Below are 288,358 nucleotides of genomic sequence, written 5' to 3' on the forward strand. Positions count from 1 at the left end.
ATTCCAGCACCGGAGGGACTGATCAGAGACTGAGTGAGCTGCTGCTTGAACTCGGGGTTTTTTTCTCAGTTTGTCATCTCTTTTAGAGTGGCAAGGGGTCTCATTGTTTTGATACTGTTTTGGTCTTATTGTTTAATAAACAGGGGTTTTTTTCCACCTTTCTCCAAGGAGGTATTTTTCTTTCCTCCCGGACCAGTTGGGGGGAGGGGCCGATTGGATCTGCTTTTCCCACCAGAGCTCCTTTGGGGGGATTCTTCCCCAAATTTGCTCTAAACCTAGAAATGATCACAGCATCATTTAGTTTGGAAAAGACCTTTAGGATCCTGGGGTCCAACCATCAATCCAGCACAGCTGAGTCCACCAACAGACCATGGCTTCAAGTGCCACATCTAAACATCTTGTAAATACATCCAGATTTGGGGATTTAACCACTCCCCTGAGCAGCCGGTTCCAGTGATTGACAATCATGTCTCTTATTAAATTTTCCCTAATATCCAATCTAAATCTACCTAATGCAGCTTGAGACCATTTCCTCATGTCCTGTCACTTGTTGTCAGGGAGAAGGAGCCAACCCCCACCTGGCTACAACCTCCTTTCAGGCAATTGTAGAGAGTGATAGGTTCTCTCCTGAGCCTCCTTTCCTCCAGATTAAAGACCCTCATCTCCCTCAGCTGCCTCTCATCAGACTTGTGCTCCAGACCCCTCACCAGCTTTGTTGCCCTTCTCTGGACTTGCTTCAGCACCTTGATGCCCCTCTTGCAGTGAGGGGTCCAACACAATATTCGAGGTGTGGCCTCACCAGTGCCAAGTACAGGGGACAGTCACTGCCCAGGTCCTGCTGGCCTCACTATTGCTGATACAGGCCAGGATGCCACTGGCCTTCTTGGCCACCCAGGCACACACTGGCTCATGTTCAGCTGCTGTGAACCACTGCTCCAAGGTCCTTTTCTGCCAGGCAACACCCCAGCCACTCTGCATCAAGCCTGTAGTATTGCAAATGCCACACTGCAGTGTGCAAAAAGGCAGTGTTTTAAAACTTTTCTGATCCAAGTGCATACCTGGAGGAGTAGGTTGTATGTATGCATGTGAAAAATGTGAAACACTGCCATTAGTTCTAGGAGAATTACAGCTTCCCAGAACTCCTTTCTAAGTGATCCTATTGGTTGAATACCACAAAATTCATCCTTTGCTTCTTCCAGGTGTTTTTTCAAAAATACTAATGTAGAGAATAGCTTTTCTTCACACAAGTGTCCTCAGTGTCCAAAGTAAACTTTGCCCAGGATGACACCCTGAGGGAGAATCTGACAGAGTCAGTTTCTATCTGTCCTTGGCTTACACATGTGTTGCTGTCTGCATCAGGTTAAGAGAGTATAAAAATGCTGCTGACAACCCCCCCTAGGGATTCCCTGAGGAATTCTTACCATGTGGAATAATTATCAGGGCTCTGGGGAAGTTGTGGGGGAGTGTTCTTTCCCTTTTCAACTCTGTTGAAAAGCTCCCTTGGTATTTGCACAGCTCTCTCTGTATGAAGGACCAGGATTTAAAGCAAACAAGCAGGTAGCTACAAACAGAAAAAACAATCAAAAAACAATCTAGTCATGTCTAAACAGAGGATCCTGCCAGACCTAGACAAGAAAGTAAGTGATGCTGTTCAGGGTGTATGATCACGGAGCAGCTCCTGGTAGGTTCAGAGGGAATCATTACCTCCTTCGTGCCATGAAAATCAGGTCATTCACTGAGTGCCTGAACATGGATTTAATACCCTCACTGTGTTGGATGTGGTTTTCCTCCAAGGAGCTTTTGGCCTTATGTTACATGTTTTGAAAAGGACACACTTCTCCCCGCCCCATCCCTAAAATAAATTATAAAAGACCCAATTGATGTAAATCAAGTAAAATTCATAACTTGCTTGAGGTATCACAGCTGTTGATTAAAGACTCAACATCTTTGGGAGTGCATTGCTGCTAGGAAGATAAAAATCTTTTTGACAAAGTTGTGACCATAAAAATTGCAAGGCATTAGTCAACAGTTAGAGAGGATTTGCATCTCCCTTATAATAAATAACAATAATAATAGCTCACATTTATACAATGCTTTCCAGATTCAAAATGTTTTACAAACATCAGCTAATTAATCTTATTGAAATACTTTCTCTTGCAATACAGTGATATACAGTCCAAAATGTATCTCATAAAGGGGGCTAATGACTCATAAAATGCAGCATTTTCCTCGCTGTGAGACTATCACTGGTTTTTAAAATGGCAAATATAAAAATCGCACACCTTTATATTTATGCAGCCTATTCTTCAATTATTACATCTGTGCAGTGGCCACTGTAATTAATTTGGGTTGGGAACATGACTGGAATTTGGCTATCCAGCTGGAATCTCTGGTCTCTTCATTCTCTTCTGTGGGATTTGTTCACCTTACAGGGGATTTGTGTCAGTCATCAGCAGCCTGATGAAGATAATGGTACCCAGCTCCTGCTAAAAGTCTAAGGGCAAAAGGGGCTGCTCAAGGAGCCAAGTCAGAGCAGGCACCAGTCTGTGGGGCAGAATGGGGGTTGCGTCCCTCTGTGCAAGGGCTGCAGAGACCATGGGGGCAGAACAGCATTGGCAGCTATTGTAAATACTCTCTGAAGTCTTTCTTATTGTATTTGGAGACCTGAAAGGAATATGTGCTGAATTTTCACTCCTTCTGTATCCCTTTCCTTGTATAGCCCATGTCACACAACATCTCTGAAGGAACATGGATGAAACCTGTGGTGGTGCAAAGGCGTTCTTGACAGCACAGGTTTTAGCACATATTTCTTGACCAACAGTGTATTTGGTTTGCATGGAAAGGTTTTGGTAGTGGGTGTCTGTAGGCCTGACTTCTGTGAGAAGCTGCCAGGAGCTTCCCCTGTGTCCAGCAGAGCCAATGTCAGCCAGCTCCAGGATGGAGCAAGGCCCAGCACATCAGTGAGGGTGGTAACACATTTAATAAGGGGGGAAACAAAGCCTGTGCATCATCATCCAGAGACCAGAGTGAGGAAATGTGAGAGCAAGAGCCCTGTAGACACCACAGTCAGAGAAGAAGGAGGGAAGAGGTGCTCCAGGCACTGAAGCAGAGATTCCTCTGCAGCCTGTGGTGCAGCCCATGGTGAGACAGGCTGTCTCACTGTCCTCACTGAAGGTCCGCAGGGGAGCAGAGATCCACCTGCAGCCCATGGAAAACCCCACAGTGGAGCAGGTAGAGGCCTGATGGAGGCTGTGACCTAGTGGGAAGCCCATGCTGGAGCAGGGTCCTGGCAGGACCCATGACCCTGTGGAAAGAGGAGCCCACAGCAGAGCAGGTTTGCTGGCATGACTAGTGAAACTGTGAGGGACTCAGGCTGGAGCAGTTTGTTCCTGAAGTACTTAACTCTGTGAGATGGTTTCAAGGTATTTTTGTATGTTATCACATCCCATGAACAATGTTTATATCACCACTGAAAGAGTATTGGCATACTTACAACAGTAAACTGTGCTTTATTTACACATCTGAGAATAATTGTGTTTAGCTATCATTTCCTGAGCACGAGTTTGTTTTTCTGACTATTCTTTGCATTCAGTATTGATCATGGAGCCCTTTTTACATTTTTAAACGGAACCACATTGTCACCTGAGTGAGGGGAAGACTAATGAAAACTTTTCTGGCAAATAGGGATCAGCAATGTTCACCAATTTCTAATTCACATAAACGCTAAGGAATTGACAATAATGTATGTGCAACCACTCAGTGATAAGTAGAGAACAGTTAGGGATAAAAGTGACCCTGAGATTAGCTCAGTTGTTTAGAGCATGGTACTAATAGCACTAAGGCAGTGGGTTTGATCCCTGTACAGGCCATTCAGCTAAGGGCTGGGCTTGATGATTGTGTGGGCCCCTTGAAATTTGGAATATTTCATGATCTGTGTATGATATCTTGAAATTGCCATAAAACTAATACAGAGAAGTATTGCCTCTTTACAAATATCTGTTTACACAAATGCTCTGGATAGATGCTCAGGCCAATATAAAAAGGATAAGCTCTCAGCAGCTGGAGAGGACCTCATAGAAAACAGGTTAGAATGTGGAGTTAGCAAGTGAGGAATTGGGCAGGAGAGGGCAGTCCAAATGGCACATGTCTTACATCACATGGCTCTGTCAATCATTATTTTTCTTAAAACCAAAAACTAAACATTAAAAACTAAAAAAAAAAAAAAAAAAAGATAGAGTCTCCAGCCAAGGTGTGAAACAGAGGGCTAACACTCCTCCCTTTGAAGGTATTGAAAGCTACCGCATCTTCATAAGCAAGGAGAGCATATTCTTGTATTGCTATGATTTATTTTGGGAGATATGGATCTAAACATTTTTTGGGCAACACCTGCTTCAGAGCAGCATTTAGCATCGAAATTTTGAGTATAAGCATATAGGCTGCACTTTAATTACCTTGTGGGTACCCAGGCCAGAGTCCCATGAATACAGAGATGGCAAAGTTGCTAAGCTGATATAAGGTGATATAGCAGTACTGCAGCAAATCTATGTTTTTGACTGTAGTATACTTGTCTTACCTCCTTTGACACCTCTTCTGGGAGAGCTGTTGAAGAGAAGGAACTTTTGGTATATGACAAGAAAAATATAACTGTGTGCAGGAAGAGTTTTTGATGAGAAATTGTAATGTCCCTCCTCAGCCTCCTCATGTCCTCTTCTGTCAACCCATACATCATAAATGGAGTTGTTTTAATAGATTGTATACATTTTTCCTTTCAAGACTTTTACATCATTTTGATTGACATTAAGGCAATTACAGAGAAAATTCTAAACCATTTCTTAAACATAAAGGAATAGTTTAGCTCCTGTTAATAATGCCTATGTATTTGAAGAAAGATGAGCAACCTCTCTGTAATCTTGTAACCCCTGTAAAACACCTCTTTCGCTGCATCCTTGCTCTCAGGGATCTGTAAGGAATAATTAGGGTAATTCTGTGTAGATTTAAGGCCCTTGTGAGAGTTTATTCTGCCCAGAATTACTAACATTTATTTATATATTTTTAAATTTCAAAAGCAAAGGACTCATTATAGTCAAGTATCGTTCTTCCAAGCTAAACCAGACTAGTATTTTACAATTGTAGCACAGTGTGGAAAGAACAGAAATAAATAAATCAGTTGGTGAGCCACTATCATTCACTTTACATAATAAAAACCAAATATAGCTGTCATTTCCTAAGTTTCATTGAAAATAAATTGAAAAAGTATATCATTCTTTAACTTAGCAAGGAAAGAGAGAATTGTCTAATATTCTGTAATGCACATTATTTGTGTAATACATATATTACAAAGGAGAGGGGAAACAGCATGAAGGCGTGAGGTGACATGAAGTTGTAAAACTAGATTATCATATCCCAGAATCATAAAAGACTCATTTGTAAGACACAGAGAATAAAGAAGAAAAAATCAATTAAGAGTAAGCAGAATAAATAGCAATTGTTTCTATCTTCCTACACTGCTTTGCAGCTACTCTATCAAGCAGATAACAGGGTAGGTGAGTGTGGGTGTTGTAAAAGTCCAACTGACTCAAACCCTCAGATTTCTGAAATAGTGTATAACACTGAAGCATTACTTTTCAAGGATGCCAACATAATTACATAGACTTTTCATCTGGAAAGTAAAAGAAACCTACTATCAATTTTCATCCAGCTTTGTGGATCGAAGTAACAAAAGTAAAGCAAAGAGTAAGCCCCTATGGCTCTTCGTCAATGTCTTCAGGGGCATATGAAGCTTTGGTAGCCCAGATGAATGAGCAGGGCTGCCCTCCATAAGATATCATCCTTTTCCCAAACACCTGACCGGGGAGTCAGCCATGCTGAGCACAGTTTTGACCTTCACTCCTCGTTGGCCAGACTAAGCACTGAGCCCTGTAATTTGGTGAGTTCAACCGTGTGACTCATGCTTGCCCTCCTACAGCTGGCCATGCCAACAAAACTAATCCCAGAGCAAAGAAACAATGATCAGTTTCTAATAATTCTCCTCTGACACAGGAAGTTTTGGACAAAGCAGCTATGCAGAAAGACTTAATTTTTGTCATCCCTTCTACTGCTCAAAGGTGGTTGATCCCAGATCCTACCACTTTGTGACTCATATTACTGAAATCTGTAAGATTTTAATAATCACAATTTTGGATTTCTAAAACAGCTCTATTGAGGTTTTCCATCTTAAGGGCCTCAGATAGCCTGTGCTAGAAGATGATTGATGGCCAGCTGACATGTCTGGGGTGCTGAGAGTTAGTGAAATGCACACTGATGAGAAACCTGCTCACAAAGATAAAGGTTCTTTTTTGCAATTATTCATAAAAAACACTGTCCAGTTTTCCTTGGAGCAGCTGCTGGTCACACATTAATTACCCTTTAGAAAATACCATTACCAAAGGCTAATAAGGTTTAACCCCTGTCATGGTTTGAGCCTGGCACAGAGCCAGTGCCCCCCATGGTGTCTGCTGTGAGATGTGACCAGGAATAAGCAAAACAGGCTCTAACTTAAACATAAAGAACACTTTATTACCTAAACTACAGGAAAATAGGGAAAGAAAAAAAAAGAAATTGAAAACCTTACAAAAAAAACTTTCCTCCTCCCCACTCCCTGACTTTCCCAATCCAATACATTCTCCCAAAAAAACACCAACTGCCCAGCCCTGGCACGACACTTTAGTATACTCAAACTTCAGTTCATGAAGAGGAAAGGAGTCTTTCTCGTTCCATAGGCTTCTCGTGGAAACACACTGAAAACCTCGTGTGCTTCCCTGTCACTTCGGCACCGCCCGGAAAGTCCATTTGCCGCTTGTGACATCTTCCTTCCATGCTCAGTGCTCTCACCACCGAGACATGGCCAGAGCTGCTTTTAGGGTTGTCTTTCAAGGATGCCTTGTCTCACTCCAAAAAGGCACAGTCTCTGCTTTTGGGACATCTGTCCCCCCCATATTTTTCCAAACCCCCTGGGGCCGGGGGGTCCTCACGAATGAACCCTCCTGGTTTTGAGACACTGCCTCCCCCTAAATGCAGTCTGTGTCACAGGAACAACTGAGTCCATGGCTACAAGAAAAAGTCCAGCCAAAAGGCCACTCCAAATCATCTCTCCCCATCCAATCATCTCCACATTCTCCGGGCCAGGTCATCTCATCTCTCATCTCCCTTCTTATTCAGCTTCGAGGAGGATTAGCATTCTTGCAAGGCCCCAATCATGCAAGAAAGGGTTAAAAGTTTTCAGTCTCTGTCTGTCCTGGGACGAGATGATACTCCCACACGTGCTGCTGCTGCGGCCGGCCGCTCTCCCTCCCCCCTTCTCCTCCTGGCTGGCTGCCATCACATTCGGTGCCGCCGGCTCTCTCTCTCTCTCCTGGGGGGGCGGGGGGGGGGGGGGGGGGGCTGGCTGCCCAATGTCTCGATGTCTCTTGGGGCTCCCCCACCCTTCCATCCTTGAAAGCCCCTCAACCCCCACCTCTGTCCAGGCCCCTGGCCTACCGCATGGCCGCCCCTCCCCCGCCCAGCAGCAGCGGGCTGGGCGGGGGAAGAGATCTGACCTCTTCGCCCGACGATGTCCCAAAGAGGAAGTGCCAAGGGCAGTGCCTTGCTTTTAACCCCTGTGTATTCTCGGAGGTGTGTCCAAACCCCACTGGCCACACCGGACGCCAGTCTCAAACCCAAAACCTTCATTGGTTTGACCACAGCTTCCCAGAATTCCCACTCCTTCCTGGTCAAACCACGACAACCCCGTTGAGGAAAAAATACTTGTCCTGTAAAATATTTTTCAATAATCAAGATGTAATGACTTCTTTCAGAAAAAAATGGCAGATTCTGTGTTTAGGGGAAAGTAAAGAGTTACATAGTATTCAGCTCCTTCAAAGGACCTCATGAAACACAGGACATGAATTATATTCTAATTGGTTATATCCTAATTGTGTCAGATTACATGGAGAAATAAACAAAGCCTTTCCCATATAATATACCTGACAAGCATCTATTATAGCATTCTCCAGAAGCAATTTCCAGTAAGCCATGTTTTTGTGCACAGTCTTATTAAAAAGTAAAGGAAATTGGAGAGCATATTTGACAGATAAAATTAGAAAATTAATGGACACAGTTAATCCACTCAGATATTCAGAACAGGTGTATGAAAAACCAAGTTCAAAAGAACTGGAGAGGAAATGCTTCAATATATGAAGAGAAAATGAATGGTGCTATAGGTTTGCTTTCTTATTCCTTGGCATTATTAACTTACATACATGCATACAGTAGCTCAAATAAGTACTGACCAAAACTGGAAACATTTTTGGTCTAATCCTTTATCTATACTAAATCTGACACAGTCTGATTCTTCCTTCTTCTCCCTCCTTCCCAAAAATATCCATTTATACAGTGAACTCAGAGTAAAAAGCACAGAAATTGTAACTGCATGCTAAATACAATAATCATCACAATAATATTGCTTTGTCCATAGACATATTCACATGATGTGAATAATTTCCTGGTTTGTGAATAAAATCATATAATAATTTGTTTTAACTTTAAACTGTCCACTATTTCTTGCAGCAGTCTTGGAAAAATATATGAAATAGTTAATATTTTTCCTCAACTCCTTTTAAATACAAGATTTAAAGTGGATGTAAGATGTATGTATCTGTGCACACTTTAAAAGTAATTATATGAAGTTATGTGCATGACTATTCACTTTGGCACTGGCAAAGCTCAAACTGATTTTGAACTTTACATCAACATATAAACAGATGATGGACAAATCTGCAACTTCCTATAGCGGCTACTGTGTAAGTGACAGGTCTTACATCTGCTGGGAATAGTGGTGTTGAGGATTAGTGGTGTTGAGGATTATTGCCAACAGATTCTATTCTAAAGAATGGATTGTTTTCATTGTGTAGAACATATTCTACCCAAGGATATATTTTTTACCTAATTTGCTTAATTATTTTTTATTGAGCAAAAAGCCATTTGTAAAGAAATATTTTCAAAATTTGGCACTGGATAATATACTCTTTTGATGATGATTATTACATTTATCTTCAGTTTGGGAAGGTAGTACAAGAAGATGGCAATAAAATAAGCCACAGTCTTAAGGTATGCCTTAGATGTGGCATTGATTATGCGGCTGTGACTTTCCCATTGTACCCCTGTTCCTGCCACCCAGTCAAGCTCCTGACAGTAATGATTCAGGTTCTCATTCTTATTGAGCATCCCTTTCTATTTCTGTAAAAAGGCTTTTGGCTTCTAAACAGGTGTAACCCTTTTTTTCTGTACCTCATTAGGCACTTTGCCAAGGAGAGAAAAGCTGATTCAACTTTCCTGTCAAACCGTCTCTTTTAAAGTGGCACCTTTGAAAGTGAGATCTGATATTTTGCTCATGTGTCTGGGCTCAAGTTTGGAAGGCAACAGAGCGCTCCTAGTTATTCCAGAAATAAAACCTGAAGCTTTAAGGTTGACATTGGAACATGGGGTTTTGTTCCTACATCTCTTACTGAAAAATATATTGTGTTTCAAATATTTCCAGTAAATTTGACCACAGATAAATAGACCTGCCATGGTTTTCTTAAGGTGTTATTATTCATATGAAAAAGCTTTTCAGAAGATCAATTCTGATGGTTTTTGTTTGGGGAAAAAACTTCTGCATGGGCTGAAACCCTTCTACTTCAAACCATTTGCTTTGGAGTAAAAGGGTTTCAGCCCATGCAGAAGCTGAAAAAAAAAATTCTTCATGTTAATATGGTTATATCTGGTGTCTTTATCTTTTACATATTTGGGCTACAGCCCTCCTCAAAACATGTTAGGATGTTCCTTGCTCTGAGGAGCTATCTCAGTGCCAGTGCCTTTCTGTGCACACCCCAGAAATGACATCCTGCAGTTCCATTGCCCACAGCCAACGGAGCTCCTTTTCTTGCGGAACGATGCCTTGTATGGCCTTTGTTTTGATTCTGTCAAGCTGCCTTGCCAAGTCATTTTTGATCTCTTCTGATTCAGTGACTTACAGGAACAAAAGGCCATCTCACTCTATTTTCATCCTTTCCAAGACATTTTTGCTAGCAGAAGGCCTAGGCACAGACGTTCTGCATTGGAAGCTTGGCCCCTACCCTGGTTGCAAGTTGGTGTGGGGTGAATTTTATACCTATATAGATCACAGCTAAACGATGAATGTTAAGGCCGAGGTTTATGCAACCAGCTACAATATTTAGCTGGACCATACCACATGAAATAAAACTTCTCTAACTAGTTTTAATTACAAAATGTGGATGCAAGTGTGGATATGATGAATGCACAGATAATAATTTGAAAATAGACACCATTTTATTCTTGTTCTTTTTAGTGTGTTAAATCTCTACTGTAGCTGTCATGTGCCAAAGCTGCGTGTTCAGGATTTCAATAATCACTTCCTAAGCTAAAGCTAAGCCTATTTTGCACATTTGATCTTAGTGTCAGCCTGTAGTTATACTCTTAATTGCCTGTTTTTCCACCCAGTTAGCGCCTACACTTTGCTCCCCTCATTCTGGACTCAATCCAGCTTAGGAAACAAAATGTCCTGTGCTTTTGCCATTGGAATTGCATGTCATATGAACAGCGACCAGCTGCCTCCAGCAAAGCCATGAGGGCCTGACCAATGGGTCACAGCTGCTGAGGGGTGCTGTGTTGGGAATCATCCCCTGGGCTGGTGGGGATCTCAGCTGGGAGGCAGGAGCTGGCAGAGGGGTGAAGGTTGGCTGACCTTGGCTGCAGGGCTTGCCTGGGCCCAAATCCGAGCTCACCACAAACCAGCTTCCTTGGCTTCCAGCCTCAGCCTGGGCAAAAAGGCTATATGGGAACATCTCACTCATCCAAGAGCACATGCAGTTGTGTCACCATAACACCTGCACCACTATAGCCTCCCTTAGGCTGCAACCATACAGGCTTAAAATTAATAATGTAAAAAAAATAAAGGAAGAAATTAATTTAAACAGCTCCTGATTATGCTAGCTAATGTGCTTCCTATCCAGAAAAAGATTATATATACAAGTTACAAAGAATGTTTGCAAACATTATAGTTAATGTGCACACCTTATCAACATACATTGATTTTATACACATCCTTTAATTTAAATAGCTTTGATTTTCTGTCTGGAAGACAAAAGAGAACATTAATGGCCATCGCTTACTGAATTTACAGAGTTGTGCATTAGCTCCTCTAAAATGATCTTGTGTTTGTTATGCTTTACACATTAATATTTAAAAGAATATTACGAATGCTGGTAACCTGAGTCATGCAGACATTATAGAAATAAATTGCATATTTGATATTAATTTACCCTGTTACTTCCTATCATCCTCCATAAGATAGTACACCTCTTGCAAAGATACCAATAGCAATCTCTGTGTACCAGTTTATTACCTGTAGAGATATCATTATTCCCCTGTGACAGCAAAGTCAAATTCAAGGCATTTTTCATAAACTAGGAAAAATTACCTTTCCAGTGACATATGACACAACCTTCAACTACTAAATGAATCCAAGAAAAATTCTCTTGTGGGAAAAGACCTTGCATATGATTTGTCAGCCTTAAAAATATTTCTTGAGGAAGTTAATTTGGAGAGACTTTACAACTGAGCACTGTTTTCTATTTATATTTAATCTGTACTCTGCTGTGATGCATTTCAGAACCAAAACTACGGAATGAAAATTTGCTTTGCTAAATTTCAGCTGTACAAAGACTGTTAGGCCTCATGGTGAAATCTGAGACCTTATTGGCAATCTCACATAAAAACTGTATTTATAAATGTCATGTCAGGATTTTCAGTACTGAGGTGTTCCAAGAGATTGATGCTGTGATGAGGGGCCTGAGGAAAGGAGACTAAAACCGAGGCAAGATGTCTGGGGATTGACAAGGGAGTTAAAGTAGAATGAAGTGGTTGAAGCAAAAAGCATCAGTTTTGGAGAGGAGGGGAGGACAGAAGGATATTCATAAAAGAACACATTCTTTCCAAACTCTCACACAGATTTAACCTTTTTGTTATTACTAAAGATGTTTCTGTAAAGCTGACTGGCACCTGGGCTCCTTAGTGCTGGCTCATATGCAGGATGATAACCCGGAGATGCTACTGCACCCACAGTTTCTGAGATGGGATAGGTACACTGTGCCTGCCCAGAGCCCAAGGAAGGGTTAAGGGCTTAATTACCTCCCCTAGCTGAGACCAAGCTGAGGATCTGAACCAGCTGCTGTAAGAGACAGCTGCCTGGGCATTATGGAGCAGCAAATGGTGAAGCTGCAGGCTGCCCTGGAGGCTTCAGAGATACAGGCTGACAGGAGTGGTAGAAAAAGCTATGTGGAGAGAAAAACTGCCAAGCAGAGAGATAGGAAGATGCAACAGAAGAAGGAGAGGTAGGGAAGGGTGATCTGCTATTGCTTGCTCTAAAGCTGTCAAAAAAGAACATCTCTGGACTTCCCACCTGAATGGCCTAGGATGTTTGAAGTTAAAGCAAGGGCTCATAACTGAGTTTGCAAGCCCTTGTACAGGGTCACAGGGTGGTGCTCTTATGATTGGGTAGGGCGGCATGGAATGGGGATGCTTGTCTTTGCTGCAAGCATGTACAGCAGGCTTCTGCTGTCTTGGTGGAGATTCAGCTGTACAATACAGCTCAGTGCTGTGCAGAGACCCTGAGGCTACCTCTGACAGCAGCACTGTGTGACAACTTTGTCGTGCTTGCTCTTGCACAGGTGATCTTGCTGAAAAACATGTTGGAGCAGTCTGAACAGCACAGTGTTTAAAGCAGCTAAACCTCTTAACCCCAGCTGGATCACAGCTCTTCCAGGTGATGCTGTGCTATATAGATAGAGTAAAAATATTGCAAAAGCAAGGCTCTGGGGTTTGCTGAAATAGTGTGACACTACCAGTCTTCTCTATCCTGCCGACTTGGAAAATTAAGTTTGCTGTCTGCATATTCATATAATCTTAAAGTTGGAATTTCCTGGGGTCTGAAAAACTTACACTTCAAATAAAACCATGGGAAATTACTTATGTACGTAACTTTTCAAAAGCAAATTGAGCAGCTTTTTTAGGAAGGGAGCTACATGAAAATTGCCTCAGGAGTGGGGCAGGCTAGAAGGCCACATCCCTGCAAAACTGGGGTATGTATTCTGTCACTGTCTGACTCGAACCTGGCTATATGTGAGCACAGTGAGAAGGTCAGAGTGCACCCAGCTGGGGCTGAAGGGCATCATGCTTGCTGTGTTTGGCAGGAGACTGACCTGGCAGAAGCATAGCTTGTGATGTATGCCTGTTCTTTCTGATAAAGCAGAAGCTAGAAACCCCTCATGAGAAATGGAACTCAGTTCTATTAAGTACTTCCTGAAAATTACACAAGGACTTACGATGTTGCAGTCCTGGGTATCCCACTACTTTTTCTTTAGACTACTTGTTTTGTGCCATTACTCTCACTCCCACCATTTAAACATCATTGATACTTTTTTCAGAATGCCAGGATTTCAAGCCTGTAACCCCCCCCACCCCAAACATATTCGTATCTCATTTTTAAGCATGCAGCCCTTTCTCAGTACAGTAAGTGCAATGTTCCAACAGGCAGGTTGCCAGTCTGTCTCCTAGTGCTGGTAATTATGTAGAAGCACCTGGTACTCATAGTCTGGGGTTTGGGGAGGAAAAATGGGGAAAAAGTGATAAGAACTCGCGCATGGTGGAGTCATGCAGAGATGGCTCTCTGTAGCTGTATCCTCTTCAACTGCTGAAATGTGAGTACAGGATGAAAGCTCTCTCCCTTGCTGTTTGCCATTCTTTGCTCAACCACATTGTAACTCCTTTCCTTCCTCCTGTCTTCTCAGTAGAGAAGCATTTTCCCATTGGTGTTTTGCAGTGGGTGGCTGCTCAGCTCACAGAGAATTTTGGAACATGATCAGCTATTCCAGACGTTGCTATTTCAGTGTTTCCATGGGGTGCAGCATCTAGGCACCATACAGTCATCAATAGCTCTTTCCCTCAAAAGCTTTTCCAGTGTTTGGAGGGGTGAAGATAGCAAAGAGGCTATAGAAAAAGGCTGTGGCTGTATTCAGAAGTCAGCTGCTGAGTTTGCTCCAGTCTGGGCTAGAGAACCAGCTGTTGGACCATCCTTTCTATTGCTTGACCTTAACTTACTGTGTTTGAATTTATGTAAGGCTCAGAGAAACTGCTGAACACTTATCTACTTGTTGGTAGGGGAGTTTACTGGGCTTTTCATGCTTGGGAAGTTTCCTTGAACTTCAATGCCTGCTGTGGCATATGCTTCTGTTAACATCCTTAGTCTCTTTCCATCTAAGAAATAGCTATATCTGATCATGGGAAACTACATTTTCTTCTTTTTCTTCTGTGTTATATTTTTTGTCATTTGTTCTGATCATGTGTTTTAAGGATGATACCTAATTTCAGTAAAGCCAAGGCTACTATTTAAAATAACCTCTCTCCTTACCAGAAAGATTACCTGATATGTGACTGCTTGATTAAATTGAAGAGATTTTCAGGGAGGAATTATTTTTCTTTATAAGCCTGTATTTTAGTAAGAAAGAATGCAAAGGAGCTGGCTAGATAAAAAACAGAATCTGCAAGCTTCAAGTGCTTTTAATGCAGAACAAAATGAGGGCCTATAATGTACAAAAAATTATTTTTCTTGTAGCTTCCAAAACTGTCAGCATTGGGAAAAGCAACAAAAAGGATAAATGAAAGTAACAAAAAGGGCTCTTTAAAAATTAGAAGCACCAGAAACATTCTCCCTGCTCCTTTCAAGAAGACAGACTGACCATAATTTCACTGTCCACAGTTGTCCAAGTAATGAATGAGGAGAGTTTGAGCTGTTCTGTAAGGTGAGGGGACAGCTAAGTCACTAGTGTTGTATTAAACAATGCCTATTGTGACCACACTCCAGCTAAGTTCTCATCTGAATGTCCTTTGCAGTACATATCCACTGACACTTTTAATTTTTATAAATGCTTTTTAATTTCTGTGTTTTATCAGCAGAATGAAAAGCTGGTGTGTGCAAATCCGCACTGAATTTAGGCAAGTATGCTATGATGCTGTATCTGATCATTCATCTTCTCCAAAAGTGGGATTAGTGGGAGTTTACAATTATCTAGCTTTACTTCTCTTGAAAAGGTGTTGCAAAATTAATGTCACTAAGATGCAAAACCATTTTTCTTGTGGCAAAAATCACACAAGTCAGAGTTTGCCACTTACATTTTCCAGGGTAAGTTTGATGATTATCCTTTAAATGAACATTGATTTTTTTTCTGTAGATCCCATTATTTTCAATCCAGAGAGATTGTTCTGTCTTCTTGCATACCTATTATAAATGAATAGCAAACATTTTCACCATAAATTATTGCTTTTTTTATTAAAAGAAGAGATGGCCTAAATTCTTAAACCAAACCTCCCCCTTCCCTATGATGTGCTGAATGCCAGATCCAGACTCTTCTTAGTGCAGGAGATATTTCTGTGCTTTTATAACTGGCTGACCCACAAGGTGGCACTAAAGAGAAAAGTGACAACTTGGCTAATAAAAAGTGAAAACCAAAGGCAAAATACCATATGCTGAATCAATATTATTTTAATTAGGAGCATAGTTCCTTTATTGTCAGTTAAATTTTATTTTCTGAAAAGCCTTAAAGCTATACAGCAGCAAGGATGGTTCATTGCCCCCATCCCACATCAAAAGTTAAGTTTTTAAAAGAATGAGCAAGACAGAGGCTGTCTGCTTATCACAGCTCCAGAATCTTAAGGTGATTGTGATAAAAATGTAGTTTAATTAATTTTCTTCTCTAGGGAATAAGGAATTCAAATGAACTACAACCTGAAAACTTTTGAGTCATTAGTCATATTGGTAAGAGGTATGATATCAGGAATTGTGTATTGCCTGCAATGTAAATGCCTTTTCTTCTGGAATGTTTTGATTAATTTTTGTGGCTTTGTTGTTAAGTGCTCTGGTCTTACCTCATAAGCAAATTATTTGAAGTATTGGGTTCTGTGATCAGGAATTATATACCAACAGGGGTTAAATCTTGCCACTTTGATGATGAAAATGAATCTGCACCAAAACCATCTTATTAGTAAAACTCTTTTTGAGATCCAAGTTTTACGTGAATAGTTAGATTAACACTTTTCTAAAAAGAAAGTAGGAGCCATGACTGCTGTAGACTACTCTGTAGAATGCTGACGTGAAGCTTACAAAATAATGAAAAAGTTATATATCTGAATCAATTTTAGACCTTTAAAACCAGACTAGTTATAATATTTTGAATTTTCCTGAGATGCCTGCCTATGGCATCAGCACTACTACGGGCGATAGGGGGCAGGAGTTTACTTGCAGAAACAAACTCAAAATAGTACTAATGCATTAAGAAGAAAATCCTTAAACTATTATGAAGCACTTTTCTCTGAATTGAGCAGAGTTACAGAATACCTGGTAGTGGGCTCTGGGGCCCATCAAATGATCAGATATATTGGTAATGTATTTTGATCCTTAATGAAATTGCAACTTTATAACCACCCTGGAAATCAGGAGTCACCTATGTGTAGTTTGAAAGGCTTGAATCTAGAATTATTACTAAGTAGGATATTTTAAAGTATTATAAATGTTGGTTAAATTTTCAGTGCTGCTGCTGCTGCATTTAGAATAGTTTTATCACTACAAGTAGTTACTTATTTTGTTTTTGGTTTAATTTTTAAAAAATCAATAACTGGTATTCTACATTCAAAGACCTTGTTTGATTCACTCACATTATTCATTTTGTGAGAAAATTGAATCATCTAATCCTCAGGATCCCAGTAAAATCACACCCAGAATAATTTTGGCTAAAAAGAGCAAACAATCTTGCCCAGTCACTGGACTCATCTTCCCTTTCATAATTTGTGTCCCCTGTTTACGACTCTTCTTCTGCACTTGCTCCATTTTAAAGGCCAACCAAAAGAAAGTCATGTTCTGGAAGGTACCAAAGTGCTTTCTTAGAATGAATTATAAAATCACAGCAACTATAAACACACTGACTTTTTTCCTTGCAGTCCTTATTCAGAGAAAGTTTGTGATCAATCAGAATTTAGACTGAAGGATCTCACAGTGCTTCTGTTTTTGGATGCTGGTGGTTGTTCTAGCAGATCATTCTTCCTGAAGGACTATTGTGGGCTGATCTTCCTCAGCTGTAAAATTTTGGCCACATTTCTGAAAATATTGCCTATTTTATACTTATGCTGGACATTTGGCAAATCAAAGATCTCTAAGGTATTTTGATTGTGAAGATCAAGGGAGGTGATCATTGAAGGCTGAGGTGAGCATCAGTGCACATATTCTTTCTCAGGGAGCTCATAGCAGGATACAAAAGATTATAGTGGAGCTGAAAAAATACATTCATATTCTCATATAATGTCTACTAGACACAAATATGGGGCCTGAGGCAGGTGATGGTAAAGCACAAGTATTCTTGCATAAGGTGGGACTATCTAGATAAGCTGAATCAGGAGACCCACAAGGAAATATCCCTATTTTTGCCTTGTAAAATGGAAATGGGACATAGAAAGAAACAAAAGAGCATATTATGTTTCTAATTACTGTAATGTTACAAAATGTCTTGAAATCCAATTCCAGAAGCGTGAATATTTATTGTAGAGTTTAAAGGATGAAGAGATTATGCACAGACGTTTTTTAAAACGGGGATTAGTCTAAATTTTAATGGAAGTAAACCCTTGCCTTGCCCACTACAATGTTCCTTGTATTTTTAATGAAAAAGGTTCAGTAGATAAGACACAATCTAGACATGTAAATGTTGGTTCTTAACACAATCTGGAGTTTGCACAAATAATTCTTCTTGTCCCCCTGAGACTAACTTCTTACTACTAATTGATTCCAATTAGCCAGTTTTAAGTGTAATTATTCAGTGAAAGAAACAAACACTATTATATCTATGCTCTACATTCCACTACTAAAACCATGGCATTATTGAACTTGTGGAATTGAAATGGTTCATGCTTGGAAAAAAGGTATCTTCAATAAGCTGTGTTTAAAAACACTGAGGAAAAAAACCCTTATAGATAAGTTGGAATATACTTTAACTAAAACTTGCTAGTGGAGAATGAGGACACTTATTTTCCTTCTTAAATTACTGCTGTAATGAAGAAAAAGAAATGAAAGGAAAAAAAAGAAAAATCAGTTGCTGATTAGATGTGGATAAATATGAAAACAGAACATCTGGGGAAAAGAATACATTTCATTCACCCAAATAGAAAATTTAAAATATTTAGGTCTCATATGAAAGTAGGTATTCTATTCCTAAAACTTGAGAAAGAAAATGCTGACTTTTGAAAAATGAAAAAGTATTGTGAATTTGTAGGGTAGTACTGAGTAGTTTAAAAGGACTGGAATATAAAGGCAGTAAATTCCCCAGCAATGGGTGGCGATGGTGGGATTTCAAGGCACAAGGTGAATGCAAAGCAGCAGGTGGTCACTGGGGCCTGGTGGTGCCCAGACAATGCTCTATTGATGCCTCCTCTGATGTTCCTTCCAGCTCCAGAGGTGACAGGAAAGCAAGAGGTGATGATAAGAGAAAAAAGGAGTGGAAGAGAAGGATCGAGATTACTACAGAGCCTCTGTCCTGTGGCAAACTTCTATCTTCTCACTCCATAGGACCTTGCCCACAGCACCAAGCCCCTTCCTCATGCATCTACTCCTTAAAAAAAAAGGAAACATAAAACTTGTCCATGATAAAGCCATACCTAGACATCTGGACATCTCTAGCTATAAACTAAACATAAATAGTGCTTACTGTCAATGAACTCAAGTAAGAAAGGTCATTTATACAGATGACATGAGGGTGAAGGAGCAGAAAACAATGGAAAACATGTTCCTTTTCTTGGGATGTTTAAGCCAGCACAAATCACCGTGTGTCAGCTTGTTTTACAATCCAGTGTTTTCACTTTTAATTAGAAAGTCTTTCCCTTAGCATTTTTCTTAGCAGCAATTTTTAAACTAAACAGAAGGTGTATTCCCCAGTGCCATATGTTAAACCTGACATGTTACTGAAAATGTCTTTTGGAAAAAACAAAGCAAAACAAAACCAACTAAAAAACCACTAAATATAGGACCACTGTCCCACTCCACTCTCTTTGGCCTACTTGTAAGCCTCAAGAGCACACAGCTATCCCATTAGGCAGTATCAATTCTTTGAGGAATTAGTCATAACTGAAAAGTCAGTGGATGATAGACTGATAATTTCCTCTTTTGCTTCACTGGAAACCTTTGTGGCTGGAAACAGTCATCCCCCACTTGGTCTTGTAAGTAACAGCTAGACAGAAGCTGTGTCTGTGGGGAGTGAGTAGTTCATAATACTCTGAGAGGTCACCTTGTTGATGTTTTTTGGCCAATATATTAGTAGGGTATGAAGTGTAGTCCATTTTAGAACTTAAACAGGAGGGATTAAGACCTATGGGTATCCTTGTCTTTAAAGTACGCAAGGAGAATCCAGCTATGACCAGAGAAATGCCTGACTGAGGCTGAAAGGGTCAGTGGAGCACTGACTGATAGGGGCTGATGCAGTCTTTTTTCCCTTGTAATTTTTCCCAATATAAATTGTTGATTTGGGGCTTTGCATAGAAGGACATTTTCTGAACCTCCTTTTTTTTTTTTTTTTTTTTTTTTTTTTTTTTTTTGTGAGTAGCGTCAGTATGATAAAGTCTGTCTGTAAACTTCTGCTATATACAGAAGAATGAAGGATGGATCACTTGGATTAAAAAGCAGCCATATTTAGGCAGACTCAGAAAAATATAATGTGCCAATCTTTGGGTTGGATGAACTGTACCCAGCTGCAGGATATACAATGAAGTTACTCATTTATAGTGCTTTTCTTCCAAGACTGTAAAGCACCAGTGTGAATACTGAGAGGTGCTGTGTGCAATCTTAATGTAACATAAACTACAGCTTTATGTGGGTCCCTCATCAGCTCTTTGGGAGCCATGCTATAAGCTGGTATAGAATGGGAAATTGTGCTATCTGAAGTTTATCCATGTTTCTTCTGATACTTGTCTAGGTAGGGCCATCTCCATAGAAATTGAGTTAAGGTGAGACATTCTCTTTTATTTTGTATGAATACCTGAAAACCCAGGCTATAAGCTCATAAAATGAGATTGCATACAAGATGTTGATGGCCTAGGGGAAGTTTTGAACAACAGGAAGTCAATATCAGGACTTTGCTGGAAAAAATGAACCATGATCTGGTGTATTTTCAAACAGCCTTTGCAGAAAGAACGAAGGAGTTGCAAGCTTCAGAGGCAAAACGCATGAAATCCATGTCTATGTTTATAACCGTGGACAGATGAAAAAAACAAGAATTTTTCCCAGATGTACACACAAGTTTTTTTTGGGAGCCGCATGCCTTTGTATTTTCTTCAGCAAAATGGCTATATGTAACAGTCTGTACACTAAACTACTTGCAGAGAGTAGCATTTGAGAACAAATTACCAAGTTAATACCTTCTTTGACCTGTATCTGGTCAAGCTATATTTTAGAAACCTATCATTACTAATATGAAGAAGAGGTTAATCTGGTAATATGAAGTTTCAGAATGATGGATGAGTTAAGGCTCATGAGCTATTTAACACAATACCTAGCTGCACCTTCTTATTGTAAGTCTCCAGACTGACAAGCCCAAAGAGGAGGGGTCGCAAACTTCTCAATATTTTGTTTCTGCAACGATGAAATTTGGAGGTGAATTTAGACAGCCTTAATTCCCACCACTCATGCCTTGTGCCAGCTTTTGGAGTGCTATTCCAACTTGGCTTAAAAGGAATCAGCCTCATGGCTCCTCATAAGGATGCAACTTAAACCTTTTACATACCCTCTCTCATACTGACCCTACAATTTATAGCCTATTATTGTTGAAGCTAAATTGCATGACTGACTCCCTTGGCAGGGCTTGGAAGATTTCAGCCTGGAGAGTTATGTATTTGTTATCTGTACATCAAGATGGCCAGAATCATGCTCCCCTGTTCTCATACACACACACACTTGTATCTTCCTCTCTAAAAGTGGCAAATCTGGTTAGCCCAACTACTCACTGCTTTTCTGAAAAGGCTTCACAAAAACCTTAACCTGTGAAACTTGTAACTATTGAACTGTATTTAATTAAAATTATTAAAAGTCAGAAATGTTTATAAATAGGACATAATGTACCACTTTATTCCAGGTTACTTCTACTCTTGAATTACATCTTTGCCTGAACATCTCCCTGCACCGCTGACAAGAACAAACATAACTGAAAGTGCAGTTCAGAGAGCGACAGAGGAAAACACTGCCTATTTTACTAATGCCTGATACTGACAGCCTGCACACAAAATCTTAAAAGCACTCAGGCACTTCCTTTTGTGCCCACTTTTAAAGGGTTTAATGAAACATATAGAAACTGACATTTTAAACCTGTAGCTTTGGATGTTATTTTGCCATGTCAGTTTCTTTTTTTTTTTCCAAATCACATAGCAATAGTTTTCTACCTTTCTGCTTCAAACTTCAGTCAACAAATAATGAAGGCTCTTTTCAGATAATAAAATGTTTCTGTTCTTTGACCGGTTCTAACAGGTGGGCAGCCAAATATCACCACAGGAAATACAGGGAATACAGGGCAACACTGATTATTGAGCAAAATCTTAGTCCTCCTAGGACATACAAACACAATGAGAAAGTGTATCAACATACCTCTAATTAAAATTTGTTAAGATTGAAAACCTTTTTTAGACTGTGCTGCAAGATAAAAATAAAGGCTCATTTCTTTCCAGAGACAGTAGACCTGAATACAATCCTTCTATAGGAATATATAAGGAAGCTAGCAAACTCCTTATACTGAAACTGGTAATCCTTAATCTGGTTTAAGTGTCAATAAATGATCATTTGTATTCTGCAACAGTATGCAAAGTGATGTAACACTTCTTGAAGATGTCGAAGATTCGGGACAAAGAAAGATTAGGCATTTCCTCTTGAAGTAAAATGGCTAATATATCACATTTAATGAAACTCTTCAGATTTGCTTTGCTTATGAAAGAAGTGCAGGACTTGATTTTTTGTTCTTTTCTCTTCACTATGGAAAGTAAGGCATTTATCTTGTGAATTGTTATGTATGCATTTAACTTGATGTACAGCATATATTCCCATAGATTCCACAGGACTGAATGCCAAAGATAGACACATCTGTGACTGCTTACAAGATTGGAACTGAAGAGCTTCAAAAGAGAAAATGAACAGAGATAGTTTTTGAAGTATGCAAGCAAAATAAGGGGAACAGAGATGCTCTCAGACATTGATCTAGATCCTTGCTGTATATATTAATTCTGTGTGTTTGCAGATCCTATGTACAAAAGTTTGGGTGCAATTGGAAAAAGTAGGCTGATTCGGCTTTCCACACAGGGACTCACTCCTAGGGGTACTCAAGCCAAGTGTTGCTGTATTATCGCAGGCAGCATTTAACACATCTTTAAATCCCTCCAGCTGAGGGGTGGGGGTTCAGCACTGGCAACAAGGAGAGCAAGAGAGGAAGTCCTGGGGCCGCGGAGTTACGGCAGGGAGATTTCTGAAAGTACCAGCCAACGCTTACGGCACGATTTTTTCCCGGGCATATTAATCCTATCGATTTAAGTAGGAGTATTTATCCTTTTCTGAGCTCCATCCTCACGTTAGTATGACAGCACTATTGTCGTTCAAACACGTAGTCGGCGGCTCTTTATTAAGTCTCTATAAATATGGCACAGTAAGGGCATTCAATATTTATGTGGAGAGCACACGCATTCGTGTGTAATCCCGGGCAGTCCTGCGCCTCGGAGGCTCTGCAGCCTCCCCACTCCCGGCGCAGCCTGGCCCTCGCCCTCCGCCCGCCCCGGCCGGGGCTCCCTCCGCCGCCTCAGCGACCTCCCCCGGAGCCGCCGCGTGTGACACACCGGAGAAAAGCCTCCCTCGTCCCCGCGTCGCCCCCGCCTCCCGCCCCCGCCCGCTCCCCCGGGGCGCCGCCGTCACCGCTGGCAGCCGGAGCAGCCGCTGAAGCCGAGGGGCGGCGGGGCTTGCCCGCCTCTCCCCCTTTCCCATCCTTTCCCTTCCCTTCCCTCGCCTCTCCCCGGTGCCTATATATAGCCGCCTCTGCTCGAGCCAGCCGGGAGATTGCTCTGTACCTGCAGGAGACAGGAAAGAGAAAATAAGAGGAGCGACTCTCAGGAGCCTGACCCGCTATCAGGAAGAGGAGGACGGGCCCGGCCCGCGCCGCTGTCCGGTGCTACCGCCCCCGGTGCCGGGCGAGCCCCGCTGGGACGGGCCGACCTGCGCGGCGGCGCCCCGGGGGCGCGCATGGCTCGGGCGCTGCCGGGGCCGGGCGAGGAGCCCGACCCTGGCCTCGGCGGTTCGGGACGCGGGGGAAAGAGAGCTCCCTGCGGACGGCGGCGCTAGCGGGGGGCCGGGGCGGCAGAGCCCTCCCCCCTGGCGCCGAGGTGCGCTCGGCGGCATGTGCTGAAGTGCCCCGCAGAAGCCGCACAAGTTGCCTGCTCGCCGTGGCCCGGCGGCCGGACGGCGGGGAGCGCCCGCCGCCTCTTGCCTGACCTGACCCGACCCGACCCGACCTCGTCCTCGTCCCGTTCCCCTCCCTGAGGGCTGCTCCAACGCGGGGCTCCCGGCGGCCAGGGTGATGCGGCTGGTTGGGAAGTGAGAGACCGTGCGTCCCACGCGGGCCGAGGGCCCCTTGCCTCGGAGTCTCCCATGCTGTCGGGGCCCCCTCGGGTGGCGGCGGCCCCGCGGGAGGCGGGGGCGGCGCTGCCGTGATGGCCCTGGAGGAGAAGCGTGAGAAGCGCCCGCCCGTCACCCCCATGATGATCGAGGAGGAGGCCGCCTTGCGGAACGGCAGCCGGGGACTGCCGCCGGGACCTTGGGCCGAAGCGGCGGGGCCAAGACCCCGCACCACGGAGCGGCACATCGCCGTGCACAAGCGCCTGGTGCTGGGCTTCGCTGTTTCCATCCTAGCGCTGCTGGCAGTGACCATGATTGCCGTGCTGCTCAGCGTCCGCTTCGAGGAGTGCGGCGCCGCCGCCGACGGTCCGCCGCGGACCGGCGGCAACGGGAGCCTCTCGGGGGTAGCCCGGCAGCCGCACGGTGCGGGGCAACCCCCCGGCCGGCCGGAGGAGGATGCGCGGGGCGGGGAAGCGGTGGAGGAAGAGGAGGAGGAGGAGGAGGAGGAGTGGCAGCGGCGGCGGGAGCTGCCGCCCTGGGCCCGGCCGCGGCTGCCGCGGCACCTGCGGCCGCTGCACTACAACCTGATGCTGACCGCCTTCATGGAGAACTTCACCTTCAGCGGGGAGGTGAACGTGCAGCTGGAGGTGCGTAACGCCAGCCGCTACATCGTGCTGCACGCCCACCGCATGCACATCGAGGCGGTCCGCGTGGCCGAGGACAAGCTGGCCGGCGGAGTGCGGGTGGCCCGCACCTTCTTCTACCCCCAGACCCAGGTGTTCGTCGTGGTCCTCAACCGGAGCCTGGAGGTGCAGAAAAGTTACAACCTTAAGATCATCTACAACGCTCTCATCGAGAACGAGCTGCTGGGCTTTTTCCGCAGCTCCTACGTCCTCCACGGCGAGCGAAGGTAGCGGACGGGCCGCGTCGCCTCAAACCCAACTCTGTCCGAAGTTGGCGGCCCCCGCGCCAACTTCGGCTAGGGCGGCGCTAGGACCCGGCGGCCGCGGCGCCGCCAGGCGGGTGATGCCGCTGGCTCCGCGCTGCTCGGCCCCGGTGCACCCGCCGAAGGGTGCGGGGCTCGGCCGGCTGCCCGGGCCGGGGAACGGCCGCCAAGGCCGGCCGGCTGCTGAGCGCAGGCCAGGCCTCGCATCCCCCCGCCACCTCTGTCAGGTCATCTCCGTAGCGCTCGGCTGTCAGAGCAGAGATGCGGGCGTTCTCGGGGAACGGCTTGGAGCCGCCCGCTCCAAGCCACCGGCCGGTGTCGTGAGCCAGCCGTGAGAGCGGCTGGAGGGCGGCCGAGGCTGCGGGAGTGCGCGGGAGCGAGCGGGGGCGGGCGGAGCTGCCGCGGGGCGGTGCGGGCTGGGCCGTGCGGAGGCCGGGCCGGGGTTAGCCGGGGCCGCCGCCGGTGAGCGGCGCGCCCCGCCTGCGCCTTGCACGCCCCGCCTGCGCGGGCAGGGCTGCGGGGAGCGGCCGCCGGGGCAGAAGGTGGCCCGGCGCAGCTTGGGGACGGACGGTGGCAAGGAGCAAACTTGCGAGGGTGCCGCCACTGAGGCAGAACGTCCGCTAGGTCCTTGTCAAGGCAGAGGCTCCGTGTCTGTTTCACACAAAGACACTGTGTTCGGCTGCCGTGTGCCCTGGTATGACAGAGCCTCGTCAGGTTACAAATAGCCGCGTGTAGGGCAGCGAGACTTCTGTTTTGCTTTTATTCTGTTTGGTAAAGCAAAAAACGTGGTGGGATGAGTTTTCACATACGCTGAATGCGTTTACGGTACAGCTGGGTCGCGGCAGATTTACACCCTGTGACCCGACTAACCTGCTTCATTTGCGGGCAGAGCAAGATTCAGTCTTGATCTGTATTTAGTCACGTAGTTAAAGCCCCTTGGGTCCCTGTCTGGGCCCTTGTTCTGGTGGGCAGGGTTATTGTGGAGGGCCCCGTTCAGTTACAGAGGCTTTGTTTTTAAAGAAGGTGTTTTCTCACCACATTGCGGCTTTGTAATGGAAAAGAAAGGCAAGGATGGACTTCTTGATAGTTCTGGCATGGTTTGTAATTTTAGAATTGGATTCTTTTTAAGCTGTCCTTTCTTGAAATATCTGTGCAGTGACAGGTTTTCTTTTCCTGAATCTTAGTGTTTTAGATTGTGGAAACAATTTAAATGAAACAAAGATTTTATAGTTGGTAGAACCGGGCAAGAATATTAAGACATGAAAAGCATCCTCACCAACTCAATTAAGTCAAAAGCCCTTTTATTAAAACATATTTTCATTACTATGATTACTGACAATTTTCAAAAGCCTGATATTAGAACCTCAAGCAGGATCGAAATTAAGTTTTTGCAATTTGTCATCAGAGTGAAATAAAAAGGAAATTTGAAAAAGCACAGTTGTAAGAAAAGATGTGGGTAAAATGCCTTTTGTCACAGTTGACTGAATGGTTGGGGTAATAGGGAGTTCTTACAGACCTGTGTTGAAATGGGCAAATGAGAAAACAAAATACTGTTAACAGCAGGGGGTATAATTCACTTTACAAATCTGAGAAGTTATTTAAGCAGTTATTATTCTCGTGTACTTTGACTTTGTGTAGGAATAATTGAACTCAAATTATAACTCAAATAGGTGTGGCAGTGACATTTCTCCAGAACTACTGTACTACACTTCAATACTGATCTCCTAGTTGAGATTTAGAAATCATCACCAACAAAAAAAAGGTGTATTCACTGTTTCAGTCATCAGGATAGTTTAAGACACAGAGTGGAAGGTGATGGTAAAATGTTTTTCGCAGTGCTCCGTGTGTAAGTTTTCAGATATAAATTACTTTGTTTTTAATACACTTAAGTATAGTCATGGGCAAATTACTTACCTTACATCAGGTACCATTGCTATATTGAAATCAGTGGCATGTTTTTCCTTTACACCAGCTCACTTATATTTCCTTCAGTAAAACATTTTTATAACTGTAGTCATTGCTTGGTTGTAGTTTAAGGTGTTAAATAGAAAAAGTGTTTTTCCTTTTCGTCTGTCAGAGGCTTAATGACTCACTATAGTATAAAGTGAATAATACCCATTCTAAACCAGGGAACTTTTTTGATCAGAGAGTGCTCTTACAGTAACAATTTGCATTCCGAATAATAACCCATTTTTAATATGATACTTATAACTGTTTTTAGTCCTCAAACACAGACAGCTTCTGTTATGATAGACAGACAGACTTGCATGCTCTGGGAGACCTTGCTGTTCCAGCAGGGCTTTGATTTTTTGACAACTTTATATTCAATTAAAGTACATCAGCCTCATTGGAGTAGTACTTGCTGTAAAAGGGTCCAAACCATCATTTTTCACTTTTGTTGTACACGAGGAGCAAATAACTCTGCTGGGAGGCATCACAAACATATTAATGCCTTCACTTTATGATTTTTTCCCCAAAAGTTAGTTTCTCTGGCCTTCACAGGTGATCGTTGTAAATCGAAAGGTAAGAGCTATGTTAAAGTGTTTATTTTCTGACTGAGATCTTTCTTACTGTACTTGAAATGTAAAATGCAAGTGATATGCTACAAATTTACTTTGCATTATGTGCTAGAATTTGCTGACAGTAATTAACAGCAATATAATACAGAGCTACAGGAGGAGTATGAAGGCATAATATAAATGAACATCAAAGTTTGGAGGTGAAAAGAAGAAATAAATTCTTATATCATGCAGAGAAAACAAAGACATATTCTTTAATCTTCTAACAACTAAGATGTCAAAATAGGTTATTGAGGAAACACATCTTCCTTTAATAGACATGATAAAATTAAAACACCTGCAAGTTACTGCCATGGGTATTCTGAGGAGACAGACTGAGCCCATCATGCCCTCAAGTACAACCTTTTGTGGTGGTATTTTTGGCAACAGGAGGTAAAAGTGTTGGTACCCAGAGAGCTGTGTAAAGGGAAGGATGAAATAGTCAAACTGCCCTTCACTTTTGGCACACTGTAGAAGTCTGCTTGTTTTACTTGAACACAGAGTGAAATAGATAGACAATGTTTTAGGTTTAGCTTGTTTGTTTTCTTTAAATGGTTAGGGTTTTTTTTAAAGCAGTTTTAAGATTTTGTTTGTTTTGCTTTATGGCACAACAAGCAAATCAATGTTTGATAGTAATGCACATGTTGTAGATATCACTATTATTGGTAGTTGGTGTATTTTTAGTATGAAATATTGACTGCTCTGTGTTTGCCCAGTTACGTCTATGTGGATATATCTGTCTCTCTGTGAAAACACAGAAGATGAAGAGTTTACCAGGGTTTATTAGCCTGATGAAGGGATTGTTTCAGTGGCCTAATATATATTAAAAGATGACTGATAAGGTCTCTGAGAAGTGGGGTGAAGATGTGAAGAGAGGGCACGGGAAATCTTCCTTATTTAGAGGGTATCACAGTATGACCAATATTTCCTAAGTACGCATTTACGTGTGTGTCGGAGCTCATTAAAATTGTTAATTGCAGAGGAAAGTTCATCATTCTTGCTTTGTTAATAACAGGCCAGTACAGTTTTCCATGCTCACTTGAAGCCTCTGTTGATGTCTGTAGCTATTTAGAATGTGCCTAGAATGCAGAATCAGGTCCACTTGAAATACTTTGCATATAAATTAAGTTGCTTTGCTTCATTTAATTGGCTGATTTGGCTTTGTTGCAGTAGTACAAATCCATTGATATGGGAGTTTTTTGGATTAACACTGAGATATCTGGCACTAACTTTTTACTTTAGATTTAGCAATCTTATCCAAAATGCTGGTTTTAATAATCCATGTTTTTTCATGAGGCAAGAAAAATGTGAATACCTTCAATAATTATTAGCCAAAAAAGGCTTTTTATTTTAGAAAGAAGACCAATGGTAACTGCTTCAGTGGTGGAAAATTTTTTCAAGTTTTAAAAAAGTTATCCTTATTGAAAACATATATCTAGTTCTATCAGGCACTCTAGCAAGAAAAAGGTGTAATGTTTCAATAAAATTATTTCTTCATTGCCTCCAAAATATGTGTAAAATCCAAAAAGTTTTAAAAAAAGTTAACGATATTTTTTTTTCCCTATGGGGTACCTATGTTTTTGTTTTATCAATGTTAGAGTATCATATTGCAGATTAATAGTTATATACTGATTAATAATAGGTATCACCATTTTCATTACATCAAAGCTATTCACCCATCTTTTTCCCTCAGAGGAATAACAGCTGAATTACAGCCAGCCTCTAAAATCTTGATAAATGCTTGCCTGGTATCTAAAATTGCGCAGTTATTTCCACAGATGAAACCTTGGAAGGTGAGACATGAATCAAAAAGCCTACATGCATGCTACCTTCACATTTACATGGTTGGCCCATGGTAATTTTCTTATTCTACATGGCTCCAGAAAATACTCTTACCAAACTCCATATTTCAACCTGTTAAGTTTACCTTATTTTTTCTACAAAAAGATCATGGTTTTTTTCCAAATGTGTAAATACGCGTCTCCATTCAGAAGGCTTCCTATTCTGTATCTGGATCAAAAATTATTTAGTTCAAAAAAAAAAAAGTTACAGGTTTTATTGTCAAGCTAAAGCCTTCCCATTCATGCTTAATAAATACCTTTACCTCCTTCAAAGATCTTTCCAAAATTTGGCCCATTAACTGAGAACATGGATTTGCTCTCTATAAAGTACACCAGGAAGAAAAAAAAAGCACGTGTAGAAGAATGGTGAAATACTTTATGCAGGTTTAATAATTTGCTTTCATTTGTGATTCTGCTAAGCTCACAGAATGGTTTTTTTGGAGGGTGCACAGACACAGCAGTGCTATGTGGTACTGAGTCCCAGGCCTACGTGCAGCTGGTAGAGAAGTAATCAGCTGTGGAAAGCAATGACCCTCCTGAGTGCGCTGTGTGACCGTAAGTTCTCATGCCCAGAGAAAGGTGAAGCGCCCTGTCGGTGTCTCAGGGCAGAGTGAATTCCCTGAAGGCTCTTCAATCCTGGTTTGAACTGAGTGTGCTTGTTTTGCATTGTGTAGCCAACAGTAGATTGCTTTTTTCCACACATATTGATGAGCAATACTGCGAGAACCTGAAGTTTGATGCAAGGCGAGGGTTGATTTCTTTAGTGTTACTGTGGTGTCTATAAATTTATAGGAAGTTTGTAGACCATTAATTTGTATCTATTGCATTGCAGTAGATGTAGTAAGAAAATGGTCAAGCAGTGTTCAAACACTATATATTTTGTGTATTACAGTTGTAATTATTTCCTCCTTTAAACCACAATGGTCAAGCAGTGTCTTATTTGGTATGTCTGTGAATCAAGTGCTAGGCACAATTAATAATCAATTTTTATTTTTGTTTTCTGCTTTTCTAGGTTTCTTGGTGTTACACAATTTTCTCCTACTCATGCCAGAAAAGCCTTTCCTTGCTTTGACGAGCCCATCTACAAGGCCACATTCAAAATCAGCATCAGACATCAAGCTACTTACTTATCTTTGTCCAACATGCCAGTTGAAACTTCTGTTTTTGAAGAAGATGGATGGGTTACAGATCACTTTTCACAGACCCCTCTCATGTCCACCTATTACCTGGCTTGGGCAGTGTGCAATTTTACATACCGGGAAACTGTCACCAAGAGTGGAGTAGTTGTAAGTATTTCTAACGTACCAAAAACATTTCATTACGTTGAAAACCCTAAAGGGATTGTACCAGCAAATATTTTAAATATATTCTTGATTAATATTTTAAAAATTTGCTTGTCTATTTAATGATTATGTGTATTGTTTGGGACCTTTCCTCGAGGTTTGTCTAACATTTTTAGTTTGTCTTGTGCCTTTTGTACATGGTTAGCTTAGTAGGTGTGGTTATCTGATGAAGTTTTAAACTTTTAAATATGCTGTTAGACTACACTTTGTTTTCTCTTGGGAAGTTTTTTCTTGTTTTTCCTGTAGCCTTTTCATTACCAGCGTTCATGAGATTATTAAAGTGGCAATACTGGTAAGGTTTCCAGTCTCCTTCCTTTGTTACTGACGTGTCCCTTGGTGTGCTGTATAGTAGCTCAGAAGGCTGATATAGTAATTTCTCTCTTAGATCTTTTGCCCAGGAACAGGACTTTGCAACCTATCTGCTTCCTGAGGCTGATGGAAGTCCTAAGTTTCTGAAGGTGTTTTTTGCAACTGTGGCATGATTCCAGGAGTTATGCCTTGAAAAAAAAAAACAAGAGAGAAAATCCTTTATTTATTTATGTCAGTTTTGGTTTTGTGTACAAATATCAAGCTCAGAACTGTATAACAAACCAAAACATACATGAGAAATGCTGTCAGCTTAATAGAATATTTTACAGCGCTGTCATCTTGATTTTCAGGTGAACATACAGAGAAAGCCTTCCTACTTAGTTACTGTGAATAACAAAACAGAGCCAGTTCTGGAAGTAGAGGACCAGACAACAGTTTGAGCTGTGAGCCTGGGCAAAGGAGTGTTCACCTTATACTCCAGCAAATGCTGTATGATTTTGTGCTGTAGCCTGGGGGCTTGAGGAAGGGCTGCAGACTGTTCATATCAGGAAATATCTCCTTAAACACTTTGAGCCAGCCCGAGCATTGTGCTGTAATGGAGGGAGCTGATCCACCTTCTCTGAGCCAAAGGTGTTCTTGGCCTTCCTTGTGCCAGCCATCAGCTCTGTAAAGCCATATGATCTGGCTGAAAACTGACCTGAAAAATAACCAGAAATGTGGTGAGTTTTCAGCCAAAACAGTTCACTGATCTGGCTTTTTGTGCTGCCACCGGAGTCCTAGCATGGATTTGAGGCTGTGCTGATGGAAGGCAGACCCAGGAAGCACTGACATTTAGGCTCATTTAGGCTGTCCTGAAGGGATCAACAAATAAGTCTTGTTTTTGTTATTGGAACAGTTGAGTAGGACACTGGAGGCCTTTCTTCAGGCCCTTTCTGCCGTAACCAGCAGACTGTGACAGTACTCTCTGGCACCACACAAGGAGAAAGTATGACTTGGAAGTGGTTCTCCTGAGGTGCTTTAACCTATAATGATATGGGAACAGCTGAGACTTAAGTAATCGTCATAGGATCATAGAACAGTTTGGGTTGAAAAGGACCATAAAGACCATCTAGTTCTGAACCCCTGTGCCACAGGCAAGCACACCTTCCACTAGACCAGGTTGCTCAAAAGCCACATCCAGCCTGGCCTTGAGCACTTCCAGGGATGGGTCATCCATAGCTTTTCTGAGCAACCTGTTCCCGTATCTCACCACCCTCAGAGTCAAGAATTTCTTCATAACACTTAATCTGAACCTGCCCCCTTTTGTTTTGAAACTGTTACTCCTCATTTTATCACCACTATTGGCATAACCAGATATTTGAAAGGTTGGGGATGGAACTCAGGATCATCAATTTGAAACATGCAACCTACTTCCTTCATAACTCATTTTACTGTAGTATTGTTTAGAGCTCATATTCTGTAGACTTTTTCTGCTTGAAAACATTTGGTGCCTTGAAAACAGAGGCACACTTATGTCTTGTAAAACAACAGATAGCTTTCTGCTGTTCTTGTGTTTTTTTTTTTCAAAACTGCTTTCAAGACTTTCGATTTACCTGGAATCTGAACAGAAAATCCAAGTATTCTTTTGTTAAGAATTATTGATTACTAGGGCCTTGTAGTTATGCTTAAGTCTATTGGTTCAGCACATGTAGGAGATACACATGTATATCCGACCAGCTTGTACCACTGGACAGAACTTTGCCAACAATTATGAAAATTAGTAGGCTAATCTTTGTGGAAACTTTGAGACCAAAATCCTACATAAATTGAGATAGTCTGTTACCCTGTAAAATTAGTTAGTCTAGAGTTTTAGCTCTTGTTTTTTTATAAAGCCCTTATCACAGAGCTATAATAACGCCCAGGAATACTGAAGTAGTTTGCACTGGGTTATTGGTTAAATATATTTTGCTGTTTTTCAGTTCCATTTGGGATCTGATCATCTTTTATCATGGTTCAGTTTTGTTGAAAGAGTGTGTTTTAAGGTATGAACTCATGGCAAGTACTTCAGTTCAGAGCTGCATTCTTTCAGATGAATTGCTGAGGTAATCCATCTTTTTGAGTCTTTTATATTGCAATGCCAGGAGTTCGTGGATGCTACTGAGTGAATTTGAAATCGCTGGAATCCTTGTACATGGAATTTCAAATTTCCTCGTTTCCTTCAAAGCCAATTTTTACTAAAATACAGTTATCCTCATATCCATGGCAGTTAAGTTAAATGTGTAATTAAAGTAAATTTGCTTATAAAAATGAATGGATTTTCATGAAAATTACCCAAACCTTCAGCATAAGCATCTTGATAGGCTCTTTCTTGTCTTGGTGAATCTTCATTTTAGTTAATGCAGTGTGTATTATATTTGTTAGTAGACACGTAAAAGACCACAGCTTGCATATACTTATGCTTTTCTTTTGGCAGCTCTGTGAACCTCATTGTAGTTCACAAAACATTTTGGGGGGAGTGGGCTGTCCTTTCAAATTTTGACAGCATGCTAATGATTATAATATCACTTCTTTTCCAGCTGAGCAGTATTAATAAAATACTGTGGTCAAAGGAAGATAAACTCTGAGGAATAGAACTAGCTGTGAGATGAAAAGCAGATTTTTTGGTCAAACTTGCTTAAATCTTTACTTTTCATTTTTTCTCAAAGAATGTGACTGACCTCCAAATTAATTTAAACTTAAGCGTGATATTCAATACAAGTCAAGTTTTAAATAGAAACTGCCTTTTGGAAAGCTTAGGTAGCCAATCAAAATACTTATGTGGCTATAGCATATATAATTCTTGCATGAAGATGTTTTGTATTTCATTAAAATTATTTGGGAAAAGGAAATTAAGGCAAGCAGCTATTTTTAGGAACATCCTATAGTGGATGTGAATCACTATCACAAGCATAACTCTGAAGTCCATGTGGGTTTGATCCATATCCCTTCCAGATTAGGTAATTTAAAAGGAGACCTGATTTTTTATATGTATTACAGGTATATAATATGTTGTTCAGATTCAGCTGGGATTACAGAAGATCACAGCAACTGCCTTTGTCTTCAGGCAGGGACTTTATTGCTGTGTAAAGGACAGTGGTGCAGTCATCTGTGCTGCTACGGACTAAGGGAGCAGTGTAGTTCTGTGAGGGTGATGCCTGAGGTAATGTTGATTTGAGGGAGGAGGGGGGCCCTTGCAAGCTGGCTTAGCTGATCAGTGTATGGCTCTAGCAGTTGTACCAGCTGCAGTTGGGGGAAATCATGGGATCTGTATACTGTCATCTTTGCACAGTACAATAATCCAGCAAACTCCACTTGCCTCCCCATGCTTGCTGTCTTATTTTGCATTTCCTAATCATGCATCATAAGTTCTTTGTTAAAGAACTTATTATTAAAAGCAAAATATTGCTGTTGCATTGTATTCCTTCTGTCACATCATCTCTGTGTTTCTTTCCTTCATTGGTGTCTTTATTTGTGCTTTCAATCCACCAGGCCTTTTCCAACTATTGTTGCTTTATTTTTTCCCCTGCTTGGATTAGTGGTTCTGTTCTCTAAATCCTCTGTTTCTCATTCCTTTGTCAGGTGGACATGGAAAACTCGCTATTTTCTGCATGGCTTTTCAGTGTCTCATAAGTTAATTCATTTTTCCCCCTGTAAATTCTTTCTGTTTTTGAATTAGTGGAAGGAGGGAGCACACAGTGTATCAGTGGAGATGAATGTATGGCTGGCAAAGATGTTTCTGGGAGATTAATCTTCTATTCTTCCTTTTTGCTGTGGATGGGATATGGAGATAGGTATAGAAATAAAATGCCAACTGGCAACACTAAAGTGTTTCTTTTGTCTGGGGGAGTATCTGCTCAAAACAGAAAAAGAAATTGTATGGAAAGAAGTGAAGTCAGGAGCAGTTGTGGGTGCAGGGGTTAAAGACACAAGTGCAGACAGTACCAGAGCAGATGGGATGAGCAGCTGTGAAAGAAAGTGGCTATCTAGCTGGGTGGTGGTGAGTGGGAGGAGAAATGCTGAGGGAAGACAGTACCCAAAGAAGAATTTTGCGTGGTTTCACTTTTCCTACCCCTGCTTCTATTCCAAAGTGGTGGCAGCACATTTTGCAGGGCTGGCAGTGTCTGCCTGACCACAGCTGGTTCAGTGCTCAGGGTAGGAGCTCCACTGACTGAACCCATGCACATTCCTTTCTAAGGAGACCTTTATGACCAGGTATGTCTTGATTTCAGCTGTATTAAGTGTTATTGTAGTGCCATCAGTGCTGAGTACTTTGTCACGATATAGAGATTTTAAGGCTAAGAAAGCTCTTACTATTAGAATTACACCAGAATAAAGTCAACCTTTATTGCACTGCTTTTGTTTTGATATTGCTTTATCTGAGATGTAATTAATGTTCACAAGCTGTACAGTACATTTAAGTCTTACCCTGGCCAATGAGGAGGAGCTCTAATAATCTGGCTAAGGGAAAGTAAGATAATTAGTGTTTCTGTAGTGCTTTCTGCCTTGCAGAGAGCCTGTATAGAAGTCCTGGCATTGAAAATTCTCTCAGACATGTGCCTGGGGGGGCTCTCTCAGTTTGGCTTAATATAACTAAGAAAGGTCTAGTGGTCTCAAGAATGGGATCTGTGTAGTAATAATTGCTTGATCTGCAAAAGTGAAAAATTATTTTTTTCCAGGAAGAGCTAGTGAACAGATTCACAATAGCAGATTTAGGTCAGGATCAGTACATGTCCAGCAGCTCATGTTCGTTTAGTTCCAGCATGGGACCATGGTTTTATTCATGTCCTTAAGACAAGATGACTGGATATAGTACAGTGCTTCCATCTGGACAGCTGTGTTGGGCATTCCCATACCTGAAGTGTGGTGATCAGTCTGAGGAGACTAAAGAGCTGACTTGCAGTAATAGTCTAAGAAAAAGAAAAAACCTGATGTTGATCAGCAGAATAACTTTTTCCCAGTGAGTTTTGTCATTTGTTAGTCACTAGAAAAAACTGAAAATATCAGTCTTGTTTAAAATAACTATGCACTTACTATGCAATTCGGTTAGTAGCTTTTATAAAATTATTTTTTATTTGAAAAATGTATTAATACTTTTGTCTAATAGCAAGAATGACCTCAAGACCAGACAATTTCTGTCAGCTAATGACTACCTGGGTTAAAGGCCTGAGGCTCTTCCTTAGGCCCTCTCTTCAGCTGATGGTAGTAACTGCCAGCAAAGTCTCTTCATCAGTTATTATTTATTCATCAGTATTAAAGCAATTATATGTGAGATAATTCTTTGTGGGTGAGCATATTGGTTACAGCAGAATGGTACTGCTATCAAAAGTAGAACTTGTCTTCATTTAAAATTTTCTTCCTCTGCAGCCTGAATTTAAGTCCAGCTCCAGAGTTGTGCTCTACTTTTGAAGCCCCACAAAGTAACTTTTGTTAGCCCATCACTTACCACTGGGAGGCCACACGTTTATCTGATAAACAGGTAACAGCTAACACAGGAAGCACCAGACATAATTCTGAAGCCTGGTACAATGCAGACTTGTAATATTTAATCCTTATATGTCCATGAATCTTACAATGATGCACACTCGTTTTTGCTTTTTCCTACTAATGTCCCACACTTGCCATCTTCGGAACAGCTTTCATCAAACAGTTAAAAATAAAATGCATGTAGGAAAGAGTGTATGGGGAAGTATGCAATTAGGTTGAGCTAGAAAAGCACACATGGATAGATAGGTGTGTTTGTGCTTTCTTTTGTGTTTCTCTGTAGTAACAATAGGCTGATTCTGCAAGTATCTTTTTACTCAGTTCAGTGCTTACTAGTGTGAATTACTTTAAGTGGGAAGCTGTATTATAATACAACAGGAATCCAAAGAAATTTTAGCTTTTCCAGATTCACTGCGTCAGTATTTGTTTACCCATTCTATTTCAGATTTGTATATTGAAAATAACTTCTAGTTTATTAATTTTTAAATGCTGTAGCTACAAAACAGGCTACAAACAAACAAAAACCTATGTGATCAGCATCCATGCTAAACTGAATATGCCAGGGAATTTGTTAAAAACATAAATTGCAAACTTGCAATCCATTGTTATTGATTTCTGGTTGAATTTGCAAGTCGAATGCACTAGGAAAACACTGTACATTTATTGTGCTTACTCCTTTAAAAATTTCTCTCTGTCAGCACTTGTAGTACATGCTGTGTTTAAATGTGATGTTTGTTTTACTAATGTCAATGCCCAGGTGCACTCTGCAAATAATGCTATTGAATTGAAAAACTCGAGTTTGGAAGCATTGTTTTGTTTTGTTTTAGGCTAGGAAGATCACCTGTCAGTATCTGGGGGCAGTGGTGTACTTCGTATGTAGTAGCATGAAGACTGTCAAAAAGCACAAATCAGTTTCTTAATTTGTGGCTATTTTGTAGGTTTATGGCTTGCTTGCAGTTACAGTGAGGAGGGAGAGGCAGCACATGATTCCTGGCCTGATGGTTGTCAGAGCAGCTTCCTAATTGTAATTCTGTACATTCAAGAGCAGTTCAGCCTGTAGCGCTTCATCTGCGGTCTCTGCTGGCTAATGAAGGAGAAGAAAGGTCTGAGACAGTATTTCCCACTCCTTCCCTGCCATTTGCCCAGAGGAGAGTAGAGTGAAGTGCATGCAGTTCCTCCTACTTCCCACATTACAAGCAAGGAAAGGAGGGAGATGTAAGAGAAGACTTCCCTTTCATGTGCTAATGAACATATGCTTAGTAGTATGTGACAATGCAACTCATAGCCAAGACTGAGCACTCAAGATGCACTCTGCTTTCTGTAGGGTGTTGTTTCATGTCTCCTTATGTTTCTTATGTTGTGCTGTCATATTTTATTTCATTAACTTATTCGTCTGTTCTTGGAATCAACATGAATACTGCTCTCTGACATCCAAAGAAGTAGCACAAGTCTGTTAGCGTCTTTCTGTAAGAGTCATACTCTTGCTATAAAAGCAAAAGTGATGTGCCAAATAATCTGTAGGAGGTATCTCACGCCAGAACAACGCAAAGGTGAACACATTCCTGCACCAGCCTGAACATCTGTCAGTCAAGCCAGTGCTTTCCTGCGTGCCTGCTGTAGTAACTGTGCTCTAGCAGTGAAAATGGATTACAGACTTAGCTGACATCTAGTTGAGTGACAGATACAGTGCTCATTGATGGAGGAGAGTGATGTGTGCTTATATTTATTTATAGACCAGTGTCTCCTCCAGGGTTTAGGTAAATTTAAATTGTATTTTTCTTACAGGAATGAGAAACTTAGCCTGTTTGTTCCCAGTTTTTATAGCCAATGGTGAGAAGGTAACCTCTTATTTTGGAGATTCATGTCTGTTGCTGGTCCAAGCGTCCTTTTTGAGGACAGACGTCAGATGTCTGTAATGTTCACCTTTTAGGCTTGCCTTGACCTATTGTTTTTGTGTTGGAAAACCTGCACAAATGCCACCTTATTTTTTGCCTTTGTCCCAGTATTTTTTGTTGCCTGAAGGTTTATGGTATTTGCCCCCATTTTTACTAGTAGAATACCTAGTCAATTCAATTTTCTTCTAAGGTATTGTAGGGTTTACAGAGCTCTTTTGCTCTTACAGTGGGGTGCTTTCACACTTTGGGTGCCTTTTTTGAAAGCTTTTTCTAATCAAGTGCTGGAATGGAATGAGATGCTGGAGAACAGTGCTGCAGAAAGTGAAAGATATTAAACTATTAGAGAGTGTCCAGAAAAGAGCCATGAGGGTGGTGAAGGGCCTTGAGGGGAAGCCTTGTGAGCAGTGGCTGAGGTCACTTGATCTGCTCAGCCCAGAGAAGAGGAGACTGAGGAGATATCTCATTGTGTCTTCAACATTCTCATGAGAGGAAGCAGAGGAGCAGGTATGGATCTCTTCACTCTTGTGACCAGTGACAGGACTCAAGGAGATGGCATGAAGCTGAGTCAGGGAGATTTAGGCTGGATATCAGGAAAAGGTTTTTCCCCCAGAGTGTGCTTGAACACTGGAACAGGCTCCCCAGGGAAGTGGTCATAGCACCAAACCTGTCAAGATTTCAAGAAGCATTTGGACAATGCTTTCAGGCACATGGAGTGATTCTTGGAGATGGTGCTGTGCAGGGCCAGGAGTTGGACTCGATGATCCTGATGGATCCTTTCCAACTCAGAATATTCTGTGAATCTGTAAATGTGCTTTTCCAGGGTCTTGCCTCCATGGCTTGACATGTCCTTTCCTGCGATTCTCCAGGGGTGCTGTTTGCACAGGGCAAACTGCTGCAGTGGAAATAGTGAGGCTGACTGACTGCCTTGTAGGCAATGCTCTCATTCTCAAGTTATTCCAGCTCATAGTGGTTGCTGTGACTGTCAACTGCTCGAGCTCGGCGCATGGCCCCGTCCCCTGGCATGCCTCTCATACACTTAGGTGGGGACAGGTGCCAGAGAACCAGCTCTGTTGGCCTGGTTCCACTGAATGGTACCCCTAGGAGATCCTCTGCTGCTCCTGCCTGGCAGCTTTCTGGCTGCTGCATGCTGTTGAGACCTAGCAAGAGCAGTTAGAAATGAGAACTGAGCATGTTATCTTTGTATTTGGAACAGCATACTTTGAAAGCAGATTATGTTTCTCTTTGAAGGGTAAATGACCTAAAGTTTATTAAAAAGTTATCCCACTGTGGATTATCATGAAAATGTTCAGCAATGCATTTTGTTTCATAGCATGCAGTGGCGCTGTGTGGCAATATGGGACAGAACAAGAAGACTAATATTTTATTTATTTGAAATTACTGGGTGGCGGAGAGGATAAGAAGCAAAAGGTGATTATTAGCATTTACCTCTGGGGTTACTCACACTTTTTTTTTTTCCCCTCTCACCTCCCTTTTCCCAAGCATGGTGATAGTTTGGTAGTCACAGCAGCTTGGAACCTCAGTTAAGAGTTTCCTGCATATCCTCAGGATGGCAAGCAGTACAACAGTTAATAAAAGTAAAAGGAAATAAAAGGTGGAGGAGGAAGAAGGGAAATGAATTCCTAGAGAATAATTTCAAAGAAAGTATACCTACTGAATCATTTGCATACCACATGCGTTTCTTGTAGCTCTTCAATCCCCTGGCTAAATAAATCACAGACCAATGTTGAACAATAAATAAGATCACGCTGTGTTTTGTTTTACTGAAAAGTGTTCCTATATGTTTGAAATTTGATAATGTTGTTGTAAGTTCCTTGTTGCACTTTAAATACCATGGAGAAAAGGGTTTATACCTGATGAGAAAGTTCGATAGTTTTTTTGTCTGATAGTTGGATGTCTGTTTTCCAGGTAGAAGCCCAAATCTGCGTGTGGGAATGTCAGTGAGTGATAAGATGTATTGCTTTATTCAAAGTCATATATATGAATGTGTATGCATTCATAAATAGATTTTTGGCCACTGCTGAATCAGAGATGACATACAGTGGGGTTTTTTTTTTCCTCTCACAAAACTAAATGAATAATTCTTCTCAGTCTTCTCTCAGTTTCTTACTGAAATTCTACTAACAGGATTTGGGGGATGAAAAGTCAGGTAGGGGCCGGTCTCTTTCTCCGGGCAACAACTGTCAGAACGAGAGGACGCAGTCTCAGGCTGCATCAAGGAAAATATAGGTTGGATATTAGGAATAAGTTTTTCCCAGAAAGAGTGATAAAATATTGGAATGGTATGCCTGGGGAGGTGGTGGAGTCACCATCCCTGGATGTGTTCCAAAGAAGACTGGATATGGGACTTGGTGCCATGGTTTAGTTAAGGTGCATAAGGTGTGGATTGGACTTGATGGTCTTGAAGGTCTCTTCCAGCCTTGCCCTTCTGTGTGATTCTGTGGTGCTCAAACTTGCTTTTCTTCTCATCATTAACCTTTACTGTTTATTCCTTAGCAATTTTATATGTTTAAAATGTTAAATATGCAGCTCTTAAGTAAAAGAACAGAGTGATCACAGGGAATATCTGATTTGTTTCAGTCCACAATATTTTTACTGTACAACCTTCCTGCAGTAAGCACCAGGAGAGGTAACTTACTGTAGTAGCATTCTGCCTTTCTTTGGAAGTCTCCTATCATGCCATGCTCAGGTTGTATTCGATCTTTATTGTGATTTCTTGTTATAACTGTAAAATGTGGAGTGGTGGTTTGTACTTGTGTTCTATTTGACTTCCTCTGAGACTGTTGAATGTTTATTCTTAAGCCAAGACCATCAGGTCTGAAGTGGAAATTTAGGCAGTTAATATGAGCCATTCTAAAATAGCTTTGCAGTCACCTGCTGACCCTGATGATCACTTAAAAAAAAAAAAAGCTTTAATAGGTGGAGAATTAGGAAATAGACTGTATTAACTTTCCTACTTAAAAATATTACATCTCTTGTGGACAGCATAGCAATGAGTATATTTAAGTTAATAAGCCTCAGGAGAGCAGAAAGATGAATCCTTTGTGACGAGGGTTGAAACTTTTTCCTGTGTCTCTGTGTTGCTTGGCTTGTGATGATGTACAGAACACCTGTCATTCCCAGTTGCTGAGGCAAGTACTGTATAGTTTGTCTGCCAAGTGAGCTTACGTAACTTCTGTCCACAGGAAACGTGAGGCATACAGAGGAGATTGGGTGATAGCTTAGAGTTAAGATCCTAGTGCAAACCTCTTCAGAACAGTGATGTGTAAAGCATAAAGAGGCTTGAGAAAGTGAAAGGGGATGAAGAAGGCCACCTCTTAGAAAACTTGGGACTCCTTGCTATGAAGCAACTTTGAAATGCTGAACTAGCTTGGAACATGAGAGCTGCTTAAGCTGCAGAAAAAGTTCAGCGAAAGCATAATTTAGGTATGGAAATGAACATCAGTAATTTGCATGGTTACAATAGGGCGTATTATAACATTTGTCTTTACTACAAAATACTTTGATGAATCACACATGACTAGGAATGATTATACTACCATGAAGTATTGTGAGGATAAAAAGGATCTCTGAATCATAGTGCAGCTGGTAGTGTAGAGTTGCCTGGCTTCACAGTTCTGTTATTCAGGGTTGATGGCTCTGAAGAAATATCCTGAGTGCTGTTTTGTATGTACATTTGTGCTTTAGCAGAATTTGAAGTATTTAAATACATTTAATTATACATTCTGTTCCGTAACTGATCTCACCAGTACAGTTACACCTTGCAGTACCTACATGAGGAAGTCCAGAAAAGAACAAAACTGATTTCCCAGCAGAATCTCTCTGCTCTGAAAGATACTTCCTCTTAAAGGCAGTCATGATTTACTGATGCTGGGATGTTTTCATTAAGTTGAGCTGTTGTTGTAATTACAATTACAAGTTGAAGTGTTTTTCATATTTTTAGGGTTCTGTCACCTGAACTTGAACAAGCTCTGCTTTATCTAACATCCTCTAACCACAGATTTTACCACCTTTTCTTGATTTTTTTTGTTGACGGCTTTGTGGTTTCTCGTCACTTCAGGCTTACCATCTTTCAGGTCCAAGGAATTGTGTTTTCCATTCAGCAGACCAAGTTCAAATAGTGCTGCTTAAACATCGTGCTGGTTTTCAGCTTCTTTTCTCTATCTCTGCCAAGGTTGGGATAGAAACTCTCAAGATAATATTTTAAGTTTGGGCTTAGATGTTTATTTTCTTATATATGCTACAGTCTCATGGGAAGGGAGTTATGCAGTAGTTCACTAACAAGGTACAAAATGGCTATCTTTTGTTACAAGGTCTTTTAAGGCTAAACCATCCAGTTAAGAAATGACACCTAAATTATTTTCACTTTTAATGCAATAACTAATCACTCAAAGTCCGCAATGCAGACTTTTCTGTCCAATTACAAAATACCACCCAAACCCATGAAGAAGGAAGAAGAAGGTAAAGAAGGACCAGCCTTCACCCTAAAACATCCATCTTGCTCTATAAATATTACTATATTCTCAAACCTTAAACTCTCAAGTTTTCCGCCCTGTGATATTACATACTTCTAATCAAACTACCCGTAGTCCCAGTGCTATCAGTCAATTTTGGAAGCCTTCTCCACGCTTGGGGAGGTCAAATGCAGTGCCCTCCTGGGAGTGAGAGTCTGTCAGCACAGTAAGTCTCAAATTCTCAGCATCCAGGACTCCAACACCATGGATTGCATTTCACCATTGTGAGTGAAGCAGCGTAGCTGAAAATTACTGCTGAACAGACTTGTGTTGTTCCTTCCTGTCCTTTGCCTGCACACTTTGCTGTATCATTTCTGTCAAATCTAGTAATCTGTGGTTGGACAGTGAGCCTGAAATTGTCTAATGAGAAACTAAAAAAAAATTTAATGACCCCTTTTGACTGAACCATCTCATCCAACATGTGGATTGTCTGTGGATCTAATTTGGGAGGAGAAGGAAATGCACAACTGTCCTTTTTAGTGATATGCTGTCATAAATGTGGAGAAAGAACAATATAAAACTCTATGAAGATACTTTGCCACTCTTGATGACTAGTGGAGGTGTCATTGAGAAATATGACTAATCATAACTCTCTAACTTTGTGAAGCATCCCTCTAACCATAAGGGATGACAATCAATGACAGCCAAGCTGTTGCTCAGGTGGAGAAGTTAATGCCAGTGTTTGGCATTACAAGCAAGCTCATTCAGAAGAGTGAGATGTTACTGTTCCTCTATCTGTACCTCACCTTCCTGATTCTTAAGAACCCGTTATCATTTATTTTCTGGAATCTAGCTGTGTTGGTCATAATATTGAAGGAAAAAGTCCTGTTATCCAAGGAAGAGGTCCGTTTAAAGGACCCACAGCCAGAGCTGGTCTTTGAGTCGTAGTAGTTTACACGGAGATATTTTTTTCCCCAGTATTTATTAAAAAACACAACACAACGAATGTAATAGCAGACACAGAGGAAAATATTTTCCTCTGCCCTATATGGAGACCAGTTTAGAGAAGACAGTCAGTGGAGTATTACTCTAAACTCTAGTTTGTCAGTGCCCCTGATCTGGAGTTGTACATAGGCGCTGGCCAAAGGACTTGCTCTCTGTGAATGTGCATTATCTGGATTGGAAGCTGTTGAACTTCACACTCTGACAGTCGGTGGCAACAAGATCTGTATTTTACTTACATGTCTCATTTACTTAAATGCATTTATTCCACATTTTCATTGTCTTCTCTCTCTTTTTTCTGAGATGATCAGTGACTGATTGTTTTTCATTTGCTATGTACCAGTCCTGAGTCTATAGATAGTTTAGCTGTTCTTTTTCAGAACTCAAAATTACTTAATCTCTCTTTGCACGGAATTCACTTCCCGTCTCTTTCTATTCTTTTCACCTTTCTCTGTGCGTTTTAAGTTCTATAGTGTCTGTTTGAAACAATGAACAAGAGAGAGGGGTGGTGTCGCAACTGCCTACAATGCTCAAAGTTGATATGCTTGTGTTTGTTCTGTAGCATAATAATTTTTTGGGTTTTTTTCATTTCCTTAATCAGTTGTAACTTTGTGTTTGCCTGTTGAATATCTGTGGAGCACTGAGCTGATGTTTTCAGAGAGCTGGCCACAGAGATTCCCAAGAATTCTTCCCTGAGCTGTAGCTAATGTAGACTGCTAATGTGTATGCATAGTCAGGGTTATGTTTTTCTGTTTACATTTCTTTGCACTTACTGATGTTAAATTTCTTCCACTGTTTTACCAACCAGCCACTTGCTGTCATGAGATTCACCTGCAGCATTTTGTACATATGACTGTCTAAATAATTCTGTATAGACTGAACGCTTTTCTTCTTATTTGTCCACATCAGTTCTGGACACATTCCTTATTGCTTATCTCTGCTGCTGTGGCAGGGTTCATGACACTCAGAAGAGTTCATGACTGACAAGAAAATGGCAGTTGCGTGTTCTCCTTTGTGGCAGGGAACTTGTATGGAAGGTGACTAAAATGTCTTGCTGAAAAAGGTGCAGATAGTGTGATAATATATATGCCTAATCAGGTGAAAAGAGAATATAAAGGTGGTTGTTGTTAGAAGTCATGGGTAGTTATGGTTTGGGTCACTGCTATGTGAGAAGTCTGATAGCATTAGCAGTGAAAATTGTGCTGAGATTGACCAACATCTTCAACTCTTCTGAGTGCATTTTAGCCTGTGTATCTGTTCAGGAGTATTCTGAATCCTTCTTTAGGTGCTATTAACTCTGTTGAACAGACTGCCACTGCCTGACAGCAGAGGTACAGATACCATCTTGTGTACAGACATGAACAGCATAGAGACCTTTGGGATCTGAAATGCAGCTGAAGTGTCTGCTTTGTCAAGCATCAGCTATCGAGTTCCGACTGTAATTCTGTTTGAACAAATTTTCATTCCACTTTATTTCAAGAGGGATGTATTGTCTCTCATGACATTATGCACTTAGGTTTTGTTTTGGTGAGAAACAGGATTACAGCAGTGATCCTGATTCGGTACTAACAAACCAATAATGACAAGTTCAGCTGGTGAGTTGATTGTTGTCAGTTGTATGCACATCGCCAGTGAGATGCTAACACATAAAGGAAAAGTACCATAAGGCTAGGAAGATACTTTTTTTATATTGCCGTATTTCCTGATTTTTATGGAATGCTAGTAATCTAAGAATATAACAAGTTGAATGGAAAAAAAAGTTAAAAAATCATCGCTCTGGTATGTGGAAAACTGCTTTTATTTTCTTTTTTTTTTTTAATTTTCATTTGTTTCATTATTTGTTTAAATATCCAAGGCTACAGTGACAGGAGTATAATTTCTGTTTTTAATGGGAAAGATACTAGAACTATGAGTGAAACATCATTCATTGTCTGAAAGTCTGTCTGTACTAGAGAATGACTGCCAGTGAAGTATTTAACTGATCTTGATATATTCGACAATGCCAAATATGCAGCTTCTTTGGAAACCCCAAAATGGAATAAGTTGGACCTTCCATACCTGAACTTTTAATCTGAAAGAGGCTGTCTGTGGCTTTGTACCATTTTCTGCTCATCAGCATTCAGCAATCCTGCAGGATAGAGGAAAAGTACAGAAGCATACGGAAAAGATAAAAGGAGACTGGGAGCAGAAAAGATAAATGACTTTGCCGTCAGTGCAGTATAATGAAAATCAAATCAGTGCCTGGCAACGCACAATTGCCTGGTATGGCTAACCCCAGACCGTGTTTTAAAGTACATGCCTTTTGTATTTTATTCTTATATTTATATAAAGAAAAATTACTTCATTATTAGTTGATTGTAGGGGAAATAGATGCCCTGATTCTGTAAAATCCTAAGAATGAGTATGACTTACATGTTTAGTGCCTCTTTAGTTATTGGCTTTACCTTGGCAACAACAAAATTCCATTACTGGCAAAGCCTGTTTCAACCACTATTATGTTGTTTTGGCAGGATATAAAAGGATTCTGTGTATAGGATACATTCATCTTAAAAGTGTAAAGGAATTATTTGTTTGATAATGCATACACAAGATATCTAGGAGTTAATGAGCTGCTAGGTTCTGTTTTACTGTGCTCACCACTGCTCACAATCCATGCTGGCCTGGCAGGCACTGGCTGGACAGGATTGTCCAGTGTGGCTCCTTTCTATAGACTCGGTGTTGCTGAGCTGCCATCTTCCACCAGCTCTGTCAACACTGTCGATGGTGATGACAGGAGTTGATGATTCCCAGTGGGACCAGCTAACCATGCTCTATGATTTTATACCTTTGTGTTGGTACTTCCTTCTTGAATCCTTGACCTAATGATGGTGTCTCAATAATCTTAAAGTCTGTAACTTTCTGTACTGACAATAGTCTGTAACTCTTATCTCCTTCCAGACTTCCTTTAACTCCCTTTCAGTAGTTATAGGGCTAGGCAATATCAGAAATGGACCTGAGTGGGCAGGCAGCTGAACCTCTGGGTTGTGAAAGCAGAGCTACCACTTAGGGTTATAGGCTGTAGTGGTGATATCTACATGACCAAGTTACATTGGAATTGAATGTAGTTGTAGTAGTAGTAAAATAATTAAATTTTACAAACTTACCAATTTCATTTTGTCAAAAGAAATAATAAAAGTGCATTTTCTGTTTTATTTCCAAATAAAATGTTTCAAGTTATTATACATTAGCACAGTGCAGTACTGTTTGTGGTAAACTCACAATGGAAACAGAATTCATTTGGGAATATGCCTACACTGGAATCAAAACACAGAAAGGAATCCACAATAACTCTGAAAGACTTCTGCAAACTTGCATTTTGTTCCCGATTGGGTCTGACAATGTATTTTTAATGAAGTCTTGAACATCTGCAAACTGTTTGCAAGCTAGAATTTTCTTCTTGAATTCCACAGCTGACTGTGGAATCACAGGCTCTGTAATCATGGATGCTGTGTCTCCACAGTACCTATTTGCAGTATAGTAATATAATAATCATAATAATAGCAACAATGAAATCTCTTTCCTCCCAGTTAAAATTCAACATTCTGGGTAGCATTTCATAGTAGTATAATGTGCTATTGGCTGTTTATGATGACTCAAAATTACTGCAAATGCCCTCTGAACACCTTGTACAGCTGAAAATACATTTGTTTTCTGGGTTGTTCTTTTCCAGCTTCTTCATTTCAATAAATGAATCTTGGAGTCCACAAGTGTACAGGAAACTTTTTAACCAGAGTTCTCTTTCTTTTCAGATTAGATTGCAATATACAAACCTATTCAGAACTCTAGTTTTGTGTCCACAGAATGATTTGATTTTTTTCTTATCACAGGAGTTAAATGAGTCATGTGTCAAATGAGGGTGTTGTTGTTTCATCCATTCCTTAACTTTCTAAATCTTTGTGTTGATATTGATTGTTGTAAGTTTTAAATCCTGAATATGCTCATATGAATGCAGGGCAATGTACTGCTAGGAAAGCTGCTGTTATATAAACTAGCAGGGCTAGGTAACATACCCACTAAGGTCAGGTCTAGAAATACCACTGATTTAATTGGAGAGACTGTATAATTGTGACGATGCTGTGTAATGTGGGACTGAATGCACTGCAGATCAGCTCCTAAAACACTGCAGTGTTCAATGTAGACAAACCCTTAAATTTGTATTTGCTCTCTTATCTCAGTTTTCTTCCGAAGCTGCAGGACCAAAATGGCAGGAAATGCTACCACATTTTTTCCTTACTGTGCTTGCTGGCTTTCTTATGCGAGCAACCTTGTAAATTGATCTGTTTCCATAATTCCCAAGCTTTCAGTGACCTAGGAGTTGGAGTTTGTTCCAAAATATCTGCACTTCTGTGAGTATGATGAAGATGCTTTCGTTTTTATGAACTCAGAGGCCACCACCTATTAAACTGTTCTTTTTTTAACATTCTGAGCTTTCAGGATGCCTATTGCTCAAGAGTCTGAAAGGCCTTTAGCCATTTCAGCACAAATGGCAGTAAAAATCAACATTCGAATAGGAATCATTTCTCAGTCTTGAGTGTGCTTTGCAGAATGTGCATCAGTGAAACTTGGTTCAGAGAAGATCATTGGAGTGGCCTTGGCTGCTGTGTTACAGTGTCCAGATACAGAAAATAATGGAGAAGAGTGTGGAGAATGATGGCTGTTCAGTTGACTTAAAGCTATTTCACAGCCCATACTTGACCCCATTCCTGTGTTGGCGTAAAATGAATGAAGCTCGTGCTCTTTTTAGGGAGAGATGAGTAATTCTCAGTGGAGTACAGTGCAAGTACAAGGATGAGGATCCGTTAATGGGATCTAGAATAGAAAGTGGGATAGCGTTGTCAGCAGAGCATCGTGTCCAGGTCATTTGCTGTGTTGCAAGTCAGGATTTATTAGTTCAGGCACGACTCTGCCTCTGCCATGCCTGTGTCTTTGAGTGGTGCTGGATTGTCATGCCCGGTGATGCTGGTGTGCCTGCCAGCTCTTTGTGCCATGCTCTGCTCTTTAGAGGAGCTCTCCTCACTGATAAGGTCAGTTGAAGTTGCTGAAGTTGCTCTCATCTCTGTGTGTCTTCTCTTTCAAAAGCGTACCATTTTATGAGCTCACCACCTAGAGGCCTGCAGTGATCTTGTGGTTAGTTTAGGTTTCTCTTTTTTGTGAGTGAATCAGACTCTTTCATTTTATTACGGAAAAAACAGAGGTAAAGTTTTCTAAGAACTGTTTAACATAATCTGTGACTACTGACCTTTTTTATTTTTTTCATGAACAAGCTGGGCAATGGTAAAATTCAGTAAAAGTCAGGAGACCTGTAAGGATTTGTAAATGTAATGCATGGAGGTGCATGGGCTGGGTAGCATTTGGGAGGCCCTGAAGTACAGCAGCTAAAGTTGGCTGTCTCATAGCCTTAATCCCTTGGGTTGGGTTAATGAGATTGACTGGTCCTTGAACCAGGGAACATTTTAAGCTTTGGCCTTCCATTTAAGAATGAGTCAGTCAGCACTGTGAGCAGGCAATCCAGCAGCAATACTTCTCCCTGGGATTTCTTTCTTATTTCCTCATCTTTTCCCCCCCCCCCCCCTTGCTCTGCCTAATAGAAAATGGCAGCTTTGAACTATACTTTTCACTCTCATGGGAAAAGTATAGTAGATACTTTAGAGGCAGTAGCCTCTGCTTGAGGCTTTAGGCAAAACTGGCAGCTGAATATTAGTCAATGATATTTATACTAATGTTTTTCATAGAAGCTTCTGGTAGCAGTTTCCTCCACTTTGTAAACTGATCTGAAGACTCTCAAATTTTTATTAGTTTAATTTTCTCAGCCTAGCTCCTTTGGTCTGCTTTTGTTTCTAATAGTCTTTTAGGTGTGGTATTAGCGACAGTTTGTTTCTTATGGAAACCAAATTTTCGAGCTCAGGGATTCCAGTACTCACTGATACTTTGTTGCACATTTTAAGAGTACATGAACTGCGGGACGGGTCTTGTCTTTCATTGTCCTGCCAACAACACCCAAACACCAGAAACTTTGGGGAAAAGAGCTATTTGATGTGCTGTTCTGATATGTTAAACTTAAGAGGAATCTTCCTTGCAAGGTCCCGTTTTATCCTTTCTAGTGCTTTTATCCTATGGAAGCTTCCAAAAATTTTTCTATTTTTTGGTGTCTACTTGCTTAAGTGCACAAATGCTGTTTTTGCCCATGCACTGTTGATATTGCTACAGTAATTGTTTGTAATGATACACTGTTGATATTGCTGCAGTAATTGTAATCTGCAGATCCACTAGTTGTGGACACAGTTTATGCTATGGGTAGAGATACGAGAGGAGCAAATAAAGGCTGCCATTTTAAAGGTTTACCTTGCACTGTGCAGTCAGGGTATCTCATGAGAGGAGATGCTATCTTAGACTATAAGAAAGTGTTAGAGAGACTAATGAAGCTGTTCTATTGATGTGAATGTCAGCTGGAAGCCAAGCAAGGGAATAGCATTCTTCATCAGCTAGAAAAAAGAGAAGGAAGGACTGTTCAGGTAACAGTGATCTGCTCCACTGTCAGCAAAGAAACATATTTGTGCAGTCTATTTTTATGCTAGGAACTGAAGTAATGATGGTGGTAAAAATGTTTTTGTATTCCTATTTTCCTAATTGGCATGCTATTTAAGACTTAAACCTTTAGTGCAAGTTCAGTTTTGCCTGAGATGTCACTGTGCTTGATACCAGGTATCAGAAAATTTTCTCTTCTTTCCATCTTCCCATAATCCATTGGACCATATTGTTGCTTTGTGCTAGTTACCTTCCTGAGGAAGGAGTTGCCTTGACTTTTTTGTAAGGAAGAGTTTCTTCTTATAATTGATCCTGTTTTTAACACTTCATTTTAATCTAATGCCAGCCAGCACATTGATATGAATGAAGAGGTCAGCTCTCAGCAAATTGTTTTGTTTTAGGAAGCTTCTGTGATAGTCACCCAGACCTAGTTTAACCTCAGCTGCTTAGCTGACTGCCTGGCTGTTTGGATGTAAACCAGATGTGGTGTTTGAGCTGTGACTGATGAGCAAGCATTAGCAAATTGACCTTTTCCATAGGCATGTAGAGGACATTGTTGATTAACTCACATCTTCCTGATAGGACATATGTCCTGAGTAGTGCAATTTTTAAGGTGAGGAAAGTAATTTGAATGATAAAATGTGCAAAATTGAGTATTTCATATATTGGAAGGGATTTGATTAATAACCCTGTGGTTAAACATTTTATACTACTTTGATTTAAACAATTCACGTTACTTTAATGTATATTTTGTAGACTAAAACCAGCATACTTCAGAGTCATCTTTACTTGCTTAAGTTTGTATGTGTCAGAGTACTTAAATTTTTCAGCTTCTTCTGTCTTAAGGTGCAAATCTGCAGTTTGGTACTTATCTGTGTGTCCTGGCTAGTGGTTAGGTGGTGAGCCACTTTGTTTCCTGGTTGTGGCCTTCATCTTTCTCAGATGGGAGTCCTGACACAGGAATAATGTTCTAATTGATTCACTCCTCTATTTTGTTTTCTCTATTTACAATTGTAATTTGCCTTTGAATTTTTTTTCCTCTGTTGGTTTTCATGTTTTACACTGAGATTGGTGTTCTCAGAAGGGGGCTGAAATACTTCCAGTTGGAGATGTTAATGACAGATAACTACCTCTCTCCTAATTTGCCCATGGTTTTGTCAGAGGCTAGTTGAGCAAAAGTGTTTGAATATTATTAGTGCATTTAGCTTGTATTTTATTTTTATATTGTTCTGTCAATTTGGAGATTAAAAAAAGATTTGAAACATTAATTGAGAGTGAGAACCAGAGCTCCTAATGAAGCTTTTTAGTGGATTTTAGTGTGCCTTCATACAAAAAGTTTGATTTCTTGATTCCCTGTTTCATGGTTTATGGCTTTTGTTTTCACTGGCCTGATTGCTTGTCTCTTTGCTCCTTTTAGCCTGAAGGAACTCTCACTGTTAATATGGCTGTTGCTCTTATTGGTGTAACCTGTTTTTGGTTGTGTTATGGCTTTTGTACCAGCCAGAGCACAAAATTTCCCATGTGCATATTTTTCTCACTTCTAAGGGCTAAGTATAATTTTTCACAAAATCTCCAGCTCAATCCAGCACAGTGCAGACTTGTCTACCAAGTACCGTGTTTCCTCAGTGCCAACAAACTCTAAAGGATACTTTAAAATTTAGCACCTTATAGCTTTGATCTGTTTACCTTGCAAGCAGTTTTTCTATTAAGTTTACATGTAGCTCACAAGATGCTTTGCTTTGTTCCACTTGCTTATTGCTGCTGTTACAAAGCGATGGATTGAGTAAATGCTCTTGAGGTCACCGGTGAGCTGTGCCTCTCCTTTGCTTTTCTTGTGGTTGCATTTTTTCAGTGCTTCCCTTTATATACCACACCTTATTTTTTTTTTTTTTCCTAATTCTGGTTAGGATTACTGCAAACATACGATGAGTAGGGTGAAGTAGATATATACCAGACCCGGGTTTCCACTATGGTTGTGCAGAATTTATGTGGAGCAGGAGAGTATTGACATGGCCTTGCATTCATCTTTGGTTTGTCATGAACGATCTGTCTCTGTCTCCTCCTGTCTTTTTTTGTTATGTTCTGGACAGGTACATCACTTTACTCAGTAGCTGTTTTGTAGGGGACCACTATATTGACATCTCTTGAAGTAATTACTTTTAAGTGAATAATAAAATAACCTTTGCCTTTAAACCAGCCCAAATAAGTCTCAGCATAGCAGCCACTTGACAAAAGATGTTATGGAAGTGGGATGATTACTCTTAGACATGAGTTAGCGTGGGAAACCAGTGTTCAGAAGGCTTCTAAGTTAAGCAGTTTCAGGGATGCAGGTCTACAGTTTGGAATGAAGTTTAGGTTTGGTTTTTGAAAAACAAATGTTGTGACCAAGGAATCTAAAAATAGAATTTAATTTTTTTTTTAAATTTGTGATGGAAAAGGCAGTATTTTTCAGAAAATGTGTTTTGGGAATAGTAAGTTGTTGATTTATGATGAAAAGATGATTCATCAGTTTAGGGAAGTGATATTCAAGTTCTATTTCTGTCTCTTTTTTAGACTTTCTTCCTGATATTAAGCTCCTCTTTCTGTAACTTCCATTTATAAAATGAAGATGATAACAGTTCATTTTCCCCATGTTTTGCTTGTTACTCTTTAGGCAGAGAGACTGACAATAACAAACATCTCTTACTTCTATTTATGTAGTTGACTAAGCACTAAGTTGACTAAAGGATTGTGCTGTCATATTGACAGTCTCTAGGCAATGCCAAAATATAAATAATCACTTACGGTTTTCACATTATCATTTCAAATGGAATTACTCTAAGGTAACATATGTGTGCTTGTGACAAAGCAGTCTCTAGCCAGGTGAAATTGGGCATGCTATAGGGCTGCTTCTTTAAACTTGTGTTCTTCTTAAGCTCTTCTTTTTTTAACCAAGAGTAGGTGAAATATTATCTGTGAATGATGTGTGATACGAATGCTTTGACTATAAAAGAGGGAATAAATAGTACTTGAAATAAGACAATTCAGTCCAGTCCCTGGCCAACCAATGGAAATCAAAACAGGTGTTAACTTTTGGGATACATATACTGCAAATATGTTTTTCTGGAGGAAAAAGCCATTCTCGCATCATCTTACCACTGGGTTTGTGATGTAGAACTTTGTGTAATAGGTAAAAAATGTAAATCTTTGTGCTTTGTTAACTGAAGCTATGCTGATTTTTCACCAACTACAAAGGACTGGAAGGAGCTTTAACCACTGTGAATCTCAACAGTTTAGACACTGAATTCCCTACAGTTGCACTTTGGAAGAACTTGAACCTTGTTTGTACGTTGAAGTTCTGTAATAATTTGAATTAATCTGTAAGCAGTCTGTCATGGTCCTCTCTTCTCTCCACAAATGCTTTCTCATGCTTTTTCTAGCACTGAACTTGTGGTGGCCAGGTGAGTAAGCTGGGCTACGTGGACACTACCCACCTGGCATAGTTAGCTGACTCATCTGAGAGATGAGAGATCTCCTCATGTGAGAGGAGATGAAGTCCAGTGCTGATGGAAGAGTTGAGCCCAAATGACTGAGTCTGTGGTGGTGAGATTGTGGCAGTCTTAGTTGGCTGAAATGGCTATGAAATTGTGTCTGTAATTACATTTGTTCTACATTAGTTGTTAACATGTTCACTTTCTGTCCCTGAGCCATTTCAACAAGATGATAGAGATTCTAAGTGCTCTAAATTAATCTTAATGGCACTGTGGTCAGTGGCATAGCCAGTATTTTATTGTATGCCAGCTGAGCACTGGTTGGATTTATATGTGAGTGCAGCTCATTAACTTTCCAAAGTATTTTATGATCTCAAGTTAGAAATTGCTGCATGTCTGCGTGACAGTTTTGCCTCCTGGTAGAATATATTGTTGCACCTTTGGCTGGAGCAGTTGCATTTGTTGTGGTTCAGATGAAGAATTGATGAGGCAACTAGATGCTTGTCCCATGTGGTCATGTTTACTTAGAAAGGGGCTGCACAAAACTTATCCTCCCTCTTTCCTGGCAGTCGTTTTTCTTAATATTCTCATTTGCCCACTGTCACCTAGAACTCCTGAAGTTTGTCTCACTTCTTTCTCCTTCAGGGTCATGCTACAAGTTTTTGTCCAGGAATATGAATTATTTCTGTTCAAAGCCTCTTTGCCTTGCCCTGCAACAATGTTCTGGCCCCCCCTAATGCTTGCATATAGTTCCCTGAGACATCTCTCCACCACTGTAATTCCCTCAGTGACCATTTCTTTCATTTACACTTTATCTTTAGTAATGGCTTCTCTTATTTTAACTGGTCTGTTAACTGAATCTGGAATAAGGATTCCAAGACTATGTTTGCTTACAATAAAAAAAGAGTTCCATCCAGTCTCTTGCAGAGATAGTTCCTAAGTATCAGGCCATTGAATGCTCATTGATTTCAGCTAACTCTAAGACAATTCTTCAAATTTTTAAACATGTTTTGTTTTATTTATATTCAAAAAAGGCTCAATGCAGTGCTGTGTGTGACTGCTCAGTTTGGAGTAAAATCATCTTTTAAAGGTGAGCTGTTCCTTAGGTATTCAGTAAGCACATTTCATTATCGTGCAGTCTTTTTTGAGTATTGCCCATGATGAATAATGAATAGGAGATTGAAAAAAGGCATTCTTCTGTAATTTCTTCCCATTATCACATCTAACTATGTTCACTATAGCAGAATTGATATTTCAATACAGCTACCTCTCTCTCTGTTTCCTTTACTTATCAGTGTTGTAAAATTTATTGCATTTGCACCATATAAAACTTGTGGAGATATGTGCATGCACATGTGAAACAATTCATACGCATTCTTAGTGGAACCTGGCCTGTAGCTTGTTTGTGTGTATAGTGAACTGTTATTTATTTTGAATTTATCACATTTAAAATCCCATTTGAGATGCAATGCCTTGGTTGCAGAAGTGAACCAGGGAGTTCACAGCCATGGCTGTTGAATCCAGACGTATGTCTGCTGTATTAAATGTGTGATGTGACCCTGTCTTTATCTCTGTAACAGTAGTAAAAACAATACCTGTGCCTAAAATAGTCAGTGAGCAAAATAACTATAAAAGATTTCAGATTATCAAGTAAATCGAAGCATTTAAGTACAGAGGCAATGCATGTGTTTTTTAGCTGAGACTGTGACTGCTGAAGATGCTGCAGATGAAACAAAGAGCAACACACTATTAATCTGCCTTTATAAAATTTGTAAATGCTGCTCTGTTGTAATACTAGGGCCTTCTGTATCTATAACATGTAAAAGTATGTCTGAGGTTAAACACGTATTTGGAAATGAACTAACGCATAGGCCCTTTCTGAACTGAGATTTTAAAATCATTTTAATATCCCAAATGTTGGACTAAGCACTGGACTAACCAGTGCTGGACTAAGCCTGGGGGTATAGTCACACAGAGAACTGAAGCTTATCTGGAGGGGCCTCCCAAGAGCAGTGCTTTGTGTGGAGCTGGCTGGCTTTGAGGAAGGGATTAAAGAAGAGACATTATTCCCAGGATGGCTTTGCCGACACCAGTTGATGAGCAGAAACATCTGTTTCATAATGGGAAAGCACTCCAAGCTCCTTTAAAACACCTGACAAAGTTACTTTTAATTCTGTGGGAAGTAGGTGGGAGGGATAACTATCCTTAATTGTGAAGTGGATTCCTATGTTGATACAAGGTTACCTAATCTGTGCTTGCCTGAGAAAACAAGATTTATTGTTGTCACCAGACTTAGGCTCAGTTTCCATACTCTCATTTGCTCTGTCTGTTCAGACTTAAGTAGATGTAGCAAAATGGATCAAAGACAGGAGAAGGGAGAAGAGGACACCTAGACATTAGCAAAACAGGTATGTGCTAGCCTTGGAACATTAGCGGTGTTTGCTTGGAGAGATCAGCATCTCTTCAATTGTGGGAAGCTAAATGAGAGCAAGGCTCAAGTCTCTTTTGCTTCCACATGGCTATGTGATGTGACAGCATTCAGGGGTGGGAAAAGGCTCTCCATGTGGGTACCTTTGGGAGTGGTTTTGTGTGGTGAGATGGTTGGCAATATCTGTGAATTTTGATGGTGTCAGGGTTAGGATTATACATGCCTCTTCTCCCCATGTCAGCCTCAAAGCTGACCTTGTTGTACCTGATTCTGTGACAGAGATACAGCAGTAGTTACCCCTGTGTAAATCCTGCATCAGGCTGTTTTCAAGATTCAGAGAGCTGTTTATAGCACGAGATAGAAGTGTGAGATCCAGTCCTGCTTCGCATGATCTGAACTATCAGTGGCCACAGCCAAAGCACAGTCCTGTATGGAAAGAAATTTTTTTTTCCTTTTTTTTTTCTTACTGTGCAACTGACTAACAAGGACTGCTTGAGTGGTGATCTATAAACAGGGACTGTACACATGGCAGATGCTGTTGGTGAAGATTGCCTTGGTAGAAGTGTCCCTAGCCCAGAGGCTGGACCAGTCATGTCTCCATAATGTCTGAAAGCCCCTGTAGTTAACAGGAGTCATTCAGTTGAAGTCAGCAGATGTTGTTTTAGCTCTTCAGAGCCCAATGAGCCATCTGCTTTCACAAGCCTTTCCTTGCTAAAATAGAGGTCCACTTTATTTCCTTGGAGCAGGATTTTTCATCCAGTGAGCTGTGATTCCCCCCAGGGCATAGGGGATGACAGTGATGGCAATTTGGAGTGGTCTTAAGACATGGAAAAGATGGCTAAACTTTTAAAGAAAAGATGCCTTGCAGAATGAAGGCAGACTATTATAGAGGATTATTGTGATCAGTAAACTTTACTAGAATTATTGTGATTAGTAAACTTTACTATAGCAATAAATAAAAGAATACAAATGTCTTGATATGAAGCAAGGTGGTGCTCCTTTAAAAACATAGCACCATTGCAAAAACAGAGGTTTCAAAGATGTGCATATTTAATTCTACAGTAAGAGGTGGGCTCTGGTGTATGGCGTGCTTCAGGCATGCAAACTTCTTACTGTGACATCCTGATTTCTGCCTGGTTGTCAACTTCCTTAATTCCCTGGGAAAGCAGGTTGGCAGGCTTGCGGCAAAGGTATCCTCTAGTGCCAGATGAAGAACATTGTGCAGTTCTCTCCGATCTTCCTTTATCTGCAGTGAATTAATCTATGGGAGAATGTTATAACACAGTCTTTCTGCAATTAGACACATGTAAATAATGCATTTTCCCTTTTTGATGCTGTGATCAAAATGCTGAATGTATTCCATATTCTTTCTACCTACAGAAACTACACAGTTCTACAGAACTGTGTGAACCCTTTGGTTTGATCCAAAGTATTTCACATAGTATGAAAAAATTACTGCAGGTTTTTCCTTACCATTTGTCATCCGTTTAATCCTCTGCTCCTTTTCACTTAACTTTTAATGCAAAAAAAAAAAAAAAGAAAAAGAGAAAAGTAGTGATTTAAAAATTTCAAAATAGAACATTTCTACTTCTTTTTATTCTGTTCTCCTGTTTTTTTACATGGTAAAAGTATTACTAGTTTTTGGTACAGCAGAAACAATTTTGGTGAACCTGCTATTCTCTAGAAATTAAGTTGTGTGCTGCTGTCTAGAGTTGTACTTGTCAGAATTTTACCCGGTATAGATAGTTACTAGCTCACATTTTTTGGAAGTGCTCTGAGGTAATAAGACAAGAAAATCTCTCTTTTCTTTTCAAGTGCTAGCTTTCTTTTTGATGGATAATTTTTACCTGTTGTAGATAGGAAGATTTTTCTCATGCTCTGTAATAACCTGACTTCAGTTAGATGAGATTTGTTTTAAGTATGTTGCACATTTCTTAGCATATATCATGACTCTCTGTGGGAAACAGTTTTTATTTTACAACCACATTTATCTGTTCTGGCAACCTGGTATTACCAATATTTTAAAATTTCTTCGACTTACATAATGTAGCATATGCTGAAATACTGACACAGACTAGAGAAAATGTTGCAATATTTACAAATTGTTTGTAAAAGTATGCTGTTTTATAGCAAATAATTTTGACTAACTATAGAGGAGTAGGCTGTTGATCACTTATAAGAAATACAAGGAATTTACCATACAAGTTTCAGGAATATTTTAGTACTTTTTCTGCTAATTCTGCCAAAATAATTCTAAGAACCTGAGTAAGATTACTAATACTTTTAAAGTAATACTTCACAATGAATTTTTTTTTAGATATTGTCTGAGTGTGGCTGATATTGAGTTTATTTAAAGTTATTATGAAACTACTCCAGGCCTCTGGAAGGCAAACAAGGGGAAACAACTCACATTTTTGCCCACTTTAGAAAAGAATGAGGAAATTTATGTTGCTGAGATTTCATTTAGAATGTCTAATAACTTTCAGAGTTATTAACAAGTATCTTATAAAGAGAAGATCTGGTTTGGAGGGCTGCAGGCACAAACCTAGTTTCTCAAACTTGTGATAGGAAGGAGACAGTTTGGTTCCATTTGAGGGAGAAATGAGAGGGCTGGGTTTTTTTTCTTTGTAGTAAAAACTCCTGTTGAAAAATTGGTAGTGGTTGCAAATGTAGATGTGAGAGAGCTAAGAAAAACCCTTAGAATTTGAGTTAACTATGTAAACTTTGTTATATTTTTAGGTATTATTGCACTGTCATTACAAATATAATTCTTCATAAAATTTTCTGATATTTTTCAATGGATGCTTATGACTGCATCAGAAGACCAACAGTGTTCTGTTCATATACCTGTTGTCCAAACAGAACCTACCTTATTAATTCCCATATGTGGAAGGTGCTTGGTGCAGGTTGTTAAGTGGTCACAAGGATGAATGCCTGCTTTGAATTCCCTCTCTGCCTCTGCCACCAGAGTTGCTGTGGGATGCCAAGTAAATCACATAAACTGGCAGAGTCTCATTTAGTCATTAATCATGTATTGCTGATTTCATGAATGCCCAAACTAAAGCACCTGTGGCCAAAACTTTGATAAAGTGTTCACCGCTGCAGTAGGATATAATGGGAACAGTGCTTTAAGTGCAATAAAACTGTTAAATAGACTTGACATTGAGAGGTGTCAAGATAGGCACCCAGAATTACTCTTAGTCTCTCTTCCACTTTCTCACATGAAAATAATAGTCTCCACTTTCTCACATGAAAATAATAGTCTAACCTAATCTTGCAAAGATTATGAAGAAGAGCATTAATAATATTTGCAGGGCAGTAGGTGCCATTGTGGTGAGTGATGAATGATGCACTTATACTGGAAACCTGTTTGCCTTTTGTAGTTACCCTGCAGAAAACTTTGTTTTTTCTCTTATTTAAATGACTGTAAAATCAAGATCTTAGGACAGTGGTCAAACAGCCTGTGGGAAAATAAATAAAAATTCAGCATTGTTGTTCAGTCCAATGCAGTTTTAAAGTAACACTACCCACTTGTCTTTTGAAATGCAAGTAGGAAGCAAACAAATTATTGTAAACAAATCTCATGTCTTAATTGTTATTCTATTTTACTTAAGTTCCTCTTTGGAGCAGAATATAAAAACTTTATTACTTTTGACTCAAAATCTTCTTATAAACTAAGGAAATAATATAGTCCCTATCTGATGGCTTTGGAAGTAAGATATGGTCAAAATAAGCCCAAACACATTAAAGAAACATCAGTGTGTGAAAGTTAGGGGCTTCAGTTTCAAACTTATAGGTGCCAACCTGTAGACTGAATTCTGGACCAAGCTCCTCACTTTGTGATGGCACCTAAAGTGATCAGAATGTGCCATCCAAAGAGCTAGCCAGGTAGGCAGAGTGTCACAGACTGTTCCCTGTGGTAGCCCTCTGCTGACCAAGAGGGAATTTCTGAGGCCGGGGTAGGGCTGTAGTGGTGTGCCCAAGGTTCTCCATACATTTCATGCTCGGTGGTTGCTGGGTGAAAGGCAGAAGCAAGACCCAGTGTTTGAAGATGGTTGACTACTTTGACCATATCTATTGCCTCAAAGCCCCTGAGAGACCGGGACAAAGGTGTAGGTAGTTTCTGAACTGTGTTCCAGCTTACAGGTGACCTTGGTGTGAGCCATGGAGGCCTGGCAGTCCAGAGCTATTCTGGGCAGGCAGAGGGGCACATAGGGAAACTTTATGGGCAAAATAAAACTACATTCAGCATTAGGCAGGAAACAAATGAGAGTTTGCAGCATTGCAGCTTTTGTACCTTGGCTCCATCTCAGACACCATTAAATGCCTTTTCTATATTTGCCAGGAGACATTCATTGTAATGCAGTAAGTTGAACCTTGATTTTTCTTATATTTCCTTATTATTTTCTTCCCTTCTGTTGTCCTCTTTCTTATTATGGACAGATTTGGCCACTGTCAAATTGAATGATTTTTTTGCATACTTGGTTGACTCTTTTTTTCCCTAATTTGCTGATACAGTCAACTGTGCCAGTAAAGCAATTATGCAAAATTGTGTATAAAGGTTTAATGATACAAAACAGTGTTCATCACAAATCTAATTGTGATTCTTAACATCCTTCCATAAACTCTGTGGTTAATACGTGTTTTGTTTTAAAACCTGTATTTAGTTTAGCAGATAAGGGAACATTTCAATGTACACGTTACTGTTAACTTTGAAAGGAAGCAATAAATAAAAACAGTATTTGGAGGAGTGCAGATGATGATCTATGTGCTTTCAGGTAGTGATTATAAGGAGTCTGCTTTATTACATATCTCATCAGGTTACACCATTACCTATTTTATGTTATGAATGATAACTATATGGTTGATTGTACATTGAGTCTAATACAACACAAAGATTAAATATGAAGATAGACATTGTAATGAAGCAAATAATGTGTCTCCATACTGAAACTCAAGAGGCAGTGGGTTTAAAGAGAATTGCAGGTACACTGTATTTAGGCTTGATATCTGGTTTCCACTTGGATAGCTGAACTGCTTCAGGAAAAGAGCAGTAAAGCAATACTTGGTAATACTTTCACTGAAGCCAAAAATCCCATTGGCTTTTCTTAATCCAGAGTAGAGCATTTAGAAACATTCCAAAGCTGATATTTCTCCTTCATGTTTGCATTGATACTTTCTGATTTCTGCACTACTGCTTTCCTTGGGAGCCCTGGCTGGGATTTAATCCTACCACAGAAAGTACTGGCGAGTCAGATATTATTATTAGGATCGACCTTTGGGACAGTTTCATTTACATCAGGTCATTATGAACTGTGGGGAGAGACCTTCTGTCACAGTCACTGGAGACAAAGGACATGCTTCCATCAGGCAGGGTATGAGGAGAGAGAACAAAAAGTGGTTCTCCTTTCTGTCCCCATCTCGATTAGCAGTTGTAGGCTCTGTGTCATCTTTGCATGAAGGAATTGCTACAGACTGTAAGGACAAGGAAGAAGTAATAACCTGGCAGTAATTTCTGCTATGTCCCTAGTCAGGGTCACACTTAAATGCTGAATTATGAAGGTGAGTTCTGTTCACTTGGTTCACTCCAGGTATTAAAATGTGTGAGCTGTGTTGTACTGAACAGAGCAGTCTGTGGCTTATACAAACAGCTTTAATTTACTGCTTTCTGGAAACAGAAGCCTGAAGCAGTCATGGAGGTTTCAGGAATGTTAATTGTTTGTGTACATGAATGAGGTTAGAAATGGTCGTTTTTGCAGTCTTTCCATAGCTCATCGAGGGTAACAGTGTCACTGCTGGAGAGGAGAAAAGGGAATGATTATTTTTTTTCTTCACAGTCTACTAATATTTCCAGGGCTTGATATAATGTGCCTTTAACAAACCATGAACTTCTCTCCTACTGAGTCACTGCATCCTGCCTACATTCAGTGTAGGCAGAGAACCATTATACTAATCCACTCTTCCATCATATCTCTAACAAACACATGTATTTTCTTCGAATATTTATTTTGATACAAGGAGTGCAAGTTTTTTTACTTGGCAACACAAATAAGTAGGAGATTGTGACTTCTCAACTTTGTAACTTTAATTGTGGTAGTTCTGGTTTTCAACTATGATATGACTTGACAAATGTATGACAATCATATTTGGCTTTAAGGGAATAATCCTGCCACCTTATAGCAACCACAGAGTAATTAATTCACCTCTTCTGGTAGGATAGGTGTAAAAGGCAGATGCTGAAATTGGACTTTTGCTTTGTTTTTTAACAGGTACGGTTATATGCAAGGCCTGATGCAATCCGAAGAGGATCAGGGGACTATGCTCTAAATATTACAAGGAGACTCATTGAGTTTTATGAAGATTATTTTAAAGTGCCCTATTCCCTGCCAAAATTGGGTAAGATTTCCCAAAGAATGTGAAGTTAACCCAGAAATGAGGGATTAAGTCAGCTAAAGGAATGTAATGTATTGGATTTCAAGTTAAATGTTTGGGTTAATTTAGGAGGATCAGTAAGTAAGAAATTTTTCCTTGTGGAGGAAGGGAAACCAAAATATGCTTTCTCCAACCTGGAAATGAAAGAAGCCGGAAGCAGTCAGTATTTACATTTGTTAGACAATGGGTAGAGAACCTGAGACCTTTCACTGATAAGTGGGCTCAGTTTTTCTTTGTTTTTTTGATGTTGTCAGTTTTGGTCCTTACTCCTCTGAGATAGCCACTAGAAGATGTTTGTTCTGTAATACTTGTACCTTGGTGCCTCAGCCTTAAATGGGGAACAGAAGTGAAAATATTTGTGGAAACTGGCAACCTGTAGCAGTGCAAGACTGCAGGCCTGTTTTTTTTCTTTTTTGATTTTATGGTTTATATGTCTTATTAATGATGATTAGTAGAGAAGCTTATTGTCTTGTTGTTTGTTTAAAAAAGTGCTGTGATTTTGTTTTACTGTGATCTTTTAAATGTAAACCCCATAAATTTATATTATTTTTAAAATATAGCTTCTTCTCATCCTCCCTTTCACCACAATCAGTTGGTCTCCTACTCGTTTAAATACTTTCCACAGTATTACACCCTCCCTCCTTTGGAGCATGTTTGATAAAGATTCAGAAGAGCCTGTTGCTCAGCAGCAGGAAGAGAGCATGTATTTGATCAGAAGTATTAGAGTTGGAACCACAGGTGATCCTCCCAGGAAGTCAGGGTTTATTTCATTAAATCCCTTACCTGCTGAGTAGGTTTATTGGACTTACAGCTAATGGTGTAGGAGATAGATAATGTAATTGATGTTTCTAGATGAGGGTATTGCATGAATATTTTTATAAGTATGTTGTGGCATTTATTTCTTGGTGTCTTTTAATAACAGGTTACAGGCATGAGGCCTATTTAAGTATACATAAACTTTCTGTGTATACTTTCATTTATGTCTTCAAACATATTAATAATGCTTTGTAAAGGAAGTACTAGGCTTACAGGGGGCATAAATTCAGAGGGAGAAAATATAGTCTATAATTAAGAACTTGTTGAATAGAAAAGGTGAACATAGAATGGTTTTGGTTGGAGGGGATCTTAAAGGTCATCTAAACATCCAAACATCATTACTGCAGGTAGTTTATTGGGAATGCCAGCTGGCAGCAGTGCTAGTAACTGTATCTGCTTCAGAGTATCTTTCAGAACTGGAGCATATGGTCTTCAAAACCAACATGCTGTATCCATTGTCATTGTGCTGTGGCATATCTTTTAAAAATATCTAATTGTAAGTGAATATATTCCAGTTTGGATCTTTCTGGAACAGAACAGGAAGAATAGTCACAAGTAAAGTTGTATTTTTTCATCAAATATTTGCAGTAAAATTGTTAATAGGAAATATTATGCGAAGACTTTAGCCATTCAGTAGTGGTACAAGAAAATAATTACTGTAGAGAATAATTTTTTATAATATAGTAAGGTTGAATTTATTTAATGTAAATATAGGAAGAAAAATTTCTTAACTCAGTGATGTAAATATTTTTAAGAATTTTATTTGCATATTAATACAGGTATATTTGTTTCAGTTCAACCAAACACTGATTACTATGTTTAAGCATGCACTGGTGTCTTTAACCTGAAAAAATGCTGAATTTTTATTTTTGCTTTAAACTTGTAAAAAAAATATCAAAGTTTAGAAAGTTAGGGACAGTAGTCTGATGGGTGAATAGAAGGACTAATAATGTAATCTGTCTATGACAGGGATTTTGCAGTAGTATTGAAGAATTTCCCAACTGAAAAGACAAAACAGCATTAACGACAGCAATGGAAAAAGCATGTGCATCAGGTAGATGTGTTGATACTAAAAATGCACCTGGGCTCTCCAAAAACTTAGGACTCATCTGATTTACTGCTGTCAGCACTGCAAAGGATTGAGTACTTTATTATGGTTTTAAGAAAAATGAGCATGTTTTCTTCAGCAAGGCATTTCAGAAGTCTTTAATTTCACTTCTAAATGTGAAAGTGGGAGTGAAAAATGAGGAATGTACTTTGGAAAGCTTTTTAATGTCAACAATTTTATGGAAAATGTTCTGTTTCAAACAGATTTAAAAAAAATGTTTCACGTACTTTTCAGTTCTAACAAGAAGAAACTTAACCAAATGTAATTATTTTTGTTGAAAGTGCAGTTTATATTTACAAAATAATTTTGTTGAAATACTGGCCAGTTGACTATGGAGGTGCTGTACTGGCTATTGGGTGAGACCTTTTTGGTGTCAGTGCTGTCTGTGGGGCTGTCTGTGTTTTAGAGTTGGAACTACAGGTGGTTCTCCCTGGACAAGGGACCTGCCACCCACAAAGTGCTTTGTCATCTGTGTGGTCATCCATTTGAGCTCTTTGTGTGGTAGGAGTATCTGAGGACATTTAGGCTCTTTAGATGTATCAGGAAGATCTCTGTTCATTTTTTCTCTTCTGAGTCGTTGGGGTCCATTTCCAAGGCATTTGAAACTAGTGCTCCTTACTTGAGTTTGTAATACATCAGCCCGTGTTCTCTACAGGAACCAATTCCTCCTGTTGCTCTTGACTACCTGACTGGTGGTGACCAGGGTTTTTTGCTGTGCTTGCATGCAATCAGATGGCTGTGGCTAAGGTTTTTTACATCCTATATGATCTGTACTGCCTTCTGAAAGCACTGGAGAAGTAGATTTGTTTTCCCATTGATATGAATTCTGGTAATGAATGTGAATTGGGAATTTCTCTGACTGGAATTAACCATTTCCACAGTTAAAAGTTCTGCATAGCATGTAGCTTTTTTTCTATTCTCCAGTTCATACTCTGAACTGGAAGGTGCTTTTGTAGGGTTTTAAACCAATAATTTTTATATGAATTTCATTTATGAAAAATAAATCATGTCTTTTAAACAAAACCTAGATTTTCCCAAGACTATAATACTGTCATTGTAAACATTGGTAAAAGTGGTGCAGGCTAAACTATGGAATTTTATTTAATCTAAAAAGATATGCAGAAGGATTTTTAATTATATTCTTATGACTAGTGAATACAAAATATTTCTGTATTTATGTGACATAGTTGTTTTTAATCCTGTTTGCATTGCACAAAAAACTACTTTGTACGCATAGAGCTTTTTCTTATGAGGGTCTTTAGACTGGAGAGGTCTTGAATTTTTCCCCCTGAAGCCCTGACCAGTTAATGTTTTGAAGTGCACACAGCTTAGAAATTTAAAAAGAAAAAAAAAAACCCAAACAAACAGAGAAAACACCTTAAAAGAAAGGTTTCAAAGATCAGAGTCACACTATGGGGAATGAAAATATAATCAAGCCCTCTTGCTATGTGGACAGCTGTGATTCTTTAGTTGTAAATGGTTTGAGGTGGAGGGGCTGACTGCTTTTCCAACCGAGACTCCACTTCATTTAGGGTCACGTGAGCGTGGAGTAGAGAGACAGAATCCCCTTCCCCCCTCCCTCACCCTACTGGTCACACTGCTTTTGATACAGCCCAGATTGGCTCCTGTCCAGCCTCTCCTCCACCAACACCCCTAAGTGAAATATATTTTCTGACTTCTGAAAGTCTTTTTCTCTAGATTTGCTGTATAGTAAGCTTGGTAGTTCCATCTGATATATTTTATGTGGTTATTGTTTAGTGGGATTTTTTTCCTTTAGAGTTGTAGTTGAGGTACTAATTACGTACTTCATACAAAAAATTTATGGTTTTTTTCATTATGCTGCATAAAACACTTTAATATTGTGAATGCAAGGTCTCAGAAGATGATTTTCCAAGGGATTTAGTGAACATGCTGCACAATGGAAGACTAGATTTGACCATTAACATAATTTGCTCATGTAGTATTTTTGGAGGATTCAGTTTCTAAAGTATGTCACTGAAGAACTTAAACTATTTCTTATGAGGTAGAAAATAACTCAGGCATTAGAATGAAGAAGTTTAACAGGGGAATGTTTCTGTTCTGATTTTTAAGAGAAACTCATGTACCTCTGTTCCATTCCCTGACGGCTGACAGGGAACATTTTGGTGAGAGAGAACTGCTGCTGCCTCATGCAGTGTGAGTCATTGCAGGCCAGAGAAAATGTGTTGAGATGTTGTTATGTTAGCCAGCTGACTTGCTGTGAGCGCTAGTGATTAACTGCTCCTTTTGATTTAAGTGCTTAAGTACTATTAGCTTGACTCTTGGACATGCTTCTGACCTATTCATTGCAATGTTGCCTTCTGCCCTACTTGATGATGATGAAGATGATCTTCCATCATTTTCATCAGCACTTCTTGTGCTACTGCTTTCTTCCCCTTTGTTCCTCCTTCCTTCTGTCTCTGCTTTTCTTTGTAGGGTGAACCTCTATGTTGTTGCCTGCATTCTCTGCTAAAGTTACGCTAAATGTTTCACAATTCTACCCTCATGCTTTCTCTCTAGCAAGACAAGGCTTCCTGCTGCCTGACCAGCTCTGAACTGGAATTATTGTACAACACCAAGTATGATAGCTTGTTTTTTCTTCTCTGTCTATAGAATTAAAGTGTTAATTAGTATAGCAGGCACTAAAAACTTGATTCATGTGCCCAGAATTAACTGGTACTGTTAAATGCCATGGGGTATTGTGAGAGCTCTTAGCTAATGTCCTGCTGGCTTTCAGATGAAATTCTATTGGGCCATGGCTGGCCCATACCTGACAGTTTAACATGGATTTATTGCCTTTTAATAGCTTTGAAAATCTCAGTTAGGGCTATCACCCATGTTTAGGCATCACAGTTGAAGCCTGCTATTTTCTTCGACCAACTACTTGAAGAAAGCATAATGCTTCTGCATTCTGCACATGGAGGACTATTTGTTGATACAGATCATTCCTACACGGAGAAACTGTGTCACTTAGTCCCTTTGGGGTGTGGTTTTGGCATGTGAGGGCTTTTTTTTTTTTTTTTTCCCTTTTTTAAATTTCTCAGCTGTGAGCACTTCAAAACAGACACTGGTCAGGACACCAGGGTGAAAAATTTCAGCTCCAGCCATAGGGAAAAGCAATGTGTTTTCTCAGAACAATGCACTGATATAGAAGAGGAACTGTGAATTACTAAACTGAAACAAACCACGTAGGAAATCTGTCCATAGTATAATGTTAACAAAGAAGGGAAAAAATAGTCATCACTTACAACTTACTCCATTGCTCTAAACTATTTCAATTGATAAACTAATTATTTCCATTAGTGAGTTTAATATGGCTCACAATGGGCATTCAAACAGGTTTGGAAGTTTGTTAAGGGGTACCTGATCTCTCTCTGTTGCATTAACGTAGCAAGTGTGATACTGTTTGCAGGAGATGGGAAAAGTTACATATAGGAATAAAGTAGCCTTATATAGAATAAAGATGAATGGGCCCTGGTGGAAATATTCCTGTTCTGAATGGAATGTTTTCATTATGTTATGGTTTCCCTTCCCTCTTAACTGTGACACAAATAGAAGCCATACCTCTCAGATAAGGAAAGTGTCCAGGAGTATTATTGCCAGTAGCAATTCAGTCATCCCAGAGTAAAAAGAAGGTGACCCGGTCTGACAGTGTTCCCACTGGCTACTTGGCTAAATCAGCTTGGCTTTTAAATGAGTAATCAAAAAAAAAAAAAGAAAAAAAGAAAAAAACAACACCTGAGAGTGATGCTATTATGAGAGGGTAATAGCATGTGGGATTGTGGGAGATTCCCTGGAAATGTCAGGGCTGTTTTTGAGCCAGGAGAATCCTTCATCTGAATGTAAATAGATTTTTCCCAAGCTACTCTTCAGTATGTGTAATTTGAACAGTTAGTACCAGTGTAGAAGTGGGTGTACTGAATTTCACCAGTGTCTATTCTTAGTTCTCTGCCTTCTGAGAAACACAGATGCCTTCAGAAAATGATACATTTTATGGTGAGTTAGGAGAAATTTTGGCTGTGAAGGTACCAGTGATGGTATCTCTTTTGGTTACACAGAGAGGAAACTAATCTGCATAGTTTAAATTTGATCTCTGATTTTTAGATTGATAAAAGATGAAGTGAATACTTCTGTAGGATTTATGAAATGGGGTAAGATCTTGGACACACAGAAACCCCATAGAAATGATGGGAATCACCAGAAAACTGTTTGAACTTCTACCTGGTATGAGATGGTTAAATGCCTAAAAAGCACATGAATCCAAAATGATTTTTACAAAGCTGTGACTGGAGTAGTTTTCATTATAGTTCCTTTCACTTGCCTGAGCAGAGCTCTCATACCTGATTGACCATGTCCAGCTTTTGAACTAATTTTATTTTTAAGAGAGGTTACAGAACAATTTTAATAACCTGTTGGAGAGTCAAGAGGGTTCATCAGAGACTGACCAGCAGTTGAGATCTTTTATACAAGTAACTGTAGCTTTAGTTTAAAGGAGTACAGCTTAGTTTAAAGGAAAAACTTAGGTCTTTGGTCCACAATGATCTTCATGTTTGCATAGGCATTATGAATGGTAGTTTTTATTATAGGACAGGGTCTATATGTCATTAGGATACTGTGCATGGTGTGACACTATGAAAGTTGCCATGCAAAGCTCAGAGCTACGTGGCAGGAAAACAAATACAAAAGGGTTTGGATAAAAGATAAATGATATCACTGAGGATACTGTGGTAGATTTAGATGGTGCTCAAGAAAAGGGATGTGTGAATCTTTGGGCAGTGTTCAGGAAGATTGGATTGCAGTAGAATCTGCTAAACCATGATTTTTTTTCTTTTGAAAATTGTACCTATAGCATTTAGTTTGAATGAAGTAGGTAATGCTGTTGATCGACATCAATTAGAGTACCAAGGAGAAAGTAATGGCCTTTTCTCTCAAAATTGAGGTAGAAACCTCACACCATCTATTTCTAAATAAGATGGAAGTGTTACACAATCTACTCAAGTATGTTGTCCTGGGGTGGAAAAGGAAATGGCTGTTGTTGACTTACTGAAACATGTAGTCCCCCTATGCAGTCTTTTATACTGGGCATTATTTAAACAGCACCTTCAAGAGAACTGTATATTTACAAACAGAGCTAATGGAATAGTATGTAATGGACTAATGTGTTCATAATGACAGTATTTTAGTAAATATGAAAGTTTGCAGCTGACTTGCTTATGTGTAATTTTGATTCATAGTCATATGACAAACTTGAAATAATTTCAAGTTCAATTCATTAAGGTTCTGGTTTTCATTTAACCTTGCAGTTTCAACTGAAAGGAGGGTGAACAAGGATACTATGGTGACTCCTATTTTTCTGTCTTAGCATGTGAAGTAGAAGATGTCCTGAAGAGTGAAACTCAGCAAAATCAAAGCGTTGTGCTGGTGAGAAAAAAAAAAAAGGCAGATTATAGGATTGTCCACATCAAACACTGACACAGTTCACTCAGACTTTTTGTTTAACATGTGCAGTTTGAGTACAGGTCAATTCTATTATTTTTTAAGAATTTTTAGTGTGAATTGATTGAGACAGGTAGTTTTACATACTTCAGTAGCAACAGCAGCAATAACCTCCACTAGTATTTTCTTCTCATTCAGGATTGTGGTTTTTGGCCTCCCACATTTGATTTGAAAAGTGAAGACAGCTCAGTGTCTGGCTGGACTCAGAAACAAGTTCAAATGAGTCTAAGAGGAAATAAAAATCAATACAATGGAATCTGTTTTTCCATTCCTGTCTGAAAATGTGTTCTGTACCAGTTTTAGCCCTAGTGTTTTGCTTGCTGAGCCCTATGGTTACTGTATTGGATCTCCAGCCCTGGAAGAGGTAATGTTATGACAATGTTCAGAGTCTTTTTTCAGAAGTCTGTTCAGAGTTGTTTCAGAAGCACAATTTTATTTAGCCTGAAAGTTGTACTATAGCCTATTTCCTTGGTCAAGACAGGCAAGAAAGCCTTAAAAGATATTTGTCCTGCATCTCTCCCTTACAGGAGGCACTTGGAGCTGTTGGGGTTTGCATAACTCCTTGCCTTCCTTCCTTTAGGGGGTAAGCCTGCTGTTTGAGGAGTTAGCAAACTGATTTAGGATGTTTAATTTCAGAGCTAATCTGTACCTTCTGTCACTTATTCCAAGTCTCTGAATGGCTGAGATGAAAACTTCCATGCAGAAAGACTAAAAGAAGATTTTAACAATACTTGCATTGTGTTGTTTCTTTTGCATAGGTAGCAATTTTTTTCACAGCAATTTCAGAAGTCCTGCTATCAGTTTCAGGCTGGCTATTAGGATCTTTAGGAGTGTGTGAATTTATTTATTTTTCATATCAGTATCATTGCTAAAAGTGAGTGAGAAGAAGAACAATCGGTTTTGGTTTTTTGTTTTCTTTTTTTTTTCCCTGCAGCACTGAAGAAGTGTTCCTGTTAACTCTCCATGTTTTCAGTTTTAGGATTGTGCTTCTTTGGAGTAGTTTGTTACGCTCTGCAGATGGTATTGTGACAAAGTTCACTTTCCATTAGATGCTGATTTGAGGGCAGCAAATATATTACATTGAGAAACAGAAATTTCACTAGGCAAAACTGATGATAAAGCACTTTGCCCACTGCCTGAGACTGATTTGTATTTGGCTTTGCTTATTTTCTTTCGTTTGTTTTGAAATAAGAATCGATGTATTCTAAAATGTTATCCATTCAGACATAATGTAATGCCAACATCATGAAAACTCTGTAATTGTCCCTACTGAGAGCATTCTTCTTCACTATGAACCTTGTGCCATAAAGAAAATAGATGAGGGAAGTACACACACGGACAGAGTAACTCAAAATAATATAATTAATGTTCTTCCTAGTAAATCTAAAAGGTATGTATTACTGATGCAGTGAGAATTGGAAAAAAGTTACCACTTACTCCAAATATCCTGAGTATTAGACACAGCTAAAAATCTTTATGTAGATGTTTGAAAATGAGCTTTCACATCTTATTTATGAACTGTAAAAAACCCGTATAGATACTGATGTAAAGAAGATACATTTTCATGTATCAGCACAGAGCACACAAAGTTTCTTTCAAGAGATTATTACAGTGTCTTGAAAAGATTGTAACACATTAAAGTGGGACTTAAGTAGGCCAGAGATTTCTGTTCATACAAAAGATGTAAGAAAGTGTATAGCTACTGAGCTGAATAAACCTATTGCTGCTGGCTAGATTCTGTTGGCTTAGTTATAAACCTTGCACCTGTACTAGCTAGTTTCTGTAAGCTGCTGAAATTCAAAGGGATGTATGTGCTCACCTTTTATTGCTTTTGCTAAGGATATTGTAACTGAAAAATATCCTAACACAATGAATTATGCTACATTTGCAGTTCCATGCCTGAAGCAACTTCATTTTTACATTATGGAAACCCATGATTTTCAGTGTAACAATGAAAATATTAAGATGGCTGAACAACTTTAAATTAAACAAGTGAATTACCGTTGTGCGTTTTCCCCTTGCCCCACCTTGCTTCCTGGGTGCTAGCAAGCTTCTTGAAATGGTATATGGACATTGAAAGAATCACTAAATTAAAATTTGGTGGAGATCTTTGGTAGGTACTGCTAAACTTGCTTTCTCTGTTCTCTCTTGTTGTATGTGAATTCTCCTTTTCTTCTAATTTATTTATGTGCCATCTGCTTATGTATTTAAACCATAACATTTCCAGATTCAGGATCAGCTCTGTGAAGACTGTGATTTCTGTCGCTCTCTCTGATTCTTATCAGTAACGCTTCTAACAAAGCTGTCCTTGTGAAGATGCATATTTGTCATAGTGATAGCACACTTCAGGAAGTGTATTAAGCTAAAACAACTCCCACTGTTCAACTAAAAAATATGTTCCTTGTCATATGCTACTGCTTACCGAAATTAAACTTGGGCAACATTGTAGTCTAGAAAAATCCAGTTGCTTTTTCTTCTTGGAGTGTTTGGCAGTGCTGCACGTTGTTCTACTTTTGTAGGTACTGGCCAGTTCAATCCTGAAGTGGGTGGGAGTGGGAGGGAAGGGACAAGTGCACAAAAGAACTTAGGTGTGTACTTTGGAGACTCTTGTTGGAAGTTTCTGCAGCTGTTGCTGTCTCTCTGGGAGGCTTAGATAAATCTTTAGAAACTTTTTCCAAATAGTGCTTGAGTTTGTGTCTTTGTAATTGATCCTGAGCTCTGCAGCAAGAGGAAACCAGTGGAACGGATCATGTCAAAAGAGGTCTTGATAGGTTTTTTAGTTATCAGGGTCTTTGGTCTGTCACCACCACTATGACACTAGATTTCCTTTTGAAGTCATGTTGCAAAAGCACAGGTAATTTGACAAAACTTAATGCATGACTCTTTATGATGTGACTCCCAAACAGTAACAGAGGTCAGTGGTTGAATTCCTCATAAGAAATTATGCGAGATGTTTCCACACCACAGTTTGTTGTCCTATATAGATGCTCAGCTGAAAGCCAAAGAGTGAGGGCAGGCAGATGTTTTGCTGGTCAGATGTGTATAAAATGTTCAGAGATAGAGATATAATTTATCTAATGATATAATTTGTATAATAATATAAATTCTATCTGTGAGATAGAATTTGAGTATGCATTGAGACAGGTGGACATAAAAGTGACTGCAATCTTTCCTGCTTTAAAGTTGGTCTGAGAGGTGTTCTTCCTAGGGGGCCAATTCTCAGGTGTGGAAATATATAAAGCTTCACAAAACTGTCAGCCCTAACTTAGATACATAGAAAAATGCATTATATGTCTTTTCACTAGTAATGTAAAAATTGATTCCAAGGCATCTTTTCTCCATATTCTTGAAGTGTTTTCAGCTTTGCTTCCTTTTTTAAGGTAATCATAGAGAATTTAATTTTACTGGCTGTTTATTTGGCTGTTACTCAGTATCAAACAGATGCATTAGAAATGCAGTTTTATGCTTCATGCCATATCTCTAGGATTTTCTGTAGAAACCTACAGCAGTTTCCAAGTGAATAAAAGGGTCTCTGAATTGTACGAGTTATGATTGATAACACAGTGATCTTATGTAACTCTTAATAAAACCTGCCAAAGAAAGAATGTTGACAAGTGATACTGAAGGATATTTGAAATTGCTCTAAGTCATACAGAGTAATAGTGAACAGACAGCTTTTTGTAATACTTATATTGTATTTGGGGACAGCTGCATGGAAGTCCAGCCCAGAAAAATTCACTGTTTTATCTATGTCAGTCTGTTACTTGAAAAAAAAAAAAAAGAACTTGCTCTTTGCAATCAAAATACAACTGCTGTGTGACAGCTTTGATGTGGAGTATAAAATGGTCAAATCTGAGTACACAGCTGAAGGATAATTTAATGTTTCAATAGTGAAGTGCAAAAAAAAATAACATTACAAGTGAGTAAAATGTAATTTTAAACATTAAAAACAAATCTTCCTACAAGTAGTTATAACCTCTTGAAATTTTACATATCCTTGTCTTTGGATGTTCCTTTAATATTAATCTGTCTGTCCAACCATATATCCTGGCTGTACTTTACAATGGTAGGCCTATAAAGACTGTGAGAATACATCTGTAGATAAAATTTCAGTCAGCAGATGCCAGACTTTTATGGAGACTCTCCCAGACTATAGTTCCTACCTTTCTGCTGTCATATGTAAGAGGTGTAAGTCTGATCATGGAACCAAGGAGTGTGCACATGGGATAAGGAGTCTGGGAACAGACAGTCTTACAAGCATGTGATGACTTTGGAAATGTGGATAATGAGAAGATTGGACATGCTGGTTTTTGTTGGCATAGAGTTAATTTTCTTTTGGTGGCTGATGTGGGGCTGTGTTTTGGATTTGTGCTGAACACAGAGCTCAGAACACAGAGATGTTTGTGTGATTGCTGGGCAGGGCTTACACTGGGCCAAGGCCTTTGCTGCTTTTCGTGCTGCCACACTGCTGAGGGAGCTGGGAGTGCCTCGAGGGTTGGGAGGAGACACAGCCAGAACACATCACCCAAACTGGGCAAAGAGGCATTCCAGACCATCTGGCGTCATGCTCAGTGTATCAAGTGGGGGAAAGCAGGAGGAAGGGAGTGATGTGTGGAGTGAGGGTGTTTGTCATCCCAGGTCCTGATGGGGCTCTCCTGGAGATGGCTGAACACCTCTCTGCCCATGGGAAGTGATGAGTTCATTCCTTGTTGTGCTTTGCTTGTGTGCACAGCTCCTGTTTTCCCTATTAAAGTGTCTTTATCTAAACACACAAGTTTTCCAGCTTTTATTTTTCTGATTCTCTCCCTGACATCACTGGTGGGGGAGTGAGCTCTTCTGTGGTGCTTGGCTGCTGCTTGGGCTTGACATTGTGGCAGTTTTCAGGCTTTTGTCCTGTGGGTTCCATGGAGAAGCTGGGTCCTGTTCACTGGTTGTGAACTAGTTGTCCCTCATTTCAGAAGTCTCTTTTTTCAGTTGCCTCCTCCACTTAGAAATCATCACAGCAGTTCTTTTTCATCAGAGTCAAGAAGGATCAGGCAAGCAGACTGTCCTAGATGCAGTTTTACAAGACATTAACTTCAGTGGTGTAAAGTAGTTTTCTTCTCTTTGATTTTTTGGGGGTTATTTTTAACCAGCTCTTTCCAGAGAACTGTTTTTCAGGCTGGTCCCACAGTTCAGCTGCAGTGCTGAGAAGCTGCCGCTGGCTGGTCTATCCAGAACTTCTTGAGTCAGGTCTGCTGCCAGTATGCATGAATCTGTAACACTGGAAGATTATAGTCACAGATGGTACAGCAGCATAAGGCTAAGAGTAATTCCAAAGTAGCTTGTAACATTCTAGTGTATGTTGTGTGTGTTATCGAAATCAGGGACCTCAGCATCAGAAGGCCCCTGATGTCTGTCAGCAACATAAAGGTGGCAGAGTCAACCCACCTAGAGATAAAGAACTGTCTTATACTCTACCACTAGCAGCTTATTTCCGTTATTCAAGTGGTCTATAAGTAAAAGTTGACAGACAGAGAAGCTGTAAAATTGTTTCCCTTCAATATTCACATTTAGGAGTGGGGCTCCTGTAGAGAGCTAATAAGACTAGAGATAATATAAATGTCTTTCTTCATATCAAAACTTTTGACTTGACAAGCAAGGTGTTTTATATTTTGGAAGGTAATTCCATGCAGAACTAGTCTTTTGACAGCATATTCTTTGATCTGTGAGACTGGTGAGCTTCACTGAAACTCATTTTAAAACTCCCAGCTGGGATTTTGCCTTCCCTATACATCCAGGATCAAGGCATTTTGACCTAGGGATTATGAGCAAGTCGAGGTGGCACAGTGTTATTCCATCTTTGTGTGAAGATGGAAAATTCTGATTGGTTAATGGTATTAAAATGCAGAACCACTCAGGTATATTTAAAAGCTTTTTTGAATGTCTTTATCCATTTATCATCACCTGCAAGAGATAATGCCTTTCTTCAAGTTGCTAAAGCCTCATTTGTTATGCAGATCTGTATAGAACTGGATTTAGAAAAACACTCACATGCAGATGGGGTCCCTTCAGTAAGACATCTTTCCTTTATCCTAATATTCTAGCAACTTGTTCTTCCTAAACTAAGCATGCTAGTGAAAGATGTGTTGTAGAAAGGTAGTAAATTTCCATTTGTTGGTGTTGTTCTCCCAATACATGTTTATGATTTTTTTGTCAGTAGCTCTGTGTCTCATGCTCTGATGGAGAAATTGTATGAGTGCATTAATCTCATATCCAGTTCCTTCTTTTCCAATGACAGACACTTTTCTAGAGGTGTGTATGAAATACCTCAGTAAAGGAAAGGCATCTTCATCCTCTCACAAATCTCTTACAGGGGACACCTTCTCAAAAGCATAGATCATGTTGCATTTCTTTCAGCAAGAATAAGTTGCATTTTTGGTATAATCCATATTAGAATCTTCATTGGTGCAACTATTTTTCTTTCTTGTCTTAGCAGATTTAGTGAAAAATGGAAGAGCAGATGCACACATTGGATTTTATAATAAAGAAATATTAGAACCTTTGGCTTACACTTTTCTTTATGCTGATCACTGAGTTTTACTTCAAAATCTAATACTAATTTTCTCATTTTTGCTGTCTTGGGGAGGATTGACTGTGTAGACTGAGTGCTGAGTATCATTATTATAGTGCTAATTGCCTTTGTTATCCTTTTCTGGTCTTTCTGTGTGTGCCATTTTTGATGGCAGTGGCCTCTGAGTCAAACTGTTTTCTTATTTGTACATCACATGCCTCTGTGGTGTACTGTGTTTTCCAGACTCAGTTAGCAAGAAGCTGAAGCTGAATCCTGTACCTGATTGCTTAAAACTACCCTCTGAGATTTACTTCAGGTTTAAAAATTACATGTGCTCAAAATGTAATGAAATTGTGATGTGTTTTAGCAGCATAGTAAGATTTGTATTCTTGAAAAAGAATTTTTTCTGTATCAGTTAAAATAGAGATGAAAAAGGATTTTTTCCCTTCTTTATTTATGTCACCTGAAGTCACATGTTATGACATTTGGGATTATGGATTTACTTAGACTTCATTTGGGAAGTTTGGTTTGTGAGGTGGGCTGGACAGTTGAATCTGTGCATACTAGCTTCTCTACACTGCTGTGTTAACTTCTGCATCCCTGCCAACATGATTGTGAATGCAGTACAGTTGTAGTACTTAACAGCATATAAATAACTTTTTGTTTACCTTCTCTGCTCTTGACATTATTTTTATGTCCACTGGAGCTGTTCTAACATTGAACCCATCTCTCCATCTTTAAACTCTATTACAGCAATCTTTGCTTGACATCTTCCTTTCATGTTTTTATACATTGCGATGAGCACTGAGATGGGGAATCCCAGGTGCAGTTAGACTAGAAATTCAGTATATGGTTGGAGAGCTGCCAGGAGCTGGGATGAGTTGCAGATTTAAGAATCAATATGAGCTGCCTGACTGCCTGACTGTGGGCTACTAACTGGTTGTCCTTGCTACTCAGTGTGCATACTTAAGTTATTTTCTAAATGGGATGGCACCAAAATATATACTTTAAGAAGATGATTTCAGACATAAAGATAATGTTCTGTGTGCTTGCTCTTAAAAGGTGATACCTCATTTAGGCCTTGAGTTTATCATAAATCTGATTTAGAATGCTTTTAGTTAAGACATTTTATTCAATTGGATCAGACTTTGTCTTCCTTTATGCTTCTTGTTGATGTTGATATAATTAACAAAAGTTGATTTCTTTTCCTTTCTTGTTTCTGTCCAAAGCAAAAATATAGTACAATTTTAGAAGATGAGATTGGGGAGTTTTTGTAGGCTGTATTTATGTAGACAAAAAACTTTTTAAAACAGGAGTTTTGAATATGCAGTTAAAGTATAGGGTAAAATCAGTGCATATGGGCTTGTGCTTAAGTTTCCCATTACAGCATATAAAGACTAAGTAAAACATATTGAGATCAGAGTAGTTTAAATTTTTTTTGTACTCATCACTATTGATTAATGTATGATACTACTAATAGCACATTTGTGCATTGTTGGCTGCCTCAGCTAGGCTGTAATCCCGTCAGCTATCATCAATCAAACATGGCTAGGCATGACCAGAGTTTGTATAGAGGCTGTCTCGTTGGGAATACAGTCTTTTAATTCAGTTGATGTTCTGCTTCTGACCAAGTCAATTCTTCTTTTGCAGTAGGATGAAATAAACCCAAAGAAATCCTTCACCGTGTCAATGCCTTAAAATAGTTTCCCATTTGGTGCAGTATACATATGGATAGTTACATTTGGTGAAATTTCTCCATAGTGTAAATTGTGTTTCTGTGTCAATGATTCTCCGAGAACTAAAACCCCGTTAAACCAAAACCACTTCGGAATAATAAGTGAAGTGATTAAGTCACTATTGAAGTGCTATAAAATCTGTCATCACTCATTATCCACTAAATTCTATAGTTCAGATAAGATATAATTTGTATCCTTACTTTTTCTTCAATGAAATATTATTGTCAGATGCCCGTAATTTCTGTATGTTGTCTCTTGAATATATATAGCATAGAGTATGAAATGAAAGTCTTGTGTCGTACTGTAAATGTCAGAATAAATTACATGCTGTATATATTTTCATATGGTGATGGGTAAGGACGGAAGAATATGTTTGTGACCAGAAATATTTGACATTATAAAGTACAATGGCTGTGAGATTGCAGATTTTATAAGGGCTTGAAAATTAGATTTATAAAAAGATTAACAGTGTTGCTAAAGGGATTTTCTGGAATTGGCAACATTAGAGTGTAGAGTGATATCCAAACATGTTAAAAACATTCCCACTAAATAATAATTGGAATTATTAAAAAATTATTGTATTTTGTGGTTAAAAATAATGCTAATGATTTTTGTTTTTCAAATAGCAGTAAACATTTTTGGAAGAAAGGTGGTTTTAAAATGTATCCAGTGTTTTAGGCCTGTTAACTGGCATGCCCTCAATGGACATAGAAAATAGCCTTTTTTTCAGTAAGAACATAATAGAAGAAGAAGAGTTGTGCAGCCCTATAGATTCAAATGAATAATTTCTCAATGGAGATTTCAATCCAGGAGCTATTGAACAAGTAATTTTTGAATTTAAGTACATGATTATTTTTTGCTGACTCAAACCTAATATATTTAAGTACCTCATTCCCATGAACTTTTCAATACATAACGGGGGGAGTCTAACAGGTGATTTGTATCTGTAGTGGTATTAAACGTGAGAATGTTTGGTAGTTAACAGATGTCAATATCAATGTGCTTACAGAATAAATGTTTAAGATTCATATAATAAAATATAAATGAAGAAAAAGCTCAACTAGATGCAATACAAATTTTTTACTTGCTAGAGACTTTACTTTTGAACAAACATGTAAACTGACCTTTTCAGCATTGACTGTGCTGAGGTTTATAATTCATAAGAATGGAAAAAACCTCAGGTGGTAAGTAATGGTTTGCAATTGGCTAAAATAAGCTTTCATGGCAAAAATATGACCAGTACTTAGAACAAATTTTCAAACATCTTTTTCCTGATACCTGGTTGCAGAAGAAACCATTTTTCAAATTCCTTCAATAGGAAAGAAGAATTTTGTGGAATGTTTCAGTTAATGGAAGGTGCTTCAGACAAAGTCTGCTTTCGTTTAGGTTTGATGGAATTTTTGCTATGGATTTTCAGTCCTAGATTTTCAGTTTTAACTAATCCTTTCCTCTCAAATTTGTAGCTGATTTCCTGCATTGCCTGCATGACAAGTAAACTACAAATTATATTAAAGTGCATGTACAGTTCATGAAAAGGTGTTCTTCTAATTGATATATCATACTGTTAGATTTCCAGGAGTACTAACATTCGTGCTGGCACATGTTTCAACTGCTTGGGGTCACCTTTTCACCCATCATCTGCCTGAGGAATCTCTGGCTCATTTGGGCAACACTTCAGTGTAGTATGGCTCCATACAACACTCTGCATTAGGAGTTTCCCACCCTGGAAATACAAATATCAGTAGTAAGAGTAACAGAGCAGTAAGCCTTTTCAATGCCACTCGGGTTTCCTTGAAATTACTGCCTTAAGGACCAAATGTTAGGTTACTCACATGTAAATTCAGATTAAACAAAAATCAGTTTTCTTTCCAGAAGTACTTATCACTTGTGCTTTTGAATCCGTGGTCTCTCTTTGTGTCCACAAAACTGGGAAGTTTGCCTTGTTGGGTCCTCTCAGATTTTATTTTGGAATGTAATTATACCATACATTGACAGCTGCCAGAAAAGTCTGGATTATGAAGCACCTCTGCCTGTTGCGGCTTGTTCACGCTTTCTCCACACATGGGCCATTAAAATGGTTATTAAAATATTATTCAATATTAAATATGTCAATCAGCCTATTGAAATTACTCGAGTAAAAATAAGCTGCTAGGAAGGATTCTCCTGGACCCTGGGATCTTTTAAGGAGATAAACATTCAGTTTTTAAAAGATACATGAAGGGAGAAGACACTTTACATCTAATAATTAATACCTACCCCTCCCAGTATTTTGTGTATTAATATGAGGGAATATCTTATGAAAGAGTGCCCAGAATCACTTATTCAAAATGCAAAAGCAATAGAAAGAAGTCAGCATTTCTCTAAACCAGATTTGTAATCATTGTATAGTTCTTTTTTTGACCCTATTATAAGAGTCAAATTTTTCCTGTGATTGGTTTGTTTAGTTTTGCTTTCTGCCAACAAGCTAATATTTTATTAGCTTTCAGAGGTTTTTCTGTAGTTTTCATAAGTTGCTTGGGCAGCTAAAAATTTCTTTTTGCCTTTTCAAATGAGGCTTAATAGAGTCCACCAGTTTTCAGTGTCTATGGGATCATGTTAAAAGTAGCTGGAGAGGTTTGGGGCAGATTTTTACTGTTGCTAAAAAGTTGTTAATCGGGTAAGAATTGCTCTAACTCTGTTTTTGTTTCTTTCTCTTTCTCTGAGATCTTTTGTCAAGCTCATGTTGACAAGACAGTGAAAAAGGTTGTTGAGAAGAACAGGGCTGTATTCCGTTGAAGAACTAGTATAGGGAGCCCGGTACACTGGCATCTTAAGATGCTATAAGCCAAGTAAATTATGTAAAAAGAGACAGAATCATTTGCATTGACTTTTTACTGGCTGACAAAGCAAATTGTCTTTTCTATCATGTTGTGGACAATTTACATTATTTGTTAAATGATTTCTAAAATAGAATAAAAGCATCTGGAGAAAATAATCACAGAGAAAAGCCCAAGGGATAATCTTCAGATACAGCAAAATAATTGGAGCCTTAGCTATACAGGTTGTTTGAAGCATAATTCCATGCCCAGAGGAGCCAAGGGGAGAAACCTGGAATGGTTTCCACAGATATCGATTCAAAGCTTTGAGCTGGCAGAATCAGGAAGCCAATTTCTTGCCCCTCATTTCTTGTCCCTCTTCTGGATGTAAAGAGCTATATTGTGCTTTTATCAAGCAATTTTATAAACTCAGAATTTCTTCACAAGCTCTAATCCATCTCTTCTAGGCTTTGGACCAAAGGATGTTCCCTGACCTTTCTTGCTTTCCTTTATGGCTAGAAAGAATCTTTATTGCTAGGAAACACTACCTAAATCTCTAGAAAGAAGCTGTCTCTTTATATAGATTGTTTCCTCCTGTGTTAAAACCATAAGGCAAGATTCTCAAGACAGCAGAGTCTCTGTGCAGTAGCAGAATGAATATATCTTTTCCTGAGAGTAGATACACACTCTGATGGGGTGCTCTGGTGGATGGTCTTCCTAAACCAGTGATGTTGTTGATATGAAGGAGGTTTGTTGCACCTTTTTGTTTTAGACAGGCTTGCAGCATTGCAAAAGTGAGGTGCCTGGTGGCTACTGAGAGAGGAACTGATATTTTGCTTTCAATGTTAAAGACAGAATTTGAAACGTGGGGAGATCATATGGCACATGGCAGAAGCTTCTTCAAATTTCACTGAATTTCTGTTCACTAAAGATCTACTCCAGATTTAAGTTTGTAGATTAGTAGCTGTGAGATTGTATTCCCTTGTGGACTGGAGAAGAAGCTTGCAGATTTCTGCATGGCCTAAAGTAAATACATAGAAATCTGTCTGCAGCATAGAGCTTTTGCTGGTCATGTGCCCCAGTCAAGTTGTTGAGTTGCATACAGGCAAGACTCTACTCACTGCTTCAAGGCAAGGAGCTGAACTTCACACCTGGTTTCTGTAGACTGGCAGCAAGGCTTCCCTTGGTTTCAGATACATAGGCATCGCTACTTTTTCTTTCATGGCATCACTACTTTTTCTTCCATGGCATCACCTGCATGTTCTGGCTACAGGCTGATCTGAGGAAATGGGGACAAGAATGACACTACAACAGCATGACTCTTGGTAGTCTTTTGTGTTTCTTGAACTGTGGGAGACAAAGCCCATGACATGTGTACATCTGTCATGGTTTGAGCCTGGCACAGAGCCAGTGCCCCCATGAAAATGCCCTCACCCTGGTGTCTGCTGTGAGATGTGACCAGGAATAAGCAAAACAGGCTTTAGCTTAAACATAAAGAACACTTTATTACCTAAACTACAGGAAAAGAGGGAAAAACTATAAGGAAAAGAAAAAAAAAAATTGAAAACCTTACAAAAACCACTTTCCTCCTCCCCACTACCTGACTTTCCCAATCCGATACATTCTCCCAAAACACCAACTGCCCAGCCTGGCACGACACTTTAGTATACTCAAACTTCAGTTCATGAAGAGGAAAGGAGTCCTTCTTGTTCTATAGGCTTCCCCTGGAAACACACTGAAACCTCGTGTGCTTCCCTGTCACTTCGGCACCGCCTGGAAAAAAGTCCTTTTGCCGCTTGTGACATCTTCCTTCCATGCCCAGTGCTCTCACCACTGACGCATGGACCAGAGCTGCTTTTAGGGTTGTCTTTCAAGGATGCCTTGTCTCACTCCAAAAAGGCACAGTCTCTGCTTTGGGACATCTGTCCCCCCATATTTTTCCAACCCCCTGGGGCCGGGGGTCCTCACGATGAACCCTCCTGGTTCTGAGCCACTGCTTCCCCCTAAGTGCAGTCTGTGTCACAGGAACAACTGAGTCCATGGCCACAAGAAAAGTCCAGCCAAAAGGCCACTCCAAATCATCTCTCCCCATTCAATCATCTCCACATTCTTCGGGCCAGGTCCTTGTCTCATCTCATCTCTTATCTCCCTTCTTATTCAGCTTCGAGGAGGATTAGCATTTTTGCAAGGCCCCAATCATGAAAGAAAGGGGTTAAAACTTTCAGTCTGCGGCACTCCCACACACGCTGCCCACACGCTGCCACTCCGGCCGGGCACTCTTCCTCCCCCCTTCTCCTCCTGGGCCAGCTGCTATCACATTCGGTGTCGCCGGCTCTCTCTCTCTCTCTCCCTCCTGGGGGGGGATGGCTGCCCGAGGGCTGACTCCCTGGGATCTTCCACCCTTCCATCCTCGAAGCCTCCTCACCTCCCACCTCTGTCCAGGCCCAGGGCCTACCACGTGGCTGCCCCTCCCCCGCCCAGCAGCAGCGACTGGACAGGGGAGGGTGATCTGACCTCTTCGCCGCGACGTCCCAAGAGAGCCTGCCAGGGGCAGACCTCTGCTTTTTAACCCCTGTGTATTCTCGGAGGTGTGTCCAAACCCCACTGGCTACACCAGCTGCCAGTCTCAAACTCAAAACCTTCATTGGTTTGACCACAGCTTCCCAGAATTCCCACTTCTTCCTGGTCAAACCACCACAACATCACTGCTGTTGTTGCTCAGCTATCTCACTCATTAGTGAATCAGCATTTCTAGAAGGAAATTCTTTGGTCAAATGTGTTATCTGGGGAAGTGCTGAGTGAGTAAGTTCTTCCTCCTAGTGAACACGTCATTCTGAACACCAAGGAGTATATTTCCTTCAATGTAGTGTCCTCTTGGAAGACAGCAAAGAAAGGAATTGAAAAATAGGCAAAAGTAGAGTTTACTTTGGCTGTTGATATTTCACTTCTGTGGTGCTTGTATAAGCATCCCAAGCTCTCTCTCAGGGATGAAGGGATTTATTTTTTCTCCATCTTCATTGTGGGAAATGTCAAGTGATAGAAACATATTTAAGTCATATTTCTGTCTGCTTTCCATGTGTTCTTCCATAGCATACATGTGGTATATGTATGCTGGTTGTTTTGTGGATCAGACTCTTCAAATCAAAGCTGTTACTTTTTGTATTGTACTTTTAAAGTACAATACAGAACTGTTCTTTTGGTGTCAGGTTTCTGAAAGGGCTAAAAATTTCTTCAGTTAACTCTTGCTTGGCACACAAGTGATAATGGGCATCCTACAACTAAGTGACCAAGAAAGAAGCACAGGCAAACAGAAATAGTTACATATCTCTGAGTCCCACTAGTTGCTTATTTCTTTCCCCATTCTGACATTTCTTCTAAAATGCTGTTGGACAACAGCCCCAGAAAGATAACTTGTACACTTACTATAAATATTTTCACAGTAGTAAAAATGTCTTGTGGTGGGACCACGCTGGAGAGGAGAAAATGCAGCGTTTGTTAGAGCCAAGTTAAGAGAGTGCATCATGTAGCTGGGAACACAGCCTGGAAAAGGACCTCCTGAGTTGTTGCACCCAGTCCTACTTCTGTGTTTGACAACCAGCTATATCAGCAACTCATCAAACTTCAGTTTAAATATGTCTAGAGTCTTCTCATACCAGAAAATGTTCTGGATTCAGAATTTCTTGAAAGAATTGCAGATAATGAAGTCTGAATTCTGGTTGTGGTGGCCAAATGCTTCATTTTACACTACTTTTCAGAAGAAAATGAAAACATTGATTTTAAAGCCTGCCATATAGAACATTAAATATAAAGTTTTTTGTTTCTTCCACAGTAAATGTGTCCTGACCTGGTAAAGGAAGAGTGAGCTGTCTTTTAACAAATAGCTGTGTCCTTCTTGGACTTGATAGATTTCATTGGTCTATAAAGAGTATGCAGTAAGGAAAATGTGCATGTAGGAAAGACTGAATCTAGATCTTATGTGTAGTTCATTGCTTTGAAAGAAAACATTTTGACTTTCTGTCATACCTTATGCCTGGAGCAGAAAGGAGAAACAAATCAGAGAAAAAGGGCTCATTGTAATCAAGGGAAGGTCTGACAATTTAGGCACGACCCTGTTTCCTCTTAGGACCCCTAGCTACTTCAGAGAACATGAAGAATGGAAAATCTGGATGTCCTGGGTTTGGCCCTTTTGTCAGATGCTGCTACTGAGGTCCAGAAGTAACAGTAACTGGATCATTTATGTTGTTTCTGTTTTGTGGGATACTATAATATGGCTATTATTTCTCTTTTTCAAGCTGTCACTTCTACATATTTCCTAAATCCATTCAGTTTCTTTCTATTTCATGTATTGATAAGGGGCCATGTCTGACTTTACTCAGACAGTTCTTTCCCAGATCCAGGTCTTAGAAAATCCCCACTGTGCCTGGGGAGGCAGATTAATGTGTAAAACCTGGTGTTTCCAGTTCTCATCAAGGCCAGAACCTTGCAGGTCTTGTGAAAAGGAAGAGTCAGATGAATAAAAGTATTAATTTACAGTAGATTATCTGAGACTTTTTGAGATATGTAAACCCTCTTGCTCTAGCACATAATACACCTGCTGATTGATAAAGATGGAAGGGCAGAAGAGAGAGAGAGGCTAACAAATGAGAAAAAGGATCAGGTTGTGCTGTAGGCTTTTTACAGCTCTTCATTTGCAGTGGTGCTACTTAGTAAAGCATTTGGGTTAATTAAGATGCAAATGTTACATGGTTACTGGAGGGGATGAGAGATTGTATTTTCTAATTCTGGGTGCAAAGTCAGCTTAAGATATTTTTTAGGCTATCTATGTTCCCTTCCAGACAGGACTGAGATCAGTTCATCTCAAAATTATTATCATCCCAAAGACACTTGTTACCAACATAGTTGCTCTCAGTAAAAAGACTATGTTGGCTTTTGTGTGTGTCATACATGTGCTCTGTGTACCTCTCTATAAAATAAGAGACTAACGTGTTTCAGTCAGTGTCAGGCTATGAATATGGAATGTTTAGTCTTCAGTGGAATGAGTCTCATGCCTTGTAGAAAATAACTTGTTGAAAGTTCACTTGTTGTCAGTCCAGGCACTGTTTGGGTGTCACCTCTCACATTAGCACTACCAAGGCAGAATATGCCAGTAAGATAGGTGAAAATACTAAATTTCTTTCAGCCTGGATTGATGCATACAAATAAGAGTTTTTCTGGCAGAAGGTGTGGAAGTGAAAGAGACTGAAAAGTGAAGAATTAGAATTACAGATCTGGGTCATAGGAGGAAAAATGTCTTGTTATTTGGACTCCTTTTTGGTCAGGGGTAGGTGAAGGAGATACGGTGAAAATAACAGTTCTTAGTAGGCAAAACTACTGGTTTACTAATTAAATAATACAGTGTGGTAGAAACTTCTAAAGCTGGTTGAAGTTCAAAGTTCTTCCTTCTCTTCAAATTATCATACTTTTCTTTTTAACTGCAGGCTGCTGTTTGTGTTTAGGACCCGAGTATGTTTACTTCACTTTAACTCAATTTGGGGCTGATTTAAAAATAACTAGTTCACTTTAATATGCTTCCTGTTGCTTGTAATGCTCTTTAAAAATGGAATGTTGGAGTACTATATTAACTAAATATCCTGCTTCTAAATTCAAGGGCATAAAAAGAAGCTACTTCTCTCCTTCAGTGGCATTGAATAGTTTTTAATTCATTGATTTGGAGAAGTGTCCTCCAGTGATAATGAGGGAAAGTCTTTGCCATGTGGTTGCTAATGTGTGTTAAGTGAATGTCTGCACACCAGAGCATACAGAATCATTCTGTGTGATTTCTGTGACATAAATACAAGAGTAAGTGTAATATAATAGAAATGTGGATGTGTAAGAGAGCGAGACAGAGAAAGACAGATCTGCAGTGTTGGAAGAGAGGCGGAACTTGTATTGTGGAATGCCCTAGGGACCTGATTGTATCAGTTTACATTTCCTAGGCCTGTTTTGCAGAGAAAACAACTATTTTCTATTTTTTAAAACTGTAAATGGAAGTCTTTTTTCTTTGGTTTATGGATTAGCATTGTTGACAAAGTACTCATGAGTTGCCTCCAGGTTGTTGCTGTAAGTTGAAAGCCACTGGCAATTTTGTTTGTTAGAGGATGAAACTGTTTAGGAGAAAAGAAAGAAGAAAGGAAGGGATAGAGGGAAAAAGATAGAGTTTCCTAGGGGGTTGTTTTAAAATGCTATCTCCTTGCTTTGCACCTGCTGAGAAATTAGAATTTAAGCTCGCCTGGATTCCCTATGGCTGCTTGCTGTCAGTGCCTGTTTTGGCAACCTCTGAGCAAAAAGCATGAAACAGCTTTGAGTTTCTTTCTTCTCCCCTCCTTCCCATCTGTTGCTTCACTCTGGATCACGAGGCGTGCCAGCCTCCTTGTGCTGGGAGTGAGATCAAACAGAGGCTCTTCTATAAATGCTGACAGTGTCCGAGACCCCTATAGTTGGCATTATTTGCAGTGTCCCAGCTATCAGCCGAGGATCAATGCAGACAGAGCATGGAGCAACACCTGGAGTCTTTGCACTGGGATGAATGAGTTTCTGAAAAAACAAGCCTGATCTTGCAAGCAAGGCAGTAAGAGCATTAGTGTTCTTTGAGGCTGGTACCTCTCAGAAATCAGTTTTAGGGTTAAAGTTATGCTACCAGTGCTATGTAATTTTTTCTAGTATATACCACTCTAGGACTAATGTCAGCTTAAGGGAAAAATGTATAGCAAAGGCTGGTGCATGTACGCTTCATACTGAAGGCAGAGAAGATATTCGATCTTTCATTTTTTATTAACTAACCCATTTTTCACCAAAGCTGAGGTGGAACAGGTGTGGCCAATTCAAGGATTCTGCCTTTCCTGGAAACAGTTCAGGTATGAGTGACTTTAGAGTATGGGAGATACGACACTTCCTTTGTTAGCTGCATACTCATGATTTGAAGGGTGATTATAAAATCCTTCCTGTAACACATGAATTTAAATTTAATTCTAACTGCCATTGTGGCAGAAGTGAAGGTTCCTGTCCTGGTTATAGGGGTATAGAAAGCTAGCTGATAGGATACCTATTAAAAGTTTATAAAGCTATGTTACATAAAGACAGCTCTTTGAATTTGGCTATATGTTTCAGTAGTGAAGGCTGGTTTTTTTCCCCTATTGTAATGTTTCATCCTGAATTTTCTTTGTAAAGCGGGCAAAAACAGTAACATGTTTTTTTATTTCCTTGTTTTCAGGAGAAAAGGAGGGTAACAACGAAGAAAAATGTATTTAACAATGTTGAAATTATTTGGATGAGAATTATTCTGACAGGTGGAATTAAAAATTAAATATTTCTCTCTTTCTCCCTTCTTTCTAGTCTCCCCTATTTTTATCCAAAACAGTTTGGCTTTGAGAGTAAAAAAATATGTTATTAAGAGGGTTTTTCACAGAGAGTTTATTAAAGAGAAGGATAAAGCTGTAAATGAATTCATGCAGAACTATAGTTCATCAGCTCCTGCACTGCAAGGGACACTACTACCTCTCATGCTCATCAAAAGTGGTTGGAGATTGGTTTGAAATAGATAGAAGAAAGTACTTTTTAAGTCTTTAATGAAGTGCAGGAGAGAATTTTTGATTAATTTGCTCCAGTAAGGAATTGGATGGAAGTTGCCACCTTTTTATCAGTTTCTGAAACTGATACTGTGGTTACTAAAAGTTTTAGTATTTTCAGGGTACACTAGCATCTTCTGTCACTGAATTTGCTGCTTCCTGGATGTTGAAATGCCACTTTTTACATATTTGTTTATCTCTGTCTGTAACTGCTGGATGTACTTGTGGAATAAAAAGGAAGTGAACAGCTCTTGCAGTTTCCAAAACTGTCATGCTAAAATAAATCATAAGCATAATTTGGGAAACTTGTCAGACTTTAATTAGGATTAGTTTTATTGAAGGCTGTGTTGTGGTGGTTACTAAGCAAAAGATAGAACATAATTAATGACAGTCACTTCAAGTCACCTTGTATTATATGCCTTTTAACTGTTGATTTATTGGTGCAAAATTACAATGAGGTGGCAATGTGTGCCACTTCAGCATATTTGGGTGAGCCATTCAATCACCTCGAACATATTTCCTATTTGGGCTGGCAGACACAGCTTTGCATCAAGTGGCAAAGGAAGATAGATGTAGTCTGGAACTGTGCAGAAGAATGCTGCTCCAGGTATGCTCTAAGTTGGTGTTTTTCTGAGCATTTTATGCTTTACCGGCACTATCTTTGTTCATATACCCATACAGAACCTTGACATAGTCAAGAAAAAACACATTGCAGCAGATCTGCTCTTCCTCTTGCATTCTATTGCAAGCAAGAGGATCAGTGGTCCTGCTTCAGCCAAAGTAACAGACTCCTGCTAATTCAGTCAGTAGTGTGCTGAAAACAATGTAGACCTGAAGAGAGTATGAAGTCTAGGAAGTACCAGGTTATTACAATTTTATATCAACATCAGTATGTTACCTTCAATCTCAGATCTGATCACAGAGATATACAGATAGGGTTTTCTGATATACTGTGCTGGTGGGAGAGGGAGGGATAGAAAATTACCAGACCTGCAAGAAAACAATTGAGAAACAAAATCTGGTCACCTTCAATTGCAGATGCCTACTTAATAGTCATTTAGTTCAGAAGAAGCCATAAAATACTGCCCCTGTTTGCAGCAACCTTAAAACCTTTAGTACAAAAGTTAAAAGCCTCAAATTTGGAAAGAAAACAGGGGTGACCAAGAGGTCTAAATTTTCATTGTGCTTGGAAATATGCTAAACAGAATTTCCTGTATGAGCTTGGTAAGCTGACCATGTGTCACTGCACAGACTAGACCAGTATAAGTATGGACCTGTACCACTGTGATGCAGGGGAAAGTTTCTGGGATGTCAGTGTGAGGCACTAACAGGGTGTCAGAAAGGTAGAATTCCTGATTCTGCATAAGGAAGGCTGGTGAAGAGATTCTTTCTGGTCTTTGATTACATGCACCCAAAGAATTTCAAGGATTCATGACACAACTACTTTTCTTTCTTGGGGGGTCACATGAGATTCAGTTCTCTCTTGAGTTTTTCTTACTCCTTTGCAGCATCCAAACACAGAAAATTGCAAATGTACCTAAGGGTGTGAAAGGCAGTAATCTAATATAGTCAGAAAGAAGATAAAGAGTTTGATCAAGAGGAAGGGAGACATCATTACAGTACTAGGAGAGGAGACAAGTTAACAAATATAATGAGGCAGAAGAGGTATGCTGAATTGACAGTGACAGTTATGTGGAGGCCAGAATGCCTGGATTTTCACCAGGCCAAGTCATTACTGGAATTCATGTGCCTGGAGATGTGCTCTCTTAGCTGTGATTTCAACAGTACTTTTGTAAATCAGATGGCATGCTGATGCAAGTCAATTCTCTGACTATGGAAAAACACTTCAAGAGCTGAAATCTCTAGGAAAGACACTTTGCTAGTGTCAGAAGGACTAATACTCTATAGACTAAGTAGCAGAATTCTGTGATAACTTTCATCATCAGGGTTCCTTGTCTTTCTTTGTTAGTTGCTAGAATATATTTCTATAATTATGCATTTTTCTGTATTGCATGCAATTGCATACAATTAATTCATTGTGTTTGGACATTTGTTTTCAATTGAAGCTATTTTATTACAAAAAATATTTTTTTATTACAAAAATAAATGAAATAGTTTAGTATTTTATAAAAGATAGTTACTGTAAAATGATGAGAGAATGTCTGTGGAAAAAGCTGAGTTTATAGAATGTTAAATACCAAATGGAAGGATGTGCTCCTCTAGATTCTAAAGTGATGGTTGGGATTTTTTAGCTTTTGTCTGATGCTTCTAAAGTTTTCCATTGGTTACTTCAAGTGCTGAAGTTTGAAAGGACAGGTAATAATCTTGTACCTCATCACTTTGTCAAGCATAGTACTCCATTCACGAAGTTTTCATTGTCACTGCAACACTGACTCTTCACTTGTAAATGAAATAGCAGTTCCTTGTGCAGCGTATAGCTGTGGCAAGGGACAAAAGTGTTTTTTAATAAATATGTGTTTAATTTTTTTCGTGCTGGCAGGAAAGCTGGTATTCTTGGAGGCCCTAGTAATTTGTCTCTGTAGATGACTGTCTTTGGCCATCACTGCCATACCTTCAAGCTGACATCAAGCTGAACTCCCAGTCAGTGCAGACAGCAAGGAATGTACTGAGATTATGTATGGTAATACAAAATACAGTACCGTTCCTGTTATCTTTGAAGAAGAATGCACTGGGCTTACTTTAAACAGTTTTTGAATCTTTAAAGAAGAAATTTGGATTGGGGTATCTGTAAAGAGCTAGTTTCAGCTGTGGATTTTTATTCCACCTAGCCAGAGGAGGTTCCGCACCTTTGAAGGTGTTAAGCAAAACCACCCTTGCTTGTTTTAGCTGTATTTGAAATGCAGATGGGGACGGGGGGGAGAAATCAGTGTTTACTAAAAGTGAGAGAACAAAACTGGCCTAAGGAGTAAAAGATGTTGAGAAGTATCAAAATGCTAGCGTGAAAAAGCAAACCAAATGGGCCTCTTATTGAAATACCTGTAATGTGCCTTCCATCAAGTAAAGTGATTAGATAAGGAGAGGATTCCTCCACTGATATAATTGTTACTGTTTAGTTTAAACCAGTAGATTTTTAATGCTTGCACCAAGAAAGAATCCCGCAGTTCTCCTTTGTTTTTCTTCAGCCTCGTCTGCATCTGTCATTTGCATTCTCAGATGCCAGTAGGGCGCTGACTTTGATCTTTCACATACTTAATAATTTGCTTTAAGCAAGTTTTAGTCCTTTAGAATCTGTTTTATATTTGAACTAGCATCTGATTTATATTGTTCCAGTGTTTGAAAAGGGCCCATGATCCACTTGTAAACAGTGTTTCATTCAGGCTGTTTAATAGTCTTTTAGGAGGAAAAGGTCCTGCCTTTGGTGTGAAGGATAACTTGGTTCAAAGTCTTCCGTGTGAATTTCGCATACTTCCAGTGCAGATGATTTGATGACTTGGTGTCCTGGCTTACTAGGTTCACTACAGAACTGCAATGGTCCTCTGCATAATATTACTAAGATCTTTAGGAATGCTTCTATAGTGCACATTGAATTAGCTGTGTACCCTGTGTAGGTAGGAGTCAGAACAAAAAGACTTCCTAAATTCAGGGACTATTAAATTCTCATTCCATACTAGGCATTCTTTTGTGCCTTTCATTATACTGAAGATCTAGCAATTTATTCTCTTTCTTCTAGCAGACATTACAATACTTGTTTTGTGCAAGTTATTCTTACATTTTCCGAAAAGAAAAGCCTGTATGCTCAGTCAAACATCAGACATCACTGATGCAGCAAAATCTTTAATTGGATTTTTACTTTTAAGAGGAATGATCAGAAATTGTGTTTTCTGTAAATAATAATGAAGCAGGATGGTTTGGGAAAATTATGATTCTAACAGAGAAAAGTCATAATAGAAACATTTTAAAATGAGACCTGTATTATCTTAATGTAAATTATTCATTGGTTATCAAGATTTGATGAGGTTTGTGAACCTAACTTTGTTATGATTCTTTAATATAACTTTAATATAACTTTAATGTTTAAATCTGTGATGCAGAGAATGGAATTCTACTCAGGGAAACAATTCTGATTTCTGTATAATTGGAAAAGTTTATATATTCATTGGGCTAGTAGTACTGGGAGCAGATATCTATCTCCATGACTTTGTAATGTCATGGTATAACATGGGGCATAAACAAGATTGTACTTGGACAAATAGTGCTATTTCAGGAGAAGAATGTGCTACATCTGTTTTGGTATCTTTCTTGTTGCCAGGGGCTGATCAGGAAGGTTCTCAGCTTCTGTACCTATCAGATGCAACTGATTGAACTGAATTTCTGTCTGCTTTATGTTCACTTTATTCAAACTTCTTTTTATGGCTTCTTTTACTTGTTCAGCTTAACTGCTGTTTTTCCTTCCACATCTTTGATACTCATGTGGTCATTCAATTCTCCGTGTCACTGCATTTTGTGTAAACAGTTTGCTCTCAAATACAACTGCACCATGTAAACCTGTTTCATAGCTGTTTCATAGAATTGTTAAGGTCATCACCCTGCAATTCATGAAATGCAAAATATGTGAAAAAAAGTAGATATACTTCTTTGTCTGCAATTCTTCTGGCTCTTGAGTACTGAAAATAGTTATTTCATTTGGCCATGACAAAAGTTCTCTCTTTACACAGAGTAGTATTCTAAGTAAAACATGCACACTAACAGAAAAATACTTTACGGGAAATAAATTAGTAAAAGTGTACAAAATGCTGTTATTTAAAACATATTTTTAATCAGACTTTAGCATAAAATACTCTCTTTTGAACTAAGATTGTAAATTGTAGTGGATTTGTGTAGGCCTGATTGATCTTTGTTCTATTCTGCTAATTTAAATTTGAGGTAATATTCAAACTGTTTGACGAAGTCTTAAAGAATAACAGACTACTAAACTTGGAAAGATAATCTGCTAAACCCCAGGGAGCACAGACATTGTGGTGTCTCAGTCCTTAGAAATACTCAAAAGCCATCTGGATATAGTCTTTGGTACCCTGGGTCTTGATGGCCCTCCTTGAGCAGGTGAGTTGGACAAGATAGCCTTTGGAGGTTCCTCCCAGTCCCAACCACTGTGGGAATCTGTTAGAGGACTGCCCTGATGCCATGTTAAAGGTACTTCAAAAATTTAGCTTTATGTTTTCTGTCATCCTGTTTCTGAATTGGCTGTGGGATTGCAGGGAGATCTCTTTATCTCAATTCTTGTTGTCTTTTCAGACTTCTATGATGTCTGTAAACAGGATTTCTCAGTAATGGTTACAGTAATTGCTGATTAAAAACCCCCTACATCTGGCAGAAGTTTGGTTATATAATTCATTATTCCAAGGACTCTCAGTATCTCTTCTGTTGGCTAGACATGATGATAATGCTGTTGTACTCTACTTGCACATCTCAATGCACTAACAGCTCTCTGTACTCCCAATACAATACTTCCAATGTATATCCATTATGTTTTTTTTTTCTTTTGTTTGTGTGTGTTTGGTTTTAGCTTGGCCTTTTCCCAATCTTTCTAAAGTTGTTGAATGCCTCTTGCTTCTTTCTCTTCCTGTTTTTTCCCATAGGAAATGTTACTCTGTAAAACTTGATACCCTGTCTGTGTCATCATAAGATGAATGCATAACCTTTTCAAATGGCATCTGCCTGAATTTTGCACATTCATCTAACACAGGAATACCTGATATCAATGGCCTCTCAAATTACTTCCTTTTGTAGGCAGTAAAAAAGTTCCAATTTTAAGCAGATTCATCCTTGTTCAAAAGCAAGGGATGATGTAGCTATTTTGTTTTCTTATTTGTTATATTCTGCAGTTGTCTTACTCTGCTGTAAATTTGAGAACAGCAAGGCTGCAGTGGGATTCAGTTGCTGCAAGCCCACTGTTATCCTATAGTGGTTTGTTACTAGTGTGTTGGGATTATTGGTCTCAGTCAGCAATGAGCTGTGTACATTGTGTTTGTTTAGATCTTTGGATAGTGCAAGTAAAGATTAGTACAGAATGTAAACTCTGGTGGAGGTCACATTAGACACTGAAAAAATGCAAATGAATTACTAAAATGAGAGGAAAATGTTGTTATCCCCCACTGAAGTAAGAAGCTGCTTACCAGCCAGTTTAGCAGGGAAGATGTCTTTTAGTCTAATAAACAGATATTTGCATATCTAAGGAAGTGAACAAGCACTATTAAGAAAAGTGGACAGACTTCATCTCAAAAAAGGAGGAAACAGAAGGAGTGAGGATGAAAGATGTAAATCCATTTAGATCCCAGGAACATTTCAAAGCCTGTTGTGATTTAACTGACAAAGAAGTATGAAGATCTCAGAGGGAATGGAGGAGTGCACCTGAAGGTACTCAGTGAGACGTTCATCATTTGCAGATGAATTCTCAGACCAGAACTTGTGAATAATTTTTTGATGATAGGAAAAATGTGAAACATAAGGTGTGCACAAGGACCTGAGCTGTGATTACCTCCTTGTCAGTGCCAGCTCAATGTGGATGTACAGATCAGTGTAACTACATTAAACATAGATTTTGTCTGTTTGGTGGTAACTTTAGTAAGCATTCAGCAGTGTTGTCAGATTTGAAAGTTAATGTTAAAATGTATGACTGATTTTTTTACCTGAATTTGGCTTGAATTTGGCTTAAATGTGATTTAAGGGAACAAAGAAGGCATGCCTAATATAAAAATATAGCAGTGCCATACCCTAGGGCATTTGTGTATCATGAAAGTAAAAAGGAAATACTAATAGGGGTAAGTGTTGCTGTCATCATCCCCCTTGTCAGTATAGTCACTCTGTTGGTGGAGTGGAGAGCTGTAATCCATCACCTTTTCAGAATTTCTTCCCCCACTCTGATGAGGACTGTTGCTTGTCCAGACTGTCGCTGTGTGCAGCTCCACACGTTCTCTGAGCTCTGGACGATTTTCTGTCTTGAATTTATTTTCTATTGGGATATTGGTGGATGATTTTCTGTCTTGAATTTATTTTCTGGTCGGATATTGGATTATCAATCTTACTCTCTGTGTCAGAGACCTGACTGATCTCTGTAAACTTCGTTCTGGACTAGATGGTTCCTGTTGTTTGCCAGGCTTTGTTTTTCCTTTTTTTCTGAGGAAGTCAGGAGTCTGACTGAAATACTTGCCCCAGGTCTGTCCCTATCTCTTTTGTTGTCAGTTCTGGTTAGCTCCTTGCCAAACTTAAGTACAGTTCATTTGGTATTGGTCACTCTTTAGTATGTCACTATTCTTTTGTAACTTCAGATAACAAATATGTCTTTCCTAGGGTAATTTATTTTTACAGTTTGCAGTATTCCTTTTTTGTGACAGATTTCATGTTTGGGTTCTACTCTCTGAGTTAACTGAAACTATTAAACACTTGCAGTGTGTCTGGAACCACAACTGTCTGAAAAAAGGCTACTTTCTAATTGCTGCCTTTATTGTCACTAGTATCAGTTGCTTCCAGGTGCAGAACGAAGCACCATTTTCATCTCTTCCCATTGTTTTTCATGCTCAGAGAGATTTTCAGCTGTGGTGAAGCTATTCTGCTTTTCCATCTTGCTAATTTCTTTGATTTCTTTTAATTATTTCCCCCTTCCCCTCAGATAACTATGTGGGCTTAAGTCTGGGCCCAGATGCTTAAGCACAGACCCTCTTTATTTGGAGACATGTTACTGCCTGCCTCTGCATAACAGCGTGGGTACAGGGTGGAGCCCACCACTCAGCTCTCCAGCAGCAGGAAAGTGAAGCTTCTTGATGGTTCAGATCTTGGTGCTGCATTTTACTGTGGGAACTGCAGGGTGACTGTGCAGAGGCATGATTTTTTTTCTGTTACAGTCTTGCATATGTGATTTTTAACTGTGACTTTTTGGCCTGTCAGGAGTAGCTGCACAGCACATGGCTGGCAGGCTGTGCCCATGCTGATAGGTAACAGAGTGAAGTAGTAAATTCACTTAGTTAAATCTCTCTAGGAAATCTAAATGCATAAAGAAGTTCACCTTGGACCTCTGTATTCTAATTCATCAGGGTGTAATTTGAGCCTCTTGTGAATATGGATTCTGTGATAAGACTTAGTTTATATGGTTGCATCCTTAGCTATGAGTGGGAAGGAGAGAGTTTGGACTTGCATGAGGACAAAGTGAGTCCTCTGTTACTTGTGTTTCTTTAAAATTAAAGGTGATAGGTTTTTATTTTGATATGTCATAGAATGATACTAATTCTTGTATTAACAAAATTTAATAAATAAAGTGATGAATGGATTACTATTTTTAGTGTTGAGATAGTAAAGTTTTATCCTGATCTACTATATCAAAAGGATTTGCATAAGAATGTAAGATAAACTCTATTCTAGGACTTAGGATACACAGCAAGATCTAAAAACAGTATCTCAGGAGCTGTACAGCACAGTCCATTCGCATTTCTTCATCTTACTCTGGAAAAGAAAATAAATAGATACACTCCTCACAAAAACATTGCCTTCAGATTTAGTGAATATGATTGGGTATATTGTAATTTTTTCTCCAGGTGAAATGTAAGATACTGCTAATGCTAAATAACTGCCTGTCTTTGCAAAATTCCTATTTCTACTTTCCCTATTAAACTGTGCCCATCACCTGTGAATGTGATCTCACTTTAAAGCAAACGTAAAAGAGGTAAATCTTGGTATATAGAGTGTTGTACATATGCAGACATTCATCTCTTTATTACTGTGGTGCAAATCAGTTTAATGTGTGCCAGATGAAAAAAAAAAAAATCTCATTACTACTCTTAAGTAGAATGGAGTTCTGGAGTTTTCTGTGTACCTGCACCTTGATTTTGCAGCAAAGAGAAGGAATATGGCAGTGGCACTTATCATTTTCTTTGCAGCAGCGTTCATACTGATAGTGCTCAGTAATCAGTGTCGTGTTGTTTTCAACCATAGAATCCTCATGCTCTATTAACTCTGGTGGTAGGAAAATGGCTGTTGGCAATTTTCCATCATGTCAGTGCTCTTAGTATTTACGTTAGAAACAGTATTTATGAAGGCAACAAAAGTATTTCTTGTTTTTTCCTCTCTCTGGATATTTCCGTGTTGGGAGTGGGAATGTATTTTCTCTGTTTGTCTGTTGTTTACATCCTGTAGAGAATGCATATACAGTACTACCCCTGTTATCTGGAGTAACAGAAACCTGAGCTCATTTCAGCCTGTGTCCCAGTTTGAGCCATACAGCTGCCTGTTTGAATTCCCACGTAAGGCCGAAACTGTGAAAAGAAAGTTTATATTTATAAAGAAACTTTGTGAAAGATTTTTTTTTCCTTGTTTAATACTGAGCAGAAATTCATAATGATCTGTCCAGGTATTATTTTAAAAGAAAAGCATTGCTCCTGTGCAGATCGATACAACCTGGATGATGCACAATTCATCCTCAATGGGCGATTGCATTCATTTTTCATTTTAACATTGAATCATTTGATATACTTTGAAATAACAAAGCAATGATCTATGGACTGGGGGTATCAAAATTGAAAGAAATTTAATGATATGCAAGTCAAATAAAATCAACAGATTTCTATTTTATTTTCTGAAACTATAAACTAGCTGTCACCCAGTGTCAAGGCTCAGTTGCTTGAAAACATATCAGTTTTTCTTTCTGTGTTTCTGCATATTCTTTCTCCTTTCCCTCCACAGCTTTCTCTCCCACATTTTTTTCCCTCTTGGATCCTTTAATATTCACATTGCATTAAACATCAGCTATACGTATCAAATACTCTGAGAATCCATCCATTGTTTATATCAGTTAATGTTAAGTAATACTTTGTACAGCAATAAGAAGCAATAAAAACCCCAGCAATAAACTGCTGTGTGGTAGTGATTTCTCCTCAGGGCCTGCAGCAAGCCATTTGATTTGACCAGAATAACAGCAAACATTTTTAGACCTGTCCATTAACTCTGCAGGCCAGTGTCTGTGTGGGTTGTGAAGCGTCAAGCTTACAGAAGGGTGGTGGTGGTGGTATAGTCCTGGAGATAAAAACTGGTGGGTGCCAGAACAAGCATTTGGCTGAACAGAAGCATTCATTGAAGCTTTCCTGTGGGAGGGTCATCCAGGTTGTTTGTGGCTTCTGTGCACTTGAATACTTAACGTGTACTGGGACAAGGCAGACCAATAGTATTAAGTTTAAAGACAGCTAATTCAGGATATTTAGGTCCTAACTGCCAAAAGTGAAATACTGAATTGATTTAGTTTTCAGGAAACATGCGCTTAGTATTTTCTGAAAATAGAGTGTTACAAACTGTCTCAAGATAAATATGGGCTTGAGAGAGCTTTTACCAACCCTGGGATGTTTGGTTTTTTGGTGTGTCATCCCATTGTATCATTCCCCTGCCTGCCTCTTCTCTCCCCCACATATTTTAAGAGGATGAAATTATATAATGAAGTGACTTGGTTTTCCAGAACAAACTTCTTTGACATATACTAATCAAACAGTGCAGAAAAAAAAAAATCAGCAGCTAATTTATATATTTCTTATAAGTACCATTATCAGTAGTTCTTTATCAGTAGAAAATTTGAATATTTCTTACAATAACTACTGTTTGACTTCATGTTTTTTAATGAGATCTGTCACTTTTTGTATTTGGCTTGTTCCTTAAAACTCTGTATAAATCATGAAATGGTATTGTGCTACAGAAAAGCATCTTCTACTTAGTAAAACAAATTACTTTGATTAAGGAATCTGAGTGGCAGAAATATACGCTCTTCTGGTAAACAGTTCTTTTTTCCTATTGGTACAGTAGCATTAATTTAGGAAATTGCGCAAGGCCTTTAGAGAGCTTTAATAAAGCTATTGATTGCATTATGCAGTACTAGGAAAGGGCAAAAAACATACTTATGGCATGACTTAAATAAACTGATATTAGTCCATGCTTTGTCTTAACTTGTTGAATTTGCTGCCAAAAAAGTGGAAATCCCAAGAGCAAGATACCTGCACCAATATCCTGAAGAAAGTTTTTGAAGAAATGAATTAAAAGAACATTGTGAGAGGCACATAGATAAATTCAAATTATTTTTGTAGTGTCTGTCATTTTTTGTAATAAAAGTAGGGATTATAAGGAAAAAACATGGAGTTCATGGAGTGAATAGTTTATCCCTGCATGCCTCCTGGGTTTATTAAGGAAAATGTATGTGTAAAGATGCTTGACAGAAAATTCTTGTCTCTCACTTTGTTCTCATTTACAACTTGTGATGTTTCAAGGGTCTCAGCTATTTATTTGGGAGACTTGTCCTGTATGCTAACAGAAAATGTGCAGAAATAATTCATACATCTAGTGTTTTTTCCCCTTTAGTGCTTTTTAACTTCTGTCATGAGTATTAGAAATTTAATACTGTCTTATGTTCTGGAGTATCTAGCCCTTGGTTACATTACAACCAACAGCTAAAACAAATAATATTGCAGTGCATAATGTTAGTAAATGTGGATGTCTGTTGGTGTTTATTCATGCACTCATATTTATATGTAGAGTGAGGATGTGTGCATGGGCGCAATATCCTTGTCCAGCTTCAAATGGAGGTGGTTAAATGTAGAATCACCGTGATGAAGAAGATGCTTTGATGTTTGCAAGAGAGTAGGATGGTAAAGGGCGGGGGGAAAGGCCCCACAGATCCATGGCACTCTGCGTGAGAGAGCTGGATCTTTTTGCATTTAATCCTTTTCTGTTCTAACCTTGCTATCATTTAAAGTAAGAGTGATGTTCCCAGTTTGTGCTTTGGGGAATATAATGGTTTTTAACAGAACCTAGAAGATACCGTGACTGAGTGGCAAAGATTGAAAAACAGTATCATTTGTACAAATTGCACAGATACTAAGTTCATAGATAAAAAAATCCCCATCAAATGTGTATTTTCTTTGTGGCCAACTTAGGTGTGAAATTGCTAATTTCTATTTTGCAGTATGATGATAGCTTGCTGATAATATCAGAGGATTATATTTTGATGTAAGCTCACATAGTTATGATGCCTTAATTAAATGTTTGGAAATAAAACAAGTTGTTGAGCTATGTACAATTTTTGTAATTTAATTTCTTTTTCATCAAAGTCACACAGAAATAGATTTTAAAAAATTTATTAAATCTATTAATGTAATCCAAATGCTGTCCTTCTATTCAAATAATTGTACCAGTATAGCATGTTAGTGTGAAGCTTCAACACATTTTTGTCTTTTGATTTTATTTTAGATGTATAATTTTTACTTGTTGGTCATGAATTTAGTTTCTGTGGAGGCCAGGAGGTAGAAACCCTTTATTATTCCAGCACTGCATGGGACTTCTGCACTGCTGTATCAGGAAATCTCAAGTAACAGTTTTATGACGCATGAGGATATTATTCTCTGCAAGCAATAACACACACTTCTATTTCCCCAGCAATATCCACATAATCAAACATTCACAAGTGCTTTACAAAGAATTTAATTAAATAGTGTGCAGAGTGACTGGATGCAGCATGTACACAAGCTGTTAGATATTCAGTAGTTCCCAGTTTGCAGTTAGTGCAGAACACTTTTGTGCAGTAATATGTTGAATGATATTTCCATCAAAATGTGCATTATCACTCCTCCCTTTGTACCTTACTCCTTAAAAATGATACTAAAACCTTAACAGATGTCACCTCCAGAATCATAGGATACCTTGCTCAGAGCTCTAATGGTGTGATAAACAGGGAAGTACAAATTCTCATGTTGAGACTTGAACACCACACATTGTTCCTCTGAAATGAAGCGTTTATTACTCCCCAGAGAAAGATATAGATTATTGTGTCTTTTACCACAAAACTAGACGTGGTTGGAATTTTATTTAAAGGTTGTGGAAATTTTTGAAGCTATCAAAGACCAGCCACTGAAAAATTAACAATGAGACTTGGATATTCAGAATTTAGATGTAGACAATAAGAAGCAAAAAATTTCATGACGATGAGTATTTTCAGAGACCATTCTGGCAGTCAGTGAAGATTAAGAAAGTCTCTTTGGCATTAAAGTGTAGTGTATCAGTCTCTGTACTAGGAAATGATAGTGTGCTCATATTCACTCAACATTATTGGTATGCTCATGTCACCTGCAGGGATTACCATTCTGGAAACTGACAGGGTTATCTAATATGTTTTGTTTTCTCTCTTCAAAAAAGCCCTTTCAGCAGTAGCCAGTGCGTGAAAGGACTTTTCAGGTTTGCAGAGAAATGGGGCTATGTTGGATGAAAGTGATTTAAAATATCCCTGTGTGGCTGCCTTCCTGCAAGGCACTTATCTGTCCATCAGATTGGAAGGTTTTGTTGGTGTGTCAGTGCTGTAAAGTATCAGTCCAAACCAGAAAAGCAATAACAATGACACAAACAGTGAAAGACAGTCTATAATTAGCCTATAAATGTGTTTAGTGTGAGACCTCACCCTTGTTTCCCAGTTCTGCAAGAGTTATTCCAGTTTATTACTGGATGCCACTGACAAAATCTATCCATTTTGGCTGGAAAGAAAGACCAAAAACTACAAATGAACTCAAAGGAGAATAAAGAGTTGAAAGGACCAGTGAAAAATAGGGACTTGGTTTTACTTTTGTGCTTGTTCTGTTCTGTGTTTAAAGGGAAGTGCTAGAAACTTAATTGGGGTAAATAAGAACAGTATTCATCTTCTGAAGACACCTTTTGGAGGAAAGTTTAATTGGTATAAGAGAAGTTATGGCTTCCTTTACAGAGTTGAGAATGGGAAAGATCCCTGTTTAATGTTAATGAAAACTTACCTTAACTTCAGTGATTCCACATGGTAATGTTTGTGTCTTCTTTTTCACCCCCATCCCTATTCCTTCTTTGTATAGCAGACAGGAGCTTTTCGTTTTGCATGTAATGTATAAAAAATTGCAGTTATTCTAAAAACTTAGTACAGTTCAAGCTTCAACTGAAGAAGAAAAGGAAAACATGTAGTTTCGAATTTACTCACATGCCTTATTTTGAGCACCATGTTTTGGATTTTTCCTTTTTTTCTTTAATTAGACTTGTGTTCTAGTGTTTGCTTTTCTATAAAATATTTATTTTTTAACATTTGAAGTGTGTCTCTGTGATTTGGATGTTTTCTGCATGGATTGGGAAGTAGCTACTAGACTTGCCTTGAATTCACTAGGAGGCTGGTATTTTTATGCTTCTTAAAGCAGGCCCTTTTTAGGAATGCCAGAATATGCCCAAATTCTCATTTCCCAGTATTTCAGTGGCAACTTCCTTTGAATCTTGGAGCAGGACTTCTGCAGTCTGTTTGTTCTCCAAGCCAATTCCAGCACATGCATCGGCAAGCCAAAACAGACAAACCTAGGAGAAGTGTCAATGCTGTAATACAATTTATAGTGTTATTTAGAATAATTAGGTCAGAATTTCACTTGTTCATGTTAGGAAGTCATCTAGTGAAGGACCACCTAGACAGACTTGTGATAACTGCCAATGAACTAGCTTTGGAAGCAGAAGTAGTAGAGGCAAATGAGGGAGGAGTGTGGCAGCCAGGCTAATTAATTGTCAGGCTAATTAGTTTGACTGGAGGGAGCACCATGCTGATGTCACACTGCAACTTCCAAAATGCTGTCTGATTTGCACACGGGTTGTACTGGGCTTCAAATAGACAAACAAGTTGTTTCTGGGCTCTTTCAGAAATTTTTTGCCATGAAGCAGAATTGTGTATTGGTTTGTTTATGAACCTATATTGAACCTAAGGAAATTTACTGCAATTTTAGATTTCTTTCCAGACTGGTAGTCAATTTAGTTCCTTTTCAATCTTGGCAGTAAGATTTTTATAAGACATGTATTGTAGTATTGAGTTGTTCAGCCTTATGCCACTGGGACAGATTCCTTGGTGCTTTTTTTTACTCGATGAAGGACCGTCCCATATTGTTCCTAATATTTTCTCACTTAATAAATACAAAACTGAACTAAAGTTCCTTAAGTTGCATATGGTTCCATTGTTCCAGCTGGCAGGGCTGAGAGGTGGCTGTCAGCAGTCTTGCTCCCAGAGGATGCATGCTAGCAACAGTGTACATTGTAAAATGCCTTGTTCAGTAAGAACTGGGGATTCTGAACACTTTGCCATTTTTCTTGATGTTATGAAACGATATTTCTTCAGTGCACCCCTAAATGTCAGTCACTGCATACAGTTTGATGTGTAAGATGTTCATAAAGGAGTTGCTTTAATGAAAAGATAAAAAAATGCTTGTAGTAAGAGTCTGTGTTACTGTGCTGATATGGGATAGTAAACATTTGAAGCAGTATCAAACTCAGAAGTAAATCAACAAGGCGTTGTAAATAAGCTGGATTCTGTATAAAAAGCTTCATTAGAAATACTTAGTATTGTATTACATAAATAACATGGTTATCATTTGTGAGCAGATAGTGGCATAAGATAAAAATGAATACTTTATTAATGTTTCCTAAGAAATATTACCAGAGTGCATTTTTTTCCCCATGTATGTTATATAAAATGCTTTTAGTGATGATTTGTGGTCCTTCTTACAATATCTCTTCAGCATAGTAGCTCCCACAAGGAGTTAACATATATATTTTCTATTTCTAGATCTGTTGGCTGTGCCTAAGCATCCATATGCTGCTATGGAAAACTGGGGACTGAGTGTTTTCGTGGAGCAAAGGATACTGCTAGATCCAAGCATTTCTTCTATTTTATACCTACTGGATGTCACCATGGTCATTGTACATGAGCTATGTCATCAGGTATTAAAGGTGTTCACATACTTGAGCTTAATGTCAGAATGCATGTGCTTTTCAGAACTGAAAATGAATTTGTATTGTACATATGAATGGCTGTGAATTCTGTTGTAGCTGGAATCCATGGAAAGTGGAGGTCTGTAAGACAAATCCCTCTAATACAGAAGCTGTGAAGACTCAAAATGGGGTTAGAAGAGAAAACTGGTTGCAATAAACAGCTTCTCTGTCTTCCGTAGCAGTATATTCTGTGTGTTTGCGTGTCACTGTATTTGTTACTGGTATGTAGAATAAACTTGTTGATAGCAGATTCATGCTAAGTTTCATGTTCATGTCAAAAAATATTTTGGCTGAAATCAATTTAGTAGTAGTCTTTGTCTTCTGTGGTATATACATATATCCATTTTCTCTTTCTTAGTTTTTTTTCCCAGTTTGGTATTGACCCTCTCTGTTCACCAACAGTGGATAAGTGAGTCTTTATGTTTACAGAAACTATTGTGTCAATAAGAAAACTTAAAATAATAAACCCATATTACAATTTATTTTACATTTTTCCCATCTTCTTATCTCAAGCTAAACACATTACAAGTGTTAGTAATATTGAATTGAATGCAAATGTTATTGAAGAAATTTGCTACAGGGGCAGGAAACGCTTTCTTACACTCATAAGAGGCATAATCATAGCCTTCAGGTTAAAATGAATGAAATCCTACTGTGTAATCACCATGGCTTACATCTGTGAATTTACACAGTATTCTTTAAAGGCAATGCAAATTCTTAACACTTTCTGCAAATAAAAAGTACCATGTGAAAGGAAGTCATTGAAATGGTGTTTTGGGAGATGAACCTGAAAATAATCCTCATTGGTCAATGAATATGAAGTCCTCAACTAAAACAGGAAATTTTTATTGAAAGTTACTGCTGATTTGATCTTGATACTATCACCTGATTTTGCTATAAGCTCTTCACTGTGCAGTGCAATAGAGTAGTACACAGTCAGCTAGAAAAATTACAGGGCCTTAGGAACCATGTGTGGAAAACATACATTAGGTCATCAAGTCCCAGCTCCTGTGAGTATTGGATTTTTCCACTGATGTGTTTGTAGTGCCGGGTTCTGTGCTCCTGATTACAGGGTTATATGGCTTCCCTTAAAAGCTTTTGATTAAATCTGATAGTAAGTAACTATTCCCAAGTGTTCACCTTAAGTCTTGGTTTTTCTGAAATAGTTTCATTACTTCCATTTATTCTTTGCACTGCTTTGATAATTTCCTCTGCTTCCAGAGCAATTTGTACTTCAGATATGGGCAATTATCACATCAGTAACTGACCAAGTTTGTTTATTTAATTCTCATAGACACTGAAGCCTTTTTACATTGTTGTGGGAATTTTAGAGGATCATGATGTGAGCAAAAACTATAGGTGAATTTATTTTAAGGTAGAAATATGATCATAAAGTGCATTTAAGTGACAGTAAAACTGCAGATGAGGAGGTTTACTTGATGTCCATGTTGATATTACTTCCAGCGCTGTTTGCTTAATTAAAAGTAGCTTCCTCTATTCCTGTTGCTGCTGGTTCTGTTTCAGTACATGCAGATTAGGTATTTGCTGAGCTACTTCACTGAGTAGCTAGACAAGACAGAAAAAATTGAAGTTAAAGGACCATTTTTTCTACTTTTTGGATGCAGAATTGTCACACAGAATATGGATTATTCACCCGCAAATAAAGTTTAAAGGGAGAAAACTAAAAAAAATATAGCATAAAAACCACTGTCTAGTATCTCCATCACACTGTCTTTATTTAGCCCTTTTTTCTATCTTTATCTTACCATACTCAGAAGCCCCTCAAGGAGCTCTAAATGATACAATCTTAGATGAAAATGTACTGAACCAAGACCAGGTTAGGTCCAGGATCTCTTGCCTCTGCTGTTTAATTGTTATTTATTCACTGCATTTTTCATTGTCTTTGGCTGTGCATCATATCACCTGTTAGCCTGAGGTGATGCATTAATATTCTTACCCTTCACTCATTTTTACACACAGAATAACAAAAATTAACCAAATTCTCTCTGGTGCAAGCAAAACTAGAATCCACATTGCCAGTTTTGGTTTTTATTTATTGGGGCTTTTTTTAGATTTCAGGAAAGGGGAAAATGAAACTCTTCTAAAATATGTGTGGATTTTTTTTTTAAATTTTATTTTAATTGTGTCATTGTCCAGTTTCCCTGACTTTAAATCCATGACTTCAAGATTTATGGAACATATCTGAGCATGTAGTAAACTGATCTGTATGAGAGACCTGTTACTTAGAGTAACACAGCAATTTCTTTGCTAATGTTTCCAAGATTAGAGAAACCAGATGAACATTAAAAATCCGGATTCTTGCCTTTAGATTTGACTTTTTAAGAATTGTAATTACCAAACCTGCTCTGTATTAATGCTTGAGCACAGTGCTCAAGACAGATAAAAATGAGAGACAGTGCTGCAAAAGGAAAAATTCAGTGGTTGCTAAAAGCCAAGTAAAAAGTGTGTAAGAAAGGATTTCATGTCCAGTTTCTTCATAGCTGACTTCTCATGTTTGACCAGGTATTTTAGGTACACATGTTGGGAGAGATGCATAAAAGTTACTTCAGTAGTGTTGGTTCAATAGTTTTGTAGGGTGCTATTTTTTGCTATTTCAGCTTGAGTATTCTTTCAGAATATTTGTTTGTTTAATTAAAAAGAAAATTGGTCATAAGTGTTTTGGCATAAAATCTTGTCCTCCGAGCTCCAAAAGATGAGTTGGTCAAAACACATGTATTTCCACCAGCTTAATTTGATAGCCTGAAATAATTACCATAATTTATTAAAATAATTCTTTTAAGGTAGTAATCAGTTTTATTTGCATATCATAGATCAGTTCCACCTATAGCCTTTGAAGAAAGAGTCATTTGAATTTATGCATCATGATTTTTTGTGATAGTTTTCCCACCTGAGCACAAAACTTGGTGTGACAGATTGAGTTACAGAAGCATGAAAGCAGAAAGAAAATTAAAAACTTCTAAATCAACATTTTTTTAATAATCTCTAAAAAAATGTATAGAAACGTGTGTCCTTTCGGTGTATCTGTAAATTAAGTACTTTCTGCATATCAGGTTGAACATAATACCTGAAGGAGAATAGAAATTTATGTGATCAATACATTTCAAAATGAAGTGATGGTCTTCACTCCAGGGAGATAGAGCCTGTAGTCAAATACACAAATAAATAAATAATTACTTAAAGAAATTTAATTACAGTTTTCCTTTGAGACATGTAACACCTAGGAAGATAATAGCACCTTTCTGCTGGAAAATTTGGCTTTCTTGCTTACAGCCTCTGGGTACTGCTCTGTCTCTGACATCCATAACTCACTCTGATACTGTTCAAAAGTAGTTAAGTGAATTCCCTACATTGTCATATTGATATCACATACTGGTTTAATGTCTTTGAAACAATTCTTTCTTTAGGTGGATAATTAAACAAATAATTTTAATTGTATCATTAACAAATGAACCCATAAAACTCAAAAAGGAGTTGAAGAAATTCTCTTTTGTAGCAATAACATAAATTAATGTTATTAATTCAAATTACAGGATGAAGTATTATGGACTTTAAAACCTTTATTTTCTAAAATTCTCTCTGATTAGTCATAGTTCAAAATGACAGTTGTACCACTGGTTTCATATTTGTTCAGTAGTACTCCTGTAATTCAGGAAATAAACTCTGTTATAATAAATGCTGTTATGTTTAGTCATTAGAAATCATTTAAGCAGCCTACTCTGGTATGAATTTAGCTTCCATACTTCTTGGTATATGAAAGTTATATTCATTTTATTGTTTTAAATTCTGCAGAAGCTATATGAATATATTTCTAGCATTTCTTTGTCTTTTCAGTTACATGTTCTTAAGATCAGGATCTATGTTTAGTGGCTTTGTAGAGAGTTAATTTACTGATAGCCTTCAACTACATTATGCATACTGAGTGTGCATTAAGTTTAGCTTCACATAGTGTATGAACATGACTTCTAGCACTTCTTCTCATCTTTTCTCTCTAAATTCTTAAGGTGGTCTTCGGAGACATTCATTGCCATTTTTTTCTTCATTGTTTTCATTTGAATTCTGTTTGCTGAACCTTATGTAGCTGTCTGGTAATCTTCCAGCTAGTCTGGTCTTTGCTTGCTAGTCTGTCCTTTGAAGCTCCAGTGTTCACATCACTATGGATCCTTCTGTGCATGTCATTCTCACTCCACAAAGACATGCTCAGAAGTGACATCTTTCATTCAGGTCCCAGACAAACCCTTCAAACAAGCCAGCTGTCATGAAATCAAACTGCTTATGGGCCATCTCTGCTTTCACTCTTTCCTCACTCTCATTACACTTCAGCATCAGTTCCTCTGCTCTGACCTGAGTTTTTCCCTCTAGAATACTTTCTGCTCCCTCTCTGTATTTTTAGAGCTTGCTTACACATGAAAGCTCAAAATTATCTCTCTTGATTGTAACTAATTTTTATAAATATTAAGAGAAAACTGGAAGATAATGTTACTTCAACAAAGTTTTGTTATTTTTTGGCAGAAGAGATGCTACAGAGAGTATGAAATAGGTTTTCATAATACTGTCAATGTTTTTGTTCTTACCACTGGTGTAACATTATTCAGGTTACATATTGCAAGCATTGAAATAATAATTTAAACAGGACCATCCATCAGCAGATAGAATATATGACATCTGGTTTCCTATGAATTCCAGTCCTCATCTGTTTTCCAGTGATCATCCTAGCTCTGTGTAAAATCCCTCTGACATGTACAAGTCCTGTACTATGAGAGTTGTGTCTGTTGAGGTATACTCTGTGAACAGGTTGTGTTCCTGCCTTGCCCTCAGCTCAGGCCCTTATCCTCTTTTCAGCTGATGATCTTTATTTACTTGTGGAGTTTATGGAGTTTAGTTATCCTCGAGATTTCTGTCCATGATAAATTAGATTGAAGTCAGTGGGGATGTTGAAGAATCATCTGGAGGAAATGGGAAAGGCAGGCAGCTCAAGTAGGGCTCCTTTGAATATACACAGGTAGGCTGTGCCATTTCAGATACCTCTGCTTCTGATTGCTGTTTGTGAAGGCTGCTCATGTCCTTTAAGTCATATATGAAATTTCCTGGGCCTTTGTGGGTATCTCACATACCCTAGTATCTTGTCTAAATGCCATCAACTTCCTGCTTTTTAGCTTCTGAGTCCTACCCACAGAGAGCTGGCATTGTTGTGTAAAGCTGCTTTCTTTAAGAAACCTGCCAAGGAGAGGAGCATCAGTAGTATGGTAGATGTTAGTGGGCAGAGAGCAGGGAGAAAGAAATGCTAAAATTTAGGTCTGGGGTGGAGAATGTGTTCCCATTCTCATATATATGTTTTTTGTTATTCACACTATGCATGATGAAATTCCCATGTAATGGATCAGATTACTTGAGTTAGAAGCCTTTTTCTGTCCAGTGTGTGTTAGTCTGTTAAACCTAGGTGAGCATCTACTTCAGAGAACTAAACTTGACACTGTGAATACTGTCCTCAATGCTTCTTTTGCCCTGCTTGTTCTTTTCTAATGTTTTACTTCATTAACTTGTTCATCCTGTAATGTTGAATTAATTAGCACAGGAGAAATACAGTTAGTGAATTTCAGTGTGAGGTAAAAACTACTGTTTTATTAATACAAGTGGAGAATGTGTTTGTCTAGGTGAAATATATGCAAACATGGTTTCCTAAAGGTTGTTAAAGTTGTTCATGTGAACTTTTTGTTTTTCCAGTGGTTTGGTGACCTTGTGACTCCAGTTTGGTGGGAGGATGTGTGGTTGAAAGAAGGTTTTGCTCACTATTTTGAGTTTGTTGGGACAGACTACCTCTACCCAGGGTGGAACATGGTAAGTCAGTTCTATTTTGTTAGTGTGGAGACTCCACAGAAAAGTTGCTCTGCTGTTAGACAGGGACTGCTGAAAAGTACCAAATGATGCGTGCAAGTATCAGATGACGAATGAAACAAAATTGCTAGGTGTGAAGTAATTTTACAGCATTGCAAAAGTGTAATCTGCAATTTATTGCAAAAGAAATAATGTCGTGTCTACCGTAACCCAGCATTAAAATAGCTACTGTCTCTCTGCTTAGAAATATTTTTGATTAAAGCAGTTATGATTTAACATGGACTATTTTTTAAAACATTGAGAACATTAAATTTTATCCACAAGATAAATTGGAAAGAAATGTTTGGCTAAAACATTCTATGAAAATGAGCATGTTTTTTCTTACAGTATTCTGTTCTTGTCTCCCTAAATATACTCTTTTAATCTTCCTGGTATTGTTTGCATATCTAAAGTAAATGTTAAATTAACATAGGTTGCATAAATTGAGAATTTATGTTTTGGTATGGTTTGTAGCTGTACACAGTGGGACGTGCTTTTTCAACCAGTGTGCAAATACAGGAACTCTCTGAGGGAACTGGGAATTCCATAATGGGACATTATTTTGGAGTCCTTCTGTTATATCATATTGTTTCTTGACAGAATTTTTATGAATTGCTGTAGTCTAGCTATATTATATTTGTAAGAAAAATAAGAGAGATGAGACCTCAGTACAAGGAAGTCATATATGAGACCGTGTTGAAGGTTCCAATAGAGATTTTTATTGTCCTTTGGACGCGTGCTAATGTTTGCTAACCTTTTGTGCTTATATATGCTTGATTATGTGGCAAAATATTTATTATAGGTCATGATTGTCTGACAGATTTTTTGGAGCGTGGATGTTTTGCTTAAGCTCTTAAAAACTAATGTCTGAATATTTTTTCCATTTCTATGTGCTTTCTTGAGTATACTTATCCCATTAACTTATGGCACCATAAAATGAAGATGCTATAATTATGAGTTAAAACCAATTTTTTAAAAAATAGTTGTATACAGGTTACTCTTGAGTTAGTTATGCTTCTTGTGAAATTTGAATTCTTTGTAGTATTTTATTTTTTCTTTCAGGTGTCAATTATGATTTATAGTTGCATTATGAAAAGGAAAACAAACCTTTATTTGAATTGACAACTTTGTTGCATAGGTAGGCTTGTTGGGTTTCCCTGGGTTTGGCTATGTTAAAACTCATTCTATTAATCTTTATAAAGAACACAACCTGAATTACAATGTAATAATTCTAATTATGAATGCAATGAAATCTGGCAGGCCTTTGTGTTTTTAGCATAGTGAAGTGTCATAGATGACAACATTTATACACTGAATTTTATCTTCAAATCATCAGTCATTTGTTCTTCACATAATCAGTCTAACAAATTCAGAATTACTATGCTTAAGAAGTCATTTGGAATATAGTATATTTGCTTGAAATTTCTGTGGAATTAATATAATGTTCACTGTTATGCAAATAACATGCCCATCATGTGAAATCTTGGCATTCTAGCAGAATACAGGCAAGAAGAGTGGATTGAGCAGGGGATGGCAGTTAAACTGGGAAATCAGAAATGTGCTGCATAAATTAAAATTAACTACGTAATATTGCTGTGCCTGAAAAAGTATTAATCTATCAAGTTTTTCCTTAAATTAAAAAAAAGGGAGACATATATTGTTCATAAGGCTTTGGATATCTTTGGCCTTTGGTATAAAAATGATCATATTGACATATTTAAATGATGACAAAATGAGATGAAACTCAAAATGGCTTAATCATACTTCATTTTTTTGCAGACTACTACAGTAGGAATCAATACTGTTGTGTTTCAGCATGTTGTTTACATAGATTGTAGGAACAGGAAGCAAAAGTTACAGTTACTGAAATTTGACTTGCTGAAAATTTTGTTATTGCTATAAAGTGCATTTGCTGTTTAAACATATTGACTGACATTTGTAAACTTGAAAAAATTGAAGCAATCATGTATAAAAAGAGAAACTGTTCCAAGCAACTGTTTTTTAGAAGAGAAGGATGAAGTACAAGTTGCAAAAACAAGAACTACAAACCTTATTTTCTGTCCTGATGGCCAAATAGTGCAATATTCCAGTATTCTGTTTGGTGTTTTGTCAGTAGTAATTCATACCTATGAATTATAAATAAAAAAATGTATGATGTATGTTACCACAACTCTTTGTGTCAGGAAAAGAGTGATAAACTAAAATTCTCTTTATTTCTAAAGAATTGGGAAAGTTAGATAGCTGACTTCTTTCCCTCATAGTTTTGAAATGTTAACCTTGAAGGTTTGTGCAAGATGCCCATGGATTAAAATGTAAAAATCAGCTTATTTTTAGCTTACTAAAGACTTTTTGTCACATTCTTTTTTGGATAAATGTAGAAGCAGAAGACTGGTAGTCCATTCCAGAAAAAGCACTTTTGTCTGGAAATGCAACTTGGGCAATGAGTACACCTGAAAAAATGGTATCTATCCACAGCTTCCTCTCTAAGTTGTTGATATTTATAGGCTACAGGAATGTAAGCTTTCACCATTAAGGCTTATAAACCACGAAAGTTTTGATATGACTTGTCTGAAAATGTTTCTCTTTTAGCAGAGCTGAGCATTTTTCAGTTTCCATCTTATCAGGCATTCACAGCCTTGGTATGGCTGAACCTGAGACTCTTGAGAAGAGCTGTCTTTTAGGCATTTTCATACCAATACTACTTAAACCAAAAGCACCAAGTTCTGCACAAAACAGGGATCTATGATTCTTGTCTGAAACCTATGTCTTAGCTTTTCCTTCTTCTCCAGGTTCTTTAGCTTTCTTAAATATTTCTTCCCCCTGCCATTTTTCATTTTATCAGTTTTTCTTTAATTGTCTCATAGACTATTTTACAATAGGAAAGATGAATGGATAACAGTGCCAACTACCGTGGAGCTGCAACACTTTATTGAGCATTCCAGCATGTCAGGAATTTCTTGTGTTGTCCAGAAGGCATCTACTGCCATACTTCATCATGCTTGCATAATCTTAATGAGAAAGGAAATCCAGTCCTTATTAAACCCTTGCTGTCCTTATGTCCTGGATCCTCTAGCTGAGGTCACTTGGTCTGTTCAGCCCAGAGGAGAGCAGACTGAGGGGACCTCATAGCAATCTACCACTTCCTCATGGGGGGAAGAGGAAGGGCAGGCACTGATCTGTGATGCCTGATGACCTGAGGGAATGGCCTGAAGATATCAGGGGAGGTTGAAGTTAGCTATTAGGAAAAGGTTCTTCATCCACAGGGTGGCTGGGCACTGGAACAGGCTCCCCAGGGAAGTGGTCACAGCACCAAGTCCATCTGAGTTGAAGCAGTGTTTGGACGGTGCTGTTGGACACATGGTGTGACTCTTAGTGATGGTCCTCTCCAGAGCCAGGACTTGGACTCGGTGATCCTTGTGGGTCCCTTTCAGCGCAGATTATTCTGTGATTAAAATTTTGGGTGAAAAAGAGAATGAAGAGGCATTCTGATGGAAGTGTCCATTATCCATTACAATTAATGTAAAATACATCAGAACTTTCCCAAGGAAGGGAATGAAGTTTTGCTGGTTTTAAAACAGGAAGATGAGCTTTCTGTGCTGAGATTCTTAATTATTATCCCAGTGTCTTAATATCCTTTTCCAAAGCTAAGTCGCTTCAGATTAAAGCTAGAATTTCTCATTTCCTTCCTTTAGCTAAAAAAAGAAGGCCCTGCATGTTACTTTTTACCTTGTGAAGATGAAGCTATGTTTAATTTTGCAGGAAAGCTCTCTCTGCTATACAGTGATTAGACATTTGCCATGGGAAGGAATTCACCATTCTTCCCATTTCATCCTCTTGCCTTGCCTGTCTTCCAAATTAAGAGTTTTTTTAAATTCTAATTCTGAAATGCCTCAAATTCTTACTGCTAGATTTCATTCTTAAAGGTCTGGGAACTTTAAACAGTTGTTTCTATGTTGTCAGGATGATTTTATAAAGAAAGCTGTGTTTGCAAAGTGTTCCTCTGAGATTAGGAAATTTTGCTTGATCATGTGTGCTCAGAATAGTCATCTGCATGTGAATTCCCTGGCTGTTGCTATTTCATGATTTAGAAAAAGGCAAGATTTCTGTTTTAGAGGCTTCCCCTATGGTTGTTTCTCCATGTCATCAAAAAGCAACCACAGCTGGATGTGAGTTCTTGAGCTGTAAGATCTTATGACCAATACAAGGTAATCTCACTTTTGTGGAAGGGGCCTTTGCTGGTTTTAGAATCAGAGAAAATTAGAGTGGAAAACTCCATGATGGTAATTTCCACTTCAGTGCTCTGTATTTTCTCATCTACCATGCTCTCCTTCCTCCTTTCAGAGGCCTGTTTGCAGCTGTATATTCCATCTTTCTCTTGGGTTGTTTCTCTCATATCCTGAAGTCCTTTGCATGTGGCTTTGTAAAGGAAGGAATTCAGCTGAGGCTTGCAGATCCAGAAATTTATTGGCTGGTCTTTTCCCTCCATATTTTCTGGTAGAAGGAACCATCATGTTTGTCCTTGAATGTCTCTGGTACCGGGTTAGATTTTGAGGACTATGACAGCAGGAATTACTGGCATGTAATTTGACCATACATCCATCAAATGAGCATTAAATACTTTAGCAGTCAGTACCTGGCTTGGTGCTGAGAAAGCATTTCACAGAGCCCAGCTGCCTTCTCCCTTTTTTTATTATATAAAAGTTAACTTTGCTGACAACTTCACTGGCTGAGTCAAGGTGTAGCACACCAGCAGTAGCTTTGGATCCTATGTCTTCTTGATCCATTAATGCCTTGGGATAGGATTTTCTACTTTCTTATTTGCTTACTACTTTTATAATTAAAGATGGTCATATCTGCCAGAATTTTTCTTAAAAATGAAATTTTAAATTAGTTTTTCTTATTAAATTGAAAACTTTTTACCTGTATAGAAGGGTATCTTTCCTCCTTCCTTAAGTGAGCTGTGCTTTCTTTACACTATTAGGTTCCACAGTCTGGACAATCCTGCTGTTACTACAGACGACTGAAAGTAATAATGAGGTTGTGTATCAATGTGTCTGTATCATAATAAGTAAGAAATAGATAAATGATCTTAGTTGCCCATCTTTCTCATTGACTTGGTTGTAATAATGAGTGAATTCAGCCGCTGGACACATGCATATCTTTAAAGTGCTTTGTCTCACATGCCTCCTAATGCATTTGCCTCCATCAGTAAAAATTTCTAAGCCATTGTTGGACTCATACAAAACCCAGAAAATCATTACAAGTTTTGAAGTAGACTTAAGATATGGACCTTTTTGATTTATTTCATTATTATTTTGGCATTTCAGACCTGAGCTATAGCCTGCTTGATCCTTCTAACCCAACATAAATATCATGCTGGCTCAGCATTAAGGGAGAGGAATTCAGCCTCTCGTTTTTTAAAACTACTTTCATCTTTTCTTTTTTTGGTTAAAGGCTCCCCATGCTGGTGTAAAGTAAGGCTTTAATTAATACCACATGGAGTGTTTTTCCTCCAGTAACTGCTCAGTGAAGTCAATCCTTGTATGATTTTTTGTTTTTACTTGACTACGGGGGAAGCTTTCAGTGTAAAATTAACTAGAATCTCATGTATAATTGACTTTGGCGGGAAAAAAAGAGATTGTAAAGGTAAGGTGCATGATCTGATTCCTAATTACTAGCCCTTTTTAAGCATACCAGGTAAGAAATCCTTATACTAAATTTTGCTTATAATAAGAAAAAAATTTCCATTTCCATGTTTACTTCCTAAAGACAGGTTTGCATTTTTTTAATGCTCTGGCAAAGTAGATTAATATAGGGAATTCTTTAAGTAGTTAACTCTTAACAGTTAGAGATCAGACATAAGTGAAGATCAACATTTAGATGAAACATTTATTCAGGAGATTAAGTAGGGGTTTGGAGAATGTCAGTCTCCTAGCTTCGTGTCATTTTCTACTCATCTCGAGACAGCAGTTTAAATGACATTACGATGGGAGCTTTGGAGTAATGTGAGTTCAAACCTTCTGAGTTCAGGGTTTAGATGAAGCTTTCATTTCAGAAAAAAACTTCACTCAGCTGTCTGAATTTCACATAATTTTGAATCAGTAGACACTTCATCTTCAATAAAGATGAGAAACTTTGCAGCAACTTTTGCCTCAAAGCAAGGTCTCATTACAGGGTTTCCCTGCTGAAACAAGAATATGCGCTTCATCAGAAAGTATGGTTGTTATGGGAAATTCAATAGAAAAGTTCAGTTGTATTTTTGAGGGCATTCTTAACTGAAAGACCGATTCTCAAATTTTCAGCAATCCTGAATGTGCTACCACTTTATTTGAAAGTTGTGGCAGTGTGCAGTTACTTGGAGCACAAACTGGTAAGTAATTTTTGGTGTGTCTGCATAACATCTTTGCTTCCTTCAGGACTTAACTTGTTGAATCTCATCACTTTCAGATTGAAGCACAGTCTAGGTGTGCAATACCTGAAAAGTATTTTCATGAATGGTAGCCTCTGACAGTAGTTGCTGGAAGTTGACTCAGTATGCCAACTACATCATAAAGCCACTTTTCATTTAAGTATTATTTACTGTTTCTTGAATTGAGATGATTTTCCTTTACAAATTTCCTCTGTGGTGTTTGAATTAGAGGATAAGCTTCATACTTTGTTGCCTAATATTTTAAAATGCTCTAAAGGCAAATGCATGAGGAAAACTCTGTTCATCTGTTTGCTTAATGACTCTATTTCAGTGAAGGCTACTACAAATGTGGTGGCAAAACATGATCTTGGAGAATGAAATAGGCCTTTTTGTCAGTCAGTGTGAAAATTTCTCAATACATTTTGCAAGATCTTTGACAGGAAATGCAGAAAAGAGGGTTATGAAGGTAGATATGGAACTGTGACATGTTTGCAGGTGATCAATGTAGAATGCGTTCCAGGCCTCCTTCAGTAAATTATACACATAATTGAGGCACACATCAGAGATGCAAACTTAAAAAAACCCCAGTTTTTCAATTGCTCAAGGTATTTACAAAAGATTACTATTGGAAAGCAAGAAGGAAACATTGCTGTCGTTTGCAAGTACTCAGGAGACTTCCTGTGCTATGACAACTTAGGATTTGTAAGCATGTAGACAGAAAGAACTTGATTTCGGCTCTCAGTGGATCTTATCTGGCCCTAATGTATTTTACCAAACCTTAGATTTCCTCATAGGTTATATTCCTCTGTTTTTTTAAGCTTCATCCTGTAATACATTTTGTTAGAACTCAGCTGCTGGTAGTGTATATGCTGGTGTTTTTTGGTTGCTTAAAAAATTTGCCCCTGTTTCTTTTTCCCTAGGGTGCACTTTCCATGTAAACCCAAATATTTGTGTCTTGCAAATGCTTGTTCTCTTAGGCATGAAAGATCACTTATCTTCTTTGTATTCTTGGTGGCTACTAAAGCTCTTGTGGAGATGATATTTTCAGAAAATTTGTCAGCAAGGTCATTTTCAGATTTGCACACCAATGTTAAGCTTTATTCATGTAGATTTCGCAGTCCATAAAGTGTTCAAATGGCTGTCCCAGAACAAAGGCAATGCCTTTAATATTGAGGCCTTTGATCTCTTTTGCGTACTAATTATCAGTTTGGGCTTTCATTATGGTGCTTCTTTAATTCCTTTTTTTTTTTCCTTTCATTTTAGTTCTTTTCCTCAGTATTTCGTATTAATTTTTAGAAATTAAAAATTACGTGACTGTCTTTAAGTATTACATTATTGTCATGCTTTTGTTCTTACATTATACCTCAATATGATATTGTAAAATCACCAGCAGCAACCTCTCTCCATTACATCATTGTTACCCTGTTAAACACAATACATTTTTCTTGAAGGTAAATGCTTCTTGAAGGTACAGGACATTTATACATGAAGAGTGGCCACTATCTCAGAACAAGGTGAATTTGAGTGTTGGCTAGGGAGGGGACAGCACAGAAAAAGGATAAGTCTTTCACGGAAATCTTGTGCAAAGCAGAGAAGGTCTTACTGGTGAAGACTGAAAGAAATCATTCCTATGAAGAGACAAATACTTGAGTCTAGTGACCACAGATGTTTGGGAATAGTCAGAAAATGTAGATATTTTAAAGACATGTTCATCTGATAACAGCACTTCAGTCCCTGCACCTGGAAGCATTCTAAAGAATAAGAAAGAGAACCACCAGATATGATTGTCATATGTTTTATTTTCAACAAAGGTCTGGTGTCTCAGACTTTGACTATACACAGTTCAAGAAAAGCTCTGAGGAGAAGAGATGGAGAGTTGGGATTCCAAGTGCGCAATAGGAAGACAGGGAGTGGAGGAGCTTCCTCTTTGTCTTTAAAGTGAGGCACAAATTTGTGTGGAAGCAGCTCTGTCCTTATTTCAGACTCACCTTGTGCTGCTGTGATATCCTTCCTGCTCAGAGCCCTGGCTCTGTGTTAGCGTTGCACTTGCACGTGGCTACTGACACTTCCCAAGCAAGGCTGCAGGACTCACCTGAAGCCCTCTTTTCCTCACAGCTGGATCACAGTCTTTGCCTTTTTTCTTGCAGTTGAACTCCCTCAGGGAATGGTCATCTTTAACAGCATTTTGTCATTGTTTCAATGTGTAGCTGCAAACCTGACACCTATCATGTTGCCGGCTTGCTGGTCTCATTAAACACATTCCAAGATTGATTTCCTTTACCATTTCTGTCATGAGTGTTTCTTTACTCCTGTAGGTGTCAGTTAGAACAGATCAATTCCACTCTATGCACAGGGTAAAATAACTAGGGAATAGAAGCCCTTCTTCCATCTGTATAAGCAGTTTGGTCACACCTATTGACCTTTTTCCCTTAATGTGATATTAGGACTTCAAGAGCTTAAGTAGTGTTTTGTCAACATAATTAAGGCAGTTTCAGTTTCTTCCTGCACGTTTGCTGCTTGTTACCTCTTCAAGGTGTAGGTCCCTTGTCAACCAGCAGTCTGTCTGTGCCTCCTGGAGTTATATTTGTCTGCTTCTCCAATCTGCTCTCAGGGGCTTTATTCTAAAGGGAAGGGCTGGGAATGTTGTGGAAATCATTTTAGTTCAAGAAATTTAGCTTTATAGGTCAAAAGCCTTCTTAATTCCGAGTAAACTGTAGGTTTGCATTTTCGGAGGCATACTAACTATTCCATTTGTATCGCAGTGTGACAGTCCGCCGTAAATTTCAAGGAAGTTTTTTCAGCTACGTAACTTGAATGAATGGTCATGAATCTGAGGTTCTCCTTTTCAGTCCTTCAGGACATAACCAAAGAAACAAAGAGAAAACCAAAATGTATCCTGTTCTTTTCAAATGCATAGTTTTCTTCTTGCATCTTCGCTTTGTTTGTCATGTGCTGATATTCTTTATTCTGGTTCTGTATTTAAGGTATTAATTTGTGGTTATCCAAGGTCCTTTTAGTTAGTTAATTCCAAACAGTAACAGTCTACTCACACAATTGTTTGTCTTTTGGGATCCAAACCTGAATTTGGAGACAGGTGTGTTCCACCTGTATCTGTTACATATCATACATTTGTATGGTATGGGGCTTTGTAACTGACTGATAAAGAATGTGAGTGAAGTGTAACAAAAATATCTACAATTTTTACACCTCAGCAATTTCCTCCAGAGTAGAACTGTCATTATAATTGTTTCTCTACACTTTTTTTCCCATTAAAAAAGGACAGTTACTAACTGCTTATGCCTAAGAAAATTAACAATGATATGAAAAAGACATTAGTTTTTGTTTTACAAACCTTACCTCATGCAGCCAGATGAGAACACTAAGAGTGTGTAGGTAATTGGCTTTCCTGCACCCTGTGTTTTTAATTGCCTGGATATGCAGTCAGCTCAAGGTACATTTCTTGTGCTCTAATGAATTTTAACATAAAGGTTTATTTCTAGATAGATCCACACTGGGAGAGTTTTTCAGCTGTCTTATAAAAATAATTTAAAGTAACACATAGATACCAAAACCTTGCCACCCAAGAAATTAAACATAGAATTTATTATGCAATTGTGTGTGTATTTTACCTAATGACATCAAGGTGACTTTTGAAAAAAATGCTGCATTCCCCAGTTTCTTTATATCATGGCAGTAGGTTGACATCGATTCAGGAATTGTTATAATTTAGATGAAGTTTGAGATATGCCATTTCAGGTGAAAAAGCTTATTTAATCCTTATGTAATTTTTAATTCATTCTTTGCATTTATTTGTGACTTGATAAAGCAAGTAAATAAAGCTCTTCTTTCCTGACAAAGTGTTTTGGATAAAAGACATCTATGTGAATGCAGTATGAGGAGGGCATGTCATTTCTCAGCTGAAAAAGCCCCATCTAGTTGTACTGTACAAATGACTGCAGCACAATGCATAGAGTATACATGAACATTTCATTAGTGTTGCTGCCAGAGTAAATAGGCAGCCGTTTTGAAATACCTCTGCTATCCATATTTATAGAAGGTAATCAAACAAATGCTTGTGTTGGATGTTGTTTGGGTTGTACCTGCCTCTGATGTAGCTGTGACTTTGACTATGTCATTTAAACTGCATGCAGCTCTTTTCCCACTTGTGAAGAGACATGATAATGGTTTTCTTCAGATGGAAATTACAAAGTCTGTAGATGGCTCAAGCTCTTGAGGAGGAAGGATTTCTATACCAGAGTCATGAAAGAGTGCAAGCATCTGCGGTGACACTGCTGTGAGCTTTCTTAATTGTACTGTCCCACACTAATCTGCTAAGTGAACTTGTCACTAAGAGCCAAATAACTTAAACTTCACTAAATAAAAAGTAGTAATTGTATTTACCCATCTTTGTCAAAAATTTTTGTACCTGCATATGCAATAAGCTCGAGGACAGCTATTTTTGTGATTGAAGATTTTGCTGGTTTCCTCTCTCCCCACTCCTTGTGTGTATGAATAATCATAATCAGAATTCCAGTCTGCACATATGGATGCATTTTGATTCATTTAATGCTCTTTTAATTTCAGTCAAGTTTCCCTGCAGCAAAGGATCTCAAGTCTGAGTCTATTCCAAATACCTGTTCAAGATTGTAGGAGGTCATGGTGGTTTACATTCAAAGCAGAAGGTCTGATTTTAGTCAACAGTAATGGTAGCCAACTGCCTCTGGTAACTGTGCATCATTTCTGAATTTCTGTAAATATGTATTTGTCTGTGATACTACTGCGTATGCTGTATTTCAGGAAAAGCAGAGATTTCTGACAGATGTCCTACACGAAGTGATGTTGCTGGATGGGTTGGCCAGTTCACATCCAGTATCCCAGGAAGTACAGCAAGCCTCAGACATCGACAGGGTGTTTGACTGGATTGCCTATAAAAAGGTGAGACTAACTAAGCTTATCTATATGATACAGATAAGTCAGAAGCTATAAGAAGATCATGTTCCACCTGTAAACGAAATACCATTGTTAAACTATTTATGGGAAACTAATCTGTGTGGAATGCATTTGGAATATTCTAAAGTGATTATAGCCAATTACATTCAACATATCAAGTGTTAGTAAATGTTATAAATAAACTTGGGAGGCTGTCAAAATTCACTAACAAGATTTAGGGCTTTTTATTACTATGTATTTTTTTGACAGGGTCTGAATTGTGTTAGATGCTTTAAAAAGCAAAAGGATATGTAGTTTTTGTCCTATTGCAACTCTCTAGAAAATTTACCAAGGGCTAAATCTAAATGTAAAGTTTTTTCTATGCATAAGAGTTTTACTGTCAGCTAGTAAAAACTCTGAAGTCATTGCTGAACACTGGGAGTGGAGAAACTGCCTTCTGGTCTGGTGAAAGAATAGATATTAAATTCAATCAATTTTGAATTGCATTTCAATGATTTGGAAGTCTTCTGGCCAGTTTCTGGATTCAGCAGCTTCTGCGCAGGAGTGAGAGGGTTTTCCCTCCTCCATAACATGACTGGGCTTGCTGTTAGCACATGGCCTGAAAGCTGGTGTTTCCCACCATACCATATTGCTTATTCTCTGCTACAGGCTATGACATATAAAATTGTGTATCATGGCCATATGTGTTTGCTGTGTGACACAGTGGCTGCTGCCTGCAGCCTTCTTGTACAGGAGCTCTCTGATGATGATTCAGTTGCAAGAGTCTTTTGACTGTGGCCTTTGTGTGAAATTATCTTTTCTTCTGCATCACTTTCTGCCTAACATGAGACTGTAGCAAAGCAGCATAGAACTGACTTGGTGTCTGAACCTGCTCATTCTGGGATGAAAAAGAGATGTTATCCTCTCTTGTAGTCATAAACTATTCCTACACTGCAATAACTTCACCTTGGTCTTCTTAAATGAAAGGATCATACGTCTGTAAGGATGGGCAAATCAGTGTGTGTGTATGTGTGGGTATATGTGACCATGTAATAAGTACCTATGATGGAATATAAAACCACAAATTACTTATGACAAAATTTTAAAATGCTGCAGTTGCCCAAGAGCCCAAGTAACATTTTCAAAAATCCCTTAGGTATGTTGGAAAATATTGCTCTAGGTCAATTAACCTATAACAGCCAGCAGCTTTTAGCATACTGAATATTCCCATAGTTTAAATCTTTCAATCATATGCTTTCTGGTGATAGCTAGACCTTGATAGGTTCAAAGACTTATCTTACATGAGCATCTTCATATTCCAATCTAATTATTTTTGCTAATTTATACAGTAATAGCACTATCTTACAGTTAACTGTAGTACCTGACAATTTTATGAACACTGCAACCATTGAGTAATTTTCATTTACATTGAAATGACAAATAGGACAATATGACACATCTGTATACTGATAGCTGTTTTATGCAGGCTAATAGGATCGGTCTGTTTTTTGTGGAGATTACAGTACAAAACTTGTCTTGTATCTATCTGTGTAAATGTTCCTTTTTAAGTAACAGTGGCCATGCCTAGTGGATACAGCAGCATCTCTCCACTTAAGTGCTCTGGTGGCCAGTTCCCCTTAGGTGACATTGGATGTGTTCATACCAGGGCATGATCCTGTAAATTTTGAGCCCAGTTACCAAATCTAGCAAACTACCTTAGAAAAAGGCAGTAGCAGAATTTATTTATACACTTTCATAGGTGGGGAGATTAAAATAACCGCTCTTTCACCTACGAGGTCTTGTTTGTTCCTGTCTGGTAATTTGTCTGTCTGCTGTACTCTGTAGCTGTTTATCCTTTTGGTTTAAGATACAAGCTTCATTATATAATAGGAAGCATAAAAGTTTCATTAACAGCATACATGCCTATTGTTTAATAGGAAGAAACTTTCCTGATTTATTTTGTAGCTTTCCTTTTCAGTACCTTCCTTGAAAAACCTTACACTGTTCCTTCTGAGGATAAATTAGAGCAAATTTAACATATCTTACATTGTTTCTTTCCTAGAAAATCTTGTATGCATGCATTCATTCCTTACACTGAAAAGCAGCTTTGGAAATAAGTTTATTTATTAGATACCCAGAATAGAGCCTATTCCTCTAGCTCTCTAGTGTCTACTGGTATAAATGCTGTGGTGAATAGTATGTCGGTAAAATCCAAACTGTAAAATTACACTGGAGGCTCTCACCTGGTCAGGTGTGGGCTCAAATATTTTCAGGTGCCACAAAGCCCTGCTGGAGGAAAATTATTAATGGTGTTTCTGGGATGACTTTTTGGTTGTCTTTGGTTGAGTGACTTTTTAAATTGCTGTAAGTCATTAGTCAGGAATTTTTTTCTCTTGACTCTACTAAACTTTGGGTCAGGACCATCAGTGAGGACTTTTCTACTGTCTTAAATAAAATATTTTTAGAGAGTTTACCACTATGTGCAGCATCCATTCCCTGCATTTTAGATTTTTTTTCATTGTCTTTTAACTTTTTATTTAAATGTCCATCTTGTGCTCCCTGAGTGCTTGGAATGTCCATGTGATCTCTATTCTCTCTTTGCAATTTTCTACAAGATATTGAAATGATGAAAATTTCTCTGATATAAGTTTTGTTCAGTGAAATGACAGTCATAGAATGTTCTTGTTATTTCATTGTCTTTACTGTCATCAATATGGTATAAATCAGACACCATTAAAGTACCCATCTCTGCTAGACACTTAGCTGTCATTCTAAAGTCATGCCTTTTTCTACACACTTCAGAAATGACCATTGAAAATGTGCTATTTAGTTGCCTCACAGTTGAATATATTTTTCATTTCTACTTTCTCATCCTTGGTGATTGCATGTGTGAAGAAATCCAGGACATAAACCCCATGGCATTCAGGTAATCCCACAAGCAGAGTGAAGCAGACACTACAGCTTGGCAGCACACAATGTTTTTCCACTTAAATGGTTGAGGGTAAAGCTTGCCTCTTTGAAAAGCGTCATGCTAGTCATTCTTCAGATTGAAGCATGTCGTCCTCCACTAGGGCCACAAATAAGTAGAGAAAAAATGAGAAGTCGTGATAGTTCATTAATAAACAGTACTGGTAGATGATTCAAGGCTCTCAGGTTGCATCAGAGAGTGCATATGTCTTCCCAGTGCAGCTGGAAGTGAGATAGTGTCCTCCCACGATGACGGGAAAAGTGGTTATATCCCAAGTGCAATAGAAAATATAGCCTGTTGAACACAAGAGTAGAACTGAGAATTGTTAAATCAAAGCAAAAAGCGTGACAGCCTTTCCACACCAGAAATAACTGACAGCAGGAATCATAGCCCTGGAGAGCTGCAGCATCAGAGGAGGAGAGAGTGCAGCAAGAATAACACGAGGAGCAACAATCAGCATGGAAAAACCGACTCTAATAAAATGGAGAAACAAGGCAGCTGCATCTCAAAGGCAACAGCCAGAGCCAGAGCAACCTGAGGGAGAGCCATCTCAGACAGAACTAAAGGAGTCATAGCCCTAGATGAGCAGCTGTAGCCAGACAAGAGAAGGGATGAAAGGACATCTAGGGAGCCAGATATCTGAAGTCAGTTCAGTCAGCCTGCTGCACGCTTTGAAGTGTGCTGGTTGGAGATTCTGGCAGCAATCAGTGCAGGCAAGACCATTATGATGGAGTGTAGCTATAGAAGTACCCCCAAAAGAATATGCCTTTGGAAGTGACAAACAATAATCAAAACAAGGAAGAGGATGACTGGAATAAGGAAGAATATTCATTTTTTCCTTCCATGTAAGCTAAATTAACCTCAGCAGTGAGACCTGTTACTGACTCCGACTTTATAATGCAAACAATTAATTATTTCCTAAACCCTTGTATGTATAACTTCCTTTTCCTTTTTAACTCTATTCCATATCTTTAAAATTTCCTTTTTCTTCTTTCAGTGTCAGGTGATGGAAGGAAGATTTATTTCTGATAGTAATAAAGGGAAACTGCTTCCGCTCAAAAGCAACATTCTGCATTAGGAGATCAGTTCAACTAAAACTTTACACAAAGAAAAATGCACAGCTTCCCTGCATTCTGGCAAAGGAGAATTTAAGAAATTGAAAGCAGTGGCTCGCTCACCCTTTTGGGTGTAATTCTCTTTGAAAATTTACAATGTAGCATGTTCTGCAAGAATGTGGAAGAACAGGATTGGTAATACAGTCACTGGAAAGGCTCTCTAAAAACTTCATTTTTTTACTTCTGTTCCTCAGGCACTAGGAAGCACAATCACAATGAAATAACAAAATAAAACCAAACCAAAACAAAAACTCCAAACCACTACCCCATATTCTGTTCAGGAATAGTAGTTTATAAGAAAGCCAATTCATGAGTGCAATGAAGTTGTGATGATGTGCATCTCTGAATGTGACAAAAGAGTGGGAGTAGCTCATTAACAATGAAAGAAATGCTGGATAAATCCCTAAAAATCGTACAATAGGTTTTATTTTTTATTTAGTTGAATTGGTAGCATAAGGTGATATCAGACTAGTTGAAAGTCTTACAATACAATAGAGATGGCTTTAGAACCCCTTCACTTGCCGTGGTACAAAGGAAAAGCTTTTTGTTTTCCCTATTTTAGCTGTACTGTTGTCTGTGGATGCCATTAAGTCCAGAGGGTGCACATTTGTGTGATGCTGATTTTTCTTCCATGACTTGTGAGTGCAACAGGTCAGTTCCCAGATTGCAGAAGGTGCTTTCAGGAGCCATTTGTTCCTAATGCATTGTAACAGAGGAGGTATCTTGTAATGAAAATAATGTCTTTCTGTTCAGATAAAAAGGCTGTAGGTTGTTACTGCTTCCTGTATCAAAGTCATTGAAATGCAGTCAGTGAAACAAACAGGTTCAAGTTCAGAGCAGCTCCGAGAGTGCTTGTCCTGAAGTATGGAGGCTGTCCCAGTTTAGCTGGTGGCTGCCAATGCTTAAATTTAGACAGGTGCTTCAAGATACTTGAAATACTTATCTTAACTCATCTTCCTACCATCCTGACTCAAACAGGAGCAAATGGTCTTTAACCCTTTACACTGGTTAGTGTATTCTAGTTATTATTTTCTGAAGAAGAAACATGGAAACTACAGTGTGTGCTATATAAGCAGCTACACATGGACAGTGCTTCAGCAATGTTATGTATTCCACATGCCAGGCACAATTGCATATGGGTTTGACTGGAAATAATAAAGATGGAGCACAAATGTTAATAAAAGCATTTTATGTTGAAGAAGAGCTCATTAGACTAGACCACTCCATGAAGGCAGAGTTGTCAAGAGGACACAACCTGTTGTGGTCCAAGCCTTCTGCCTGTTTCCCATGGAAAGGCTGTGGCAAATGGCAGCTCCTAAGGGCTGGAGGAGATTATCAAAGCAGAAATGGCGACAGTAGGTCTAGACACCATGTCCTACCATCCTTCCTTCCCCAAAAGCCATTAGAAGGAACAAAATAGTGCATCTGTGTCTCAGATATTTTCATGACTTAAAATAGTGTTCATAAAGACAGGTGTACATGGAGGTAGTTGCACTTGCACTTGACATGCACTTGCCTTTTCTGCCTTTCTGTTTCTGCTTTGTAATGATCATTTTCAGCAAAGGTTAAAGCAGAAAGTTACAAGTATTTTCTTTTTTTGCCCTGAAGGAGTCAAAAAATATGCCTGTGTACGGACAAGGGCTGATTTTGCTGATACATGTCCTGGTTTAGATCAATAAACAGAAGAGGAAGTTACAAGTGTTAAAGTAACTTGGAAGAAATTGTAAGAATTAGAAACAGAAAATAAATTTGAGTTTGTGAAATAGAACAAAAGGAACAAACAACTTGACATAAGAATATGGTCAATATTTTGATCAAAATATGATCCTGTAAGATTTCTATTCAAAAAGGGACTCTTTAGAAAAACCTCTGGAACACTATTTTGTTGTTGTTGCTGTTCTTTTTAAAGATATGTTTAAGATATGGTTAAAGATATGATAAAGATATGTTGATCTTGACTGGATAACTTATGGAGTGTAAAGGAGGTATCAAAAAAGAGAAATTAGAATGGCAGGTTTAGTTATTGATAGTTGCAAATCAGTCTTAGGCAAATGGATTGAGATTCTTATGTGGTATTTAGTGAACTAAAAATAGTAATTTTTCTTGAAGATTTTTAATAAAGGCAGTTAATAAAAAAGTGTAATGTTCCTTTGTCCTTGTCACTGGTGTCAGAACATGTAAGAGGGGTTTTGGTGCTGAGGCCAAGTAAAACTCCTTTTGTAAGTTGAGTCACGATAGCATTTTCTCTGGGCAATGGATAATATTTTATTATTCAAGGAAAATGATGTGACAATATCCAGCTGAAGAATATGATTAGTTATGGTCATATACCCCTGAATTTTCTTCTTTGTGTCATGTTCCTAAAATTTGTGGTCGAATTTATGACTAAGACAGTTATTTTGCCAAAGCCATCTTACTGTCTGACCATTTTGGTATTATCCAGCCCTAGAACAGCTGTGTTTGTCAGAATAGAAAATGATTATGATTTCCAATGAAAAGCTCTCCTTGAATATAATGTTGTTTTTTCAGTGATGTTTTGGCATCAGATAAATGGCCTTTCATTCTGTAAAATTCATTCTGTAAGGTGCTTTTATGCATCTTTGAGGATTTAAAAGAAACATTACAGGTTTGCAGGTATACTTGCTGATTTGAAAAATAGTGGTTTACCCATGCTATTAATGAAGTTTTAAAAGCCATTTAAGTTAATTTTTTTTATTAAAACATATCCTGGTTTTATTGCTGAATATAAACAGCATGTTAATTTGTGAGTGTGCACTGCCTGATAAGCAAATATCAATTGGAAATTCTGTTGCTTTAAAAAGTAAAGAAGATTAATTAAATGACTGATTTTTTTTCTAGTCTGTATCATTAAAATCAAGTAGGGATGGTTTTGTTTGGTCCCTTATAGTACTTTAATGTTTAACAAGTGTTGCCAAGTGCAGGGAAACCAGTGAGAGCCACAATCAGCCAAGTACATAGATGTTCAACTTTATGTGTGTAGGGCTGGGGAATTAGTTTGGGTTGCTTGTGTGCTTAAGGTATTTCAGTGCATCACTGAATGATTGCCTGGGTGAAGACCCTCAGGATAGTCTCATATTGTGACATTTGGTACCAGTATGCTGCATGATCTGCATATACCTATCTCCTTCTGTACTTCTTCCCTTGGCTTTTATGTGGGTTATCCAGAGACAAAGCCTCTGGAATTAAGTTAAACATTTTACATTTCTGTCACAGGGAGGAAATCATAAGCACATGTTTACTCATTTAAACAAGTATGTTCTGTTACCCTAATGGAATAAGGAAGCATTTGCATGTATCAAATTCACTTGCATTAAGCTTCATTTTTTCTTGTAATATTTGGAGGTGCCATTGGAGAATACAGAAGATAGCTATGCTGTTGTATTACAGTGCTCAGTTTCTGAAAATGAAAGAGGAATTTAGTGTTGGTGACTCATGATACAATCTAATTAATTCCCTGAAAAGAATTTCTCAGTGGGTACTTATGCAGTTCTCAGAGATGAGATAGTTTTGATAGAGACAGCTGAAGAATTCCAGAGAAGCCTTTGCAATTATCTCTGCTGTTACAGCTTGATAGAAGTGCTTTAGCAGAGATCTCTCTGGAGCCTGCAACAGGATCATGTTGTAACTGATGCCATGAATAGGACACTCTTGTTCCATAATTGTCAGTGTAAGGCCACATAAGATAAAAGACTGTTCAGGTGATAAAGGTAGGAAAGTAAAATACATTTCAGCATAACCTTCTGAGTGGGAGCTGAGGAATGGCTGAACTTCTCCCTTTGTGGGAAAATAAAAAAAAGGAGAGCCTACAGTGAATGTGTTTGCTTAAGGAAATGCAGCTGAAATGCAATACCTGTGTTTGAAAGTGGACCCAGTGTTCAGTTCATACAGGAGAATTCAGTAAATTCAGTGCACTGCATGTAGTGTAACATGTTACACTACTTCAGTTAACCAAATTTTTAAATAATTCATTTACATACATGTACCTCTGTCTACCTCTCTGCTCTTCTTTGAGCAAATTCCACAGGTGTGACTTAGTCAAAACATAATTCTTTTCTGTTAGATATCTCCAAGATGCAGCACATTTTTTTTTTTTTTAAAGTAAGTCTTTTTTTAAATGTCACATTTTTGCTATGTGTTTGATGTATATTATGCTTTTGCTTTAATTCATGCTGTGTTTTTTCCCAATAAGCTAAATTTCATGGGGTTTCCAGCTGTGGTTGCTTAGTACCAACAAAGAATGATTGTTTTGAAAAACGTGACTTGGATATTACTTGTTGGCTAGTGTTCACATTGCAAAATTAAAGTGCAAATATGCATTCTTTGTATAAGTGCTTGGTAGCGTGCTCTTCTAATATTTTAAATGAACTTAGACTCACAGAATTGCCCCAGATTTTGAGAACTAAAGAATAATGTATGAAATTAAGAAATTTAAGCTGAAATGAAATGATACTCACTCACTTAGAAGCTGATTTGATTGTGGATATCCTTAGGCTTCTATTTGACAGAGAACTGTAAAAATATGTTCAACATTTAAAAGAAAAAACCACAACCTGTATGCCGCTTCTATTACATTCACAGTTCTAAAAGAAAATTCTTCTTTGTGTATTTCATGAAGAAAAGATATGTTTCCGTCTGTAAACACATTAGCCAAAATTTGGAAGTTTTTCTGTGTTCTGAGGTGATTCTGGTGTGCTAGTGTAGGCCTGACTGACTGTATGCAGCAGGTTTATAAGCTGTTTGTAAGCTCTGGCTTATGTAGTGAGGGACCATATAATGGTCAAAGTGTAAAATGGGGACTGAGATTTTTAAGGATCTACCAGGGGAGTGCAATGAATTTTCGTGCTGGATGTTTCTGCTGAAGAACAGGTTAATTCCCATGCCCAGTTTATTCTTTGTAACAGGTTGCAGAAACCACCAATTTGAGGTATGTGTGTGGGACACACTAGCTAAAAGAACTGTTAGTTGTTAGAAAGTCTGCAGATCTGAGTGGCATCCACTTGCACCTTCTGAGGGTAACCAGATATGCCGGAGGATTGCTTGGGAGCTGTAGGCTGGTGAGTTTGTATTCCTTCTCCAGTGACATGGGAACTCTGTAGCGTATAAAGGGTAAGATAAGTGAGGACATGGATTAATATGTTGGTCTTGACTAGTCATCACTGCTGCAAAGAGGAATTTGTTCTTACTATCCAGCTGGAGTTCTGGAGGGGAGAGTAAGAAGACAATGGATTTTAAAAAAGTTTTTGACAAGTCACACCACCTATAGCTCAGGGTGAATCATTTAAGGAAAGAACTATTTAAAGTGTGTGTACTGTGCCTGATTAATTAAAAACCACTAATACTAGTATATATCAGGTATATAGTACTAGCCATGAAATTTTGTACATTGATTCTCATCTTAAATCAGAAGGTCTTTATGAAAGAATTATACCTTTGTGTGTGCCTGTGTGTGATCTGAGTCTTGTTTTAATCAGTGAAAAGGAAGCTGATTATAAGAACTTACTATTGATAACAATAGCTCTAACAGTATGAATAAAATTTAGTGTAATTGAGGCAGAAGATAGAGTCATTCTCTATAGTTATAGAGAATTAGTTATAGTTATTTATAGTTATTTCTCTTAGCTAGAGGGAAGGTAACCTTAATCCTGAATTGCAGGTTTATCAGCACACAGAAAAATAATTGTAGGTCTTCTGTTTGTGTCCCACTGAATTTGAAAAACAGGTGGTGTTACTGCATATTAATCAAGACTGATTTTGAATTGACTACTGCACAATAGAAGAAAGTTAATAAATCACCTGTATTTAGTTTTTGGTTATGTTTATTTAATGAGAAGAGGAAGCAAAATGGATGGGTAGAGATTTTGTGGAAAATTGATGTATTAAATTTCTGGTTTAGAACCTCAGTCATGTAATTTTTTCTGGTAGTCCAATGTTCCCCTCCTCAGCATCTCACTCCCTGCTTGCACCTTGGATGCCATGGGGATGGTTTTCTAACAGGATTCTTCCTGATTTTAGTTTTTTGGTCACAAAAGTATTTTTATGAACTAAATCAAACAGCTTTAATTCCTAAAGAAGGGTGGCAAGGTGGGCATTCAGTGAAGAAGAGATAAATTGAGGTCTGTGTTAATTACTATGATTGATACTTGGTGTTACATGAGATAATTGAAAGGGAAGCCTGCATGATGCTGTATTGGCCCTCGCAAACTCGAGGAGGTGTTTTCCCACTGTTAACTTTTTCATGATTTTTAATGTTTTGTAATTTACAGGGTAAAATATCTTCAGAGAGATTGATGTCATCTCACTTGAGATGGTCACCATGTAGACACCTGCAACTGAGTAGCCCCCATCTCCCTGTATCATCAGTGAAGATTAACAGGCACCTTCAGGGTGAAATTCATCTGTCCTATTTTAGATGTATGTCTTTGGATGAATCAGGATGAACTGAAGTTCTTGCTTCTCTCTCCTTTGCCTTTAAAGGAGGTCTAGGCAGCTGCCTCAGCTGTGTACAACTGAGTAAGCACCACTTAGCTACAATGTAGGTATTTGCACTCAGATAGATGAATCTCAATCCTATGGTTAAAACAAAAACAATGAAGCACACAAAAGCATAACTAAAAAGAAATAGAAGTTGATATTGAAGGAAAAAATGAAAAATTTTGTAGAAAGAAGGACGGAAGAGCTGTGTGTTTTCCAGGTCATCCTATTATGATCTCTCTTCCTTCCCCCACTCTGATGCATTTTCAGAACAATCAATTATTTTGCCCTTACAAAGAAAATCAGCTGTAGTTCACGATTTCTGGCTTGTGTTGCTGACATTTTTCTCACATGAGAACTTTTTAGAATAATGACATAATTTTTGGTTCTTCAAAGAATAATGCTGAAGGAGTTTCTAGCTTATTTGTATCTCTTCACATTCGGCCTCTTGTCCCTGCCTCTTGCCTTCTGCATAACCCTATGTGCTGGTTTGCTGATTTTTTTATTGTTCCCTTCCCTGCAACTGCTTCACCAGTTCTTTATTTCAAGTGCTCTTCTTTGCTTTCTGTTCAGTATAGAGCATCTACCTTCAGCTAGCAGGCACTCTGCCCTCTCTCCGGGGCTTTCTGTTGAATACCTACCCTTCCTAGTCTTCTTAAGTAAAAGTGTATGGTGTGTAGAATAAAGTGAGAGATGATATTTGTTATTTGACTATATATATGAAAGGATCACACTGGTTTTGTACCTCCACAATTCAGGAGTTCCCCCAGAACAGGGAATCAATCTCTGTATGGTCTTTTTGGACAGTGCAGTTGAATGAATCTCACTGCACTTTAGATGTCTACGGCACAGATGTGTACATATGAGCTAGTCACTCAAGCCTGCTTTTGAGTGAATTACAAGAGGTGAGTGCTTTTAGAGTACAATTCCTCCCACCTGAGGTTTACTTTAAGATTAGCTAAAGTGCATCCAGAGGTGACTCGTAAAGCCCATCAAGTGTAAGGGAAGTCTAAACAGCTAAAGTGATTATAGTCACAGGTACTACAAATACCTGCATTGAATCAAGTGTATCACTTCCTGTGTGGCTCTGTCGCAGTACTGTATTGTAGTAGTAGTAGTCATGTTCTTGTGGGTTCATGCATAAGGCTTAGTTTGTTTCCTGTTAAATAAAATTCCATTCAGTACTATTGTTTGTATTAAAAAACTTTTACAAGATGTAAGTTGCAAGTGAAACAATTAATTAAGGAATTTCAAGTATAATAAAATTGAGATATTCAATAAGTTGTAGAATTAAATTGATTTACAGTAATTGTGATCTGTAACGACATAAGAGGATCAAGATGTAGAAGTGGGTCTTTAAAAATTAGTTAAAACTAATCTGGGATCAAGGATAAAATCACATTATTTTGTGTTGGCATGGAGAGAATTAGGCTACATGGAGAAAATTGGACTGAATACCTTAGCTCAGATCTGCATTTTTTAGATTTCAAAGACATGTTCAGTTTGCGTACAAAGAAATTCTTCTAAGTTTGGTTATAGCATGTCTTTACCATGTTGTGAGTATCCAAGTTTCTTCAGGGGAAGAAAGTACATAAACTTTCATCCCTTCAGGCAGTGTTGGCTAACTGTCCATGAGTGAGCCTTTTCCCAAGAGCACTTTGCAAAAAACAGCTCCATGTACCTAATTTCCTTGAAGTAGCCAACATGTTCTACTTTCCTTTCCTATAGCAGTGGAATATCAATGCTGAGGCTGAGAAAGCTTCAGCTGTATCATAGGTTATACAAGGAGCGTATAGGTTATATGAGGATCTGGGTGATCTTTGGCAAGTGATTTCACTAGGGTGTGCCACAGTTTCCTTTTAATTTGCAGAATATTGGCATTAATCTTAGTGAGATCTGCTAATGAGCAGTGCTTCACCAGACCCAGGTAATGCCATTAATCATTGGATGAATAGCTAGTGTATTTGTCTGGATAGACAAATTAAGATAGGGTACAATGGCTTAAGGCAAGTCAGATTTTACACTGACAGGGACTAGGTACGTTTTTTGAATAGGAAAGAATTGCTTTCCACTAGACCTCTTAAACCAGTGTGCTTTACCTCTTGACAAGGTACTGAGTCATCCACTGCCTGGAGGAAAGCACTTAAATCATCAATAAACAGTCATTCTGCCCAGCAGGAGAGGCAAGTTCGCTTCTCAAGACATCCTGTGTTGTTTGTTCCTCTATTGGACAAAGGTTGGCGAAACAGAAGTGGCTCTGAGATTCAAGTGGGGAGCAGGCTCCTTGCATGTGAGGGTGTTCAGAGAGTGATGCTGGTAGGTTCCAAAGAGCATCAACTTCAGCAGGACAGATTTGTTGGGATTTTTCTGTAGGTTTAGGTCTAGGTCAAGAAGCTTTCGGAAGGTATGGCACTCCATCTATGTATTCTGTTTTTCCTGTAACTGAACTTACTGCACATACCTTCTGCACCTCCCACCTCCCTCTGTTTAGGGTCATCTTCCAAGCTTCTCCTTTCAGTAAGCCACTCTTCTTTATGCCAGTTACTCTCTATACCTCTTGCTTTTTGTACTTCTGCCTGCAAACCTGTTTTGCTTCCTCCCTAGTCAGAGTGCCAGTGTTTGCTGCCTTATCCTGCTCTGCTTTCCAGAGCTGTGAATGTCTGGAGAGCTTCTGTGCTTCTTATGAATGTATTATGGTTCTCTGTTCTGCCTGCTCTCAAAAGTTCAGGAAAGATGAAATGAATGGTTTCCTCCCATTTCTTTGCCCTCCACACCAAGGACTTCATTTGCTCTTTTTGTGTTTCTTTTCCCATCTCTCAAAGACACTTTTGCCGCTCTTAAGGTTCTCTTGCTTTTTTGAATCCATTCCCTTCCTGAAACAAGTCAAGAAAGCATTTGCTTTCCCTGAGTGGGGAAGATGGCAGAATTGTGACAAGCCTATTGGTCTGTAAGCTCTAAGTAGGGTTTCTGAGTTTCCTGAAGGTAATTAATTGGTAGAAAGTATTTCTAAAGTAGCTGTGAAAAGAAATCTATCTTGAGAGAATAGTCCTATGTTTGTGCCTTGACTCTCCATTCAGTTTTTACTTGCTGTTTTATTTTGTCTGCTGTATAATATGACCAGCCATCCAACATGTGTCTAAATGTTACCTGTGAGGGGAATTCTGTAATTTCTTTACATGTACATTATAGTTCTTGGTCTCTGGATAGAAAAAAAAAAGACTCTATTAGCTTGCTTACTTTTTACAGAAGTCAGTAGAGTCAAGGTGCTTGTATATGCCTTTCGTTACTATGTGAAGTTTAACTGTGAGGAAGAAACCAGGGCGTACTGGAATATTAAATAGTGAGTAGGAAAAAAGATGTGTGATGAATGGAAAAATTTCATTTTGTTGAGGATTTTGTCTGATATGTTTCATGGGTTTTTTGTTTCTGCTACAGATGTTTTGGATTGCCTGACCAAGTTACTTACAGATTAAGTAGGATTTACCTATTTATGAGATTAAAAAAAAAAAAATCTTCTGTTTATCTGCTTAAACAGATTTATCTACTGTTTATCTGCTTAAATGTCTCTGAGAACTTCACTCAATCTGTTTCTCTAGTAATATAAGGGCAATAATGTTTCCTGACCTATGGTATTGTCTGCACAGGTAATAATCTGTTTTGAAAGGTGTTACTTCCTATTCTGCAATGTGTTCCAGACATGATTTGTCTTCCAATAAGATTATATACCACCATGACAACATACCCTAGTGTTAATAATGCAAAAATCATGTTTTGGTTTATTCGCTATTCAATTCCTAAAAGCAGCTCAGTTAGTCTGCAACCTATATAGTGTTTGGTTTTGCTGCCTATATGAAGGACTTTGTTTTCTTACAACTTACTAATAATTTACAAATATTTTTGATTTATGTCATTATTTCAAGTGTTGTTTATTACAGATCCATTCAGTACTTAAAAATAGTCACTGTATAAAAAAAATCAGTGGAACATGTGTAAAATGGTCTAAAAATTGGACAAAAGTTAAATTTCCAAACTATCCTGAACTTTAATTTAGCAGGAAAAGACATAGAGTCATGTTTTGAAAGCTGAAGCTAGATAAATTGAAGTAAATGAAACTAGATATCTTCCAATTAGTAAAGAGGTGTGTAGTTTCACTGTGAGAGTAAACAGTAGTTGTAACACATTAGATAGTGCTCTGAAACATTATTCTGATCTTGAATTTTCTAAAATGGAAAGAGAAACCATAGGATTTTTTGCCTAAATTACTGAATTAATGCAGAACAAATGTTATATAAATCATTTTGGCTTTATAATCTGTAAATTTTTGAATCTATGTAATCTTTCCTCTTTCTTTATTATTGTCTGATTGAGGTGTTAACCAAATTTATGGACCTTCATCTCTAGATGAGGTGGTTGAGTTCTAGCATCATGTTTTCTTAAAGCCTTTAATTCATGGATTTGCAATCACAAGTGTCCTCCCTCTTGTATGGTGATCAGTACTAAGTAAAACATTTATATATTTGGATTGGAAGACTGGTTGTCTTGAAATTATATTGTAAAGTGGGATATTATAGCTAAATGGTCACATCAGATATTATAGCCAAATAGTCACATCTGCAAAGTTATTTCTGCTTGAAATAGAGCACTTGGGCAAAGGGAAAATACACAGCAACTGTGTTTCTGAGAGTGTATGAGAAGACACAAGGATGGTTAAAAAAAGCTGCTCTTGCAAGTATCTGTCTGCTTCTTGCAGTAAGTACTGGGATTTAGAATCACTTGTCTTTTAGATCTCTATGCTTTGCCTGAAGAGGAAGAGGCTAAGAACTGCTATAAGTGGAGAAAGAGTGCTGTACAAGTATCTTTGCACGATAGTCTGGAAAATAACCTGACTATTAATAGGTCAAATATATATATCCACATCTTATAAAATTCTAATGGAAATTATTTGCTTTTAGTCCCCAGATCTTGAAGGTGTTGCAAAGGGAAGTAGTATCACTGAATCCTGATGTACAATAGTGTAATGGAGATAAAAGTACTGTGGGTAATCACTGAGGTAGAATTTGCAGTTGACACTATTTATTTGCTCTCAGTTAAAACTGGGCCTTTCTGTTGAGTGCATAGAAGGGTTGGGGTCAGTCACCAGCGGAACTGACACATGCATGCTACAGCAGTAGGGAGAGTGTGTTGTTTGACCTTTGCCTTATTCAACATATGGGGCAGGATATTAATGCTTATTATCACTTATTAACACTTATTATCACTTTGCCTCCTCACTTTGGTAAGCATTTGCATTGTCTTCTCTCTCTCTCTCTCTCTCTCTCTCTCTCTCTCATTCTAGCAGAAATAAACATTGTATAAGTTACAGGTTTCAGGCATATTAGTGTTGGGTGGAAATGCCTCCTTCTGAGTGTATTTATTGTGTTATATTGGAATTCAAAACTGGTAACTTTGTTTCTCTATTATTTCCCATAGGGTGCAGCTCTGATTCGAATGCTGGCTAGCTTTATGGGGCACTCTGTGTTTCAAATGGGCTTACAAGTAAGTAAAGGCATTTCCATCTTTGTGTAGATATGTGTTTCTAGCAGTTTCTCTTGCTCCCTCTTTTTTCTTTCAAAGCTATATTTGCATCAATTTCTGGAAATGTTTCTTTACCTTAGGACCATCTGAAGTACCACCATGTCCCTGAAGCTGAATTTGATTGAAGATGCAGTTTCACCTATATTTCTTGATGTATGAAGTGATTGTACTTCAACTGGCATACAGTTTTGTGTAGAGTGCCACATAAATGACACTTTATCCATATGACAAATATGTGAAGGACTAGCTGAGGAAGTAACTACTTCTCTTCACCTGTGTTTCACTGCTGGTCTAACAAAGAATAACAATATAAGCCAGCTGGAAAATAAACAGCCCTAAAATGAATAATGCTTTTCAGATAAATATTTTGCCATGCTTTCCTCCTTGAGCTTTATTTTTACCTTCAATAAGCATGGAGTGCTCTCTGCCTTAACGATGTTTTGAAAACTCACTCTGTCTTTTAAAAGAAATTTGAAGAGGTAACATTTCTATGGAAAGAGAAAGAAATTCAACATGCTGATTACCAAGGATGAACTCCTTTCAGCAATAATTCAGGACAAAGAGTGTTTCGTAAACTATTTAAAAACAAACAAGCCAAAGCATAAAAAAACAATGCAATTCCCTCTATTCTATTGAAATCTGCTTGAATAAATCATGTTACAGGCAGCTGTGATTGATGAATTATGTATGATACAGCCTGCTACTTAGAAGTGTCCTTTAAAGTAAATTGATGTTCACCTGAAATACAATTATGCTAAGTTGGAAGGAGTAATCAATCTTATCTGTTCTTAGTAAGCTTTTCATTTTGAAATTTAAATAAACTACATCTAGGATCAGGTCATTTTTTAACAGAATAATTCTACCTCTAACCAAAATAAATTGGAAGATAAAATATAAACCAAAAATTAAATCAATGCATTGGTCATGTCAGACAGGTATTTTCCATGCAAAGGCAATGAAAGGAAACTTGCTGAGGAAATGCAGCTTTTTGGAGAATCTACAGTACAATCAGGGTTTGTAGCATAACTTACTCATGGGACCAGCTTGATCATTTGATTAATTGTAACACCAGGTCAGATCTATTAGATAAATTTCTCATCCAGATGAGAACTCTTTAAATCAGAAATTTCCTTCATAAAGGCTTGTGTATGTCAAGGGTAAAACCATCATGTCATTTAACACAGTAAGACTTCTGTCCTTAGTCTAGCAAACTCCATATTCCAGCCAGAAACTTCTGTTTGGACAGATCTGTTCATAGAAGATTTCAGTAGCACTTTTTCCCAGTGGAGTATGTCACTCAGGGTTTTAGAAAGGAAAAGTTTTAGTGTGTACATCTTAAACTGTGTTTTTCTGTTTTCTTCTACATTTGCCTGAGAAATAACAGTGTGCAAGTTATCTTGAAATAGACTGAGAAAAAAGCTCAGATCAAAGAATAGCTATGCAGGGATTAATCATAATTACCATAAAGTTGTAATGGAGCTTTGGTTTTTGATTTGAATGGTTTCTTATTATTTCTGCTTTTCACTAGTTTGGCTCTGAATAGAAACCATTCTGTTTCCTAATGAAAGTCTATGAAAAATCTAACTGTGAAAGTCTGGCTAGTACAAGTCTCGGCATCAGTTCAGTAGGAAGATGATGATTTTAACTAAAACCAGTTTGAAATCCAGATAGAGATTTTCCATGAGTATGTTTTCAAGCTGAACAAAATAAAACATGAAGTTCATAAGTTTTTCATAAGCTACAAATTATACAGTTGGAAATATCTGTCAGTCATTTAATTTTTTGCATTTTGCAAATCTAACAAAATACTGTTCCTGCACTGTATATTTGGGGGGCCATATCTTTGCTAATGACAAGGGAAACCGGAGGTTTAATTTACCCTTTCTGGGGTATGCACTGGTTTAGGCATTTTAGCTCTTTAGCTTGGTACCATCATTTGGGTTTTTGAATTATGTTCCCTTGAATCCTGTTTTAACATGGAACTCTGATATTCAACTAAATGTCATTTCTGTAGAATGGCAAAATTGAATACTACTAATATTTGTAAATCTCTTCAGATAACAAATATTCTGAAAATGCACTTGATGGTTCATTCCTCCTGTGTCATTCTAATGGCTTGCTGAGTAACTGAGTTCTAAAAGACCTACACAGCCAGTTTTTCCAGGAGAATGCTGTGGGAAAAGGTGTCAAAATCTTTAGTAAGTTTAGGTAGACAAAATCCATGGCCTTTCCCTCATCTACAAAGCAGGTCACAGGAAGGGGTCAGGTAGGTCAAACAGGACCTTTCTTACAGCATGCTGGCTGGGCCTGACGCCCTGGTTGTCTTGCATCTGCCATTTGATGGCACTCAAGACAATCTGCTCCATGACCTTCCCTGGCACTGAGGTCAGGCTGACAGGCCTGTCATTCCTCAGAACATCCTTCCAGCCCTTCTTGTAAGTGGGTGTCACATTGCCCACCTCTGGTTGTCTAGGACTTACCCAGTGAGCCAGAACTACTGGTAAATGATGGAAAGTGACTTGGTGGGTACTGCTGCCAGCTCCCTCAGGACCCTTGCATGGATCCTGTCCTTTCCAATAGACTTCTGTGTATCTAAGTGGTGTAAAAGACTGCCAGCCATTTTCCCTCAGATGTTTGGTGCTTTAATTCTGCTCTCTGTCTCTGTTGTCCAGCTCAGGGGGCTGGGTACCCAATGAACAATTGGTCTTAATATGAAAGACTGAGACTAAGAAGGCATTAAGTGCCCCAGCCTTTTCCTCATTCTTTGTCACAATGTAATTCCCATATTCTGCCAAGAATGGAAATTCTCAGCCCTCCTTCTGTTGCTAATGTATTTATAGAAACATATTTTTAATGTGTTTTACAGCAGTGTCTAAAGTTCTACTTTGGCATTGACTCTTCAAGTTTTCTGCCTGCATAACCTCACAATGCCCTTGTAGTCCTCCTGAGTTGCTTGCCCCTTCTTCCAAAGGTCATAAACTTGTTTTTGTTATCTGAGCTCCAGACAAAGCTCTCTGTGCAGCCAGGCTGATGGTCTTCCCCACTGGCTTGTCTTTCAGCATGTGGGGATGGCCAGCTCCAGCACCTTTAGGATTTCTTAAATATGTTCAGCATTCGTGGACTCCTTTGCTCTTCAGGCAAAAGCCCAAAGGGCTCTCTCAAAGAGTGTCATAAACAGGCCGAGGTAGCAGTTCTATTGACTCCTCTCCTAATTTCTCCAAGAATTGAAAATTCAAACTGTCATTTCATAGTTGCTGAGCCCAAGATGCCTTCCAATCATCACGTCACCCACCAGTCTTTGTTCACAAACAAGAGCTCCTGCAGGGCTGCTTATTTAGTTGTCTTGCTCAGCAGCTGTGTCTGGAAGTTAACTTCCACACACTCCAGGAACCTTCTCTATTGTTACCTCTCCACTCTATTAGATTTCCAGTATTATTTCAATTCTTTTTAATGTGTTAGCTATGTCCTTAAGTGTTTAACAGATGATAAAAAAGAGTAATTCTGAGGTCTTATAAAGTAGCATAAACAAAAATGGGTAGTTCTTTATTTGTGTTGGATTTGTTTGTGGTTTCATCCAAATCAAGGCATGATTCATCATATTATTAAGAGCTAAAGAATTAGAGCTTTAATATAGGAGACACTACAACAGACAAGGTGTAACTTAACTTTGGGTTAGGGAGAGGAAAAAATAAGGTTTAGAACAAGAAGCAAATAGGATTGCTACCTTATTTGTTAATCGCTTGTTTTTTCTTACTCACTTGGCATGTGGACTTTTAAAATAGCAGGTGGAGACAGGCTGGGGGTGAAAAATCCTTTATTTGTCAAAGAAAACAATCAATTGCATTAAAAAGCAGAGAAAAGTTGATGGAGGAGAATGAGGTTCTTTGGTGGATATTTTTTACCAATAAATATAATCTGATGGAAATGTACAAATGTGAATTTGACCTGTAACAGTTTAGCAAACTGCTCTGTTAAGGAGTCTGAAAGGAAGTAAAATTCTGGTAGAAGTGCTTTTTTTTACAGTGTAGATGTCTTTGTAGAGATTCATATCTGTCAAAAATAACTGGACTGTTCCTATGATGGTAAATATACTTGAAAGGGCATTTGATTATACAATAAAGCTGCATCCAAGAGACTAGTGAAGGCAGGATTTTTGAAAAGCCCTTCAAAGATATGATGTCTTGAATTATATGGCATTTCAAACAGGAGATTTAGTTACAGACAAAAAATTCTCACTGTACCACTCTGTAGGCAAAAGCAAAAGAGAATATATTTCTATTGGCTGTAATGAATAATTGAATAATGACAGTAGTAGCCACAGCTGGTAACACTTGCATATGAGAAAGTTACAGCTATTATTTTTGTAGAAAATGTCTAATAAATTCTTCCTTCTCACAGCAGGTGATTTATGTCTTTGTAAAGGCTCTGGCATCTTTCATGATGTGCAGTTTCTTATGCCCCAGGAAAATTCAAGAAGTGCACATCACTGAATGCCAGTACTCTTCTTACAAAATGGTGTTGCTTTTCAGTCAAAAAGCTATTAATCAGGTAAGAAGTTGGTTAGTATATGAAGAGGCTTGGTCAGCACCACTTGCTCTGATTATGTTTCTGATCTGCACAAATTGATAGATGTAGAAGCCATAAGTTGGCTTTATCATTCAGTCATCACTCAGGGTGCTAATGTGCAATACGATACTAGGTCTGTGTGAGATTTTCTTCTGTGGGCTGTTGTTCCAACTCTGTGCCTGAAACAAATGGTTTCTTACATGTCTGGTGTCACTGGATTGCATTTTTGGGAAGATTTTACTGCGTTACGACAATGCATCTCTTCAAGTAATCAGTGCTTGGTTTTTATTCTTTTCAAATTAAATAGAGAGAGAAGTACCAGTGATTTGAATGTTTGGTAGATATGTTTTAAAAGGCACCTCCAGTGCTGTAATGAGATATATTTCTGCACTGGTTTATTTTCTTATATTTGGTTTGATTATTTTGGAGCTTCATCTCTATTACTGTAGGTTTGTCAACACTGCATTTCATTTGCTGTGTGACAGCTCATTGATCACATAGATCTGTATCCTTTTGAACTTCACTTGCTGCTATGTATGTGTTCATCATTCACTCTGATTTAGTGCATCATCAGCAGTTTGAATTAGTTACCGTAGGAATCTCTGCTTCTGTGATAAATTAACTACTTTTTAGGCTTTACACTGTACATTTGGAGGGATTTTCATACAGTGCTTTGGGTAGACACTGTCTCTTTTGGTGCTGTAGAATGGCCACTGTATTGGAACAAATTAGTTGGCCTTTCACAGGAGCTGTCTGGGGAAGTGTGGTGTTCAGGCTATTAAATACAGCAAGGTTCAGATTTCAGTCACTTCTAGTATCATATTGCTGGCTATTTAAACTTCCTTTCATCCACACTGCTTTTTCCTGTTTTTTAGACACCTACCATGTGCACGAAATAGTAATGCATGGAATATTTTCATCTATTTCCATGGTATTATATGATAATCTATTTTTTACATAGTGTATTAAACAGTGTACCCAAGTAATACCTATTTATTATATCTTTCTTATCAATTCATTACAGTTAGTTGTTTGCTGTCTTTAATGAGACATCATTAGAGAATTCTTTTCAAGAATTTTCTGTAAAAACATAAAAAATCTGCAAAGACAAACAAAAAATCAGGCATCTTAGGATCGAGGTCAGTGAAGCAGTAAAGTGCAATGCTACCTGCAGATCAACAGTGCACATGGAACTGCCTGGAGTCTTCTTTTGCTTAGTCAAAGGATGTAACTTTTGCCACCCAGGAGGAGCATCTTTACATCTACAGTACCTCTGGTGTTGTAGCTGGTGCATTTACTAGGTGTTGAGTAAAGTACTTTTCAGCTGATTCTGCACCCACCTCCTCTGGTTTAGAAAAGCAGAGTGTATGACCTTAGTGAACATCAAGGTATCACCATAGATGTTCTGGCAATTAACTGTCTGAGGTAGTTGTTACCAGTCCCTTTGTCTGAGAATTGTCAGCTGGAGAACTTGAGCATGTTAAAGGGAGGACTTCAGAAATCATAGGAAATCTCATAGGAGCTGGCATCACTTTTTCTACAGTGCATGTCATATAAGATTGTTAGCATCTTTCACCTTTTTTCCCCCCTCAGCATTTCTTTTGCTTCTAATTTACATCACTCTGGATTTTAGTTTACATTTGTTAAATGAATTCAGTGTTATGAGCTGAATTCCTATAGACTTTGACTTGCACAGGTCAGTAAAAGACAGTAGGTCTGTTTCTTGCATAAGAAACTTCCATAAGTTTTTGTGTCACAATATTTTTTTCCTTTCAAAATGTTAAAGACGAATAGCATAGTAAGGGCCAGACTTGAGTATCACTCCAAAAATGGAAATTCTTCCTCTGACTCCAAGGGTATTTGAGTATACTGTGTGTAGCAAAATGCTAATGCTTAAAGGAAAATTGTGTTTGAAGTTGCATAATTTAAATGTAAAGTTTTTGAGAAATGCTGAAGTTAATTTTATTTTTCCATTCTTTTTCATTTTTTCCTGTGTGTGCATCTTTATCACTTTTTTAAATTATGCAAGTACCCAGTGTTTTCTATATAGGACAATATCTGATTCAGTTCACAAGGTGGACCATGCTAACTGAATTGTTCTTTTGTTCAGTAGTTTCATATACTTCTCATTTGCTTTGTAGCCAGTTCCTAATTGCTACATTCAATTTTCTTAAATGTCATCCAGTGTGGTGTCAGGGTGCATCACCAGCAGTTAATGCAGAGGACAGAAATGTCATAGGGAAAAAAGGCATGCTGCTAGGGTGGAGATCTAGGCACAGAGAAATTGAAGTTAAAATTTACATAGGTGTGAAGTATGCAAAACTCCCAAGTCTTAGCTCTTAGTGGTCAGAAGAAATTTTGTGTTCAAAGCACAGCTTCCACTGCCATCATTGTCAACTGTGTGGCAGCTGCTCTGCCTGTGAGGACACCAAGGTGAGCCTCCAGAAAATGTTGATCATTCAACTAATATTTCTTTAAAGAGATTAATGAGTATGGAGTGCCTGTACATCTGAAGGGAAATTGGACCAATGTGAGTAAAATGAAAAAGAGCCATGAAATTTGGATATCTGTTTTGAAACCCAAGAAGATACTCTGTTAAAATGTTTAGCATTATTAACCACTTGAGATATTAGGAACAGATGTCACATCAGGATCAGTCACAGAGTCCAGCTCTGCTACAAATGAGACCACAGTGCTGTCCTGGTATGCAACAAGCTGATCTACAGACGCAGTGAGGGTATTTGGTTTATCTACAGTTCTACAGTTTAACTATTACGTTTTTGAAAGCAGAACATTGGCAAGGCTGAACATAATGCAGCTACACATCATGTGTGCTGGTGGATTTTTGCCCCATATAACGTTGGTGCTCTGCAAATTCCTGTTAGGCTATATTATCTCCTTTCCATCTTTCTGCTCTGCTTTATGTTCCTGGAGCATTTGGATCAGATAGTTTTCTTCCCAAGTTGTGGGAGTTGCCAGGAGAAGGGAGACATGGGCTCTTTGCTCTCTGCTTCAGGGCCTGAGTCTCCCTCTGAGTGTAAGCAGCTGTGAGTGGTCGGTGCAGGGAGAGAGAGGGTGTCTGTTGCTCCTGGGATATCTAAGTGATCAGTGCTAGAGAAAAGCATTTTCCTGAAACAAGATAATTTTCCTTCTGACCTTTAGAGCTGTGCTCCAGTGCATGGGGACAGCAGATGGAAGGACACACTGATTAAAAAAAAAAAGAAAAAAGAAAAAAGAAGTGGTATTTTTCAGTACTTTCTGGTGTTGACTAAAATTTTGGAGAAGAATTCTATCTAAGATGTACTCTTTGAAGACAGGATTTCAGTTCACACACTTTGCCCACATTGGAGGTCACAGCAAAGAACATAAAATGTGGTGAGGGTGGCTGCTGCTGAACCTCAAAAGCCAGCAGTGTCCCTAGTGCCTGGGTTCAGAGCAAGGTTATGGATGGTATTGCCTTCATTAGGAGGAAGTTATGGTGGTCTTCAGCTAGGATAAAATGTTAATTTGCTGTGCCGATAAAGCTTTTACAAAAAGAAAAAATTAATATACACGCTGTGTATAAACCAAGTTTGTTTTCTCTGAACAGCATTGCCCTTTATGGCAATGTTAGAGTCAGTCATGTTACAGATACTGCATAGCTATTCACTTGGTGTGCCTTCAGTGAGCTTCTTTTTGTTGCATGTGAAATTCAGTTATGACTGTTTTCTCTTTCATTTTTATTATAGGAATTATAAAGAGAAAGAGTGATAGATAGGAATTTCCAGATAATGTCAGCAGACTCAGCAGCTATTTAGAAAAATGTTTTCTTTTGGAATAGAATTACACTGTTTTCCTGATAGCAGCTCAGTGCCAGCCTTACCTCTGTTGTTATGAGGCAGCTCAGTGGATTTTACAGGGCACTGGAAGGGAATAATTTTGTGCGTGAATTTGCTGCTCTTATGCAATCAGAATTTCCATTAGCTCTTTAGAAGTCAGTGGGGATATTTTCAGAACAAATACAGCAGGATTGAACTCCTAGTTAACACGTTATATATATTGGAAATTAAATAAATAGATCAATCTACTTCAGTCTAGTGGAGGACATTCAGAAAAAAATATCCTGAATCTGTGCTGGACAAAACATGCTGTTGTGAAAACTTTCTCTTGTTCTTTATCATCTCTTTCTCCTCTTTCTCCTCCCTTTTTTCTCTTCCCCTTCCTCTTCCTTTTCCTTCCCCTACATGCATTTAAAACTAAGTTACTGTGACTAGCTTGACACATGTCTCCAGATGTAAAGGCTAATGATTTTTAAGGTGTCTGTATTTTGGAAAAAATAAAGGTGCAGCTCTAGGTACTGAATTGTGTAAAGGTGTTTTGCAAAATGAGAAACATTTGCTCATTGATTCTCTATCTGTTATTCACTGTTAATATGTGAGTGTTGCAGGTCCTTATGGTCTAGACACGGTGACATGCTTGCAGTGAGTTTTCTTGATTGGTTTATGGACACCTTTTCATAATAAGGAGCAATAACTTTTTTACAAGTCTGGTGTTTATATAGAGAAAATTATTACAGAAAAGTACAGCAGAGATTTTGCCTGGTTAGCAGTTCTTGGTCATAGTTCAGATTAATGCAGAGGAATGAGCAGCCAACCTGTCACTATTAGCATGTGCCATCTAAATATCTCTGGAAAACTTTCCACTTTTTTTTTTGTGTGCACTGAAAGTATAATTTTTGAGCAATGTGTGGTTTTAGGTTAAAGTGTATTATACAACCAGACAAGACAGAATTAAATGAATGTACAAATTCAGTCAAATGTATGCAGTTCGATTTCAGAGAGTGCTTTATTCTGTAGGATTTGTCCTTAGCTCAGTATTTTAGTACTGCTACCAAATAATATATCAAATACATTTTTCTTTAAAGCCAAGCTTCATATACTAGCAGGTTTCTCCCTGCACAGCAGATACCATCAGACTCTGCCATGCACTAACTTTGCAATCCTTCTAACTGTTCCCTTTAGACTTCTTACAAACTGCTTTGCCACCACACTGCAACTGCTGCTGCTGTGTTTCAAAATGGAACCACCCTCCTCTTCATATTCATAGCTAAAAGGTGAAGTTGAATTTTACAAGGGAAATAAACCTCTCAATTTAATATTTCTCATATTTTATCAAGAATTCTCAGCAAAGCAGGATATATTTTAAAGTAGCTGTAAATTTGCCGGAATACAGATTTTTATTGAGTTTTAGATGCCCCATTTACATTGGGTTCATGGAGTTGCACTACAGAAGATTATTAATTGAAAAATTGAACTCTTTAGAGTCACTTGAAGTTTTTCTTCTTGTGTTGCAACGAAAATGAAGGGCCATGTTGATTTTAGTTGTCTTATTTCTAATTTATAATACTGGTTTCTTATCAACCAGCAGTGGGTAGATCAAAGAAAGCAATCCCATTGACTTAACGATGGCTCTTGCCTGCTTTCTTTTACTGGCTTCTCCTGTGTCTCAGCCTGCATATAACAGGGCACAGGTCCTGTCTGGATCCTTTAAATGAATGTTACACTTCTAATATAATGGATGAGATATTCTCAACATTGCCCTAATTTTTCTCCCGCAAAATCAATGCTGAAAATCCCATTGGCCCTTATAATGCCAGAAATGTCAGTTCTGCTGATCTGATTATTGTTAGCATCAATGGGAGTATCATGAATTACAAAGGAAAAAGGACAAAATAAAATGCTATAATTATGTGGCCCATTCAGCATCGTTGGCTCCAGAGAGAATTAAGATTTATTTCCATGTGTGGTTCCAGTTTCACTCTTTCTGATTAGTAGTTATAGCTTGCTGTTTAGACATAATGATTTAATTGTAGATATTACATGTTAACTGGATATTTTCCAGTTGCTGTTGGTTTGTCAGCATGATATCACTGTTGTACGTGAAAAAAGTCTAAATGCACCTTTTGGAAATTAAGGGCTGGAATTTCAGCTGTTGTACAGTGATAGGATTCCACTGAGTTTCTTCCCTAGGATTTTATGTGTTCCCTAAAATAGTGACCCAAAGAGAAGGCAAAACACAGCTGAAGCGAATTTTTGTATGATGGCTTTGAAGTATGTTGCACACCTTTTGGGCTTTTTTTAAGCTTCTTTTTACCTATTTGTGAGTTTGAACTAGAAGCTGGCTAAGAAGCTCCTGGTAGTAGACATTTTAAACAGGGTAATACAAAAGTTCATTCAAAACTGCGAGGGTGGGAATTATAATTGGATTAGTTGAACCTCATGGTAGCCCCATGTGGACACTTTAAAAACTGAAGTTAAATGTTATTTCCTTTTTTTGATTTCTTTGATTTCTGATTGTAGTGTTTTTATTAAGTTTCTGAGTTTAGTCTACTTCAGTTTTGAATGCAGCGTCTGCACATGATTTCTAATGAAGCTTAACTAATTCACTATAAAAATTAGCTTATTGATGAGAAATGACACTACCAACTGTTACTTAAACATTTGAAAAGAACATTTGAGCATCACTTTTAGAGAAATACACTTCAAAATGAAATTTTGTTCCTCTTAAATGTGATGCACTGATAATCTTTCTCTTAGCTATATTCTGAAATCACCACTGTGTATCTTTCTGTCCAGTCTCTTTCATAATACTTGGCACATACTTGGACAGGGCACTGGCTTAGGAAACCACTGTTCTGTTTTCCTCAATGCTGCCTCCAGCTGCTTGTTCTCCTCCATTCATGGCCACCCAACACCACTTCATTTATTCCAGTGGAGTTTGGAGTCCTCCTTGGTAAACTTGATCAAGGAAGGAAGGGTGTTCTTAGTGGGGAATGCTAGATTCACTCCTATATAGGCCATTTTGGAGTTCTAATCTGAAAAGTAGCATCAGAAACAGGCGCATGGGTCCAAGGAACAGCAAAGATTGTGAGAACTGCTTAGTCTGGCTGTACCACTAAAGTATCATCAAACTGTGATGCTCAAGGTAGATACAGGAATGCATTTGATGCTGTGACTGTAACAGATGTGATAATTTTAATACTAGGTAAGGGCTATCTACAGTCAGGCCTGCTATCTGCAGGCATTACCTTATATTCCTTATGTGCTTGCTATTTCAATATAATTTTGATGCTGCCTTTTTGTTATTTTAAGTTGAAATGTTTTTTAGTTAGTTAAATTCTTGGCTTTTGAGTAACTTTGGTTTTCATAGGAAGAACATTTTAATGCCATTATAGATTAAAGTATAGGAAGAAAATCAACATTTTTGATCCTCTGGTGGAAGCTATGATGAAAATATATTCTATGACTCTAGTATATTCTGTATGTTGGCAGTTTCTTACTAGACTGCCTGAAAGCAGTTTTGGGCACTTCTAGTAAGACCATGTTGAATGTGAAGCAGTTGTTTGGCTTACTTGTCCAGGAAAAACCTGTTTTCCAGTTTTTTTCATAGCTGGCATTGCAGTAGTGCTTTGACAACTGATCTGATAACAGCTTTCAGTTTGGAGGTACCTCTGCAGCTTGACTCACTGTACAAATTAATTCTTGATACAAATAGAGTTAACCCCCAACTAATTTGCCTTACACAGTGTTGACCATGACCAATAAGGTGAATTTACCTACTCCTTTGTTGCTTGGCTGACTGCCCAGCCGAGAGGGTGATCACTTCTCTTCCTTATGGCTGTTTCTTCAGGATTAGTCTCTTGTAAAGCTGAAAAATACTGCAAATGTAGTTGGCTATTTTAACTTTTCTATTCAGTAGTCTTCCTCTCTTATGGGAATGTTCAGAGTTTTGTATCATGCTGGTAGTCCTTTACCACTGGTTCTCACTCCCTTTTGTTTGTCGCTCACCTTTGTGCCCATGTGCACTACTCTGACCCCGGCCCAAGCTTTTTTATTTGAATGTTAGACATTATTAAGATAATGTGTGGTAGCAGATTTGATTTTAGCAGTGTGAAGGAAGGGAGGAAAAAGGATCACGTTATAGTCAGAGTCAGCATCTGTCAGATGGTGTCTGTGGCTTAAGGTTAGGTATATAAATTTCTAGGAAAATAAACATGCTGGATTTGATACCTGGAGCCTTAGAGACTGACTTCTACCTGAAGTAAATGTTTTTATTTGTAGCGTTAAATCTTCAGTGATTTACAGCAGTCATGTATAAAAGCACTGAACAGGAACATATTGTAGGCCAAAGGGAGGAGGATGTGTACTGAGGAGTAGGAATGAAATACAAAAAATGGGAGGTAGAGGCAGGTCTGCGTTACCTGAGCCTTGGGAAAGAAGAAAAATAGCCACAAGAATTGGAGATGAAAATAGTTTGCTACATTTCCCTCCCTCCTATAGTGGAATTTTCCAGTTTTCTTTAGGAGAAAAATAAAGTTTCTCAATCTGTTTCAGATCTCAGCATCACTCATGTAAGTCTGGAGCTGTTCCTTCAGCTGAGCAGTCAACTTCATACTGATTAACTGAGAAAGGAATTTAGTCCTAGGTCTGATATTTTGGTTTCTGTTTATAGATGTAAAATCTCCCCTGAAACTAAGGCACATGTTTGGAGACTTACTCCTCCTCTATACTTGCTTAACTTTTTGGTATTAACTGTTTTGTATTTATCAGTCACTGCCTTTTGTTAGTTGTGAGCATTGTCATGTTTGGATAGTGGGGTAGTTCATTTATTTTGCAACCAAGAGGCTTTTTTAATAGGCAATATTGCAAAGAAATGAAAGACTTTTCCCTTTTAAATAATCTCCTTTTCTTAAAAATATCTAATACAATAAAAGATCTGAAAGCTTAATCAGTACAGCATTACTGAAACCATCTTTCAAAATCTTTTAGCATTTTTCACTGTTCCTACTACTGTTCAATCTATCTTCTCCAGTTTACAAGAAATAATTTCAAAAGCATTGAGCCTTTTAATTCTTTTTTTGGGGGGGATTAGGATTACTGTTTGATAACACATTATACTGTAGTCTAAGTCTGTTGGGATTTTTGGAAGGATCTTATCCTTTGGTTGTGCAATAAATGGACTTTGTTTTCATGGTATCACAGAGTCAGGATACTTAGTTGCTTATTTATTTATTTATTTCCTTAATGTTAAGACTTGCTAAAACATGTTAGAAAACTGCATTGTCTGATTAATTTTTCATTGATAGATGTGAATGGATCACATTCCATCATCCTTTTTGGCAAAGAGTGGCTTCATGTTTTAAAGTGAAAATATTAGGAAGACTATCACAAGAGGACACGTGCTGAAAATATAAACCCAAGTAATTACATTTGGTTGTGTGTTTTTGATTAATTTTCATGTTGTGTGACAGTGCCCTAGGGTCTGTGAACTCTTCCTACTTTCTTCATGACAATGAAAAACTTTAGAGACAGCATTACAGTGAAGGAGAATGGAAGAGTTGTAGAAGAGCACTCTTGAGTCTTTGAGTTGTTAAAGAGATTTGGCTGCCATCTTTTGTGCTCACATACACTGTAGGGCTATAGCTGACAGGGAGGTGGCTAATGCATATCTTCATGCTCCAGCATACTCCAGTCAATGAACAGCTTTTGTCAGTGATAGACTTGCAAGTTTATGATGGGAAGCAGCCTTGCAGCCAGATGGTTTTGGGCATATGTGTTTATGAATAAGTGGCTTTAAGTCACTTTGCCTCCTTTGGAGCAAAGCTGAGCACAGCTTAGATTCAGACAGCTGTGTTTTCAGTGTCATCCTCCTTTTCTGTTCTGTGGCTTGCATCTCTGTTCTGTTTGCTTTGGTTTTTCTACTAAATGTACAGGCAAAGGGATGGCTAATACTCCAGCCCTGGAGAATTACAGTGAATGAGAGTGTGTATTCTGCCCCTCTGCAAGCTGCTTAAGACTTAGATATGTGTCCCCAGGAGGAAAAATGGATTCTTGTTCTTGATTCTTGATTCCTGCTTGTTCCATCCTTAGAATAGACAAGCAGGGTACGTATAGATCTTTGGCTCCTATTTTACTATTTCCTAATATGTATTTGATGCTGATATGTCTTTTCCTTTTTAAGCTGAATGCCTGTCAGTGGAAGAGGAAGTGAGACTCATAATCTGGTAATGAAAGTTCAGGCAGGGTCAGAAGCTATCCAAACTACCTTTGGAGTCAGCAGCTGGGGTGGCAATATAACTTTGCAGCAGAGCTGGGAGTGTCAGAGTTCTCAATATAAAGGCTGTACACATTCCATAAAGATCTGGAAAAACACCAGTGGCTTGGGGAGAGTGAAGTGGGGAACAGTAATGCACTGTGTCTTCTAATGCTAGAAGTAGGAAGCAGCAGATGAAACCAGCAGACAGGCAGGTATTTGGAACAGGTATCACACAACAGATCACTGAAGTGAGAAATGCTTTTTCATAAGGTTGCAAATGCTGATTTGTTCAGAAAGCAACCAGCCGAATTCACAGAAGATAACTATTAAATGCAAGGATACTAATCTGCTTAGGATTTCTGGTTCTGTGAAGTGCTGAGTGATGGAAGAGCAGTTGTGGGAGGTATCACTGTATGCTTTTCTAGTTTTATACTGTTTCCAGGTGTTTTCTACTGGTTATTGTTGAAAAAAATATATATGAGGCTAGGAATAAGAGGATATTTGATGAGACCTGTTTCAGAAGCCTTTTGCTCTTGTGCCTTTCGAAAGCACACTCAGATTTGAGATTGCAATGTCGGTTTACTAATGAAAGCCTATGTTGACACACTGTCACTTAGGACTGCTTTTTGTGCATGTGTTTGATAACACTTCTAGTTTTATGTTGTGTTTATGCTCTTGATGCAACTTTCGTGAAATAATGAAAAAATTGATGATTAGGCTGTATGGTACAAGGATCGTACCAAGACATTGTGTTTCTTATTGTGTATTCTTATTTCATGGTAAAGGTTAGGATTGCTTTTGTTTTTCTTTGTGAGCTAAACATGTTAGATTGGAGGATAATAAATTTTTAACTGAGTGACAAGCCACATTTGAACCACCCAATCCATGTGTTGGGAGGAAAAAAAACGAACAAAACCAAACCCTAAAGACAAGGCAGAAGCATTTAAATTCTACAGTCTTTCTGAACACAAAATGTAGAAGTCAAATATAATGTCTAATGGTAGAGTGGTAAGCAGGATTATTGCCTGGATGAAGTCCTCAAGTATTCCACCCATTTTCTTTTGCTCTCTAATGATTCTAACAGCCTCTCTCTGAAGGACCAATATATGCAGCATTATCTAGTATTGCTTAAAATGTGGATTGTATATCTGTTGTTATTTATTTACCTTGTCCCACTTTTGTTTATTCCCATTTTAGCTTTCTAATTTGCAATTCAGCTTTTTTAGCCTTGGAAGCTATTGAATGTTTCACTGTGCCTTAAATGGTTCTGTATTTTTAGACAAAATGGAAACAGAGTGTGCTGTAGGGGCAGCCTGTATAATATTGTCTTTTTTCTGAGTTAGTCTCATGACATTGTTAAGACTCAGCACTGCATTTAAAGAGTCAGTGTTCTCATTTAGCCTTCTTAGTCTGTGATTAAATGGGAGTTGTTGTTTGTTTCACTATAAGTTGGCTGACAAAAGCTAAATCTGTCACAGGTGCTACAATTTGTGTATCAGAAAATTTGCTTTCCAAATACTAATTATTCCCAAAGTATCTTACTTCACACAAAGCACAGATAACAGTCAGCAAATTTGTCCTAGTTTTATCATTGTGCAGTAAATTAGGGTTTGTCTTCTACCATTGTGTAAAGTGAAGATGGTAGAAATTCAATTGTAGGAGAACCAGTTGATGTACACCTCTGATCTGTATTTTTCACTTAATTCTCCCAATCAAATGCTTGAAATGTATATTATTCAAATAATCACTGCTGAATTTCACTTTTGTAACTGAATGAATTGTTGTCAAGGGGCATGGAATAGTGGGAAACAACAGTGTTGTCTCTCCAGAAGTCATTTTAAAAAGCAAGTATTTTGTGCGTGAAAGACCTAGACCCAAGCTGGTAGTATGCTTAAACTATTAATTTTGGAAGTTATTGTAATATGATGGAGGCTACTGAGAATATCTTTCTTGGTGTTATGGACCTTCAGCTATTGAAACTGTGGTGGAATAAGTGAAAGCATTCAGTTTAGACCCTCCTCAGACTCTGAGTCACAGGTGTCTTGAAAACACACGTGTAAGTTGCTGTGCACAGGGATGGAGTCGGATTCCTGTCATATGTCCTCCGCTGCTCCCTGTTGTGGAGAGCCTTTGTGATAACCTGTTGCAGCCCTAGTTGCCAGCATTATGTGTTTTGACACTGGGGGGCCAGGATCTCCCTAGATAAGAGTTTTGAGTTCAGATGGACTATTGCTCAGTTAAATCTTCTGTAATGAATCCAACTGTCATCCAAGTGCACAAATTTTTGACACTAGACAAAGCAGAATGACCAGCTAAAATAGCAACTGGAACTGTCTTTTAGCAGCTTCTCCTTTCATTGCTGAAAATTACCTAGAAACCTTTCCCAAGATTAGACATGTATTCTAAAGATATATATTAAAGATATTTAGCTTTATATTATATTTATTAAAGATATTTAGCTTATAAAATGACTTACACAGAAAAGGAAGAGCATTTAATTTTTAGCAACAATTTTTGCATTGCAAAGTAGCTTAAGAAACTGTTTATTTATTCCCTTAGGATAAACATATTGTGTATTTCTAGATTTCTAACAAATGCGAACATTGATGTGATTTAACTCCTAATAGCAGTGTTGCACAGCTCTAGTTGTTTGGCCTATGTATTTTAATACTGATTTTTATTTTTATTTTATTTCTGTAGGACTATTTAACCATTCACAAGTATGGCAATGCAGCCAGAAATGATCTCTGGAACACATTGTCAAAGGTAAAATGCTTTAATCTATTGCACTGTGGGAGAAATAGGAATTTGCTATGGTGTTTTTCTTGGTGAGATCAGGAGTGAATAGTGCACTCTGAGATCTTCAAACCACAGAGCAAGTATCAAAACTGATGCAAAGAAATTTCATTTGAGTTAAACTAGGAAACCATATTAAAAAGATGAGATCTGCAGCATTTCTGTTCTTTTTTATGTTAGAATATATGAAACACATGGAAAGTGCTGAGCTTTGGCATTTCCATCACATGCGTCTGTGATTTTGTATGGAGTTAAGATTTTTGTGAAGGACAAAAGTATTAAAGCTTCAAAGTATGATGTAAACAGAGAACTATTTACTGTAATATTTGTCATGCTGTAGAGACTTATATATCCAGGCTTGGCTTGAGTTCTAGAACCTGGTCTAGTGCTCCACAATGGCTCATCATTTGTAAGATGAGCAAAGTGTCCCTGAATTTCTCCCCTGTGGGACTAGTCTGAGCTAGTCTGAGTCTTCCCCAGAAACAGACTGAGTGGAGGACAATGTGGAGTACAGTCAGAGAGTTTTGGCACAGGTACCAGTTCAAGCCATACAAAACATGACAATCTAGTTTTAACTATTGACATCAAAACTAGGATTTAGCTGGAGGTCAAGACATCTAGACAAGCAGGTGTATACATGTAAACTAGATGTCCAAGATCCTGTTCTTCTCACTGAGTCTTCAGTTGCTGATTCACAGACTTTTAACAGCTTTTACCTTAATTTATCCTACCTGGCTTCCAGCTGCCACCTGAGAAGCACGTCTGTTGTAGATACAATGGTTCTGAAAGAATGCGTTGAGTATTTTAGGACATGTCATTTGACACTAGTGAACAGGAACAACTGGACTCCCAGAAATCTAGTCAATATAGTCAGCAGAGCTTAGAAAGTAATTCAGTTGGCTAGCCACTACATGATTATTTTATAATAAGCCTGAACCACTGACTGTTGTCTAGAGACTTGAGATAATTGTTCAAATATAGGCAACTAATGCCAGATTAGGTACAGTAGGATGTTTAAGACATTCATGTGTGTCTAACCAATTTAGCATCAGATACATGGGGAAATCTCTGCTCTTCTGAAGTAGCTGGTAAAGGTCAAATGTCATTATTCACACACATGTGGGCAACTGAACCAAGTCCTATGTCTGTACTGACTGCTAATGAGAGTTGAGACAAGTAACATACAGTCAGGCTTTTAAATCTGTGTCTTAATCTGTAGCTGAATGTCACCACAAGAAATCTTTCCCGCCTCTGTTAAAGCCTCTGGGACAGTTCTGGGCCATGGGAGGTCAGAGGAATGAATGTTGTCTTGAAAGAACAGCAGAATCTGCAGCTAATGAAGTGGAACAAAAATGAGACTGTATTCTGGTCCATAACCACTGTAGCTATACTGTATGCTCATATCTACTGTTGCAGCTAATAATTCTGTTTGCCTCAGTTGTAAATGCATTTGTTGCCAGCCCCTTTGTTCCTAGGGCAGTGCAACTGCAGCTTCAGTTCTGAAGACATCTTTTGTTTGTGTTCATCAGAGATTGCTCAGTCTGTGATCTTGGACTGTTCGACAGCTAGGAGCATGTCTGTCGCTGCAGAACAAATGATGCCTCTTTCTCCTCATATGCAGTCTCATCTCCCACGATGCTGTAGTATCTCTTTGTGTTTCAGACAAAAATCCACTTGTAAAACAGCATTTTTATTGACATATGGAATCAAATATGAACACATTAGTCCTCCATGTGTTCTAACAGGTGCAGTTTATGAAGCAGCAGGGGATATCTTGGTATACATAGCCTCACTTTGGATATAAGGGACAGTATTTTCAAATAACTAGTCATTTTGATTTTCAGAACAGAGAAGCACTATATTTTTAGAAATTAAGGCCCTTCAAATATGCCTTATTATAAGTGCCTAGATCAACTAACATTGTCTTTTTTAACCTTAGCTGGTTAAGAATAGCTACCCTGTATTTCTGTGGCCCTTGTTAAAATCCTGTAAAGCAGGTTATTTCTTCTGTTTCAGCAGAAGTACTTGAATGATGTGGAAAACATGACTATCTGACTGTCACTCTTCTCTCTGTTAAGATTACTCAACATTTATTTTAAAGATACACGGAGCCTTAAGTTCAATTATGTAGTGTCTGTGTGTTGGGTGTAAGTGTGTGTGTGTGTATCTGCATACATGTGTGATGTTTATTTTACCCTCCAAAAACAGTTTTGATCCTGGGACAAAAAAAAAGGGTTTTACATATTGATACTGCTTCAGTGTATTGAAACTTTTCTTTTTTTTCCAAGGCTTTAAAAAGGGTTGGAAAATCTGTAAATATCCAAGAGGTAATGGATCAGTGGACACTACAGATGGGTTATCCTGTTATCACTATCTTGGGAAATGAAACTACAGACAACATCATAGTCATCTCCCAAGAGCGTTTTGTTTATGACAGTGATACTAAACCCAAGGATCCTGCCCGTGGGGACAACAGGTACTTGTATTTCTCAATTACTATCTTTCAAGATGCAGTAGTTGTTTAAGTAAGTATTTTATATGTGTAGTTTTATGCAAATGTTTTTTTAGAAATCTGAGCTTTGCTTGGGATCAATAGCCTGTGGTGATACTTTAATTTGAACTGTAGTGAAGTTGAGGCTAATTAAAGGAATTGGAAAAAAAATCCCCAGTTGCATTCTGACAATTCATCATTCATCTATTTTCTCCTCTTTTATTTTGATTTTGTCACATTCCATGAAGTAATTTGGAATGTGATTGGTAGGTCTGATAGCTCTTAAGAAATTTTGTGGAATGAACCTCTTGACACTCATACACTGAGTAGGCAGATGAAAATATATATCAGCTACAGACCTTGCTTGACTTGGGAAGGAGTCGGGAGCTGAACTGGACCTCTGTAGAAGGCAGGGGGGGTTCCAGCTCTTTCCTTTGTGGAAGCAGCTGAATTGGTCCTATAGGAACTGTTACACTGTCTGAAATCAGCGTCCCTGTCTCTACACCTTTTCCATTTATTAGATTGTTTTGTTCCTCCTCCCATCTGACTCTATATGCTTCCTTCATCCCAAAGACAAGATAAGGTTCCTGCCTGATCCTGGGGAATCCTCATTGTTTCGAGCAGTTTTGGCATCATATTTTAAGGCCAAGAATAGCTCTTGCTAGCTGATGCTAGAGAATTTCAGGCTGGCCTTTGAAGTTTCTGTGTTGACCTGTTCATGCTCAGTGTGAAAGAGGGCATACTATTAACCTGGAATATTCTGTGTTAGTTCAGTAGATTTAAATTGTTGAAAAATAAAATTTAATACAAAATTTTGGTTGACATATCTGGAGCTTGTAGAATATTCCTGTTGAGAAAGGCCTAAAATGATAGTAACATTTACTGGAAAGTGTTTAGAAGTTCATTATCTTTTTCTAGAACATGAATACTATGGAACTCAAACATGACACAGAGTAAATAGTTGTTTTTCTAGCTGTATTGGAACAATCTAACAGGGCATTAAGCATCTGTCTAAATTCTGGGCTGAAATTAGTTCCTTTGTGAAAAAGAGATTAAACAACTGAATGTGGACTATTGGAAGTGTTCATGACTCACAGCTCTGCAGCAGGAGAGAAATTCTCCCTTCCTCTCTTGAAAATTTCTTTTGTGCAAGTTTATATATGTGCAATGTAATGTGAGTGGATTTTACTACTCAGAACAGCAATTATTATTATTTTTTATTTACTAAAACAGATATGTTAAGCCTTCTAAGTATTGTAGAGACTTCTAAAAATAGATTTTTTTAGGTATTCAATATTGATTGAAGTAACTGTTACTGTAATGTATGAGTAAAGACTACTGGGTGTGTAAATGGTACCAGGGTGATATGGTGAGTTGACTCTGGCTGGATGCCACCACAGTGACTGATAGGGCTTGGCCTTGGCCAGCAGTGGGTCTCTCCTGGGGCTGGCATTGGCTTTGCTGAACATGGGGGAAGCTCCTGGTACCTTCTCACAGAAGCTACCCCTGTAACACACCAAAACTTTGCCATGCAAACCCAATACAGGTGAGAATTAGACTTAGTTTTATTTTCATACATGACATTAATTTGTAATTCAAACTGTATGTTGTCATATGTGGAATGGCCAGCGCAATACCACCAGAGAAAATTCTGCTGGGTTTCTTAGGAGATTTTATTCACAAATTATATTACAATTCTTGTTTCTAAACATTGGAAATAAGATTTAGTGCTAGAGAGAGCACAGAGAAAGACATCCATGTGAGCCCTGCCAGGAATTTAGTACCCTAACAGTCAGTACAATACACATATGTATCTCCTTTGGCAGGTCTCTTCCCCCTTTGGATTGTTTTTTTTCTATGCTTCCATTTCCTTTTAAGAACAAACAGAAAAGAAACCCCTTGCTCAAGGAAAGCTTTACAGATGGGTTGTTTACTCCAGCCAGTTAGCAGACAGAGCTAATTTGCTGTTTCCCAGGTGAAGTTATTTGAAAGTCACGTTCCATAAGTATAAATACCAAAGAACAGGAGCCATATATATTTAGCAAAAAGGGAAACTTACCTCTGCCATTCACCTTTCAAAAAATGTCCATCAACTTACACTAAAGTCCTATGGCTTAGTTGTAAGTTGGTGTCTGAGTGTTATAACACTGGCCATGCAATTTGTCCATACACTGCCCACAGGCACATGTGGCTGGGTATGCACAATGGCCATGTGTCAATAATGTCATTTCATACCATCAAATTAACTAAAAAAAAAAGGTCGACATACTAAGAATAAAGTTAATCTTTTAGTTGGTAGTGACCTAGATATTTTTCAGTTGTTTGGCTATTTTATTTCTTTTTTTTTTTTTCCATTGCTGAAGTGACTATTGCTTCAGTTATTGTGAAAGCAGTAGACAGGGAAAATCACATTAGTGTGTGGTCATTAGATAATTTGAGATGCATTACTCTATCTTGGTTTTTAATATTGAAAGAGCTGAACTTGGTATGACATGACTCAGTTTTTCTACAGATTCACCAAGGGGAGAGGTAGCACTGCTGTGCAGTGCAGTGTTCTGGCTCGTTCTGTGGGTGGCTTTGGTCAGGAGAGTTGGCAAGGGTTTAGTGATGTCTGCTGATGAGATGTATATATATATCTCATCAGCATGCAAGCTTTGTGGGTGTTACAGATCAGTGGCCTAATTCACAGTCTAATAAAGTTGGTGCTTGCCTCCCCGGCATGACCCATGAATTTGGGCATTGGACTCATGTCTCCCTGGGGAGCCATAACAGGCGCTGTAAATAACGGAGAGCAAATGGTATTTGTGCCACATCTGAGGCCGTGCTCTTGCAGGGCAGGCAGCACTGGCTTCCTTAGGGTAGTTTATCTATGGATTAATCGTGATGATCATTCTAAACACCATAAGAAGTAGATCTGCACAAAACACAGAAAAAATGTTCAGGTCCAGGCATTTTCAGGAGTTTATAATCTAAACAGACAACACAGTACACACTGGAGGGCTCCAGGGAAGGCTCTTAAAGCATCCATCTACCCTGTAGTCTTTTGTTATCCAGAGGTGGGGCTGTAGTTTGGTATGGCACAGCAATAAATGTCAATTCTATTGCTTTCAAAATGATGAGGAGTTTAAATTTTTTGTTCAGATGCTGTCTAGGCAAATTTAACTTTGCCTTACTGTAGAAAGAGTCACTTCAGAGTAGGTCTTTCAAATGTATCTACTGCATAAGAAATGTAAATAAAGAGGCAACTAAATATTTTGGAACCATTGTGGTTTTTAAAGTGTCTATGCTTTGCTTTGTGCTGTGTATTTATGCAGCAATTAACTGTTAAAAATGAAATGTGAAGCTGCATATTTAATTTTTAACTCTGAAGTCATGTAGAGTAAGACAGAAGCAGCAAGCAGATTTTTCTAAGTGATAAATGATAAAAGTGAAAATTGTTGATACCTTTGGCAGTCCATTACTATGTGTTTTTAATTTTTCTACAGAAGAGAGTGATTACACGTTTTCCAATCTCCTGTATATTTGTGCTCCTTGTCATTATACCTGAAGAAAAATGTGTTCCAAGAGTCGTACATGTAGAAACTGTGATTTATTTCTGTGCATATAATTGACTGTATGGCTTGCTAAGCTCTAGCATTTGGACTGAAATTATAGAAGGGACACAATTTCGCTTCTTTGTAAACTGAGCATAGATTTTACTTGACACTTACGCCTTCACATGATCCGCTGTTCTTATTTTATGAAAAAACAAAACTAACAATGACAGACACTGTTTCTAGAAACATCATTCCTTAGAAGGGCTGAAATCACCAACTTTGATTTGAGTGCCAAAGCCTGTGGTTGGTATAATGTTTCAGTAACAATTTCAGCTTTTGCAAGCAAAACTTTGAAACTCCTATTATAACTGTATAATTCATATTCTATCCCTGTATAACAACCCTTTAGTTAAGTGTAGCTTGGTCCTGGACTCCTGTATACCCATGTGAGAATGGATTATGCCCTTAGTTTATAAGGCTTCAGGGGAGAAGGCGATATTCCATCTGACAGGGTTCAGTGGGTTTCCCTGCTTACAGAAAATGATGATTTTAAGACAATAGTCTCATCCATCATTACAAAACAGCTCACAGATATGACAAAAATCTTATGAAAAATAATCTGTGGTCTAGACAATAAACTAACCAGTTTTGATGAAATCCATAAACCTTTTATATACTATATTGAAGAGCAGACCAAAGATTTCTGGTTGTTTTGCCCTCTAAAAATATACAGAGCTTGTCTCTGTAAAAGTTGAGACATAACCTTTCCAATGTTATCAAAATAATTAAGTTAATGTTACTGGAATAATATTCATTTATATGGTGTCCTTATCATGCATGCAGTTTCCATAGCTAATCTTTGCTTGTTCAGGACAATATCCTGAAGGGGAATGTCTTGCTAGTCACTGAAGACAGTTAGATGTGGAAAGAGAAAAACAGGAAGATGTACAGATTGGCATATGGACAGGATATGCATGCATGCTGTAGCGTGGTAATCCTGAGTGCCTTTCTCTGTGTAGCTGTGCTGGGGAAAATTCAGTTGAACAGTGCAAGCCATGGACATGACCAGCAAAACCAGAGCTGTACAGACCCATGGGTCTAACACCCTGTAGTAATTGCCACAGCTGAAAGGCTTTAGAGTGGGCTGCAGAGCTGCTCAGCAGACACTCCAAGATGAATGATTAACTGCAGAATTTATTTCCCTTCAAGTCTCTTCTGAATTTCCTAGACAAAGCTCCTTTATTATTCAGGCTTTGCAGAAAAAGGGCTGTGCTTGTCCCTTTACTGATAGTGATTTTCATAGTAAAAGCATCGCTGTGCTTGGATATTGCCATGTATCTTCTTACATAGTTGTATAGCATTATTATTTGAGCAGTGATGGGGAACTTACTCTGTCCACTTACCAGCTAAGGAGCTGGTTTAACACAAACCAAAATGTTAGGAGCACAAGGGAGCACAATGCTGATTAGTATCTTTGCTATGTTCTTAAAGCAATTGCAGATTAATGTAGCATATGTAGTATTAATTATGTAATAAAAAAGGACCATAATATGGACAAATATTGTTCCATAAACTGAGAAAAGAGGGCTAACAAAATATAAATAGAAAGCAAAGTGCTCATTTACCTCCCTGTCTCTGAGAAATATCCTCTCATCTTCCATTTTCTCGGGTCCTTTGAGTGTTCTCATGTTATGCCTTTCATCTTTACTATACCTGAAATTGTGCCTGTATATTCTCTTATAAACTCAGTGTTTCTAAGAGAAACAACTATTGTGTTGTTACCTAGGTAGTGGGTATGGTACCCCTAGTTCATCTGGAGTGACCTAAATGTCTCTCTGTCTGCTGTAAAGATGATGAAGGGAACAGGCTCCAGGAAAGAAAGGTACCAGTGTATTAGGCACAGAGAAAATGGAATTAACAGGAATGAGATGAAAAAAATCAAGAGTCCTCAATGGATCACAAAACTGTGTGTGAACACTACCAGATATTGATTTAACGATTTTTTTTTTTTTAGCTAGTCAAGCAGGGACTTGAAAATACTTGTTCTTGCAGAAGAGTGGGAAAGCGTGGGGTGTTCCCTCTCTTGAAATGCACACTGGAGTAGCGGCCAGCTGTGTGACACCAATAGATCTTGTCCTTTGGTGTGCATAAGGACAGTCCTTAACCCCAGCAGCCTGAGAGAGGACAGTGCTGTGCTCAGTGCTGCTTCTCCATAGGAACAGGCACAGGGGCTGCCTTGGTGAGTGACCTGGAGCAAGCCTGCCTGCCTTGGGCACGTGATGGAACATTGCTGTGTTTACTAGGCTAGCTCTTGTGCTGTGTGCTCCCTGTTGCAATAGGGTTTTTTGTTTTCTGTAAAAGCCACTAGAACATCCTGGTTTTTTTGTCCTGCTTTTTCATTTTTAGAGGCTTTTCTGATTGTTGCATTTTTAAAAAAATCAGAATAGAAAATACTCTTAAAATCTCTTCCAGTACACATCTGTGGTAGTGTCTCCAGCAATATCATGCTGCTATCAAAGACAGCAGAAATGCCAATTATAATTTAACACTTCATTTCCAAAACCATTTCACAGCTTCTATTTGCAAGAACATCTTCTCACTGGGAAACTTCCAGGACACTCTGGTGTGCAGTATACAGGCAACTTTCAGTGTTAGAATTTGCAGAATGCTAAAGAAGACAAAATTAGTGTATTGTGTCATTGCTTCCTGTGTGGTGGCCGCACTTATACCCTGATAGAAGTTAGGCTGACAGAGAAAAGCTGCTGTTGTATTTTATTGTCACTGCAGAATGTGCCACTTTCCTCTTCTTATTTGCTAACATTAACTCTCAGGAATTGGTAGATACCCAGTCTAGTTAGTTGACTCACATTAATTAAATCAATTTCAGGCTGAGGAAAAGCATGTACTTGAGGGCAGTTCTGCTTTAATATAGAGTGAAGTCTTTGGGAGATGAAGAGGAGAACAAGGATAGAGATGCTTAGAAGGAGCTGCTTGACATGTAAGGGATAGGAGAGGTAACGTGGCATGGTAGGGTGCAAGTGTGAGCCAAAGTTGGAGCATTCAAGTTATGTGGCTGGAATAGGCAAATATGGAATAGGGAAATGGAAAAGGGATTTAAAGTGAGGGCTTTAGTGAGGGAAAGACCAGACTGGGGAAGACCCAGACAGCATTGGCAGAGAGAAGTTTTATAGGAGGGATGAGGTTGGATAAATGGCATATTTTGTTGGCTTTGGAAAAATCTGAGATGTGCGTTCACCATTGTAGATCAGAGGATAAAACTTCTAACATGCTCCATTTTTTATATCTTCTTCCTCTTGCTTTTTGAAGTTACTGATAATGGCTTTCTTTTCTTATCCCTTTGCATGAGCCTTTACACTCAATATTAGAATCTTGGGTTTTATGGAGGAGATACTTTGGTAGGGGACTCTCAGGAAGTTTACTGAGGAAAGAGAAAACATCATAGGAATTATATTTTAATCTTGCTTAAATTCACAGTATTCAAAGGAAAAATCAGAACTGAGCACTGAAATATGTTGAATAAATTTGGTACAAAGTCTCTGAGAACATACTGGAGGACTGTAAACATAGCTGAAGTGCTGTCTCTTACTCCTGTGGATCCTTCTCAGTCCATAACACATCCTTGTGCTCTGCTCAGAGAAATCTCATATCTGTGCTCTAGTCAGGCGGTTATGCTTCTGGGTGAAGGACGGCACAGACATGGGGTTTGCATGATCAGCACTTTGTGTGCAGTTCTGCAAGGGTGTTTTGCACTGGTTGAAGGCAGAACAGAGGATGTTGAAGAGATTGAGAGCCTTTATTCCAGGCTAAAGCGGCAGCTGTTGGGACAGACACTTAACACTGCTAAAGCTTCTTTGTGTCCATCTATGATTCAGCACCAAGAGCTGCTTGTCACTTCTGAAAATGAAGCCTTTTGTGTTTTAGTGTAAAAGGTACTGTTAGGTAGGGAGGAAACAGCATGTGCTAACAAAGAATTTGTAGTATTGGTTCTTTGCCTGCATCATTTTTCTAAATTTGGTAAGGTACGCTGCCACACTGGCACTGAAATGAGTCAGTTTTAGATGGCTTCACAATATTCATAATAGTCTCATTTATAATTTATTTTTGGATTAAATATTTAGCTAATATTAAACAAAATTTTATAGAAGGTTTAGTAATCAGATAATTATATTAGCTATGCTATGTTATGTTATTATCAGACAATGCTTTTTTCTTTTCCTTCAAATTTGGTAATTTAAATCAAATTTAGTCATTTAAATTACCTTGTGTCTACCCTTAAAAAAAAAGGATAATGAAGTTTAGACAGGATGGCTGAAGACATACAGCTGTTTTCTAACAGAATATGCAGGTTGTCATCTTAAGGCAGACCCACAGTGCAGAGCCACACAGGTGCTCTTTCATGCTAGGGCTGCTGCTACAGCAGTGAATCTTTTTTATGTCTGAAACTTTTTGTTGTCTTTACATTGTATTTTGCATAATACTCCTGGAAAATGTAAATTTTTTCCCTTTTCCTGCTCTAGGATTTACTTATTGCCAAAAATTATTCCAAAGACTCTTGCAAAATCCAGGAGGAATTAGGACTCTGGCAGAGTAAAGGAAAACCACAAAATCTGCATCTTTAATACATTGCTATTAAACATGTTAATCACTGTTATGACTACAGATGAATTATAGTGTCAATTATTGTTTTAAAATAAATGCTTCCAAAATTCATTCCTCTAAAATACATTCCAGCAATCCTGTACTGACATTGGACATATTTTCTCAATATATATTTGTATTTAGATCCAAATACAGAAAAAACCCAAACAATCCATCATCCATTGTATAAGTAGTTGCTCTTAGAAGCAGCTGTCAACCTTTCCTTTAGAGTATACTAATATGATTGCATTTTTTAATATGTTTCTAAATGAAAGCATATGTAATAGACAAAGATATAAAATTAGCAGCTGTATTGAGGCAGACCTGCAAATAAAGAAGCTTAAAATCAGAAGCAAGTCATCCTAGATGTGCTAGCCTCTTTTGAGACTAGAATATAATCTTTCTAGTCACTCTCATGAAATTTTAAGAATTTCTCCAAACCATAAAGATTATTCATAGTTTCCTTCATGTGTGCAGCTAAGTATAATTTGTGTTCAAAATTATAATAGGTTCACAATTCCAAATACCTTCCAAATCCCAGAGTTTTGCTTCCCTCTGAAATATACATTAGCTACATTCAAGTGCCCATCCAATCAAAGCCTTAGACAAAGTAGGTAAATCTTAGTAGTTAAGAGGCAAGACTGCTCTACAAATTGATTACTGTTCATCCATGAGACATCTTCTGAGTTCACTTCTATTAAAAACCTGAAATGCTCTTCAAAATCTGACACCTCAGCTGTGAATCCCATTCAGAGCCACCTGGTGGTGGAGCCATTATCTGCCTGGCAGCGCCTATCATGGCCTGACCCTGTTGGGTTGTTCTGAATGGCAGGTTGGTCTGGCTGAAAAATTTAATCACCTCCATAGTTGGGGCATTAGGGAGAAAGAAGAGAAGAACAAATACAAAAAACTCAGGTAGATTTTGACTGTGTTTGGCTTAGATAGTAACAAGAAGACCAACAATTTCTGAGTAATAATGTGTGCCTCACTTGGAATTTTGTTACCTGCTTACACAATAGTGTAAGCATATTATATTGCACCTTACATTCACTGTATCTGGACTCTTGACTGAAAAAATTAGTCTGTATTACAGCCAGATAGAGCTCCTTAAAGACAATGCTGGAGCACTGTCTTTAATTCAAAGTCCACCAAAATTTTGTAAAGGAGCACAAAACTCCTGACCAGCATAGTGTAGAATAATCTTAGAATAAGCATTTCCACAAACTTTTTCTTCCAGTCTTTTTCCAGTTGCTCATGTAGTCGGTGTTACTAGTTTCTCTCTCTTTTTTTTTTTTTTTTTTTTTTTTTTTTTTTTTTTTTTTTTTTTTTTTTTTTTTTTTTCCCTTAGCTGACCTTTTTATTGTTGACCAGTCTGTTAGTCTTGGGTGAGGGCAGAACCCCTATAACCCCAGAATCCTGATGTCAGCAGCATTTCCTTTTCTCATTTTGCTTAAACCCAGCAAACTGTGGATCCTACAATTAATGTGGTGTGTGTCACTATTACTGTGCCCTGCTGTTTCATTTCTGCGCTGCACATAGTGTTGCAGGCAGAAATTGTCTACCTACAGGATTTGTGAAAGTCCTGTCCATTTCAGACATCAGGAGGCCTTCTTCTGTTTATATAACTAAGATACTGTTCTTTCTGGTTTCAAGTTAGCTGACTGCAACTTTTTCCTTGATGAAAAAGTCTGGTGTTGACTGCTTTTTCATGCTCCTTGTAGGGGAATTCAGCTTAGTCAGTTGCCTTTACCAGTGTTTCTCATGTGTTTCTCACTGTTCTTTGTATTAAACTCCTTGTTCTCAATTTGAACTCAGGAATTAAGGTCACACTGGGCATATGCAGATGACCAGTGAATACCTCAGGCTATGTTCAGGGGATCTCAGTTATTTCAAATTGTTCTTTTTTATCAATTTTCATTTCTATTTTTCTTTGCTACAGAGTTAGTGAAATCTTCCCTTCCTATCTGCCATCTTCCATGCTCACAGGGTACAAGGAATCCCTTGACACCCTGTCTCAGTGTAGGAAGTGTAATAATTGTGAAAGAGGGAATAACATCTTCTGTTGTGTTATGCCTCTGGGCACAGCCTGCAATCACTTTACTGGCATGTATTAAATCTAATGAAATCTCTGTGTTCTTCGGTCTTTTGAGAATGATACTCACAACGTGAATATTTTGTCAGCTCCTTATACATTAAACTGAACTAACACTCTTGTAGAATTGCACTTAATAAAAATGTGTGATTTCCTGTGATACTCACATGAGCTTTCCCTGGAACCTGAATTACTCCTTACTGAATGAGATACTATACTATATAATAACCTGGGAAAATCTCTATGATACTTCTGAATTATCTTTCCCAATACAATCTTTCAAGAAAGTGTGGCTTACAAAACTGTATCCTACTGAGTTCTGCTTCTTGTATAATCTTTTTCTGTAGTAGGAAGCTCTGAAGCTGTTCTACTGTTCAACAGCTTTCACTCATATTCCACTGACCACCTTACACGTGCTTGTGCTCTCAGCCTAGGATGAAACGCTTCCAGGTATCACTGCAACAAGGCTCGTGATTTTATAGATTAGTTGAATACACCGTAGGGTTTTCTGTTAACAATTTACCTTTGAACTTTCACAATCTTAACAGTGAAAACAAAGGCTTTCTTTTGGCTTGTACTGTGGTTCATCCTCAGCCATCATCTAAGCCCTACACAGCCACTTGCTCACTCCTCGTGTTGGGATGGGGGAGAGAATTGGAGAAGTGAGAAAACTTTGAGACAAAATTGCTTGAGACAAAATCAGCTTAAAAGGGAAAGCAAAAGCTGCATGCACAAAGAAAAACAAGGATTTTAGTCACTGCTTTCCATGGGCAGGGAGGTTTTCAGCAATTCCCAGGAAAGCCAGGGTGCATCATGCTTGACAGTTACTTGGGACTGTAGACAGACAAATGCTGTGATGTCCCTCTTCCTTCTTCTTCCCCCAGCTTTATATACTGAGCATGAAGTCACATGGTATGGAGCATTCCTTGGGTCACCTGGGGTTTGTTGTCCCAGCCATGCATCCTCCCAGCTTCTTGTGCACCCCAAACCTCCTTGCTGGTAGGGTGGGGTGAGAAACAGGCCCTGGTGCTGTGTAAGTACTGCTCAGCAATAGCTAAAACATCCCTTTTTTATCAAAACCGTTTTCAGTAACAGTCAAAAAAATAGCCCCATACCAGCTACTATGAAGTAGTAGCCCAAACCTTGCTAATCTTGCTAATAGAAACTGTACTTGTCTTGGCAAGAAAAGTGAGAGATCTCTACTGTCTGCCTTCTCTACCAATTTAATATCCAAATATCACACAATCCTGTATTTAGTTTGTTACCAACTTTTCTATGCCTTTTAATTTGTAATAAGCATTAAGGTCATTAGCCAGAAACATCTGCAGCCATCCATTTAAATGCTTCTTTTACTTGCCATTATTTGTATATGTCTCAGATATGCACATATATCTGCCAGGATCAGCCAGGTATTTAACTGAAGTAAAAATACAAATCTTTAAATCTTAGTTTTTGTTTTGTGAAATTTACTTACTTTAAAAAGGTCAGATTTTCTCATTACTTTGCTTTTGTGGCTTTTTTTATGTCTGAAATCAAAGCACATGAGTTCATGTAGATGACTCATAACAATATATTCCCTTGATAAGAAATGCTAATGTCAGCATCCTAACCTGTTCAGGGAATCACCAGTGTTTGAAAGGGCCACACTAGGAAACTGTTCCCTTCTCAGACTCAGGGCTGCTTAGCTGAGCATATGTGTTTATGTATGAGACTTCAGGATTTCCATCTGGAGAGAGCTGAGAACAGGAAACTAATGCCAAGGAGTTGTTTCGATCTTCAGCCACTCTGGATGTACCACGTTGTTATCTTTAACTAAAGAGACAGAGTTAGCATTTTGGCTATTAAGTGAGTTAAAATAAGGAGATAGGTGTCTTAACCAGTCAGTTTTAATCTTGGATTTTCTTTTTTATGGTTTTTACTCTTAAAACTATTTTTATGCCTCACTTCCTCTTTGTGTTAAATAGCTTTAATCATATCCCTCAGTGATATGAGGTTTCAGATTGTTATGCTCTCAAAATACTTAACAAAGATTAGTAAGTGTTACCACTGAACAAGAAATGGATTCCCATCCCACAGAAATTTTCAACATATCAAAACATTTCCCTGCACTGAATCAAGACAAAAATCAAAGCAAAAATTGGGGGAAAACTGGTTTAGAACATTAATTTCAATTCTGTAATTTAACTACCATATATTTCAGTTTCAATAATTCCAACTTCTCCCTGCAATTTTTTGAATCAGCAAACTTAAAGTTTTTCTTTAAAACAGTAGTTATAAAATGTTGCAGCAGTGCCTTTTTAAATGCTGTGTTCAAAAATCTGTGCTGAAACCTTCTTTTTCTTACAAGCAGCTTGGTTTTAAAAATTTGCCTTTTTCACTTAGAAATGAAAAAAATTCATAGGGAAGCTCATGTTTAATTATGGAATGTCTCTTTGTCAACTCCGAGTGGATGGAAAGGCCCATGTAGTTGCTTGCATGTGTGACTGGTGCCGTTCAAGGTGCCATCAGGTATCTTACTTTACCTTGTGCTGTCAACCAGCGAGAGCATCCTTACTGTCTTACAGACCATAGCAGAGGTCTCAAGTACCCTACCCTCTCATTTGCCATCACCTTGAACAACTGAATTTATCCCAGAGAAACTGAGTCATGGAAGAGTGGTGGTTGGGATTTCACTTGTGCCAGCTGATGGGTACATGACTGCTGTTCTTCCAGCCCCAGATAACTCACAATTTCATTTCTCAGCCTGCTGAGGTATTTGAAAATACATACAGCTTTTGGTGTTAAGATTTCCTGAAAGTAATTATGTAGCAGCTTTGCAGTGGAAGAGATTAGGAAAAAAAGCAGATGGCAAATCATTTGCCTCAATTGACTTGATTGATTTTGTGTGATGCCATTGAATGTACAGCCTGTAAATCCTCCTCTGATATCATGTTCTACCTACAGTGAGACTTGTTTTCCTGTACTCTGATCACATTAGAGCAGAAGGCTTTATCTCTAGTCTCTTCCCACCTAAATCATTCTATAATTCAAGTTTATGATTGCCACTACACTTTAAATTAATTATTCTTATATCCTGCTAAGAGCCAAATCACTTAATTTGCTTTTGTGCAAAGCTTTTTAATTTTGTCCCTCATTTTTCTGTTGTTAGATGTACTAAATAAGTAATTTTTTTCCTTAAATCTGTGCATTGTTCTATTCTTCTGCCTTGCCATAGTTCTCCTCCTTTGATTTCCTGGCTAAGTATATAATCAAAGACTATTAATAGATGTCTTCTAAATCTAGATGTATGTAGCTTCTTGCAATTTAACTGGGTTTTTATGTGGTTTTTGAGGTCCAGCTTCCTTCTTAAATATTCCTAAAGAAATTAATCTGTACCAGGAAAAGAGAGAAGAACTTTTTAGAAATACAAGCAAAAAGTGAAAAATTAGATGGTTGAATTTCTTAGTGGAAGGTCACAGCCCATGAAATTCTTGAGAAACCTGCTCTAAATTTTTTCCTTATTAAGCTATGTGATAAAGGGTGTGGAAGAGTTAGGTGTCAAGAGTTTTCTGGTAATAGGAGTTTTGTGAGTGTAATAAAAACAAGTATTACTTACCAAGATGACAGAAGTATTCCTTAGTGCTAGTTGACATGGTAATAAAAAGGCAGATGGAGCTTAATCTTGATAATGAGGTGGTACATGTGGGGAAAGCAGTTCTAACTCAGGTACTCAGTGTTGGGTTCTGAAGAAACTATTTTCTCTCAGGAGGAGATCTTGGACCTGTTGTAGGTAATATTGTGGAAACATCAGTTCACTGTCCAGACATGGTCAAGCAAGTAAATAGGACAGTAAGGATTAGTTGAAAAGGAGCATTTTTAAAAGGATAAAGAGTGTAGAAAAGAAAAGAATTATGCTAGTTTTAATCCCTGGTAGATATGCCTTCAAAGCACTGAAGCAAGGCTTGGTTTTCTAACCTGAAATAATAGGTAGAAAAAAATACAGAGGTGGACAATAAGAAGGATTAAGCACAGTTTCTTTGTAAAGAACAGCAGGATAGATTAGAAGTCTTTAAGCCAGAGATCTGTAAAAGCAGAATAAAAGAGGACTGTGGTTGTTCACTTTCTCTGCCATTCAAATGTAGGTAAGCTGAACTTTACAGTGGTACTTCAGTTACAGATGTTCTGTCACTTTATGTGAAGCAGCCACATTGCTTGTATACTCCTTATAATGCAGGACAATAAGCCTCTGAATATTGAGCAAGTACCTTCATTGTTCTGTGAGTAATGACTAGGAATAAATCTACTTCTTTGTTTACTTTTGAATCTAGGGGAGAAGGGAGAAATGCCACTGGAAGAATGTGGTATTCACTGCTGGCAGTGTGTGGAAGCCTGGTACATTATAGCTACTGGAAAGATGAATCTTGAAATTGTATGGATTTACATCCCAGCAAAAACATTTCACATTTCATTAATATGAAAAAATAGTTGAAAAGGTGTGCAAAATCTGAAATGCTAGGAACCTTACCTTTTTGTTTTTAATTACCTGAGATCTTTATTTTGTAAGTAGAGGAAATAAACTACTGCCCTTTTTCTGGCTTTGCATAGCTCTTTGCAAAGAAGCCACTGAAAACCCAATGTTACTACAATATTACTATTAATCAGAGGCAATAGTGTGAGGCATCGTGATTGTTTAGTGTTTTATGGTCTCAGTATTTGCCCACAAAGGGATCTCAGTTCTTTTTTTGCTGAAAATCAAGTTGTAAGCAAGTAATCATCACAAATATGATAATTTTGCCAGTGAGATAAAGTATACTAATACTGCCTGCCTAGTCATTATGTAATGCTTAAGACAAAAAAAAAATCTATATAATCCACACAGTGCATAATTACTTTGCTTCTAGTATTGCATTAGCTAGTTTCTAGCATTGCATGTACCTTCACTGATGCAAGATTTTGATACTTTGTGAAACAAGTCCTTCTGATTAAACTTTAAGCAGAATGAATAAGCTTCAGTATTATGCATTGATATAGTGCTACAAAAAAAATCCACCAGTGCATTCCCTCGTGCATTATCCTGTCAACCTAAGTTTAACTATTTCACATGAGCAGTTTCTCACTTGTAGATCAGCAAAAAAAAGGTATATTTATACTACTTTTCAACAAGATTTCTCTTTCCTTACATTTCTTGAAGATTGAACAATGTTATGTTTAGCACAGTTCATGTTAACATGTCTGTTCTAGTTTTAGGTGGCTCTCCTCCTCAGCTTCAGAGATGTTTTTTTGAAATTCCTGAAATAGCCCTTAGTTTTTCCCCAATAAGAGGTTTGCCTTTAGCTGCCCGTCAAAGTGATCAGGTTTGATTGTGGAGAGACATTATGAGGGACACCTCTGCAGCTGAGCAGCATCTCAGGCAGACTGAACACACAGTTCATTAGCATAATTTCACCCACTGAGTGGGCTATCTGTACAGGCATCTGAGTCCTGCAGACATAATCGTGACAGTAAGAGGACTAAATGGGTTGTTTCAAGCCTTGCTGCCCTGGTCACTGGGCCCTCAAGGCTGGATTCTTATTGTCACTGCAACTGGTTTGTCACAGCAGGCAGCAGGTGGCCAGGTGGAATGGGATGCTTTTTTCACCAGTTAGATACATACTGAGAGCATGTTGGTGGTGCTCTCAATATACAAAGAATAAATAAAGGGTCTGCACAACTCTCAGACGAAGCAGGAGGAAAACAGGAGAGTGGGCCCCCTTTTTCCTCTTTGCTCTGTAAATTAGAAGACCCCTGACAGAAAAGCACAAGAAAAGTTTGCTTCTTTCTAGTCATACCTGGAGAACACAGTCCATACATATCATTCAGAGACAATGAATGGAAGGCACATTTTTGGAAGGAGAGCCAGATGCTCCCAGCCCTCACATACACAGAAGTTAGCTACAGCTTCTTCTGCAACAGCAGCAGAATTTTTCTCTGAGAATGAAGAAGAATGGAAGGAGAAGACAGATAAACAGAGAAAACAGAAGCAGTTAAGTAGGAAAAATTGTTTATTTTTTTCCCAGATGTCTGCTAAAAGGACACCTGTGGTTCCTCTGGGAAACCATAAAACAAGAGAGTGAGATTTGGAGGTTCTGAAAAGCACTAAGCATGTCAGGAGGTCTCTTATGTTGGGTAGATAAAAGTTACATTTGCCAGTACTAATATTCCCAACTAAATCCAACATGTTTTCTGGTGGGTAGATTTTGTGACACTTGTTCTTCAGCTAGATCCCCTTTCAGAGAAGGATCAGTCTTTACTTCAGCAGGATTTACCTCAATTGGAGGCAATATAAAATATTATAAGGAAGTATAAAATTGTTCTCTGTATAGATATTACAGCGTACAGAATACCATTCTGTGAAGCTCCTTCTCAAAATAACAGGTGTCCATGAATGTGTTCATACATGAATATTTGTGGGTGTGTATATATGTGCTTAAATCAGCTACATAGGCAGCTCACAGCATCTTTCTTTTTTTGCAGTTTAGCTTTTTCAGTAGGAGTTGAGGAGTCATAAAAATTCCATGCAAATACATTTTAAATTTTTTTTCGCATAATGTAGAAACTCCATGCTAAATTTTGCCTTATTTTTCTCAATCATAGTTTGCTAAGATCTTTTTCATTCTGGAGAGACAAGTATTTAGAACTGGGTGTGTTTCTAAAGGCGATGTATTTACTAGGAGGTTTTTATGGACAGACCCTAAAACACTGGTGTGTGTCTAGTAAGGTATAAGGTATTTAGGGCAGTAGTGAATACAATTCAGGGCATCACTTCACAGCGTTTCCTGACTGCCCTCACCTGTTGAACCCAGGAGTTACTGCTGCCGCAGCTGAAGCTGCAGGACACAGTACACACTGTATTTCAAAAATCCAGTTCGCAGTTAAGCCAAAAATGAAGGTAACATCCCCAGACTGGGAACTGGCACCAATGGACATCCTTTTCTGCTGCACTAATGCACCAGTGGACATCCTTTTCTGCTGGCTGTGCTGTGGAGTGTGATAATATCCAGCACAAGAAATGGGCCGACTGATAAAGCCAAGAGAATCTTCAAATGACACAGCTTAATTATGACACAGAACAAAAAGTGTCTGCCAGAGTATATGCTTATGTGGAGCTCATCTTCAGTGCAGTAGAGGTAATTATTTTCCTCGTGTCATGGTACTAACATTCAGAGAACGTAAAATGACATGGAAAGTGTTTTCTTCTTTCATACGGCAGTAAATGCCACGTTTTATTTCTAGTGTCACTCATAGCTCTTCCAGCTGTATGGTTGTCCAAATACCTCCCATCTTTGCTGAATCTCTGCTGTATGGACAAGTGTTTCCCTGCACACAATTGTGTTCTAAGCAGTGCATAGTCCTGTGTGTCCTGGGGGCTCTTTGCAGATGGGTGGGGAGCTGTGAGCCAGCTGTGGTGGGGGGACAGGGCTCTGTCCCTCCCCCAGCTTCCCAAGTGATGCCAGCAAGGCAACCCTTGGAAGCCAGCCCATGTTGACTGTGGCTGTGGAATATTTGGGTGGTGTTTGTAGTTAAATGGCGCAGGCTTCTGGGTGAGTGGAAAGGAACAAACCTAATTTTTTTCTTTAGTACAGTGGGCTAGTTTTGCAATGCTGTGTACTAGCAGGAGAGAACTGGCCCGCACTCATCTTTGCAACATTTTAATGCAATCAGTCTAAAATTATATTCTTGGTATCAAAGTGGTGCTATATGGTGATATCTGAGTTGGGGCCAGTCTCTTGCCATGCTGCCTTGCTTAACTGCACACATAATACCACTGACCACCTACCAAGGGACCATCTGTAAGGCACCTAAGGCAAAGGGACCACCTGTACCATTACTGAGTGCTTCCCCTTTACTGATTTACAAAATGACAGGGCAGGCCTGTGAGGGAAATGTCTACTTCTTCACTGACTGGTGAAATGCTACTTTTGAGAGTTAAGAAGTAGAGGTGATGGTGAAGACATGAAGGAAATAATCCTTTCCATCTGTCCCTAAAAAGATTCACTTCATACAGTCAATTTCTGTTTATTTGGATAAAGATGTTATTTATAACATTTACTTCAAATGAGAAACAATTTGTAGTACCCTGTAGGGAAGATGGGGTCTGATTATACCAGTGTATCACCAGACCCACATGTAATATGTTTTGCCCAGTTTGCATATGCATAGGTGGTCATAAATGGTGCCAAGAAGTGGAGATCTGTCCCATTCATTTTGTTTTTTTTTAAACCAGCAGCAGTGAAATCCCACTGTAGCTTTTTAAGAAGTTGCTAGAAGAGTATGGTATTTTTAACTTTGAAGTCCCTATAAATCAAATCATGTCTTATGTGGAGGTTTTTTCTAAGTAAATGTAAAAAAGTGTTTTTCTTTTTATGACTAATCATTATTTCCTCTTTTGTAAAGCACTTTTAAACTAGGAAAAGCTTTGTTAAAAAGTCCTCATATGATGATAGACTGTGAAAAAATGGGAAATATAATCTAGGTTGGGTTTTTTTTAAAATAAATTATATTTCCTTGTTTTATTGCTAATGCAAATGCATTTCAAAATCAAAGTAACTTGTTAGAATCCACAGATCTTTACACTGCTACTGAGATTGTGTTTTGATTTCTTTGACATGATCCCTGATTGCTGTAAGAAGAATCAGTTCAGTATTTTTGTTCTTAGATTCCCCCTCCTTTGTCTTGCAGCTACTTGTGGCAGATTCCATTAACAATTGCAGTAGGAAATACGAGCCACATCTCATCAGAGGCAATTATATGGGTGTCTAACAAATCAGGTAAAAATAAACTTTCCTCCCAGTGGAATCTCATAAAGCATACTTGTGTTTTCCTCAAATGTATCTTTGGAATTGATCCTAGATAATTGTTTAGTTGCTCTGCACCCAGTTTTAACTGCTTAAAATGGATTGTGAAAAAAGCAGAGCTGGGAAGGGAGGGAGGAGGATGAAGGATAAGCAACAATCTAGATTTATAATATTGCAGAATTTAGACAGTATAATGTAAAGCTTTTACAAAGAAACGTAAAGTGCTAAGTATTTTATATTTGGCAAAACATATCAAATCACTGATGAATGCAATTCACTTTATTGATGGGTGAAAGTTAAATGTAATATTGTATAATGAAGCAGATATGATGAGTATAGTTTGGAACATATAGAATTCTAGCATTTTTAACTTGATCCATAGTCTCAACCAGGCCTAAGAAATGGTTGCTGTCATTAAAATTGTCCTATTGATCTATAAAAAATATTTGTTCTCTCTATTAGAAAACCATATGCTGGAATTCAAAAGTTTAATGTTGTGCTTACTACATTATTTTCTTCCTCCTCAGTTCCTGGATGATTGTAACAGTATTAGTGACTGTCTGGAGGAGAGTGAGTGCTAGATGCCAGTGGTTTTTTATCACCTAAGAAAAGAAGCCCACCAAAGAAATTTCATTATTTATCTATTTCCTTAGCACTTCATGCTACATTGTCTGAGAGTTTTGGACTAGAATTAAAGAGAGTGAGGGAAGACATGTGGGAACTGGAATGGAATTATTATATAGAAGGGAAAAGAAGGATGCATGCATCCCCTTGACATGTGGACTGTAGAGGGAGAACTGACCCTTTCTTGTATAATTAGAAAGATATAGAGATTCCCCTCTAATAGAAAATTAATGGGAGAGAGGAGAGTCAAACCCGTGTGAGATGTTTTTTCTCTTTCCTAAGTTACTAAAATATGTTAGTCACATAGAGCTTAGCAGCCAGAAGGACTGGAAATGAATGGTGTATGATCAGCCGAAATCTGAGTACCCCAACCTTCTAGTGGTACAAGGTATGTGTTGTTACCCAGATCGTTTGCAGCCTATGAGAAAGTAACATGTTTTATGCTGCTCCCATGATAGAATGATCTAGCAGTGTGCCTGCAGCCAGAGCAGTTTTCATACCTGGGGAACATGCTCTCATCAAAGCATATAGGTTCTCTCTTACTTTTCAGAACTTACTATTTTGGCTATACTTTTTAACATTAGCGCTTCCAGAATACTTCAAGACCTGTTTGCACTTTCAGAGTCTGCCTTAATGACCTATTCTACTTTTGTCCTTTAGGGCTTGATTGAACTCTCATTGAAGTTAGTAGAAAGGTTCCCACTAACTTCAGAGCTAGCTGATCATCCCATCTCATTAGGTTGCACATGCATGTCTCCCTCCCTTCACTCCCTCCTTCAAAGTTCAGCATGTTGCTATTATCTACATAGATGCTTCCTCACTGCCTTTTACTTGCAGGGTGCTGTGGAGGAACAAGTCCATAAAACTGCTACCCACTCTTTTAAGATCTACTGCTTCTGTTGGAATGCTTTCAAGAAATCAACAAATTAATGATGGCCAGTGTGAGCAATTATTTTGGGTTGGCTACTATATAGAAATTAAAGAGGAACCTTTCCGAGTCATCAGTCTCCTGTGTAGCAAATCAATGACACTGTGATCTATTGTCATTATCCTTGTTCTTCCTCATTACTTTCACTCACTTATTCACTTGCTGTGCCTCATTGAAAATGAGACTGTAAACTTATGACTACAGCAAGAATGTCCTCTTGTTTCTACTTATTGTGGTCTAGGCTGCTATGTATTGAGGCTGGTACACATGATTCCTGGGAGTTTTTCTGCAGCTGGTATGTTTGTTTCATGGGGATGAGGGAGGAATTCTGAGACTCCAAATGAGAATTTCCAGGTTTGATTCTTGTGGACTGGAAGAATCTTGAAGACTTTCTGTTGTACAGAGGACAGTTTCAGTATTGTCCCAGTGGGTAGTCTTGGAAAAAGTCTGCAAGCTGGAGGTGAAACAAGCTGCTGCAGAGGATATTTGGAAGATTGGAAGAGGTCACATTGTTCTTCAAATGCGTGTAGTTAAATGCAGATATACAAATCAACTTTGGAATAAATGCTATTCATGAGGGTGTTTTCTGTGCCCTTTTTAGGAAAGAGTAGGCAATTCCTTCTTGTTGACTAAACTGTTGTGCTGAAGGAGCTTCCAGTGTGACTGGAAGAGTGGACAGGAGCTAATGAGCAGCTCTCTGTTGTTTGTTATTGTGATCTGTTGACCCTGGCTGGACACCAGGCACCCACCAAATTTTATCACTCCCCTCTGAACCTGGACACGGGAGACAGAATATAAAAAAGTGTTCATGGATCTTAAATAAAGCCTGAGTTAGAGACTCCTCACCAAGTACTGTCTCAGCAAAACAGACTCGAAATGGGAGCAGGATAATGAGAAGTAAAAACAGACCTTAAAATGCCTTCCCCTGCTCTCCACCCCTCCCTGTTTCCTAGCTCTGCCCCCTCTCCCCCAGCGGTGCCGGGATAAGGGAATGGGGCTTATGACCAGTTCATCACATGTTGTTTCTCCCACTGGCCCTCCCACAGGGTGACAGCCTCCTCTCAGGCATCCACCTGCTCTGGTGTGGGTCTCCTCCATGGGCTGCAGGTGGATCTCTGCATCCCTGTGGATCTCCATGGGCTGCAGGGGCACAGCTGCCTCACCATGAGCTGCACCATGGGCTGCACAGGAATCCCAGCTCTGGTACCTGGAGCACCTCCTGCCCCTCCTTCTCCACTGACCTTGGTGTCTGCAGGGTTGTTCCTCTCACACGTTCTCACCCTGGTCTTCTCTAGCCACAGTTACATCTGAGCAATAACTTCTTTTTTCCTTCTTCTTGTTCTTAAATCTGTTGTCACAGAGGCATTACTACCAATTCTGGTTGGCCCAGCTTTGGCAAGCAGCATGTCCATCTTGGACCCAGCTGGTATTGCCTCTGCTGGACATGGAAAAGCTTCTGGCAGCTTCTCACGCCTCTATGGTATTTCTCTAGCCTCCCCTCTGCTACCAAACCTGGCCATGCAAACCCAACATAGTCATTATTACTGATCACACACCTAATTTCAGCTGCCAATAGGGAAAAGGATTCAAGTTGATGACTACCACTGTGATATCTTGGCATATGACTTAAATCTTCCAATAAAATTAACCTTGTCTGTGGGTTACCTGATAGAAATGAAACCACAGCAGTTTTGAAATAGCTACATATAGAAATACATCAAAACATGTTCCTCCTTTTTTTTTTTTTGGTGATATTTTGAATAACAGTATCCATCAGGAGTTAACCCTGTGCCTTGCCCTAGCTGACCAAGAATGGTTATTTGCTTTTCCTAAGAGGCATTTCCTTCATGTACATCCAGAAAGACAAAAGCAAGAATTGTTGATTTTTGCATCCTCTCTGCCACTGTGTCTGTGACCTCATCAAGATGTTTTTGGATACCTGTTGGTATTTTCATGAACAAAAGGATATGAGGCTGCTCTCCAGCTCTGTGAGACAGACATGAATTTAGGATGATTGAGTTGCTGCTGCTCTTTCCTCATCTTGTCTGTCTCTGGCTACATGCCAGGGGTAGTGAGCATCCAGATCACTGATTGTTCAATATGCTGGGCAGGATCAGTTCAGATAACTGCATCTCACCACAGTTGCTGTCAACAATGTTAGGTCTGTCCATTCTTCACAGCACTGAAGTGAAGGAACACACTGGAAATTACAGCTGCACAGTGTCTTTTTGAGTTGCAGTTCATTATCCTTTGCAGGAAATCCTGTAAAGAGGATAGTGCCAGGCCTTGGCAACTTGTTTGACAAGGTGCATTGTCACTATTGAGTAAGAAACAGCACAGACTTACTAGAAGGCTGGTTTGTACAGCATAGTTGTTTTACTTTGGATTCTCTTTTTTTACACATTGTTCTGATACAGATAGACTAGATTGGTCAATTAATTAATACTTTTCACTTGATTGGTTAATTAACAAACCACTTTTCTTATAAACAATCTTTGAGAAAAATAGGAAAATAGAGAGTAGGAAAACAACACCTGCAGATTGTTTATAATAATAAGCTATCATCGTTTATCTTCAACTCCCTAAAGTCTCACAAGCCGAATCTGGGAAAACTTATCTAGTTTTCTTGTTCTCTGACCAGGCTGTCACATCCACAGTGCATAATATCCAAGATGTTTCAAATCTAATATATCTCTTCCCACCTGTTTGTGGAAGGCACAATGTAGGCATAGTTTTGAAAGCTTTTCCTTTTGCAAGTGCTTCTGCCAGTCTCTCTTCTCATTACCCAATGAACCATATCATTTATGTAACTGTATTTCTGCTCATCAGTTCATATACCAGTCATCAGATGATGGTCCTTTTACTGGGTTCAGTTTGTCTGGTGTGTGAAGTGGAACCGTCTCATTTGCTCTCAGAATGCTGCACAAAGGTCACCACCACCTTTTTCCTGTTCTCTCCCCACAGCCATAGATGAGGCTGTTCTGCTTCAAGTAACTGTAAGCCAGTCACAAAGGGAAAATCTTGTACTAGAGCTTCCTATCCATGCTGAGGTTGGAAACATCATGCTAAGATGGCTGAAGGGCTCTTTGTGCCTCAATCTTGCAGGTCTGCTGAATGATAAATTTTACTGGCATTGTGGAAATCATTGGTGTTACAAATTTCTGCTCTGTTGTATTCCAGGGCTTGTTTCTATTTCTCCTAGATAAGTTGCCTCTTTTGTAGTTATTATAATGATCAGTGAACATGTATCCATAGCGTTTTGGGGTCAGTCCAAAATCAGTAGTGGGTAGAAAGCCAGGAACCAGCTTTGGACCCATTCCATGCTTATGACTGCTAAGCAGGGCTTGTGGGGATGTGTTGGTGATTTCTGATGAAGCTGTACTAGGTGTGGAAGCACAGGCTTACCTGTGCATGCTTCTCCAAATCTAGAACCGACCTTAACCTCAAGTGAGGAGGTTTAGCTAGCATCCATTTCCAAAAGGTGAGCAGGGCTTTGGAAAAAGACATACTTCCTGTTCCCTGGAAATCATTTTTCTGGTGCTCAGTCTCCAAATAGGAAACATTTCCATGCAACTCAGCAAGTGCTGCTGAACTAGCTGACACAGCTTTAGTCCCTGCCCTTTCCATCCCCACCTCCTGTTTATTAACTGATTTGTTATGTTCCAAGGAAACGCTCCTTAGATAGACCTCCCTACCGCAGTTAAAGTGACTGCTGTTCAGATTGCTCCTAATGTCTCCTCAGGATTGCCATGAGATGGGGGAAAGCAAGTTCAACAGGGTAATTCTCTTCCAACAGCAAGTCCCAATTTACTTTGCCACCTCCTACTAGACAATCTCTACTTTAAGCCACTCAACAGTCAGATTCTCCTCCAGGAAGTGTTTTGTAGAAGACAGATGCTTCTGAGCTGGGGTTTGCTGGCTGCCTGCTGGGGAGCAGAGCATTAGCTGCAGCTTTACAAAAATACCCTTTTTTTTCTTTTCTGAAACTCAGCTGCTGAGATTTACCTGTGTTGCTTCCAGACTCCATTCCTTCATCTTTCAAAAGTAGGAAGAAGGGAAGCACTGTGAAAAAAGATTAACATACAGGTCATGCTTTGAGCCTCAGCCAGCTGTAGTTAGGACCAGAGATACAGGACTTGGGATCTTGTGTAATTTTGACAGAATGAGTCAGAATCATTCCCCTTATTCTGACAGCTGAGGATCCTAGCAGAAGACCGCTGCTTACATTGCGTATCACCTTAGTCATTAGCAGTTCCCTCATATAGGAATATTAATGGATAGAAGGGTAATTTGAAGAAAGAGTTTTGTGAGATGGAACATGATCATATTTCCTGATGTGCTCCATTTATTGTGCTAATCTCTATACCAAAATATTTTCTTTCAGCATGGAGCTATGTCAACATGGCAAGTGAGATAGATAGAATGTTTTCTTCTGGATGCCTTCTCTCTGTATGAAAAGTTCTTGCAAGAAGATATGCAGGATTTAGTAAAGCCAGTATAAATTATTATGAAAGTCCTCATGGAAAACTTTTTTGTCAGCAAAATTTTGCTTGCTGTTGTTGTCAAGAAATTGTGCTATACTTGTGCAGTTGTTTTTTGCAGCAAAATGGAGTTAATTTCCCCAGTAGGGATTCCACTAGCTTAAACCAATTTCTTAGTATGCTAGGGGTTGTATAAGGTAAAGAGTTAAAATAACAACTGTGAGTCAAAAGACTTTAAATGGTACTGGAACTGTGTTTAGCCCATACTTTTGGCAGTACTCTCTTGTAGAAGGATGCCCTTCTCCCACACCTGCCCCACATGCTGGTTTTAATGGAATTGAAATTGTTGGGAGAGCTCAGAACTTCAAGCTACGTGCACCTGCTGGAGGAACTATCTCACACTTTGTGAGCAGACAAACTGGGGAGAAAAATGAGACCCTAACTGATTTTTTTACCTCAAAAGAAATAAGTTGAAACGTTTCTTCCTAAATATTTCCTATAAGTATGCGGCAAAGCTAGAAGTTTTAGAGCCATGTTATTTTCTGAGGCATCCAGACAAATGATGACCATGGAAAAACACTTTCTGATGGAAGGAGATTTAAAAAAATGCTCTTTAATCTCACATATAATGGGATACATATTTTTGATTGACTTTTGAGAGGTGAACTAAAACCTTCAAAGATGGATTTCATTCCAAATGAAATCTTTGTTGTTGTTTAGAAAGTAATGAATGGTTTAATGTAGAATTTAACACTGAGTTACTACCTTTTTGCTAACTATAATACTTTTAACAGAAAGCTAATAAAAGTGTTTGTTGTGAGTGGAAACATTACCCAGGTATAGAAATGTTTAGTGCCTGTAATTACCAAAATAAATAATTTATTTTGTAGGAAAGCATGAGAACTGACAGACACAAATGTCAAATTCTAGTAGATTATATAGAACTGTATGAAGAACATGTATCAGGCAGTCCTGTAAAATAGCCACCTCTTTATGTAAGTTGGGAAAGTGTGAAAGATTTCTGTCCTTTATTTCAGGAGAAGGTCAATACATGAGTGGTCTTATTGAAAAATAATAGCAGGAGGTTATGGTTGCATTTAAACTGACTGAAACAGCAATAATGCCATCGTGATTTGGATAGATACTCTTTTCCTTTATAGTGATACATACTGGGGTGTTGCATAGCTGTTGCATGTGAAATACCTTATTCTGAACTTGTCATGTTTGACTGGGAAGTATCATTCAATACTCTGTTGAAGCATAAGTAATTTCCACACTTTGGAAGTGAAAATGTAATACAAATGCCCAAAGGAGAAAAGGTGCATGTATTTTTTAATTGCATAAGATTTTGAAAATTTCCATTTAATGTGTTTATTTACCCAAATGTTTTTTAATGTGTGCTGATAGCCAATTTGGTATGCTTTTAGGTAGCATTGTAGAGGTGCAAAGATTAGCTAGTTTCAAGTAGCTGCTTTCAGGACTGGTGGCATTTAAAGGTTAGTTTGCAACCAAAGAGCATGGGCAGAAAACTGTACTGCATTAAGGTGGTACAGGGTTACTGAGGAGCAGGATTCAAGTCTTCTCTTAATAGGATGGAGCAATGGGTTGGATCTGACTTGGACCCAAGGAAAAAAGGATTTAAATAGAGCAGCAAGCAAGTCTAAGAGAATTTGCTAAGGACTGATTGGTACTGCCCCTTGTGGAAGAAAGGACACACAAGTGTTACAGCCTTTTTCCAAATCAGATTGTCTGGCAGAAGCATCTTAGGTACTTTGACAGTATGATTTCAGTATGGTTTCAGAACTACCTAGGGGAAAAGAGGACTATCTGTTTTAATCCTGCAGTTTTTTATCTGAATCCATATGCATAATGAAGGTCCATGAATTTAAACATATAATTATGTGTTTTTAAGATTCGGGTCTTGCTGATCTTTGTACTTATTGCACTTTAAAGTAGTAGTTATTTGTGGGCTTGCTGTTAGTCAAGGGAGAAGCACAACTTTTATCTGTAGCCCTAGTTAACTATAATTTCCTCAGAAATCACTTTTATACAAGAAGGACTAAAACAAATAAATTTCTTTGGGAAGGCTGTATACTAGATAGTATGAGTGAATTGTAAAGACCTTACTCCTAACTTTTTTCCCATTTGTTACCTTCAGAGAGTTCAAGCGCACTAAAAAATTCTCTAATGGAATTGCATTTTATAACAAATTTTATGTATTTATTTATTTTTTTTAAATGAATGACAAGACTACTCCTTCAACAGTGTAAAAAATAATTTTATTGGTAGAAAAAAGTGTTTCTGAATTTTTAGTGAGTTCTTGTTCATGGTTAGTTTTGTCAAAATCATTTACTGTATTGAAGACTTCTTCCAGGGGTGTTGAAGCCTAACGCTTTGTGCCTGATAAAAAAGAAGGGCATGTTGTGAGTTCAGGGCATTTCTGTTGCTGAAATTTTGAAATCCCTATTTCTGCAAATTGTTGTGGAGTGCCTGACTGCAGAAAAACAGTAATAAATTTAGACTTTCAGCCCTAAAGTGATTACTTAAAACATAGGGAAAACATGAAGAACAGCTTAGGGGATATAAGGTTAATTGGTCTAGCTCTAAAGAGGAAGCTCTCAGTGCTTAGTAGGTAGAAGCTGTTCAACTGGAAGTGCTTTAATTTAAAATCCAATGTAAAAACTTAATCAAATACATGCAGAAACACTTAAGAATCAATTTTTTTAATCATAGGTTTACTCTTCTCTCTACAGCACATTCATTGAATTTTTTGTTACAGTTGTAGAAAACTATTTCAGCATGGCCAGAATAAGGGTACCAGACTTAAAGCGGCTACCTCTCATAAAAATAATACTTGCCAGGAAAGAAAAAGCACACTTGAAGTTCTGTGTGTGTAAATGGTCCCCATGGGATTGTCAGTTGGCATCTCTCTACATCAGAACAGATGAAAGAAATTATTAATCTAACACAGTATTTTTGTTAGTCTTTGAATTAATTTTACTGCCTTCACGTCTATTTAAAGAAGGAGAAAATGTAATAGATGCACCTTTAGAATTTTTAAATTTGAAACCAAGACCCCTTCCCTTCTTCTTCTTTGTTTCCAGAACACCACAGAATTCCTGCTTTGGAAGAGGCAAGTTGGTTGCTGGGGAACATCAACCAGACTGGCTACTTCAGAGTTAATTATGATATTAGGAATTGGAAGCTGTTAATTAACCAGCTAACAAGGAACCATGAGGTAAGATTCTCTTCTCATCCCTAAAATCTGCCTTCGTCGATGGACCTTCACTGTTTCATCACCTTAAATTGTTCAATTTTTGTGCTTGCCCCTCACAGGTTATCTCTGTCAGTAATCGAGCAGGCTTGATTGACGATGCATTCAATCTAGCCAGGTATGTTTTCCTGAAGATCATCTATCCTCATACACATTGCTGCAATAACTCATGCAACCATTAACTTCGCAGTTGAGTGTGTTTCAAAGTTAAGTGTGTTTTAAACACACTTTAGTTTCCCTCCCCTGCCTTTTTTTTGTATAGCTCATAAAAATGGTCTGTAGCACATTCACTACTCTTGATCAATAATTGCCGTAGGGTATTTCCGAGTCTGAAGAGATTTGATCAATTTTGCAGCAAGTTCAATTTAACACTTTGCAGATAAATAATCTCTTTCCTCTTTCTCTAATGACTGAGGGTTTCTTCTTCCGTTTTTCCCAGATGTCCCACCTCTCCTTTCTTTTACCACTGATCCTTGTGCTGTATTTAATTTGAAATGGAAGGCACCTTCAAGCTTCAGTAATTTTTTTGCCCTAACTTGTACTATTATATCATTTTTCCAGTATCTTTCTTTTTTTATAATCTGCTAGAACAGACCCCTTTTTTCCTCTGTGGTGCTTTTCAAACATAATGGAAAAGCAGTTCCATTGAGCATTTCTGGAATTTATGCAACATTTTTTGTTTTATTATGATGAGAGCTAATAATTAACACATATAGTGCTGGTTAGGTAGTTCCTTCTTTACAAATGGAGGCAATGGATTGGTCCCCATTTTGAAAGCCATTATGTTGATAGTGAAAGTGTAAAATAGAGGAAAATAGTGGAACATTTGTAGCTTTTTGATTTTGAGGTACTGGGAACATAGCATTAGCATAGGGGTTTGATTGCATAATAACAGATTTAATTGTAAAATTGCAAATAATGTGATTTTACTTGCACTGTCACGTCAAAGCGAGCATGAAAAGAATTGCTGATACTAGTGTCTTTACATTTAACTACAAATGGTCACTGGAAGTGTTTGGGCTTCAGTCACAGTGTCACAGCTCAGTGATGTTCTAGCATCACTGCAGTAAAAACACAGTTGTGTGCTCTGCCGCTCTGTTCCTGCTGCTGACATAAAGTAGTGATTAGCCCTTACTTGACAATCCAGAGATGTAGTGGGGAAGAAGGAATCATGGGGAGAGGTGTATCCATTTGCTTTTGGCATGGCCCTTCATTCTTGCTTTGTGACATCTTCCCATTGGTAACAGTAAAAACTACAAATAGGTCATTATTTGACCTATTCAATAGGTCATGATTTGTCTACTCTCTGACTAGAAGACTATTGCAGATTATTCTGAAATATTTAGACTATTAGAACTACCAGATGTTGAGTAAATTCATAATCTGTTCAAATTTTATTTGATTTTGAAACCTCAGAGAAGTAGTATGCAGTTACACAGAGTACATCACCTTCTTTTTCCATGCACTTAATGCAGTCAGATGTGTCTAGAGTTCCCTGAAAGTCCCTTAAAAACAGCTGTTTCTTAAGCCAGTTTTTGTAGGTGAGTATTTTTCTTCTGAGTCAGTATTGAGCCAGTGCTCTCAGTCTTGTTCATAGAGTATTAAGATGAGGTCTTCATTAAAGACCCAACCTGAATTGTCTGACCAAGTTTCATCTACCTAAAAATCACTCAAAAAATTAGATGAGTAATGCATTCCCCACTAATTTTCTGAAGTACTTTTATAGGGATATTTGAGCTGGCACCTTTTTCAGAGGTAACTACACTAGAACCTTATGAAGTCTTTCACAAGATTTCACATTAAAAAACCCTTGACTGTGTTTTGTTAACGATGATCTTATCATGCACTGTGGAAAAAAGTAGTGGAGCTATAAATGTATGTCTAGACACATGTGCATACATGGATATCACTGAAGAGGAAATATTCTTCCAATAGGCATATGCAGCTAGACTCCTGTTTCCAGAGTCCTGTCAATAGTGTTACCTTGAGTGTTTGCCTTACAAGCCAGTTTGGAGGAAGGATCTGTTTGCAAACAGTAGATTTATGGTCTGTAGCTCAAGAGTAGCAGTAAGATATGTGGACCTGGCTAAACTTGCCATGTAGGGTATACTTCTTGTTGATCTTTATTACATTGTTAATCTGTCTTGGCTTGAAAAGACAGGTGTCTGTTAAGGAAGGCAGGAGCCTCTCTTGAAATGGAAAATATGACCCCCTCGCTCCAAATTACTATAATTTTGAAATTAGGAGGCTCTTAGGCAATGATATGGGAATAGGAATAACAGTCCTTTACTAGGAAAACTAAAAAGCCCCAAATGCAATAATATAAATGAAAAAAAACCAACATTGACAGAGTCAGAATACAACCTGACACTTGGTCAGGGTGTTGGTAGCAGTCCAATTGGACGGTGGCTGCAATCTTCCTGCAGTGACAGATGTAGTTCTGTTGAAGCAGGGATCCTGTAGAAGGGTGGAGTTTTCCTCTGAAGGTCCAGTGGTGGTGTAGATGGGCCTGGTTTTCCTCTGGGAATCCAGTGGGGAAGAAAGCTGCTTCTCTGGGAATCTGGTGGGAAAAGGCTGCCTATGGTGTTCCAAATCTCAAGTTATATATTAGGCAGGAATGCTTGGCTCCTCCCTCTGGGTGGAGCATCTCCCAATGGGATGATGTCATTTTATCAGTCATGCAGTGACACTCAGTGGCCCATTAACAGAAGATGCTTCCTGGAGGGAGGATTGGTTTGTGGAAGAGACAAAGAAAACTGCCCAATTAACAGAAGATAACTGCCCCACCTCCAACAAATGGCAAATAGGACACACACCTTCAGCGACATCTTTCAACCTAAGACCATCTATCACCTTCCTATTTAAAAAAACAAAAACAATTATAATGATGCTGAAGTTATTATGATTGGCTGGCTGAGAGCATGGTAAGTTTTTAGGAAAAGCTTGGTATTTTTTATTTTCGTTCCTCTTTCCCCAGACCAAAAAAAAGACCAGGATTAGGATTTGGCCTAATATACACTATGTTCCTTTATGATGAATAGGACTAGGAAGGCATTAAGAGACTCTTAACAGGATGTTGAGGGCTGGCCTTGATGTCAAAGCATCAGAACTTAGAATAAGAAAGTAGTTGGGAAAGCTCTTGCTAGGAGAGGCAATGGGAATTGAACCCGAATGCTGCAGTGTGGTGCAGCTTCTCCTGCCACATCCGGGACTTTGATGTGACACAGCAGTGATCCTAAAACAAGCTCTGACGGCTATCAGACTAACACAGACTCTTTCAATTTTCTGAAAAAGTCACTGTTCAAAAGGCCACCATCAGCCTAAAAGCAGCTTAGCTTTCCCTCCCCTGGCTGCAAGGTGCAATGCAGAAAGTTGCCCCACTTTATTTTGTAGCAGTACCATAGTTGGATGTGCTGTGCTGGTTCAGTGTCGTGTCCGATGCACAGTGAACGTCATACTCCCTGCCTGTATGACATTACGTGGTGGGGACATTAAACACATGCACTGGTCTCTGCCTGTGACGTGAGAGAAGGTCAGTAACCTTATTGACCAGACATAGAAGTAGTACTTGGTAGTTCAGATCTGATTTCTGAGAAGACTGTCTGTTTTTAACAGTAATTCAGTCCTCAGTTTTGGTCCCTGGTTGTAGTGATGCATTTACTTGTAGTCTCCAACTATAAACATGTATTTTTTGAGAGAGGGAAGAGAACTGTGGAATACATACTTTAATTCTAATCCCTAGCTATTATTTTTAATACTAAATAATGTAGAAATTAAAACATAATTTCTTAAATTCATGCTGGTCCTTTCAAAAATTGTTTCTAATGTAAGCAGGTTTTTCTTACTGTCCTGTGGAGACTGTATTTCTTCAAAATACCCTGTCCTTCTTAGAAACTTCCAAAGTACTTCCTACTAGTACAGATAATACCAAAATGTTTTGACTGAATTTTTCCACTATTATAATATTGTCTGTCCTAATATGATTATTTCTGTGTCATTATACAGCTAGTTGATTTGTTTGTGGAACAAGTGCCACTCTTCTCTTTAGTAAAATTTAATAATATTTAAAACTAGAGAAAAAGGAAAGAAAGTGCTCATATAAATTGTTTTGGAATGGCATGTTTTATTTTTTTAAAGGTGTCTTTGATTTCATTCCTCTGAAATGTTTATTATCCTTCTACTGACCAGCATAGTGATTTCTTGAAAATCAACAACATAAATGAAATGATACTACCAAGGAATATTTAAAACTCTGTAGCTTTTAATTGCATTTTTTTGGGTCCATTTTATATGGAAATGCATTCCTTCATCTTCCTTCTTGCTGTATTTTGGTTTATATGACATTCTTCAAGGAGAGTTGAATGGAATAATAACAACAAAAGAAATTTACAATTTGTTTGTTTTTCAGATTTTTAAGCGTAATTCATGGCTGCAGTGCATGCACATACCCTTACGATATAAAAAGCTGAATCCTTGGCAGAACATAGAATAGTGCCTTGACACTCCCTCTTCCCTTCTTCTTGAAGATTCTTTATCTTTCTCTTTGCATGAGGTTTCGGTAGAATTTAAAAATTTGTTAATTCTAGTAAATGATACTAGTAAACATTGACTGAAAAAGCCCAGAAGCCATGAGAAGACAAACAGAACTGTGGTTCTCATCTAAGTTTAGACAGAGCAGAGGGCAAGTCTGGTAGCTCCAATAAGCAGCATCACAATAATTAACAAAAGTTTTACTGTTTCATACGAGTGTGAATAACCTTGTCAACTTCTCCTATCTTTCTCTTTCCTTAAGATAAGGGGTCAGTTAGTGAGTATATGAGGTGGGATGCCTCCCAATTTACTTTAGGCATCCCGAAGATAGACCTGTAAATCTGACATTCTCACCTTGTAGTGCACTGACAGTTAATGGAAAGAAACATACACCTGACCTCTCAAAACCACTTAATCACAAAAGATAAAGTACTCACTTAATGTTACGAGTGTTGTGTCACCCCTGGTTCTTCCTTGATGGGCTCTAAATCTTCATAAAAGATTTCTCTCATTAAACTGGTTGCCTTAGTCTAGTATTATGTGAAAGAAATAGGTCTGATTAATGTTTAATGTTAATCAGTGTTGAATCAGATGTGACTGTGAATATCTCTTTTACTGTCATCTAAAATCACTGTTGTTGTTTCCAGTTCTGTAAGCACTGAATGAGAAAGCACGAAGTGGTGTTGTTGGTAATTGTTCTTAGGCTCCAAGAATGGATGACTGTGTTGGAGTGCTGTCCATTGCCATGCACAGATTAAGGGCAGGTTGAGCTATACTCTCTTCAATGAAAGAGCCCCTGTAGGCTTCACAAATATGGAGAGCTGTATCAGAAATGAGCAACAAGAAAAAAATGTACCTTCAGAATTTTCTGTGAACTAAGTGACTTCCATGCTGTAGATGGCCTTCATAAGTGTTCTGTCAGAATTTCCTGCATCAGACCAAAACCAGGATCCTGGTGCAAATAGATAAATGATGAATTATGATGATTGTTTTCCTGTTGTTAAACAATTCTTTGTGGCTTGTTTCTTTCCAAGCTGTGAGTTCTGCTGACTCTATAAAACCCGTGTCTGCAGGCAAGAAAAAAGGCAGTGCCAACCTAGTTTTCAAAATATAAATCCAAGTTATCTCGCTTCACATAAATGTATCTTTAACAGCTGGTGCATTTGACTCCAAGATTGATTCCAGAAGTAAAATACTGAAGTAAGCTAATGGTGACTCCAGATCACTTTCTCACCAGCTTTTAGAGAGAAATTAATTTAAAAAGTAAGTCTTGCTTAATCAAGTATAGTTTTTGGATCTGGAAAATCATGTCTTTAGTACCCCCTATTTTATTGTTTCTTAAAAAATTGATTTCTGGCTGTGGAGTCTTGACACTGAGGAAAAAAAAATTATCCATTCAGCTACCTGAGGCAGCACCAACCCACATAATGATTAGCTGTTCTTATTTCTGGAAAATGATAGTTAACTCATCACTAGGACTGCAGTTCATATACTTCCATAAAAAATCCAGAATTATTCTTGAAATGTCTGGTGGAAATACATGTATTGCAAAACTAAATTATGGAATTGAAATTATCTTCCTTGCTGTTTCCCTTCAGAGAGATTAAGATTTCATTTCTTGTAGCATTTTAAGTCCTCCAAAATATGTGGCTAATTGGTTCCATGTTACGCTTGTTTGTGCTACTTCAAGTTCTGTTCAGTGTAATGTCGGCAGAAGTCAAGGCATTTGAGGGTCCATGTGAAATTCTGGGTCTGGATAATAAGTAGGTGACAAAGATAGAAATTCTCATTGCAATTAATGTACTTCAAAATGCTTCAAAATTTCAACAGCCGCATTCAGGGTTGTTGACTTTGTTTTGTTGGGCTATTCAGAAACAGTCATATAGGATCCATTTAAATTAGTCAACTGCAGTTCTACTCTAGCCTTTGTCTTTACTCCTGATTGCATTTTCTAATAGTTCAACTCTGAGGAAAACAAGATGTGTTATGCAGCTCCCTTAATTAGTGCCTCTGAGTATCAGCTAAGGGAGTTATAGATCAATACTTTGTATCACGCTTGATTAATAGTGGTATAGATTTACTGTTTTAATAAATGAGGCCTCATCTGAATTATTTCAGCAGATGCCATAGTAACTCTCATTCACTGTTAGGCAAATTTTGGTGATGGTTCACTAGCAATTGATTTACATATGGTTTCCAACAGAAGTTGTTTGGTTTCTTTTGACATAAATACTCTCTCAATGGGCCAAAGTAGATGTGCCTTTTTTAGAGAAAATAGAAAGTTTCAATTATTTTAAGGTAGCCATAATTCATTCCATATGCTGCATGTCAGTCTGTATGTTTTGTGACATACCACAGCATTGGTATCTGCTTTATGTGGACATACATATTTCAGCTAACATTTGCATGTGTTTGTAACAAGAGGAATCAAAGCAATTCCTGCAACTAAGCACACTAAAAGCCAATTCTGCTTTTGTAGTATGTGTGTAATTTGTGCATCTGATCCTGTTACATAGCTAAAGGCAGTAAAGCAAATTGTACAGCACATTCCAGGAAAGCGTTGGTGCTGTTGGTGTGAGAGTGTCTTGAAAGATACAAATACCTGCTGAGAGTCAGGGAAGAAGTTGAAGACTCTTCAGCATGTACTAAAAACCAATCCCGTAGATCTCACTGCAAAGTGTTTGGTGCAGAGGGAAGGTCTTGGTCTAGTCATACCCCAGCAAAATTTGCCAAAATTATTTCTGGTACTTCTGATTAATTATAGCAGTAATTGTTTTGTCCTGTAAGCTACATTAACTCTATTCTTAGCCAAACCCAGAATGAACTGTCAGGAAGACTTGACTCTGGTTTCAAGGGAGTGACAGAGTTATTTTTAGCTAATGGTGTTAACTCATTCTCTTTTTACCACATAGTCTTAGTCTCAGAGTTCAAGTTGGTCTCTGGAGTCAGCTTGGTATGGATGTATCCTTTTGCAGTGCAGCTGCCAGGGGCTGCTGTGTAGTGAGAGGGGAAGGGAACAGTCTCTGAAATTTGTTTTGTGAGTATTAATTGAACCAGAATTATGCTGAATTACGCTGAATTATGCTTCAAAAAACACTGGAGTCTGAGGTTAAAGAAGAAGACGAATTAATAAGTGGAGCTTGCTGAAGGCTTCTTTGCAACTTCAAGTACTGGAAACAGAGCTAAGAACTGCAAATATGGCTTGGCTTGAGGAATATGTGTGGGTGGGGTAGGGGGAAGTTTTTGTACAGCCTCAAAACCTGCGGTATTCTTTGGGAACCCAATCTTCTCATAGCAAGCATACATCCATTCCCTGGGACTTCATGTCATTTACATAGCCCTTTTTCTTCCTCACAGCTGTCTGATCAGCCCTAGTCTCTACCTCCTTCAGCTGTCCTCTCAACACAAGCAGCTTTTTTGACCCCTTACCCCAGAACCCGATTACTTTCCTTTCTATGGGTCTGACAGACCTACAGTGGAAATTTCTCCCTAATGTGCAGAGCAAAAGATCCTTCTGCTACATTGGTTAAGGTAGCAAAATCAAGGCACTCTGAGAAGCTGGAGGTGCTGATCTAAATACCTTGACTTTCCTAGCATCAGCAAAGGGTATATGAATGAAGGCATAAGCCAACTTTTGTAGTTATAAAAGACAAGACTGATGCCTCACTAGCATAAAGAAAGAAGTCTGACAGGCTAGTCACTGCTTTGCCTCCTGTTTTGATCTGACTGCACCATTGCCTCTCAGAAATTATCCTACCTTTGAGCTTATCTGATAGCTGTTGACCAAGATTGTTGTCTAGAGGAGGTCTGGTCTTTGTTCATGTATGCTCTGTCTCCTGCAATGTTGTAATAGATTAGCTCCTTCCTATCTGGCTAGAAGTGTGTTTTCCTCTATCCAGAAATCAAGCAATAAATGACAGGAAGGACTGTGTTATGACTAAGGCACAGGGACTGAAATAACCTGGGATGCTGTTCTGCTTTAGTCTTCCTAGGTCATCTTAATAAAATAACTTTAATTGTTTGTGTCTTCTTCCTCTTTGCAAAGTGGAGATATGAGAATAGGTGAGGATTTAAGAGAATTTCAGAGAATCTTTTATTATAAATATGTTTATCGGGAATTGCTTTTAGAAAAGGAATATCCAATTCTGCAGATATTGTGGCAAACAAAATATGGATTGTATGTGTGTGTTTTCAGGATCGGAATTCTGTGCTGTCCATATGAGGTTTAAACACATATTTCACTTGGGTGACTGATATGCAAATTATAAACATTAGACCAGGCAGACAGGGAGTGATGAAAAAGTATTCTGCATAGTAATAAACTAATTCAATTTTGATTCTGCTCAAACATGCTCTCATAGATATCATCACCTGTTGACAACTTAATGAATAGAAGAGCTGTTTCATTCTACCCTTCCCAACAAAAATCACTGAGAAAGAAAATAAATAACATTTATAATAATTGAGTCATCTGAAATTGATGTCTATTAGCCCCTGAAATAGATTCAAATTTCTTTACTTAATGTAACCCCGTGAATTACATACTTCTCAAAAATCATGGTTTCATGATGATGAAAAACATGACATACCTTATTGCATAGCCTTAACTTTTAGCAGCTAGATTATTCCTTTTCTTCTTGTATTACTCCTTTTAAATTCATTTTTCTTTCATATGGGGAAGAAGAGGAAAGGAGAGATTGTGAACTACAATTTGAAGGAATTTTTTTACAAGCATAGAGGGGGGTTTAAATTTGAGGTTTTCTTCTGTTTTCAACAGAGGTGAGTAATTCAAATTAATATTAGTCTTTGCTTATGTGGCAACTCTAAAACTGTGCAAGATAATTTAAGCCACATAATACTCTGATAATTGCATTGAATTTGAACTGTTCTTTGTAGGATGCTTCAAATGCACTTGTGTGGAGTTGAATGTCACTTGAAGAGTCCTTAAATATTTTGCATGTGAGAAAACATAATAAGAAGCAGGCTTCACTTCAAACTGTCTTACTCTCTGAATCTTTTAATGTTGGAGACATTGAATGCTAATTAAATGTAGTTCTTAAAATGATCTTGTAAGCCAAAAATTGGTGTTGTATTCATCAAAGAGCAGATATGCATTCCTCTCCTGTTTATGTGGGGGTCCATAGCTGGTACAGATCGTAATGTCTCCATCAAGTCACTTTGGCATCTTAGAAAAATAAAGTCCTTACATGGTCTTGATGTAAAGTCAGCTCAGTCCTGGGAGGGAAGTATGAGGCAGATTATTCTTTGATACTGGAGATCACAGGGCCTTTTTTACAGCTTGTCCATTTCTATGATAAAACATTCTTTCTGCAGCTTCTGTGTTTGAACATGGTACCGGTCATCTTAAGTTTTTTAAATTGTTGACTCCTAGCCCTGCTGGAGGTGAAGGGGATGTCTGTGACTACAAGAGTTAATTTCCCAGCTCTATGAGTTGCCTTGCCCAAAGCTTTTTTGACATGTCAAGGTTCAACGTACATATTCTTACTCAGCTATCAAGGAATTGCTGTTAAAGTACTGTGGACAAGAATATCCTGAATACATTGGTAGAGACACTAGTCCTTGATAGGTCCTGAAAAAATGAAAAAGGCAGATAAAGTTATATGTGGATGTTCATTGGTGCCAAGTTTCTCTGAGTTATTCTATTCCACACGCTTGACTGTTAAGATAAAAGAATGAATCAACTGTTAAGAATCCTAACTTGCTTTAAACTGTCTCTAGGAGTTAATGAGTATAGTCTAATTATTCATATATTGCACATGCACAGAAACAGAACTGATGTTAATCTGAGTTGCACATCTGTGTTCTGAAGAGCTGCATTTTACCCCTTCAAAATTACCCAGACAAAAAGCTAGTCATGTTTTACACATTTCTGACAAACAGACAAGGCAGGGTGAGTTTTAAACCAGCAGCAAGTAAATCACCTCATTTCCATTGTTTCTGTAATGCAGACCAGTTTGCTGCCAGCTTGGATTTTCTAATTTTGATTTAAACACATGACTTATAATGTCTTTGTTGGGTGGTGGGACTAAAGGATTTATGGTGCCCTTGCATGTGGGACTCTCATCACTGTACGGCAACCCTGTCGTTTTTGTGACGGAGTCTGTTTGACTGCTGCTGGATTTATGATAGAAATAATTCAGAACAGAGTAATAATTTTCCCTTGGCAATTACACTACCATTTGGTACTTTGTCCCTAAGGGGAAAATGAATGTGCTGGGATCTGTCCATAAGTTCAGTGGCTCAGTGTAAAGAACAAATCAAGGTCAGAATGCAGTTGAGTACACACTGATGTTTCATAATATAACCTAGATCTTCTGCTTTTATCTGACTCATTAAAACCTCATGTAATTTAAAGATTATGTTTGATTGCCATGAAATTTTTATTGGGAATTATTTGTGAGTGATATTCCACTACCATGTTCAGTACTTTCTTTTTTTCTTCATTGCCACTTTTCTCTTTAGCAATGGCTACTGTAGCAACTTCTTCAGTGTAAGCAGGATAGTACCTTGCTAAGCACTGGTGCTTATGATATTATATTATATGATATCATAAACAACATAATACTTCTATTTCTGGAAAATCTTTTTCCACCTCTGTCCTTCCATAAAAATGATAGACCACATTTTCAATACAGTTCATCAGCAGTCTCCTTTGGCATGAAAAACCTGCTGAACCAGGATGTTTATATAGAGGTAATCTGTCTAATAACTAAACCAGATCTTTTTGCCAGTCCACATTCCTGTTCTCCTGTTCTCCTGTTCGGTTTGGCAGGCAACTGTGAAATCAGGAACTTAGATAGCAAGACAAAACTCAGGTGGTGCCGTGTTTCTAACACATGTTCTCAGGTGTTGTGCTGGCTACAGAATGATTCATGTGGTGGTAAACTGATGGACTTAGGACAGTTACGTAGAAATTGATAAAGCAATGAAGCATATCAAAATGTGATCTTTTTGGTTAAATTTTGCTTTTGTAGTCATGTGTTTCAAATAACTCAGTATGGGGAAAGTTGGATTAAGGAAGGGCTTGTAGAGGCTGTTTTAAGTCTAGGCTGCTTTCTGCATGACCCATGATGTCAGATCAAAACTCTCTAATCTGAAATACTGTTAAGAGGGATGTCTGCTTTTCATAGTTTATACTGAAGATATGTAAATCACAAATCATTTTATATATAACATGAAATAGATCTGTTGGTACTCTTCTATGAATATTTACAGGGCAAAAGAGCAGAGCTATGATATTCTTATCTCCTCATGACAGAACAGTACTGAAATAGTAGTGATCCTAGGATATCCATTGCTAGAGGCCTATATAAAAAAATAAAAATCTGTCAGGAATGGCACTGGTATGAATCTGCTTTGGGTAGGGAGACACTAGATGAGTTCTTAAGGCTCTTTTAATTCCAGGCACTATAGATGAAATTTTGTAAACTTTTTAACCTTGCCCTTGAGAAGTGTTTTACCTGAACATCAGTATGCTTTCAGCCACTGTTTATGTATCAACACTGTTTGATTAACTAATTTATCTGTTAAAATGCTTGCCAAAATTATCCCAGGTTCTTCCTCTATGTAATTTTTTTAAGGAAGAGATACATGCTTGCTAAGATTCCCAGTTGGCTACTGTAGACATACCTACAAAAAACTGAGCCTGTTTCAGACTAGACATAAGATTGGACATCACAGCATTTCTGTGACATTTATGCTTGTCACCTCGTTTCAGTATAGCTCATAATCACTTCTTCCCCTAATGACAGACAATATTTCAGTTTTCCTCCAAGATGGCTAGGCTAGAAAAGAGCCTTCTCTCTTAGCCCTGCCTCTTATGCATTTGGACTTTGACAGGCAATATCTGATAGTAATTTTGCTGGACTTATAGATAGCAATATGATTGATAGCTAAAAAGACACAAGAAAAATAAGGATTTCTATCATTGACCTTCCAGCGACTTTCTTGAAAGAGAGAGTAATAAGTCAAGCTGCATGTGTACAGTATGTACTAAACTTACACTCTGTAGTACTTTTGAGTGAATATTTCTAGGCAATTATGTGTCAGGGAAATTATTTTACAGTTTTGCTTTTGATGGGAAGGTTGCTATTTTTAGTTTTTTTATTATTGCTAAAATGATTGTGAAACATTTCTGTTTAACATTTCCACAGATCGGTGTTTTTCAAACAGATTTCACAGAGAGACGTAGAACAGGCTCATTTTCTGTTCTGCCTTTTTCCCTCATTTTGGTTATTGTCCTACTCCAGAAACGCTTTTGCTGACCAGATCCTATATAACCATCTTTGAACCTAGTTTTTTGAGGCTAGTGAAGGAGAATCCTAGAATCATGCCAGCATCGTTTTTCTGGTTTGCCACTGTTCAAGTGAGCCCAGTGCATCTTGCTGAATGCAGTATCCCCTGGGAAAGAGAAGTCTTGAAGTTTCTCTTAGGACTGGACAAACTTTTAGTGTAAACTGAGAGTGTTACTGTACTAAAATACAGAATTTAAGAAACCAGTTGTTATGCTTTGTGAAGATGCAGAATATTAGAGCATATCTCTAATATTACGTGACCACACAATCACACAGCTTTATCGAGGTTCTGTCTTCTGCTGACCTGGTTGTCGTGGTTGTCATGGTAGTCATGTTACCTCCCGGGATGCTTCCCACAGGTCCTAGATCTGTGATCTGAATTTTTGGACTTCTTATACATGGTTTATATCTTTTATGGTTTAGGGTGAGAGTTTCTCTTTATATCCTATTTTCTCAACTATGAATGTAAAAATTAGCAGCCTTAGTGTTTTGGCCTTACCCTTACTAAAATCTTTCCTTTTTGTTTTTTAGATTTTTTTTTGAATGAAAATACTCCTCAAGTTATGAAAACTGTAGTATATAGTTAATAATTTATAACATGCACATTATATACCACTTTTTATGAAAAAGTTGAAACAATAAATGTACATACTACCTCTTGACAGAAGCTATTTAATGCCAAATAGCCTAGGAGTGCAGTGTATTTGGAGTAAAAAGTTCATAAACGTGGCTTAGTGACTAGGGTAAAAGAATAGGGCTATCATGATTTTCCGTGTGCATCCATGAAATAAAATAGTGGAAAATACAAAGAACATTCTGCCAAGGCAATGTTCCTGAAGCACTTATGTTTTCTTCAGGAAAGTTGCTGTCTTAACTGCCACTGTAAAAGGATTTGAGTAATGTCTCTGCTAAAGTTCTCTCAAAGGTTCATCTTAGCATCTGGACTGCCCAGCATGTGCTGACTGAAGAGTTTAACATCAGTTGAGCAGCCATCACCACTTTTCCTCTAAACCATTATCTGAAGTGATGAATTTGTTGTCATTTATTTAATAATGACAAGAATCTTCCTTCATCCCAAAGAATCCTTCATCTCCCTTCATCCCCATCCCTTCTCTTAGGACCAGTTGGTTGATGTGTGGTTGAGAGGGTGATCCTGATGACACTGGGCATAAGCTCTTCTAGGGTCATACCCAGAAAGGAAAGGAGGGTCAGGAATAAACAGGTAAAAAAAGCTAACTTTGCCACAGTCTGTTCGTGTAAGTTGCGCACTAGTCTCACGGAAACAATAGGAAAAGTGAGTCATGGGGTGAGACAGACATAATTGAATACTCTGATAAATTTGGAAGTTAGAAGAAGTGAGTAAGAGATGAGAGTAACAGGTGTTGTGAAGAGGATGGGTGACTATCGTCCTCCAAGAATCACGATTTTGAAACTCACCAGGAAACTCTGAGCTCAGGAATAAGAGATCAATCTCTGACTTCACTCATGTCTTTATGGAGAAGTTAAGCTTAAAAAGAAATTATCTGTATGTGTTGATTTCCTTTCTGTACTTAGTGTAGATAAATTTAATTTCAAAACATGAATTTAAATGTCCATTAGTGCAGCTATAATAAACATCAATCTATTTATTCCTTAAGCAGCATGTTTCCTAGAGCTATTTCTCTTGTTCCTTACTCCACACTTTTTAATGTAAACCACATTATCAGTAAAAATAATCAGAAATTCTGTTAGAAACTTATGATGTATATGCAACTTTAGGCTAGTGTACCTCTTTGCTAACATTGCCTCCAAGATTTTTAAATGCAGTCAGTCCAATATGCTTCTGGCTCCATTATTTATGTTTAGAAATCTTTACAAAGTATTAAGACATAGAACTCCTCTTAATGATACTCTACTGATTCAGAAACAAGACTTATAAAATGGAGTAGCCTTCTGTCTTCAGATGCATTGGACTTTGTCCACTGCCTACTCTAGATGCTTTACCATTTTCATTTCATATCTGCTCAGTTCCTCTCTTGGCACAGTGGGTGCCTCAAGTGATCTTGTTTTTCGTGCTTGAGTATGTGCTGGGACCAGAGTTGAAAACAGAGCTGATAAAATGTGGACAAAAATGACATGAAGCAGACTGGAGGGTGGGATAGATACTTTTGAAATCTGTTGCATGAACTCACTCACTTTTTTCCTGAGAACATGAAGGGAACAGAGTGTAATTCTTCCAACAGAGAGTGTGAAAAATGAAGGTCTGCAAGATGTGGTGCACATTGCAAGGAAACAAACTATTTCAAGCAGTGAGGCAGTTTTTACATGTTATTACAGCAGAGATGAAAAATTACATTAACATGTATGCAATGGTTAATTTCTGTACCAATGTGTGTAATTTTATTTGTTTACTATATGCTTGCATTTCTTCCACATTGATGGAAATTAAAGGAATATGTGCAATGAAGGAGAAAAACTAGTCTACGAAGCTGTATCGTACTGTAGGCTAATAAATTGAAATTTGTGGAATCTACCTTGCTGATTTTAACTATTTAATGAGAAGAGAATCAGTATCTCCTCTCTAGGCAGACAGTTAACTCCTTTTGGATTTAAACACCTGCATTAGGAAAAGAATAGACAACTTGTTTCTGGAAGGTTCACACCCCCAGGGTTGCACTTTGTTTCTGCAGTCTGGATAATTAAGAAAAAAGTGCTGTTCTGAAAAAAAAAGTGAGATCAAAAACTAAAGCTAGGCATTTTCTGTATTTGCTTTTTAAAGTACCTTTCAAATGCTTGTGTCTGTATTGCATTTTACATGTAATGCTATTATTTCAGAACCCTTCCTGTACCTCCTCCCCCCATACACTCTTTCCCATGCAGAGGGAGGTCTTTTATGATTGCAAAAATGGGACAAAATTTTAGCTGGTTTATTTATAAACACCTAAAAAAAAAAATCTGTAATTTGTATGCAAAGTGTTGGAACATCCTGAACCAAAGTGATGTCACTGGATAAGTCCTTCCAAAGTGACTTAAGGTGGATAGAAGACAAGGAAGTTCTAAAGGAGGGAGAAAAGAGTGAGGAGAATAACACTAAAGCTGTTTCTTCAGCACCGGTTATTTTCAATTGCTGATGGTCAGTAGAAATGTTTTCTCAAGCAAAATGCCTCTGGTTGTTGATTTTATGCAGACAGCTTTCTGTCTTACAAATCAACAATGTAGCAGCTTCCTTTTGTTTTGGATATTTTTTGATTTCTTTTCCTTAAAGGCAATTACTTTTCATTCACGTCTTTTATAGCCACAGGAATCAGTTCAAAGTAGGGATAGCTTGTCTGGTTTTCTTTCATGTGTGTTCATACCTTACTTCATCAAGTCAGTATGCTTCTCTGTGTTGGGAGAGACTGCAAGTTGCTGGTATTTTATAAGGTTGATTTTTATGTCATTAAAATGTGATGAGTTTATTATGTTTTTCTTCATTTTAATTTCATTTCAGAAAAAAAGAAATTGTTTATGCTCCATCTTCTGAAAACCAATTTAATACTAACTTCTTTTATTGTGCAGAGCTGGTTATTTGCCTCAGAATATTCCTTTGGAGATTATGAGGTACCTTTCAGAGGAAAAGGATTTTCTGCCTTGGCATGCTGCCAGCCGAGCTCTTTATCCTCTAGATAAATTGTTGGACCGTACAGAAAACTACAATATCTTCAATGTAAGAGATACAGTCTTCCTTTCTTTCTTCCTCCTGTTCTTCCTGTCTTTCTTCCACTTACTCTCTCCGTCTGTCTGTCCTTCCTGCCTTTCTTCCTTTTGCCTCTTACTCTCTCATATTATTGCCAAGATTTGAACTGTTCCCCAGGCAGATACTGTTAATGACCTAGGGATATTAACTTTCTTCCTAATTACTCTTTATTTAAACATAGCGATTATCAAGCTTTGGTTCATTTGCAATTGAACAGTGATAACTGTTGTTTGAGGCATATATGACTAGAAGAAGGAAAGGTAATTATCCCTCATGTAAAATGTTATGACAAATAAAGTATTTCACTTAGAAGAGTCAAAGTATTCTATTGCCAGATTTTCTCTTTCGAGGAGCCCCATGGTGATATTTAGGTGGATGCCCAAGATCAGCAAGAACAGCAAATATAGGCACAACTGAGCAGAATACATGCAACTGAAGCAAAGATTTGTAGTCATTATTTCATCCCAAAATCCATGGTGAATTCAATGCAGTTACCTTAATTAACAAGAATTAGATCACCGTTGAGTCAAAAGCCCATTCATAATTGTGTCCAAAGGGACAGCAGTAACAGCTCATAGTAGATAATTAAGATAGACATGGCAAATATTTTAACATTTAGCTGTAGCTACACTGAAGCATGGTTTATGAAGTACGCAGATTTGACTGCAGCCAGTGACAATTATGAACTCTTGGGGTTTTTATTCACTATGAATTTTATGTAGTCTACATATTTTCAACAGCCAGCATACGGTAGCTTTATGTAATGTTGTAAAGCCTTCAAATGAAGGAGCTTTTTAAAGCCTGAAATGCCTAAGGATGCTTTTTGCTTCTTAAATGCATATTTGTTTGTGTGTATGTGACCATAGACGCCATGGTTAGAGAGAAGAAAATTAAAAGTGACTGTATGTATATATGTAGATGTTAATACAAATGTAGATATATAGATATATAGATATATAGATATATAGATATATAGATATATAGATAAACACACATGCACACACCGCATACATATACACAGAGTTACCTGATGACATGGAAGATTATTTTTGTAAAACATATGCTAAGGCCTACATATAAACCAGAGCATTAATGTAAAATGCAGTTGAAATAATTTGCATATTTAGTCTGCTGTTAACTGTAAAGAAAAATTCTTGGGAGTCTGCCATTGCTATTTCACTTTTAAACATGATTGTATAAAGAAAACACAATTTTAATAAATAAAACCAGTAAAATTCACAGCTGGGTTATGTTTTATCACTACTGATGGGAGTTTTGAAAGCTGAGGTGATAGCAGAGAAAATAAAAAGTCTTTTTAGTCATAGAATAACATATCTGCTAGAGAAAGCTGCAGTATGAATCTTCTTTTGTGTTGACATATATACATGCCTATGCATCTGTAATAATAAAATAGATGCTCTCCTATGCAGTTCTGTATATCTTAGTTTTCTTTTTCAAATTGGTGAATTCCACTGGAAAAAGATTACACTGAATACACAGACAATGGTTTTCTTCAAAACTGGTCAGAATATGTAAATATGTTGTCTGTGTAAAAAGTAGAAGTTGCTAAAATATATCTTGTGCTTGTTTTGTTCCTTAAGCACACCAGGAGCCTAAACTTAAAGCATAGTGTCATTAAGTTTACAGAGCTTATTTGCAGCCACATTGTTGCATATTCTGAAGTCAATTGACTGTACTCACATAATGTTTTGACCACGGTTATGGATATTAAAACAGTGTTCTTTTAAAAGTGAACATGCAAGGTGTAGTCAAGATTGGCCACAAAGTAGAATTTAAGCTATTGAAACCCTTGTAATTTTTCAGCTGTGCATTGTAAGTTCAAAGTAGCATGTGATATACTTTTGAAATTCATGGTTTTTATAACAATAAATTGTCTTATAAGAGGCATCTAAAGTAGCTCGTCTAGAGACTGCTTCTTACTATAGCAGTGAAGGAAGGTTGTAAGTGGACAGGTAGCTTTGCTAAGTCTTTGGAGTTGGACATTATGTGAGGGTACAAAGAGAGACCAAACCTCACTAGTTAGCAGTATTTCAGTTTCAAGTAAAATGAATTATTTTTAATGTTAAATATACTTTTCTTTTTCTCCTCAGGAGTATATTTTAAGACAAGTGGCATCAATGTATCTGAAGCTTGGATGGCCCACAAACAATTTAAACAAATCACTTGTTCAAGCATCATACCAACATGAGTACTGTTATATTTAATTTTTTATTGATTAATTGAGAAATATAATTATAGAAATGCACCCTCCTAAAAATTAGTAATGTTTAGCATAAATCAATCGTAATTTCTTAGCTCTGTCACCCCTCTGTTTTTTCTATTCTGGGTTGCAGGGAAAGTAGAAACATGCTGTATTCTTCTTTCTTAAGTTGGGAGAACATGATTTCCTAAGCCCCAGCTTAATATCTGATTGCTGTGGATTTCTAAGAACTTGTACTCATGTGTCCATAGAGGTCGGGAAGAGTGCCTAAGTGTAAATGGGGGCTGGTTTTGATCCATGACCTTTCTTTAGTTGTTGCAGGCATTAAACTGACACTGAGATTTCTAAAGCCAGATTGTCTTTGATATGTTGCCCAACTACTGGTTGCTGTCACTTGTTATAGGATGTATTTTCTGTAAACATTCAAACACATTTGTTAAAGCAGCCTTATTGCTTTCTTTAATTTGGCCAGAGAGCTGCGTCGGGAAGTCATCATGTTGGCCTGCAGCTTCGGGAACAAACACTGTCACCAGCAGGCTGCAACGTTAATCTCAGACTGGATTTCCAGCAATAGGAACCGGTAAGTGGAGCTGACATGTGTATCTCACAGCTCTCCTACTGAAAGGCAGTACAGCTCTTCCTTTCCTGCCTGCCTTCTCTGCTGTGCCCTCTTTTGCAAAGTTTGTTACTGGAGGAAGCAGAGGTTGCTGGCTGTCATTTAAAAATGTCTGTGGGGTTTCAGAACTAATTATTTGACTTTGCATATATGAATGGGTGAAGGGGATTCTGCCCACTCCTGGTCAATTACTGTTGGATAATTCTGTGCTAGAAGATGAGAAGGCAAGTTTTAAGGGTGATTTAAAGGAAGAAAGATGAGTGAACACCTAGTTGTCAGACAAACATGAAACCTGTATTGAGGTAAGAGAGCAGAAGGTGCTAAACATTGAAAGAAGTGATGGGAGTTAGAGACAGAAGGACTGAGAAATAAGGAAGGAGATGTTTGGAGGGAAATGTTACAAAATATTTAAGGGTGAAGACTTGAAAACTAATGTGATTCAGGAACACATGGAAAAGCTTGTGTAAGATTTCAGAGGGCAGATAATATTACAGTTGATGGCTTTAGCATAAGCAGCACTGTAGTGGTTTGACAACAAATGTGTAAGTTAGGCTGCCAAGACACAGGTTTATTCAGCTGAGGTAAAGGAACATGGACCATGGATTGTGTATGAAGTTTATCTTTTAAAGGCAAGCATCTAAGAAATATGAAATAACTGAAATTTCAAATATTTAAGTAAGTAGTGATCTATGGACAATGAGATCGGTCCAGAGTATAGGTTAAGATCACGACTTCTTTAGAAAGAATAGTGGATTTTCTGGTTATGTGAAATATTTGCACTGTATACATTTATAAGTGACGTAATATTTTGGTTTTAAAGAGAATATTATACTTTCAAATAGAAAAGAAAAAATAAGAGAAAAAATCTCTCATTTTTAGTCACAGTCTTGTATTAGCTTGTCAAAAGAATCAGATCTCTCTAGCCATACAAGTAAGCAGGATTTTTCAGAGATTTCTTGGACTTATCAGTGTTTGTTTGCAATTAACTTATCTCTGTCTGTCTGTCTTTGTAATCTTTAAAAATCCTGTATGGGCATACTCAGTAACATAAGTGTCCAAGTGTCTTTTAAAACCAGCCAGGAAAGGAAATTACTTTCCTATATGACTTTGAAACATGTGGAAAAATAGTAGCTTGAAACTGTTACTGGATACCTTTAAGTAAGGTGTGTGTGAGGTGGAAGGTTTTCTTGTGTAAGGTGACACCAGATATATTTACTACGAAATATATACCCCAGGGTTTTATATGAATTCTTATCATAAGCAGCAACAATCAGTATGAAGCTATTTAAAGAGGCAATTATAGAGAAAGAATCATTGGAAACAGTCTGCAAAAGTAATTTACTTAGATATTCATTTGCAAAATTAGTTAATCAAACCTAGCATTACCTATTAGCATGCACAGCAGTAGATTATTCACTGTTTAAAAAGCTGTCACCCTGCAAAGCTACCTGCCTGTGTCTTTCCAATAGGATTAAGAAAGGAGGCATCAGAAGAGAAAAACATAACAAAACACAACCTTACTGCTTTACTAACAGTAGCAAGAGAGAAAAGGAATAAATTTAAGGAGCTGTCTGAAGATTTATCTTAGACTTTCAATGGGGCCATTTTTGGTAGCAGAAGATTGTGGTTGCCAGCATATGATGAGTAGTATTATGATAAAAGCACCACAGCAGTGCAGAGGAGAATAGCTACTAAGTTAAAGCAATGTGTTTCTCAAAGGAACTGCACAGTTTTGAAAAATGGCTGCAGCAAATAATGTAATTACAGAATAGAGATTGACAGTCAGCTCATAAATAGGGGCACAACTGGCAAAGAAGATAGAGACACACTTTTATTTATTTTTTAAGATTGTAGGATTTGTTCTGTCCTGCACTCCAGAATTTCCCAGTTTTCTCAGAACAGTCTCACATCCTGAATGTAACTAATATATGAACAAAACTTATTTCCCATTTACTTACATTGAAACAACATTACAAACACCACTAGTAATAGCAGCTCAGTAAACATAAAATCAGCTTGTGTTTCACACAATGAACAACATTCATAGGGTTTGTCAGTGTTCTCAGGAATGTTCAGATCCTGTTGAATCAGAACTATCCCACAGCACCTTTACTCAGTTTAAGCTAGCTCAGACTGAAACCTGAAAGTAAAGCAAGGGCTCTTTTTCCTGCCTTTTTACTAAGAAACCAATGATTCCACAGTCAGAATTTAATTAGCATGGTGTTTGAGTCATGCTTCTGCCTCTTTTAGCACTTTAGAGGCAATAACTAGCTCAAGTGCAAAGGGCAAGATAAGTACAAAATATATGCATAGAGCATATCTAAGAGGTAGTAGTTTGTATTCTTTGTCATCAATCAAGTGTTTTGCTCAGTTTGATGGCCTTAACAGCTGCTTGTGAATTTGTTGCAAACAGCCTTCTCAGAACCTGTAAGATTCCCTCAGACCTTGTTTCCTCACAAAGAAGGGGAAACTCACCATCCTCTTTCTCCAGACTTTTCTGACAACTGGTGAGAAAAGTTGGTGACAGATACAGAAACTCTGGGTATCCTTGCCTGTTCAATTCCTTATCAGCAAATAATGTTGGGTTTGCCATTCCCTTTTCTGAAACAAGACCATGTAATTGACTGATGGTTGCAGAAAGCCTGGTTTTGGTGGGTTTGAATAGCCAGAGGGCAAAAACAGAGTTCCGGAGAGCTCAGAGATATTTTATATATAGAAACAATTTGAGTGTCACTGTGACAGTAAAAATAAAGCTTAATTTGCAACATTACCACCCATCCTCCTGCCCAGAAACTTTATTCTGGAAGATGACAGAAATTTTTCAAAGCAGTAGAGACAGTGAAATTAGGTTTGTGTCTCAACATTTTAATCAAGTGAAAATTAAGTGAGTATCAAATTAAAATATGATATTAAATACCACATCAATGCACAATCAGTAAATCATATAAGGGAGGTTTTTGATTCCCTGGCAGTTACTGCAATTAAAGCTGAAATAACTATAACAGAGAATGTGCTATTAATAATACTGAAGAAATCCTAACATTCATAACTTTTTTAGCCACATTAATAATCTATGACTTTTTAGATGTCCTTTTGAAATGTTTTACTTGTAATATTTGGTTTTGGATGAAGTGTCAGTAAATTGTAACATCTGTGTTTTACTGGCATATGCTTACAATTGCTGTGGTTTTTAGTAATTACATTCAATCTGGTAGGTCCAGAAATTAATTACCATCTACTTTCAATAAGAAAGTGAAGTAATCGTGATATCAGATGCTGTTAGCATTTTGTAAGTATATGCTCTTTACTGTGCAAATAATTTGCCACTGTTCACCAAGTAAAATAATGGTCATTCTTGGTGCAAGAGGAGAGGTCTTCTTTATTTTCAGTACTGTTTGAAAAACAGTACTTAGATTTCCAACTATAGTGCTGCAGATTTTCTTCTGGAATTAGTGAAAAATCCCAATTTATGTGTGATCTACAACACTAGCCTCTATGCATGAAGGTGGAAGTCAGCTGAGAGGCTGTGAAGACTGGAATTTTTAAATTGACTTAGGTATTGCTTCATTTTTGGATGCTTGGCTCATAGAGCAGAATCAGATGCTCAGAGTTGTGCTTCCTACAGGGGGATTTAGGGGCCTCTGAAGTGCAGCTGGCAGCAGCCCCTGTGCTGTGAAGAGCCTCTTAATATGAGATTCTGAAGTGTGAGTGGGCCCTCTTAGGGTCCAGCACTACAGGTAGTAGGAAGGATACCTATATCAAATGAATACATAAATGGCAATCGTAGAGTATGGGGTCCTTGCAAAATATGCCTTTCAATGTTGTCACTAAAGCAGGAAAATGACTGCTCCTTTTCTTTTCCAGCACAACTGCACTTCAACACCATTTCAAGCAGCAGTGCTGAGATTCCAGCAGTTTGCTATGCTTTGGTTTATACCTCAGCCCTGTACCTGCCAATGCGGGAAGCGAGCCTGATGACCTTTCTGTGAGGTGTTTGGGACAGTGTTAAGATACTGCAACACACTTTCCTGTTGTAGCTTCAGCTCAGCCTCTGGAATTTATTTCATTAGCAAGAGAAATGATACAGCTCTCCAGTCTAAAGATGAGAGAGCATTTATCTGAAGGAAAAGGAGCTTCAGTACCTGAAATACCAGAAATACTAGCGTGCAAGGGGCTTTAGGTGGTATTGCTCATGATTACTTTTTCAGGGCAAAATGCAATGGAAGAAAAAAGAAGTCTGAGAAAGAAATTTGTTTGTACAAGGAGCAAGGCAAACACATAGCATCAGAAGCAGAAGAGATTGTAAGGACACATCTTGTTTTGCTGGTTTAGGAATTGGTATATTTTAGTTCTTGCAGTTGTTAAAAAAATAGTCATTATTTCTTTCTACTGAAGATCTGGGGTTAGACCTCAAAGTAGGTCTTGCAGTGTTGTAATCAATGAATTTAAGTAGTTTTAATATTTTTTTTTTAAATTACATTGCTTGAAGGGCTGTATTTACTTCTGACTTGATGATGATCTTAAAACAATCATTTTCACTCTCCTAAATTGGGATATATGCTGCTCCTGTACTGGAACAATGGAAACCCTTGAAACTTCCATGCTGATGTTCAGAAGAATACAGAGTAGAAACCATATAACCATGTTGAAATTTCCCTTGTCGTTTGAGAATGTAAAGTTACTGAGATCCAGTCAAGAGCAGAATGTTGTACAAGAGAAGCTACTGTTGGCTGAAAATAAAGATGTTTGCTTCTACCTTCATTTAACTGAGCTCATCCCTGTGGAGCTTTCATGTGTGAAGAAATACATTATTCACACTCCTTAGATATAGCAGCATTGTGGTTCAGCCTAAAAAATTAACAAAATTACCATTCAATGCCTGCCTGAGCTTAATAATCAGCCTTGTTAACCCCTTTAACCTTCACTGCATCTATTCTGAAAGAAAAACATGTTTCTAAGAGGATTAGCATTTTCAGACTACTTCCTTTGGATAGGTTGAGTAAACATGTATTTCTGAAGTTCAGGAAAGAATGCATGGAGAGCTGCAATATGTAAAGTCCTGACAGGTGATAACAGGGGTTAATACTCAAATACACAACACTATGGCTTGAAGCGTAACTTACCCATAGACATGAGGCTGTTTTTACAAACATCTCTGTGGGTGCAGGCACAGTTACCTCCCAGCTACTCTTACCATACATCAGCTACAGGTTGCCACATATACATTTTTGCTGGCAAAGTTGCCTGTGGATGTATGCTTGCTTGGGGCAAAGTTAAACAGGATGATGTAAACATGAATATATGAGAGAGCTGCTTCAATTTGAGACAGCTGATTTTGCCTTCAGCAGAAAAAGGAGTGCTGGTTCTGTTAGTAGGGCTGTGGTGACACTGTTCTTGCGCTGGCTGACATGCAGCACTGAACAGTGGGAGATGATAGTATTGCATGGGACACAGTTATGTGCACATGTTCTGTGAGATGATACCAGACCTATTGGAAAGCCCCAGCTAGTCATAGCCACTTTCCTTTGCTCTGATTTTTAACTTCTTTAGAAACATAACCACTGCTATTTATTGCTGTTATTTACATGGAAACAAAGTACGTTAATTAATCGCCTTAATGCCCCTAGAAAATTTAGGGTAAATGCATTTCACTGATGCTGATGTCATATGATTTTGGGGTAATTTTAGCTTTAATTCATTTTTCACTATTTGTACAAGTAATCTTCTAATCACTCTGATCAGTTCTGATGATGTTTGCAGTGAGGAGTGCAAGCTGTTGCACTGAATTAGGCTAAGCCAACATCCATTCAGTAACACATGGGTTAATGAAGTTTGCATTTGTCTGTCTTTGTGAATGAAGAAGAAGTAGAGACTGATGGACCATTCTGAATGCAAATGCAGATCTTTTAAAACTGCTCTGGTCTAATCATCCAGACTGTTCTGAGAAATCTTGGAGTGCTGAGGTGGGGCCGTGTCACAGGACCAGTGGGAGCTTCAGACAAGTCCTGTTTTAGCCCCAGGTTTTGGCAACAGTTTCAATTAAGAAATTATTCTGGCCCGCAAGTACTAAGGATGGCAGATCAGATCTATTTTAATAAAATTAATTATTTATTGAACAGACCGGAGATAAAAGACAAAAGATCTTAATCAGAGTTACTACAGAGTATAAAACTAAAAGGAACTACTAGTAGATTACAGCATGACATAAGCCAGTGCATGACATCAAGGTACCAATAATAAAGCTAACAAAAGATACAGTGTTGATTAGGAGTCAAATATAACTTACCACTGAAATAATGACAATGTACACAGATTCCTTCACTCAGTCTCAGTGGGAGTAATAGGGAAGCATGCATCCCTACTCATGGGAAAAACCCCATACATTTCCATGAAATGTGTAGAGGATTTCTGCCTTGTGAGAGTTTGGTGTAGTTTATATAGTTTGTAAAGTGAGGTGTCTGTCAGTGAAAATCTAACTTGTCTTCTGGATCTCACATCAACATTAAGGTGTCAGTTGTGAGTTGCTGGACCCGTGTTAACCCTGTGATGCCAAAAGAACTCACTACAAGACAACTATTCCTATTTCAGTTACCTGACTGGTTAACAAGCAACAGATAAGCTCTGGTGGGGGGCAAGGTTCCCTGCTACAGGCCAGAGATCCCTGAAAAGAGGAGATGAACTTTCCTGTTCTGTCTGTGGGTTTTAAGTCAGCACACATCTGTGTGTTGTTTGAATTACAAATGAACCACTTTTGGTTACTAAGTAATGAAAACAGGATCTTGCATCTCTGCACACTAATACTAAACAACCTCATCTCTTCTTTTAAAGTGTAATAATGTAGATATGGACTTTTTCAGTGGCTACTGTTCTCCATTTCACTTCTGTCATGCTGCTGTGATGGTTAGGAACGTTAGTTAATTCTTTATCATCTTAAGAAAGGTGTAAATAGTGAAGTAAATGTCTTCCATCACATAATTTGAAGGACAGTGATAACCAGTCAGCCAAATTTGGACATTGTGAACCTCCACACTTGTTCATGGAAATTTTGTGTTTCCTCTACAAGGAATAACGGATTCATATCAATCCACCTGCCTGAGCTGGCAGTGTGCTTAATTGCCTGCACCTCTAACAACTCAGTGGAAATGCCACCAGAAAAACAATTGCAGGCATGTATAGGAGTGTGTTGCATGTCTATAAACAAAACTCCTCATAGATCTGAGGGAGTAGTAAATTACCAGTCATTAATTGAAGTAATTTCAATGAAGTCTGGCTTAGGTGATAGAAAATCAAAAGTTTTTCCAAACAACCGTTTTTTTCTTTCCTTTTCTTTCTCCTTTATTTCTCTATGTAATTACTTGTGATAGATAATTTTATTTCTGAGTTTCACATGGACATAGTAGTGCTACTGTCTTGCAACAACTTAGAAATATACTTGAGTTTAACCGCCTACATAAGTATTTGTGAGAACATGGCCAACAGGTTAATTACTTTTGTTATTTTCTTGGAAGAGCCACTGGGTTCTTTCAAGGGATTGATGCCTAGCAGCTATTTTTGGAAGTTGTTAGCAGCAAACATGAAAAAATGAGAGTTATTTTAATGTTTGTCACACATGAGTGTCTGATAAATGTAAAAAAATAAAGTGAATCCCTTCTTCTGTGTTTGCAACCCCTAGAAGCTTTAATTACTGAAAAAAAATCAGGCATCGCTATTCATGCATTTTGAAATGTTTCTGGAGCTTTGCCAGCTAATGTGAGCCAATGTTGCTGAAGTGATTTAGTAATTAATAGGTTGTTACAACATTTGAGTAGAATCTTGCACTCAAGTCAATAAAACTTAAGGAGGAAAAACCCACTGTTGAGTGCATGAGTTAATCAAGGACTTAGCACTCTGGAAGACCATCTGGGTCTAAATAGAAAGAGGACTTCATCTTGTAAAAGGTGAAACAGGGCATTATGGGGCAGCTGGTTCAGGCAGTATTTTTTGTCTTCTGACCTCTGTGTGTCACCACTGTAAAATGACCCTATATGTAGTGATTATGGATTAGCAGTAATTAATTTGAAATCTTTAAAATTTCGATAGATTAGCTTCCAATTTTCTCATTCAGGGATGATGTCTCCACAGCTTTGGAAAATGACCATTATTATTTTTATGATCAGAAATGACCATATTTTTGTTGCAAAAACTGTCCAGAATGGACAGACATATCTACTTAGGGACTCGTGCCAAAAGGAAGTACTTAACTCATTGCTCAGTTATTAAAATCACTGTTGAAGAGCTTGACTATGCTGGTTGCATGTTCACTTGTGGAGGATCTGCAGTAGGAATGGGAAGGAGCAATAGCAGTAACCATCACTTGAGGGATGATGTATTCTCTGCCTGCCTCTGTCAGACCCATGTGATACCTGAAACTGGGGAGCACAGGACAGGGACTGTGCATAGCTTTGCCCCAGACACCTTGAGCAGCCACATCCTCTGTTAATGTCCCCTGAATTCTAGGTGGGACAGGCGCCTGAATGGTGAGCCCATCACAGCTCTGTACCTCAGTTTTCAAGGGAAAGTTCTGCCCTTTCCCTTTAGACTGGGTATGTGCTATAGCAGAGGATCCTCTCCTCCTCCTCCTTCTGCACAATGGTGCCCGCAGCATGACTCCTGGAGTTTGTAATAGAGAATGGAAGTATAAGATTTGGGATTGAAGTTTTTAAAAATAAGCTGTATGGTGCTCTTTTTTATAATAGAATCTGTATTACAGATCTGCCAACAAAGTATTAATACTTCATTCTTTTTTCTTATCTGAGCCTTGTAACCTATTAAATAAGATTATAAATATAGTCATCAAGAAAAATAGGCTTAAGTTAAATGTTAAATTGTTGCAAAAATAAGAATAATGGTCCTAATTAATTTTCTTTGTCAAATAGAACCCTAAATGGTGTTGAAACTTGTTACTTAATCAAAGAACTGTCTAATCTGTGTGCATTTACATTTAAAAAATTAGAACACAATTTCCCCAGAAGATAAATAATTATGGTCCAATTTTATAAGTGTATCTTCAACTGTTAGAACATACTTTAAATAGGAGCAAATATGTACCAATTAATTATGACTTAGAACATTATTCTTAGTTCATTGTAGAGCTTTATAATTCACTCTTGAAAGAAAGAAATCCCTGTAAAGGCATAGCATGATTTTAGTTCATTTTTTCCTAACTGTTTAATTTTTAACTTTTTCTCCTAAAGTGTTTAATTTTTAAATGAGCTTGACTAACTACACATTTCATTCTCACCATCATATCTCTAATGCAAGAAAAAGAAAGTTTAATAAATTGGATCAGTATTCAAATTAAAGCCATTTAAAGTGATGCTCTTAAACGTTTATTTTTATTCTTCTGAAGTATCCATCAATCATATTAGCTCTTTAAAAAAAAGAGCAGCCTTGAATGCACAGATGAGGTTTCAGTAACAACAGGATGTGTTCTGCAGTGTTATGACCCAAGCAATACCAAAATAATGGTAATTTTATCCGCTTGATTCGGTTAATACAAGGGACAAACATCCACATGCTGATCTAGTGCCTTGGAACTGCAATTTTCCAGGAATCTATAATACTAAAAAACCTGTAGACTGAAGAGATTTCAGATATTTATATAATGATAGAATGCACACCCAAAATGACTGGACGAGTGAGAAAGCAAAAATCCCCACAAATGGACAAAATTCAATTAGAGGACTCTCTGTAGGAGCAATAGTTAAAGAGAAATTACTTTGGGGACATTTGCACTTTCATAAGCAATTTTCATTTGCACAAAAGGAACCCCCCTGTCTAGAGTGCTGATTGCAAGCCTCTCACAGGAGAAGTTGGTAGTGTTTCATAGCTGTACATTTTGTAGTTTCTGAAAGTAAGCCTTTTAAAACCAGTATTTGTGTTCGATGTCTTGGTTTGTAAGGGCTGAGTTTTTCACATTGTCCTAATTACGTAGCTTATAGGTACAGACCTAAAACTTTCCCTGGAGCAGTTGGTTGGATGATTTTGATTAGATCTGCTGCAGCACTGCAAGTATAATACTACTGATTTGGTGGCAGTAGAGTTTTCTTAGCAAGGAGGGTGGTGACATCTAGGCTATGATCCTGGGATCAGCTCCATCCCTTGTCTTAAGGTCTCCTTCCTTTCCAGATATGCCAATGATCCTGTGCTTACTGACTGCGCTGCTTCTAAATATGCTGGTGTTGGCCCTTAGAATGTAAAAAATGGCTAACTGGGAAAGCCCATTGAATTGATACATTTTACTGTAAATTTTGAAAGTGAGGAGTGCTATCTATTCTGGGGTTAGACATCCACTTCTGGTACATCTGCTGCTGTGTCTGGACTAGCCAAACACAGAGTGACAGTCCTTCCAGCCCACAGTTCCTACCTGAATTAATGGGTCAATGGTACAAATGTTTCAGCTTCTATGCTTGTATAGGAAACATAAGCAAGGTACGAAATTGAAAGCCCAGCTGAGACCTTTTTAGAAGAACACTGTACATATGCACGTACTGTGTATACACTAGGTCTGAATTTGATAATTTACTGTAGTTTAAGTTGATATTAATTTAGCAGTAATTACAGTTCTCTATGGCACAGTTGGTTTTGTACTGATATTATATGCTAAAAAAACCACCAAAATCTTTCTTCCTGACAATATCATGTTTAAGTATCATTGTCACAGCACATCTTTTCTTACTTGTATGTTACTATATGAAGATGAAGCCCTTTCCAGACCAAGCAAGAAGGAGTTTCTGGCTGCTCAGGTCCTGTTGTAAAACAGTGGAAAAGACAGGAAGAGCGGATTTGGCACAGAGCCCAGCAGCAGTGATAATCTCCGTACTAATTTGGAGAGCTTATGTTACATGTAGGTTATGTGGCACATTATAAGTTGATGAACTCCATGACCATATTTTATAGTCTTCTGACAATGTGATGGTGTTATGAAGAAAATGCTACCCTTTAGAAGGCCCATTAGGATGGCCTGGAAACTGCTGGCAGTAGTAAAGAGAAGCAAATGTAATTTTCTAAAAAGCCCATTACTATTGGACAATAAATTTGAAATCTCTGAAATGGTCCTCCTTTGTATCCACTATCAGGAGGCTGCTTGTTTACCAAAATGCTAATACTGATTTCTCTTGTAGAATCCCTCTCAATGTGAGAGACATTGTCTACTGTACAGGAGTTTCACTGATGGATGAAGATGTATGGGAGTTCATTTGGATGAAATTTCATTCTACCACAGCAGTGTCTGAGAAGAAAATACTGTTAGAAGCCTTAACTTGCAGTGATGACAGAAACTTGCTTAACAGGTAAAAAATATTCAATATTTGGATCTGTTACTAATAATCATTTCAACAGTTATGGATCATCACTTGAGCTTTCATCTAAAGGACAGAAATTTGCTTTTCAAGTACCAGCTTACTGTCTGTTTAAACCATTTTACACTTTTGCATTAATACATATGAAAACTGACACATATTATATTTCAGTTCCAGATTTTCCTTTCTTCATTGGAAATGTTTTAAATCCTGCAATAATTGTTGGTATTTTTTGTTACCGTGTCCTTTATTTACCATGTCTTGACCAATCTGATCTTACAGATCAGTAAAAATGCACATGTAAAGTTGCACTCAGCTTTTCCTGAAATCTTTTTTACATCAAGATTTTTCTGATTCCTAAATGTATCCAGTCTTTGGAATCATAGAAATAATCTACTGAACTCATTTGGAGACTTAAACAATTCAGCAGAGATCTTCTTTTTCCAAAAGTTTTCTGATGGACTGATGTTGGACAATGTGTTTGTGAAACTAAATGTTCTTGTTTCTCCCACTAGACTTTTGAATTTGTCTCTCAACTCCGAAGTTGTCCTGGATCAGGATGCAATTGATGTGATAATCCATGTAGCTCGAAATCCACATGGAAGGGATCTTGCTTGGAAGTTTTTCAGAGAGAAATGGAAAATACTGAATGCTAGGTATAGATAAAAATTCTTAATTTATTTTTATTTTCTTATCTTTATATAATATGTGTAAGTATTGTATAGGTGTGTATTTCTGTAAGTTCCTTCTGTAGCTCATTCTCTTTTAATCCATGAATAGAGATGTCTCTAAATATGAAATAGCTACATATGAGTCATAAATGCATTTATTCATGGATTATCACACACATGCATAGAGACATTTGTCTCTTGGCAATCATCTGTATATATATTAGTGTATTGTGTCTGTGGTTATGATAATGAATTTTATCTATATGTCAGGTGCTGCAGTCCTATTTCTATACAGAGAAAAAACAGCAGTTCCCAAAGAAATTTTTCTGATTTAAAGTCGGATAGAAAAAATACTCTTTTCAAAAATATTATTTCAGTTGTGGAAAAAATTCACATTTTGAAACATTTCCATTTTCAAAAGGATGTTAATATAGTGTCATCCCCTTTCTTTCCACTCTGTGTTTTAGGTGAGTTTCATGTAATAAAGGAGCAACATTTTGAATTAAAAATAGATGAACAGAAAGGAGACAAGATTGCTCCATACACCTGCTTCTCTTTCTCTTTGAACAAGTGCTACATGCGCCTACTCTGAAGCCCAGTCAACATTTTAAAATCCTTTTTGATGAAGATTTTGATATTAATTCAATGAATCACAAAATTCTGTAGTTCTGTAGGGACAGCCTGAGGGCCTGAAAGATTGCACAGCAGCTCATCTGATACTGACAGATTAAAAAGGACCACAGCTTGGCTGAGATTCAGATTCTGAAAGGCAGGTGTCCAAGATTTTAAGGCATCCCATGCCAGGTCACACCTTTGGTGTTGGCAGGAAAGGCATTGCAGATCTGTTCCATTCTGGACTTGTGAGGAGCCAACTATTGTACCACAGAATATTTGAAATGGTATATTAAAAGTGGTGTGTTTAAGCCAATAAATCCCAGTGCCTGATGAATACAGGTGCAAACTTCGTACAGGTTTTACAGCATCAAAGTAAGTGTCAAAGAAACTCAGACACTGAGTTTAGTTTTCTTAAAAATTCAGAAAATTGTTCATGCCGTTTTGGATAATACTTAGTAGTATAGTGAGATTTTAGAAGTTCATCTAGGAAAGTAGGTTTGAGCTGGAATTGGTTTTGGAAATTCATATTGCAGAAGCATACTTCTTGAAAGCCATTTCCAAAAAGCTCTAAGAGTGCTGAAGAGTTTAAAAATTAAGAATTCTCTGCTTTTGGTGTGATTATTCCAGGAACTGGACTTTTACACAAGCCAGTTTAGATAGCAAATAATTTTTCAGGTATACCTCCAGGGATTTATCCAGAGTTTAGGCATAAAGCCATCACAATTTGTATTGCTACAAACACATATGGTGTAGTTATGTCCTGCTTAGTAAGTATATTTATCTGACAACCAGGCTAACACCTGTGATTTTAGATACGGACAATGTTAAGCAGTGTACACAAATAGAAAATATTTAACAAATTTCCACATGCCAAATCTTTTGGGTTATAATTTAAAATAGCTTAACTTCACCTAGAATTTGAATTGTATTTATTTTGCTTTTTTGGGATGCATCATTGTGTAATTTGGATTCATAACAATCAGTAAGGCCTAATAAAAGACCTGTTACTGTCCTTTTTTAAATGAAAATAACAGAGAGTTTGTCTTGTTGCTCGACACTCCCTTTGTGTTACCTTCATTCAGTTTGATCTCCAAACACAAGTCAGAGCCATCAAAAAGATTGTAGCCATGGCTTTTTCTAAACATAACATCCACTTGAGTTTCTTTTGATGACCAAAAGATTCAGTGCAGTGAAATGAAACAGTTAATGCAAGCTGTACATACATGTTATATATTAAAAGTAATGTTGTTTGTAATCATAGATTAGAACATTTTAGATGAGACTTTGAGAGAGTAGAGTGTAGTTAATACCTTGCCCCTTAACTGTTCAGTGAAACAGTGGCACGATAGCATGCAAGGTCATGGCAATCCCAGGAACACCCACACCCTGGGTGGGCAGAGAAGTGATTTGAGAGCAGCCCTGAAGAGAAGGACTTGGGGGTGATGTTGAGGAAAAATCTCAGCATGACCTGGCCATGTCCATTCACAGCCCAGAAAGCCAACCCTGGGCTGCACCCAAAGCAGGGCAAGGCAGGGGATTCTGCCCCTCTACTCTGCTCTGATGAGACCCCACCTGGAGAGCTGTGTACCTGTTCAAGTGTCCCCAGAGTATGAAGGACATGGAGCTGTTGCAGCAAGTTCAGGGGAAGGCCATGAAGTTGGTGAGAGGACTGGAGCACCTCTCCTACAAAGACAGGCTGAGGAACTTGGAGTTGTTCAGTCCAGAGAAGAGAAGGCTGTCTGGAGACCTAATAGCAACTTTCCAGTATTTGTAAGGAGCCTACCATGGAGCCAGAGGAGGAGTCTTCGTCAGGAACTGGGATGGGTATGGGTACAAATAGAAGAAATAAGTTAGATATTAGGGAGAAATTTTTGCAGTGAGGGTGGTGAGACACTGGAACTGGTTGTCCAGGGAGGTTGGACAACCATCCCTTGGCAAGGTTCAAAGCCAGATTGGATAAGGCCTTGAGGAGCCTGGTCTAGCAGGAGGTGTCCCTGCACTTGGAAGGGTGGGGGTTGGAACTGGATGATCTTTAAGGTTCATTCTAATCCCTTAATGTTCTGTGATTCTGTGATTAGGTTTCTGACATGAGCTCACCACAGCTCATGTGCATTTTAAAAATACAAGCTTTATTGTGGAATTATGGTTCAAGAAGAACATGCACTTCTTGGAGCAAGTGCCAAGGACAGTCACAAAGGTGATATGATGCCTGATGTATTTGACCTATGAAGAGAGAGAGAGAGTTGGGAATGTACAGACTGAGGAAGAGAAGGCTCTGGGGAGACCTTATAGCACCTTCCAATACCTAAAGGGTCCTTACAGGAAAGCTGAAGAGGGATTTTTACAAGGGCATGTAAAAGGCAAGGGGAAAAAGCTACAAACTGAAGGAGGGCAGGTTTAAATCAGATAGCAGGAAGACTTCTTTTACTGTGAGAGTGGTGAGGTCTTGTTGGATAGGACTTTGGGCAACCTGGTCTAGTGAAAGGTGTCCCTGCCCATAGCAAGGGGATTGGAGCTGGATTTTATTTCCAACCCCAACCATTCTAGGATTCTATGATTCAAGAAGACTTTGTCCCAAGGCATACTTTTTTCTATTATTATAATTTATTATTTAATTTGATTCACATTTAAAATATTTTGTATAAAACATTAATTTAATAAGGTGATATCTCAGTGGTATTTTCCATTTAATTTAGTGTAAAAAGTGTTGATGTTTCAGATAGTAAAGTGAAATAGCTGAGGGGGATTAAATTACAACTCTATTTCCTCTTTTAAACATAGCATGTCAGGGAGTTAGAATTGCCACAAAATATTTTTAATCCTTCATATTTTCCAGTATGCTTGTATTCACATTTTCCAGAGCATATTGATGATGTATAACGTCTTCAAAGTCACTCGTATAATTTACACAGGTGACCTAAAAATTGAGGTGCCTAAACAAGTCTTTAGTAAGAAATCTGTGGGACTAATCTGTGCTACAACTCTGAAAAAGAAAATTGAAAATGCTATGCTTGACTTCATGTTACCTGAGCATGCACTACCTTGTCTCCTAAAGCATTTTCGTCCTGTGAGCATGTGTCAGTGTGTGAAAATTTAATACATCAGATGCCTATAAGAATTCCTTCATTCTCAAGTGCTGAATCATTTGTCAGCATTTGGGAACTTGACAGTATTTGGGAAGGCATTTATATCTGTCCAAAGTAAATGGACTATGCTGCCTCTAGAGATTGCACAAGTGCAAAGCCTGTACAAACGTGGGGCACTGGAGGGTTTACATCCACAGAAGGAAAGGTGCACTGGAGAGTCTGTGTCTGCAGAATGTTTCCCTGAAGTTCAGGCATGTGAGGCCATGAATCTCTTGTGCTGTTGTCTATCCTGTGAAGGATGAGAAGACTGACACTTGTAAGACCAAACACTTTTCCTATTTATTCGTATGTTTCACACCTGCAAAATACTGTTTTGGAATGTGACTTTTCTAGCTTTTTCATCAGCAGAGCTTCTGTAGAAATTGCTGTAAATGGCTGACTTCTTACCAAGTATACATAATGGGCAGTAATCGGCACAGGTGTGCATGAAGGTATCATTTTTAGTGGAAGGAATTCTGTTACTTCTTGTTTGCACTGTGGTGGCTACAGTAGACTGTAAGAAAAATAAAATTCCTGCTGCTGTTTTTATGAAGTTGCTTGTCTAAAGTGGATTGGTAACCTTGTCAAAATACCCCATCAAGAGGAGCTTCTCATTTTCCAAATAGTCAGTTATGTCTGAGACTGTAATAATAAAGGGCTTTGTTATAAAGCCTAAATGTACTTAAAGTACCATGAAATCCTTACTTCCCATAGTTTGCCTCTGGATGTCTGTATATGACAGTGTGACTGAAATTTTGGGAAAAGATATGTACTTGCTGAAATAGCCATTATTAATTCATTTATTAGTGGTCAAGGAGTAGGATTTTTGATACCTCTAACAGTGTTTCTCCTCACAAGAGCTCAAGATAGCAAGCAATATAGTGTAAGCATTCCCTAAAACAGAATCTTCTCAGAGAGATCCCTCTTGATCTTTCTGTACCTATTGCTTTGATTTTCCTTCTCTTTCTTTCTCCCCTTTGAAAGAACTGTGGCTTAGAGTACCTAAGCATTTGAGGGTAATCAATTTGGAATTAACAGAAGCAGAACAGAAAGCTGTGACTGTGCTGGTTCGTTTCACTTTGAATTTTGAACTCTTTCTATAAATCAGTCTGTAAAAGTAGACGATGAATTGAATTGTTCCCCCAGATGAACATAATTTCAGTAAAGTGTATTGGTAATACTTGCACATGTCTGACAGGAGATCTGGATTCCCTATCTTAAAACCAGTCATGTTTAGATTAGCTAGATACTGCTTTGGACATACATGCAGATAAAGATAAGGGTAACTATTTGTCAAGTGCCTCTTACTATGCTGAATGATATCTAACTTGACTTACTTCTGGTTTCCAGTGGAATTGTACCCCAAGCCCCAAAACAACAAACTCCACAAACTAAACTATTTCCAACATAAAATGTAAAATTTAAGGAGTGATCACTAGGTCAGTGGCGCTATAATGCTTCATTTGGAGGATTGCAAAACTTGTGGAAAAACAAGTGAAAAGGAGGATTTTAACAGCCAGTTTCAAAGCAACTGTCTGCCAAATGTCATTCCTGATTGCTTCTGCATATCCTTTAAATATTCCTTGCCCAGGCTTTCAAATTTTCATTCCAGGCTGGTTCTTTGAAATGCTGCGTTGTGGCCCAGGGGATTATTTTAGTAGTATTATTCCTATCAGCATTATTTATTTTAATTATCAGGTAGTGGAACAAGAAAATTTGATGCAGTTCAGTTTTTGAGAGGCTATTTGTAATGTAGATGAGATGGATGAATACAAAATACACAGAAGGCTGCAGCACATCAAAAAGTCTGATTTAATGGTACAGCTTGAAGGGTTCCTCGGAATAATTCTCCATAGTTGCTGCTCTGCTCCTTCATTGGCACCTGTATTTTGAGCTTTATTTCACAGAATCACAGAATAAGCTGAGTTGGAAGGGATCCACAAGGATCATCAAGTCCAACCCCTGGTCCTGCACAGGGCCATTCCCAATGTGTGCCCAAGAGCATTGTCCAAGCACTGCTTCAACTCAGATAGGTTTGGTGCTCTGAGCACTTCCCTGGGGAGCCTGTTCTAATGCCCAACCACACTCTGGGTGAAGAACTTTTTCCTGATATCCCACCTAAACCTCCCCTGACACAACTTCAGGCCATTCCTTCAGGTCCTGTCACTGGACACCACAGAGAAGAGATCAGTGCCTGTCAACTCCTCTTCCCCTCATAAGGAAGTTGTAGACTGCCATGAGCTCCTCCCTCTGTTCCATTTAGTGGGAGGTGGTTTAGTCTTCTCCTCCTCTGGAGCACTCATCTGTGCCTGTAGTTATAGCCATTCTGCTTAATAGCATCTGACTTAATAATTACAAACATGTCAGCCTAGAAGAAGGTGTCAGTTTAGGTTTTCAGTCTGAAATACCAGTACCCTGTTCCAGTGCTCTTCTCTTGATCCCCCAAAATCAGTCCTATGCCTTCTCTCTTGATTGCAGAAGATTACTTCCTAGTTTTCAGTTGGCCTGGTTCTTGCAGTAACTCTCTGTGCACTTCTTTTTGCCCTTGCAGGTATGGAGAAGCATTATTTATGAATTCAAAACTTGTCAGTGGGGTCACGGAATTCCTCAATACTGAAGGAGAACTAAGAGAGGTAATTTTTAAACTACTTCTGTCATGTGAGGCTGTGTTCATTGCAAGCAGGAAGCAGGGCAGGAACAATAATACAGTTGTCCAGAAACTCTGTTCTCTCTGCTGCAGTTGAAGGCTCAATTGCCTGTGCAGCACCAACCTGTTGGGCAGCACAAGGATGAGGAGCAGATCACAAAAGCACAAGTGTGTAGAGTTGGTGTCACAGGAGGGGTACTGTGCAGGCAGTTTTTTGTGCTCAGCTGGATATGAAGGTTTGTCTTTTTCTCTTCACTATTGGTTGAGAAACTGAAGATGAGATGTTTCTATCTTCATTAGCTTATGCTGCAGAGGGCAGTCCTCGAGAACATCAGTGTTGAAAGTAGAAGCTGCCCATGTGTTCTCTGTTTTTCTCAGAGTATTTTCCATGTGAGAAAATCTGCTAACTGAATATGTTGGCCAAATGACACCACAATAATTTGTACTTCTTATTTAGATGGGAAAGATTTCTCATTTTAACTTAACACTGGTTCTGAATGAGGTAGTTGTAGAGTTGTGCTGCACCCTGTTTAGCACCTACTCAATGCTGCTCCAAATGGATACAGTGATTCTTAAGCAGCACCACCACTATTATGTGAACTCTGATTGTGGTCTGATGTTTTGCATCCAACCATTTGTCTGCACTCAAGTCTAGTGGCCTCAGTAGCTTAGGGAGTGGCCACAGGTGGTTTCCTCCCTTCAGGTGGGAATGACACTGTTTGTCAGATTTGAGTTACTGCCCTGCACAAGGAAGTGTTCTGTACTCTTAGTTTCCACCTTCATGACAGGATTGGTAAGCTGCCTGGTTATATTTCCTTAAAAGAAACTGGTATTGTAAGCATTTTGGTATAAGAAGTACAGAGATCAAGTAAAGTCTGATTTTGATAGTTTCCAGGTCCTTTTTATGCTTTTAACTGTGATGGGAATGAGACAGTTGCAGTATCAACCTTTTCAGTTTTGAGCCGAGGCACAGAGATGTTGCTTGAAGTCAGAGTTTAGGAACCGAAATGCATTTGGTGTCACCAGGAGAAAAAAATAAACTAGTTATTTGTAAGTGTTGCTAAAACCATCTAATTTTGTATGAGTCAACATAACCTGCAAACTATTGTGCAGATCAACCTTTCAATTTTCACTTGAACAGAACAACAATAATTGAAAACCTGCCAGCACCATTGGTTATAATAATCCAAGTGCCGGTGCTGTACTTCGAGTATACACAAGAAGAGTACAAGAGCCTTTTCAGTCTGCAGAAAAAAAGGTCAAAGTTTTCATATAAGGGAAGGAGTATGTTTCAGGCATTCAAAGATTGTCAAATGCATGCCTACATGCTATTTTGCCATTCTCTTCTCACTGTAACCATCCCTTCCTTTTTTCAGCAACTGACCTGTATTATATAACCAAAAGGGATCTGCATATCAAAATAAAATTAATGTGTTTTGAAGCTTGATAAAACCAGAGGGCATCAGTACTGCCTTCTACTGATATTTGCGTATAAACCTTAATTAGAAGCAATTCCAGTGTTCCCAGTTTGGTTTCTTAGGTACAAATAAAAGTTTAGAGCAGCCATCTACGCAGTGCAGCAGTTGAGCTGCAAGAGGGAAGGAGGTAATTATATTAATGTGATCCAGCACTGACATATCAATATCTTCCAGTGCAATGTGAAGCAATTGCATCACATCTAATTGACAGTTTGCTGTCTTAATATATTTCCTATTAAATCTTTCTACCAGATACTGGTATTTGCTATTTGCTTCTACATTGATTGTGGAAGTTTGTCCTAAATGGCTGACTTATTTGTATGCACTGGAAATTCTTGCTTTCTTTAGTTGCTGCAAATTTAACCTGTTAACTTGTATTTCCAGCTAAAGAACTTTATAAAGAGTTACGAAGGGGGAGCTGCTGTCTCTTTCTCTCGTGCTGTCGAAACAGTGGAAGCCAATGTGCGGTGGCAAAGGCTTTATAAGGAAGAACTGTTCCAGTGGCTAAGAAAATCCTTGACACAGTAATCTGTCTTTTTAGCCAATCATTTAACATGACTCACTGCAAGAGGAAGAGGAGACATTTTTAAAGTGTTCAACATGAAAATCATGAAGACAAGATCAGATTGCAGGGATAAGGTTTTTTGGTTTATTGTTTTTTTCATTGTGGATTTTTCTTTTTACACTGAAATCTTGTTAAATTGTCAAGAAGATTTTCAGAAGAGAAGATCATGAATGCTTGTGAAACCCAGTCCTCAATGTACACAACCAAACATGATATTAAGTGGTGCATGTAAATGTTGGGAAAAAACCAAACAAAAATCCTTCAAAGACTATTTTGTGCATGCTTGTACTGTCTCTGCCTGTATTTTAGCATGCTTATGTATAACAGCCACATTTTGTATGTGAGTTCTGGTTACATCAAAGTTGGGCATTATACAAAGCACAAAGACTCTACGACAATCACTGTTTCAATGGACAAAAGGAAAGCCAGGAATAAGAAATGCAAAAGGCTTCCAGCTTGGGGCAGTATGAGATGTACAATCAACTTTCCCACTTGCTGCCAGTTTGTCTACCACTCAGAATGTCTCTTAATGATTGCAAAGATGCCAGTTCATTTTTCAAGTTACCAGCTGTATCTGCAGTCTCCATATTCCTTTATTTAAATAAGCATAGAAGAATAGTGAGGGAGGAGAAATAGAAAAGGGCCAGGAGCAGGGTTAGAGAGAGAAAATGAGAAGGACATCATCATTACATTATAATAATTTACATTTGTTCATTGCTGATCAATGAAACAGTGTAGTTTCAACTGTGAACGCCTGCTGGGGCAGGAGCTTTGCAGTGATATCACAGAATCCATGAACCACCTCTTCTCAGCTACTTTACAAGGCACTGAAACTCACAATGGATCACCCAGGTCACCCAGCCTGTGCAGTAGTAAGTTTTTTAGCTCATAGTGCACAAGTGTTATAAATAAACATAAGATTCAAATGAAAATTAGGAAAAAGGGAGATATCTTGCATGCAAAGACTTAAAATTACGTAAGAGGGCTGTGTTTCATGTGGTAGACCAGTCTCTGTAGTGATTTATTATGATAGGTCAGATTCTCTATATGGGCAATACTTTTGCAAATATAGAATGTACTATTTTTGCCATCATTGAAAAGTGAAATATGGAGAAAGTGAGGGGGGTGTACATGTGTTTATTTGTACTGACTAATACTAAGAACATGGTTTTCTTTCTGTTCCCTTGTACTTCACGTAGACTATTGTTCACGAATGACATTTTTCTTAATCAAGCTTGTTTCTTCTGAATCCTTAATCTGAAAGATCAGTGACACAGTGGAATTGTACAATGACTATCTGCGCTTTGAAGCTAAATGCTGAGCATAAAACTGGTGGGGGCCAAATACTCTCCCATGTCTACACTGTGGAGGAAAAAGCCACAAGAATAGTTTTCAGGAGTCAGATTGCAGCAGCTTCAGAGGTATAATGTAGATGAGGGCAGTGCTTCTTTGTCCTGTCCCAAGCTATCCCAACCATCTGACCACATCATGGCTGTGTACATTGGGAACACATGGCCCACCAAAGCAGAGAGCAGCCATTCTATCTTGCTGTTGCCCTCACAAGGCATGGAAATTAACTAACATACTTTACACTTGCAGTTGCTTATCCCCAGTAGGTTGTGAATTGAAACATTAGTGTGAAAAGAACCAAATCTAACCACCTTCAGATATTTTCAGAGTTATGTGGAGACAGTATTGTTTTCTGGGCTCTCATTCCCAAGGTATTCTGCTCCTCAAAAACTAGCAGACCCATCCCAAAACAGAGCTGTTGTACCGATCTTCCACCTGTCATTGTGTGCCCTTTACTTTTGGAGGCTGTTGTTTGTGGATTGGGTGCAGGAAATCTTTGTGTGGGCAATTGTTCAGCTGTTCGGTGCTGGGTAGCACATTAGCTTGACTCATGTATAAGCAAAAGAAGAGAGAATCCTGTGCTCTTGTACTCTTAACTCTTTGCCTTACAGCAGTAAGCCCTAAACCTTTGTGCTATGTTGCAGTGCTAGTGAACCTGCTGCCCAGAGACATTATCATGTTAAAACTGAATTAAATCCTCCTCCTCCTTTGTATTTTACCTACCTCACAGGGGTGTTGTGAGGCTTGACTAATGTTAGCAAAGCACTTGAATATCTTCTTATGAAAGGCGTTTAAAAGTGAAAAGTGTTATTTTATGTGGTTGACCAAACTCGACCTTAATGCCAGTATGTAGCGTCACATTTTTAATTTCTACTGAGAAAAATCACATGGAGACTTTTTTTTAATAATAAAAAGGCAAGCCAAATACTATTTAATATAACCTCTACCCTGTAATGAAGGCCAAAATTGTGATATCCAAAGAGTGTGCGGAAAGCCAAGCCCTCAAATATGAATTGCTTGGAGGATTTCAGAGAACAGAAGCGTGTGAAATGGTCTCTACCTTTACAATTTTAGTCAGTGTTGTCTTTGATGACTTTTCTTTTCCAGAACCACAGATGGAACCACATACCTTGCAACTTGCACATAAAAGTTTCTGGTCTTCCCACTGATAACAGTATATTCCAAAGTCAAAAGTTCGTTACAGCCTGTGTGTTCTGCACAGTGCACAGAAATTCCTGCTCTTGCTCATTTGGATTGAAGTTCTTGCACATTTAGCTGGTGTTGGATGTAAATTGATATTTTAGTGGCCTTGAGCAACTGGTCTACCACAGATATCATGTCCTAAGTGTATACATTATACATACATGTTGATGTGTTGCTTATATAATGGTTGTATTCTTATAATGTTAGTATTATTGCTCTAAGGTTGAACTGGCCTTTCCATTATAATTCTATATTATTTTATTTTTTATGTTTTGTATTTTGCTGTTTCACACCGAATCAGGATTAAATTTAAATGGATTAAATCTAAAAAATCCCATAACTGTTTTCTGCAATATTTTAACATCCTGCATTTTATTACATGTCTTTAGAAACCTTTTTTTAAGAAGTTTCACACAGCTGTGTGTTAAAGAATAGTTGATTTCTTATAGAACGTTCTAATACAACCTGAGTAGAAAAATCTATTTATCATCTTGATTTTCTTTCTCTTTTATCAGTCCTTTTCTTTCCTTGTCCATGTCTAAAGATGGTCCTCATTTTTATGATTTGGATTGTGATTAGGAAGCCAAGTACTCCATACTTTTCAGCATTTTCTAATCCAGTGTTTAACTTTGTCCTTCCTAGCAAGAGGAGAATGTGCAAAATGTGAATGCTGTGTGGGCATGGACATGGGTGTCATTTTATAGAGATTTGATGAGTGTAGAATCTGTAATCAGCCTTTGTATGACTCAGGATCCTTTGTAGTTATTAATTGATATGGTTTCCTAAATCATATAGGAAGACATATGAATAGACATGATTCTATGCCAGCATAACGAAACAGCTATTATTTTTTATAAAATTGTCCACTACAAGTATCTGGCCTATTACTTTGTAGCTGGTAGAATTATTCATGTATCCACTGCTAATAGCTGTTAAAATGGTACTAGCTACTAATTGTGACAAGGGCAGAACACTGTGAAAGCATTCTTCTGAAATGACATGTCATTTCTGCTATTACTGGGAATACTTGGACATTAATTATGTTAAAAAAACTGCATGTGTTCTCAAGTGCATCTAAATTTGTGACCTTCGATTATCTTTTCAGTGAATATAGCACGAATTCTGATATTACACTGGAAACTGAAGGTGAATTTTGTGTCGTTTTTGGTCTGTTGTAGATACTCCACTGATCTTTAGGGTGCCAAAGGAAATATGCCCTGATGCGAAAGGGCGCTTCCACAGCACAGATCCTGAGGCATACAATTAAGTCTTTAGTAGTAAGTAATAAAAAATGAAAAGTGTGGGTGTGTGGTGTGTGGGTGTGTGTGTGTCTGTGTATGTAAAATCCTCCATAGAGATACTTTTCCCATAGAAGTCTAATTTGGATAGACTAAAGCAAAGCTAATATTTGCAGGAGAGGGTGCCTTTATTTAGATACTTGGATAATAAGTATTGGTTGGATAATAAGTACTTGGATAATAAGTTTTGGTTTTCCACATGATCATAAGTGATAGTGAAAATAGACTTTTAGGAAAATGTGCGACTTCCTCTTAGAGGAAAATGGATGTGGGTTTGAAAACTGCTAATGTATATAATCAGCTTATACTCCCTCTTGCTATGAGTACTCACCATATCAGGCTGCCTGCCTTAAGCAGGATATGTAGCCACAGTGTCAGTATGTATATGAAGCAGTAAAAGGACCATCCAGCTGTGGAGCAGCCTGAAGAGAGTCTGTTTGCACAGCTATGGATGAAGCAGTCAGACCACTGCTGGCTGTATCACCTGCCACTGCTGCCAGACCTCTTGGGTTAGGAAAGCAGCTGGGAACTGCTGAAATGCAGAAGGGCTCCATCCAACTTTTTTTTCAGCTGTATGGAACAGACAGAAGGTCCTTTGTCTGAGTAAGGGTTGTGGGTGATCTTGAGAGATGAATGCCATTGCCTTGTGCTAGCAGAAAGCAAAGGTCCAGCTAATGAACCTTCACTGCTCAGAAAAAACATAAGCCCTGAGCTCTGGCCACCCCAGCCGAAAAACGCTGACCAAAATGTTTGTAAAGATCTAGAATATTATAGTGTCTCTTCTTCTGAAGTATTTTCAAACAGTCAAATATTTAATTTTCAAGTATGAATAGGAACACAGACATTCTGTTTCTTTATGATATTTTTGTTAATATTTGAAAGTGTAACAGGAATTTCTTGGGTTTTTTCTAACAGGTGGGCTGGAAGGATGTACTACAAATTATTTGTGGTAATAATTCCAGTTATTATAGTAACTGTACTCATACCATTAAAAACCCTAAAAACCAAAAAAAAAAACCCCAAAAAACCCAAAACCCCACCAATCAGATGCCTACATAAACCAATATGGCACCAGTGATGGTGCAGCACCCCTTTTGCGTACAGAAATGTAAAAAATTGGTCACTTTGTTTCTCATACAATTCTACAAGGTTCTGCCAGTCTTAATACCAGCTCTGAAACTCAGTGAAACCACTCTGACTTGAGCAAGTAGTCCATGCTGACATGAGTAATTTTGTTTTCAGTGGGGAGGAAGAGAAGGAAGGATTTTTCGCCTAAGTAAGGTCACATGCCCTCATTGGGCAGAATTTTAAAATCAAGTATATTTTGAAGAATCTGGTTAAACTTAGCTCTGTCTTGTGTCCATGCTGACAGTGGAGGGGGATTCTGAGCTTGATCTCAGAATATGGTAACAGAGTTGAGGCTGGAATTTAAAAGACATATGGACTCAGTTTCATTGAGATGTGTTTAAGGAGAATCACCCACGTGAGAAGTGCTGTGAGTCAGACCAAATGTAATTTCTCAGAAGAAAAGGCATTTGTATTTGACTGATTTTTAACTAGTGAAGTGTGACCTTGCCAAACAGAATTTCAGAATGCTTTGCTTATTTCATGTGTACCGTTTCCTAAGAGCATCACAGCAGTGCTGGTAGAGAACACAGGTGAGCAGCTTTGTGAGGGCAGAGGGGCCGTACTGCAGCAGGCAGTCATGTGCCAGGAGGCTCTTGCCAGAGTGTCTCATTGTTTTCTGGACAGTGTCACTTGGATTTGCTTGATCAGGATAGCCATGGTACAATGGATGAGGCCAGGAACCAAGATGCAGTCTCAGTTCTTTGTGATACGTTTCACTCCACTTAATATGTTGGTTTCTGTAATTTCAAAATACTCTGCAGCCAGACTGGTGGAGCGTGTGTGGCCGCAGAGCCTCTCTTGGTGCACAGTGAGGTAGATCCGTTGAAGTGACTGATGTGAATTCTAGCTGAGGATCTTCCCCACTGCCCCAAGACAGCCCCGGAGGTGGCGCCTCGGCTGCTGTACAGGATATTCTACATATTTGTATCTAGGTTTCAGTAGCACATATTGAATGACAAATGTTTTACATTTTCCTTTGTCTTTTCATTAGAATAATACTTTGTGATTAGTTCCAAAATGATAAAGCTTTATAATATTTTTGGAGAACTGTAGAATACTGTACTGTGAAGACTGTGGCTACTACCCTGTCTTTTTCCTGCAAACAGTAGATTTCGGCAGAGATGGACTTTCCTGGACTTAGACACTCAGTGAAGAAAAAACAAACTGACCATTTCTAATGGAAAAATCATTGTAATTACTGTATAACTATCCTGTATAAAGACAGCTTTATTATATGTGTAAATGTAATTCTGCTGTTATTGTTATGTTTGGGAGACAGTAGGCTTTGGTGTGGGTGAAACATACAGCCTTATAAAAACAGATTGTATCTCCCTGTCTGATGTTTTACTGAAAGGTGTTGCTGTATTTTTGCAGAAGATAAATATAAACTAGTTATCTGAAAAACTAACTACACACACAATGACATAAATGAATCCTATTATTGAAAAGCAACAACTGATGATAAATTTCGTTATTTTTCCAAAAGACTCCACATGTAAGATTTTTTGACACCTTGAGAAGAAAGAAGTCATCCTGCAGCTGTTAATGCTGGTTGTAATGGATGAGTCCCTCTGTTAATTCTCTCTCAACCTTAGATTAATTCTGAATACTGTAATTAGAAGAACATATTTTTCCATCAGTTCTCAAATCTGTACTCTTTAGAGTTCAGGTTTTTGTTATGTAAGAGGTGTCATGTAAACTGACTTTGTTTAGATACAGTTCACCAGTGTTTTCACATAAATGTCTGTTTGCCAGATCCGAATGCCATTTTCATATAGAGAAAATACAGATGATTGCATAATATCACATTTCTCTTTTTATGTACCATGTGTACATGCATGTATAGCTTTTAGTTCTGGACATTTTGCTCTGAAAGATTATTCATTGGTTATTTGTATTTATAGATCTTACCCAAACAGTTTCAAGTCAGCAAAACAGTTGGATGTAAGGCATGATGTGAGTCTGTGTTGACCAAGATTCCACCATATATATATATATATATATCTGTAGGCAGTCCCACTGATGTCTATGGAATTAATCATGCACTTCAAATTAACGTATATTCACATACGCTCCTGCATATGGCTGAACTCATGTTTCTGGAATGTGAGTTAGGTTAAAACCCGTTTCTGCACAGGTTTCAGGTGCAGTATATGGTGATATGTTTTTGCTGAATTTAAAATCACAGCTTTATATAGAGCCAACTACTCTCTCTCCCCTTTTTCTTTTTTCATGGAAAAGGATATATTTTGCATATAGAAGGGAGATGTTTACTGATTTTCAGTATATCTAAAATGCCACACTGAACAAAGTTTTTCTTTTTTTTTGGAGCCTTTTAGGCGTTTTGAATCAAAGCAGAATTATTCTTACAATGCTAATTAGTGAATATAGAAGTGATCAGAAATGGAAACCATTAGCCAAATAAAATATATGAATTTATGAGAACAGTGTTTTTTGTTACATGCCTTTAACAATGATTACATAAATGTGGGGCTGCTCTGTGTTCAACATAGAATTTTTATTCCTCTCTAAGGACTGACTAAATGGAATTTCTTTTTAAGAGCAACTTGATCTTCTGTATTTTAAGCAAAACAAATTTGAATTTTGTCTCTGATAATAAAATTTTGTACAGTAATGTGTAATTCATCACTGTCTTAATTTTCTGACGTGGAGACATAGCTGTGATAAATAATGCCCAACCTTTTGATTGTGTTCCCATTTCATTCAGGTAACAGTTTAATGACTGAGTAGATATGCTGATGTTTTACAATGAAAACCATTCAAGAGAAGGTATTTCTTGACATGAGGAATTTCTCAAAACATATTAAAATTCCGGGACTAGTAGAAAGCAGAAAATCTGGGCTTGGAGATACTCTTAAGCACGTCAAGACTGACAGGACTGACTGGAGAAAAAAGAAAAGTCTCTTGTGCTTTTCTAATTATGTAAATTTTGAATAAACAAAAAGATCTTTTCATTGGTAAAAGTGATTTCAACTAGAATGCAGTTCAAATGACTTTTTAATAGAGTCCTTGAATCCAGGCTATTATTTTCCTTTTTTGAAGAACAGTTTTCAGTAACAATGAGATGTGAAATATGTGCAATTATTTACCCATTGGATACAATCATGTTCCCACTGGAGTCAATTGGAGCTTTGACATTGACATCACTGGGAGTAAAAGCCAGCCCTGTATTTTTCAAAATACAGCTTTCAATGCCAGAATGCCTTTTTTCTTTAGCAATAAAGATGGTTTTTTTTTTCTGTATTGCACATCTCAGTCTGCTGAAAAGCTGAAGGGAATTTTTAAGGTACTGATTTCACAAAGCACAATAGGCAGCTTTGTTGCTTGGAACTGAGGTAAGCAGAGCTATGGCCTAAATTAATGTGTTTGTAGTATCCCACCTTTAAACACTTCACTGTATTATGCTGGGGCTAGAATTTCAAACATCCAGTATTTCAGCAGAGTATGTAAATGTAACTTTCATGCCCTTTTTTTTCCCCTATGTTAAGGTCTTGATCAGGAGTTCAGTGGGCCTAAGGAGTTGGCTTGGGGCCAGCAGAGAGGAGATAGTGGAATGTAAGATGAAATATGAGAGGCTAGGATGTACTGCCTGAAGAAAGGTCCTTGCCCCTCCCTTTTCTGCTACATGTCTCTCTGTTGAATAAGCTGAGAAAAAGGGCATGACCACCTTGGAGGCATCCCTGGAAGGATGTGAGGAGAGAGAAATGGCACTTCCCTCTGAAATCCCACTGGCAGCACATCTCCTAATCAAACATCAGAGAGAACATGCTTGTTTCTTCCCCAGTGTGGCCACTGCAATCAGCAGCACTTCAGTCTGGCCGAGCTGCTTTCAAGTTGAACATTTTCATACATGACCAAATGAAGAGCTGTTTATTTGCTCTCAGCTCAGTGTCTTCAGTAAAAGCAGAACTTTAAAGGGACCCATTTTCTTTGAAAGCTCCTCAGCTTAGCTGCAGGGTGTAGGAGGAAAAGAAGCCTAGAGCCTTTGGCTTGTAAATTGACTTAGGAGTATTTGCTATCTTAATAACAGAAAATCAGCTTTTGCTGGCTAATTTGCTACTTCCTCCTATTTGTAGAAAAAATATATCTAGTTCCTTTAAGCAGCAGCTTCAGCATGGAAGCCACCACTCAGAGTTGCAGTGCTATCAGAGGCACTCTGCTGCATATTGCTAGGAAAGTGGAAAGAAGCAATTCAGTGAGCTGATGACAGTCCCATCTTTTCTGAGAATTGAGCACATAAACCTCATGGTAGGGGTACAGTATTGAGAGTGACATGACTGAGGCTGTCTTACAGATGCGATGGGAAAATGAGCACAAAGATATTTGTAAGAAAACTGTATTAAAGGTAAGTTATGTGAAGTAATGAGGGTATGCTTGGGAAATTAAAGCTTCACTATGCTGAAATGCAATCTTTGAGTTAGCATCCACATTTACTGTGGCCAAAATGAAATTAAACTAAGATTTCCTGAAAGGTTAAAAGGAGACATGCTGCACCCTACCAGTGGGCTGTTTGCTTCATGGGGCTGATGCCAAACTATAGAAACTATAGTTAATTGTTGAAGCAGCAAATTAGCCCATACTCTCCTCTCTGTGTCGATTTGTCCAAAGCTATCCCATTAGAACCTAGACTAATGGTGCCAGGCTCAGTGAGAACTGCATCAGCAGGGTCATGGTGACAATGGATCCTTGTGGCACATGTTCCATGTGTCACCTCCTGGCCGGTCTGGCATGGTCCTGTTGCTCTGCTTCTCAGGCCACAGCAACATGTAGGAACAGCAGAGAGAGCCCAGGTGAGTTTTGTAATGTTTTGCCTTTGTATCACCTTGCCTTTTAGCAGTAATAAGAGGGCTGCAGTGAGGAAACCAGGGCAGAAGGATTTAAAGGGCCTTGGTCTTCCATGGTGCTGGCCTTCATTCCCTGATCCACCAAAGTGCCTCACTCCCTGCTGCACTGCTAGGGCTGAGCAGCAGCATTAGGGCTTTCATTATGTAGTGTATTAGACCTAGAATTAATTACTCATTGTACTGCTGGAGCATTATTTTTAGCATGCATAATTTTGCTTACTGAACTTTTTCAGGAGTCATTTTGTCTGTTCCACTTACAGTCATTTTTGACCTGCTCATTGCAGAAGGTGAGGAGAAAGAGGGAGAGGATAATAAGATGCTAGTACATGACATGTCTATTACAGTAATTCATTTCATGTGGCACAGAGCTGTTGCCAATGATAAATGCATGTTCCTGGTACAATTATGAGATGTACCTTGAATTTTTCAACAATAAAACTGTCAAAAGGTTGCAATAGGCATAAGCACAAACGTGAATCTGGCCCTTAAAAAGATGAAATAATGATTTTAAGAAATGTTATGATTTTCAGATATGCACTTTTAGACCCATTAACTCTTTACAGTTAATAACAAAAGTGTAGATTGTTTCTGTTGTACAGTCATGTATGTAACACATTTTTTTTCTCATCCCACTCATCTGCTTGGCTAATTGATATGTTTCAAATGCATTTTCATGGAGATCACAGAATTATGTAATTCTTACCACAAAATCAGCATATATTTTCATATATGTATGTCAGTGGAAATCAGAGCAGTTATGTCCATTTAAAATGGCTATAGGGTTTTAGATGGTTGATATCAAAAGTAGATTAAACCTAGCAGGGAAGTAACCCCAAAGACAGGTGCATTCCTCCAAAGGAGACCATGTCAGCGTGGAGAGCACAGGCAGTTTGAGGAGGGGTTCTTCCTAGATTTCTGAAGACCTATGAAGCTATAAAGGGCAAGCAGAGGAAGATCCCGATCAAAAATGAGGACAAAAAAAAATGTCAGGAGAAAAAAAAGCCAAGACAAAAAAGCAAGAATGGGGACTGTGGCTCTGGGAAAAGCTTACAGAGAAGGCACTTAAAACTAAATTCTGAATGGAAAGAGTAAAAGTTTTCTACAGAGGGTTGTTTCACATCAACAGGTCCAATTAATGATAATCTCCACTATGACAGGAGAGAGGACAAGATTTTCACTGGACAAGATTAATGAAACATGCACTTCAAAAATATTCCTCCTGCAGTTACCATCAGCTGAAATGTGTTATTTCTGCTTAAGAGAAATGCTGGTTGACCATCATAGCTAAATGTGAAGGGTTTGAGAAGCAGTAAAAGGTGAAGACTTCCATAGTGCCTTATTGTACCTGGTTTAGGCTGGTGAGCCAGAAGCCTTGGTTAGGATTTCACCGCAGCTGCAGATTTTTCCCTTTAGTTTTAAACCAAATTAAGCCATAAACTGCACGATGTATCCAGAGTGCTTGTACCATATTAAAATATATGAACTGCTTAGGGAGAGCTCTTGCTTGAACTAAGTTTAGTTCACACAATTCAGTAGGAGATAAATGGTTGACTCAGGAATTTTTTTGTTCTTTTTCAATCTCCTTATTGTAGAGCCTATTTTTCAGTAACTCCTAGTTCAACCTGGGAAAAATAGTCAGATGAATAAAAAACTAATGACAAAATATCAGGATCATGGTTCATAAAAGCTCTTTCTGCATCTCTCTGCACATAATTCATTCTTCTGTGACCTTGTCTACTATAAAAACTTCAAAGGCATGGGTGGGGGTTGCATTTTACTATTTTTGTGTGCACAATAAATTAACATGGGTAAATATTTAGTTGATATAGCTGCATGGAATTTCTATGGAGGCTAAGTAATCAAAATTACACGCATAATAAGTGGGAAAATGAAAGTCATATTTTTAAAATTACGTGTGTAAATGCAATTGCAACTCTAAAAGCATTTCACTTACATTCAGCAATTGTACTTTGTAATTGGGTATAAAATGGTGCTAAATATTTTAAGGGTCTAAATAATTTGTCTAGGCTTACAAAAGGACAGAATTCTACTACTTCCCCTCTACATATGTTGAACTTGCATCTTCTGATATAGAAGCTACATTTCAGAAATTGGTGTAAACAAAGAGATTGGCTAAACAAAGGGATTAAAGGAAGTGCATCACATTAATTTGCTCTACAAACTTGAACAAACTAAGTGCAGGTATATACAGACAAGGCAATAAGCTCAAATAAACAGAGCTCACTCATTTTCAGTTGGGCAAGATTGAGTTTGTCTTCCTAATAGTCAGTACATCCACTTCCTCTGCATTGTGCTAGTAACTTCTGATTTGTGTCAGCGTTGGTGGCAGAAGACTTGCATTCAGTGGTCTGAAAGCACAGCACAGCTGTGTCCTCAAAGTAATGATTCAATTAATGTACTGTCCAATCCTATGCTGGCAGAGCTGGAGAGATTTGAACAGCTGAGACAATGCAGTGCAATCTACTCCTTTCAAAGGGCCTGGTTCCTGCAGTGTGTGTCAGACTTGCTAAGTGTAGTTGTCTACTAGATAGATCAGCCTGCATCTGAGCTGGTTGTTGAGGATCCCTTAGCCAACATGGTAAAAAAACCAACCAATCTCATCATAAAATATGCAACTAGTGCAGTAAGGTAGATAGAAATGCTGACTATAATAAATTTTTGTAGTAGGATAATGCATGTAGGAAATGTTAAGGCATAACCTAAAGTGAAAGATGAGCTTGCGGGAAAAACTTCACAGCATTTACTGTTAATTAAATTAATAATTGAAGCCCAGCTCAGGGAGTTCAACAGAACCTCAATGAAAAAAGCGAACCATCAAGCTAAGGGAGCCTCAGCAGGAGTTTTGGATTTTTTTCATAGAGCTCTGTCACTTGTGTTAGATAGGAAGCAATAAATCCCAATCAAAATGTGTTTGAAGACAGACACTGTGTGTTCTGACAGATGACAATCCTCTGGAGTGGATAATTGCTGCAGAGTAGAAAAATTGATTCTTTGTTTTAATCTGATTTAAACCCAGATTTTTTTAAAACCCTTTTTATTATGTGAGATACTTGCTTTTGTTCACTTGATTAGTGTGTATTTAGGATTTGCCTGTTTACTGATGATATATATCAAGAACAGACTAGTGTAACTCCAGGAGTGCTGCAAGGGCAGAGAGCAGATGCAGTCACTGAGCAAGGCTCTGGTTTGCTTTATTCATGAATAATATAATTTTTTCATTCATCTTTGATGTCATGCTAGGGAAGATGTTTTTTGATACAGAAAATCCTTTATATTGTGTTGTCTTTTCATTTTGTAATGTCTTGCATCATAAAAAGAGAGCTAGGTAGTATTTAGGCACTCTGTGGTCACAAACATAATGATTTCGTTATAGTGCAGCCACATGGCAATAAGTTATGAACAAGGTAGCTGTAGAAAAAAAGAAAGAAGAAAAAAGAAAGAAAAAGAAAGAAAATATTGTAGGAATATAAAACAAATAAAAGAAATACTCATCATGATGAATAAAGGCATTGGACTTAAATGGATTAGCATGCAACTGTAATCTGATACAGGAAAAGGGCACCAGACAGCTGACTACTTAGTGAAGAAAGATACTGAGAGAGTAGTATGGAAGTGGAACAATACAGTGTCAATAATCTGGAAATTATGTATAAAGATAAATTATTGCCTTTGTCCAAGGAAAAAGCAGCTTTAGGCTGCACAGCCTCTACACATATTTCAAACCATTGAAACAAGGTAGACAAGTGAAAGAATAGAAATGAAACAATTATTACCTACTGCTGGGCTTCAGAAAATTGTGGGTGGCAATACAAAACAATTATGTATACTTAGGTAGCCAGAGTGTTGCCCTTTAATAACTCTAATATTGATGATTAGGTTGTTAAATCAAAAGTGTTGGGGAAAAAAGGCATTTCTGGAGTTGGGGAGGATAATGAAAGCAAGAACATTAAGTAGCTTTTACTAAGTGAATTTACCAAGTACAAATCTTGAATGATAAACTGAATGATTGTTCTTCTTTGGATAAAAGTGCAAGATTATTGGATGAATTCAGAGCAATAACTATCAGGTATTTATATTTTCATAGAGCATTTGACAGCAGCTTTCCAAATTAATTCAAATTGACCAGGAAACGAACTTGTTCACACAGAGTGAAATTGTCTGAAAAACTGTTAACAAAAGATAAGGAGGAGTGTCAATCTGTAAGACTTGGGAGTGATATCTAGAGGATATATGGATTTGCTCAAATTTTAATATCTTGTTAATGATTTTCCAGAAAGGAAGGAAAAAACAGTCTTTTAATGAAATGTGCAGTGTGAGGGACTTGTTAACAACTGTGAGAATGGGGAAAATTTATGGGACCCTAAGTAATGAATTTTACAATGGACAGGAAATAAGATTCAGCTCTAATTCTCAGGGCTAATTCTCCTGGAAAAAGCCATTTACAAGCTCAGTTACTTAGTTATTCTGTAGAATGGAGAAACCTAAATAGTATCAGAGCAACACAGTCTAGAGGAACTGTCAGAGCAAAGAAAGTGCAAGTTCACAATGAGTTGTAGTAGCAAAATGAGCAAGTACCTTATGAGATCACACTGTAAAGCATAATTTCACTGAGCAAGGAATCTTTGTTTACTAATTTTAGTTTGACTACAATCAGATATAATTTTTCATTCTCAGAAAGAATTTAAGAAATAGGAATGAATTCAGGATGAGAAATAAAACAAGATTTAAAGAGATGGTAATTGATTCCTCCAATTACATGTCTGAACTTGTTAATGAAATTCAGTCGTTGGCAAAGAGATCATGAAAATAAAATGTGTATGTATTTATCTGTAGGTATAGGAAAATTTAGAAAATTTTAAATGAAAGACGAATCACTAAAACAGCTTATGAGTGCAGTAAAGTGGAGGAAGTTTCTATGATTGTATCTGAAGACAAGAAGAATCCTAATATCTATAGGAAGAATATTTTCAGCGTTATCTTGAAGTACATTGATCATTTGTGTGTTTGCTATTTGTATCCTTACATCTGCTCTGATAACATGGGCCTTTAGAGGCAATAAGAAGGGCAAGGGAGAGGTGCCCATAGCTTAGTTGTCCAAAATTTAATATAACAGATGGGGTGAATCTTCCAGGAAGAATAATGGGACAAAGGTAAAATAAGGAATGCCAGACCCAAGTGAGTGGTATACCTGCTATTGCCTCTCCGGACTAAAGAACATTATAAAAGGTGAATCAAAATCAATAGTGGGTCAGATTTACTGCCCAGTCACATCTTTAAATTTCCCTGTCTGCTGTCAGTTTGTGTCTCTAAAAGATGTTTGAAAAACATCAACCACATTCGCTTGCTAGCTAAAAGCAGTGTAGATTGACATTTGCCACTGGAAATGGATTGCAGCTAGCACTTCGAGCATCTTAAAAATGAGATCGAGATGCATAGATAAATCTGGTGACACACTACAATATTGCCTTCTGAAAGTGTGCAAGATATTTCTGGCTTGCTGCCTATTACATAACATAGCCATTAAATGCAGATTATCTTTCAGAGGAGAGGCAGAGATTAATGAGTCAAACAAAAATGATTAATTAAATGAGCCTGATCAGACACACTTGCAAAATTAGCTAGCAAAGAGTTCTATAGAAAAAAAGAAATATTAGAGCTAGATTGCTCAAACACAACTTTAAGAAGAGTGGCAATGCATATAAACATACATTATCACATCTTAGTATTCTTATTATATTCTTTTATTTTTCCTGTCAAATGCGTAATGCAAATACATTGCAGGCTTTACTCCGCAAACAGAACTTTGGGCAAGAAAAAAGGTGACCACTGCCTCCTAAACTGAGTATTGAGACTCTGCTGGATTCTGATCCTGCACTGGTTCTTTTTCCATTGGGGCTGGAGTCTTCAGTGAGACTCTATGCAAATCCAGAAAAGTCTTCCCTTCCAGTCAGGACAGAGCATAGCTATAAATCAAAGGCACTGATTTGCTCTTTGTCTTTAGGCAAATCATTTATCCCTAGCAGAATTCAAGTCATTTAGTCTTTGCATAATAATACATTACCCCCAAGGGAGATCTGAGTGTTGAAAGGTGGGAAAGAGTTCAGAGTCTTTGGTAAAAGTTGGTTTGCAAATTCAAAATTTTCTTGTTTTAACATGCTGCGATGAGCAGAATGATTTGCTATAACCACTCTTAAATAGCCATTTCCTGCTCATTTCTGCTGAGATTTCCTTGTGTCTTGGCAAGGCTGACACTGATGCAGTTGTTATCCAGCTGTCACTGATACCTTGAAACAGAAGGCTGACATCTCCCCAACCTCTTTATGTCCATGCAAAATGTTCTCTAAAAGGATGCACTCAGTGCAACAGGGACATGACTGGTCCTTGAAGGATTTAGTGGGATCCCCAGATCTCTGAGGCACACTTGTTAACACAGTGCACTACTGTGATCCCTCCAGTCCAGCTCACAGCCTGACTGCCTGTTTTGTTTTTTTACCACTCCTCTATAATGGGTTTGTTAGCTTAAGGCCTGCACTGTTCAAAGGGACTGAATGGCTGGTACTGTTTTCTCCCCCACAGGTACAAACTGCTCTATTGCCCCAGTCTCACTGATTGGCACAGTTCAGTTAAGCAGCAATTTAAACTTACCTTTAATTGTTCTGTTTCAAAACTAAAGAAGGGATTTTGTACCAGAAATCTTAGGTACTTTCTCCAAATCCATCAGTAGGTTGAATAAAAATTATATTTTTGGCTACCAGCTTTGTACAGCGTTTTTGTGGGCATTCCTGGCTGCAGTCACAGGACCTCTGCAAAAATTTACAAACTCTACTCATTGAAGACAGCCAAGATGCCTTGCTGACACTACTTCAATTACCATATCATCTGATAAATGGCTGCATAGTTCAATGAGAGTCTTTTGGTAAGGGAAATCAAGACATTGGCTGAATACAGCCTCTTTATTTAATTTATGTAAATGTCTGAGATCAGTCAAATTCCCAGTGTAAGTTTCTGCAACTCCATCCGTCACCATCATGATGTCTTTATCAGCTGATGCTAATGCTGCTGTTTCTAGCTCAAAAGCTAAAAGAAGGTGTGAAAATGGATGGATAGATGAATAGCTGCTGCCCTGGAGATTTCTCAATCATGATGGGGTTGGGGCTGACAGATGCGTGGTAAGTGAACTCAATAACATCCTGACTGTGTTTGTAATTATATTCTCCATATTTATTTTTTCTAATAATTCAGTATTTAGCATTAATGTTTCAAAATATTGTTGTAAAAGATCTGTGATCTTTGACACTCTATCCAGAGCTTGAACCAAAGGTAATATATTTTTTGAGAACGTGCAATAGAAATCACTGGAGAAAATGAAAATAATTCACATGCTTGATCACTGGCAGAGGCATTAGCCTTGGAGAATGTAACTCTAGCAGAAAGAGGAACATACAAGATCTATGTGTGGCTGTGCTGACTGTGGCACAGTTTAATTGACTTGGATGGTTGACCTTCCCAGATACCTTCTAATGTGAGGGATTTTCATTGTGCCTTACAAGGAAGATGGGAAGGACACTGAGCAATGTCTGTGGAAGAGTCAAACCTGGGAAAAAGTGCTGCCACTGCAGTTTCCATCTGTTGGAAGAGGCCTGAAAAAAGAAGTTTTAGCTGCAGATGGGGGGAGCTCATGCTCAGTATCCTCAGAGAGGCACAGGGCACCCACCAGGCTGTGAGAGAAGATGGAATTAAAAAGCAGCTGCTTCAGTACCGTCCTTCTCAAGGCTCTTCTTCCTCTCTCCTGCCAGCAGTACCCACCACCAGTTCCTGCTGGTGACTGGTGAGCCTTTGGCAGCGTGTGCACACAGACAGGCTGGTGTCTTTCATTGACACAGGGTGCTGTGGGGAGTTGGGCTTGCTAGTGGCTCTCTGTCTGCACACTGGCTTCCCAGCCTTAGGGCTGGACGCCTCTACAATTTGCCAAATAACTCAATAAAAATGGTGGCAGAGGTATATTTCTGCAGTGGAAATAGCAGTTAACCTTTCTTTCTGGTTCACCTTAGCTAATAGTAATTTTTTGACACTTTCATCTGTTACTCACCCAGTTTTTGGCATGGTTGATTCCCAGGAGTTAATTGGTCCCTACAGCAGAAGAGAAATCAGTACAATAAAATCTGTGTACATTTTTCCTTGGGAAAGATGGACACGAAGAAATCCAATGGCAGAACACCTCTTCCAGAGTCGTGGTTCTCTTTTTCAAGCCAGAGTGTCTTGACAAAGCAGCAGTAATTTCTGTGGTTAGTGATCTAATGGGAAGAGCAGTGCCGCCTGATCAGAGAAACACTTCAAAGCCCTATCAAAATTATGATAATTCCCTCATTTAAAAACTCTTTCTGGCTTCCTATCAAAGTGTATGCTTACACTGTAGCTACACAAGTGTTATTATAGATAGCTTTAAGCTAACTATGTCACTTTCACAGCAGAACAAATAAGTGGATACTTTTCTGCCTCCTGCCTTGGAACCAAGGATCTTCAGACTGCTCACAGGCAATTCTCACATGAAGTTTGCAATCTTTAGCTCATATTTCTAGAATAATCTAGTCTAGCTTCATACTATAGTAGTTTTTAAGTTCTTAATTGAATCCTTCTTGTTCCAGTCTCTGGGGAAGACTCATGGCTAGAAATTACTGTCCTTGAGGACTCAGATGCAAATATTATCATTTCAATTAATGCAACTTCTGCTTCAGGGTAAATTCAAAGGTATGTTTTTTGGGCTAGTCTTCAAGGAAGTTCATTCACCTTTTGTGAAGTACAGAAAAGCCCAAGGCCACATTTTCTTTTTGAAATAACCAAGAGAGCCCATTGGATATTTATAGCCTACATCAACAAACACCTGGTGAAGGCCATGTGTTGCAATCCAAACTCCCCAAAGTCGGTAGATGTCATTGTAGCTGATGACTTATTGCCTCTGCAGGTAAGAATGATATTATGTCTGCAGTCATTAAAATGTTCCCAGTGATTGGCGTTACCAGACAGAACCAGCTCACCAAAAGAATATTATCTGCCTCCAGGAGTAATATTTTAGAATATTTAATCACAAGCAACACAGAAAGCAATTGTCTTTTAAGCCAAGATGGCGTAGTAAAAGTTAATATAGTCATTTTTCTCACATCGTAAGCAGGCACATTTAGCAAAGGAAGACTGTAATTTTCTATCAAATAACTTTGATCAAGAATAATGACTTTCCTTCCAACTCCCATGTTTTTTCAGATCTCCATACTTTCTGCAAAAACTAAGGTTTTAATTATATTCTTCTTCCCTAGAGAAGGACTTTTATGAAAAGAAATCTCGAGCCTTGCAGCACTTAGCATTATACTCTTACTTCCTATTATTGGTGTAATTAAACAAGAGCCTATGGACACATTTTTTATTATACATTGCAGGGACTCCAGGAGCAGATCCTGCAGAGTTTTTTCCACAGGATTCTCAATGTATTCTCTCTTCCTTCTTTGTCCATATAATGGGACTCTAAGAGAGCAGTTTTCCGAAGGAGTGCTTTACTTGCCTTTTGTTGGGCAAAACCATCATGATATTCAAAAGAAGTTGTGAAGCTTGTTGTACTTCTTTCCCAACGAAATTAATTGTAAATGTATCTTTATTCTCTGGAAGCAGAGTTATACAAAACTACTACCATCTAACTTGTGAATTCTGAGCAGCTTGCTCAATCAATATTTATGAAATGATCAGTCCTAACAATGAATTGTAGTCAAAATAAGTGGTAGGCCTAAAATGTAGCATTTTTGAATACTAGACATTTAATCAATCAAAGAAAAGAGTGAGGCAAAATAATGAGTGATTGAAGTACTGTACATGAATCCTTTTAGTAGTCTAAGCTAAAAGTAATAACACAGTCTTTGTCAAGCTTGTCTGCAACAAAAATGCTAAACCTCAAGAATCAAATTTCACATTCTCCATCGCATGGAGCAGAAGAAATCAAATGAGATAAATTACAACCTGAAGTGCCAAAGGAAGGCACCTGTGGGATAAACGTACCTCCATATTGTCAAAATACAGCACTGTACATTTTTTCCATCACGTTAAAAATGCATAACATAGGAAAAAAGGGTGTCAGCTTGCAGAATTAGATTTCAGGGATGAACTTCTTTAGGGAGAGACAATTTGTGCTGCAGTGTGCCACATTTTGAGTGATCTGAGTCCTGACAGGAGAGAATAAAAATGCAGTCAGCAGCCAGTGGCAATATATTCCACTACTGGGAGGATAACAGGGCAAGAAGAAGCAAAGTGTTTTAGAAGTTCAGGTAGAAGTGTGAATGCATTGCAAATATTTATCATCATGTTACAAAATGAGTTATTTTGGCGCAAAAGTGGGAAAAAATACTTAAACCGAAGGAAAATGAAGGTTGAATTCTGGCTTCTGGGCTCATAAAAGGATTGCTATCCTTTTACTTTTTCCATTCTACATTGTAGAAAATCACTTATGGTAAAGCAAAACTGAAGTTCTGTCTTGTCAGGTTAAAATGCCAAAGAGTTGTTCATCACGGGGACATACACAAGGGAGAACAATGATTTGGTCCAGAATTGCATCACATGAAGTATAGAGTGCTAAAATGTGGCACGGTGAGTTGCTGGCTAAGGCTGACAAGTTGTGTGGGGGTGTGACAGGAGCAGCAGCTCTATGCAGAGAGACTGGACCTATGCAGCAGGAAATTTGTTTCTGAGTAGCTCAGGTCTGCTCCCATGGGATAAATGCCTGTTAGCTGCTGAAGTGCATCTTCTGGCTCAGTTTTCTCCAGAAGGAATTCAAGGAAAAGCTTTCCCACATGAATCCCTCATATGAATCAAAGAGCAATAAAGTTTAGGCAAATGATGAGGAATTCTCTTGAAGGGGTTCTCCTCATAGACTGCTTGCATATGCAACTGCTTTGAAAAATTAAAACCATAAAAGGCACAACATATTAGCACAATAATTAAAGCTCAAAACCATTCTGTTACTGATCTTACTCATAGTTACCCAAACAAGAATAACACAAATTAAAAGTTATTTTTAAATTTAAGGATCTAAATCTTAAATACAGGATAAGTGATCACATAAACTCCCTCAAAACTGATAATAAAAAAGGTCTTAGAACTTATTTTGATTTTATATAGAGAGAAAGTTAAATATCAAACTATGATTTTTTGTTGTGACTGTGTGTTGTGAAGTTGTTAGCACACTTAGAGTTTAATACTGTGCAAACAGGACAATAAAAAAAATGGAATTAATCATCCAGCCTTTCCATTGTTAAATTAGAAAAATTCAGTGTTGTTCATCTGATTGTAGTGTGGATATCTAAATGAGGTCAGTGCTCATATATGTTTATATGTTTTGCCTGTGTGAAAAGACTAGATAATCAGGAAGGTACAGAACAGATGAATACAGAAATATGAGGGGAGATAAATATCAATTAGATATCCTAAGTGTTCAGAATATTATTGGATCTTACCTTGATGAATCATAAATATGTTTTATATAGGCACTGCTTGGTGTAAATGTAATGGACCCTTTGATTTCTACGTCTATGTCACCATTTATTTATACAACATCTTTTGACATTGGGTGTTATTAAACCAGTATGGAAATATTATAGAGGGCAGAAAAATTTCATTTATGTTCAAACTACTGCAATATTGTTTCATTATTCACAGTTTTCAAATTAAAACCCAAGATCCATTTTCCCTCAGTTAAGCACTTGAAAGGAGAGGTGCAAAAAATTAAACGACTATTTTTTTAGCTGCTGGTCCTCTCAAATAATAACAAAAGTAGTGTTTGTCTTTATTTTTATACGATTAGGAAAGAGATTGTTCTGAATCTTCTTGTAATATACACACACACTCAGGAATTACCTCCACAATTCTCTCTGGGTCAAAAGGTGCTCTCAATTCACCACCAGGAACAATCTCCATGACTGATACCTCCCTGGAGGAGGGCATAGAGGAGATGAGATCCTGAGCCCTTTTGGAGCTTTCTCATAAAGGATTCAGGAGGAAATAAATGATGTCAAGGCCAAAAGTGACTTTTCCATGACTGCTCTTAATTTTTCCCAAGATTTTACCTCTGAGGGTTTCTGAAGCTGCTGATGTTTGAGGGCCTTGCAGAAAATCCACACAGTTCTTCACATGTGCCATCTTCTGAGGTTGTTTCAAAATGCCTCTGTGGGACATAACTCAGTCAGCAGTTCAACCTGATTTCCAAGAAAACTTCACATCTTGGATGGTGGAATATAGCCATCTTCTATGTCTACACTGTGTCCACACTGGTGAAAACATTTGCACCAGGGAATGGTGCCTAGCTTCCAGGCCAAATCCCACCTACTTTTATAGTCATTCTCATTTTTCTGTAGACTGGGTTCATGTCTCCTCTGGGCTCTGGGTAGCATGCTTATGGCTGCAGGAAATAACTCCTTGCTTGCTTTGTTCATTTGGTTCTGTTCAAGGAAAATATCTGGAATAACGCAAGGATTCTGTTCCAGCCTGCCAGGCCACTCTCATTTTCTTTTCTGTCAGGCTCCCATTAGTGTATTTTGGGCCCTGGGGCATGGCAGGGCGATGCAGGAGGAGTTTGAGGGGGTGCAAGGCATTTTGAGCTGAGGTAGCTAAAGCTCAGGTAGCCTCATTTGAGGGCTGAGGTAGCCAAAGCTGGCTGATGGTGCTGATGAACTGCAGGCTGATGAACCTGGCTCCTGCTCCAGAGTCACTTCACTTGGAGCAAAGAGTGACCTAAGGCACAGAGACACAGGTTGTGCAAGATCTGGGGTCTGGGCAGGAGCTGGGGAGGTAAATTATCTGACAGCTCTACAACTTTTGGCAAGGAGAAAAATGCACAAAAAGGCTGATAATTATGATATCAATTGAAGTGGATGCTTAGAAGGACAACAGAGTTACAGCTGTAATGACAAATTATATCATCAAAGTGAGATACATGGGACGAATTTCTGCTTTGATTTAAAGCAGGAGGGCACAGCAAGAAGGTATGGTCTTTTATACAGCAATATAATTATACAAAATCATGTTATAAAGACTCCATACATTTATACTGGAAAAGGCTGACATAATACAGAAAAAATGATGCAGGTTTTGGAAAGAGGTTCTTTCTAGTTTTTGGGTGCTTTTGGTTTGGGTTTTTTTTGTTGTTGTTGTTTTTGTTTGAATTTTTTGGTTATTTGTGGGGGTTGGGTTTATTTGTTCATTTGTTTGTTATGTCTTGGATTTTTAAATACAATATTATAATTGTATGCTTTCTAGGAGTATGGGATGCAATTGCACCATTAAACATGAAAAAGCCCAGTGATGTATTTGCTTAGTTACAGCACACATAATGCCAAAGGATGGGGGATAACTCTATTATTTTTCTTCTGTATGATGCAATTAAATTTTATTTTCTGTACTGTGAAAGCCACAACAGTTCTCCAGTACTCACTGGACACTTTGGGAAATTACTAGAATGTCAATACTTACTTCTTTTCTACCAATATGTAGCAAAGTCAAGATCTCCTTGTGTATAAGTGTGTGCTTGTGCGTACATCAAGCAATACTCTACAGTGTATATGGGCTAATCAGCTACAGAGCTTAAATTTAATATAATTTCCTAAGAGAGCAAACACTGTAAATAAAGTGTTTGTGCAGAAGATGAACTCAATCTCATCTTAAATAGAAAAAAACCCCTCAGGATATAAAAATATATAGAATAAGACAGTGACTTTCCCAAAGGAGATGTGAAAGGGAAAGACAATAATACAGATTAGCCAGTGTTTGTAATTGTATTAGTGTGAGTAAGTACTTCTTTGCGTGTTAATGAGAGGCTAAGAAGGATGCTCTTTGCGACGTGATCCTATTTCCCCTGTAGAATGAGAAATTACAACCACAGCTCTTTAATTTGATACCCTAAGGAGGTTTGAATTCTAGTCCTCTTAGATCAGAAAATCTTAGCATGAGTGGTGCTACACTGGTAGGAGCAAAGAGGAGGAGATAAAGCAGGGAGAGGAAGGCTATGTGCTTAATTTTAATGAAATGACACATGTTGCATTAGACAAGGCAGACATGACGGAAAAGTCCAATGTAATTTTTAAATGCTTTCCGAATGCATTTGACATAGACTTTAATTTTTAATGAAAATATTATGCATACTACAGTTTTTTATTTTATGGATTCAGTATAGCTTTAGATAGAGTTGCACTCTTGAATAAAAGTTTTCATCTTAAAAGGAATCTAAAGGAATCTAGATACCTTGTTTCTTTCTATTATTTGCATTTTTTTTCTTAATTGTGTCATCAAACATACAGATTTTGCATCTTTTCACTGCCTAGTCTTCAAACAGTATGATGGATGTCTTCAGCAATTTCTTTGTAAATATATCTTTCAAAGAGTCTTTGTATTTATTCCCTGTTCCAGACCTCACTGAATTAATTGCCAAAAGTCCCACTGATTTTGCTGGACTTTAGATTAGATGCTGTATGATCTTAGAGGAGTGCTGTGGTATGAATGCCTTAAGATATATACTGTACAACTTATCTAACCTGCAGATATACAGCAGGATCACACAGGCATACGATGGCAATTGAGGAGCAGTGGATTGGAGCAGAATAACAAATAAATCAAAGTGAAATTATCAGCTGAACAGTACACGTTGTCCTGAGTGAGCAGAAACTTTAAAAGGACATATTTAAAGAGTGGGTTTTTAAAAATACTATGGACTCTGTGCATATATATATATGTATGACTCTAATGATATGTGATTTGTACTTAGATAACTCCCATGCCTCCAAAAAACCTCTGCATATCAGATTGAAAGGTCCCTATAACTTTAGACAAATTCTTTTTTTCTGATAAAAGTATATTTTACTATAACAACATATTTTGAAATAGTATCAGACTGCTTTGATGTGGAAGCTATGAAGCACAGATCAGTGACCCAAGCACGGAGAGAGTAATATTTCATAGTCATGCCTCTTAAAATTATGAAAGACTACTAAAAGAAGAAGTTTGGGCCCTAAAATGGTAATGGATCTGATAATCACTTTGGCTTTGGGCACAGAAGCACTGCACAGTAGAGTCATGGCATAGCAGCTCCTTCAGTAGGTGTTCAGAAGCTCGCCTGTCCAATCGATGATGTTTGCCCTCTTCTGTATTCCCCTTTGGCTAACAGAATCCAGGTAGGAAATTTTCCCCAGTAACCAGTGTGTTCTGAGTTAACACCTTTCCTGTCCCCATTTCTGTGCAGCTTTATTGGTCTGCAGGGTATCTACAAGGATGAGAGCTGTCTGAAGGGGGTTAGAAGCTGGGGCTATCCCTTGCCTTGCTGTTCCAGCTCTTGTTCTTCCAACCATGGCAGCCTTGGAAGTCTGTTAGGCATGCCTGCACCCTCCTCCCCCTGGGCTACCTCAATTGCCCTACTCTTTCAACCATGTAAGTGGCAGCACAAGCTCTGGTGGGCAGAAGCCAGGGAGCCAGAGAGCCATGAGTGCTGTTTTGCCCTTCCTCAGCCAAGTGGAAAGGCAGGAGTCCTGAGTGGCTCTGTGTTTGATGAGAGCACAGCTGACGGTGATGCAGTCCCTTTGCCAAGTTGCTCTTGCCTGAAGCACCAGCTGACTTGCCAAACCTCATTTGGATGTTTTCTGCATCCTACCTTTTCCTCTGCAGCAAGATTTTTGATAGGGGTGGCAACATAATTTGGAAATTGCAGTCCCCAGAGAAAAGAAGTAATAATACAGAGGGGAGAGAGAGAATATGTCTATAGATTACAGACGGCTCAGTTACTCCCATCTTCAGATTGAATGGCACTTATGTCTCATGCTTGAGCATTTTTCCAGACTGATCTGACCTGGGAATGAGGTCTGAAGAATGAGGATGGGGCCAGGCAGCACAAGCAAGATGTGTCCAGGATTTGGGTCTGGCAACACTTTGGCAAAACGACTGTAAACACAGCTCTTCAGTGGTCACTGCAATATATAAATTGAGAAAAAGTAGAAAAGAGAGAGAATTAATTCATCGTACAGTGGAGCAGAAAACTCACATCTGTCCTTTATACAAGCCAGTACACCCCATTTATTAATGCTGTTCTCTGCACTGACGGGTCTAGGCAATTAACTTCCCTTGACTGGCTTCCCCAGTTTGAGAAAGGAGACACTATGTTTATCTTGGGAACATATTGATTTCTTTTTTAAAATTCTCAAGTAAATTGCATAATTTTCGATATGTTAGAGGCTGGAAGATAAATGTCTGGTCACTTGCAATAATTAAGGGATAAACTTAATCCTCTAAATTCTGGGCTGAAAACCTTTAAAATGGAAACAAGTGAAAGGCTATTCCGGGTAAATTGAGGTTTGGTTTTTTTAGTCTGCAAATTAAGGTCTAGTTTCCAAACTCCAGGCAGTTCTGTACCCGAGAAAAATGTATAAAAATTAGCCCTTCACATGTACAAGCATTAAGAGCATCAGATTTTCTGAGACAAGGCAACCCATATGCAGCACTCATCCGAGATTAAAATCCACTAGCCCTAAGGCACCTATTTGTAAAAAAAATATTTAGGTTATTTCAGTGCCCATTCTTTGTGTTTTGATGTGGAAAAATATGTAATACTAGCTTTTATGTAAAGCTAGCTCATTCCTTCAACTTGTTAACTCTCCTTTCTCCCTCCTCGTGTCTCCCAGTCTAACTAATGTCTGCTGTAGTCTAAGCTGAAAGGGAAGAAAGGGTTCAAAAATTAAGGACTGTGAAAAACTTCAAAGCAAATGGCTGTGCTCGATACAAGAAAACTGGATGACTAAGATGCATTCTTACCTCCAAAATTTTAAAAAGATTTTGTCTGTTTACTGTGAGCCTCCTTATCCAAATTTTATTTACCCTGATGTTTTTCACTTTGAACAGATGGTGAATCAACCTTCCGGGCCTAAGGCTGGCTGGGCTTTTTGAAAAAGATTTAAAATAATAAATAAAAGGATGTGCATCCTCGTAGAGAGGCCGTATGAGCAAGTACAGACCACAGAGCGCAGCTAAGATTAAATGTGGGGAAGTGGAAGCTGCACCTGCCAGGAGCAAGGAGACAGCCGAGGTGGGAGATGGCATGTTCCCGAGCACAGCACGCCCAGCTCTGCCAGCCATCCTGGCACTGGTGGTGCCTTGCCCTGCGGTTTGCCTCTGGAAGTGGGATCAGAGGCTGGCCAGCAGCACCAAGATGGCATGGCACTTCTGCCAAGCTGGGGGAGCCAGGCCCATCCATGCAGGAACAGACAACTTGTAGCATGATTGTCCAACCCCTTTGGCTTTAATCAAACTCAGGTGGCCTTTCTTTTCTCAAGAACTACTCCGGGGCTTGCCACATCAAGGTCGGGAAATCTGAATTCCATACGGCATTTGAATGAGCTTCACATGAAAGAGATAATTTAGGATGAAAGTCAAGAGCAAGTGTTCTAGAGGGTGAGATCAGCAGCACAAAGAGTAAGGTCAGGCTGATGGAAAAGGCAACAACAGTAAAAAAATGGAGGCAATAGAAAAGAAACCATAAATCAAGTGGAGACTCATAAAACAAATATTAGGCCAACAAATGAGAATGACTGAATAGAAAACATCAGAGAGAAATGACCTCTGAAGAAAATGCCCTGAAGATGTGAAGACATAGGACAATTAGCAGGAGGGAAGGAACTGGCTAAACCAAAGGCAGAATAGAATCAGAAAACTCAGGCATGGAAATACCTTACCATACCTTGAAAAATAGAAAAATGCAATTAGTAGGTGGCAGCTAAAACTAGCTTAGAATTAAAAAAGCTCATTATTGATGAGGGGATGCCCTGGCAGCTCCTGGGATCAGCTAACCCCTGCATGGTCCTGCTCTGTGGCACTACCAGCCATGACCCTTGCTGAACCCAGGGGATGTGCTGGCCTTAGACCCTGTGCATTATCCAGGCAGCTCCTGCTGGCTAAGCTCTGCGGAATCTGGCTGGAGTTTAAAGCCAAAGTGCTGTTAGCAATCCACTGGAGTGGATGTTTCCACTGGCAGAGAACCACTGGCAATGAATCAAGCAGTCAGTGAATGAAAAATAAGTACAGCCAGACATTTGATAACAAAAATATTGTCAGAGAGAATCTCCAGCTCATTTAGAGCTGTCTGTTGTTGTGCTCGAGGTGTCTCTGTGTTTCAGGAGCTGGGCAGAAAGCAGAAAACAAGACACATTGTGTCTTGTTTTTACCAAAGTGTAAACACACCATGGATTTTTATCTATTTCAACAAACTGCTTTTTTTTGGGAAAATTTTCAATAATCCCCAAGAAGTTCTAGTGAAAACCAGAACTGGAAATTGTCAAGCACAGGACACTTCTCTGAGCAAGACAAGGGATAACTATCTGTTCTGCTTAACTCTGGAGGTGATACAATTTGAGATTGACCTTCTCAGGTGGGCACCATTACTATTGGGTCAAAAATTAATACTCAGTCAGAAAATTTCTGGTGGATTCAGCTCTGGCAGTTTAGGAAGCTGCTGTCCACAGCTGCCTGTTCTGTCTCTCTGTGAAAGGCTGCTGGTATTAAGACATCAAGCTATGAACTCCAGTGGCCAAGGTATGGGTTCAGTTTAATCAAGCCTGATTTGTAATCTCCAGTGAAATGTCGAGTTAAGCAGTGATTAAGATGGTTTTAAACCGCCTCAGCTATTAGCTTCATTGCAAGTGAGACAGAGCTTTCAAATAGTCCTTGACCTAGTGCATATTTTAAATAATTTAAATCCATAAAAAATGGAATAGCACCAACAGAAGATATTGAATAATCTTTGCAAATAGTTCTGCTGAAAGAGATTCGTATAAATATCTCATAGTAACTGAACTATATTCATAGGGTACTCACATAAATATATGACAGCCTTGTACAAATCTCTGCACAAAGTCACTAAAACCAAGAAGACAAATGCTAAATTGTCACACCTGCATTGTAACTGCTGTTATTGACTGTACCTGTATTATTATCAATTTGAAAAAAATAATTAACATAAAAGAAGATTTCTTAGTTTCTTTCTGATTCATGGCTGGAAAAAAATGTTTAAGGGGACAGAAAAATGCCCTGGCATAAATGCATGCATGACTGTTTCAGGACTGGGCTAGTATCCTACTCTAGATAGACATCCTACTGAAAATCAAACTGGTTTCGTAGTGCATCTGGTTTGCTTTTCATTCTTACAGACATATATTGCAGAAAACCTTTCCTTCTTCTGGTTGTTACTTTCCCTCCTTTGTTTTTTGTCCTTTGCTTCTATTTATTTTACATTTTCCTTCTTTTCCCCATCAGTTGTTTTCTTCTTTTCACTCATTTTTCTTCCTTCTGTTCTCCTTTCAGCAACAATTCTTTCTTCTTTGCAATGATTCCCTTTTCATCACTAGAGAAATCTGGAAGAAAAATGGTCGAGGAGTATTTCCTTTGCCTCACCAGAGGAGACTTACTGACACAGTGAGCCATCTCTCAAAGGGACTGAATTGGGCTTCTGAGATGCACACACTGACTATGTCAGTTCTGCTTTTCTTTTGCTATTATATGCTGTTACGTTACAGCTTTTTTTTTTTCCAGGCAGCCTTGGTGTTAAGATTTGGCTTTCCCTTTCCTGCTAATCTTCTATATCACATTTTTAATCACTTTAAAGTGCCTGTCCTTCACTTTGTCCCTCTATATCACTCTCTGGATCATCTTCCATGTGTGATGTGTGGGCCTCCTCCAGCCAGGAGCTATCCCCTCTAGTCCTGTATCTGGTGATGTAGATGTCCAGAGAAGGCATCTGATAGCTTGAACTGCCCAGTTCAAGCATGGATGAATCCACAGATGTACTATTTTTTATGAGTGTGTATTCTTTAAATAAACAAAAAATAAATGAAAACATTGTTACATTAGAGCAAATCCAAATAAAAATACAGAAGATTCACAACGTGGAACTGGGATGCAAAAGGAAGAGAAATGCCTTCACGAGTGAATAAAATGGCAAATATTAGCCTTCTCGCTTGTCCACACAAACATATCTAGAGGAATAAGTTGTAAAGGCATAAAATTGGTCAAAAAATTTCAGACTACTGTTTTAGAGATCACTCAAGTCAAATGATTTTCAAGGGATCGGTTTGCGTTGTCTTCTTTTGTGCAAATTTGTTTAATTTCTCTTTCTCGTAACAGCAACTGGAGGGAAGAAGAAAATTGTCATAGCAAATGCACAGGAGCTCGAATCAGTTCAAGGGCAACTAGTTTTTATTTCTTTTTCTGGCTTTAAATGTTTCAGCAATATTGCAATGTGTACGCAGTGCTGTAGCTGCCCATCACAGGTACATGTTCTTGCAAACACAGGACCGCGAAACACAGATCAATATCACAGAGGGGCTATAATCAACATGCAGATTAATGGACAGAACTGTATGCACCAGGGAACAGTAGAAGAAAGACTAGCTGTGCAATTTAATTGCTGAGTTGTTACTAAATCTCTGCTTTCTATCAATTGCTCTTCATTATAGCTATTGATGCATAGCAGACATAGTTATTCAGAGCTGCTGGGGTTCAAGGGAATTGCAGACCTTAATGAAAAAAGGTTGGGATTATTTTCTACCTCGGAGTCTGTGACAAGATCCAAGAGATTATTCCCATTTTTCTCCTTGAGTAGGATCTTTTGGTAATCCTTTTGCTCAGTAAAACCAGTAAAGCAAATTAATAGTTAAGCAGAAGCTTCCTGGAACAATTTTAAGTTTATCTGTTTCAATGTGCTTTTGAATGAAAGTTCCAACTTTTCATTAGTTCAATTAGGTGAAGTGCTATAGAAAATTAGTAGAGTGTAGTGGTGGAAATGACCTCTAGTTATGTATTATTTAGCTTAGCTACCTGTAATGAAAGCTTGTTAGCTCCATCAGACTGTCTTTTTAATGCTTTCTTTGGAGCCTTTTACAGACATACGGTTCAGCAGTTCCTGAAGAGGCTGTTTTTCACTTTCACGGGCTCCAATTGGGGGACACTTTCTCACAATGCTCATCCCTAAATTTCCTGCTGCTTCATATAACTTCTGCTCTTCTCCATTTTTATTCACATCCCTGAGTTTTTAAAAACTTGTTCCTTTGTAGTTATACTCTTTCATGTAGATACCTCATTAAAAAGTGTCCCCTTCTCTTTCCTTTTCCTTTTTAAATTAAAAATAAAATAAAACAGAGTACCTTGTTTTCTCCTATTGGAATTACAGCATTATTAGTTAATTCGTTTCCATCCTTGTACCCTTTTTTTTCTCTCAGCTAATCCCTGTAGAAGCATGATTTTTAATTACACCTCTCTAAATTCTCTTCTAGCCCCTGGAGAAAAACTAAAGCCCCAGGATGTGATCCTTTAGCTTATTCAACAGAAACTTGCACTGAATTTTTGATGGCCTTTATTGCTTATTACAAACTCATCTCCAGTTGTACGTTTACATAGCAATTTTTCAGCTCTCACATAGTCTGGGATTTTTTAACTCATTCTTTTCCAGTCCTCTTCTGTGTTGATTCTCAGGATTTATATTAGTCTTTACCAGATTTTAAAAAAATTAACATCATTCCCCAATTTCTCTATGACCCAACAGTAGAAATCAAAATGTGGAATCTTGGCTGAATAATTTTCTGCTCTTTTCTTTCAAATTCATAGGCAGCCAATCAAACACACAGAGTTTTTGCTCAGTTTGTTTTATCATGTTGTGAAGCATCTCCATCTCATTTTTATAACATTTATACTGAAAGTCCAGGTTAATATAAAACTTCTATTGAATCTTTAAATAGTCATTTGCCATCTTTGCTTCTTTACTATTTGGTGTCTTAAGTCCTGGTTAAAGATGTTGCAAGAGGGTACTTCTGCCTCTTCCCATAGGGTTCCTGACTGGCTTTCTTCCTGGCACTATTTCTGAGTCAATAAATGGACTCTTATGTCTATTCCTTTGCTAGCAGGCTGAAGATTAACCTAGAGATGATTGCCTGGGAAGATCCAGCTTTTATTTTCCCATTCAAGGTCACTTGGGTCATCTGAGAGTCTCTCTTGGCTCTCTGCAGTCACAGGCTCGTGTAGGAGTGGAAATTCCCCAGCACTCCTCAGACCAATCTTTGACCTTTCAGTCACAACTCCTGTCCTGGCACCCGCAAGGCAACAGGCCATCCTGCTCTCCGTAACTGGGTCACAGATGGCCCAAGCCACGCTCCTCCCTTACTCACTGAAGGAACATCCCTGAGATAAATTAGAACAGATGTACGGCAACTTCTTCTTTTGGCATTTACACCACTCTCTGGTCTAATTAATCCTGACATTGTGACCATCGTAATATGAACTGCATCGAAGGAGTCAAATAGCAGATTGTCCTCTCGATGGCAAATATGCTTATTTTCCCTGCCAGTGAGACATGATTTTGTGTTCCTTTTTCTGTGAGACAAGTTCTTATTTTCTCCTACTATCTCTACACTTATAACAATGAGACAAAACACTGCAAAGCCCTCACAGTGATGTTTGTTTCATTTCCCATGAATGGGAAGCAGATGCATTTAAGAAAAAACCTGTCTACTTTCACCCATCTCCTCTGATGCAGTATTTCATACCAGAATTCTTATTTGTTTTTCTGGTAATAAGGTAGTGTGCTAACAATTTTGGGTACCTGTTAATAATATATGTGGCAGTTATACATATTTTATACTAAAGGCTGTCTTAAAAGCTACATCCTTATAGGTAATAACCTGCTTATAAAAACACCTTCTTTAATTATTTATGCTTATTTGGAACAACAAAATCAACTATCTTTTATAAGGTCAGGCAAACAAGAACAGTTAATAATATAGTAAGATATCTTGGGACTAAGACAGCTTAATATTTATTTTTTAATCACATAAGTAAGACAGTTTGCTGCAATATAACTAACCAAAAGCATTCTAACGTGACTACATAGGTTAATAGAAAATTATTAAAAGGATAATGTCTGAAAATGTTTTCACATATAGGGATAATGGAAAAGATTTTTGCAAAACCCCATCTCTTTCTGTGAAAACTTTAAAAATAAGTAGCTGTAAAAGAAATGTTATTTTGAAAAATTTATAAAACTCTAGAAAAATTATACGTCAGTGGTGATGATGGATGTCATCACACTGAAAAAAAAAAAGCAGAAACCTAGAAAAAACCAAGCCCTATACATCATCATAAGTCTTGTCTAAATGGACATTGCCAAATGTAATAATCCTGATTCTTCATTGTCTTAGACACTTTTCCATTTCCTGTAAAAGTGTAAATTTGTATAATGAAATTATGGGATTTTCACATAGTGTCAGCCAAGCATTTTTTATTGCTGTTTACATAATCCCACAAGAAGAGGGGGTCAGCCTGGAGCTGTTCTGTGTGACCAGCCTGGTCTCCAAGAACTTTCAGGCCACTTGCAGAATCAAAGTCTCCAAGGTCTTTGCTTTAGTCATATCTGGAATGGACAGTACAATAAATTCCATCACTGGAAAAGTTCCAGGGAAACCAGGTGGTAGCAGCTTTGTATGAATTCAGACCTGTCCTTTCTCTAACTAATTTGGTTCTGCATTTTGAAGAACTCTGGAGAGGAACTGCCAAAAAGACAGCTGACAATTTCTGTGTGAAAGAGAGAAGATGCTTTGAAGGGAACACGGACATTTAGCATCTTTTGTCAATAATAGTTTTACCTTATTACTGTACACCAAGAATAGGAAATAGCAGAGAGCTCTTTCTGTCACCTCACTGAGTGATTCCCAAATCCACCAATAGATTTCAATATCAATTCATAAGTGCCTCCTGAGAAAATGCTCCCATGAAAACATATAAAAAAATTCTCCATTGCCCTCTAATTCAATGTTAAAGCTGTGTGCCTTCTGGCATAAATTTAGTCTTACTTAATTTATCTCACTGGAGATAATATACAATGAAAAAAAATTAAGAAAGCGATTTTAGAGAATGTATTTCTATTCAGAAAATAAGACTCACAGTATCTTAACTTCCCTACATGAATGTTTTCTTTCTCTTTTTCATTTTCTGTAACTGTGCCTTACATTTAAGCCTCAGAAAGCTGTAAGCCTCAGAAAGCTGTAAGGCCTGATGCACACTGCCATATATTAGGACTCTCATTTCTTTGAAAATCTTGCAACCAAAGCTTCTGCTGTGAGTATTTGTGTGCATTGCTTTGAAAGGTTCATAAACATCTGTGAACCCAGTGTTCAAGAGAATGGGGACAAGAAGGATATTGAATGAATTTCTGAGCATGCTTTTCTTCACGTTACACCCCATCTGTGCATATGAGATACTGTCAGCTCTCAAGCAGCTATTTGGGCATTTGTGCACTGTGATTTTTCAGGACACAAGTGACCATACTAGGTGATTGCATGCTTGGATAGCTAATACTATATTTCTTCCATTACCACTTGGTTTATATTATGGCAAATTGATAGCAAGAAAAAAAAAATGCTTCTGCTGTTCTCTTTCATTGTTAATGTAAAGGAAAAAAAATACATAGAGGAATATTCATGTGGATGAATCTTCAGTGTTATTCCCTTTTCTGTTTGATTTTATTCTTGGCTGGGGTGGGTACAAGCTTTTAACCAGAGACAGGTATTAATGGAGCTACTGTTGCAGAGAAATCAGCAGTCTGTGAAGAAAACTGCTGCCTCCCAATCAGAGAAGGAAGCAAGCCCCAAATGCTCTGGTATTTCGGCTGCAACGTTGCCAGAAATCTGTGTGGAAATAGATTGTTGCTGTCATTCTTACAAGAGCTGTGACAAAACTTTGATGTAGGACTTTGATTACACTATAAGGGCAAACTGGACCTGATCTAACCCTTACTAATGCTCATCAGATAATTCTAACCAGCCCCTGCTGAGTCCTGCACAATGGTTTCTGATCTCTTTTCAGTCAATAATTTAAAGCTTTGCCAAGTATCTTCTGGCTTTTTTTAGTGACTAGAAATCCCAGCAGTAGTTTTTGTTGGACATCCTTAGGAGCAGAGTTCTCTCTGTGCTGACATATTGAAATCAGCTAAGCCTTTTGAAAAATTCATTGCAGTGGACCAAGTGGGTTAATTTGGGCTAACATCTGGGAAAAGGTGACACTTGGGGAAAAAAAGAAGCGGATAACTAGAACTTTTAATTTACTTTCTTCTCTGTATAGTTTTTCAATTTACAATTGTAATGGCAATCTCTATAATTCAACAATCACCACTGCTAAAACTGCTTAACCAGCTGACTGAGAACCCTACACCATGTGTTCCAGTAACTCTGCCATTGGATGGAATCCATTTAGTTTGAAGGCACTATTAGTGTCCTGGACCAGCAATGTACAGGAATTCACATCTGTAGCCTTCGTGTTTCTTTGGTTTTTCTCTGCAGTGCTCCCTTTCAAGCTCTATGATGCATCAAATGAATATTCTGTTTGTTCTCTTTACTTCATATATATCAGGGTGTGTGGAAAACTTAGAACTAGTATTTGGTACTCTACTGGTTTTGTGAGAGAAGCTGGTTGACACAGGACTTTGGCAAAGACAAATGACCACACTCATTAGTGCTGAACAGTCTATACTTCAAATCAGGAAACACTTTAGGCTTTAAAAAGTCCATTTTTTCCCCATAGCATTTCAGATTTTTTACTACTAATATTGTACAGTTCTCCAAAAGTAATGTTTCCTTGTTATTTGACAGCGAGTGACCCATGAAACTGTAAGCGAAACACATTGAAAGATAAAGTGTGCTGTAAAGAAAATACTGGGCTTCCAGGTCAGCAGGAATGAAACCTCATTCCTATTGCTACAAGTGAGTGTTTGTAAGGAAGTGTGTTGGCTACTTTTGATATTTAAGATCGCTTCACCCCACAGTTCATTCTAAAAACAACACATAAGGGACATCTATACAATCTAGGACTATGATGATGCTGAAGAACTGAGGGTAGTACCTGAGCCATAGCTCAGCCACAGTCTTGGGGTGTGCACGACTGAACATCTCACTGATTTGGGCATTAGTGCATTGTCCTGGGTTTTTCCCAACCCCTTTCAGAGAAGCACAGCTACTGCCTTTCCTAATGGTATGGAGTCTTCAGTTGTGATGCCTTTTTCTCCCCCATTCCTCTATCCTTTGATATTTCATTCAGTGTGGATGTGAGACTGTCCAGGAGAAAAGCTCTTACCATGTGTGCATAAAAATCCTACAGGAAATAGCAATAAATTAAAGAGGTGCATTTCTTCCCTTCTTATTTTTCTCTACAGTTTAACCCTCCTAATTTTTGGCTGGTTTAGCTCTGCAAGTACTAGAATAATCTTGTGTTCCTGTGGATTTATGTCTCTAATTCAGTTTCTAGGGTGTTTAGTAGCATATTAGCTGTAATGGAAAATTTTCCTTACATTTAGGGCATGGATAGCAGCTCTTCCAGTGGAGATTCATTAAAGTCTGAAGGGAACTGAGTGCATGTCTTTCTCATCTTGGAGACAATTCACACAGTCTTCCTCTTCTTGTTGCCTATTTTCCTGCATCTTGCAGAGACGTAGTAATTTTTAAGGCAGTACTACTGATATAATGAATCTCCTTATGTTCCAAATGTGGTGGCAGTTTATCAAGAGACTCAAGCACAAAGAGGTAGAGAGAGAGAGACAAGACAGACACAATACAAGTCCTTTCTTTTGGAAGACAAATGAAAAAATACATATTGGATACTTGGATGTTAATTTGTTTAGCTTCAGTCCCAAATTCTGTTTCTTGATGTACTTTTTCTGCTGATTATAAAGGTATTTGTACTTATTTTCTTCCTGTCAAAGCAGTTCCATGCTATAATCAAATTCCAGCTCCTGTTTCTTTTGACAGACTCAACAAATTGTATGGTCTAAATCTGTCAGTGCAAGGTATTTTTTATTCCAGACCTGAGATCAACCTCGTAGTTCTAAGCATTTTTTCACATCTTTTTCCACATCTTTTAGTATCTTCCACCAAAAGCACTTACCAGACACATATACACTATTCTAATATCAGCCTTCCCTTGTTTTGCAAGTTTATATTCTGCTTTGATCATGAATAAAACCTCTTAGGAAAAAAAAAAAAAGAAAAAAGGATCTGAATATTTAGTAGATTTTGCAAGATTTTTTAAATTTCTAGCATAGCCATAGCTCTGATACATTTGTTACAATTGCTGGTTTTACCAGCCACTGGAGGTTTCAATTGCCTGATGCCTCATAGAGCACTGTTTGTTGTGGATTGTTTAAAATGAACAAAATGTAATAACTTAATGGACAGTAAAAAAAAAAAAAAATTGTATTTAGAAGAATGTAATAAGTGCTCTGCTCCCTCCTTTACAAGACAACAACCCAACCCACCTATTATCTTAAATGAGATTACAAACCTGAGCTTTAGAGGTGCAACAACATGTGGCAAGCTTATTATGTGACTGTGGTGTGCCAGTGCCTGCCCACCAGCTGCTGAAGGATGACCCTGTTGTATACTACATTTTCCTGCACAAAGACCCTTTTAAGTCTTAGAAATACTGCACAACATCTTTGGACATGTCTTTCATTATGCTTCAGTAGAACTTCCTCATTAAAATATAGTTCATATCTTGTTAATATATGTATTTTATAGCTGTTGTTGTTGTCTTTATTTTCTTCTGGGGACTAACCCTGCAGTTTTCCTCATCAGTTCTTGTAGGGTTTTTTTAATTGTAACATATCATATTTCAAACTTATTTTGTCTTTTTTCCTCTTGTCTATTGACTGCTATGGGGTGTAAGCCTAATCAAAGCTGGCCCTTTGAGCAACTGTCAACACCAGCTGACCTCCCAATGTCCATTCAAATCTGTGATTATTTTTAGATGAAAACAAAACCAATCCTGGAATACCCTGGAAAACAATTTATTAGAAAATGTATTATAAGTTTTTCTGTCAACTGTAAAATTTCTGACAGAAAAACAAGGGGTAGCAGAAGGTTACTTCTTTTGTGATTTCAGATCTCAGTTGACATTTTCGTATTTATGCGACCTTCTGTAGAAAGACCAGATGTAGTTTCATGAGGTAAAATAAGGAAGGAATCTCCCCGTTCTAAAAAATGCAGTGCACAAAGATATATCAGTGTAAGCTTGTGGTAATCTCTGTTGAGGCTTTCTAGTAAACTTAAGGTGGAGGGACAAAATTATGAAGACCAACATTCTCAGCCTTCTTGGAGACAAGCTCTGACTTTCGTTAAAAGTAGGGAGAAAAAAAAGCTTTTAAAAAGAAATTGTTTATTTCTTGCATAAGAAGCTACGTCTTTAAAACACTGAAAATATCAACATTTGGTTACTCTGTTTTTTCTTTACAAAACAAAATAAATATTTCATTACCAATCAATATAGATTTGTGTTGTTCTTGTGGCTGCAGCAGCAGCTGTTCTTGTTGCATTTGATTTATACTCAGACAGACTGACAAACTGAGGAGACCACTCTTCCTTTTCTCTGAAAAGCATGCTCATGTAGCTGTGAATCATCACTTTTTATGGAGGGAAATGATGCACTCTAATTACTGTAAAAACTCTGATACCAGTGCTGGACTTTTGTGTAGTGTCATGTCTCTTCTCACAATTATTTCTACTGACATTGATTTTTATGGTTCAGATTTAATGCAGCACTTTCATTAACAATTCTTAAATTTGATTCTAGGCTAGAACTCATGTAATTAAAAAAAAAAAAGCTACTACATTACTTATCAAAAAGATTTATTTTCCAACATATAATTTATTTATTCATACGTAATTACTAAGCATTAATTTTATTTATAGTTTCCTTACTTTGAACGGCTCAGACACAGAACTTGGAGAGACACTTTCTCACACTGTATAGTACAAAACACTACAGTTGTCTTCTCAGTTCCATTCACAGCTACTTTTCCTAGTTTTTGTTTTTTTTCTTTTATTTCCACCTGCTTTCTTACTGAAAGACTCCGAAGGCCAAATCATGTGCAAAGGCCAGCAATGCAATAACAGGTATAGACAGTAACAAAAATGATGCATTTCTTCTTGACTATTCACTTTGTTCACCTGTTCTTGACTTTATATCCTAGGTTTTGGGTAACCGCCACTGATTTTTTTTCAACATATTTTGCCTGTTGTGGCGGTGCCATATATTACTTCACAGCTACTGAATTGCAATTAAATTAAGGATATTTTTGAGGTTGAGGACATGAAGGCCACCTTTGCACCAGAAATGGCTTTCAGAGTGATTATGTCTGTCTCAGGCATTTTATATATGACAACAGGTTTGTTGATGTAGCTAAGCTGATGCAGTTCTAGTGGCAAATGCTTTTTCTGTGTAGACAGCCTGTGCCAGGAAAGGGAGGTGTTGTGCTGTAATTTATATATTTTTCCCCGATAAAATAAACTATACTGGCAATAACATTTTTTTTTCCTTTCAAACACAACTGTATAAAGCACTGGCTCAGTGCTTTAATAATCCTCTGCAAGTTATTGTACCAGAACAGAATGGATATAGGTGCACTAGAGCCGACTGAGGATCAAATACAGTGCCCATAGAAACCTAAGCTCCCAGCAGCATGGACTGACACTTTAGTCAGAAAAAATTCTTTTCTGTGGCTGAGACTTTCATGCCAAGCAGCCCCCCGGGTTTTTTTTGCATGGGCTGATGGCAACAGCTTCAACTGTGATGCATGAAAGCGGGGTTTATAATCCTATTCTGGACAGTATAACCCAGTGTCTCAGCTTAGACTTTTTCCCACCCTAAATGAAGTGCTGTTTCAGGTGTTCTGAGGGTCATAAATCTCATTGTTTTGTGTTTTGTGGCAATGGACATGTAAATTATGATGTAAAGCTGAAAACTACTGAAATAAAAAAAATCTCTACTCTGGGAAGGTACACTTTCCTATCAACTCTACTGATTGCTAATATTTCTTCTGTATGCTTCTCTCTACATAAACGGTGTGAAAATGAACAGGGGAGCATTTCACTATCTCCAATAGCCTTTGAGAGTAAAGCTGTGAGGTAGAGATCTCTCTTATCTCTCATGGTCATGCAACTCCTACAGAGTTGGGTTTGGGAATGCGTATGTCCCATGGTGCAGCAGAAGATGAAGAAAGGTTCCTGAAATCTTTTCTCTTTGGGCTAAAGAAATTGGTTGTGTGCAGTTTTGGTCACTGCAATATAAGAAAGACAAACTATTAGAGAGCATTCAAAGGAGGGCAACAAAGATGGTGAAGGGTCTTCAGGGGAAGCCGTGTGAGGAGAGGCTGAGGTCATCTGGTCTGTTCAGCCTGGAGAAGAGGAGACTGAGGGGAGACCTCACTGCCATCTGCAACTTCCTCTTGAAGGGAAAAGGAGAGGCAGGCACTGCTCTCTTCTCTTTGGTGACCAGTGGCAGGGACTTAGGGAACAGCCTGAAGTTGTGTCAGGGGAGGTTTAGGCTGGACATCAGGAAAAGGTTCTTCACCCAGAGAGTGGCTGGGCACCGGAACAGGCTCCCCAGGGCAGCGCTCACAGCATCAGCCTGACAGAGATGGAGTGTTAGGACAATGTTCTTGGGCACATGCTGTGATTCTGGGGAATGGTGCTATGCAGGGCCTGGAGTTGGATTTGTGGGATTCTACCAACTCAGCTTATTCTGTGATTCTGTGAAATAGTATCATGGAATGAAATCTAGAAGAGAAAAAGGAATCCGTGATACTGTGCAAAAAAAAAAAAAGGTTATTGCTATTGCATAAGCTAATATTAAAGCCCATACATTTCCCTGAAGAAAGTTTTGTAAGTGAAACATAGAGAAAATATAGTTTTAATCACAGGTCTGAGCAGCCTACATCACCTTTGGAAAAAAAAAAAACAGTATTCTTTCTATATTATTCTTTATTCTTTCTAACTGACTGATTCACTATCTTGCATATTCAGGACACATATTCAACCCATCAGTTCTTCCCAGGTAATTATTGGTTACCAGATGTCTATGTTACAGTGGTCCTAGGAGGGAAAATGTGTTTCCTTTTACACCATCTCCCGTCATTATGTGACTTTCATACCACTCTGTTTTTTGTTCTTTTTATGATCTTTTTTGACAGAAGGGATTTTGCCTTATCCAAAATGTTTAGTGTGAGCTAGGTTGAACTAAGATGAAAAAACCTGATTTACTTTCTACACTGTTTGCTCAGCTCTAGTTTCTGCTCCTTGCTACAATTATAGTCAGAGAGCAGAAAACCCCACTATTTTAACCTTTTTTTTGTGTGTGCTGTTAACTTGCAACTCTTCTTTTTACTTTGTCAGCCCCTTTGTGAAACAGATCAGATTCTATCCGAAGAAACTGAGTATTTGCAGCTCCATATTGCACAGAACCATATCAAGCACATCTCTATTTAATCAAATGGAAATTTTCTGTCCATTTTTTTGTTGTACTTTGTACTAGTGATGCTCTTTATAGGTCTAACACACTAAGGGAATGGGTGCAATCCTTCCTTCAGACTTGGTGAAGACCAGAATCATGTCAGGTTACCACAGGCATCTAGAGTGGTGTTTTGGGGAATTATGTAATGGCAACAATGTCAGAGTAAAACATTGTACGTAAATATATTCAGGAGGTGAGGTTATCACAGTGGTATGTTAATGTAGCAATATTAGATATTTAGATATTTATATATTTATATATAACACGCTATATAATAATCAGAAATAATAATGTCCCTTCCATAATCATATTATAATTAATTTCTTCTATTATCCATCCTGTTGCCTTTTTCCTCTACTTTACATTTTTCTCTTGTTTTCATTTTGTCCATTTGTACTATAGGAATAATTTAAATGTCTCATAAGTACTTCTCTCCTGAAGTAGTTTCTGCAGATACAGAAGCTTTGAAGTTCAGACTTAAATTATTCATATACCCAACTAATATTTCTTGAGACATATCACTCTGAAAACTTTCAAGTTTCAAACACCAAAGTCTTCATACATGCTCAAACCTTGCAAGATCAATGAAAAGTTGTTGGAACTTATTAGTCTGGACAATTTCTATTTTTGTATGGCAATTGCTGATGAACTTCAGAAGTTTCCTGTTTTCTTCCCTGGGTTATGGTCTTTTGAGAATTGGCAAGTGAGAAAGAATGGTGGACTGAGGAAGCTCTACAGTGACTTGAAGGAGACTTCAGACAGAGAAATGCTTCCTTGAGGTCTGAAAACACTGTCAGAATTGGTCAGGAGTTTTTACTTGATCCTTCAGAAATCCAGATGGGTCAGAAGTGAGTGTAAGAAACCACAGAAAAGCTGTCTCAGACTAAATGGACAGGCTGTCAGATGTCAGGGGACTTAGCGATGGTGGGATTTTTCTAGTGTTTGAGACTACATGACATGCAACAGGCTGCAGTGGCATTTGTCTCTGAGATAGTTTTCAAGGTTTCCACTCATACAAAAGTAGAATTCTTAGATGATTTTTAAAATATATTAGCTTCATAGAGAGAAGTTTCCCAGGTTTTGCATCTTCTTCATATAGCCCAGTTTAAGTCAATTATTTTGGCAAATAGAAGGGGAGATGTGCATAGTGCTGTCCTCAGGGGAAAGAGACTGAAATACAACCACAGCAGAGATTTGCTCCAACTTCACACACAGACTTGTGCTCAGACCTGTGCCCAGACCACTATTTAAAGGTCTTCTACCCTGGAGACACTGTTGTTAGATTAAACCTGTCTTTCCCTGGCAGCATGGAGATCACCATGGATCATCATGGAACACTATGGCCATTGGATCATTGCCTCTGTACTTTCACTGTATGTTCCTCAGGTTTTAGATTCTGTTCACCTACCAAACTATTGCCTCTAGATTTCTACTAGGATTTGATCTTCAGCAGTGAAGTGGACCTTCGCTGCTCTCTGGAGAGTGCAGTGTATCAGTTTTTAGTGATCTTTAATTAACAAAACTGTTTTGTATCAGTCTTCTGCACTGCATCTGGAGATGGAGGTAACATCATCTTTCAGATGCTTGTTTTGAGCAGCATTGCTAAATTATGGTGTTTCACAAACAGATACTTTGTCCAAACCCAATTCATTTTGGTACACCTACTGAAATGCATTCTGGTTACTGGTGACATCTGTGGAGAGATGAGATGAAAAATATAACCTCAGTCTGAACTTCTATGGACTACTCTTTCTCTTCCATTTTAACTAGATTTTTATAGCATTCCACAGCTTTGCTATGATAATATGTGTACCTGAAATGATTCAAAGCTATTAAGTATAAATATGTATAAATATTATTTCTGTTATCTTGTCAGTGGTATTAATTATTAATAAGATTTTTTGGAAGATAATAGCTGAAAATACAAGACAAGTTGATAGATGTAATTGTTACTTTCAGTAATATTTCTGGTGATATGTTTGATTTAAAATATCAAGTGATAAAGAAGTCCTGAGCTATGCCATTGTACCAGGATGAGTGGGGCCTTTCCAGATAGAGCTTGTCCCAGGGTAGGGCAGTTCCACCCAGAACAGATTTGGGGCAGATTAGTCCAGGGAGTGAGAGGAATGTGCCTGTGAAAAGACACACAGACATGGTCCATGAGACATCCTTTCCCCAGAATGGATGTCTGAGGAAAGGATGTCTCATGGAGAGACATGAGAGCAGGGGAGAGCAGAAGGTGCTGCTGAGTCTTTCAAAACAAAGTTTGCCAAGCTGTTTCTAGGAAAATGCCCAGAAAAGGGCAGTAAAAGAGGTCTAAAAACAACCCACAGGAATCACAGAATCACAACATGGATGAGGTTCAAAGGGACCACAGCGGGACATCTGGTCCAACCTCTCTACTTAAGCAGGGTCAACCTGGATGACATTGGACAGGAATGAGTCCAGACTATTCTCGAATCTTTCCAGTGAGGAACACTCCACAACCTCTCTGGGCAATCTCTTCCAGTGCTCAGTCACTCACACAGTAAAGAAATTCCTCCTCATATTCAGGTGGAACTTCCTGTGCTTCAGTTTCTGCCCATTGCCTCTTGTCCCATGGCTGGGCACCACTGGGAAGAGCCTGGAAACCTCCTCTTGACACCCTGCCTTCAGATACTGACAGACATTGATGAGGTCCCCTTTCAGCGATGTCTTCCTGAGAGTGATCCGGCCCAGTGTGGTAAAATGGATGAAGTTTTTGCGATATTTCTAAATTCTCTTCCTATGTGCCTCTGACTGAATATATCTTTTTGTTCACCATATCAAAAGGATAATCTCTGGTGGTACCTCACACAGAATAACTGATATTCTACCAATTATGAATCTTTTGAGGGTATAGATTTATCTCCCATCAGGCTATGAAGGGACCTCAGCCCAGATTCTCCTGTGTTGCAGTAGATGATCTAAATGCTCTTTCTTGCTGCCAGTATACATCAATATGCCATCTGTTGATTGCTGATTTCTTTATAAAAGTTATTTTGATTATTAGTAGCTTAAAAGATATCTTTTAAGAAATATTGGTAGAGATGAATACATAGTGCTAGAATCATAAAGTGAATACAATGATGTTTCTAAAATGGTGAAAAATCCTTTGTGTAGCCTAAAACTGGTTTTTGATTTGTGCCCTTCCCTGTGTTACAAAAGGTACTCTTCTGTAAAGCACAGAAATCAGAAATTTTTACTGTGCCAAATGTTGTAATTCTGTGGGCAAATATCAGTGGGCAGAACCACCCCAATATAAGAGATCCAAAGATTCTGACTTTTTTTTTCAGAAGTGGTGCTCATCCCAGACAGGTGAAGGCTATGTAGTTACAGCCTCTCAGGCCTGAGTTTCTAGGGACCATTTCTTAGTTTCACAGTCTTAAACATTTTTAGGTACTTGGAATATAGAAATATGTGGATAGAAAATAAATGGTCATTTAAGAATCAGAGTAATGTGCTTTCTCCATGCAGAGAATAATAATTTTTTTCACAAATGCACTTGATTATTACTGTACCACACAAAGAAACATTCAGCATTCACTAGGATTTCAATATTTTCTCAAAGAGATGAATCTAATAGAAGCATCTTTTTACATTTAAAGATGATGTTACCAAATCGTGCTGTTGGCTACAGGATGCTGTACATAGCAGAGGAAGGAAAGAGAGTGTGATCTTTTAATGACAACTAAACTGTCTTTTTGACATCCTTCTGGTTTAATAGCATTTATTAGCTATTCATTATTCACTGTCAGAATACATTACTCTGTACTTGTAATATTCATTTCCAGGGGACACACGTTTTAATCATCAAAGTGCTTTAAAATCAAGCGCAGTAGCAAAATCTTGGTGAAATTCAGGTACAAGCTGACAAGTTAATATTTGCTTAAGCATGGCAAAAAAAGTTTAAAAAGTAATTTGTGACTGAAGAATAAAAGGTCATGAAAAAAATATAATGCAAAACAACTTGAAACATCTACTGTCCTACTCAGACTGCTAAATTCTGAACTAGAGAAGAATACAGTGGTAAAGAGAGGTGCATAGAAATTGTGACGCATCTAATGTTTGCCATTATGTTTTTTTGTCTGTAAGAGAATGATCACTAGCTTGTAAATACCAATTACAAGGCAGAATGAATACATTCACAAGGCATTGATATTTTATTTTCCATTAAGTTCATGACCAACAGACTATTTCATATGGAAAATCTATTACAAAAAGCCGTACAGCAGAAATATACAATCTATGTGTGACTAAAGGTGTGTAAAGGCATAATTGAAATTCCTAATAAATAAGTCCTATCTGATTTATAACAGTAAGAAAATAGCAACTTTTTAATTTAATGTATATAGGCACAGGTAATCGCATGTAATTGCAAAATCATACTTTCTTTCAACCCTTTTACTACAGTATCTGTATTTTCATCAAACTTCACTCTTTATCTTTTCTCATTTCCTTCTCATTTGATTTCTGTATAATAGTTTCTTTCATATTTGAAACAGTCCATCAGCAACAGAAGTAATCAGTGCTTTATCCAGTCTTTTATGTTCGTGATTTTTGGAACTGTTTCCTGCATTTCTGCTGCCAAAAAGAAATCCAAACAAACTGCAAATAGTTTGTAGAAGTCATGTGACCCAGTGAAATACTTCTGCCTGGACATAATAAACAAGCAAAGAAACAAAATAAGTCAGAGCCTCATTTCATGCATCTCTGCTCTATATGGAGAAGGAAGGAAATGGTGTATTTGAGAAGCTGAATCTCAGATGACATGAGAGTCTTGCCCAAAAATGTGGATCTTATATGAGTTACAACATAGTTTTTTCACCTGAATATTATTTTAATATTTTATCAAGAAGTGAAATGTGTCCATGCACAATCTCGATATGTACACAAAAAGTATTTTCTGTGTTAACCAGGTTTTTCTGCAGTGGGCAGCATGACTTACTTATATTTATCTACAGTTGTTTTTCTTTTAAAAAGTCCAGTTGAGAACTTTAAATCTGATTCGGGGAATGCAAGTTCCAGTCACAGGATTAGCACAATAATTTGTGAGAGATTTCCAAAAATAAGTGAAGGGCTTCTGGTGGGAACTCCATTATTAGCTCTCTCAGTGCTATGGCATCCACTGCCAAGACTTCAAGAGGGACAATTTTATGAAGTATTTCTACCCTGGTTTGAAGAATCAGTCTGATTTACTTCCTGGTGGAAGGTAAGAACAACTTCCAGTTTTTAAAGGGAAGTCAACCACTTTCAAATATTGATGAAGATAGAAACCTTGTCAAAATATGCAGGTACCACTGCTTTGTAAAAAAGATTTGTGTAGACTACATTTGGTAAATTGTTAATATAAATTTGTAAATTAATTTGAAATATAGGTCCTTCTGTGCTTTTACACATGAGTGCTGTACTCTTGTGATGTACATGCTGTGAACTAGCAAATGCTGGCTAGTGACACCCTGCTTGTCATTTCATAAGCTTGCTCATTTTTTTCTTCTGACTACTGCGATTTTATACAGCTTTTGGAATGACTGGCTACTTCCCTGGGAGATACTTGATCAGAAATGGTGATAAGTGAATTTATAAAATCAGACATTATTTTCAGTTCTCAGCATTTTGGATATGCTCAGTTCTGTTTGATGGGCACTCTTGATTAGAATTTCTATTGCAAGTGTATCTCTTTATTGAGATATACTTCAGTAAAATACTCTAACAAATCTGCAGCTCGTAGGAAATTGATAATTTCTACCATAATTAAACACTTATTCCCTGGTTAACAAGGGCATTATTTTCATAATCCTTTAAGATTTATTGCAAAATCTTCTGATAGTTATTTTAAATTCAGTGGCATGTAAAGATGCGGCAAGATTTGAAGAGAATTAATAGAAATTTACGAGGTATATCATGTGAAAATTGTGAAATCAGTGTCATCACTGGCTTATTGTGCTGTATGTGTACATACATAAAACTTTCCACTTCTATTTGGTTTATATAGCTTAGTAATTTTTCAGTAACACTAAAAGTTCAATATCCTTGACCTTAGCCCATTTTATGATAATGTCAGAATTCAAAGCTGGACATTCTCCTGATCACAGTGTTGTTGACTTGTGAAGTACTAAATGGCCAAGGATTGACTTCTGACTTGATAGCTTGAGCAATAAAAGCATTCAAAGTAACAATTTGTGGTCTTAAAGGGGAAAGGATGGAAGCTCAGGTATCCAAAGTGTATTCCTGTACTTCGTTCTAGCACGGGCAAAAGTCTTTGCAGCATTCATTGTGATTCTTCTGTCTCTCCAAACATGCCAGGGAGGGTGGTGAACTCCTTGAGTTTTGGTTGTTGTGACATATTTTTAAAAATAATTTTATTTTTTTAAAATTTTGCTCAAGAAGCAGCACTCTGTGAAGTGCATCTGAAGCATTTTTCCTTAAATGTTTATCTGCCCTTTTTAATGACCAAAGTGGAACTATCACAAATCAATGAGACCTCAAGGTTTTTGAAATAACGCTGACCTATGTTTTTTGGGAGAAATTTCAAAAGAAGCTTCCTTTTTCCTTTATGAAAATTTCTGTAACTAGCTAAACACTCACTTAAATTTTGCTTACAAACTTCCTCTCTGTAATGAATTAATTAACTTTCAGAAATGCAAAATACTTTGCCCCAAACCCACAAAAAACTACCAGCTGAGATATTTCATATCCTCAGTGGTCTACTGCAGTACTAATATTCAGTACCAAAACAATTTTTTGACAGATGAACCATTTCTGCAAAGAGGAATAAAGTATTGCTAAATCTTTTCCTGATTTGTATACATATCATTGCTAGATTTTGGTGATGGGACATTCTGTAGGAACGCTGATTAATGCATTTCTGTGGAACTACCTTCAGTAAAATAAATGCCTCTCTGCTATGAATATCACATTTCTATTGGGTTGGAAATGGATCACTTTTCTGTGAGTGTGAGGCAGCTGATGAAGTGATAAAAGAGAATGTGGTCTAGCTCACATCTGTTGGGCGTATGGTCCTTGAACAACATTTTCTGTTACTAGTAGGACTATCCATTGTTTTTTAGATCTCATCTCTAAATATATTTTATGGCAACCACACCAACACCTGAGACCTAGAAAATTGTCTGTGAAAGTAACCATACTGTCTGCTGGGAATTACTGGTGCAGTGGATCAGCCCATAGCCCCTCAGGCTGGGCTCTGGCCTCTGTTCCCCATGAGCATCACAGTCTTTTGTGGATGAACTGCATTCAGTCTGATGAGAATTGTGTGGCTTGTGGAGAAATGGGACACACAGGGATGTCTGAGGGAGCTTTTCTGCTTTTAGAATTTTTTTTTTGTTAAAAGTAATGCATTTCCAAGGAAACAAACCCATTTGATTAAAAACAATTAGCTAAAAATACTGTTTATAATAAATATAGTTTTGATGGAAATGTTTTTTTACATAGTTGTAATTAACAAAGCAGTAATGCAGATTGTACCTGCATGTTCAGGTTAGATATGAACACAGGCTTTGGAGAAGGTTAAAATTTCCAGCGAGTTTCATAATTTATTTTCTTAGAACTGAGCAAACATACCAGGAGACTGATATCAGGAACCTTGTTAAAGCTTGATTTTGCTGTCACTTCAGTGGGAGTAAGACTGGACCCCAGGTAAACTTCAAAGATTACTGTTACCTAGCCTAAATTAATTAACTATCTTATACCTTCCAGCAGTAGCTGCTGTTAGCAATTTTATTTGATTTTCCGAATTAAAATTACAGTAATGGTCAAGCATTTAACTTAGTCACTTTTATATGACACTATTTTTGCATCTAATAAGAATATCTTTTGGATATTTTTTTGAAATCTTCCTTTATTACAAGTCTGTCTGCCTTTCATTACATTTTCACTTTTCTTATGGTGACTATTTTTCATATTTATCACAGTGGTTAAAATTGTATCTGTCACAATCAGCAATCATATAAATTCCTGAAATGTTTATTGATCTGTAAGCAACAGGTACAATAAATTTAAAAAATGTTGTTTCTCAAAGGACAGGAATTAATTCAGGTATCTTGGACATAGGCAAAATACTCTTTACAAAATACTGTGATAAGGATGTTAATTTATCATGCAGTTAATCTTTTGCTTAACTGGTCAATATTAATCATATGCAATAGCTATGAATTCGGTTGTAGGCTCTAACTTTAGGGATTCCAACAGTACAACAGAAAAAAAAGATCTTTTATGAAGAACAGTTTTTAGTGTTATTGTAAAACAACAGTGTTGAGTTACAATATTCTTACTACTAATGGGTTCCAATAAGAAAAAAGGTAAGACTAGAAATTCATAAACTATTTTATCTACTAAAAATAAAACGTATTTCTTTGTTCAGAGTGTTTCTTTTTTCAGATTTTAATTTTTCATCTTCTGTGTTTTCAATTTGTAGAAGAAGCACAGCTTTTTACCCATTCCAAAATCAGTGTTGACAAATATTCATAGTCAGCATAAATAGACTTGGTTTCACTTTCAAACTGCACTGAAAATTTCCAGAAAAAAGTCAAGGTCAATTCTTCTTGACAAATGTTCCATTAAGAGTCATGCAATTATCCTTCTGCCTTGCTTTCTTCGGAATTCCTAATTATCCAAAGTCTGTAGAGTGCATACAACCAGCCTATTAAGGCATATTTCAGTTTCCTGTAAACTCTATCCCAATAAACCACTGTCGTTTTAACTAGAGAGCTATACAGATGTCCAAACCTTGTGTGTTTGTGGGGAAGGAGGGGGCTGAAGCTCTGACTGACCTGGTGTGACTTTGTTCATCTTCATTGACTCTGTGTGTCTCACTTCACCACCAAGTCTTCCTTGTCTCAATAGCTGAGACTCCTGACAAAGCTGAGACCTGCATTTCCTTGCCACTGGCTGCTTGGCAAGGGATGCTCACTGCTCCAGATCATCACTCCTATATCCCTAAATGGCTGGGAAGTTCATTGCTCTGTAACTGTGTGGAATCAGAGGTAAGGTTGAGGAGAAGGCACACAGCTCAGTGCTTTGGGTGCCATTTCAGGACTTCAGAGACCCAGGGCAAGTCTCTGAATATACACCAGCACATACAGTTGGGCGACAGTCTTGGAAATACCTTTTACATCTCTCTGTACCCCTGGCTGGTGACAAAATTTCTTGTGACAATCCACCACTGCTCACAAAACAACAGAGAAACAAGTTTCCATCCTGAAGTGTTCGAGGAGAGGAGCAAGCAGCTCACTTCACCTGTGGAGAAGCAGCTGAGGGGGTGGCAGGGCAGTGACAAAATGAGCTATACCAAAGGAAGCCATGGAGAAGAGATATGGTTTCTGCTTATGCTGCATTTGGCCAAGGTGGCTGCAGCAGCATAGAAATGAGGTGCCACCCACTGCTCTGTGCTGCTTGATGGGGACATGGTCTCACAGTTCTTCAAATGCTGCTTGATATTTTCATTCAAAGGGATGGCATGAAACAATTCCTGGATATGGGGTCACCTATGGTACAGGGCTGCACCATTGCTCTATACTTTCTGAATTTTTAAGTAGAGGGGTGCATTGCTATGCTGTTGGAGTACTAAGAAATTATATTCACTATTTAAATAGACAATTAAAAATGTCTACTTTACATAAATAGTATAAAGCACTGATTATTTTAACACGTGAAATAAAGTTTCCATATTGTCACCATTCCTTATTTTTGCAAAAAATATCATCAGAGAGAAGATGTCCTGGGGGTAAAGAGTAGAACCTGTGAAAGCTGTTTGGGACTCCCTTATCTCATTGCTCAATGTCAATAGCTTCTATTTTTTCTTAGGCTTTTCAGACGGTGACTGAGAAAATTGGTCCAGGACATTCTCCTGTGTGCAGAGTGAAAGTGACATAACCAGCACCATGCTGATAATTCATTTTTCCTAAAGCAGGAGCATCTCAGCCAAACTGCTTACTGGGAACAGTTTGGGGCTACTAATGTCTCTTGTCTGGGAAAGCACTGGTTTCAGGAAAGACTCGTGAAAGCTGTGTCATGAGGGCTATTTAACAGAAAAATGATACTGGCATTTGCAGGGCAATAACTGGGGCTGTGTCCTGGCCAGTTGGCTCACTAGAAGCACAGAAACATCACAGAATATTTTGAGCTGGAAGGGACCCACATGGATCATCAAGTCCAGCTCTTGAGCAAATGGCCCATATGGGAATCAATCGCACAACCTTGGTGTTATCGGCACCATGCTCTGACCAGCTGAGCTGGAACAGATCTTGTTGTGGCCAGAATGGGGGAGGAGCAATTAGAAGGATGAAGGAGCAGAGCAATAAACCTATGAGATACACATTACTGGTTGGAGGTAGGGAATAGGAAAAGTTTTTTGTATTCTGCCTTGGAAATAAACTACTTAAGACCTGTAGCTTAGACCACTAAGCCTCTTGGAGTCTTACAAATCACAGCATTTCTGAAAATAATGCAAACTATAATGTAAATTTTCAAGTACTTAGAAAACCAGTTGTCAAACAATCAGGTAGTACCAACTGCACTCCTGCACCCCTGCAATCTGTCTTTGTAACATAAAAAGCCCTTGTCATTTCTTCCTAGGGCCTTTTCTCCATACATCAGTGGGTTTCTGCATTTTATTTTGCTTCTGAATGGGGTGTAACTCCAAAAAAAAAAATCATAGTCTTGTTATATTTTTGAAATGTCCTGGTTCTTAGATATTTTTTCAAATCATAACCACTGTCCTTTTGTTTCCTCTTTTTCTACAAACTGCTAAACCAGGTCTTGGTTAGGCTGGATAGCTGACAGCATTTCCTCAGGCAGCCATGAAAAGAGAATATCACAGGCAAGAAATAGCAATAGGGAGTGTAGGTGGCTGAAGGAAGGAAAAAACTCTTGACAAAAATAATTATAAAAAGTAAAATTATTCATCTGTCATTGTTGTGATATTGTTGCCCTGTAAAGATACCTAAAATGTCAATTTTTAATCTTATAAATACAATTATTTTAGGTACTGACCCCTACGTAAAAACTTTTCGTGAAGAAAACTATTTTTATCTAAGAGATTAATCATTTTGATGTGTCATTTTTTATTTGAATCTAGGTAGCCAAATATAGAGTTTTACAATGCCAGTACAAGAAATAGACATTAACTATTTCTTTGCAGAAGTGAGGCAATAGCTCTGAAATATTTCTGTTACATTATTTAATGAAAAATTGCTACCTTTGTTCCCAAAAGTTTAAATCAGAAATGGATGCTTATAGCAGCCAGAAAAATCTATGATATAATGGAAAGCTACATCATCAGAGTAACTAAGTAGAATTAAGGTGTAAGAGTAAGTAGAGATGCCCAGATCCATAGTGGTAGTTTGTGAAAAATCTCCATATTTGATGTTTGCATCTCAAGTCAAGTTTTTATTTTAAAGCCCATAGCCACATGAGACTTGACATAATCAGTAAGACTGAGATTTTTACTTTAGTGTGTTCATATTAATGGCTCAGGAGCAGCTCCTGGGGTTGCTCTGCTTTCAGCAGATGATCTCCATTTATCTGTGACCATGGAGAAACTTTATTTACTTTCACTTTTCTTTTACTCCCAGTGGCTCTTCAGATTAGAGCAATGAGTTATGTGTCTTAGAACCATACCATCGAATCTTAGAATGGTTTGGGCTGGAAGGAACCATAAAGATCATCTAGTTTCAATCCTCCTGTCCCAAGCAGTGATACCTTCCACCAGACCAGGTTGCTCAGTGTCTCATCCAACCTGTCCTTGAACACTGCCAGGGATGGGGCACCCACAACTTCCCTGGGCAGCCTGTTCCAGTGTCTCACTTCCTTCATGGGAAACAATTTTTTCCTATATCCAACACTAATATTTCATTTTAAAGCCATTCCCCCTTGACTTGTCACTACATGTCGTTGCAGAAAAGTCCCTCTGCAGCTCTCCTGTAGGTGCCCTGTAGGCACTGAAAGGCTGCTCTGAGCTCTCCCTAGCAGGCTCGTGTCTGAAGGTCTCATTAATCATCTCTTGCTCTATAGGAACAAAACCAGTGTGAGCCAGGTTTTATTTATTTTAAAAAGTTATGTGAAAGGCTCATTTTTTCCCCATTTTGGGAATGACAGCACATTTAATTCTGAGATGCAAAAAACAATTTTATAAAAATATATCCATTTAGTTTTTTGGAGCATGTTAAGTGCTATTTATATCAAAGCAAGATACTTTCCACTGGGTTTTAAAGTAAGACATCTGAAACACGCTGTCAGGTACACGTATATATAATTTAATGAATTTGCTTGGATTTTTTGAACAGAGCAGAAGCGAGCTAACTGTTCCTTTGATGCTGCAAATGATGACAGTGAAGAAATCAGAGGCTGGGTATAGCTGTGAACATGGGCCATAAAAGGCTGCAGCCACTGCCAGGAGCTTACTTCAGGTACTAATTCCTTTTCCTTTGCAAATTACAGAATCAAAAGAGATCAAAAATGAGATGACAAGATAATATCTCATTTTACACAGCTAATTGAGAACTCCAACACTCATATCAAATACTTTGGCAGAATACAATAAAAATGAACGGCAAATTCTGAAAATATTTAGAACGTATAAAAGCAATTTTATCTTTTCCTTGGGTGTGTAAATACCCCATATAAATCAGTAACCTCCTCTGGGTTTCACAGAACCTGTATTTCTCTAGTACCAACTTTCCTCTCCTGTCACCCTTCCAGATTTCTTTGAAATAACCTTGTAATAAGACACTGTCAAAAAATGTCAAATGTTAACTAGTGTGTCCATGGAAACAGTAGGAGCCGTGTGTACAGTAAGACTGTTGCCTTTAACCCTCCTACAGGCAAGGCCTTTTCTTTAAACTCTCAAGAAATGTAGAACCTTAAAAAGAACATACAAAAAGATGTTTCAAGAATTTCAAAAAGGTACAGGATCAACAGCTGAGCTGAAGAGTCTTTTGGTTCTGCCACAGACTTTCTAACTTCTGTGGGCATGGATAAGTCTCTCCAACATCTGCTTATCTGTTTACCTCTTATGTTTTTCTTTTCTTTTTTCCTTGTTTTTTCTTTTTTTTTTTTTTTTTTGTGACACTACTTGGACTGCCATTAGAGAAAAGGACTGTCTCCTATGGTGTATTTGTTACAATGCAGAGCACTTTGGTATTCTGAACTTTAATATCATCATGTGCTACTGCAGTGCTAAATCTAAATAATAAATATCATATAAGTACAAACCCAAATGTATTTTAAATAGCTTTGGAAAGATTAGAAGTTGTTTTGCTCTTGCTTTAGGAAGGTACAGCCAAGGATACCTTCTTTTTGTAAGGCCCTACCCAGCTGAGCAGGGGTAATGATTCACTGCTTCCCTAATCTTTTCCTTCATTAGACATTTTTAAAACTAAAATACCAAATTGATGAAGGGCTGAGGGTTGAATACCAATATGAACTATTGCTATATCATTTTTCTAATAGATTGCTGAATTTCAGTAACATCATTCATCTACCCCAAGAAGCCCACAGACCTTGCTGTCATTTTCTGCTGAGGCCATAAATCCACGACAGAGCACATTAGTTTGAGCAGAGAACTCTGCTAAAGTGGGTGTTAGGCATTTAGGATAGACCTGACTGAAACTCACCCTGGTTAGTGTGAGTTTAGAACAAGTTTAGCTGCAGGTGAGCAAATTAAACAGGCAACCAGGCTATGAATGGGCTTCCTCTCAGGAAACCATCCCTTTTGCATCCACCTCGGTTGCTTTCTGGCTTTAGGAGCAGTACCTGGGAGTAGCCCTCTCAAATAGAGTATTTCAAAATACAAGGCATAAAATGCTTTTCAGAAGGCAATGCAGTTTGTACTGAAATGTTTGGTTTCCATTCAAATGCAAAATCAGCCTTTCAAAAAAGAAAAAAGTCAAAACATTCCACCTGTTCTATAACACAAGCCAACAACAATCTATTCCCTTGATCTATACAAAGCAAATTTGGAGGTCATGATATGATCCAGACTACAAGTTCTCATTTATTTCCTTGATGGAATTGAGTTACATTTTATTATTGTTCCATGTGCTACCAGTATAAATTCAATATACGATACAATTTTTAATTAGCAGGAAATTAAATATAATGGCATTAGCAAACAAAGCTCTAAAAGAAGCTCTAAAAATCTGTACCATATTTTTGTCCTCAGAAGAAAGCTGGATCAAGCATGTTTTCTTCAAGTCTACTGCTTTATTTGGTGACTCTAAGAAAAAAGTCTTCTCCTTCATTTTGTGCACTTATTTCTCATATAATTTACCCTGTTTTAAAACTAATGTGCTTTAATTACTGATTTATACCACTGAGCTGCAGAATTACATCTCTCAATCTCCTTACCTTTAATTTCAATGCGGGAAAGCAAATATGATCTAATAGAAATAGCTTAAAAAAATCACAAACAAACAAACAAACAAACTCCTCACATTTTAAAAACACTACTATTCTTGAACATAGTGGTTGTAAAAGGAAAGAAAAAGGAAAGGGGATATTTAATAAAGGAGACAGTTTAGACTGAAGGAATGGACACAAAAAGCCTTCCACATTGCATTTGAGGTGTCTGTTTTAAGGAAAGAAGGAAGGTGCAGTCTGCAGTGTAATAGTTGCTATCTTAAGAAACAAAACCTGAGACCATCAGCTGTGTTAAATTGTAGTAAGTGATGAGAGTGCTGGCAAAACCCACAAACAGCATGTGTCTCTCTTTTGACTGCATTCATGGCTCATGTTTCATTTATTTCACAGATTCAGGAGTGCTAGGAAAAATAAAAAGATACTGGGTATTAATTGTCAGCATTTCAGAGGAAATATCACAAAACATTAGGCAGAGCGATTGCCGCAAGCCAGGAAAATACCATTCACTGTTCTCTGCCAGATCCAGGACCCCTGTGGATGCTACCCAGCCAAATGCAAATGTATGATTTTTGCACAGCCTATTCAGATCCTCCCTACTTTTGTTTTGAGATCATGAAATTGAATATGAGGTCAATTTTAATTTAGCCTTTACAAATCTGAGGTCTCATCTTGCATGGAGAGAGCCCCAAGAAAGGCGTGTGTCCCTCTGGCTGCCTTGAGTAAGAGCTGCTCACCTGGACCTGCTTCCTCCTGTGCATCCCGAATGGTGCAACAGTGGAAAAACAGCTGAGGATGCCCTAAAGCAAGAATGTTCTTTAAATGTCCTGCCCAAGGAGCAGATGCACATCCATGTAGCACCAATACACATCTGGTTTTGGGGATAGTTTGTGAGAGTGACAGGAAATCAGTGATAATTCCAGGATCCTCTATGATCCTCCTCATCTGGAGGACCAATCTGTACCATCCCAGAAAAGGAAGCCAGCATTAAAATGAGTCTGGGTCCATCCACCCTGGATAGGAGGCAGTAGGATTATTTTATAATGTCAAGTAATGGGTAAATGGGTAAAATAATGATTTTAAAAATACTTCTCTCTCTTTTTTTCTCAGTATTTAATATATTTCCTTATTTTCACTTATTTCAATTATTCCCTTTTCTCCATTATTAAAATTCATTCAGCCATACATATGTAAAACATTTCCCATTGACCTGGAGTGTACTATTTCAAATCTCATCTGATTAAAGCTTTTGTCTTAACCTGCTCTTTGTCTCTACATGCTATGTATTTCTCATGAAAATGTACACATTTCTCCTAGAGAACTGCAACATTTAACTTCTTTTGTTTGTTTTTTGTTCAGACACAAAGAGTAAAGAAGAAGGAAAGGATGTAATTGTCCTCCATATTTTGGAGATAATTATTTTACTTTGGAAATCTAAAGTTTTGATGTAGAAATTTAGCCTTACACTTCCAAATAAAACCATAGCAGGAGATTGATCTCTACAATTTAAGCAATATGATTAACTAATCCACTCTTTGAGTCTATGTTGGGTATTTTAGCCTAACAATTTGTAATGTAATCTATCATGATAATCAGTAAAATGTGTGTAGTTTGCATAATACTTTAATAAGTGTGTTTGCACACAAAATAAAGCTTTAATTGCTAGTTTGAGAAGGTCAATTTTAGCAGCTCTCTGTCAGCCTTATTTTGATGAATCAAAGTAATTTATACATGTAGCTTACTTTTATGTCTGGATTTATCTTGCATTTTCACTGGTTTTTATTGAAGGAAATCACAGGACAGTTTTGTGCTACTGGAGTCTCAGTATCTGCTAGGCAGAAGATGGTGAACAGCCTCAGCCTTCTTCCAGGTGGGGATGGGGCAGAGGGGGATGTGGCTGCAGATGACAGGCACAGAGCCCAAACTTGGTGTGAACAGAACATTAAAAAATTTACTCTCCAAGAGCTTTTTCTTGAGAATTTTTGGGGGTGTGGGGTGTTGAGGACAACCATGGAAGCACCATTTCATTTCCCTGTATAAGAATCTGTCTTTTGTGATCAGGACTATTCTAGACAAGGAGAGGTAGGTTGAACCTTTCTGCTCAGCTTTAGAGAATCCAAAGTTTTAACCATAAATGTGGGTCCAATCTGGCAAGCTCTGACACACTCCTGTATACTATTCTGCAGAAAAGGTTGTTCCTTGAATGGTCCCACTAAATCTACTTGAGACTACTCTGTGACTAAGTATATGTGTAAATATCTGTGGCATGTCCATGATGGCTGGTGGAGCACAATATAGAACTGAGAACTGATTGAAAATGTAAATTTTCTTTGGTAATGAATAATTCTTCTGAAAAGAGAGAGAGATGACTTAGTACACATACCTGTACCTTTTTTCGAGAGTTGTTCTTTATTCTGTTATATCCAAGAACAATTTTCCTCTGTACTGCCTAAAACCAGAATAATTAATTTATAGTGGTTTCAATTACCATTTCTTATGCTGACCAGATTTAAAACACAGTATCAGGTCACTATATACACTTGGGAAATGGCTATTTTCTTTGAGTCTCTGTAGTATTCAGACAGCTGGTGCAGGTTCATTAGGGAAATTTGAAACAAAAAGACCCCTCAAACAGAAAAAAAAAAAAGGCAAAATGAAGCCACACAATATTTATCTTGTTTTTGGGTGATAGCTACCCTTCATTTTCAAGTCTACAGTGTCTTTCAATTCTGTTGCAGTGCAATTCAATGCATTTTGTAAGTTTTACAAGTAACTATGAAGTATTGTAGGATAAAATCACTAGGAGAGACTGGAGCTATATAACCTGTAGCAGTTTCTCCAGTATGTAGACATCAGGTCAGAAAGCCAAAATGTAGGTCTCAGCTGCAGCTGCTCACCTCAAATTATAATGCTATTCTGAGGAGATGATAAGGATCTTCTTGAAATAAAATAAACTGAATATTTCCCTTACTTTATCATGTGTCCCCAAAGAGGTAAAAATCCCTGAAAGAAAGAACAGTTGCAGGGATATTCACAGTTCCCACACTGAGGAAATGGAAAGCTTGCTGGTGACAGATCAGGCACAGCTTATAATGAGGACAAAGCACAGAGAGCCTGCTTGGCCACAGAGGGTCCCGACCTAAGCAGAAACTTTGAAGAGGCTTGGGGAATGAAAGCGCCTTGAAAATCTCTGGGGGAGAGAGCACCGTTCATTTTTAGAAGGCAATGAGATGATCTCAGTTCTGTCATGTCCCAAGGGACAAGTCCAGTGTGTGGATGTGGATAGAGTGACCCAATAGGACACTTCACAGGAAAAGCATGGAGGAATTGTAAATGTCTTGTCTTTCATTTTGGCCTTTTCATACAGCTTTAGGCCTGGGCTGTGTATGGCTACAAACATACAGGCACTGTGAGGTCCTTACAATGATGAGTTCATTAGCTGAAATCCAAGGAGCTAAGACCCATAGGTACACCACAGCAAACAGCAGGAACTCTACTTATGGCTGTATAAACATGACATGAAGTTGTTATGGCAGAGCTGATCCTAAAATTGATAATAATTCTACAAATGCTCCAAAATAACAAAGTTAAACATGATTATTATTTTCTGTTTTTAAGAATGCCTTTGGTATTAAGGTGCCAAAATTCAGTGGAATTTACAAAGCAGGGTTCTTTTGAAAAATGATTAAAATCATTCTGTAGCAAACCTTGTGGTTTCCCTTCTCTTTTCTTGTAATGGGAAAACCACTATCCACCCTTAACATCCCCATCATTTACAAAGTTTCATAACATGGCTGTAGACACTGGCTCTGAGGCTGAATTTATGGCAGATAACTTCTGAGCCTAGAAAGAATTTGGCTTTGAAATGTGAAACAGAGATACCCCAGGGACTTTAATCTTAGTCTAAAAAAAGCTTTCTAAAGTTTTCTGAAATGTCATGTAGGCAACTTGTGTATATAGGGACCAGATTATGACCCAATTATCACCTGTGCAAATCCAGAGTGATTACACTGAGTTCAGTGGTGATGTTCAGAATTTGAAATAGCACCAGCTAGGATCAGAATTTAGCTTGTTGTCTCCTGTGCTAACTTCAGATCTAAATATTCCACCAGAAGCATTGAAATTTTAATTATATGGCCTTTTTTCCCACTTAAACTCAGGCGTTAGGAAAGTAAATCTTCTTTTTTTATGCATTGCTATTTCATAGTGGGTTTTTTCTAACAGAAGTGATAGTGTGGAATATAATTTTCTGTTGGCAATTTGTTTTTAATAAGGTCTTTAACATTCCAGCTATTCAAAGCTCCATGAAGCAAAGTTACTGCTGGTTGCACTTTACTCTAAAAGGTAATGATGATTATCAGCTAGGCAGAGTGCTGTAAGATAATTCAGGTAAACTGAAATAGCTAATGTAGATTACAGTGAATTAATTATTTGGAGATGTTCAGCAAAGGATTGTTAAAACTATACTGTAAGTCCTCTGGGCCAAGAACCAGGCTTTTATTTTATGTTCATATCCCAGGACAACAGGACCCGTGACTGCGACATCTAGGCACAGATAATGCAAATTATGAAAATATGACATCCCCAAGCAAATCAATAATGGGTGAATCTGATCTCAGAGTGGTGAAACTGTGTTGTCTTAACAGTGTTATACCCTATTTACTGCAGTGTAACTGTGCCCCACTGTAGGTATTCCCCTTCCCAGCACTTGAGTTTTATTACAGCAATAATGACTACAGCACAGGGCATTTTCAGTGGATCTTTATTCTACTCTGTCACAGTTTCAGGGCTGCTATGGGAGATGCAGTAGCATTTCTTTATAGTATTAGACCCAACTCTCTTTTGTCTGGCACAGAGCGAAGCATCTGATAATGTGTCCTACACTTGGACACACTATTCTAAACAGCGTTCAAGTGGTTAAATGATCAAGTGTTTTTAATAGCCTCTGGTTTCACCTCAGGCCATCAGTTTCATTCCAGCTGGCCATTAATCCTCAGGAAATACCTACAGATAGATTGTTATTACTTACATACACTATTAGGTATTTACAGTACACTGCTGTCTGCTGGAAAGTAACAGGAAAGGAGGTAAGAGTTAAAATCTAAGTTAGCTGTACCAGTGACTTGGGTTCCCATGTGCAAATTGATGTAAGTCTGCCCAATGCTTTGTGAACATGCTGCAGCCTCCTACAAGCTCCCTTCATTTTCTGCTTTTTTCCCCCTTTGCTGCACACACACACCACTTTCCAGATGTCATTTGCCTTTCTCTCCAGGACTCAGTCAGTTCTCTGAGCACTGGACAAGATGTACCCACAAGTTGCCTGTTGCTGATACTGGCCCAGACTCACTGTGCAGCTGCAGGTGCAGCTGCATTGCCAGCACCTCCACACCAGCTGCACTCTTTGGTGCTAGGATGCCTTTTTCACAGAGGTTTTTTCTTTACATGGGAATAATAATTTCCCTCCATGAAAGCTTTGGCCCTATGTTTTTCCATCTGCAAATTGTAAATGAAGACCTCTAATGCAGACTGGCTTCTCTGTCTCTTGAGACACTGTCTTGCACAGAAATTTGCTCTGAAGCCACAGAACAAAGTGATATGATCAAGTGATAAAGGACAGAAGGGAGCTATGTGCAGAGCAAGTCCAGTGTGATGGGGACTGGCATAGTAGGAGCAGATTCTGACTGTTCTCACCCAAACTCCATAATATTTTCCCCTAAACAAAGCTTGTGGTTTGGGGTCTTACAGTGGGTCTTTTAATCACCTGGTGAAAAGAAGGCGCTGGGTCCCAAGGCTGCATAAGGTGTCATAACAAACATTTAAAAAATACTGCTTTGGCATTTGACCAAAGCCGAGTTGTATTTACTGGGAAGATCAAAAACATCTCAGATTTCTCACATTTAATAAGAGATGAAAGAGATAAGATTTTTTTTTCCAGTTAAATGTATTTAAAAGTCAGAAGGGGAGAACACCTAAATTACTGTCACAAACTGCAGGACCTACCAATCTCAAGTGAGTGAATACAACTAAGTTGTGATTCAAACTCTCAATGAAAAGACTCAATCTGGACAGAATAAGTTATAACACTTGTCTGTAATGTATATTTTTTTCTCTGAGAGCAAGGACACAGATCTGTTTGAACAAGGATATAGAAAATTTGAATACCTCTAAAACTGCAATCCAAAGTCTTCTCCTTGAGTGTTGCTTTATGAAGACACTTTGGTGCTTTAGTTTTTAACATGAAAGTTTGAATGAACTTTTACCTGTATCTGGCAGGACATTAAGGTCCCCTGTGTAGATCACACAGAAGACTCTGTTTATGTTTGCTTTCCACAAGCACCCCATGGATTTAGACTTTACATGGAATGCTCCTTTCAAAACAAGGCCTTTTTATACAGAATAATTGTATTTTTACAATATTAAATGGGTTTCTTGGCATCAAAGAGGGAAGAGATAGGGCTATTCCTTCTCCTCCTAATGGGCCATAGCTTTCTTCTGGGAGGGACTAACCTATATCTTGGACGCTATTGACTGTTTAGAGATGCCCACTTTTTTCCTAATCTGTTCACTTTTCAGGAGTTAGGGGTTGTCAAGGACACTGAACCAGAAGACGAAGCTTCTGATGTACCCTAAGGAATGGGACTTTTATATGGGAGCTGGGAGACCTAACCTCTGTTCCTAGCCCAGAACATTATACACAGTTTAAAACAAATTATCCTTAGATAAAGTTGAGGCTCAAGTCCTCCCAAAGG

At 38.3% G+C, this 288,358-nt stretch overlaps 1 protein-coding gene across 1 annotated transcript; it reads left to right on the forward strand.

The window, feature by feature from the left end:
• The first annotated feature begins 23,074 nt into the window (after positions 1–23,074).
• On the forward strand, positions 23,075–233,584 carry TRHDE (thyrotropin releasing hormone degrading enzyme). The gene is made up of 19 exons (XM_064701951.1): positions 23,075–24,653; positions 30,101–30,374; positions 62,340–62,466; positions 104,215–104,369; positions 110,163–110,276; positions 121,519–121,656; positions 137,695–137,760; positions 155,140–155,205; positions 157,524–157,711; positions 176,711–176,799; positions 185,964–186,097; positions 186,196–186,251; positions 202,516–202,663; positions 204,805–204,902; positions 205,387–205,494; positions 216,693–216,860; positions 217,385–217,525; positions 223,832–223,913; positions 225,790–233,584. Exons 1-19 carry the CDS (start codon positions 23,839–23,841, stop codon positions 225,931–225,933), a joined length of 3,111 nt encoding a protein of 1,036 aa, XP_064558021.1. The 5' UTR covers positions 23,075–23,838; the 3' UTR covers positions 225,934–233,584.
• The last annotated feature ends 54,774 nt before the right edge of the window (positions 233,585–288,358 follow it).

Source organism: Zonotrichia leucophrys, chromosome 1A, assembly GCF_028769735.1.
Source record: "Zonotrichia leucophrys gambelii isolate GWCS_2022_RI chromosome 1A, RI_Zleu_2.0, whole genome shotgun sequence".
Lineage (NCBI taxonomy): Eukaryota > Metazoa > Chordata > Aves > Passeriformes > Passerellidae > Zonotrichia > Zonotrichia leucophrys.

Excerpts from the sequence above, each read along its gene's own strand:
- TRHDE (XM_064701951.1), top strand. The coding sequence starts at position 23,839 with ATGGCCCTGGAGGAGAAGCGTGAGAAGCGCCCGCCCGTCACCCCCATG. Across the intron at positions 121,657-137,694 it reads ACTGGATTGCCTATAAAAAG|GGTGCAGCTCTGATTCGAAT; the intron begins GTGAGACTAACT and ends TATTTCCCATAG. Across the intron at positions 223,914-225,789 it reads CTGAAGGAGAACTAAGAGAG|CTAAAGAACTTTATAAAGAG; the intron begins GTAATTTTTAAA and ends TTGTATTTCCAG.